Source organism: Dermacentor variabilis, chromosome 2, assembly GCF_050947875.1.
Source record: "Dermacentor variabilis isolate Ectoservices chromosome 2, ASM5094787v1, whole genome shotgun sequence".
Classification (NCBI taxonomy): domain Eukaryota; kingdom Metazoa; phylum Arthropoda; class Arachnida; order Ixodida; family Ixodidae; genus Dermacentor; species Dermacentor variabilis.
Genome location: NC_134569.1, coordinates 224001102 through 224289459, shown reverse-complemented (window position 1 = coordinate 224289459; position 288358 = coordinate 224001102). Strand labels below are relative to the sequence as shown.

Genomic DNA, 288358 nt, shown 5'->3' with positions numbered 1-288358 from the left:
AGTTAAGCGACAGCAACTGGCATCAGTTCAGCGACTCGCTTCGGGGCACGTTGACTACAAAGAAAGCATGGCCCATTCTTCGAAGTATGATTGACCCGGGAGGAACAAAAACAGTCGCGAATCGCACACTCAAGCTCCTTGAAAACTAGTGTGAAGGTCGGGAAGCTGACATGATAGACAAAATTGAACAGATATACGTAGGAACTGTTCCGACCGGGCAATCCACCGAACCCGTTTACGAAGGTCAGAACCAACCGGAACTGGACGCCCTCATAACGTTTGAAGAGGTTTATGCAGTGGCACACTCCTTAAAAACACGACCCCAGGGGTAGATCAGGTCACGAACGCAATGATTCGCAATCTAAGTGACGACACGCTAAAGAGCTTGAGCAAATTCTTTAACGACACCGTCTGGACAGAGGACGGCGTCCTTCCAAAATAATGGAAGGAGGCAAAAATCATTCTCATTCCTAAACCAGGTAAGCCTCGTAATACAACAATCTTCGACCCATCTGCCTAACGTCGTCCGCGAGGAAACTCTGTAAAGGTTGTGCAGGTCCGGCTCTCGAACCAAATAGAGCTTAAACAACATGGTCGCCTCCAACATGTTCGGTTTCCGACCCCACGTGTCGGCGCAGGACGTTTTTCTACTACTAAAGCACGAGGTCCTGCAGCCCAGCAGAGGGTCGGACGATAAATTTGTACTGGCATTGGACATCAAAAAGGCCTTCGACAGCATCTGCCACCACACTATTCTGGAGCGACTGGAAGCGGTGAACTGCGGAACACTAATTTATAACTACGTGCGTTCGTTCCTAAGCGACCGCACGGCCACAATCGGATTAGGCTCCACTAGGTCCGGCACCTGTCCCGACAGAGGCACCCCTCAGGGTGCGATAATCTCTCCAATGCTATTTAATGTGGGGATGAGAAAGCTAGCCCTGGAGCTAGATAAACACCCGAATCTCGGCTTTGCGTTATAGGCCGATGGCATCACGTTCTGGCCTTACCAGCGATCCTATGGGGACAAGCAAGAAACTCTTCAAAAGGCCATAGGCGCAGTCGAGGAATACGCGAGGGCGGCGGACATGGCATGCGCACCCGAAAAATCGGAATTCATTTGGGTGCGTGCGAAATACGCAAGAAAAAAGGACTGGGTGCCACTCGCTCTGACACTCGACGGGGCGCCAATTCGTGAAGTGGAGATACTCAGAATATTGGGGATGTGGATACAGCAGAACGATGGAACATCCCACACCCTTCAAAAACTAATGGCGGTCACAGGAAACGTGGCCAGAATGATACGGAGAGTGGCAAGTAGCAGAGACGGCCTAACTGAGGGAGAGGCCATCAGCCTGGTTCACGCGTTCGTAATTAGCCGAATCACATTCGCTCTGCCGTATCAGGCCTTGATGAACCAAGAGATTATACAGGCAAACACAATAATAAAAACAGCCTTCAAAGCTGGCTCTGGTCTTCCCGAATGCGCTAGCACAGAGAGATTCGAGGGACTGGGCCTGCACAACACTTTTGACGAGTACGCAGTCGCGGAGTTATATGTTCAGAAAGAACGACTTTGTTCTTCAGCTGAGGCCAGGGAAGTATTGGCGAGCTTAGGCTTTCTCCTGAGACCCCAGTATTGCGGTGAGGAAACGGCACAGATAGACCGCAACGTTCGATCGCACATTGCGGTGGCCCAAATTCCCAGAAACATGCACCTCAAGTACCCACCCGGACGACGCAGTGCAAGGGCAAAGACTCTTCACAAACGTTTCGGTATGGGACCGGGAGTGTATTATACGGATACCAGTTGAGCCAGCTCAGAAACTTTCCCCATAGTCTCTACATGCAAGAACAACATAACAACGACATCCTTCAAAACCGCTTCGGTATGCGTGGCCGAGGCTGCAGCCATCGCCTTGGCCATTCAGGACGCCGAGCGCCAAACCAATTCGGCTGTCATATTATCCGACTCAAAAGCGGCTTGCCGCCTGTTCCAACATGGAACGACACCCAAATGAATCATCAAACGTTTAGGCAATCAACTAGAGCGGCACCACACTATCATATGGTGCCCGGCACACGAGCGACTGGAAAGAAAAGCGAGGGCAGACCATATTGCTCGAGGATTAAACGTCCGAGCAACGGCACGGCCTAGCGACGACCTTCCACCGATTTCTCGTGACATCCTCCTACAGCAAAGGCAGGAGCGGAGACGTTTTGGACATCTTCACTCCGATTTAAGCAGCCAACAGGAGTGGGACTGGCGTCGTATTCAGACGAATACGTACCCCAACCTGCACCACCTACACAGAATACACCCCACGAAGTTCACTGACGAGTGCCCGTGGTGCAAAGACACACCCACACTAAAACGCATCACATGGGAGTGCCCAAGGAGGCCTCCGCACATAGGCAGCCCCATGTTATACCAACATCCACTAATGAGGAATAGGCAGTGGGAGGCATGGGTTGCGGACGAGGGTCTGGAGAGCCAGTTGGCTCTCCTGCATCCAAGCCCAGCGAGCCGTTCCTGCCAGTGGGGCCCTGGAAGAGGGGCTCCAACCATCGTGCCTTACTTTATTTATATTTAATAACGTTTTTACTCACGCACTCGGCAAACGTATGGGGAGTGCTTACCTCTTGCTTCAACTCCGCCGCGTGTCGGGCCGGTATTGCACTATGTTCAGGATCGGCTCACGTGTGGGGAGTGCTTAAAGGGAAGCTGAAAGGTTTTCCAGAACAAATGAGTGAACATGTGTACATGATGGTTTTCAACCCTCCGAATTCGAATATCGTATCGAAATTGAGCGAAAGAAAGCGCAAATATATTTTATTTCGACGAAAAGTGCAGCAGCGGACACGCCCAGCTCGCGCGTCTCGTTTCCGCCTGTGATTGGTCGGGCGTCTCGTGACGTCAACTCTAGTGACCGACGGCTGCCGCTACACATGAATCGCGGTGCCAGGTAGTTTGGTGCTGTAATGGAAAATTAAGAGGTAATGGAAAATTTAGAGAGACTGCGTTTTTCTGAGGAGTTCGGCGTTACTCCCTACATGTACGAGCCGATTGCGAAGAGCCGGCCTCTCGAAGAAGCAAACGATGCTGGTGCGAGCAGTGCTTTCGACGCGAACGAAATCGAAGTCTTGGCATCTCCTCGTGTTGGAAATGCTCTTTGGTGAGTATGTTTTTTGCAAAGCGATCTAGTGATCTCGCCGATCTTTCGCCGATCTAGTGAGCTCGTTTCCGGTCAAACAACTGTAGTGTTGTGTTCCTGCATGCCTCCTCGTGGAACGTAAGCGGGGATGCGATCGTCAGCATTTGTGCGCTGTCCAAAGCTGTCGGCAATCTACAAAGACGGTTTAAACGCGTGAAAAGCTTCCCGGTTCATGCAGTACGTGTAGTGACCTTCATCTGTGCGCCATCCGCACACTACTTGTAACCGAAGTCGTAAAGGCGGCAAATTCCGTCGGCTACGTGAGACGGTCGGTTTCTCGCTGTGCGCGAGAGAAGGGGGGAGCGTAGCGTCCTGGCGTGCGCCGGCTTTCCAGCACATGCAAACTCTACATTTGCACTCCGTTATGGTAGCTGCATGCAGGCTGTTTTACAACACACGTGCAAATAGAACATTTGCGGCGCTTTGCGACGAAACCTGCGTCAAGGGCGGGAGATAAACATGCACCTTCCGTTCAGCGTGCTAACACGAAGGAGCTCGCAGTAAATCAAAATCCAGGTTTGGGCGAGTTCGTGTGTACGCTCCTTGTGTACGCGAACACTGACGGTACTGCGCCGGGCCTTAGACGAGCCGACTTGACTGGCAAACTGGCTTGACTGGCTTACACCGTCACAAAATTTCCTTGCACGGTAGAGGTGTACAGCTCCGCTATAATAAAATGTTGCGAAGAGGTAGAGTTGTAACAAGTACTAAAAGCAGAAAATAAGTCAACTGATATATTGTGAAGCGTCATACAGATAAAGTGTTTGACACGTAAATGAAGCAAACAAAGCATACTGAGTTAGGTGAGAGCAGTCGCAAGTTTCTTTGGTATCAGAATAAATGTTTTTTTAAGCCACCTATACCAGAAGACAGCTTTATGACAGTTGGAAAACAGTTCCAGAAGGGCATAGCTGTGAATGCAGAAGTGAATTTACCATAATTAGTTTTAATTTTAATCAATAAGAAGCTTTGCCGATGCAAATCTAGTTTTATAATGATTAACAAGTTGTTGGCTGTTAAACATTTTGGGGGGAATGTTTGAGTGAAGTGAATTGTAAACAAGGATTGCAATATTTAACTTAAATATCTTCTGAATTGTGAGAATACTATGCTCTTGCAAAATAGCAGATGCACTACATCGGCGGGACTGCCAAGCAATAATGCGGATGGCCTGGTTCTGAAAGTATTGTAAAGGAGCAAAAAAAAAAGGGGGGGGGGAGAGCTATATTTGTTGCCCAAACACTCACTGCAGTCGGTGAAGTGACTGTGAATGAATGCATAATAAAGAGAAAGCAAGGTCTGTTCTCGAAACTATGGGCGTGCTTTTAGAAGAATCCGGAAGCCATATGCGATTTTCTTGCTTTAGATGAGAAATAAGGGCAATGTACTTAAAATGAAAGTAAGGACAGCCCCAAAAAATTTACAATGATTAGAACCTTTCATGGGATAATTTTCGATAGTTATAGACGGAATATTTGTGACATTGTGAGTGGAGCCCTCAAGGACTTCAAGTAAACAAGTCTGATATGCAAACCATTTCACGATGGAGGTGGGCGTAGACAAGTAGCTTGGGACACCCTTTCTCGTGGGCAAGCTAGCGTGTTGAGACGCTTGGCGCTATCGATCCGCAGTTGCACAGAAAGAAACCGGCGCATCCGAAACACGACACGTTCGACAGTGCTAGAAACTTGGACTATATATATATATATATATATATATATATATATATATATATGATACCCTGCATGTGCATGTGACCTCTTGTATATAATATCTAGTTTGTCTACAATTTTTCTGCTAAGGAAGCCATTCATTCATGTAACAGTGTGATCGTTAATACTAATATCATACCTCCAAAACTACATATACACACGCGTATGACTCGTGAATTAATCACACCTAGAATGCATCCCGTTACGTAGTTGGGAACTGGAGCTGAGCGTGCCTTTTTTTTTTTTTGGCTTGATAACTTAAATTAGGAAAACAAATCGAATTTATTCGTCAAACCGTTAATTACCGGTATGACAGCGGAAGAAAGAAGGCATAATTCTGTTTCTTGAACAACGACGTCATGAAAAGTTTTCAGATCGCTCCATATTCCTTAGTTATTTATGCCGCGGTTGTCAGTGTGAACAAAAAGAAGAACAAGAAAACTAAACAAGGGGGGGGGGGTGGCGCGCTTACACGTGCCTAATGTGCGCAACAGCAGCGCTTGCGATGTGCGTTTTCATCAACAAACTCTACTAAGCTCCTACGTTGGGGACTACCTAACAGCAACAAAGCGTTGGTGTAGCTGATGACTGCCGCTGAGTGGACGCAGGGCCTGCCGCCTTGTGACGGTGATAAGAAGTATCTTTGCTCTCAGCTGCAGCCAAGCAGTCACCATATTATATCTTATTAGTTTTGCGCCAGCCAACCATTCAGTAGCTATAGTTGTTCACGAAAGGTGCACGCTAGCGTGCCTTCCTTTCGCATTTATTAAATACAGTCTTTCTTAGCGAGTCAGAACACCTTTTCCCTACGACCTAGGCTTATTGGATTTTTCATGGACTGATCCCGATCACAGTGCATTCGGAAGGGGAGGGGGTTGATATGTGTTACTGGGTAAACCAGGCGTGCGTGCCCCTGGGGTCATTTTCCGCCGTGATTCTCCGGATAAATATAAGTACAATGAAGTCTTACTGAAGGCAATGCAGTGATCCCTATAGGAGTTGCTGAAAATGTCCACATATACATACACTGTTATTTTAAACAATGAAGAAAGTTGACGGCGGTGGGATTGGCACAGAGGACAACTGGATGACAAGCAGATGCTGTAACCATTTCGCCACAGACGCCCTTCCCCACTACTGTGTACGCCATAATCAGACAATAGCGTTGCATCTAAATGGGGGCCGATCCGCATGATGTACAGTCAAAAAATATGAAGCTGTTGGACGCTTCTCCTATTTACTCACTCGAATGGTCACGCGATGTACTGCAGTGGCGACATGCGCAGTGACATAGCCTGCAGCAATTGAGAGAGCGCTGCGTCATGTTCGTGCCAGGGAAATTTCAGTACATGAGAGAAACGGCATGGAATTACAGCGGCACTCGCTAATGGCCTTCCCTTTGTCACAACGAACCCAAGACATCTCTACTTGAAGCGGGCTTTGAAAAGCGCAAACTGGTAACGGGCAGAGGCAACCAAATGTTGCTACGAAGCGAAGAGAGTTGCTGAAACTCTCTAGGAACTGGGAACTCGAATTCAGAAGTTGAGTGTTGTTCAACGTGCGCGATAAACCGCCGAGAGTTCCGAACAGTGGCAAGCGCGGAACTCATGAGAGACGCCAAAAAGAATCGAGTGTGGAGAGAAACACCTGCCAGCGTCAACGTGTGGGTAGATGCTCGCAAGTTGCGGAGAGCTTACTTCGCGTTGGAAGACTCGGTGAAGACGCTGTACGAGAACCATGAGGTTCCTTTGCGATATGACAAGAGTTTAGCCGAGAGCTCCGTAATGCGTACCGCAACGCTGAAAGAAAGAAGAGAGCTGGAGAAGCCATCTCTTCTAGGAAACAGCGGCCAAACGAGGGCCTCGATGGTTGTCGAGGACATGCTTCGTTTTTTCAGAGGCACAAACCCTGCAATGCCCGAGGGAAAGAACGTGTGTGACATTTAATGCTTGGAGTCGAGGGACAGCTCTGCGCCAGACTTGCCCGCAGTCCACCAACAACCGTGGCCAAGTTCGTGAGGGAGGTAACCACGATGGAGCGCGCTCTCCAGCAGCGGCCGTTACAGTACAAACGCCACGACATCGCGGCTACTGCATGCTCTATTGGGTTCGACGGCGAGAAAAACGCACTCGCAGATTTCATACCAAGTGTTGTGCGTGATGAACTGCGGCAACTCCAAGCACTGGAGCCAGTGGGATCGCAAGCACCTGTGACAGCACTTGCGGACGTGATCCGGAGTGAAATCAGACAGGCAGAACAACCACTCGCACCACCAAGATACTGAGGTCTCCGTCCTAACATATGCGGCGGCATTGAGGGCTCCTGCGCCACCGTCTACACAGCCTATCATGCGGATAGTGGACCACGCTACACCTCTGTTCCCGGACACCCCTTCCCATCCACTACACCGCTCAAGGTACCCGAACACACCTACGCATTTACCACCTGGCTCTAGCCAGAGCACTACTAAAGCAAGTATATGGCGCTCGTTGAATAACCGTCCGCTCTGCTGCAACTGTGAGGTGAACCGCGACTGGCAGTACCGCCAGCTAGGTCTCCGCGGCTTCCACCCTGACCCGGGCCGCCTACGCTACAGTGAGCGTTCCCGCGATATCGAGGCGTATCTGAAGAGCCAGCAAATTTCTGATGAGGGCCGCCAATCGCGATCACTATACCCTCGTCGGTACGTGTCACCTAGCTTGTCCTCGTCGTCTTACGCTCCCCTCAAGAACCAATCAACGAGTCCCCACAAAGGAAACTACGAAACGCGACTTCTGGGGTTGAAGCCGCTTCCCAACGAACATTTGAATAACCTTCCTCGACGCAACGACGCGACGATGACCGTTCTGATTTTTTCTGCATTTTTCCGACACCAATAATATTGTTTACACTGACGTCGCCATATTTGTTAATTATAATGCTCTCACTGTCCTCATCGACACCGGTGCTGATTATTCAGTTATGAGTGGCGCGCTGGCATCTAAGTTGAGGAAAGTCACCACGGCATGGCCAGAACACCATTTGCCGCGGCAGATGGCCATCTTGAGATGCCAACTGATGCCAACAGAAGGGGTCAGTGAAGCCTACGGGTTTGTCAGCGTCAAAAAAGCACGCAAAAAAACTTGAAGCGAGGTGAACACAGCAGCATATTCATTCTCTAGGCATCATCATCATCATCATAATCATCATCAGCCTGGTTACGCTCACGGCAGGGAAAAGGCCTCTCCCATACTTCTCCAACTACCCCGGTCATGCACTAATTGTGGCCATGGTATCCCTGCAGACTTCTTAATTTCATCCGCCCACCTAACTTTCTGCCGCCCCCTGCTACGCTTCCCTTCACTTGGAATCCAATCCGTAACCCTTAATGACCATCGGTTACTTCTTTCCTCATTACATGTCCTGCCCATGCCCATATATTTTCTTGATATCAACTGAGATGTCATTAACTGGCGTTTGCTCCCTCACCCAATCTGCTCTTTTATTAGCCCTTAACGTTACACCCATCATTATTCTTTCCATAGCTCGTTGCCTCGTCCTCAATTAAAGTAGAACCCTTTTAGTAAGCCCCCAGGCTTCTGCCGCGTGAGTGAGTACTAGTAACACACAGCAGTTATACACTTTTTTCTTGAGGGATAATGGCAACCTGCTGTTCACGATATGAGAATGCTTGCCAAACGTACCCCAGCCCATTCTTATTTTTATGATTATTTCACTCTCACGATCTGAATCTGCGGTCACTACTTGCCCTATGTATATGCATTCCCTTACCACTTCCAGTTCCACGCTGGCCATCGTAAACTGCTGTTCTCTTCCCTAGACTGTTAAACATTAGTTTTCTGCAAATTAATTTTTAGGCCCACCCTTCTTCTATGCCTCTGCAGGTCAGTGAGCATGCATTGAAATTGGTCCCCTGAGTTACTAAGCAAGGCAATATCATCTGCGAATCGCAAGTTACTAAGTTATTCTCCATTAACTCCTATCTCCAATTCTTGCCAATCCAGGTCTCTGAATACCTCATGTAAACGCTGTGAATAGCATTGGAGAGATCATATGTCCCTGCCTGACGCCTTTCTTTATTGGGATTTTGTTGCTCTCATTATGGAGCACTACGGTGGCTGTGGAGCCGCTATAGATATCTTTCAGTATTTTTACATATGGCTCGTCTACACCCAGATTCCGTAATCCCTCCATGACTGCTGAGGTTTCGACTGAATCTAACGCTTTCTTGTAATCAATAAAAGCTATATATAAGGATTAGTTATATTCCGCACATTTCTCTATCACCTGATTGATCGTGTGAATATGGTTGATTGTTGAGTAGCCTTTACGGAATCCTGCCTGGTCCTTTGGTTGACAGAAACCTAAGGTGTTCCTGATTGTATTAGCTATTGCTTTCGTAAATACTTTGCAGGCAAGAGATAGTAAGCTGATCGGTCTATAATTTTTCAAGTCTTTGGCGTCCCCTTTCTGATGGATTAGGATTATGTTAGCGCTCTTCCATGATTCCGGTACACTCGAGGTCATGAGGCATTGCGTATACAGGGTGGCCAGTTTTACTAGAACAATCTGCGCACCATCCTTCAACAAATCTGCTGTTACCTGAGCCCCCCCCCCCCCGCTGCCTTCCCCCTTTGCATAGCTCCCAAGGCTTTCTTTACTTCTTCCAGCGTTACCTGTAGGGATTTCGAATTCCTCTAGATTATTCTCACTTCCATTATCATCGTAGGTGACACTGGTACTGTACAAATCTCTATTGAACTCCTGAGCCACTTGAACTATCTCATCCATATTAGCAATGATATGGCTGGCTGTGTCTCTTAACGCATACATCGGATTCTTTTCTGTTCCTAGTTTGTTCTTGACTGCTTTTAGGCTTCCTCCGTTACTGAGAGTACGTTCAATTCTATCTATGTCATAATTCCTTATGTCTGCTGTCTTACGCTTGTTGATTAAATCAGAAACTTCTGCCAGTTCTATTTCAAGTTGTAGGGTTAGAGGCTTTAATATATTGCCGTTTCTTGATCAGATATTTCGTCTCCTGCGATAGCTTACTGGTATCCTGTCGAATGGAGTTATCGCCGACTTCTATCGCACACTCCTTAGTGGTGTCCATAAGATTGTCGCTCGTTGCTTCAACGCTAAGGTCCTCTTCCTGAGTTAAAGCCGAATGCCTGTTCTGTAGCTTGATCCGGAATTCCTCTATTTTCCTTCTTACCGCTAATTCATTCATCCGCTTCTTATGTACCGGTTTCTTCCGTTCCCTCCTCAAGTCTAGGCTAATTCGAGTTCTTGCCATCCTGTGGTCACTGCAGCGCACCTTGCCGAGCACGTCCACATCTTGTATGATGCCAGGGTTAGCGCAGAGTATGAAGTCTATTTCATTTCTAGTCTCGCCGTTCGGGCTCCTCCACGTCCACTTTCGGCTATCCCGCTTGCGGAAGAAGGTATTCATTATCCTCATATTATTCTGTTCCGCAAACTCTACTAATAACTCTCCCCTGCTATTCCTAGAGCCTATGCCGTATTCCCCTACTGACTTGTCTCCAGCCTGCTTCTTGCCTACCCTGAAATTAAAGTCGCCCATCAGTACAGTGTATTTTGTTTTGACTTAACCCATTGCCGATTCCACGTCCTCGTAGAAGCCTTCGACTTCTTGGTCATAATGACTGGATGTAGGGGCGTAGACCTGTACGACCTTCAATTTGTACCTCTTAAGTTTCACAGCAAGACCTGCCACCCTCTCGCTAGCGCTATAGAATTCATGTAGGTTTCGAGGAACCCGTGTGGGTTTCCTTTGTAGCATTTGCTACGAACAGGTGGATGTCTGATTCTTGCTTAATAATTACTTCTCTCCGCCTTGCGGGTTTCCGCAGAACTATTACGTCAAACAGTTGCCTTTGCTTCGAGTTGTTGACAAATTCGACTTCGCCCTGACATCTGCTAGCCGCCTGGTTAGCTCGGATAGTAGAGCGGCTGCGCCGGAAAGGCGATGGTCCCGGGTTCGAGCACCGGAGCAGGACGAATTTTCCTTCGACTGCGAGGCTTTTCTTTCGAGGAACCCGTATGGGTTTCCTTTGTACGATTTGCTACGAACGGGTGGATGTCTGATTTTCCCCTTATTATTTACTTCTGTTCACCTTGAGTGTTTCCGCGGAACTATTACGTCAAACTGTTACCAGCTATATCCTTAATTATCAGGAATCCGACCCCTAGTTCTCGTCTCTTCGCTAAGCCCTGGTAGCACAGGACGTGCCCGCTTTTTAGCACTGTATATGCTTCTTTCGTCCTCCTAACTCAACTGAGCCCAATTATATTCAATTTACTGCCCCCTAATTCCTCCAATAGCACTGCTAGACTCACCTCAGTAGATAACATTCTAGCATTAATCGTTGCCAGGTTCAGATTCAAATGGCGGCCTGTTCGGACCTAGGTATTCTTAGCACCTTCTGTTGCGTCACAGGTCTAATCGCCGTCGTGGTCTGTTGCTTCGCAGCTGCAGGGGAGTGAGGGCCGGGGTTTGATTGTTGTATTCATATAGGAGGTTGTGGCCAAGTGCTGCACCAGGGTGGCCAATCCTGCTCTGGTGAGGGAGTGCATTACCGGTTCTGGTCACCGGGACCAGGCCGCACTCCAGGCCTGTTTATGAAATTTTATCCACCCGCGAATTTTCTTTAATACAGCGGAAAATTGCGCGGCACTGGGATTCGAACCACGGTCTCTAGCCATAAGTTATTCTTACCATTATAAATAATTGTTAGTTGGCTACTTGCTTTCGTTTAAAAGTATATTAAAACTTGTCCTTTCTGTATATAGTCACGCTACAATATATGACAAAACTATTAGGTTAATCTAATGAAAGCAGACAGTTCCCCTCCGACACCTTCACTGAGGGTGCGTCTTCGTCGTTGTCGAGCTCAGCTTCTGCAGTAGCGGCAAACCGACTACAGTGGCAACTGTTATGCTCGTGGCATTTTCCTCCTTTCTGCAAGCATCGTCTCGAGGCTTCAAATGCGAAGCAGAGGGAAAGAAACAAAGCACATACCCGGCAACACTGATAAAGTTTGTGAAAAGGTAAGGGATGAAGGCGAGTGGAAGTGAGGACGGCTTTGTCAACGCAAGTGCTACCGTTTCATCCTTGAAACATGGACAATATCCGTAGGATGCACGCGACGGGATCGCCGACTAGTGTTTGCAGGCGACGGAGGACTCTGTAGGGGCCGAAGTAGTGGCGCAGCATCTTTTCCGACCGGCCACGTTGGAGAATCGGGGTCCATGTCCAAACTTGATCATCGGGTTGGTACAGAACCTCGCGATGGCGAGCGTTATACCTCTGGGAGTCTATGGATTGCAGATTCTCGATTCGCTCGCGTGCAAGCCTGGGAGCTGGATCTGCTAGCCGGGTAAATTCATCCGCGTCAATGGTATTGTTTGGGGAGCAGCATGGGGTAAAGCATGGTGGCTACCTCCCAGCCGTGGAGCCAACCAAAATGAGTGAGCCCAGTAGTTTCTTGACCAGCAGTGTTATATGCGAATGTAACTTAAGGCAAAACATCGTCCCAGTTCTTGTGTTCGCTGTCGACATACATGAAAAACATGTCAAGGATTGTCTTATTTAACCTCTCCGTAAGACCGCTGGTCTTAGGATAGTATGCAGTGGTACCGCGACGAGGTCATCCACTAAGCGCTATGACGTCTTGCATCATCCGAGCTATGAAAGCTGCACCACGATCTGATATGACTATGGCTGGTGCACCATGCCGGAGGACTCTGTTGTGGATGAAAAAGTGCGCTACGTCACTGACATGGCTCGCTGGAAGGCTCCAGTGAGCGTTAGTTTGCCTCCGACTAGACTTGTAGATTATTGTTATATCAAAATCTTGAGAACGAAGGCTCCACCTGGCAAGACGTCCTGGCAGGTCTGTTAGATTGACTAGCCAGCAAACGGCATGATTGTCGGTAATCACTGTATAAAATTATGCAGTAAGCACCGCATAAATGTGGCAGAAACTTAGCCATCGCCCAGAGGACAGCCAAGCATTCCTTTTCAGTGGCACAGTAGTTCGTTTCTACAAATGTTTAGGTGTGGCTAGGCGTTAGCCATAGCACGTTCAACGCCATCTTGCCACTGCACGAGGACTGCACCAACATCGATGCCGCTAGCGCCACTGTGCAGTTCAGTGTCCGCATCTTGCTCAAAGTGTGCAAGTATGGGCGGCGTGTGGAGGCGCCGCTGAAACTCGGAAAAAGGGTCCCTCGGCTCCGGATCCAAAACAAACGGGATATCCTCCTTTGTTACACGAGTGAGGGGTTCTGCGATCTTGGAAAAATTCTCTACAAAGCTTCTGAGCAGAGGCCCAAAACGCGGCACACGTAAGGTTTGTTGGCTCATGGTGGAAACGCGGCAACAGCCACGTTTATGTGTCTTTTATGTGTTTGGCCGAACAGCTTCATTACTGACAACGTGGCCGAGGAACTTCAGTTTCTGATAACGAGAATGGCATTTCTCCGGTTTTACTGGCAGGCCTGCAGATCGAATTGCAAGGAACAAGGACTGAAGTCGCTGCAAGTGTTCTTCGAATGTCCGAGAATAAACAACGATGTCGTCTAAATAGACGAGACATGGTGCACAATTAAGTCCTCAGAGGACAGTCTCTATCATTCTGTGGAAGGCCGCGGGAGCGGAGCACAATCCGGGGGGCAGCACCTTAAATTCATACAGGCCATAAGGAGTTACTAAAGCAATTTTTTCGCGATCACGTTCATCAACTTCTATCTGCCACTATCCCGTGCGTAAATCCATTGACGAGGAGTATCGGGCATGTCGAAGACGGTCTTGATTCATCTATGCGAGGAAGAGGGTAGAGACTTTTTTTCGTCATCCGGTTCAGTTTGCGGCAATCCACACAAAACCAGAGTGATGTCCTTCTTGACAAGTACAACGGGCGACGCCCGTGTGCTGGCTCAGAGTTGAATTACGTAGTCGTCTGGCATTTGCTTCACTTGACAACGAATCGCCTCTTGCTCCTTATATGACACGCGGTAGGCGCGCTGACGCAAGGGTCATTATAATGCTATGCTTGGAAATGGGAGTCTGTGTTACTTTTGACTTGGATGCGAAACAATCCCTGAACATGCCTAACAAACTTCGTATTTGCTGTTTGTGGGGTTGAGAGCTCAGAATTTACATCGATTGTACTGACAACCACTGTGTCACTCTTGGTCGTTCCAAAACGCTCACCAAGCTTAGGACCTATTTTATCCCCAATATCTTCAAAGTGGGCAATGACCGTTCGAATTACCAGGTGTTGTTACTCAACACTGAAATTCGTCACTAAAAGCTCAATCATTCAGTGGTTCAGTTGAATAATGCCGCGAGCGGCACAGAATTGCTGAGATAAGAGCTCCTGCAGGTTTCCTTCAGCGATGACTCTACTATTATGGTCGCAGTCACTTTCAACAGTTACGAACATACTAGGTCGCGGGGGGAGTATCACAGTGTCATCAACAACACGCAGTGCTGTCTTGCGCATGCTACTACCGTGCAGTGCCGGGGCATAGTGTTCAGAAAACATTATAATAAGCTCCCGAAGATTGATTACAGCGCCGTGCTGGCGAAGAAAATTCATCCCAACGATGACTTTCCGCGAACACTCGTACAACAGGATAAACGAAGCAACGTACGTTGACTGACGGATTTGGAACCTGGGGCTGCATCTCCCAATCGGCGTCAAGAGATGACCGCCTGCTGTCCGAAGGCTTGGTCTGTGCCATGGCCGCGTGAATTTCTCAGTTCAGCAGCTAGATCGTCACTCATAGCAGAATAATCGGCGCCAGTGTCCACGAGGGCAGTGACTGGGCAGTTGTTGACTTGAATGGGGATGTCTACAGAGGTATTCAGAGACCTGGTTTAGGAAGAATTGGGGAAAAGACTTAATGGAGAATACCTTAGCAACTTGCGATTCGCTGATGATATTGCCTTGCTTAGTAACTCAGGGGACCAAATGCAATTCGTGCTCACTGACCTGGACAGGCAAAGAAGAAGGGTGGGTTCAAAAATTAATCTGCAGAAAACTAATGTTTAACCGTCTCGGAAGAGAACAGCAGTTTACGATAGGTACCGAGGCACTGTAAGCGGTGAGGGAATACATATAATTAGGGCAGGTAGTGTCCGCGGGTCCGGATCATGAGACGGAAATAATCAGAAGAATAAGAATGGGCTGGAGTGCATTTGCAGGTATTCTCAGGTCATGAATAGCAGGTTGCCATTATCCCTCAAGAGGAAAGTATATAACAGCTGTGTCTTAGCAGTACTCACTTAAGGGGAAGAAACCTGGAGGCTTATGAAAAGGGTTCTACTTAAATTGCAGACGACGCAACGAGCTATGGAAAAAAGAATGATGGGTGTAACGTTAAGGGATAAGAAGAGAGCTGATTGGGTGAGGGAACGAACGCAAGTTCATGACATCTTAGTTAAAATCAAGAAAAAGAAATTGGCATGGGCAGGGTACGTAATGAGTAGGTAAGATAACGGATGGTCATTAAGGGCTACGGGCTGGATTCCAAGGGAAAGGAAGCATTGCAGGGGGCGGCAGAGAGTTGGGTGGACGGATGGGATGAGGAAGTTTGCAGGGAGAACATGACCACAATTAGCACATGACCGGTGTAGTTGGATAATTATAGGAGAGGCTTCTTCCGTGCAGTGGGCTTACCCAGGCTGATGACGTCATTGGAAACACTTTTGTAGTCGACGACATGCGGTGGCGAGAGGGTATCGTTGGCTGTCGGCAGGCGTATCGGGGGAGGTGGATGTTCATAGATCCCTCAACAGCGGCTCCACACCCTGAGATCGCTGGTCCTTGTTTTCCCGGTGTGGGCTCGGGGACCTAATGGATCTGCCTCCGAGGCCATGAGCGAACGGCCAGTGTGGGCCAGGCAACGTAGAACGTTGAAGAGGTGGAGAGCGGGGCTGGCGCCGTGGAAGAGTCGGGGACGGCTGGCTCGCCAAGTACGACAATTGCTCGGGAACGCTCACCACCACGGGGTCGACGAGCTTCTGGCGAAACCCAGGAAGGCCTATTTGGCAATATGTGCGCTCTCAGTCTAGGTGACCTGCTTCACCACAATGGTAGCAAAGTTGTTTAGTGTCTGGAATGAGCCAATGACAGGATTTCCGCACGTTTAGACTTGGGTTTGCGGAAGGAAGAGGGCTCGAAAATACTGAAGGCTCGAGAAGTGCTGCCTTATCTGTTGCGTGGGTGGGCGGGATGGATAGCCGACTGCTGACACAGCAGATCTTAAGGCTTCGGCGTACGCCAGGAGGAGGGTTGCGACTGGGGCGCGATCAGCGCTTGTACCAGCTGCCGGACCTCTTCGTGAACCACATCACCTAAAGCAGTCTAGGAGGATTGAGGAGACATTACATGGACTTGTTGCAACTCCTCGCGTACAATACTGCGCACGAGCTCCCTTGGGGTCGTCAAGTTGGGGGTGGTCATGGACTACGCGAGAGATGTGAAGTTGCATGGGCGCTTCGTGCTACGCAGACCGCTGCCGTAGCATACGCTACATCGTTGTTGCGTCGTTGAGGAATTCGGCTACGGTACATGGCGGGTTGCGCACTAGACCTGTGATCTACTCTTCAACGCTCCGCATCAACAAGCGTACTTTCTTTTCTTCCGTCACTCGGGCATCAGCGCGCCGGAACAGCCGCGAAATGTCCTCAACGAACATGGCGACACTCTCATTTGGTCTTTTATTCCTGGATTTGAGAGTGCGTTGTGCTTGCTTCTTCCGCTCTTAACTTTTGTAGGTACTGCGCAGCTCGCCACAAAATTCTTGCCACGTCGCCGAAGTAGCTTCGTGGTTTTCGAACCAGATGCGCACCGAATCCTCGAGGGCGAAGTAGACATACCGGTACTTCCAGTGGTCGTCTTATTCACTCACGCTGGCAACTCGATTCTGGTGGTCCAGCCAGACCTCAACATCCTCGAACGCGTCATCGTCAAGGACCTTGGGGTTCGCGGCCTGTTGAAAATCCACACAGCAGGTGGAGTGGTGGTCTCTCCAGACTGGCTACTCGTTGAACTGGTTGTCATGGTTGTACACTTTACTGAGAGAACGTCCAATTTTGATGGTAGTGCTAGTTGTCGCCGGCTGGCAGAACACTGGTAAGAACTTGGGCCTGCAGTTAGGAGTATTTTTCGAAAGGAATAATCACAGCCAATATAATTATTTTTGTTAAGAAGCACAGACTATCTAAAACAAGCACAGGGTATCTAAAGAAAGCTCAGGAATCTTCAGTAAGTTCCTCCAAAATTTTCTTAGCCAAGAGAACAGAGTTCTATAAATAATGTCCTAATACCATAAATCGATTGCAATATCTGAGCCTTCTTTTTGTGCTACTCTGACAATTGCGTGTGGTTGTGTGTAGGCGCAGATGGGAGCCTGCGATCAAATTTTCTGCTTAAGCATTAGCAAAATGGCTTTCTTCACTCATGAGATGAAGCTAATACAATACCTGGGGTGATATATACCTGATGCTTTCGGTAACGTTTTCTCAATCTGCGAACGTGTTTTCATGGCCCTCGCAGTATCACACTATCCGCTTGCACCACGTTTAGCTCCACCAAGAACAGGAAATTGCCCATTAAAGCGAGCGTAGTCTTTCCACAAAGAAATAAACCATAACTCACTGGCTTAAAGTGTCATTATTGTAGAGTTCGTAAATAGCACACATGCATGCAGACTACCATATCATGCAAGTATGCAGAAGAATTCTGCATCAGTATTTTGGCTGATAGCTCGAAGGTTGATGACACTCCTTCCCTTTCATAAATAGGGAAAAGGTTCCATAAGAAGGCAAGCAAACGCTACTACTATAGAGGAAACATCGATTGCGGGCTAACAGGTTAAATTTAAGTTGGAGGTAAGATGCTCTACGTTTCTGCTATTTCTGCAAAATAAACACCGTGCATAGTTGTCAAGCGGACCGCAGGGCGCGCGTTAGCAGAGCCGAAGCATTGTAGCTCACCGTAGCGTCTAGGTGACACGGAAGCGGTAACACGTCAAATAACACTTCCGTGGCCGAGCCGGTAGCTTTGCGGCTATGGCATCGCTCGAAGCCGCAGGTTTGATCCCGACCACGGCAGCCGCAATTGGAAGCGGGGGAAATAAAAAACGGGCTTGCACTCAGATTTCGAAACACGTTAAAGAACACCACGCTCTCGGAATTAATGTCAAGTCCGGCACCACGGCGTGCCGTATGACCCGATCGTGCCTTTTTCACGTACAGCCCGTGATTCAATAAAAGTTTAAGACTTCTGTCACGATGGGATGTGCCATCTGCGGCAACGAAAATGCTCAACCCTCTCAGAGGTTATGAAGTATGGCGCACAACAGCGTCTCGAGCAAACCACTCTGACTGTGCGTTCTGTGCACTAGCAGACAAGCAGCAGTGGTGCACGCAAGGTTACGTTTAACATCTACTTGCCACTCTCGTGTTGGACTAAGCGTTGAAGAAATTAAACATTCGCCGTTAATATCACCGCTAATTACAGTCATTCAAAGGTAACAGCACAAAAAGCTTCACCTACATCGATTCCGACAGTGCGTGGGATCCGTGTAATTTTCTCTTTTGATCTCGAATAAATGCAGTAGATGTAAGGCAAAAAAATCAGCAGGAAAAAACACCGTTTGGTCATTCGTGTTTCGTTCGACCCTACACGGCAACGCGTGGATCGCAGAGTGCGACGCATAAGCATGGAGCGTGTAGCCGGCGACCCAATTCCATGCGCACGCGGCGCTGACGCTACGCCCATAATTAATTATGCGCCATGACACGTGCACGTTGAGCCATATACACGAATACAAAAACAACGCACAGAGAGGCAACACAGACGCGCCCATTAATATTTGCCGCGGCAAGCTTCGGTCACAGAAACAATTTTCGAAATTTCTGGCTACGGTAACGTTGTCTTCGCACTTCGTTGCTTCTCCTGTAGAGGTAAACTGCATCATGGGGCAGTGGAAAATGTCATAGTATAAATATAGCGCAGGAGCAACTCGTCGAAGGAAAAAAAAAAAATGTAAGCACAACAAGGAAACAACTGAACTGCACACTCCTTTTCGTGCATGACCCAGAGCTCCGAAAATGCAATGCCGTATAAAACGGAAAGGTGGCGCTTTATACACATCTCAAGGACGGTCACGCTTTAGTGCCGCAAAACGCTAATCTAAAAGTCCCTCAATGATGACTTGTTAAAGAGTGTTGCTCATTTAACGCACATAATTTTATGATCAGCTAGTTTTCAGGAGCTGAGCACACGAAATTGTCAAAGCTTTTTGCTCGTATTAACTGTTAGCCATTGGCCGGACGGCTTCGCAAATATTATGTCCAAAACTGGTTGGCTGGGGCCTTCTCTTACGAAGAATTAGGATGTAATGACATTTGTTGGTAATATGGGCTCATATTCTCCGGCAATTCTACACCATGTGTTCTGTATAAATTCTATACCATTCTCCAAGTTATGGAAGTCAATCAAGTCCTCTGTGCGCATACGACCAAGTGTTGGCAATTATCAGTGGACTAGAATAACCGCAATGAACTTTGCTACATTGCAAGGTATCCGAAGTACGCGAACGTAAAACCATAATATTTTAGAAGGCACGTTATTAAGTGTCCTTATAAACACGAAGCGAGACGTCTCCAATAAGTATATCTTCCCATGCTCAGCTTCATGAGCACCATCATAATAATTACTCGTCGCCCTCGTTGTCATCGTCATCGTGCCGTAGCTACTGTCGTCCATCTTACCGCGGCGTGACTTTCATTGCAGAAAGCTTAGGCCAGAATTCCAGAGCATTGTGCGCACAACTATCGTCGTACAATATCTGTACAAGTTGCATGAACAAATGACGTATGTAGCGTTGTACTGAACGGATAAGCCGCAGAAGTCCGCAGGGGTCGTTTTAAAAAAGCCCCGGCATACCCAACGGTGAAACCTAAGTGAACTGGAAGTCCCTGCTGAAAAAGAAATTCAGAAAGTACCTATATTTTGCAGTATATCGACGTTAATGTGGTTAGCATGAAACGATGTAACGACACAGGGCACTGCCACCGTCAAAACGCGTCACGTATGAGTCGTGTGTGAAGCTCGCGCAATTATACGGACACACTGCGCCATGTAGCGGCGCTCGCGCGTAGTCCACGCGTGGCGCCTTGATATTGCTACGGCACAATATGTGCAAATAGCTTTTCGTCGTTGTCTTCCTACGTAACAATATTGTGGGCATTTATAAGCTATTCTTTGTCATCTGTACATGATCATCATCATAGGGGGTTCATATCGGGTTCTTCTTCATCATCGCATGTCGGGCTCGCTCTTGAGTGTGATACGTGCTGTGGGCGTGGTCGGTTCGCCGCATCTTCGACGCGGAATAAACGTGGTGATAACTGCTGCGTCACAAGTGTTGGGCTGTCCTCTTCGGTCGTCCGTCCTCTGGCTCCCCGCTCAACCTGGAGCTCCAATCGGGTCGCCGATTGCGCCAGCTGTCCGCCAGCATGTCGCAGGACGAGCCAACAGGCACTTCTACTTCCACCATCTCGGCCTCGGCTACCCGAGCCTCTCCGTATTCGATTATCAGTGAACACTAGCGTGATCCGCATCTGTTTGCTGGAATTCGCGGTGAAGACCTCGAGGCTTGCCTGGACGACTATCACCGAGTGAGCTCGACTAACCGTTGCGAGGATGCGTGCAAGCTACGTCACGTCGCCTTTTATCTGACAGGAGCAGCGAAGACTTAGTTTTTCAATCATGAGGTTGATTTCACGAACTGCGACGCTTTGAAGCAGCAGATCTGCCAAATCTTCGGCACACCGGCTGTTCGTTCCGCCCTCACAAAAAAGACGCTCGACACTCGCAAGCAACAGCTCGGGGAATCTTATACGTCGTACATGGAGGATGTGCTTGCTCGTTGTCGACGCGTGAACACGGCCATGACCGAATCAGACAGGGTTCGCCACATCCTCGAAGGAATAGGAACTATTGCTTCCGATGCTTTAGCCATCTAACCCCGCTACCCGCTACAATCGCTACCACCGCTGGTATCGTCGCTACTTGCTAGCGCCATGACGAACTCGAATCAGTACGGTTGCAGCCAAACACCCCTGCAAACACTACCGCCGACGACCCCACGTTACGAGCAATGATGCGCGCAATAATTCCAGAAGAGTTACACTATCTTGGCTTCGCCGCAGGACCTATCTCTTCTTTTGCCTCGGATACCAACCTGCGAGACGTTGACAACGAGGAATTGGCGTCCATGGCTAGTGCAGCGTCCATGGACCCGGTAACCCCTTGGGCCCCATCAACGTACGCACAAGTAGCCGCAGTTACTCCAGTGGTCGTTCCACCGATGCATCTAAAACCAACGCCGGCCCACAAGGCTTGCGTGACTACCAGCGCACCTACCCAAACCAGCTATCCGCAGTGGCGTCCTCCTCGCCCCATCTGCTACTACTGCGACTGTCGTAGCAACATAGCACGTTTTTGCCGCAAGCGGCAGCAAGACGACCGTCGCGGATATGACGTATACGAACAGAATGACTTTTCGCCCGGAGCTACTTTCCAACGTCTAGGGAGCCACCATGACCAACGCCGTCCCTATGCTCCACCGCGCGGCCACTCACCATCGCCTACTGTAACATCCGAGACGGCTCCGACGTGCCGTCCTGCGAGACGCCGCCCGCCGTCACCCCTTCGCCGCTCTACGTCCCCACTTAGACCTGCTTTTCAATTCGCCTAGCGTCGTCCGGAAAACTGAAATATCAAGCTTTTGGAGGAAAAGCTGCATCGAACGACAGGACAGAAATTCCTTCATCGCGTCCGTGCAGTATGATATTGGTTGTAGTAGAAGGTGTACAAGTAGACGCTTTGATAGACGCTGGTGCTAATGTTCCAGTATTCACCGTGAATGTGTTCGCGACTCCGGAAAGTTGCGACCCCCTACGATGGAACTACGTTACTCGCTGCTCAAGAGGTCGCCATTCGACCTACCACCATGTGCACTGCTCGTATTTCCATCGATGGAGTTCTGCATTACGTACATATTGGGATGGGATTGTATTAACGCGATAGCGTTAAGGAGCTCGTGTCGCAGAAAGGCCGGTGTCGTCGGCGTCGGCGTCCGCGGCGTTGGCCATGAGCGATAAATCACGGCAGGCACTTCGTAAATAAAAAGCAACTTTCAAGATGGGCTGGGTGGGAATCGAACCAGGGTCTCCGGAGTGTGAGACGGAGACGTTACCACCGAGCCACGAGTTTTTTTTTTTCTTTATTGCCTGACTTTGACAAAGAAGGAACAGCAATAGCAATACACAAACCAAAACATAAAAGATACAATGAACACGTCGTATTGACATAAACAGCCTGGTAGGGGGCTGGCTTCGCCACATTAAAATTCATTTAGAGCCATCAATGGCTCCACCCTTGACAGCCACTCGGGGGTATCGCCGCCGGCCTTCAAAATTTCAACAAACCGATGCACAGTTTCACGGAAATAAATTCGCGTAGGTCGTGCGTCGGGATCGCAGTAGTATCCTGCCATTCGAGAGCGCCAAATACTGTGGAGGCCAATTAACATTATTAAATCAAACGGAAAACCATCCTCGTTAGTAATGGGTAGATACCGTATTCCATGAGGGTCGAGGGGAAATTGTTTCTTTAACGTTCTTTGTAGTACGTCCCAAAAAAATACCCCTCCCCAACAATGAAGAAAAACGTGATCTATCGTTTCTGGTTGTTTGCAGATAAGGCAGTGAGATCCCCATGGAAGAAATAAGCCCTTTTCCTGTAAAAACATTTTTACTGGCAACGTTCCAGTGTGTAATTTAAAAAAAAAGGTTTTAACCCCTGGCGCAACTTGCATTCTTTTTACTCTCTTTAACACGTCCCTACCAGGGCCTCCACTGTACAAGGCTCTGTACATTGGCTCCGGCAGAACGACATCACACAAATCCTTGTACAATTTTTTCTTTTTCACAGTAGATAAATATTCATTTGAAAACCTCGTTGCAAGGAATCGTACACTTGCGACAACTTCTCTAAAATATCCAAAAATGCCTCCCGTGAGTGTTTCGGTTGAAACAACAAAATCTGGCAACGCGCGCCCGAGCCTTACTTGGCATGCGGTGCGCAAAAAAGGATCGCTGACGTCACGAAGGAAAAGAAACCTGTTAACAATCTGCCGCAAAAAAAGGTGTCCCAGGCCCAATCCACCATTCTTGACTCCTCTGAACAGATTTGTCCGGCTGCACCTTTCCCATTGCGCATCCCACACGAAAATGGCGAAAATTCGATGCAGCTTCTGTACATTGAGCCTTGCGCAATGTAACACCTGCATTACATACCACAGCCTACTAATAAAGAACAGATTGCACACGGTTGCTCTAGCGAAAATCGATAAGTTCGTTCCTTTCCACCTTTCCGCTTTTCCACGTGTATCATGCGTCTGCGCTGTCCAATATGTCGCACTATCACGGTAGCATTCTAGAGGTACTCCCAAGTACCTCGTTGGGGTCGTAACCCAGGACACGTTTGCAAAGCGGTCGGGCGTCGATTGCCATTCTCCGTGCCAGAGCCCTAGTGATTTTGCTAAGTTCACTCTGCTGCCTGTGACTTGGCAGAAGTTCTCTACACATTTAATAGCCTCAGTTACGCCTTCCCTACTCGTTGAAAAAACCGCCACATCATCCGCATATGCCAGCAGCTTGACTTCCGCTGCTTGCAACCGAAAGCCGGGAATTGTCTGCTTTTTCACGATGTTTAAGCACATCGCCTCTATGTAGATGCAAAACAAAAGAGGGCTAAGGGGACAACCCTGGCGTACCGACCGCTGCACGCTAATGGGGGCACCCAGACTCTGGTTAACAATCAATCGCGTCGTGCAGTTCCGATACGCCAGGGCGACACCCTCGCGAATAACAGAACCAACGTTAACATGATCTAGTATGCAAAGCAAAATTTCATGCGCGACACAGTCGAAAGCTTTTTCAAGGTCAAGTTGCAAGATGGCCACGCGGCTATTTGTAATATCGCAGCACTCCAGCACGCATCTTGCTGTGTGAATATTAGTCGTAATAGATCGTCCCTTAATCCCGCACGTTTGATGCGGTCCAACGATTTCCTGGATTACTGACTGTAATCTTCGCGCTAAAACTTTCATATAAATTTTGTAATCCACATTTGTAAGTGCGATTGGCCGGTACGCTGTTACTTGTCGTAACTTCTTTCGATGCTTCAAAGCGGTAAAAAAGCGCCTCCAGTGAACGCGGCGTTGCCTTAGAAACGAGCTGTTTCTAAGGCTCAGGCGTGCGTCGCTTCCTCAGGCGCACATTTCGTTGTCGCGCCGAACGCTGCGTTGCTCGACGGTCACCGCGTCCGATGCGGGGCGCGTAGTCGCTGTGCCGTAGCCCAATACCCCTTGGCGGGTCGACGGGAACGCTGTCGCGTTCCACTCTTGAAGGCGAAGCTTAAGCGTCCTCCGATTTTTTTCTACAGCCTCCGCCTCCATCTGCAGCGGGCAACGCGTTTTCCACATGACGGACACGGCCTATTCACTTCATGCAGATGACGCACCACTTCACTTTTCACTTGCTTGCTGTAGAAGATACGGCGCTACCTCCTCGCCATCAAAGCATTGTTACTATCACGTCTGATGTCATTGACAGCGGCGACGTGCTCGTGTTACCATCTGCACGCAGTCTCGCAAGAGTCTCGCACGCAGCCTCGCCTTTGCATCAGGGCTGGTTCGATTTGATCATGGCTCTGCGCTTCTCTACGCTACAAACCCGACATTCGAAAAGATTCTCATCCCTAAAAGCACTACATTGGCTTGCGCCACTGAATCGGAGTCTATCTCTGTTGTTTCCTTTAAAGCAGCTTCCTCTGAAGTTCATTGTACCGGGCGGGCCGCATCACCTTCAGCTCTTGCAGCTGCCTTCAATTCCGACCTGACCTCTTCGCAGTCAGAACAGTTGCTTGCTTTGCTCCATAAACATGAGCTTCGTTTGACGCCCACTCAGCTACGTTCGGAAAGACTTCGATTACGACGCATCGGATAGAGACAGAGGGTACATCAATCGTGCGCCGTAGACCTTATCGCGTATCACTAGCCATGAGAGAATTCATTGACGAGAATGTCACCGACATGGTCCAACGGAACATAATATGCCCCTCTGCTAGCTCTTGGTCTTCCCCCTTTGTTCTGGTTAGCAAAAATAGACGGCTCTGTTCAATTTTGCTTCGACTACCGAGCACTTAACAAGATCACACGCAAGGATGTAGACGCTATGCCGCGAATAGGCGATGCCTTGGATTCCCTACATAGTGCCGAGTACTTCTCCAGTCTCGATCTGCGTTTCGGCTACTGGTAGATACTTATGCATGAGGACAATAAGGAGGAAACAGCATTTTCAACACCAGATGGGCTCTACGAGTTTAATGACATGCCATTCGGCTTCTGTATTGGGCCCGCAACGTTCGAGCGCATGATTGACACTCTTCTTCGTGGCCTGAAGTGGAACACTTGGTTGTGCTATCTGGGCGATATCTTTGTTTTCTCGTCAACATTCTCTCAGTAGCTGCAACGTCTGGATGAAGTTCCCGCGTGCCTTGTCAACGCTGGACTGCAGCTAAACACCAAGTAATGCCATTTAGCGAGCAAGACGATCAAGGTATTAGGTCACATTGGTGAGCGACGACGGCATTACTCCTGATCCTGACAAGGTTTCGGCACTTCGGCACTTCCGTCGTCGCGAAAAGACCAAAGATTTGCGTAGTTTCCTGGGCCTCGCTTCCTATTTTTGTCGATTCATGCGAGGCTTCGCCTCAATAGCGTCACCTCTGCACAAATAACTGGGTTATAATGTTCCATTTGTGTGGTATCACGAATGTGAATCGGCGTTGGCCCACCTGAAACGCGCTCTCACATCTGAACTAGTACTTCGCCATTTTGATCACGCAGTTCCTACCCTCCTGCATTCGGATGATAGTGGTCACGGCATTGGTGGCATTCTCCTACAGCGAGACGACACTTTAGGTGAGAAGGTCGTCACGCATGCAAGCAGCGTTCTCACAAACGCTGAAAAGAATTACACCATCACGGAGCAGGAAGGCCTAGCTATCGTTTGGTCTGTGTAGAAGTTTCGACCATATCGTCACGGCTGCCATTTTATCATCGTTACAGACCATCATGCATTAAGCTGGCTTCCAACGCTGAAGAACGTGTCTGGACGACTTGGTCGGTGGATTGTTCGTCTGTAAGAATACGAATTTACTATTACCTACAAGTGCGGAAAAACACCAGGATGCACATGCGCTTTCTTGCTGTCGGCTTCCTACGACACCGTGCAGTGGACCTCCCACTACCATACGTGACAAGATTTCACACGATCCCTCCTCGCATGCTTTCTTGTTGGCCTCTGTCAACGAGATGCCTCCACACGACAACAGATTCTTCCAATCTCATCAACTTGCCGACTCTTAGTATCGGCGCATCATAGACCACGTTCAAAGAGTGTCGCACCCACCTCAGGCCCGCCTTCGTCGACAGCTAAGGCAATTTCAAATTGACAACCGCGTCCTGTACCGTCATGTCTATCACCCTGACGTTCAACGCTGGGTTCCTGTCCTGCCACGCTCTCTACGTGCTCATGTCCTGCAGGCTTCTCACGACGACATGACCGCTGGTCACCTTGGTTTCCAAAAAACCTATGACCGCATCAAAGGTCGCTTCTACTGGCCTGGCTTATCCGCCTGCGTAGCGAGATATGTCGGTTCCTGCGCCCTATGTCAGCGCTGAAAGCTCCCTACATCAGCTACAAGTGTACAACTGCAACCGGTTCCATGTCCGTCACAACCATTTTTAGCCGTTGACATTGACCTGAAGGGTCGTCTTCCTGTGTCTCTCATCGGTAAACGATGGATTGTGACAGCCGTTCACCACTTTGAAAATTTGCAATTTTTGCCAATTCTTATAAAAATGGACGACCTAAATCGAAAATTTGAAGCCAACAGTCACTATATTTTAAGTATTTCTTTTAAATGCAACAAACCCCGTCAAATTTGGTGCAGTATGGTGTGATATGGTATGGTATAACTTTAATGAAGTCCTGCAGATATTGAGTCTTCACGAGCCAGCCACTCCCACGTGGGAACCGGAAGGCCGAGCCTCTCGGTCGCGTCGTGGGCCAGCTGGACAGCCCAGAGTTGGTCTGCCAGAAGAGGGCTGCGGAGAACCGCCACCCATCTGGCCGAGCTGTTATCGATGATAGACCGTGACCGGGCACACCGCCAGAGCATATGGCCTAACGTGGCTATTTCTTCACAATCGTGGCTGGTAGCATTGCTGTAAGCATCCGGATAGGTATTCGTTTGTAGTAGACGGAGCGTTAATGATTGAGCTCTATTGAAGTGCGGATGAGGAACAAAGTAGGTTCTACGTCTGAGATAGAAGTGTTTAGTAATCTCGTTGTAGGTGGAGGGCGTGTCCTTGTTCTCTGGGGAGTCGGCTTCCGATTGGTCGAGAGTAGCGCGGTGGGCAAGTTCACGCGCAGCCTTTAGCACCCTTTATCTGACCCTGATGTGCGGCAAACCAATAAATGAAGTGGTGCGTGATTGCCTTGCCACCAATAAGTCTGAGGGCCTGCTTGGAAACGATGCCTTTTTCAAATACTCTGACTGCAGATCTTGAATCACTATAGATGACATCCCGTGAGCTATCCATCAGGGCTAGTGCAATAGTCATTTGTTCAGCTATTTCGGAGTCCCTCGTCCGAAACGAGGCAGCATTGGTGATTCCTTGCCGACCATCAACAGTGACGATGGTGAATGCCCGACGTCCCTTACAAGAAGCGGCATCCACAAAGCTGACCTGTCGCTGATCAGTGTGTGTTTGCCTAAGGAGGTTGGCCGCCCTTGCCCTCCTTCTACCGCGATTATGACCGGGGTGCATGTTCCTAGGTATTGGCGCGACCGTAATGTTCTCACGAATCGACGGAGGAACGTCTGAGAACTCCTCCGCTACTCTATCGGGGTGATATCCGAGTTCTTACTAGATCTGCCTGCCTTCGTTGTTGTGAGGCTAGTTAGCTGAGCGCGCTCCTGGGCCTCTGCAATATCTTCAAGAGTGTTATGAATGCCAAGCTGCATTAAGCGCTCTGTACAAGTGTATATGGGTAATCTAAGAACCCGCTTGGTAATCTTCCTAAGCTGTGCATTCAATTTATCCCGCTCTGCCCCTTTCCATCGATTCATGGCTGCCACGTATTTAAAGTGGCACAGAACGAAGGCATGCATTAGTCGAATGAGGTTATCCTCCTTGAGTTTGTGATGCCGATTTGATACCCTCCGAACTAAAGGAGCAGCACTTTCAGTTTTGGCAATTAGCTTGCGTATAGTCTTGCCATTTGTACCCCCTGACTCAACGATCATGCCCAAGACCTTGATTGAATCGACTCTGGGTATACGGCAACCGTTTCTTGTATATGTGTTAATGTCTCTGTCTTCTAACGATGCCCATCCCTTAGGCCTTGGACCTCGCTTCTTGGGACTATACAGCAAAAGTTCCGACTTCAAGGGGAAGAATCTGAGACCGGTGGGTTTGAGATAGGCTTCGATAGTGTCTATTGCCTCCTGTAGGGCTCCCTCAACCTGACCGTCATTGCCTCCTGTGCACCATATAGTTATATCGTCAGCATACGTAGTGTGTTTGTTGCCTTTAATTTCGAGAAGCGTTCTGCTTAGGTCGACCATGGGTTTATTGAATAAACAGGGGGAAATGACTGACCCCTATGGGGTGCCCCTCTCGCCAAGTTCGTGCAGTTGTGATTCGAGATCGGCCACCCGGAGGGTAGCCTTCCTATCCGAGCGGAACGATCTAACATAGTTATAAAATCTCTCACCCTGATTGAGTAGAGATATCGAGGCTTGGATATACGAATATAGAACGCTGTCGAAGGCCTTCTCAAGATCAAGTCCCAAAGTGGCTCGAGTGTCGCTAGAGTGGTTGTCTATGAGTGGTTGCCGATGAAAACGAATTCTGTTTTTACATGTATTTAGATTGGAGCACCCCAGGTAAAGCTTCCTCTTAAGCTGGAAAAATTACTGATACCGCGCCCTGGGCAACCAGTCGGATAGCTGGCCCTGCTCATGCCATAAGGACAATTTATGTCGAATGGGTAGGGGTGGCTGAACATTTAGCCGAACAGTGTGCTGCGATCGGCAGCGATGTACATTTTGAAAACATTATATTAAATTACACGCTTTACGCGGAGCACTTAGATGCGCCAATTAATTATCAGAGGGACCTACTCTAACAACTCAGTAAGTTTGTAAACAATCGTCAAAATCGTTTCAGGGTCCTTTTAAGGAGGCAAGTTGATGAAGGTCCGAATTCGGCGCCCCTCGATGACTCGAGTGCACTGTGGCAGCGTGAAGTAAGAGCCGTTGTCCGGTAAAGAGATGCTTTAATCAAACGCCGAGGCGTCTGTTCAGGTGCAAACCCGAACCTCCGCTCTCCCCACACAACCAAAACATGACGCTTTAGACGCTCAGTTGCACCAAAGAGTCACAAACCAGCCAGCCACACATGCGGGTTCACACCACTGCAACCAATAGCACAACCACCTTCGTGACGCACACGGCATTGGCAGAAATAGCGGCGCACTTTACAACACGCAAGGGGATAGCTTTGCTCAAAGACGCGTGTCATCTCCCTCTTCACTAAGTTAGGCTCCGAGTATCGGGTGAATAATGAATACATCCTTGCTACAAAAGGAAATTAAAGACTTAGGAAGGAGAGTAAGAAACAACAGGTTTCTTATTCTCCCTCCTAAATATTTATTTTTGCTTTGGTCCAACAATGTATTCATTAGGTCTCAACCAACTCGCCAAGCAACAAGTTCTACTCCGAGTATTGGCCTTCATGTCGTCCCCTTTTCTCCTAGAAAAAGCCGCCACGAAAGCAGCGAGAATGTTCCCACGAAACCATGCCTTATTGGCGGCATGTCTGCCGGACAGTGGGCAGCCCTGTCGGTACTAAAGAAACTCAGTTCGCCATGCAGCTATCGGCCGGTTCGCTTGAATACTCCAAACACCCTAATTTGGACCCGACGGTGATCGCACACAAAGGCATCCTTCGGTCGCAGCCGGATTAGTGGTCGTAAAAATACCGCCATTTTCACAAGGCATTCCCAAAAGGCGCGTGCGTATGCCAAGCAATGACACTGAAACCGGATGAGCATGTGTCGAGTCACCTACTTTCCGACACTAACGCTTTCCTGCCTGGCGGCGAGGCCCACGAACAAAGCGCAGTCGTGACAGAGAATGTCCACGGGGCATGTGAGAAGTGCGTGGGCGTTAGTGGTGGCGGTGACCCCAAGCACACCCCTTCATCTTATCTTCACGGTGGTGGTGATAAACTTTAACAATTATTGAGCCGTATCTTAAGCTATAGGAGCTATGGTGGGATCCGATCCGGATCATGAGACGGAAGTAATCAGAAGAATAAGAATGGGCTGGGGTGCGTTTGGCAGGCATTCTCAGATCATGAACAGCAGGTTGCCATTATCCCTCAAGAGAAAAGTATATAATAGCTGTGTCTTACCAGTACTCACCTACGGGGCAGAAACCTGGAGGCTTACGAAAAGGGTTCTACTCAAATTGAGGACGACGCAACGAGCTATGGAAAGAAGAATGATAGGTGTAACGTTAAGGGATAAGAAACGAGCAGACTGGGTGAGGGAACAAACGCGAGTGAATGACATCTTAGTTGAAATCAAGAAAAAGAAATGGGCATGGGCAGGACATGTAATGAGGAGGGAACATAACCGGTGGTCATTAAGGGTTGTGGACTGGATCCCAAGGGAAGGGAAGCGTAGCAGGGGGCGGCAATAAGTTAGGTGGGCGGATGAGATTAAGAAGTTTGCAGGCATGGCATGGCCACAATTAGTACATGACCGGGGTTGTTGGAGAAGTATGGGAGAGGCCTTTGCCCTGCAGTGGGCGTAACCAGGCTGCTGCTGCTGCTGCTGCTGCTGATGATGATGATGATCTTAAGCTATTCCTGCGTTGACCCTTGGCCTCGTGAAGTGGCCGGCAGTCGGTGACGTCCGGCGACTTCCGAAGCCCAGCCCACCAGCTGCTTTTGGACAGTTGGTTCGGAGATGGAAGGCGCGACCTCCCATCGCTCGAGGTCGGTGAGTTGCCATTCTGATGGCGGCTGGAACTCAGAGCATATGTACAGTACGTAATGGAAATCAGCACTTGGGGCTCCGCATAAGGTACACTCTGGAGCGAACAGCCCTAGGTGCATTAGTGCTAAAAGGGCGGGGGAGAGAAAAGTGGGAGATTGTAGCTGACGCCACGTCACCTGCTCTAATTTAGCGAGTGATTTGTGAGGCAGAGGATAGTGTAGTCGTTGCTCTCTGTAGTGGAGTGAAATTTCGTGGTATGTGAACATTCGGTCACGCGCGCTCCCTGGCTCGGCGGCTTGCCTTGCTCGGTTGACGTACGCTCGCGCGGTGTCGTGGGCGGCTTCGTTGCCTGGAAGGCCCGCGTGCGCGGGCACCCATATGAGTGTAACGGGCCTAGTGGGGGGCTGAGAGGAGTTGAGAATTTTATGGGCGACGGCGTGCGTCCGCCCCTTTGCAAAGTTTCTGATCGCGCCTTTTGAGTCACTGAATACGAGTGCGGAGGTCGAAATGAGGAGATCGAAAGGGCAATTGCAGCTTCTTCGGATTCTAGCGAGGTGTGCGTTAGGACCGATACAGCTGCTAGAGGTGAAAGATTGTTGCCGATTGCGTTTTTTGTGGCCAGTATACACAGATGCTGCAGTATACGCCAAGCAAAGAGGCACAAACATAGTAAAGGCAGCTGCGATAGTAATGAGCCAAGACTACAAAGAGATCAGCAGCGCGTCAATGAAGGACTGCTCGGTAACGGAAGCTGAGCAAATAGCCGTAGCTCTAGCGGCAGTGGAGGGCTACCGATCCGGAAAGTCTTTAACAATACTCACCGACTCGCAAGCTACGTGTCAGAATTACATGAATGGCAGGATAGGACGCAGAGCGCTTCACATCCTCCGCTCCTGCAGGGCTAACAACAAAGTCAGGCATACAATTTTCTGGGTACCGGGACACGCCGGAATAGAAGGGAACCTAAGGGCGGACAAGGCAGCTCGAGAGCATACAAACCGAGCGGCCACAAGCACCGATCCTGAGGAACCCATACCAGTCAACCAAAGCTACTCAGACATTCCGAATTACTATAAGGGGCTCCGAATCAAGTACCCTCCACCCCACAACAGCCTAAATCAGCATGAAGCAACCTCTTGGAGGAGGCTGCAAACAGGAACGTACCCAAATCTAAACACACTAAGCAAGATGTTTCCCACCCAGTATAGAGACATTTGCCCCTGGTGCGGCGCCAAGCCCACCTTATACCACCTTACATGGGGATGCGTTCAGAATCAACAACTCATTCAAATAAAATACCAGAGTGTGGAGCAGTGGGAGAGGGTGCTCTCCAGCAGCGACCCGAAAGTCCAGCATGGACTAGTAAGGCATGCTCACCGAGTAGCCACCCTGAGTGGTGCCCTGAATAGGGCGTCGACCCTGCGCAGATGGGGAAGAAGACCATGAAGACGGCCGACCACATCTGCCACCGCTAATTTCTAACCAATTAGAGCAAATAAAGTTTTTCCTCCTCCTCCTGCCGATTGCGCAAATGGCAGAGGCTGGCTGAGTGGTGTATGCCACGGCATCTACGTAGACAGCCTCCGTGTGTTGGTTGTAACGTTTGTGTAGTGCCTGGGCTCTTGCTGCGCGTCGAGCTTGGTGGTGGTCTGGGTGCATATCTTTTGGGAGTGGATGCACTGTTAGAAGCTTTTGGGTGGCCCCGGAGTCGGGTTATGTTGGTTGGGTTACGACCTAGGTTCTTAATAATATTGCGGCCTGTTAGGGTGGACGAGAGACGTTCAAGTTGTGCCGTCCGGTGGGCTTCGGTAAGCTTGGCTAGCGTGTTATGTATGCCCATGAGTAAAAGCCGTTCATTGGAGGTGTGTCGAGGGACGTTGAGGGCGGTTTTTTATGCCTGGTGAATCAGGGCGTTGATTTTCTCTTCTTCGGCTCTCGTGAGGAAGAGGTATGGGATAGAGTACGTATACTATGCGGCTGACGACGAATGCTTGAACTAGACGACGGAGGTTATGTTTTCTCATGCCCCTGTGTCGGTTGGCAATTCGTCATATGAAGCGCATGGTTTGATGGACGGTGTTTGTCAGTTTGGTTATCGTGGCGGTGTTCTTGCCGTTGCTCTCAAGTGGGATGCCTAGGACTCGGACCTTTTCAACTTCTGGGATGGGGGTGGCGTCCAATGTGATTTTTATTAGAGGGGGGGGGCTAGGTCCGTCCTGCATCTAGGTGGTCGAAGAATGAGTAACTCGGATTTGGTAGGGGAGCCGGCCAGGCCGACGGTTGCAGCATGCGCTGCCACCAGGTCGGCACCGGACTGCAATGTTTCTTCTATGGCTCCGGCATTTCCTGTGGTTGTCCACAGTGTAATGTCGTCGGCATAGAAGAAGTGCAAGAGATTAGGTACTGCGCTTAACGCCTTGGCCATGGGAATGAGTGTTATGTTGAAGAGCAGCGGCGAGAGGACTCAGCTTTGCGGGGTGCCTCTGCTGCCCAGTGCGAAGGTTGGGCAGGAGAAAGACCCCAAGCTAACTTCTGCTGTGCGGTGTCTTAGGAAAGCTGAAATGTATTTAAAAGTGCGCGGGCCGGTTCCTAGTGCCGAGAGCGCATCTAGGATGGCGGAGTGGTTGACGTTGCCAAAGGCTTTGGTTAGGTCCAAAGCTAGTATTGCTCGTGTACGTTTTGCATTTCCGGGGTGAAGGGCCTCTTCTGAAATCTGAAGCATAACGCTCTGTGTGAACAGGTGACTGTGGAAGCCAATCATCATGTGGGGGAGTAGGTCGTGATCGGCCATATGGTTCTCTAGGCGTTCCAGGACCACATGTTCGAACAGTTTGCCTAGGCAGGATGTCAGGGAGATTGGGCGTAGGTTTTTTAGATCTAGAGGACTGCCTGGTTTCGGAATAAAGGCTATGCTGGCGTGCGTCCATTGGGCTGGTAGCGCTCCATGTTGCAAGCACTTGTTGAAGAGGTCTGTTATAGCCTGTATGGAGTGCTCGTCCAGATTCCGGAGCATCTTCTTGCTCATTTTGTCTGCCACCGGGGCCGATGTGGTGCATAGTTTCTGTATGGCAGCTTAAACTTCCCATGTGGAAATGTCCTTACTAGTGTAGGATTGGGGCCGCCGGTTAAGTAGGGAGCAGGGTAGATGGAGTTGTGGTAAGGTAATGCGCTTTAAGAGCGTCTAACAAGACGTCATCCTGCAGAAGGAGCTTGTGTTGAATGTGGTTGACATTTTGCCTTTACACTGTTTTGTGCCTCTTGGTTCGAGCAAGCAACGAAGAAATGTCCACGTGTCTTTGAGGCCGAGGTTGCGCTCATATGATCGCACAGCTGGCCCCATTGCTGGTGTGCCAGTTGGTTTGCATTTGCTTCAAGCTCCTTTACAAGAGCGGCTATGCGCCGCTTACGTGCCCGATTGTGTTTGTGAGCGAGCCACCTTTTTTGAAAGCTATCGTGCGCTTTCCAAAGATGTAGTAAGCGACTATCTGCCGTCCCTGCATTAGGGGTGTCAGGGATTGTGGACGTAGCCCCAGCCACGTCCTTTGTGAGGGTTTGTGTCCAGGTGTCCAGATCTATGATGGTGTCTGGGACATATCTCTTCGGATCTGACGGAGCTTTTCCCAGTCCACCACCTCCAGGCGTCGTTTTCTAACCTGGGCTAGGGTTGTGAGGTTGAGATCGGTGCTGAGTATATGGTGACCACTACCGAACGACTGCTGCGTGTTTGTCCAATGACTATTGGTGAGGTGTTTTGAAAGGGTTAGGCCCGGACTGGTGTTCTGTTGAATACTTGTTCCGATCTTTGTGGGTTGATCTATGTCGTTGGGCAGGGATAAGCCTTCGTTCTGGATGAAAGTCCAAAACGAGGTGCCTTTACGACAGTTTTTACGGTAGCCCTAACTGGTGTGGTTGGCGTTGAAGTCTCCGATTATCAGAATGGGTGTTCCGCACTGATCGTGAGTGCCTTGCGCATTGCTGCAATGAGAGGTGCCGGAGGGCCTTTTGGCAGGCTATATATGTTTAATACGAAGAGGCTGCTGCCCTTGCGTGTGCAGGGTAAGAGTTCTACTAGGAGGCCATCTATGTCATTAAGCTCTAATGCCTGCTCAATTGCGGTAAAGTTACGGTGAACCAGCGTTGCTACTCGCGTACGTGGCAGCACGCTGGTTGACTCATGAACTCTGTAGTTTCGAAGCTTACAGAGAGTTTCAGAAGATTACAGAGAGTTTCTTGCAATGCTATAACAGTAGGTATCTCGTCTGCTGAGAGGTTTTGGAGGTGAAGTTGCAGGTTGTTGGGCTTCGCTCGGAAGCTCCAGCAATTCCACTGCCACACTCGAATGCAGCTACGTCGCGCAGCCATGTTGGGGGGCGACTGACGGGTCTATGAGATTTGGACTTTGTGGCTGGGTGATTAATGTTTCTTATATGTGGGGCTCGATTTGAGCCATAGAGGTCATCCATTCTGTAGTATCAGTGCGTAGAGCGTTCATGTTTTGTTCGAGGCTTCGAATTATCGAGGTTAGGTGAGTGAGCGCAGCTGTGTCTATCGAGTTGCGGGGGTCATATTCAGCTTGCGCCTTGCATTTAACTGAGAAGTTGCGAGTAGGTGACGCAGAGCGTGAGAAGGAGGTGGAGGCAGGGGAAGGAGTGAGTTGCTAAGGTGTGATAGTTTGTACTGGGTTGGGGGGCAACCGAATTCTTTGCAGGCTGTTCTCTCCCGAGAAGTAGTTGTAACTGTTGGCGGAGCTCTGCAATTTCTAAACAGTGCTGTCTGAGTTGTGCTCTAAGCTCTCCATTCTCTTTAGCGAGTGAGGGAGGTCCCGGCTTTCAGCTGACCTGTTTATCCATGGGCTGGGCTTTTGGTCCCCGTAGTGGCGGGAAAGAGCCGGACCAGCTCCTGTGCTGGCTTTTCCGTGAGACGGACCTGGAACCGGTTCTGGAGTTGGTTCGAAGCCGGCTGCGTGATGTCCGGGACTGCTGAGCCGTGAAGACCAGGCGGGATTGTCAGGGGTGGTTGTAGCATTGGTGTTGAATTTTGGGTTGCCACTCCGGTCGAACCGGACTTTGCATTTTTTGGACCCCTTGAAGTGGGAGCCACCGCACACATTTGGAGTCGCACGTGGGAGCTGAAGTTGCCGGATGGGTGTCGCCGCATCTGGGACATCGGTTGCTGACGGCTTGCGGGCAGACGTCCGATCAGTGGCCCGGTCTCCAGCAGTTAAAACAGGCCTCTACCTTGGCTTTGAAGGGGTGGCAGTTATAGACGGCTCCGTAGAAGTTGAGCTGCTTGGGAACCTACTTTGTTTTGACGAAGGTGATAAGGATTGATTTAGTGCGGCCCAAAGGGCGCGCGTCTACTATTGTGTAGAGTCGGCTACGATTTAGTGCGACGAGGTCGTTGAATATGTCTTCGTGGGTTTGGTTGCAGATTGCGTTGTAGAGGATTCCACGTACGGCATCGTCGGATGCAGCGATGTAAGCCTTTACCGGGAATTGCTTGTCGTTGAGTTGGAGCGTCTGCAGCTGCACGTAGTTTTTGGCACGCACCTCGGCAAGGGTGCTGATTGTGAATGAGTTATTGTGCGGGTTAACTCTGAGTCGGTCGTGCTGCCGGGTGTCATGGTAGTTGAGCTTCACAGCCACGCACACAATAGGCAGCAGCGCGCCGCCGTTGCGTTGTCTAAGATCCAATCCGCCACCAGGTCGGAAAATTACTTTCAGATCCATAGCCGGGAGTTTTGGTAAGGGAGCATGACGTTTAAGTTTTGGAGAAATAGTCTTGCCTTGATTGGGCGACGCCGACGTGGCCGGGCCAGCGGGTGGGTGAGCTTGGGAGGCCTTCAGAGACGAATTCGAACTGGCTAGGGTGGGGAAGACCACACTGCGACTTGGATTGCTCTCGACCAGTGCGGGTCGTCAGCGAAGTCCTCGGGGGTGATTTCGTCGCCTTCTACGCTGTAAACCATCGTTGCCAAGGACAATACGCAGGTGATCTGTCTAGACGCGCCGGTTGCCGTAGGCCTAACTGGCGGATGCAGCGGCGGGGGCCCTTGTTGTGCTAGCTACAACGCGAGGCCTAGCGTTCCGCGCCTGGCTCGGAGCGGTAGAGTGCGATTATGGGTGGCATCAGTCCATCTCACGTCGAAAATCCGCCGTCCCGAGTGAAAATCCACGGCGCCGAGGTGAAGTGCGTCCGCTCGCTCCGCCGGCCACCTGGCGGTCCCTTATCTTCACGCCGGTCTCCTCGAACGCTCCCATTCAACTCGGACCGTCTTACCGCTTGTTCCGAGCGAGGGTGCGGACATGACGGCTCCTCCACGGCGCAAACATTAAGCCGTACTTCTTACCAGGACTGGGTGTCTCCCACGTCCCCTCTTTGTGGAACCAACCCGCATCCTTCATTTCGGGTTATTGGCCGATACAGCAGCCTGTGAAATTGTCCGGCGATTTGCTGTACTCGCATAAACTGGGCAACGCAACAACAGCGACACCAATTCCATATCCTGAAACTGACTCATAGCGAACAAGACGTGACTTGCGCGCTGCAATAAAGAGTCCGTTCTTAGAAATATTCCTGCAGACTGAGTGATGTTGACCCGCAAGCCTCCACTTGCGTCGTATCGTGACACATATCGAGGGATGTAAGATGTGTGGCACGCAGTCTCGCTACCTGTGTTTCGCAACGCATTGTGGCGCCTCCTCTCAAAGTACGAACCTCTGCTGAAAAAGTGACTCACAGAACTACTAGAGTTGCTACAACTAGGGAACGTCGGGCTCAGCAGACCACTGTACAGACGGCAGCGCAAGCCGTAGGTCACCGTCGACGCCGGTCGCACAGCTTAGTTCGATCTCGTGAAAAGTGCGCGAAAAGACTTCGCCGCGAAGACCCTCTAGTACGGGCTGCTGGAAATGCGGCTCGGCAGCTTCGCCGTGAAGATCCTCACCAGTCGAGTCACTCGACTTGAGGGCCTTAGGTCAACAACGCTGAAAACGACTTCCTGTTTCACACGCCGCTGCCAACCCAGACAAAGCACTGCGTGACGAATTCTTTAGACTCAATCAACGTCGCCTTGACACAATCATGCAGCGTTGCTTTGCTTTGCTCGATCAGTCCCACCCATTTGCCACCTGCTCTCTCACCATATGTTCTCTGGCTGCTCGCAGGCTTCCCGTCAAGCACAACTACATTGTAAATAAAAGTTAAAAAAGGTAAAGGAAATGTACAAAAATCGTGGCATGAAAAACACTTATGGTATAACTGAATAAATCGAGCAGGCTAGTTAACTGTGTCGCGACCCAGTTTCATAGGGGATGCCAATAAATCATCATCGTCATTATCGTCATCATTTGCATAATCATCACCATCGTTTGCATCGCATCACGCCACTTGTTACGCGATGTGAGTTGCGCCATGCGTAGCGTCGACATGTGGCGGTTGCACAAAGCAACTGTATGTATAAGTTGCATTTCTATGCAGCTGAACCTGGTGAACAGGCTCTGTGACTATTCGTCACCCCCTCGTTTAAAAAAAGGATGCAAATAAATGATAATCTTCATCAGCAGCATCATATCGTGTCACGAGTCAACTGGTGTGACATGTAGGTCACGTACTCTCGATACCTGTGTTTGTTCTTCGGTACACGTTATGGCGCCTCTTTGCAAGGTACGAACCCTTTAGTGCGTGTTGCCGAAAATGGAGGTCCTCTGGAGGTGTTCCTACAATTTACGCTGTGATTTTGCTGCATTTGCCAGGCAGGTCTGTGGCTTTTTTGTTCATGGGGGATTACACGGATGCTTTCTGCGGCCTGTATGTAAAATGCTCGTATGCAGCGGTCCACCTGAATTCATTGTTTCTTCAGCACCTTTGCGTGGAATCATATGTTTTTATTACAGAGCGGTTGTTCTTTCGTGTCAGTTTCTAACTGCACGTTTTTTTCACGATCATTTAAGCGGGGATATTGCGTAAGCAGTTATATAAGGTCGTTGAAAGTGCTGTTTTTGCTGTGCCTTTGTATCGCTCTATGTACTCTGCGAGCCCCGGGCAAAACGTAATAAAAAGTGTGAAAAGAATGTTTCTACCATTCGTTGTGAAGCCATTTCTCTTTCAATTGCGTACTTGTAAGCTACTTGTAAAAGCATGGATGGAACAGAAACACCGCTTTGTTCCTTGGCGTATGAATTGGTATTATGTCAAAAGCCGGAGACGATAGAGCGGGATATTCTTGACTGTCGGGACGAGATCTTCTTCAGGGATATATTCCAACGTACCTTAAAGAAAGACCTGTCATTAGGTGTGCATGGAATAGGGTTTGCAGCCTTGAAAAATTATGAGCGCTTACCTTTTTATGTATAATAGTTACTGGGCCTGCACATTACGTGGAGATCTCCGTTGTCTTCTCGCCACAATGACGTTGATGCCAAACCTGTCCGCGAGTATTTTCGCGAGGCTGAAATAATTTCTCGAAGTGCATAGAACACACAGCTGTTTTCCGCAGTGGGTGTGGTGAGTAGAAATAGTGTACTGCATACTGGGCGCGTGTATTTTACGCAGACGACAACGATGATGGGGGCATTAACAGACTCCGTCTAGTTGGTCAGTGAGATTGAGTGAGGACAAAGAAAACGTGTCTCCGTTCTGTTTGTTTCGAACGGGTTGTCCTGCTGTTCTTGAAGAACGTCTCCCTGTTTTCTGTCCGCGTCGTACTGCGACACTGGTGGAGGTGCTGGGTATTGACCGCGCCTGATGTCCCGGAGTTGTTCTGGGAGTCGTTCATCTAGCCCAGATGCATTTTCACCAGTTACGACACCCGTGCATCACTTTAGTCGTTGACTGCTAGGCCTTGCCCCAAAGTTATCCCCGCTTCAACCACCTCTCTCCAGGAGCTCCACACATCGCGCACCAGCGGAAGCACCCCAACGTGGCCGGTTTCCCAGTTCCCAATAAGTAACCGTTCTGCATCCGCTGGTTCACGATCGCTACGGCGGTCCTGTCTTCGAAGACAATGAAGCCCCGGCTTGACAATATGAAGGCGTCACACAGATTAATTAGTGAACTGAGCAGCAAAGGTCTCCCACGTCTATTTCACCCTTGACGACAGTGGCCGTACTTTGTACGAGAACCGCGAAGCTAGCGTCATGACATTTAATTATTTTCGACAGAAGACTACGGGTACTATTCCGAGTGCAGACCGACGCGACTGCGCCCAGCAGATGATGGAGCAGCGGGTGCTACAACCTAATGAGTCGGTCAGAATGTTCGCCGGGGTCATGGCCCGCCTCGTTCCTAGATCCGACGCAAACATGACCAAAGTTATAAAGTTGCGCTACTTCATGTGAGGTGTAAAACAGAAGTTTGTTGCGGCGCTCGTGCGGAATCCACCAGTCACCGGCAATTTCTTTATCAAAGAGGCTACGGCTATTGGCCGGGCCCTTCATCAACGATGCAGGCAGTACGATCGACTGCCCACCAGCACCACAATCAATTCCGCTGCATTGATGGCCGAGTATCAGAAACCCTTGCGTGAATTGATCAGAGAGCTCGTCAGAGAGGAAGTTCAAAAGTTTCTGACACCGACACTGGATAGACCTGTAGCGTCAATCGCCGAAGTGGTGCTCGACAAAATCAGGCAGGGGTTACTGGCAGCCCATCTTCAACATCACCAGCGTCCCCTGACTTACGCCGCCGCTGTCCGATGTTGACCACCCGTTACAATACACCGCCGTACCACTAGCCTCCGCAGCCGCTCCTTTGTCGCCACCGCAAGAGGAGGCTTCGAGGCACGCACCCGTTATGCCACTGCAGTCATACCACGAGCTGTCATTCGTCGCGCCTTGGTCAAGGCCGCAAGACATCACTACAGGACAGCCGCCATTTCGGAGAACCGACGTATGACACATCGTCAATAGGAGCCCACTCTATTTTAATTGTGGAGGTGCCGGCCATATTTCACGTCATTGCTGGTATTGCTACACATCATTTCGACCTCTTCGTCGCTGATCCTATGGTCGACGGGCAAATGACGACTACATGCTGCGCCGCGACGGCGCTGCTTTCAGGGGCCTCCAATAGCGCACCCGAATGACGAATCCGTGCCTCATGATTGGTCGAATTTCGGTTTTCGGTCGCGCTCTCTACCTCCACGTTAGTTGGCTCCACCTAATAGGCGTACTTTTGCTGGCCTCAGAGGACGAAGGTCGCCTTGCCCACGCCAGGGAGACAGTAGGCGGTGACCACTGGGGGTAAGGTTGCAAACCCGCCGCAGGACAATAAAAAGCCCCCAACACTGCCGCTGGCGAACGCTGTGAAGCCAATAAACACCGAAGAAATTCTGAGTGCCGTCATTGATGTTTTGGTGGACGGACAGCTAGTGACAGCGTTAGACGACACTGGTGCCGACTTCACTATAATCAGTCAGGAACTCGTCCTCTGCTTCAAGAAAGTAAAGATGCCATGAATGGGACCTCACATAAGGATGGCAGGCGGCCAATTAGTGACGCCTATTAGAAGATGTAGCGCTAGAATTAACATGGGGATTCTTCTTTCGTGGCCGATTTCATCGTCCTTCCTGTGTGCTGTAAAAATTTGATGATTGGAATGGATTTTCTGAAAGAATGTTGCACCGTAATTAACATCCCGGACTGCATGGTGACGTTTTATAAGAGCCCTGGTTTATTCCATTGCTTATCGCCGCAACACAGCTCTTTTCGTCTAACGGAAGACGACGCCGTCGTCCCACCTCGATCATGTAGCCTTGTTTTGGTACCACGTGACATACCGTTTCATTGCGAAGGGGGTGCCGATCAAATAAGTTAGTTGTTTACTCCCGGTATCTCGGTTGCGCGAGGAATCGTAAATGTCACTGACGGGCACACAAACCTGTTGCCAAGAAATTTTGGCACAGAGCGACGGCACTTTCCAAAGGGCACGGCTGTTGCTTATTTTGACTGTGTTGCGGATGTTCGTGGCTGCTGTTCACTACTTGAAGAAGCGCCTACGCATGACCCAGCTGTTGCGCTTGACGTCAGCACTGCTTTGTCACAGCACGAACGAGAACGGCTTTTTACGCTATTCCCCATGTTTAACGGGTGCTTTACGTCGACGTTCAGCGTCGGCCGGACGCGTTTAACAAAGCACCGAATAATTCCAGATGATACGGCAAGAAAATTCACCAAGACCGTTATCGTGTGTCTCCAAGAGAACGTGAACCCATACAACAACACGTGACAAAAATGCTTGAAGAAGACGTGATCCAACTATTAACGAATCCCTGGGCATCACCTGCAGTTCTAGTCAAGGAAAAACACGGCAGCTGGTGTTTCTATCTGGACTACAGAAAACTAAATCAAGTGACAAAGAAAGACGGGTAACGGCTTCCCCGTATAGACGATTCATTCGACAGGCTTCGACCAGCACGTTACTTCTCTTCAATGAACTTGATAAGTGGATATTGGCAAATCAAGCAGACCCGAGAGACGGTGAAAAAAGTGTTTTGTGACGCCAGACGGCTTATACAAATTTAAGGTCTTGCCTTTCGGCTTCTGCTCTGTCCCTGCTACGTTCCAACACCTCCATACTGTGCTTTCTGGTCCTCAGTGGAAAACCTGCTCATTGTACTTTGACGACGTCATCGTGTTCTCCGCAGCGTTTGAAAAATGCCTCGAACGGCTTGAAGCGGCTCTGCAGTCCATACGGTCCGTAGGCCTCAGCCTGAAGCCGAAGTGCCGCTTTAGCTATGCGGAACTACAGTTTCTTGGTCACGTCGTCAGCCACATCTGTGTCTGCCCGGAGCCTGAAATAATTGCCTCCATCACACAGTTTCCCATACCACCCGATAAAACGGCTTTCAGGCGTTTCCTCGGCCTCTATGCCTATTACAGACGGTTTATTGCGGACTTTCCTCGCATTGCGTCGCCGTTAACTCGCCTGACGAAAGCCGCCGTTGCACTTGTATGGGACGGCGAATAGCAAGATGAATTCAACGACTTGCGGCAACGTCTCCAGACACCTCCAGTGCTTTCTCACTTTCATGAGACCGCTCCTACAATGCTCCACACTGAGGAGCGGCTCTTGTGCAGCAGCAGGAGCACACAGAAAGAGTGCTTGCCTATGCAAGTAGAACGATCTCATGCACAGAGGCCAATTGCTTCACAACTGAGAAAGAATGCATCGCGCTAGTATGTGCGGTCATTAAATTTCGCCCATATTTGTATGGTCGCCACTTCAAACTTATCAGAGACCACCAATCACTGTGTTAGTTGACAAACCATAAAGATCCTTCTGTGTGCTTGACGCGTTGCATCCTAAGGCTGCAAGAGTTTGACATGACTGTCATGTACACGTTGGGGAAACGACATACTGATGCTGACCGCCTGTCTCAATCACCGATAGAGTCGTCTGCTCCACCCGAAGAAGACTCGGCATTTCTTTGTGTGCTGGACACACTCGCCATCGCACAACAACGGGACGACCCTGAGTTGCTTGAACTAATCAATTAGTAAGAGGGAAGATCTGTAAAACCGTCGAGTTTTCGCAAGAGGACTGTCATCGTTTTGTTTATGGACCAAAGTCGTTTACAAAAAAAACTTTTCTTCGACCAGGCCCCCCTATCTGCTCGTCATTCCTGGTGCTCTGAGTACGGAAGTACTTTAAGCTTGGCACAACGAGGTGACTTCTGGTCACTTAGGCAAAACCCCAACATTGAGCATAGTGCAGCAAAGGTACTACTGGCCGAGACTTACCACTACCGTTAAACATCACGTTCGCACTCGTCTCGACTGCTAGAGGCGCAAACCGCCTCCGACGAAACCAGCCGGCCTCCTACAACCCGTCCAGGTTCCTTGAAGACCATTTTATCAAATCAGAATGGATATTTCGGGCCCACTTTCTATTTCTACTGCGGGGAATCGCTTTGCTATCTAAACAACGGACTATCTCACACGTTACGCTGAAACAAAGGCAATCCAGAGAAGCAAGCAGCCAAAGTGGCACGCTTTTTCATTGAGCATGTTCTGTTGAGACACGGTGACCGAACTGTCGTAATAACAGACTGAGGAACCGCATTTAAGGCAGCAATTTTAGATCAGACCTTGCGGCTAAGTTGAACGACTCATCGGAAACCAACCGTCTACCATTCACGAACCAACGGATTAGCAGAGCGCCTAAACAAAACAATTGAAGACATATTGTTATTGTACGTGCATGTTGAACACAAATATGGAGATGGCATCCTACCGTATATCACCTTTGCCTATAACACGGCGAAACAAAAGACGATGCGCATGAGTCCGTTCAGCGTTGTTCACGGATGGGATGTACGAACGATGTTGGATGCGATGCTTCTACACAACTTTGACAACACTGACACGAACGGCGACGTGTTTAGCAACGCGCAGAAGAGGCTCGGTAGCTCGCGCGCTTGCGGATCTTCCAGCTGCAAGACTACAACGCGGGCCGCTATGATCTTCACCGTAGAATAGTAGGCTATGAAGCCGGCGATAGTGTGGGTTTGGAGACCCCTACGGAAACGAGGCCTCTCCGAGAAGCTGTTAAAGCGATACTCCTGACGTATGGAGTATTGCGGTGACTCAGTGATGTTACATACGAGGTCGTTCGCGAAAGCCCCAATTGTGCGCGGCGCCGCAGGCACCGACCTACACTTGTGTGCGCATGAGACCGTATGCGAGTGAATAACTATGCGAGAGATCCTTACTTCAGCAAGTGACATTTCTGCTCTAACATCGAGGCGATGCTCTCTTAGGGATGGACAAATGACGCGTGTATCCTACGCAGACGACGAGGACGATGGGGGCATTAACGAACTCCGTCTAGTGGATCAGTGAGATTGGGCGAGGACGAAGACGTGTCTCTGTTCTCCTTGTTTTTGAACGGTTTGTCCGGCTGTTCCTGAAGAACGTCTCCCTGTCTTTTGTCCGCGTTGCACCGCAACAATATAAAACCTCCCTATTTTCAACAAGTTCAGCTCAAGTTGTGCTGGCTTTGGAAGTAAGTTGCAATTCCGTTTGCATGTTGACTTTAGAACATTCATGTGTATAGAATTTGGCCGCGTAATAAAGCCAGAGAAAGCGTCCGTAGACGTAATCGTTTCAGTATCGGACTTGTGTTCTAATCCAAGCTGTCATCGGACAGTTTTGATAATGTTGATTTTTTTACCCAACTGTGCTTTGTTGAAACTGACGAGTTTACGAAATGCCAAAGCCGTTTGAAGTATGAAAAAAGAAGTGTAGGCAAATCCATGTGCTACCCATCATTCCCATGCTGGCCATACCGCCTCGCGTGCAGCTCCCATAGGCACAGATGTAGAGATTCCTCTAGTAGTTGTATCAAACACTTGAACGAAAGGAGCCGCGTCAGTTGGTTCCTCAAACAGCTGTTTTTCAAGCTGGGGGATGACGACGCTGAGCAGCACGTGACCAGCTACCGCGCGTGCCTATGAGCTTACCTTTCGACTTACGCGCCAGGCCAACTAATGCTGCTTCCTGCGCACCCGCTTCGCTACAGACACGCTCTCTCGCGCGCCTAAATCTCTTTATGATCCGCTGCGCTTGTGCTTCCTTTCTTGAAAACTCTGTAGTTGATACTTTCTTGTGAAGAATGCTATTTCATGCTTATAAAGTGTATGGCGTTCATGATGTGGTAGTGCCGGGTGCGTCGCGTTAGAAAGAAGGCAGGAAAGATAAATTACAAGCATTATTTAGAGACAATAAAAGCCTAAAGGGGTGCCAACGTTTTTAGAGTATTGTAAACAAGATAGAAAATTGAGCGTCAATTATAAACCAAGTCTGTGAAGTAATTTCAGCGCGGCTTTTGTTATAGTGCAAGGCGCATCCTTTTTTTGACACATGAATGAGTGAAGTCTGATACTCTTAAGGCACCTCGCGACGTGAAAAATCCCAACTATTGTTTCCTGCCATTCTCCAATGACTCGAGACTCATTGGTCTACTACATCACGACGCCGTTATTTTTTGTACGATCTCGTATACTAAAGCATACCCTGTGGAAAAGCTTGTTTTTTTTTCGGAAAAGAAGTGACATTGGAGAATTGAATTGGCCGCATCTGTAACCACGCACACCCTATTGCAGAAAGAATCACGCACACTTCTTTTGTGGCCGATGAAATAACGTCAATCCGTGTGAATGCTGATTGTCGTACATGAACTGGGATTAAGAACGCTTTAGTGGAACTTTGATTACTGCAAGATCCGTCGTCAGTATATGTTGCCCCGCGCGCCTCTAATTTTTGTCCACCTGTACTTTGACGGCACATTTCTATGGCGTTTTAGCTGCAGCACAATGACGCCGAAGAGCTATCAGATTATCGATGGACCCTGCAACACCCTTTATCTACGGGTCCGTCAAATGAACATTACGCGCATGCTCCGGGGCTGTTGGGTCAGTTATAAGCGAAGAAACAAGTGTGTGCACGGGCCCTTCATCTGACGCCCGATGTTCAGGCTTGCTGCTTCCATCGCAGTCGATTTGATGTTAACAGCCCTTGCGAGTGCAAGTTCACCTAATAAACCAATCAAATTGATCAATTTATTGCTCGCATCATTTGTATCTTCCTGCGCACGGGCTCTACTCCATGACAACGCACTTGGATGGCGCGTGGACGGGCAGTGAGAATGACGCTTCTGTTACCGAGAAGATGAATTTGCGCGCAGTTCGGTGTGCTGAAAGAAAATCATTTAAAATGGGGAGAAGCTGAGGCAGACGCGAGCCAACCACTCGTCAATACTGTCGCATCGGCAGAAGCTTTCTTCATTGTGGTAACATTTCGTGCACATTCGACACATGCGAGTTGTTAGACGCTTGGTAAAGGGGACCACGTTTTGAGGGGCTGTACGAGTACGTAGAGGAAAAAAGCGCTTTATTGAAAATTTGACACGAAAAAGGAAAAAAAACGCAAGCCAGCTAGTCTTCCTGCTTGTTCCTTAGAGGAGCTCTCAGTCCAGGCCTTCGGCGGCCTTCGCTGCCAGCAGGGCCCATCATACCAGCTGGTGCTAGTGCCGTGGGTCCGAGATAGCCATCACAACCTCCCGCTCTACAGTGGTGTGGTTGTGATAAACAAAACCTGAAATCGTGCACATTGCTAGGTTAGAACAATGCATCACGGCATAGTGGCGTCACCCAACATATTTGGCAATGTTCTCCCTATACAAATTTTATATTCACGTACGCAGGCACTGTAATTTTGAAACATGGAGGCCGTTTGCTTTAACCCTAGAAGCAACGCCCTTGTATGACTGCCAGCGGCAACTACAAATTGAATTACTAAAATGAAGAAAGAATCCTTACACACCAAGCATATCCACTGTTATAGTGTGATTATGACAGCGCAATATAAGCAGCATCAAAACGGGCTGGCAATAAACACACTACTGGCAAACTAGCCAGTGTATTGTCTGTGATTCCAATGCACTTGGTGTTGTTGCGTACGTTAGGGCAGCGTATCGTACTGCTGCCGAGAAGTAGTGACGCCTACCTCTCGAAGCTCGACTGACGTTACTGTTGGGTAGCATGGCGTTGTCGGCGGGCTGCAGGCATCCGGTAGACCATGGCGACCTAGCAAGGGCGAGACGATTTCTAGTGCGAAACTTGCACGGTTTATTCAAAGGTAGATGAAAGAAAATGAGAAGAGCATGAAGTGAGTAAAAGTACATTTCAGGGCCCCTTAAATAGGCTCTCTACAATCGTGGGCGGGATCTTGCTTCCGTCGAAGTCACGTGACCGGCGCAGAAAGAGGGCCCCGCCTCCTCTAGTTATACCGAGCTTGCTGCAGAGAGGAGGTCGTCATGCCTCCTGGAATTGTAGATGCCTGTACGTCTCTTCTGCTCGTTGCGGGTTCGTGGAAATTCTCCTCTAGGTCCAGTTCGAGGAAAGGGTCTCTCTAAACTCGCACACACACACACATACACACACAAAAGAGGCCTGTACACTGCGGGGCTTCTGGCAGACAGGCAGACACTCGAATCGGTCATGGCGAATAAGGAAGCCACGCTTCGTTTCGACGAGGCCTGGTGGAAGAAGGTCGGGTGAGAGAAAGTTCTTTGTGCACGAGGTGCGGGACGCCAGCAATAGCAGGCGAAGTCATGCCTCATTTCGACGAGGCAGGGTGAGATGGTCGGCTGAAATTCTCTGCACGGGGTGCCAGACGCCATCCCTAACAGTGTTCTTAAAATCTCCCTACGCTCTTCAAAGCGCAGAATAAATTATAAATTTTGAATTACGCTCATTCTGTTTTGAGTGAGAAACTGGGACACTATGTCAACGAGGGCGGCTATGTAGATTTGTTCGTTTATATCAGAAATAATTAGCATAAAATAACGGTACGATTGCATAGGTAATCGTTTTTACAGACTAGTGTCCTATTATCCGAACACTTTAAAGGGACCCATGTAGACAGGCAGATCATGGAACTCATGGATCATGAGTCAGCAGCCGTAAAAATTTCAACAGCATACAAAATAGAAATCTGTATAATGGTGAAAATATGAAACGATACAAAATAGTACATAGATACAAAGCAATTAGGCTGGGTCGGTAAGAATGAGTTGGAATGACAGAAGGAAAGGCTCCATAACTTTATAAGTCTTTTGGGAGCTTGGTTTAGCGGAGGCAAGTAACACACATTTTGAAAGGTTGATAACGAAGAGTAGACTGAATTTATTTCACAGTAAAACAGGTTTTCCGAGTGGCAGTGGTGGTGCCTCTGTCGGGCAGCTACCTCACATCCAAAGAAAGAGCACGGGGCAATGACCTCCACGGGAAGGCCAGGCGAAGTAACTGAATTTCACGGAAGTGGGGGACAAATCATAGTTATAGACGGTCGCAACAAATCCACGTACCTTAGACAATGGCTTATATTAGGCGTCAAAAAGTCCTGAAGTGGCGTGGAAGTAAATAACAAGGTTTTTACTCCGTAATCAGTTTATTATTAGCAGAGCACGTGGCTGTTATTCAGCATGTAAGAATGCTAATATTAAATTTCCGACGCGAAACGAGGGCAGTTAGTGTGTTGTATTATCATTGTTAATTAGCTCGAAGGACAGTTCAGGAATAATTATTTAGAATGACGAGCATCTATAGATATACTAAAATATGAATTAGAATGACATTACACTGTTTTCACAGGTTGTTAATGGAAGTTGTTAAACACAGGAGTTCGCCGAATCAAAGAGTGAATTGAGACCTCCTGTGCATAGAGGAGTAACATATTTAGTGTCTTCGAAATGAAAGGGCATTATAAAGGCGAGGACTGAAAGTAATTATACGAATTTTTTGGTTCTCGTTGGCTTGCCCAAGTGCAATGTGGCAATGATGTCTGTTACCCCAGATGACTATACGGTGATATAGATGGCTATGAATGAAGGGAAAAGAAAGAGATAACAAACCATTAGTCGAAAAATATCCTAGCATTACTTAGTACACGAATATCAAGCAGTTTTTTTGCTTGATGTCGATCATGATCGAACCGCAATTAAGGTTTCCGTCAGATCGGTCACTCCCAGAAGTTATGCCGATTCGCAGGCAGAAATAAGGTTAAAACCGAGGGTCAGAACTATGAGAATGAATATTGGCTTTTGAAGAACCTGAAAATCATGAACATCGTTTTACAAGGGTTTGAAGTGAGGCCATTATTTCTGTGCCACTTAAGAAATTCACTTAGTACAGAATTTAGCTTCGATTTTAGAGAGGGAGGAGTTTTCTAAATGATACTGTAGTATGTTCAGCATACAAGACGCAATGCAGAGAACTTAATACGTCAGGGTGGTCACTTTACACATTATGGCACGGAAAGAACCAGCAATACGAGCCTGAGGAATACCTCGGTTAGTATTTTAGGGGTTTGGAGAAGCAGCTCCCGTCAAAACCCCGGATTGTCGGGCAAGCGAATTATTCTCCAAGAACTTTAAAGCGGGACTGGTAATAGCGTTAGAATAAAGCTTTCTAAATAGAATTAAGTGATTAAGCGTGCCGAAGCCTTGGTTAGATCCAAAGTTACAAAACCTGCAAGATTGTCACTGTCAGTTGAATCGTTTTTGAAATAAATGTAAAAAAACTTACGGCATTATCAGTTGCGCTCCCTCCCAAAAACCAAGCAGGCAAGGGTTTGTGATGCTAATTTTCGTTAATTAAGAACTGAGACACTTAAGAAACAGGTATTCAATTGTTTTACTTATTACAAACTATTACGCCTATAGTTTGTAATAGCATCTTTATGACCTTAATTAAACGTATTTCAGAATTTAGCTTTCTTTAATTAATCACGAAAAGAATCCTCTGCAAAACTGAGGTTGGTTATTTAACTAATGTAATCAGAAATCAGGTGAACGACTAAGTTTAAGTTACTTGCACAAATGTTATCTACACCAGGAGAAGTATCCATAAGATTGCGAGAATAAGACACTATTTCGTCAGAAGCGGTAGGAAAGAATAAAAATAAATGAGGAAGGTAGATGTGGTAAGCTGGATGAAGAAACTACTTTATGACTGCTGGAAGGGGGTAAACATAAATAGTCAGAAAAAGAATCTGCAGTATCAGATGTGTGGAAATAATTCATGTCATTGTAAGCTATTGTTGTTATAGACCATCTCGAGGCCGGCTGATATAAAAACTAATGCAACAGATTACACAGCTTTTTTAAGGTTATAGGTAGTTTTTGTGATCTTGTCATAATAGCGTTTCTAGCGTGTCGTAGCGTAGACCATAAATATTTATAATTGCTTAGCGCAAACATGGAGGTACGGAAGGGAACAAGGGGAGCGCTCCCTTTGTTACCTGTCGTCACTCCTTGTTGGCGCTAAGCGATCATACATATTTATGGTCTGCTGAGCAATACCAACCGACTAAGCCTGCAACCTGTACTGCTAGCGTGTTGCAGTATACTGGTAAGAAGGCTGCCATAAAATTTATATCTAAATGCCAGGATGCGGTTAATGGGTTGCCTCTTGAATTCCTGTGACCATAGTCCTTTTTCTCTCAAACTGGCTTGCAAAGCAGGGAACATCCAAGATATCCTAGGCTTTTGACGTTTCTTGCATGTAACGGTTGTAGGGCTAGAGGAAATATCTGCAAAATATAAAGTGCGCAAAATATCAATTGCCTGCTGTGTATCAAATAGCGGTTTGATTGCGGACCAGACATAATAAAATATATCGTAAGTAGGTTTTCATCATTGAAATGTCACCTAAAAAATGTGTTATGAGTTGCAAGACAGATAAGTGTACCAAGCATGGTGATGTCTCTTTGAACTGCTCTAGACGCCCGATGATTGAAGTTTGAAATATCACGGTCCAAAAGACTGCAAGTTATACGTGTATTTTAGGTAGTGTGGGAATCAACGAGGCACTCAAATGCGCACCCTGAAAGGCAATCCCTATCTGCAGCATAGCAAGTCGTATTAGTGTCGCATAGGTTTATGGTAATAACACCTACTAACAACATGTTATTATTTTCGAGAGATGATGTGTTCAGAATAGTATAAAAAGCCGATAAGAATTCCACAGTATGTGACGAAGGAGAGCGATAAATTCGAGCAAGAATTAGGTTCTTCCTTTTTATGTGAAGTCAGGCTTTTAGGTTTCTACGGAAGCCGATTCGTAACATGCTACGTCAATGGAAAGATTTTGTCTACAAGTGTAATTGACGATAGCTGCAATGAGTATACGGTTGAGCCTTCATAAGCATAGGAAGAAGACCGCGTGTGAAGGACGAACTCCGAATGAGCTCCGGCTCTTGGAACACCTCACAGCTGATCTTTTGTTTCTATAACGTGCTTACCACCACCAGTCGACGGATCTTCACGGGTGAAATCTTTTGAGATCAAGATCTGCCAGTTCCGGTGAGACCTCGGCCCTTGGACATTTCGAAGCGCGCAGGCCGCAGCGCTAGGCCTAACATAGGCGCCGCGATAACGGCGCGACAGCATCGCGTGCCGCACATGCCCACTGCCCTGCTACCGTGACGATGGCTGCCCGAGACCCCCTGCCTGCTGCAGCATTGGATGAAACCACACCAGCCGCCGCTATGGATCGAGAACCGACTCAAGACAACGAAGACGGGACTTGGTTTCTCGTGGCCCGAAAGCGCTAAAAACAGGTTCAAACTACGTCGAGCTTACCACCCAACACCGAACCCGCACAGCAGGACCACCTACATCTGACATTGCGCAATAAGAGCTCGCAGCTGCCCCCGCTACCGATCGACGACGTGAAAGTGGTCTTCCGACCGAGAGATGGACTGAATCTCGGTGAGTAGCCGCAGCACTCTATAGCCAGAGCTATAGGCACAGCGGCTCAATTAAACGAGAGCACGCTCCACCAGCTAACCGTCCGCATACGCCGGGAGCAGAACGTCGCAGTGGTCAGCACACCGGATGAAGAACTAGTGGCAAGACTGCAGCTGATCAAGCCTATATGTCTGGAAAACAAGCAGTACGAGGTTCAGGCCTATGTGGCTGCTCCGGATGCTTCCTGCAAATGAGTCATCTCCGGCATAGAAAGGAACACAGCCCCGACAACGCTGATGACAAATATCCGATCACCGATGGCTCAGGTCCTGCATGCAAGAATGATGGGAAATTCAGCCACGGCCATCATCACGTTCTCTGGCATTCGGGTTCCCCGGTACATCTACTATTACGGAGCAGAATACCGGTGCTACATTCATAAACCCCGACAGCAGCTGTGCAGCGTGTGCCTCTCCACGGGTCATCGAGCAGATGTTTGCCCAACCCCGGATAAACCCCGGTGTGCTGCGTGCGGAACTTCCAACCTCTCCGAAGGACATGATTGCACGCTAAAATGTTTTCATTGTGGTGGTGAGCAGCCCGCCACTGACTATCAATGTCCTGTAAGGCAACGCAAATACTTTAACAAGAGCCACGTGTTCCGAGAGCAGCAGAAAATAGCGGAGCAACAACTCCAGCGCGACCAGAAGTCCGGCAAGGTAACGACATTCAACGGTGCGGCACCTGCGACTACTGATGCAACACGTGGTCGTTCTCGCTACCGATCCCGGGGACACAGCCAGTCCCAAAGTCGCAGTAGGTCCAGGGTCCGCGGGCCGTCCAAGGACCAGAAGCAACCACGTGGTCGAAGCCGATCTGGGAGCCGCAGCCTGATGCAGCAGAAACAGCCACCGAAGGAACCTCAGGCCGCGTGGACGAAAACGCCCGACTATCACACCAGGAAGGCGACAGCGGTGAGTTGGTCAGCGCAGTTTCCCCCTCTTTCCCCCTCCCTTCCTTCACCTCCGTCCGCACAGCAAACAAACAAACAAAACAAACTGTCTTCCACAGCGACGCTTTCACTCACCCAGACACACACACTCGCACCTGGGAAACCCCCTCACAATTCCTGCACCAAACAAGAAGTGCGCGAAATGATAGAGGAAATGGCGACTGTTTTAAGAGCGAAGATGCAATAAATGAAGGAAGAGATCATGGCTGATGTCAAGCACATGCTCTAACAGGTCATACAACATGCCATGACTGACATGAAACAATTCATCAGTGCAACTTTTAGCTCAACTTTCAGCCATCAAAACGACTCACTTCCACATGACACTAACGCCACTAGAGAACCAAGAAGGTCACACCCTTATACCCGACCGGCTCGTACAACAACACCTGCCCTCACCAGCGAGGCGGTATCAACCAATCATGGCCAGCAAACCTAAGAGGCGCCCTACCACCATCTTCCGGGTGTGGCAATGGAATTGTAGAGGGTACCGAAGAAAGAAGGGTTCCCTCACACAGTTCCTAGCCACACGTCCTCACCCACCAGACGTTATGGCACTTCAAGAAGTACATTGCACTCCCACACTCAGTGGATACAATGCATACACCGACAAACATGACACCACCAAACAACCACTAGCTGCCACCCTTGTGTCCAAACAAATCACAGTGATCGAGCACACGCTCGACAGCTCCCACATTCCGCATGTGCTCTTAGAAATTGTACCTAGAAATTGATATGAAACCAGCTTGTTTTTACTCAATATCTACAGTCCACCCAAATCGCGATGAGACGACTTCGGACAACTTTTTTCGGCCGCCAGTAAACAAGCCAAAAAATTGATTATTTTGGGAGATTTCAATGCGTCCTACCCAGCCTGGGGGTACCAAACAGAAACTCCGAAAGGCCGTCGTCTAGCCCACGCCATGAACCTTCATCAATTCACTCTGCTGACCGAACCTGACAAACCAACCAGAACGGGTAACAGTGTAAGCAGGGATACCTGCCCTGACGTAACAATGGTCAAGGGGTTGACTCAATGCTCCTGGATTAACCTAATGAAGAATCTGGGCAGTGACCACAGCATTCTAGCCACAGACGTCCAACTGGTGGCCATACGCACCCCAGAACGTGCAATTAAAATGACGAACTGGGACACTTTCCGGCACAACAGAACCAAATCTGAACAACACGACCCGCCTTCGCTACGCGAGTGGACACAACAGCTACAAGCAGATTTTAAAGCAGCCACTAAGCAAATTACTGCAACAACGGAGACACCGGATGTGGACAGACATCTGCTTCATCTCTGGGATGCTCGAAGAGGCCTGACCAAACGATGGAAGAGGCAGAGACACAACCGTAGGCTGAAACAAAGAATCGCCCGGATCACAGCAGAAGCTGAAGAATACGCCACCAGCCTCACTAATAGCAATTGGCACAACCTCTGCGACCGCCTTAATGGTACACTAAGTACTTCGAAAACGTGGTCCCTCCTCAGAGCACTACTCGACCCAACGCACACAACGAACACAGTCCGCACTATCATCCGCAAAGAACAAATGAATGATGACGGGCTCCTCCAAACACTGCAACAAAGATACATTGCTACAGGCCACCGACCGGAGTACAAAGACTATCCACACGAGGAAGAAACCCAATTGGACGGCGATATTACAGAGACAGAAGTGAGGGCAGCCCTACACGGCATAAGCCGAAACACGGCGCCCTGAGCAGACGGCATTCACTATGCACTGCTACGCAACCTCGACGACCAGGCCATACGGCAACTCACTGCACAATGTGTTGGCGGGCTAGTTGGTGCGCTAAACGAAGTATTTATGGCAACTCACTGCATACTACAACGACAATTGGCAAAGCGGAACGCTTCCACAGGAATGGCGACATGCCGATATCACCTTAATTCCGAAACCCGGGAAACTGCTGTCACTCCAAAATCTCAGACCCATTTCCTTGACTTCGTGTATAGGCAAACTCTTCGAGCACGTAGTTCTATATCGCCTCCAGCCTCACCTCGAAGCGAACCAATTCTTTCCCAATACCTTATTCGGCTATCGACCAGGTCTGTCTGCGCAGGACATACTCCTACAACTTAAGGAGGATGTTGTGGATGGTTCAAGCAAAGCTCAAACAAGAGCAATTCTGGCGTTGGACCTCAAAGGAGCCTTCGATAACATCTCACATGACCTCATTCTAAACAACCTTGCATTTTCCCGATGCGGAAAGCGCATCTATGATTATGTCCGAGCCTTTTTATCTGACCGAACAGCCACCATCGGCCTAGGTGATATTCGGTCGGATATCATAAAACTTTCCGGCAGAGGGACTCCCCAGGGTTCGGTTCTCTCACCCACCCTGTTCAACGTGGCGATGGCAAAGCTACCACCGCTGCTCGAGAAACTTCCGAACCTGCAGCACGCCCTGTACGCCGATGATATTACAATCTGGGTGACCACAGGGTCAGACGGTGCCATTCAAGACGCACTACTGGAAGCCGTAAATATAGTTCAAGAGTATGCAACAGCCGGAGGACTCACATGCGCAGCTGAGAAGTCGGAGCTCCTGCTTGTATTCAAAAAACGGAACAAGGCCAATATTCCACCAGCCATCATATTGCATCTCAATGGCAACGTTATTCCAAGGGTAGACAGACTACGTGTACTAGGACTTCACATACAACACAACGGGAAGGCCACACATACCCTACACGTGCTCCGCCAACAAGTTACTCAAATAACGCACATGATAAAGCGCATTACAAACCGCCGACAAGGACTGAAAGAAAAAGACGTACTCCGAATCGTCCAAGCCCTCATAATTAGCCGATTAACCTATCACCTCCCCTATCATAATCTGACTCAGACTGAGATGCACCAGATGGACACCCTCCTCCGTACGGCAGTAAAGGCTGCGCTGGGACTACCCCAACATGCGCCTACGAAGCTCCTACTACGACTGGGGGTGCACAACACAGTCCGCGAACTATTTGAAGGTCATTTTCACAGCCAATTGCAACGTCTGCAACGAACAATGCAAGGGTGCCACATTCTATCCCGGCTAGGATACCAAATACGAAGAACACCACAACAGGAAAACCGCACACTTCTTCCGCTTAGCATTCGCAACAAAATTCACGTGGCCCCAATTTCCCGGAATATGCGCCCTGACCGTCATAAAGGTCGACGAAAGGCAAGAGCACAAGCCCTGGCTCGCCTATTTGGCGATGACAAATCAAACACTCCAGTCCTATACACTGACGTGGCCCGCTACCCACAGAAACGCGCCCTATGTCTAGTTGTACTAGATAGTGCACACATTCTGAGAGCTTCGGCCACGCTCAAAACTGTGGACAGTGGCACGGCGAAAGAGGCTGCTATTGCCCTAGCCATCGTACACGCTTCAACCATGCCGGCGCCGGATGAACCTATCACAGTGGTCACTGATTCTCAGACCGCCTGAAGGACTTTGGCACAAGGGAGGGTGACACCCTACACACACCGCACCCTTACATCATTACACCCGACAGCGTTACACAGGGTGCGTATCGTCTGGACACCTGGACACGCCTCTCTCCACGGTAATGAACGCGCTAATGCGGTAGCCCGAGAGCTCGCTAACCGCGCACCATTGGAAGATCTGTCCAACCGAGACGACGCACCGACAGAATCACTGAACTACACTGAAACTCTACAATATTACAGAGACGCCAGGAGACACTTCCCTCCACCACATAATTCCCTTAATCGAGAAGATGCCGTCGCGTGGCGACAGCTTCAAACTAATTCATTTCCCTGCCTCTTTTATCTTCACCTCTTCCACCCCACACACTATCCCTCATACTGTCCCTATTGTGGAGCAAAGCCCACAGTATATCATTGCACCTGGGAGTGCCCGCACCCTCCGGGCTACTCCCCTATTCCTTCACCTCCCCTTTTCTTCTGGGAGACTGCGCTGACCAGCTCAGACCCGCAAGAGCAGCGACGGCTGATCCGGCGGGCACGCGGAGTGGCGCGAGCCAATGGGGCCCTGAACTAAGGGCTCCACCCTGCGAGGAAGTCGCCCAAACTCATGATAAATAAATGTTTTCTCTCTCTCTCTCTCTTCATAAGCATAGGATGAACGGTGACCACACTCACGTGTGTTTAGTGGGAAACCCTCAAGATTATCATCGCCATCAGAAAGCCACATTTTGTATGCACAGATGCACATATGAACAAAAACGGTGCTAGGTTAAGCCAATAAAATCGGTTATGCTATAAATATTCATTCGCAGGTTAACAAAATTTGAATGTGGATTTTACATTCCGAAACTCCAATCTGATTATGAGGTCCGCCGAAATGGGGGATTTCGGATTAATTTTGACCTCCTAGTGTTCTTAAATCTAAGTTCACGGTGTTTTTGCATTTTGCGCCCATCGAAATGCGGCCGCCGCGGCCGGGATTTGATTGCTCAATCTCGTGCGTACGAGCCCAACGCCGTAGCCGCTAAGCAACCACGGTAGTTTTTGTCGCAGGCTACGGGCATTGCAGTGCACGAAGGAACTATATTTTTTTCTTAGAAAAAGAAGCAATGAACAGCAAAGAACAAAGACATGAAGTATCAGATGCGCATCCACTGAAACAACAAGAACAACAACAAAGGTTCTGGATCGTGGTTACACTAGAATTAGGTGACAAGCTGTAGGCAGCTCCTGAGCTTTATAAGAAACAATTTGTTGCTGCTAGTCTGAGGAGCCGTAACCTGGCAGTCGTTCGTCCACAGGAACTGCCACCTCTTTTCTATGTTAAGAACCAGAGGTTTTGAAAACAAGCATTTGTTCTCAGCAGTCAAATGGCCAATAGGAAACACAGCAGAGTCCGAATTACAGGAAAAACCAATTTAACAAGGGCATTGACGACGTTTTCGGGCTTCAAAAAGAAAGTCAGTCATGCAACAAAGACGAACGATTCGTTTTTTTTCTTTAGACTTTGTGCCATGATGATCTTTCATCATCACTGAATCACATGTAGTGAATCGCAGAGCATGTGTTCCATTTCTTCTAATGTCCTTGTTATTTTAGCATCCTAGTGTCTTTGCTACGGTAAGGGCAAGAGAGAACCCGGAGATCTGTTTCCCACCGAATCTATCAGTCATGCAAATAATAAGTATGCAGATTAGAATTACAAGCCTGCTTGAGATGGAAAAGCAGACGCTACACAAACCATGTGAGCGAGATGATTGGCTTTTTTGTTAGTCAAATTGACGAAGGAAAGTCGGCTTTGTATGAAAAAGGATGACCTTCATTGCATAAAGAACACCATTTGGTTTCTGCATACGAATGCGTTTTTTTCGAAACAGACACGTATAATTTGGCTCCTTAAATCGTAAAAGCTGACGTATACCGTTACATTGAAGCAGTCCTATTCACAAAAGTTCAGGGTGTTACAATATCTTTAGCCCAAAAAAGCAGCTGACAAAAAAAAAACTGCCTTTGAGGAGTGCTTGCTCCGGTGGGTAGAATTCTCTTAGCGATGACAATAGCTATCTAAACAGAAGGAAATGTAAGGATGTCGTTATTCTTTTAAGTACAATGTATTTCGTCGTGGCTTATACACTGAAGTTTGTTTTTACAATCTGTGCGAGGTGAAATAAAAGTCGCAGTTTCGCCCGAAAGGCGAAGCGTGGGTTGCGATAGCAAATTAGCGGAGAGCTATAAGAAGTAAGCATAGTAATATTGTCGGCCGTACAAACTTCTAAACATTTCCGTACTAACTAAATGAACAAGCACGGTGTAACGCACGCACAAGCGAACACCAGCACACCTCACTGGATGACCGCTGAAACTCGCTGTCAACACACTGGAAAGGAGGAAGCGTGGTAGCCGGAGTGACCGAATTGACATTCATGATGGCTCTCGCTTACCCACGAACCATGCGGTGAGAACACCGCGCACACGGAGCTGTGGGACCTCGGTGCATCTAGCCGCCTAGATTCTGTCCCTATGACAGACGGCTTTCAAGATAAGGCTCGTGCGGTCGCTCGCGGCTGCGCCGTGCGCAGCAGCCGCTGTCGTAGAAGCCTTTTCCCTTGGCCTGGTGCCATCACGGAATATATATATATTCCGTGGTGGTGTATAGCGGAGGTAGAATACCGCGCCTTTAATCTGAAAGTCTTAAGCTCGAGCCCCCATTCAGTCCACTAATTTTTAGGCTTGGAGTTTCGCCTGACACCTGCAAAAAAGTGCCGAAAGCCAGTGGGCTTATACTAGGTCACGTGCAACCTAATAACGGAGACCCACTAAGTTTGAACAAAGGCCCTACCTTACCAGAACAGGAATTCGCCTCCCTAGTGGAATATGCGGCCACTACATCGCTCAACAGTCTTGCAATATGCCTATGGCTCTCAGTCAGCAGCACCTGCGGAGCAACTGACCAAGGCAGCGATCAGACCTGCGACGTGGCAGAGGGTGCTTAGCATCCGTGGATCCGGACGAGCCGCCACTGTAAACTGAACCTCACCACGTTTAATACGTGAACCCTCTGGAGTGAGGCTAGCTCAGAAGGGCTCTTAGAGTAAGTATCAGGCATTGCGTCGATTATTGTTAGCCTTAGTGAGGGTAGAAGAACGGATGAGTCTTATACAATGCTGAGTATCGGTCACATCCTCTGCTACTAATGAATTCTACAGCATTAATGAGCCAGTAGCAGTCACCGTCATAAGCTAAATAGGTGATTACGATCCCGCTCAACACCGTGACCGGAATCAGCGTTACAACTACTAATACAGGTAATATATATATATATATATATATATATATATATATATATATATATATATATATATATATATATATATATATATATATATATATATATGTTGTAGTGAAGGAGAACGCCTGGACGTAGGCAGCAGGAGTGCCAACAGCATCGCGTGCCGCAGATGCTCGAGCTTAGAGACTGTGCTCGGTGAAGCGCTCTACCTGTCATCGGCCCGTCGCGTAATAAACCCCCGTTATCTTTGGTGGACATGATGGGTCCCTTTGAACTCTACCATCCTGCAACTCCGCACTCAGACGCTACCTTCCGCCATGCCAGACGCCCACTGGCAGACGCTCCCGTCACCGCCTGTTCTCTGCGCTGGTTCTATTCTCCAGCGGGATCCTACCATCTTCAGCGGGACAGACGACAACGACGTTGAAGGCTGACTTGCTTCCCACGAGTGGGTGAGCGCTCATAACGAACTGCATGACTCAACAAAGCTAATCAACGTCGTTTTCTATCTCGCACGCGTGGCCAAGCTCTGGTTCAAGAACCATGAGGTGGATTTCCGAAAGTGGTCTAGGTTCAAGGCGGCTTTTACAGAGGTATTCAACCGTCCTGCCGTCAGCAAACGCCAAGCCGAGCAGCGTTTGCTCACACGCGCACAGGATACTGTTGGAACTTTCATCAGTTATGTAGAGGACGTTGTCGATCTATGTAAATGCGTCAATGGCACTATGTCGGAAGCGGACCGCATTAAGCACATCATGAAAGGAATTGAAGATGATGATTGAGGTTGACTGGCCAATAATATGAACAGTGTTACCGACGTTATCATTCTCTGTCAGAGCTACCACGAGCAACGCAGAGAGTTTTCACGAGGCCCAGTCCTACAACCGATGCTTCGATCTCCAGCCTGGCCATTGGTTCTAGCCCAGCGTCGCTGATCACGCAGATCAAGGCCTTTGTCCGCGAAGAAGTCGCACGACAGGTGTCTTTGGTACTCTTCACCCAGGTGCCTGCTAGTCCTGTGCCATCTTCTCTCCACAACGTCATTCAAGGAGAAGTCACTGACACACTACCGGTTGCTCCCCAGCAGCCGCTTGTGGCTGCTTCTCTAACTTATGCTGCTGCAGCTGCTAGCCACGCCCCGAGCCGATATGACCCTTTCAGTTGCTCCTGCGCCGCCCTTCTCCTCCCATCTCCTGGGCTGGCCCTCCTGCTGCCAATCCGTGGGGCACGCACGATAATCGGCCTATATGCTTTGCATGTGCATTTCCCGGACACGTTGCAAGGTTCCGCCGCCGGGGCAAACAATCGACAATGATCTCCGGGCACCTCGTTATCCGGTCGACTCCAATGCAAACTACACTCCATCCGACCCACCACCTCCTCGCACTCTGACTAATCGTCCTCTCTTCGACCATAGCCGCTCGCCGTCCCCATGTCGCTGGTCGCTTTCACCGATGCGTCGGAGGCCCGTCCCTAACAACTAGGGAAACTGGACGACGCAATTCCTGAGGCAAGAAGTGCGCAAGCTTCGAATTGCCGAGGTCCTTGCTCCTTACCAGCTAATTTTATTGGCGTGTTTTTTGAAGGTGTCGCTACAATCGCTTTTGTTGATACCGGCGCAGCTGTTTCTGTTATGGATGCCAGATTTTGCCGATCGCTTCGTAAGGTAACGACGCCTTTTTCTGGATTGTCACTTCGGACTGCCAAGTGCTCAACCCTCCGAACCAATCACAGTCTGTACAGCCCGTGTCCTGATTCAAGATGTCAAGTACACTATAGAATTTGTAGTGCCTTCATCGTGCTCCTTCGCAATTATTCTAGGATGGGTTTTCGCCTCTTCTCACAACGCAATAATCGATTGCGCGTGAGCTTGATTTCACCCAGCTCAGTGACCTCACCTTCATTGATCCTAATGCTTCTGCTCAACGTGTCGTCAAGGAAAACACCAGTATACCGCCGTGCTCGTCAGCACTTGTGCCAGTCTCATGTGGTGCTATCTACGATGGGACGGTCTTCTTCACGCCGTCTGACCTGTTCGTTGCCCGGAAAGCTCTTCCTCTGTCTTTTGCTACTCTTGACCTCGCCGGCGGTTTCAGCACAATGCCTGTTTTAGCACACTTTCATCTCCGGTCGCATTGCTACGTCGCGAATGCCTTGATCACGCCGAGACCATATATTCTATGCAAATTCTATCCGTCCCCGACGAGCCGTCCCCTACAGCCGTCGTTGACCTGAATGCCACCTCTGATCCTGATTTAACATCTACGTATGTCTTCAGCCCATACATTACCGAGGATCTGACGCCCTCGCAGCGATCCCAGCTTCTTACCATACTGCAGCACTTCTGAACTTCTTTCGACGTCGCACAAGCATTCTTAGACTGCACATCAAGAGTCGAGCACCACAATGACACTGGCTCCCGCTCAACGCTAGGCCAAGATCCGTATCGCGTATTGCCGACCCGGTCGAACACATGCTCAGCCGAGGCATGATTAAACCTTCACAGAACCCATGGGTTTTTCCAGTGGCACTTGTCAGATAGAAAAACAGTTCCATACGCTTCTGTGTAGATTTCTGGTGCTTAAACATGGTCACGCTGAAAGTTGTTTACCCATTACCGCCCATTGATGATGCGCTAGACCGCTTACAAGGAGCCGAGTTTTCTTCATTGGACTTGCGGTAAGGCTACTGGCAGGTCCCGATGGCGGAGGCTCATCACCCCAAAACTGCTTTTCTTACACCAGATGGCCTATATGAGTTCACCGTCATGCCTTTCGGACTGTGCAACACACCTGATACATTCGAAAGCATGATGGATAACGTTTTGCGCGGTCTCAAGTGGAAGATATGTTTCTGTTACCTTGATGACATTGCGATGCTCACCCCTGATTGCGCAACACACCTGCGCCGCCTTTAGCACGTGCTGAGTTCCCTAACCAACGCCGGTCTGCAGCTTAATCTCAAGAAGTGTCGCTTTGCCGCACGCAAGTTGACGATCCTCAGCCACGTTGTGTCCAAGGATGGCATTCTTCCGCATCCCGATAATTTGTGGGAGGTCTCTGCATTTCCTGATCCCACTAAAGTTAAAGAACTTCGCAGTTTTATCGGCTTATGCTCTTATTTCCGGTGCTTCGGTCGAAATTTTGCATCGATACTGTCACCCCTACCGCAACTGTTTCGTGGCGCCAGAACTCTCATCGTGGTCCCCGGCCAGCGACCATGCGTTCACCACCTTGCGCCGTCTTCTCACGACGCCACGTATTCTTCGCCATTTTGACCCTTAACTTCCTACTGAAGCACATACCGATGCAAGTGGTGTAGGCCTCGTTGCTGTTCTCGCACAGCGTCATGCTGGTCAGCCAGGATACGCCATGGCTTATGGGAGCCCGAACGCGGACCAAGGCGGGGAGCAATTACAGCGTCACTGAAAAGGAGTGCTCGGTCATCGTCTGAGCGCTTGGCAAGTTTCGCCCTTATTTATATAGCCGCTCTTTTGACGTAGTGACCGACCACCATGCGCTGTGTTGGCTTTCGAATATAAAAGACCCATCTGGCCGCCTCGCTCGCTGGGCCCTGCGAATCCAGGAGTACAATATACGCGTGCTGTATCGTTCCGCGCGGAAGCATTCCGACGCTGACACTCTTTCCCCCTCACGACTCTCGCTAGAGCCCACTCGCGAGTTCCCCGGTGAGCGCACGTTGTCGGCTTTTGGATTGGAGGCCGTTGCTGGCGAACAACACATCCTTGTCATCCTTGTCGACCTTCTCTCGGATAACTCAACAGTTCTGGCCTCTCGAACCCTTCGGCGCCAAGTCCCTCATTTTGCGATCCGTGATCATGACGCCGACACAGTAACAATGATAGAGTGACAAGAAAGGATTGCGTTGATGAGGCGAAAAATGCGGTGTGACACGATAACAATGAGAAGACGGGTCCTAAATCGCCGAGCGCTCCGCCATTCTGTCATACTTGCCTTTTTTTTCTTTGCCTCCGCTATTTGCTCTCTCATAGTGAAGATACCGTAGCCTAAACCCACACATCATATCATGAATGATTTTGAATTTATTCTTAGTGTTCACTCGTTCTTTAGACGAGTGAGTCAATTGTTCCGTGAATAATCAGATGAGCATTTTTCTTTAGTGCTGTGACAAGGCTGTTAGCAGCGATTTCCCATTTTCATCTAGCAAACACACAGGACATGAAGTAGGTGAAGTGATAAGGTCTCGGTTAATACAGGATCAATAAAATTTCAGAACATCTCGTGTGGCAGATACCTGGATGATCCATGTTTTTTTTTTTGTTTGTTTCTGAAACGTTCCATCCTGCAATTGATCCCTGCAATGTATTTCTGTGGCCCAGAAACTGTTAGCGCAAGCGAACGTTTTTGTAACTCCAAATATTTGTTTGGGGACGCCTTTCTCAACCTAAAAGAAAGATGCGGTGCGATCTTTTTCGCGATGCGACAACCAAAGTCCCGCGCCAACACGCGTTCGTGAGACAAAGCAGCACCTTTATTCGCACCGTGGACGTCGACGAATGAAATTTGCAGTGTGAACAACATACAACTAGGCTAGAAAGCGTGAATTTTTCTGGGCATACTCACCTGTCTCGTCGAACGGTTAATAAATGCCCCATTAAGAATAGTTGGCGGCTTGGAGGGAAGTTTTCCGAGTCGTTCTCGAGTTTGGGCCTAACAAAACGTGCAATCGAACATTGCAGAACTGGTTCGGCTACCCCTAAACACGATCGCTCTTTACCGCGCATGAGGAAGTACCATCCGCTCGCTTGGAAACAGGAGTAGGATATCTACCTTCAAGCATAGCGTTTAGCAAAAGAGTGGTGACGACCGGTCGCCAACAAGCACGTATTCATATCACACGACTTCTTCATACACGTCTTCAGGCTGAGCGCCGAGCGAACAATCCTGCTGATGCTGCGGCCGTTCATTATGATGGCCGAGACGCATATTTGAACACATTTTGATTTTAGCTGTTTGTATATAACCACGATCCTGCCACTACAAGCACTGTGTTATTCACAATTCAGTAGCACAACACTTAAAGGCACTTTCCAACTACGGTGACACAACACCTACGCCAACACAAATGATGGAATGGCGATAAGCCCAGGAGTACTTGTGTACGATATCTCGTCCTTTGTTCCAACGTGCACATGCGTAGTAACACTGACCTGAAAACTCTGAAAGTGCAGAAAGCCTGAAAGCCTAAGACACCCTGTAAGCGAATGTCCTGCGCTAAGGCGTGCTTTGGAATGAATATCGCGCCTATTTCTGAATTTTTTTCTTGAGCGCACAATGTGACGCCTTCGTTACTAAGCAACGCTACTCATCCTTCTTAGGGTTTTTGCCGCTTCTGCCAGTGCTCTCGACTTTGCCAAAGTAATTCAATAGCTGAGTGCACTCACACACATTGGCTGTATATTGATGGATGTGCGCTTGCACTTCTGGTCGATCAGCCGGCTAATGCACAAATAGGTGCTATGGTGCTATAGAGCTTAAGATATAAAGACTGTAGGCAAAAACTTCCGAGAATATAAATGGAAAGGACGTAGAAAGACGGAAGAAATTAAAATGAATATACTCATATTTACCGCTTTCCTTTGAAATTACGGGTTGCGAAGAGCTGCTCACAGGAAACAAGAGCTCGTGCCTCACGAACTGCGCAGAAAGCTTGTGTGTTCTCATCTCCCGAATGCGAAACTTCGAACTTGGAGCTTGCAAATTTTTGCGTTGTATATCTCCATGAATAATTTATCAACTATTCAGTTTCTGACGACTCACATTAAAGAATGTGAAACGGAGTTGAACGCCATTCTCCCTTCGCAGCAGGACAGATTGAATGCTAGAAATCCCTGCATTATCCATGCGCAGGGCCATTCAGGCGCATTGTCTTCTGTGTGCACAAGCTATTACACTGCGCCTTTGTCTCAAAATTTTGCTAGAGAGCGTACAATGGTCAGCTTTGCGTATGTTGATCTGCCGCGTGGAAAGTTTTGTTCTTTTGAAGCGGTACCTTTCCTGCATATCCAAACAATGAAAAATCAGAAAATAGACGCGGCACGAGTGCGCGCTTAAGACGAAAATAGCGTTTCGTTATACGCAAAATACATTATCTTTTTCATTTGAATGAAGATACCTTCAAACATCCCTGTGGCAGGCAAATAACACGCTTTACTGTCTTACGTGAATTAAGCAGCCCGGCGTTCCCGCCTTGAATATTTGCTTTAAAAGGGCCTAAAATTATTTCTTGAACTGTTCACTACTCACGACATACCACTATTCGAATAGCTGAATTATTTATTTTACTTAGTAAGTTCATTTGAAATGAACCTTAAACCTAGGAATAGGTATGAGCTATTCGCCTTTGAACTTGCGGCAAGATGCGTCTCTGAGCATTAAAGGAATGTTTAAACGGAACGTCCATGAAGCTTGTCTCGAAGGTGAGGAAAGAAAACCTCGATGCTTGAGTGCTATAACGTGAAGATATTCCACCCTCACTTTATTCTGATCTCCTTACGATGATTTTACGTAACAACCGATGCAAGCACGCGCGGTGACTATATATATATTATAGGCACCCTGTGCTGTTTCTAGTCAACTGCCTCATTACCTGTTTCGCCCCTTAATAATCATAGCAGCAAGCTGCCCTTTATCGCTTTCAGGTAGGCAGGCATCCCTCTCGGAAAATCGGAATGAGTTATTTGGCCTTGGCATGACAGAAGTAAACGTGTGATTATGGCCTAGTCGTTCATAAACAAAAGAAATAAATTGTGGCCTAGTGGCTAGAGCGTTAGATTTCTACCTCTGTATCTATTATCGCTAGCAACGCTTTAGTTTCGGACGAAAGTGCCAGTTTTCCTGACGCGTGCAAAACTGAACAACAGACAGACAAGCACTGTGTTTTAGTTAGGTATCTTTATGGAAAATGAGAGGCATATGTGGGTTGTGAAATGAAAATAAGCAATAGCAAAATCGGCAATGAAAGTAGCGCAAGTTGAATGCCAATGAAAACATAGCTTACCAACTCAAAAACGAGTTTTTCCTGACATAATTGGAGAGAAAGTGCACGCGCTGAGCCTCGTCACTTCAATAAATTCGCGTGTGTGGTTCATCATGATGCTTGTTAACGAGGGTTCTGTTGAAAGAAGGGCATGCAACCACAAATGTGAGAGTGGATAGATAAAAGCCCTTTTTCACAATGGCGCCGATTGTTATTGTGCTCCCACAGGCAGTCGTTTAAGCACTTTCCCAGTCTGCTCTACGCAGCGCTGTCGTTTTATTGCGAGAGCAATTAGGTGGACGCTCGAGGCGCGCTTACGCTGTCGCCGCTATCGCCGCCGTCGCCATGCTGTCCCGCTGAAGGCCCATAAACGGAGGGTTAGACGTTTTTCAGGGAAAGGGTCTGCATGTGTCTACAAAAATTGCGAAGCGAAGTGACGCACAGTCAACGCTGCAATCTAGCGCCTCGTTGGCTGACAAAGGGTGGCGTATTGCTTTTTGATATTGGTAAGAGCATTGTGCGTACGCATACAATAATAACACAAGTGTTCTTGCTGAGGTGCTCTATGTCTGCTTTGGTCTGAGCAGTATTGAAGAAGCCAATTTTACTGGGCTCTGGCTAACACCTACAGTTTACGCGGGCCGTCTCATCTCGTGCGCCATGAAGTGAAGTGTTTGTTTCTTTCAGAGTTGCAAAGTAGCCAGTGAGAGAGGACGCAGGGCTGGAAAGCTGCTTGATGCAGTTTGAAACCGCCCGATGACCGTTGATCACATGACAACAGTTGGTGAACATGGCCGTGACAGTTTGACAATTCTAACTTCAAAGTTGACGCATCTACACGCATCAAGACTGCCACAGAATTACAAAACCGAGCAAACAGTCATAAGAATGTAACACTGCATACATAATCATTAAGTTATCTGAAATACTTTGTTAAGAGAAACATTAGAATCGAGGACGCCTGCCGACAAAACAGGCGGCGTAATCACACCAATGTTTGAGACTCCTTGTAGCTTCCAGGGTTCTGTTTACTTAACGAGTCTTCCAATACGTTTCTTCTGGTCACGAGAGAGAGATAAATTTCGTTATTGAAAAGGAAGAGTCATTAGTCAATGTATTTCCCCCTGCACGCTACTCTGCAGGAAATGGGAAAAAGGAGTAGAAAGACCCTAAAACTGTGGATCTTGCGATGCCACTGGCAGCGACATAATGTCCGAGGCGACGAAAGTACGTAATTTTCTTACATGATGGTTACTTCAAATAAAATAAAGTCACCGTCTTGATGTGACGCCGCTTTTGGTGACAGTTTTGGAGCAAACCTATTGATTCAATAAGTAAAAAAATATATTATTCGTAGCTCTACTATCGCAAACACCAGAGACCAGTGGAGCTTGGGGAAGTTAAGGCTCCAGAAAAACCCATGCCGTCTTCCTCTCTGGGGAGTTTCGGTTGGGACGGCGCGCCATTTGAGGCGCCCGTCCCTGCAACGTACACGGCGTCATAGCTAGCATGCATCAGATTGCTAGCTCTGACGCCGTGTACCTTGTAGCGTCTTGAAATCCACCAAAGCGATCGCACGCGTTTTTTATTGGACAGCAATGACGTCACACCACCTTTGTCCCCGCCGCTCTGCTCCTTCTCCCCCACTAGACTCCACCCACCGTCGCTACGTCCCTAGGCTGCGCGATGCTATTTTGATGCTTTGCTTTCACTCTCTCTCAGAGCTCTCTCCCCAAGCTCAGCGAACTGCGCACGTCAAGAGAAACCCAGCGAGGTTTGATCAGCTACACTGTAAAACAAGAATTCGACGGCTTTACTCTCTTCGGATGGGCAAGGCCAGGAAACCAGCATACGTGTCATTGTCAAGCAGTTTTGGTCCAGCTTTTGCATGCTCATTTTACATGAACATTTTGTATGTCGCTCATCTGTAAAAGGTGGGCACGCAAACGAGACGTAGGGGAGGGGAGGAATTCTTAAGGCGTAATTAATGATGACTGTAAAAAAATTCGCAGTTCCAACCGAAAGACGAAGCACCCATTGCGGTAGCAAATTAGTAGATAGCTGTACGAATTAAGGATAGTAGCTTTATCGGTCGTATAAACTTGTAAGCATTCGATCAAAAACTAAACAATGGTAAAATTTGTAAGCGCGACACAATGAGGACGTAGAAAGAAGCACACACACAGGGACAGCGTTGTCTTTGTGTGTCTGCTTCTTACTACGTCCTTGTTCAGTCGCGCTTACACATTCTATCGCCGATTCAAATAAACTAGCCCGTCAACGTGTTTAACTCAATTAACGAGCACCGTTGAGGAATTGGTGAAGGTGCTGGAGGAATCGCGGCAACAGCCGCGAGTCAATTGAACTCCGTGCATCGGTCGCTTCAGCGCGAACGAAACGTCGAAAGCACAGCGCATACGAAGCAACCGGCACTGCGCGCACTCTGTAAACGTTGCAGATCCCTTTGAAGGTGAGAACCGCGTGGGCGTGCACTTTGGCCGCGTCGCAGATCGATTGCAAGACACACCAGCGCCGGCAACGCGTTCTTACTGTGTCCGCCAAAGGCGTTTACTACGGCGTCCGCGATTCACGTAGCCAACGCCGTAGTAGACGCCGCGGCACTTTCCACTCTGTACGGAGTGGTGGGCGAGGAACCCTAGCAGCTGCCGAAGACGAATTTTCCTCCTCCCTTGCCTGACCGCCGTGCCTCGCGCACCACAGGAGAGGCACGCATTCGGGCCGCGTTCCTCGCTCGCGTACGCGCGATTGAACCGCGTTCGCCGCCTCACCCTCACAAGCTTTCAATCATACGGAACCTCACGGCGACACCAACGCCGACGGCAGAAATGCGCTTGAAGTGTCGCAATAAATATTGTTACGTTCCTTTGCGTCAATGGATATGACACTTCTTTGCGTGTTTTGCCAGTAATCCGTAATTTTTACTTCTCACGTCCGCATTTTCCTATCGCCATGTTGGAGGCGAGCTTGTGTTGTTGTTTACACGTCTTTATCACATTTTTTTGCCCTTAAACGGCTGCGGTGAATCGGCTTGGGAAGTGGTGGGAGTGAGAAGGTAAGGGAAACAATGGGGGACATAATTATCCACATCATGGGGTCCGCCCTGGTGTTGCAGTGGCTGCAGGTACCCGCACGCGAACATTCCAGGCCACGATAGGAGCTTGTGCTCCTGCGCCAATAAAAGATTATGGCCCTGTGCAGCAACGCCGCTTGTGAGGCAGCCCCCGATGCATGGCCGCGCTGGAATGCGAGAACCGTTGATAGAGTATAACCGCGGCCGCTTCGGAGATAAATCGATAAAGATAAAGCAAAGCATCGGAGATAAATCGCCACTAGGCTAAAAATAAAGCAAATTGCAGAAATTCCATTGGAGTTGTCTAAGTATGTGTAAGCATACCCCCAAATTTAGGTTGCCCCACGGCCACATTTCAAGCTGACCCCTTCCACATTTCGGTTGGACTAACCAAATATTTAAGTTGGCTCACTTGCAAATTTTAAGTGGGCCCACCTCGCAATTTCCTGTTTGCCTAACCCTAAATTTAAGCTGGCACATGTGTTAATTCCAAGTTAGCCCGCACCAAATTTCAAGCTGGCCCACCCCCAAGTTTTAGTTCACCCACTCTTATTAATAGCTTCCCCATGTATTTTATGAGGAGCCCTACGTATCCCTTAAGGTATTCTCTCTGATCGATATTGTTTTATTGTTTCTTATTGCTGATGCAGCCACCGATGATCTACATTTATACTCTCACAATTAAACATCCTAACTTCGCTAATTAGGCGTTCTTGTGCATATAAAAGCTATGATATTTTCCCGTGACATGATTACGCACTAGGAACGTTTAATATAGAGCGAATAATATATGTCTATATAGATGACGACGCTCTGGTGTTTCCAGCGAGACGCATATATTATAGATTAGTCAAAAAGCTGACGCCTACTACTTCTGAAGACTGTGAGAAGCCTTTCAACAGGTTCGCTTTCTCTGACGTATCATCTGCTCAGATTTGCATGCATCGGCGAAGAATATTTAATGCGAAGCATGTTTTGCCTCATTCGAGCCGCTTACCGGTAGGCAGGCGAGTTCTTTCGCATTGTTTTGGACCTTTCCAATGACTATATATATATATATATATCAGGGGCGTAGTCAGAGGGGGGGGGATTATGGGGCTTCAGCCCCTCCCCCCCCCCCCCCCCGAAATATTTTCGTGCTGTCCATGCGCCGCCGGTCAAAACAACACCCGGCGCCGGAAATCATGCTCGCTTTTGTCTAGAATGTCCTTTTCACGCTCGAAAAAACATTTTAGCGTGAACATTGCGAATTCGGGCTGGATTTCGCGGCAACGCCCATGCACCGGGAACCATATGTCGTAACAGAAGGAGCTCCATCCGAGCACGAAGTTCCAAAGGCGTGGCGGGCGGGCGGGCTCGTCGCGGCATCTCGCTGAGGCCGTGGAATTGGGAGCGCTTGGATTTCAATTCTGACACTTTGTGGGTATTAAGTTCTAATAAACTTTTAATGCGAAAGGTGCATTGATATTTCCAAAGCAGTGCTTTAGATTTTCAATTCCGGAACATTGTGGGCTTACGTTGTTATAAACATTTGATGCCAAAGGTGCATTGACGTTTCTGAAGTCTTAGATCGGAACATACAACGAGACAAGCCAAATCAAGACACTATCAGACAAGTTGACAAAACACGCAGCGAGATACGATGAGACGAAGCGTTGTGGTGGTTCATTTGTGCCGTCATGTCGCATAAAAAAATAATATTTCTTTTTAACCTACTCCAAAGCATCCATGTCAAGACACTAAAGCCAGCCAGGGTAACTACGTTCTTATTTATTTTTTCTACTTCGACTTTTATTCGTGAGCACAAACTGAGCCTCTTAAATTTTTTTATGGTCGCTACCCTACCCGCGGGCTGCGAGAGCTAGCCAGAGTGCATGCGTGTTTCTTGTGTTGCAAACCATCGAAACCACCGCGCGGCGTACTTCGGTGCACGTGTGGTTTTCTCTGGCCGAATGAATTTTCGCGTGACAGAGTTTTGGACGCCTTCTGGCTAGCAGACGAGAAAACGAAACAATGGTCGCTCACCGCCATCACTGTGAAGAATTGCCGGATTACACCATGTTCGCTTCACCGCAACCTCTCCGGAAAGTCTTGTCACGCCGGTGTAAAATACCGAGCACTATGGGTAGGGTTCTCGATGGACCAAGCGTCTTACGTTTTCTTCGATGTTCATTCGGTAGCCACATTAGGTGCCCAAACTACGCATTGTATTGTGGCCAACATACTCTCCATAGCGTTCTTTTTTTTTCATTTCGGTGCCCCCGCCCCACAAAAGAAAAAAAAAGATACATTGTTGCGGCGCAGCGAATTGTCGCATGGTGACAGTTTGTTACTTCTTTTGCGGAAAGTAATCGGCCATGGCACGCTTCGGTTGCCAGATACTAATATTATATTATTGTGATAGCAATTATATGAAGACTCCAGGCGCATTCCTGCTGTCGCCGTAGCCCTCATGTTTCGTATGAAGTCTCAGGGCAATAATGCCGTGACCGCGCGCCGCATGCTGTATGTGTGAGTGAAAGAGTAGGGGTGTGGAATGGGTGAGCCGCCGATGGTGGCCCAGTCTTGCGTCAGCAAAGAAGAAAAGCGGGGAGCAAGCGCGCTGCCTTCCATCGCACGCGATACATCGGATGGAGTGGATGGAACGGGGGCGGGATCTAGGATTCTGTGAATCTGTGATTGCGCTTGTTTATTTGCCTTGCTAGACGCATTATATACAGTGAGTTTTTCTTAGATACGTAGATTTATTGGAGACTTATACGGCATATTTAAATATCTTGTTGTGAGGTTTTGTGTATACGTGCAGTGAACTTTCTTTCCAGTAATACATTTTTGCCCTTTATCAAGCATTTGTACATTCCATTGTATCTTCGCTTTTCTAGTGAAGGAGGGCAAGTTAAATGAAAGTGAGCCTACACACTCCGCGCACTAACGGATCAGTTCATTTTCTGCGAGGCATGCGCGTAGCACACAGGCATCTTTCATTTACAAAAGTGACACGCGTATGTGAGGGTTAATGTTCTTTAATGCTCTCATACACTGGATTGAACATCGTTGCCTGACGTAATGGACACTTCAGAAGTTGAGCAGCGGGGTGCCGTGAATGCTTTGACAGCTGAAGGTGTTTCCCGAAAGGAAATTACTCGCCGTATGGCTGCCATGTACGTTGAACATTGCATTTCATTAGCCACTGTGAAGCATTGGAGCAAACTGTTGAAAAAGGACGTGAAAGTTGCAAACACAATCCAAGACCGGGCCAAAGCCACCGTGCAATCACCCCCAACACAAGTGCAAAACATGATGAGCTGATGAGACTAGAACGGAGCATAAACATCAATGAACTGGCAGAGCATGTGGACATCAGTCGCGGTTCGGTTCACACCGTAATTCATGAACATCTCGGTCATCGGCTCTTGTGCGCGCAATGGATGCCCAAGATTTTGAACCACCGCCAGAAGAAGGTTCTGCACTGCCTTGACTCATCTGATCCGGTATCACAATGAGGGTGACGACTTCTTGTCTGCATTTGTGATCGGGGACGAACCATGGTGCCACTACTACTAGCCTGAAACACGACGGCAAAGCTTACAGTGGAAACATTCGAATTCACCGCCCCTAAAGAAAGCAAAGGCCGTCATTTCCGCCGGAAAGGTGTTGTTTACTTTTTTTTTTCGATCGTCAGGCGCCATTACTGATAGAAATTTCTAAAGCCACAGAGAATATCAATCGTTTCCGATATTGTGAAACTCCGGATCGGCTGCATGTCGCAATCAAGAACAAACGATGTGTGAAATTGACGAATGGGGTCATTTTACTCCACGACCTGGCTGCTGAGTTGGGCTCTGAGCACGAGGTCGCGGAATCGAATCCCGGCCACGGCGGCCGCTTTTCGATGGGGGCGAAATGCGAAAACACCCGTGTGCTTAGATTTAGGTGCACGTTAAAGAACCCCAGGTGGTTAAAATTTCCGGAGTCCTCCACTATGGCGTGCCTCATAATCAGAAAGTGGTTTTCACATGTAAAACCCCATAATTTAATTTTTAATTTTTCCACAATGCCCGTCCCCTCGTCGCTGATGTGGTTAATACAAAACTGGCAAAGTTCAAGTGGGAAACGCTGCAACATCCGCGACACAGCTAAGACCTGTCACCTTGCGACCTCCACATTTTGGGGCAAATTAAAACACAGCTTGAGAGAAACAGATTCGTGTCGTACGATGATGTGAAAGAGTCAGTTGCAGATTTGTTGAAGCAGCAACCTAAGGAGTTTTATGAGACAGCAATCACCCGACTCGTTAGTCAATGGGATGAATGTCTAACTGCTCGTGGAGACTACATTTAAATTAAGTACCCTGTTTGTCATATATTTGCATTGTCTCACTTTCATTTGACTCGCTCTCGTATATTTTGCAGAACGGCTTTATATAGGTGCTCTGTTGGCACAATAATTTCGGTGCAATTACTCGCGATACACGACCGGTGACAGCTGCTCCTGCGTAATACATTGGAATAAATGACAGCGTCATTGAGATTTTTCACTGGCTGTTGCATATGTACAAAATGTAAACAAGGCTGTTGAATGACAAAGTTTCATTAACATATTTGTCCTCAACTTGTTCATTTCATGGCATTTAGATTTTTCATATCAGTGGCATCCACTGCTTTGCTGGTTTCGAACTGATATAGTCCTTAGGATGGTGTGATATTTTCTTTACTTAGTAAATAGAAAAGCAGATGGAAGTATTGGTATCAGTTATTTTGAGCACAATTTCTGGCACATACGAGTATTCTTTTAATAAAAAGTACATAATTTACTTGTTTTGACAGTGCGTGGCGTTCAAGAATTCGTTTGCAGCATCTTTGGCAATTGCAATGCAGTTATTATTCATGTATTTGATCTCTCGACAAATTGTTTAAGAGGAAGCTTTAGCTCGGGCCCAACTCCGACGCGGCCTATTCAAATAAATGTAAAACGCAGAAACGCTTTTTTGAGATAACCCCTGGATCACTTGAATGGAATTTGTTGAATTTGAGAAAGTTAACTTGTAGTATCTGTTGGTAGCGGAAGTTCGATTTAGGGCCTGAATTTTATTTAAAATATTTTGAAAAATTTGAAAGTGCGAAAAAAGTAGAAGCACGACGTTTACAAACTAAAAGCTCTTCATCAAAAACAGATATTGCGGTTCTTCAAACGGCATCCATTATAAGAGACAAAGCGGAAAAATTCGGTATGCCAATGTGTATCTTACATGAATTAGTTACGCTGTGCACAAGGGTTCTGCAAAAGCCGTATTTCGATAATGCTAAATTGTTTGAGATTCATTTGTAACTAACCAATTTTGTCCGCTTTAGATGTACTATTAGATGCGATTCACAGAATTGTGACATTATTTTACATTGTTGAGTTACAGACTTTTTAAACGTGATAGTTTCGTTTTCTGAGAATTTGAGATTTGTGCCAATCTTTAATAAACAATTGACAACCTAAGTGAAAAATTCGAAACCAGAAGACAGTAGAATTTAAGTTTTTCTTTTAAATGCAGCAAACATCATCAAATTTTGTGCAGTGGTTGCCGAGAAAAACTAATTCACCTTCTACATGTATCTAAATAGGAGCATCCGAGATAAACCTTCCTCTTAAGGAGGGGGCCGAGCTGCAACGTGAGCCCCCCCCCCCCGTACGAGACTTCTGGCTACGCCACTGATATATATATATATATATATATATATATATATATATATATATATATATATATATATATATATATATATACTAGCAGAGCAGTTCAGTGCTTTAAGAATAAGGCCACGATGTAACGCATACTTCTCTTCGCCAGAAGCAAACTACTTCGAGAGTATTGAAGAACCCTGCTACCTCTTTGTGACGTTTGGCGCGTTCGTCACTAGCCGTTTTTTCGCAGTCTTCCGTAGTAACAGTTGTCGCTTCGAGACAATGTGTTAGAATGCACCGCTTTGGAGATAGGCTTACTCGAGCAGCATAGAACGATGCTTTGTCGAAGTACAAATAACATCGTCGCTTTGACACTGACCACATGACGTAGGCATTGGTGCGTATGTAGAAACCAGCAGTCGACATGACGTAACTAGCGTCAAACGACTGAAGTAGAAATCACGCTGTGGCCACCGTAGGAATGGCGTCACCGTCGTCTTTCTGATGTAGTCACTAGCGCTCGCGTCAAACACACAGCTGGTCGCCGTATACAAATACATTGGTCTACCTGGTAAGGCTTTGCGGCCAGCTACTGCAAATGGGTTCGCATAAAATACATCGATCCCCTGAAGGCGTGGGATCTGCTTAATTATTTTTCGCATTTTCTTGGCTTGGACGCACCATCATGCTGGTGATGGTGGTGTTGTTGCAACAGGCGGCGTTACCTGGCATTCATAGCCGGCAATTGTTCCACCTGAGCCTCCTATGAGTGTCAAAGTGTGTGTCACCAGGTGTCGAAGAGCCGTGTGTCTCGAATGAAGGCAATAAGCAGTCGTTGCGCCATCTTCCTGATTGCCAATGGCTCTCCGGGGTAAACAATGTCTTAAAAGCTTCTTGCTTTAAAGCAAGGACGAGATTTCCCAACCCTTGCAGAAAATTTTGCAGATGTGTACACATCTGGCAGATAAGCGGGAATGGCGACTCTTCTGTCATCTGAATGCTGGCATGCAATGGCTGCGCCATTCACCTCTCGTGAGTTGGATTTGGCGTTGAGCAAACTAAAAAGACGCTGTGCTGTGGAACCCGATATGATCAGCAATCAAATGCTGACAAAACTGGCATACGAGAGAAGGCGAGCTCTTCTGGACATCTTTTAATCACGTCTGGAGTACAAGACAGATTCCTGTCAGGTGTAAGACTGCATGGGTGGTGCCAGTGCTCAAGTCTGGAAGGGATCCTGACAACCTTGCCTCATATCGGCCAGTGTCGCTACCAATCATGCGTATCAAAGTTGATGGAACGACTAATATGTACGAGGTTAGCTTGGTATCTTGAGCAAGGAAATAGACAGCCATCGTGCATGACCGGCTCTCGCCCACGGTTGGTTGCCCAGAACAGCGTGTTAGACTTAATAAGCCACACCGATCATCATCACGTCTACAGCCTTTTGAGATTCGCCATCTTTATGGACATTGCCAAAGCATACGACTGTGTGCTTTATACTGGCATCATCAACGGACTCCAAGCCCTGGGTGTCTCTGGAAATGCTCTTCGCTTCGTCCATGAATTTCTTAGAGAGCGACATGTTCAGGTTAAGCTCGGAGATATAATTAGCGAAAAGCGACGCATTTCCTTCGGGGTCACACAAGAAAATGTCCTATGTCGGTTGCTTTTTAAAGTTGCCATGGCCACCATTCCAGGCGCACTGAAGGTAGACTGGATGGCTGTGAAATTGTCCATCTACGCAAATAACATCTGCATTTTGATCTCGGGGTACCAGCACGAACGCTTGGCCCGGACAGCCCAGGGTGCAATCTCCGTCTTCGATCGTCGCTGATCGACGCTCGACCTATTTTTATCAGCAGAAAAATCTGCCTTCATGCTTTCCCCGGAAATGAGGCGCAAGTCAACTCACCTGTCGCTCAATATTAGAGGCCATGCAATTTCTCGTGCAACTAGTGTTCGATTCCTGGGCATCAGCGTCGACAGCAAGCTACTCTGGCGACGCGCATTTGAAAGTGTTGTGGCTGCATGAGTGCAAAGAGTCAACGCACTTCGTCGAATGGCAGTTGCGCGTTGGGGGAACAATCCTATGTCTGTGCTTAAACTGAACGCTGCACTGATAACAAGCCGCATTCTTTATCAGCTGCCGCTGATGTCACCATCACCGATCCAATTCGAGCGCTTGGAGGCAGTGAACAGAAAAGGGCTTCGCTTGGCGATGGGAGTTCCTCAGGCGGTTGCAATCAAGAAGGTTAGTAACGAAGCGGAGTCCCTTCCACTCCGCCTTTTGGCATCTCAGGCCTTGCTGATGCAGCTTTCAAGGCTGGGCGAGTCCCCCGCAGGCGCGCGGCTTCTCCGGCGGCTAGGAGCAATAACTCGCTCTCATTTCCATGCGGCGCTGAAAACCATTCGATTTTTACGATTGGAGTGGCCTAAACGGAATCGCCTCGACCCGTCATGGTCTTTATCGGACGTTACGCGCAGCCTCAGTGTACCCAATCTACCGGCGAAACGCACAATTCCAACGGCCGAAGCAAAGTTTCTTGTGCTAGAGCACTTGAACACAGCATTTCAAAGCCACCTGCAAGTGTACACAGATTGGCCTGTGTGTGCACACAGAGACAGATGCGCAGCGGCATTCTTCATTCCCTCCCTTGAGGTGTCCTGGTCACGCCGCCTGGATCGCGTAGCGTCGTCTACAACAGCAGAAAGTGCTGCCAACACCGCGGCTTTGTGAAAACTACGCACTTATTCCGCACGTGACGTCGTGGTTCTGACGGACTCAATATCATCGTTACAACGATTACACTGCAGCCTAACTCGAGACAAGTTTACAAGGCAATCTCTGGCAGTGATCAAATCTTTATTCAGCAATGAATTTACCATAAAATTTCAGTGGACCCCATCTCACGTAGGAATTGAAGGAAATGAAAAAAGCTGGCGCTCTTGCACGCCAGGCACTGACATGTGTGCCAAAAGTAAGTGCGCCAAAGATTTTTCAGAACTCTAACAATGTAATCGGCAATTATGTTATGGCAATATACCGGGCTCCACACTCAGCCTGTGTGATCAATGGACTTATTCGGGAAGAAGCAACGTTGTTGTACCGCATCCGAACCAACTCCGTGCGCACCCCGGTTTGGTTATTCAAGAGTGGACGAGGCGCTTCCCCGTTCTGTGCCTCCCGTGGTGAGATCGCCGACATTGAACATTTCATTTGGATATGCCCGCAGTTCGACATAAAAAGGAAAGCCATGGTGGACTGCCTGCAAAAGAATGGTATTCCGCGCCATCATGCTCTCCTCGATCGACTGACTAGTGGATCTGGGGCAGCGTTCCACATTGTCCCGCTGGCCTTCAGCGTCGCGCGCCCAACCATTATACTCCGTTACACGCACAGAAGTCAAGGTTGGAAGCTACGCAAGAAGTTTGGTCTAGAAAAATTATCACTCCGCCCGTTTCGTCCGCGCTTCGCTGTGCGCTAACGGGGTTCACTCGCGCCAGCATACCTGTGCGGCTCCTCGCAAAGGGTTGCAAGTAAAAAACCCGAAAACAATTGCTAAAATGAAAATGAAGTAAAAGAATGCATTATTTCAAAGCACCTTCACAGGCACCAAGGAGAGCGTTGAGGGAGGGGGCGTCGTTGAACAAATGACAACAGAAAACAGATACATGAGAGAGACAACAGAAAACCGATACATGAGAGCTAAAAATGTGAGACCTAAACACGTTTACAATGATAACCTGATTGCAAAACTGTGTTACAAATAGAAACTGTAAAGCAATAGAAAGAGTTGTCATGAATGAACGAAAAGTATAGTTCACGGTAACTTAAAGACGACTGGGCATCGCTTGTCACTGATTGGAGCTTGATTACCATCGCTTAGTGAAAGTGTTGAAGTAAAATAAAGAAAAGCAGAAACAGCTGAACTGAAAAGAAGGCAATGAGAAAAGATCGATTTATGGCGTAAGATCCAGGGTAATCTTCTATAGTACGTTTCGTTTTCATTACCCTTACAATAATTTCAGAAAAAAAGATCTTGTTCGTGTACTTGCCTTTACGCGACACGCCTAAAATGCTTTTAAAAATGCACTCAATTTTTTTTTGCTCCCCAACTGCTCGCCGGTGAGAAATGTGATATGACAAGCCCTCTTGGAAGCTTCGCTCTAAAGCTGCTAACAATAACCGGCAGTTCCGAGATTGCGCGACTCACTGCAGCTTGCGAAATTCGATTTTCTTGAAGACGCAATAAGGCCGCGTATTTTCCTCAGTGTCATTCCCACTACGCTATCATGTTGGGAAGTTTAATAGATATTCAGCGGTAGTGTTCCAAATATCTGCCTCTCTGTTTCTGTGTTCCATTTTGTTTGTCGGCTGGGGCGATGATTACCTGTCAGTCAAAAGAAATCCCGAGATGTTGACGATGATTGGCTTCTTGCGTGTATCTGTTCAAGCTCAAGCGATATCATGTCTCCGCTGCCTTTATGTCGCTTGGTTCGACTTAAATTGTCGTCGTGGACCAATAACAACTGGCCGCAGGTGGGATACGAACCCACGTCTTCGTGTTACGCGTGCAATGCTTTTACCAGCTGAGCTGCCAAGGCGCCGTGTTCTCCTCCAGCTTTTTGAGAATTTAAGTTTTGCTGACAGCGCTAACCTGCTGGCTAACACTCCCAGGGTTAGAGTAATGGCTGCTACACTACTGGTCCTGTTTGCAAGTGCACACGAAGTTTTGATTATGCAGCCCAATTCAAGAGAGCAGTTGCTTTTTTCTCGGAAAGTGTGCTGCTTCTTCACAGCTGAATGCAAAGTGCTTTATTCGTGGATGGTGACAGCAATCGAATGTGCTTTTTAAATAAGAGAAATATGCAACTTGAAGCGTTCAAAAATGACCATACATCGGTTGGTCGACTGGGTTTGGGGACCCTAGGTAAAACCACAAATACAGCAGTGCAGTGTGAGGTGGGTTCTGCTTCTTTTGCATTCGGAGGGCCGCAAAGCGAAATTACTTTTTACGAAGCACAAAAAACATGGATGAAAGCTTATGGCTACCTACTGTGCGCAGATATCTGTACCTTAAGGAGTTAGGACGGAATGAAGGAAGTTTTCAAGAGAGAGAGAGAGAGAGATGAAAGGAAGGCAGGAATGTTAACCAGTAAAAAGAAGGTGTCAAGAAGTTGCCAACTACGCACAGGGTAATTCAAACTCTAAACAGACAACCAGGCGTCATAAAAAAGAAAGTGAGAGAAATAGACACGGTAAATTAGAAGCAAATGATAGAAATAAAAAGACCATGCAGATTTACAAAAACGAAAAAAAAAACTGAGGAGGCAAAATATGTATGACAACGCCAAGAGAAGTGGCTTGCCACTTGAAGGCCGAGCTGAGTGCTTGAGGACAAAAACATATCAGACTCAATGTGCGTCACAGAATGAGGCATGTGTATGCTGCAACCAAAGCCCGGAACCAGCTCAGCACATCATAATAGACTGCCAAGATATTCACGCAGCGAAAGCAGCAGGGAACGTTCACCTTCCAGTAGTGGTGGAATTCAAACATGGAAAGTAATAACTGGTTAGCAGTAGAAATAGGTAAGAGACTTTTAGAATATTGGTGGCGAAAAAGCAGAGAGTTATCGGTTATGGAGGCAGGCAGGTTAACCAGAGAGGAATCTGCTCGCTCTCCTATACTTGCGTGCCGGCAAAGGAAGAGCAAAGAGAAAAAAATCTGTGGTGGTTTAGTGTCAAATGCGAGAGAAATGCGCTGGCATTACGTAGCACCTCTGAGCACCCCAGAGCACCTCTGAAGGGCTACGTAACCGTGTTCAGCATACTGCAGTGTTTTTTTTAGAAACTCACTCACCATACATTCCTCCTTTTCACGGAGCGAAGTTGTACCCCTAGGTGGACAAAGGGGGCTCGTTTCGGTATTGGCAAAAACCGTCGCCATGACACTGGTAGCCACAGAAAAATCTCATAACATTTGCACATGTGGCTCTATCATTTCAACCTACATAGCAATAAAGTAATGCGATGCTATGATGTGTAAAAATATAATGTGCTTTTTGACTATTTTCTTTTTCGGCATCTTATATGTTAATTTAGTCGCTTCATTTGTTCTTGCCGCGCGCTGCCGTCTTCTTCCGAAGCTTGGTTGGCGCTTTGCCGAAGAAATTGTTCCGGAGCGAAAATTCCAATGCGCAGTTGCCAAGCAGCTTTAACCCCACAACGTCCAACGTATCCCTTTTTATACTCTGAGCGTGTTGCCAGAAAGCTCTGGTTTAGTGCTGTAAACTCTATGTATAGCCTATACTGGTGTTTTTGATATTTTTGAGGGAGCACTCAGTTGCGAATAGTTCAGCAAATGAAAAGCTAATTAAGTAATTACCAGACTATTTATTTTACTGAATCATTATTTCGCTGTTTTGTTCATACTAAAATACTCTCCGTGGCCAGCAATACGTAGGAGCAATTTGTTTTAATTCCCTTTGATGTGGAATGGTGTTCGTGCTTTGTGGGCTCAAACTATTAGAAGTTAGTTTTTCTCTTAGGTGGAGTGTTCTTTATTGTGCATCATAATAAGGTTACAAATGGGGATTGCAGTTACATACAGAAGGAGGTCCCATAGTCAACAGGCTCCACAGTGGATCTCCCATTACAAGTGAGTACGATATATAAATACACAGCAGCTATATGCAAACACACAAGACACCATATTAAGTTAATCACTAGCTAACGCTGCAAACTATTCAATGACACAAAGCACTTATTTATGTAATGATAACGATCAAATTGTTATAGTGAGTGCAAAAATTTACAAAGGTTTGACTTGAATCTGTAAAAATGAGACAGTATCTTAATATGACGCGGCAATGAGTACTAAAGTAGTGTGGCTGAAAAATTTGTAGTAAATTTACCATAATTAGTTCTAGGTTTTGGCAGTAAATAGCTGTTGGTTGAAGCGAAACGTGTAGACGTGGAATGTGGATATTTGGTGTTAGTAATTATAGGGAATGGGAGCTTTCCGTTAACAAATTTATAAACTAGTATTCCAAGTGTGTATTTATGTAGTTTCTGTAACGATAAAATACCGTTACATATGAGTAATTGAGATGCTTCCGATGTGTAGCTGCCACGTGTAATGATGCGAATTCCTTGATTTTGGGTAGGCTGTAGGGGGAATAAATGCGTCGGGTACGTGTTCCCCCATGATAATATTCAATAATTAATATGCATGTGAATAAAGGCGTAGTAGAGGGAGATGAGTGTCTTCACATTACAGAAATTGCGAACTTTAATTAATACTCTAATTCCATATACTGCCTTCCGTGTTAAGGATAAAACATGCTCATCAAATTTTACGGGTATATGTAATATGACGCCAGGAAACAGTGCGCTGTGTGTAGGATAAAGTGTGCTGAAATATGTAGCTCTGTGTGTGTCCCTATGTGTCTTCTGTTGTCCCGTCTTTTAATCGTGCTACCGTACTCCTCTTGATGAAAGCAAACATTAGCGATGGATACACTGAGATACGCTTTTGCTTAGCTGAGAAGATGATGAAGTTGGATTTTGCAGTATTCATGTGTAGTCTGTTTAGTCGGCAACAGGCTACAATATTAGCCGCATTGTGGTTAAGGTTGGACATTAATGAATCAAGACTTTGGTCTGAGGAGAAGGTTGTAGCGTCGTCAGCGTAAAGGATACAGTCAGGGGACTTTAGTCACCGTGGGAGGTCGTTAAGGTGTATAAAAAACAAGATAGGGTCTAATATAGATCATTGTGGTACACCAATATTAGTTGGTTTGGGTTGTGAGTAAGTGCTGGATATTGATACGGTATATTTTCTAATTCTCAAATAGTTACGTAATAATCTCAGTGCCGGGCCAGTTATAACTATAGAGTCTAATTTAGCAAAAAGCACGTTTTGAACACGTGAATCCAACGCTTCAGAAAGGTCAATAAATAATGTGTCAGGAAGATTTCCAGTGTGAATTGGCTGCCGAATCTTGTCTGTTAGGAATATAATGTCAAATCAGTTGCCTAACCCTGCCTAAACCAAAATTGGTTTGGTGATAGGATACGAAATATTGATAAATAACTTGATAAGCGTGTAGCGATTACTTTTTCGACAATCTTACTAATAAATGAAAGTATAGCAATAGGGCGCTAGTTAGATGTTAGACGCTTATCTTCCTTCTTGAAAAGGGGGAAAATTTTGGCCTTTTTCAGTGAACTTGGACTGTTCAGTGAACAGTCCAAGTTCAGTGAACTTGAAATTGGACTGTAAGGTTCACCATATGACAGAACATTTCAGATATTAAGTACGCTATCATTTTTCTGAGAGATGGGCTGAAGTTATCAATACAAGGCCTTGTATTTCTTAGGTTGCAAATAATTCTATGTCTTCAGGTGTCGCGGCATGAAGGAGAATACTGTAATGCACACGGCGGTCAGTCTCGTTCAATGAACCGTCGCACCCTTCAATATCTGCACAGAAGGAATTAATGAAGGAGTCTGCAATGCGCAAGGGATTGTCAAGGAGAATTGTATCATGGGTATTTTGCAGAAAAATCAAGTCAAAATAAACAAAACTCTCTATTACTTAATGCTTAACAAGGTGAATTGAAACTTGATTCGACCAAGAAAACTAGCTCTAAAAACTGATGCCTAGTATTCTCAGCCGGCTATTGAGAGACGAGCAGCGCCTAAGATGTTACATGAATGTATAGCAGCACTAATGCTTGGAACTTTGCTTATCACATTTCGGGGGCGTATTTCTACTTGAAATACATCAAGCAAATATAATCGGAATGAGCCTGCATGGATTAAAAGTACTATTTTGTGAAAACAGTTGCACTTTTTGTCACATGCACTAGAGATCTGATAACGAACAGGCTTTTCATGTCGTGTTTCCATAAGCGTGAGGCGATATCATAGGGCACGCTTGTGTTGCCAATCGAATTCTCTTTACAGTGGAAGATGACACTCAAGCATAAACAGGGCGCTGCGCTTGTCCTGTGTGCCTGTGTGTAGTGTGCCTTGACACAACGTGCAACGTCGGCGGGCCAACGAGCGTGACAAGATGTTTTGATGATGTATCTGGCTTTGCAGCTTCTACACCGCCGCAGCGAGGCCGAAAGCAAAAAATAGACTCGGCAGAGACTATAGGTGTCATCAACCGACTGAGCGATGATACACAAAGGTACGGCACGTCAGTGAAGTTAAAGAGATGCCGAAAGATTACCAGGAGGAAAGCAATAGAGAAGTTGATGTATTTTGTGAGCCCAGAGTTTTAACAATTCTCGCGGTGCCGGCTGACGCTCCATAGTCGCAAAAGAAAGGAAAGGACATGGATATACGTTTTCCGGAGCAGGTTGGCGTGGTTGCGCAGTAGTGCGTTGTGTCCAGTGCACTCAAAGTTAAACTAAACTGCATTGTACTATAAGAGATGTTTTGCTCTAATACGTGTCGCATAGACCTGCTGCAGTAGTTCTGCTGTGTTTGGCTTATGCTGCACATAAATTACATCAATCTGGATCTCAAAAAAAAAAAACAGCGTCAAAGAAACCCCGCTGCAAAAAGAAAGCTCCAAATGTTTGAAAATCAAGACAAATTTCTTACTGATCTTTTATTATTCTTGTAATTCCGATAGCTCTAAGGGCGGTCTCCTGATTAGCCTATGTTTAGAAAATATTTCGGCATATTTCAATATTTGCATACACATTCTGCAACGTATTCTTTCTGCAGACAATGACTGCTCCCCCCACCCCCATTTGTACCCTCTTCTTCAAAAAATGTTGCATAGCTACCATCATAGAGAAAGAAGTGGCTACTATACATGGATCTTGAAACTGTAAAATCGCACAGAAACGAGAAACGGAGAGTGGAGAAGATTAAGCGCTTCGTCTGTCCACTCGCTTCCTTTCTCGTCTCTGTGTGCTTTTACAGTTTCAAGGTGCAAGTAAACCAACTAGCCAAGTTATCCATTGTGTTACCATACATGGATACATGGCTGCTATAATCTTCTTGAACTCACTACAGTGAACTTGTGCGAATACTAATGTTTCTCAGCACTCTCGACTTCAGTGGTTTCATTAATATAGCAAAAGTGGGAAGGGGGCGGGTCTCCTTTTGGCAAAGTCACCAATGATCTTAATAAGCAAAGAAAGCATGTTGTGCCTGAAACGACTGTTCCAGAAAAATTTAAATGATTTCGTCTCTTTGTTGTGCCCACACCAAAATTCTCATGACGGATGAGCTCGAGCCAATGACGAAACTCGTAATATAGCTCTAACACCTGTCCTATGCTTCAAACAAGACACACCAAACTGAACCGATAGGCGATGTTAAAGAAAGTGCGTAATGTACATTCAGCGTATTAGGAGAAGGTCCTGAAAACCATTCAAAAGAGAATTGTTCTCAGCAAGCTGCCCTGATGCATCGAATGCAGCGGACTTGCGTTGCTTTTAGAAATTATTTCTCCACTTCCCAAGGCTACGATTTCAATACTACCTTTGTACACCACTCTGTCCATGCTCAGCCCCTACTGACGATCAACCGCCGATTGACACATGATTCTGCATTTGCTATTTCTTAACGAAAAAGGAAAACCAGCGCTCTTTGTTGGTATTGTTTTCTAACTGTGCCATTACTGCCTAGATGACGATAGAACAAACGAAGTGCATTACAAATTTTAAGGAACATCTGCAATATGCTCGCGAGGAATTTCGTATTGATGCCTTGTTCGCAATGTTACACATCTGAATGGAGCTCTAGCGGTCTTATATGTTTTATTTCGAAACACAACCACATATTACGAAACACAGACATATTCAATATAATTTGCGGGATATTTATCGGCACATTAGCACAAGGAGAACTATGCAGAAGATTGACTTGGTATAGCATGTTTGGACTGCTAGTATACCGTTGTGTGGGGAAAAAAGTTTTTGTTGCCGGTATGCAATAATCTGGATCTGCTGTTCCTGATAAGCTTTATATTATGCAAAAATAACTATGGCGAGAAAGGTTGCTTTGGTAGAGTTGGGCTGTGCACAGCAAACAAACGTGACCTCTGTAGCAATTTTCTGTCTATGAGAAATTGTAGGAAGCTGTCTGACGTATGTAATAACGGAGTACAGAATGCGCCCAATTCCACTGACTAATGAGACACTCAGCTCCAAATTATTGTATTGTGTAGTCAATGCCTTGCTCTGCGTTAGGTTGCTAATAAAAACTGTGAAAAAAAACACATTTTCTGCGTACTTATGTTTTGCCGAAACAAAATAAACGCGTAGATGGCATGTTGGCTAGCGCATCTTGAACAAAAAAAGAAAATAAGTTTTGACACAGATGCGTTGCACATAAGTTGTCAGTAAGAAAATATTAGAAGCCAAAGGGGGTTGAAAACAAAACCTGAGAAAAAAAACACTCTGAAATAAAAATGATGCAAGTGGTGTTCATTTCCGCTGGCGCCGGCAAAGAAAGTCGTGTGCTCGTCGAGCGCATAGCAGACGAGAAGCCGGAGGGCGTGTTCCCTTTGCTAACAACGAAGCCGTTGACATGGAAGCAGGCTTTATTTTTTCAAAGTTTTATTCCTCTCGGAGTTTAGCCTACCAAACACCTGGGGCGAATTTGGGGCTCGTGGCACAATTCCCGTTTACCTAGGGTGTTTACCGGCTGACCAAGCCGTTATTATAATAACGGTGGTCGGGAGAAGAACCCTGTTGCACTATAGCAAAACGTGTACCTGTTTATCGACTGAGTTTCACCGTCTAACAAATGTTATCGCTCAGCGCAGGACGTGCCTCTAGGCATCGGAAGTTACTCGAATGCTATCGACGGTTCTATTCGCTCTCTGTTGTCACAAAACTTTGTATAATCTGATTGCATGTATGGGCGACACGAATTGTGTAGTTCGTCCTGGAAGACAGGCGGGCACCAGCGATTACTCTGGAACCTTCGATAACTCATGTAAACAAGCCGACGCGCTTGACCCGCTGATCAGATTTCGACGTTCGCCGACTGTGTTTGCCGCTATCGTTATGCTCTGAGTGTATGTAGCCTCTTATGAGGGCACATGTTCGCCCAATAAAGTTAGTTTCGTCATTCACAGTATTGCTACAGCCTTTATAACCGTCACTTCTACGTGACATCTGGTGGAGGTGCTTTGCCTTCATGTACCGGATGTCCCAGCAAATCCGTAGTCGAAATCCGTGCCCTGAAGAGAACACCAACGTTGCCAAAGGCCAGTCAGGCAGGCGCAGGCTGCAAGGAATGCGCCCGGAGCACGGACGTTTGACTGAGACGACCAGTAAGATGATCGCCAAGTCCACAGCAACGAGTGCAGCTTCAGCATTCCCCTTCGTGCGTCACCAACCCAGGGTGCTACCTACCTTCCGTGTAGCTTCTTGGGACAATCCAGCCACTTCCCTCGAGACTTTGAAAAGAATCACAGCCTTTAACAACTAGACCTCTGAAGATAAGCCACACCAAGTGGCTCCTTGAAAACCGGGAGTCCACTCTTGCACCGTGGAACCTGTTCCGCAATAACTTCACGAGGATCTTTACGAGCATCGTACGTAAGGACAGAGCTGAAGTTCTATTGCAAGCACGAGAGCAGCTACCTACCGGGAACGTTGCCATCTTTACGGAAGATATGAGCTTTCTATTCCATCACGCCTATCCGGAAATGTCCGAAAAGAAAGTCCGCCTACTCATGCGTAGTGTGAAGCACGAACTTTACGCCGGAATAATACGAAGCCCAACTAAGACCGTCGAAGTGTCTTGGCGAGGTTACCAGCATCGAGAAAACATTGTTAATGCGAAAACGACAATTTAACCGCCGCACAAGCTTAACAAACTACGCCGTAGTTAAATCACTGGGCCCCAGCGACCTGCGTGAGACTGTCAGAGCGGTCGTTCGGGAGGAGTTTTACAAGTATTTCTCTTCCACCCAGCCTGAAGTGGCATCGATTGCTGACATCGTGGGAGACGAGAGTCAGCTGTCACTCGGAGTGCCCAAATCGCTGTGGCCGCCGTAACACGCTATCACGCTGCCCCTCCGCGCCATGGCGCCGCCGAAGCCGCCTGCGCAATTACTCAAGGAAGGCAGATGTATGGCGAGCTGCAGGTCACCGCCCGCTCTGCTACCACTGCGGAGAAACGGGCTACATCTAGCGCCGGTGCCCATACCGTGACTTGAGGCTGCAAGGCATCGCTGTCGACAGGCCGCGTCCACAAATTTGTGAGCGGCCACGTGACGTAGCCGACAACATCGCCGCAATGCAGTGGAGACCTCGGCGACCTTCGCGTTCGCCGTCGACAGAACACTACCGGTCGTCGCAGCGCCGACCGCACACTGGCGGAGCCGGCCTGTAAGGCCCTATCCGGACAACTAAGACCAGCAACCGATGGAGGTGCAGTTGGTCTACGCCGAAGTGAAGAAGATCCTCCACCGCCGACGATGACGCCTTAAGATCTATTGCAACGACTCATCAACAACACGCCGCCATCACGAAGAAAACTGGGAGCCGAAAATGCGCCGACGCAAGACCACCTGACGACGCCACGTAGCAGCCACAGGTGAACGCGACCCAACTGTGATCCGACGCCAAGACCTAACTTCAACGGAAGACAAAGAAGCACAGACCTCGACGTGCTTCTCGACGGCTACGAAGTCCCCGCGCTTGTAGACACTAGAGCCGTCTATTGCCTCATCAGTGAACTATTCGCCTCCAAGTTCAAGAAACTCAACACTGCATGGGACGGCCCTCAAATTCAGGCCACTGCAGTACACCTCATAACGCCGACTGGAATCTGCATGGCAAGGATTGTAGTTCATGACCTGACCTACGCTGCGACGTTCGTTATCCTCCAACAGTGCTCGCGCAACGTAGTTCTCGGCAGGGACTTCCTGAACCAAACAGCGCCATCATCGACCTGAGGTCAAAGACAATAAATAGGCCCACAGACCAAGTGAAAGAGATGGAGTCCTTGCAGTCGGCGTGCCTTGAGTGTAGCTGAGGACCAAGTCAGCATCCTGCCTCATTCCAGCGTTGTCATTTCCGTCGGCAGCGGAACAGCCGCAGACATAGAAGGCATCATCGAGGGTGACCAACGCCCACTGCTAGACCTCTGAATTTGCGTAGTAAGAGGGATCGTTCGACTGCACCGACGGAAAGCGAAAGTGATGCTGACAAATTTTAGCCAGGAGTTCAAGCATATCAACAAGCGCACTACGATCGCATACATTGAGGAAATTGTGGAAACCAACACTGCGTTTTTCCTCTCTTTTGTCCCCCCAACCATACTTCCCGAGCCAGACTTCGACATAAATCCAACTCTCTCCATGAATAAGCAGCAACAGCTGAGCAATCTTCTCCGACGAAACAAAGACTGCTTTGGGACACCATCGAGGATTGGGCAAACAGCAGCTGCAAAGCATCGCATAATAACCGAACAGTGCGCTAGATCACTTTGCCACAGACGTTACCAAGTTTCGGCGCAAGAATGTGAAGCTGCAAGGCAATAAGTCGACAAAATGCTGCGCGGCCACATCCAACCGTCGAAAAGCCCGTGGACATCTCCTTTAGTCTTGAAGAAAAAGAACGGGACCCTGCGTTTCTGCGTCGATTATAGTCGACTGAACAAGATGACGATAAATGACGTTTACCCCCTCCTACGGATAGATGACGCATTGGATCGGCTCTGCAATGGATCGGCTCTGCAAACACTTCTCGTTGATAGATCTCAAGTCGGACTACTGCCATATAGAATACAGAGATCACGAAAAGACCATCCTCATTATGACAGGCTACCTGAGTTCAAGGTCATGCCATTCAGACTGTGTTTGGCGCCTGCAAAGTTCGATCGCATGATAGACATGGTGTTAGCAGGACTGAAGTGGCAGACTTGTCTTGCTTACTTGGATGACGATGTCGTCGTTGCTGGAAATTTCGCCGACAACCTTGGGCGGCTTACGACAGTACTATAGGCCATCAAGTCATCAAGGCTCGCTCTGCAGCCAGAAAAGTGCCTCCTCGCTTACGATGAGCTTCTGCTCCTGGGTGACGTCATTAACAAATCTGTAGTCCGCCCCGACCCGCAGAAGACAGATGTCATTGCAAGGCTCCCGCAGCCCATCGACAAGAAGGCAATGCGTAGATTCCTTGGCATGTGTGCCTACTACCGGCGCTTCGTCGAGGATTTTTCACGCATCGCTGGATGCTGACACATCTAAGTAAATGGGATGTCGAGTTTAAGTGGGAAACGCCGCAGGCCGGCGCATTTCAAGAACTCAAATGACGCATGCAGTCACCGTTGGTACGCGCGCACTTCGACGTGGACGCCGATACAGAAATCCACACTGATGCCTGTAGCCTAGGCCTAGGTGCTATCCTAGTCAAGAGCAAAGACTGTCTTGAACGGGTGATAGCTTACCCTAGCCGGTGGCTGTCAAAAACAGAAGGCAATTATTCTACTACCGAAAAGAAATGCCTCGCTAGCATTTGGGCTACAGCAAAATTCCACCCTTACCTAGGCAGGCTGTTCAAACTCGTCACCGACCATTATGTGAATTTAAGGTACCATTCAGGACGCCTGGCGCGGCGGAGCCTCAGACTGCAAGAATAAATCACTGCAGCCTTCAAGGCTCTGAGGCCGGCTGCCTGTATCACGCTCCCGTGGACACGTTGTCCCAAGAAGACGAAGACGAGGAGACCTTTTTAGGTAGAATAAGTGGAGACGACTTGCCGAGCCACAGCGAGCAGACCCAGAGCTCAGAAGCCTTGCTGAGTACTTGCAAGGCAACACCGACGTTGTGCCGAGGGCATTTAGTCGTGGATTGTTTTCAGTTTTCTTACGAAACAGCGTCCTGGTGGAGAACTTTTCGCCATCCCGCGCAAACTACCTTCTGATTGAGCTCGCAGCACTCTGGTCAGACGTGCTGCACGCTCTGCATGATAAGACAGCCGGACACTTTGGGTTTTCCCGTACACTCGCAAAAATACACGTACTACTGGTCGCGCCTGACCACTGACGTCGCCCGCTACGTCAATACATACTGCCAGCGACTCATGACATCACCAACAAGGCCAGCGGGTATACTACACCCAACCGAGCCTCCTTTCAGCAGGTCGGGATGGATTTGTTGGGACCCTTTCCGACGTCAACATCTGCAAACAAGTAGATCGTCGTGGCTACCGACTACCTTAGCCACTACGCCAGAACGAAAGCCCTGAGCAAAGGTAGCGCAACTGAAGTAGCCAAATTTTTCGACGAGAACACCCGGCTACGGCACTGCACACCAGAAGTCCTCACGACTGACAAAGGAACGGCTTTCATCGCTAAGCTTGCTCAAACTATACTGCAGTATGGCTAGAGAGGGCACTGGAGGACCACTGCCTACCACCGGCCGACGAATAGCCTAACGCAACAACTGAACAGGACGATCGCGGACATGTTAGCGATATACGCCGACTTGAAACACAATACCGTGGGAGTCTGTCCTTCCATACGTAACCTTCGCTTAGAACACGTTGGTGCAAGAAACCACACCGGTCACGCCGTTGAAGCTGGTTTACGGCAGAAACCCGACGACGAATTTCGACGGCGTCCTGCCGCACGTCACCAACGAAGAGTAACTCGACGTCGCCTCCTATCTCCAGCGCGCCGAAGAAGCCCAACAGCTCACCCGCCTACGGATCAAGAACCAGCAGCGTACCGACTGCCGACACTACAACCTCCGACGACGCTTCGTCGAGTGGCGACCGTGTTTGGGTTTGGACCCCGATACGCCGACAAGGACTCAGTGAGAAACTATTGCGATGCTATTTCTGACCTTTCAAGATCACCCGAAGCATTGGCGCACTGGGCTGTAAGGTCGGGCCAGACGGCATTTCGCAATCGCACCGGCACCAGTCGCGACCTGCAATAGTCCATGTTGTGCGTCTTAAGCCGTTCTACCAGCGCTAACCACCTTTAAAACTTTGTTTCTTCATTGCTTTGTTACTTTTTCTTTACTAACAGTGCTTTCTTTTCGCTCTTCTGTTTTCAGCACCGAGACGAGGCTTCTTAAGAGAGGGGTATTGAAACGTGCACTTCCATATCAGCGTTTCACTAAGAAGTGTCACCTTTCAGCGCTGGACGCGCCTGCATGTACGGGACATTTCTCAAATGTTATCGATAATTCTCTCCCCTGTCTGTTGTCACCGGATTTTGTGTAATGATTGCATGCATGTCCGAAGCAAATCACGCAGTACTTTCAGAAGACGCGCGGGCACCAGCGATTACTCTGGAACCTGCGATGACTCACGTACAAAAGCCGACGCGCTTGACCCGCTTATCAGATTTCACCGATCGCCGACTGTGTTCGCTGCTATCGTTGTGCTGTGAGTGTAGCCTGTCTTTGTGCCTATTTTTGTGGGCACAGGTTCGCCTAATACAAGCTTGTTGCGACATTCGCGGTATTGCTACTGTGTTCTTTACCGTCACTACTACGTGAGAATATATATATATATATATATATATATATATATATATATATATATATATATATGCGTGTGGGGTGTGTAATTATTCATAATAATAGCTTACAGGCTCACAGAAAGGCATTGTGTAAGGGAGGGCATAGTTTATACAGAACAGAAAAATGTAGGACCAAAATAAGAAGCATGACAACCACAAAACAAAGGCGGCAAATACTAGAGTGATATATGTATATACCGTTTGACTGTCTTCACACATTCTTTTATTCACTCTGACACTACTCGTTGTAACACAAGAACAAAAAAACAAAACAAGAGCTATTCAAAGCATTCACTGAGCCCCGCAGATTGCAAAAAGCACAACGATGCTACAACAGTGTTCCCATTAGGTGTTGAGTTATATTTACGCTGGAGGATGATCTCTTCCGACAGAGGTGGCCTCCAAATTTGTTGATCGCGGCAGGGATTGCGCGTCTCCCAGCACGTTATCAGATTGCAATGTTTTCAACTTCAGAAATGCACGGACACATTCCCTAGGCCCTGAACTAAGTCTTCAAGTATAGTCAGGACTGCCCCGAAGAGACGCTACTCTCACTTTCTTCTTTTATTTCGAGAAGCACTGGCTTATCGCGCGAACAAAACTAGAAAAACGGGAAACCACCGCCCAAGCTCACCGTAGAGATGGTTTACCAGCGAAGATGAAACGTGCGGCCCCGCTGTTTATCTCTGGGTAAACCCCGACCGTTTATTAAACGACGGCTTGGTAGGCGGCCGAATCCTGGGTACACAGTTGCTGCTTGCGCTCGGCTGCAGGATCTGATTATTGCGCAGGGTACAGCATCGGCACGGCGTAGACGAGCTCGTTCCGGGTTTTCCTCCCGGCGTTGCTGGTCGAAAGCTGCCTGCTCCTCAGGTGTACGTATGACGCGTGGCCTACCCATTTCGGAGCCGGAGAGAAACTGCTGCGCGCGCGCTCGGCTGCGACGGAGCTCAATGACGTCACCACGCGCGCCACCAATTGCGCGCCTCTCTCCTTTTTCTTTTGCGCCTGCGAATGAGGTTGGGCCGGAAGAGTTTTCTGCATACACGCGACAGACGGATGGACTAATCGGCTAGCGCCCCCCCCCCCCATATACAGCTTCGCTGTAAAACGTAAATTTGCATGCAATGCTTCATCAAGCAGAAAGCGCAGCAAAGCTCCGAAATCGGAGCCGTCTTTACTCCAATTGCTGAAGTCTGGATGTCGGTCACTGTGGAGGTCAGACCGTCGGAGCAAGGGTTCCTGAATATGGCTTGTACTTCTGCAAGTGTAGATCAGGTGGTACACATCCATGTCTTGTGTCACGGTAGTATAGTTTTGGCATGTGGCACTGTCATTGGCGAAGCCCGTACGCTTGTAGGTGATAGCAGGGATGAGGGAAGGAGTACCCTCTTTATTTACAAAGGCATCTTTTCCCATTTTCCTTCGCCGTGTGCAGGACAGCAAATCAAAAGCTCGTTCGGTTAACCTCCCTGTCTTTCCAGTGCTGTTTCCGTCTCTCTCTCTTCTAAAGGTCGTTCGAATAAAAAGGTTCCCTAATCGAATCGAATACAAATATTTGAGAAACCGACCGAACAGTGCCAGATACTCGCAATTAAAAAAAAGCGACATGAGAACTTTCAAGGAGGCGTCTATGCAACAGTAGGCTTGCGCACATTGTTATATTGCACACCAGATTCGATACAATGTGATCACATTTGGCGCACAATGAAAATAAAAGTAATGAATGCGTTTAAGCGCACGTCCCAGATGCAATTAGTAATGGTTGGGGCTTGTTAAATGAGCAATAGGCAATGCTACAGCAGCGTGAAGCGTTTTGAAGGAATCCGAACATGTTGCGATGGGTCAAATATTAAATTGCTTTGTCTAAACTGACAGTGTGAGTTCATAAGCTACGAAGAAGAAGCATGCTTGCTCGGCTACTGGTAACTATTGTGTATAACTGACCTCCGCGTGTTTACTCAGGAAGTCAATCATCTGCGCAGCAAGTGCGGCCCTGCTAAACTAGAATCAATCAGACAAGTCGCCATAGTCTTTTTCAGTGTCTGCTGCAAGAACTGTGTTGTCCCTCATAGTATTGGAATGAAAGAGTTAAGAACTGGCCTTGAGGTGGATGTAGGGCAGATTTTGGCGTTGTGAAGTCGAAAATGCAAATGGCGGCCGCGCGGTTCCAGGCTGGATTCCTTTTTTTTTTCTTCGTGCACTTCTTGTATGTTTTTCTTTGTCGGAGAGAATCCAAAATACCATTGTATTACATAAATTACAACTCCGAACCTCTAGTATATCAATGGAGCAAGCTATCCAGTGAATTCGGGCTTAGTTATCCGTTTGTTTTTAATAAAAACTGGTGAATATATTGATGTTTCTGCCCGATAAAAGAGGACAGATTAGGGTAAATACTGCGATGTTCTTTTAACGGAACTCCACGGGTCGCAGAGTCTCGAGTTGAGTTAGAGGGGACAAAAAAGTCCGGATCAGGCAGATTGTGCCCCGAGAAAGGGTGGAAATATCGAAGAATGTTATAGTATGCTTCTAAGCGTTAATTGCACGTTGAACCACCGCAAGTAACAAAAAGTACATCTTCCGCTTCGTCATACACAGTTGTGGCCACGCACTGAGATGGTGACGGTAATTATATCGACGGCTGCAATGTTATTGTTACAAGACGCCATACTGATGAGCTCGTTGGTTTTCCTATTTTCGTCAACAGCGTCACTTTTGCTCTCCGGGTATTCTCGTTTGTTCACTTTGCGGTTCATCTGTTGGAATAGTAGCAAGCTTACCTATAAAGGCAGAACGAGAAATTTCAACAGAAACGGTGATTGTGCAGTGGAGTTCCTTAAGGTATCGGCTGTGGGCATGGCTCAGTGCAGAATTTCAAGTGCCTCTGTTTAGCTATATCCCCTTTTCTCGCACAAAACACAGCTTGTGGTCCGCAACGATCTGCTAGTGGGGTTTGACGACTGAAAAAGTAAATACTTCCAAGAATCGCTAAACTATTGAAAACCCGTGTATGCTTTTGTGCTTTTGAGCACCTTAGATGCTTGTTTTGTGTCGAAACAGTAACCATTATTATTTCCTGTGGTTCATGTTCAATTAGGGTTCAGGCACGTTCTAAGGATATTGCTTCAGTTTCGTGTTCATGGGCAGCTAAAATTCCCGTTTTGTACGGTTTTCAGCTCGCCTTCGGTTGGCCACTCTGTGTACAATACAGTGATAGAGGCTTTAAGTACGAAAGTAACGATTCAACTAAGATAGGCAAAAGTCTAGATGTCGATAGATCTAGTAAAATGTGGATAAATCAAGTAGGTTGGGTGACGATTTGTCGCAGCCTCATTTCAAACGCGATGCCAATAAACATCATCACGACCAGAGATATTCTCTTCCTTTGCCTCCGAAAGCGGCGTTGCTTCCCTGCGTTCTCTAGGGAGCATTTAGAAGCACGAGTGCTTCGTAAGCACAGGGGGTAGTCGTGCTTATGAAAGATCTCCAGCCTTTGACCATGCTGTAGCCGACTGACCACGCGCATTTCGCATGACGAGCCTCGCATCGTTCACATACTCTTTCGCTTCGAAGCAAAGTTCCAGTGGCGGCATAGCTCAATCCGCATTGGATGAATAACCGAAGTCACGTGCCATGGTAGGTGATGGTGCAAGCAGTGCGCCTTGCATGGATGCATTAGTGGACGTGACGTCCACTCTCGCGCGAAGCGCGGCTCCCTCGAGAGGTAGGGTGTGGTTATCTGTTCGAAATTTTCACCGCTTTTGCCCGGTGCCGCCGTTTAAAGGGACACTAAAGGTTACTATGAAGTCAAGTTAAAGTGATAAAGCAATGCTCTAGACCGTCCAAGGCGTCAATATAATCGCGAACAGAACTTTAACAACCGTGAAATCGAGGTAAATGCATGACACGATTTTAGACCCCCCAGCGACATTCCGGTACTAGCCCGATGACGAAGGCACTCCTCATCATAATTTATGTCACTAGTACTCAACTACTCGTATTAAAAATATCATTTCATTAGGTTATAAAACGGAAGAAAATGCTGCTTGTCTACTTCTGTTCAATTCTAAGAAAAAAATTACATTTTTACGTTGCCCTTCAGTAGTATGGGTGGTCGAAAGGTTTCGTTTTCGCTCGACTCTGCGCGCTCGACTCTGCGCCGCGGGCGCTTTGGAGTTTAAGTTGTTTCGTTATCGCGTCTTGCTGCGCTGGTACTGCTGGCTCGCGAAACTTGCATTTGGAACAAGCAGCGAGAATGCCACGTCCATGTGATGTCGTCGGATGCGCGAATGGTCCGCGGAACTTGGCCAAGGGCAGTTGCAGCGCTGAATCCAACGTTACTTATCACTGTGTGCTAACGAGTGAACCTCTCCGTTCGAAGTGCTTAAGTGCCGTACCTCTGGCACAGCGCTTTGGAGAAGAGCCGAAAAATCGCATAGTGCGCTCGCTGCACTTTCGTCCAGAGGATTACGCGTTCAACGTCGACTTACTGAAGTCGTGTGGAGTGCTTTCCAAAGCAATGCTTTCCCGTAGCGCTGTTCCGTCGGTCTTACCTGCACTCTCCGAAGCGCAAGAACATCTGCAGGTCGAAGATAGGGGAGTGGGGCCTTTGGTTTTAACGAAGCAAAGGCTACAAATGTGCGAATGTGTACAGCCATGACACACAGTTGCCGTCGTGGTAGCACGCAACGGCGCCGGCAGCGCGATTCATCAGCAGCTGATCACGTTCATCAGTGATTACATCGCTGAAGTCGAGCCCATCATCGCGAGCCAATGTGTCGTTGTCAGGATCGTCCATTGCAACGAGCGTCAAAATTCGCATCATGAAATGAATTACCAGCTTATCGTCGCGCGCTTTCCCTTCCGCTAGCCACCATATAGTTCCGCTTTCGCGCTGCTGTCTGCTCTGTCTTGTCTCTGGTTCTGGCCGCGCGTTTGCGTTTTGCGCAGAAAAGCCGTAGTGCCGTCTGGTGCCGCCGTTTTACTCACCGACGGCGCGACGTCACTATGAGACCACGACGTCACCACACCTCACCACTCCTCACTCGTCACCACAGCGCTAGAGGTACGGGACGCTTCAGAACGCATTTTCTCTTAAGGTAAGTCTCTTCTTCGCATGAAACAAGTGTTTTCAGGTTTCTGGGATAGTATTTCAACAGTCCACGTTGACTTAATATTAACCTTTAGTGTCCCTTTAATACCTTGCAGACACTATCGCCACCACGTGATCTGCACTCCGGACTTATTTGTTTGGAATGCCCAAACTTGATCAAGCGCACTGAGACAATTGTTCATGGCACAAGTTCAAGCTGCCTACTCCAGATTGAGAATCTGGTTCCTGTAAACCAATGGGATGCGAGTAAGTGCGCGCCAACTGTGCAAACCTATAAAGCACTTGACTTCTTTGGTGAATTGAAATCAGCTTTTCGTCGTCGCTTCCGAAATGGACAAGAGCAACAGCTACACATCGCTCTCGAAAGGCTTGGCACTTTAATAGCACAAACATTTTCTGAGACATATTAACTTATGAACAGCGGTAGCCTAAAGGCGAATTCTGTACTATAGCTGAGTTTTGCTTCTGTGTGGCGGCAGTTTGCAGTGATGTTTATGAAAGAGGTCCTTCTAATGATTACGACGAGGTTAGCTATAGCAGCATAGAGGTCCGAGACCCTATAGCAGGTATACTTGTGCATACATGTCATTATGCCTCAGCAAACTGATTTCAATATTCGTCGATGACTGTCCTACTTAGAAGGAGGTGCTGTCTGATGAAGACCTCAAGCTGCTGCAGGATTCCTCGCTCTCATTTGTACGGTGATGTCGGGAATGGCATACGGAAATAAATGTTGATAAAAGTGTGCTTTTAAAGATTGCACGTAAAAACAGCCTAGTGGTTTTACTTATAACGTTAAGATTGGGAAATCACCGAGGTAAGCAAACATAGGTAATTTGGTGTACTCTCACCACTAGCCTCTGCTAGTCAACACATATAAATGTAGTTGTTCTTCTGCTTTCACAAAGTTGCGCTTCTTAAGAGGGAGCTTTAGCTCGGGCTCAACTGGGACGCGGCCGATTTAAATACAAGTAATATACAGAAACGCTTTTCAGAGAAAACCCCTTGACCGATTTTAATGAAACTTGTTGCACTTGAGAAAGAAACTGAAATTCTAGTCACTCTTGGAAGCGGAATTTAGATTTAGAAAATAAATTTTGCTAAAGGGATTTTCAAAAATTAGGAACGTGGAAAAGATAGAAGCACGATGTTTACAAATTATTAGCGCTGCATCAATAAGAGATATCGCAGTTCGGTCAACGGGATCTAGTGGAACATTCAAATCGGATAAATTCGATTTATCGATTTATATCTTACGTGAATTCATTGCGTTATGTACAAAGGTTCTGCGAAAGCTGTATTTCCATATAACTAATTGTTTTGGTATTCTTGTGTGTCATATCAATTTTGCCTGCTTTAGATGTACTATTTATTGAAAGTCACGTAATTGTGGGACATCGCTTCTCATTGCTGAGTTATTGAGTTGTAAACTTTATAGTACCGGTTTCTGAAAAATTTCGATATTTGCCAATTTTTTATAAACTATTGACGACCTAAATGGAAAATTCCAAACCAACAATCATTTGAATTTGAGCTTTTCTTTTGAATGCAACAAACCTCGTCAAATATGGTGCTATGGTTGCCGGCGAAAACGAAAAATTCTCCTTTTACATGTGTTTAGATGGGAGCACCCGAGCTAAAGCTTCCCCTTAAGGAGTAAGCACCTAGTAATGTTAAGTTGCTGGCGTACAATGCCTACATTAGAACTGAATTGGAATATGCGTCAGCAGTGTGGGATCTCTACACTAAAAAGGAGATACATTACTTGGAAATAGTAGAGAAAGGCGGCAAGATTAATTTGTGGAAAGTAGAAAAGATGCGATTATTCTACCTAATTAATGACCCACACATTCCAACCTTAAAAAAGCGTAGAAAGCTTAGGCGAATCGAAATTATTCACAATGTTTTGAGAGGCACACGTGAGATTCCTACTTTGATATATCAAACCTGTTAGTACACGAAAGACAAGTCACACGCAGGAACGTGGGCTAAAACCACTTTTTGCCAAGACAGATATACGCACAAACAGGTATTTTCCGCGGAATATTACTGATTGGAATGCACTTCCTCACTCCATTCTCGACGCCACAGGTTCCCACGAAGAACTTCAAGATTCACTGTTCCAGTAGCCAGGCAAGCTTACTGCGTATTTCCGCAGTTTTCATTTAACAAGGCGCCTATTCCTGCGATTAGATACTCCATTTCTGTTAAGTCGTTTTGCGATGCAACAGGCTCTTCTTTTCGGGGCTTTTAGTGCACAATGTGCTGTGCATATTCTTTTCTTTAAAGTTTGTATTAAAGTGTCTATTCCTGTCATTATATTATCAATTTCTGTTTAGTGTTCTTCCCGTTGGAAAATGATCCTCTTTTTCGTGCTTTCAGTGGAAATTGTTCCCTGTATATTCATTCACTCCTGCTTGGGCCTACTGGCCCGCACTGTAGTAAAATAAATAAATAAAAATCTCAAAGTGAAGCGAACTTCTTGAGCAAGAATGAGCCTGACTGATTACTATGGCGCGGTTATTATGATTGCAAGTGCTTGCTTTTGCAGGCTTCCTGGTAACCACAACATTCTTCTCACAGAAAGTCTTCTGGACGCGCTTGAGCATTCTCAACTGGACCAGAGTACACTGCAGCTTCCAGGCCTCAGCGTCGGGGCAGCCAAAATCGCAGGGCTATACTTCCGCTCAACAGACATTATGTGTCAGAGGGAAAGAGCAGAAAAAAATCTGCATTAGGCGTAGTGCCTATCTATTAATCAGTCCTCGAACATAGTGATAGCAGAGTCGGAGCGATTCGTTTTTTCACCGATCTTTGCATCTGCTTTGAAGAAGGGTACCCCGCAGCTTTCGATAAAATGATACGAGGGCTCAGTAGTCAGTACTGCCCAAATTGCCAGCACTCCTCAAGTACGTAAGCGAATTGACATGACCGACCAAAATCACTCTAATTTTGCTGTATGACGAACGCATGACAATTTACGACATCGCTGCTTCGGAGGAACGCTCAAAGGAACAGCATGTTGTAGCGGATGTGTTGTTCTTCAATGTCACCTTGGTGGTGTCTTTGGCTCCAACAGCGTACTGGTGACTTGAGCGTGATAGGTCTCAGGTTGGATGTGTTTATTGGTTTGTCTGGCCTTGGGAATAACATAATCGTCCATGCTTTGTATTCCGTGGGTAGCGGAGGGAAACCTTCGCGACTAATGTCGTTGTTCATGTGTTGTGGAATACGTTCTTGGTCTGCGTCGCTAAGATTCCGGAAGCAAACATTCGTAACACGGTCTGGTTCCAGGGCTTTGGCTTGTTTTCTGTTTTACAAAGCGGCTTTCACTTTGTTAAGGTAATGGAGACGTCGAGTTCATGGTCATTAAGGTCTCTTTACTGCGAGGTGTCGCGCGCGGGGACGTACTTGGTCTGTAGAGGCGCAGCCTCTGAAGCGACGGTGTCTGCGTCTTCTACCAGGCGTGATAGCGTCTAAAAACGCCAGCTGTCACGAGGGAAACCAGCACGAATGCTCCCCTTACCAAAGTTCCACCGTGTGGTACCGCACGGTACTACCGATAAAAGTGGTACGGGGAGCACCGCCGACTGGTTTTGATGCAAAATGCCTTTGGTCAGTAGAAGCCGTATGCCAGAACCCCAACTGATGAAAACATGTAACAGTGATATCATTAATATCTTCGCAATGGTACTACCTGCCCGTGTTCTTTTGATATCGTTTTGTAGAGGAGAGAAGCAATTGCCAGATAACCCATGCGTAGCGAGCGCTGATGACGCCATTGCGGTGCCACGGATTACTCAATCAGAGCGAAATTTAGCCTCGTGCGACGTCCACAGAAGCGTCGCTAGGCGCTATGTTCGTTGATCCAAGCTGGAGTAGTCGCGTTTAAAAGAGCCCACTCTGCCATACTAAGTACAATCCATCGAATTGAAACCGGTACTGATCAGCAGTTATAGGCTTTCAAGTATGTTGTTTGTTGCAGAGATTCCACTTTCTCGGCTCTATCACCACGGCGTTCGAAACTTAAGGTCCACAAATGGCGGTAAAAGACTCCGGCAAGAAAATAGAGAAATACCAATTTTACCTCAACCCCTTTGACTACAGCGGCAGCACCGTGTTTGTCTCTTCTCGTCACCGTTCTATTTCTTAGCGCTGTTTCCTTCGTGTTCAGTTATGTACGAACCGAGCAACGGCGGAACTTGTCAGTCTCCTTAGGAAGCGTAGGCGCAGGAAACCGCGCCAAGCGTAGGAGCCCCAACCATTTACAAGTGCGGCGAGCTCAAGCGGTGCAGGGTAGAGTCACTGTAACGCGCATAGTTGTCACTCGAACTACTAGGGCGCAGGGCAAGGTCCAGTTATTTCAGTTCGAGGCAGTCTCGAGTGCAATCGTAGGGAGGTCTGCGACTGCAATTGCCGTATACGACGAGATAAACCGACAAGCGTCCACCAGGAGCATCGACGGTACACCCGACAGCGAGCGTTTCAAACCACAGGCAGAGAATATTATGCTTGCGTCCGAGCACCACACGGGCCAGGAGCTCGCTACTGCGTGATACAAATCTGTCTTCATTGAAAACGAATTGTCTGCTTGGTTGCGTCATTTCTGTTCCATGTAGGGCCCATGCACCAACTGGGGCTTTCATGTACCCCGCTGCGGTTGCGTTCCCGATACGGCTTACCCAATTTCTACCGCTTTTTTACCTTGCACTAACTTCGCGAACAGCCCACGAAAACGGTTAGGCACTCACAGTAAATCACGGTTACCTCGCAAAAAAGGCAAATGCTTTATACCATTATTTCGTTTTTCTGAGATATATAGAACCAGCATCAGCACGTAGAACGTGTATCCTGAGACATGAAGTTTTACGATAGATTTAGTTGAGTGAGAAAGTATTCCAAACATATTCCTGCGTAGATACAGAATCACTTTTCGTTTCAGATAAATAGATTCACCAATGAGGCCGTCTGTAAGCGTATTACAATAACGAATGAATTAATGAAATTATAACGAATAATAGACCGAATATTCGCGCTCGGCGCAAGGCGTGCCTGCGTGTATCAGAACATTCTTCATTGTTGTAGCGGATTTCATCTGATGTCTATGTTGTTGACGAACTTGGAATTTTCTATGAGTATCGTACAGATAGTGGACGCACTTGACCCTGAAATATAATTATAAGCATCAATGGGCGTGCTCGTGGAGGCTTTTTGGTGGGCTAGTTGGTTCTGATTGACAGCGGGCAAACAGTACCGCTACGATTGACGAGGACAACACGTGAAGACGACACACAGATGCGCTGCATGTGTCTCCTCGTCTCGTCCGCGTTAGTTCGCGCTTTTATTCATCCACTATAAATGTGCTTGTCCGCGTCGTTCTGCATGTGCATCTTCTTTTTGTGGGCACGGGATCGCTCAGCGTGGAGTCATGCTTGTGACTCACCGCTGCGTCGTGGTCTGCTTCTTCCCCTTCACTACTGGGTGACAATATACTGTACTTATCAAGGTATATTGTCCGATGTAATGGTTTGCAATGTACTCGAAGTGAGCTTTCGAAACATGTGAAACCTTGAAATTGTGGAGGAAAATGAACAAATCCATATTCAACAGTATATATTTTATTCCTTATTTGGTATCACATGATTTGAACACATTCGCAGTGTTTTATTCGGACAAAAATGGCACGTCAATGCTATATGTATATATGCTGAAACCACCTTCGCGATATCTTACGGACAACAGGCACAAACGACAAAAGATCACGCCCAAGTGAGGTCATTTGAATCAGGTCAAAGCATGCAGCGGCCACAGCGATCGATACCCAGCCGGCCTTATAAACGTACTGCGGCGAGGATGCTGTGTTATTAGCAATCGTATGTGCAGACATTACAAACCACAAGTGCAAATACCGTAATCAGACGACACACTTCGGTAACGCGTATTATGCCTTCTACGAGAGCATCCGCACCTCGTTTCAGGCGCGTACGCCTACTGCGGTCAGGCTAATTCAAATGTATCTATTGCCTTTGTATTTTGTGACTTTGCGCACGCAAGGTGGCTCCCGTCCCGAAGAACGGCCTCTCTGTGTCTTGAATATGTGACGCTTTAAATCTCTCAAAGAAAGTACTAAATAAAGGAGAAAACTTAGGGCCACTTTTAATTTCTTACGCTGTATTACGCTGAAATAAAAAGCTTCGACAGAGATTCACTCTTTAAGAGCTGAAAGATTTTTTTGTTTAGCAAGTGGGACGAAAAGCTTTCTTTATCGCACCACGTATATTACTCCTGCCAACTAGAACTTCGACCTTTCTTTCTCATTAGGAAATCCTGCAATCGGCCCACTGTCAAAATGATAACTTTTGCTGGCTCCAGAAAACAATTCCAGTGGTCTTCAGTACGACAGGAATTGAGAAACATGTTTACAGTGCGGGTATAAATGAGAATCGCACAACAGCAAGAATCATGTAAATATATTGATGAGAATATGCACTTTTTCTCAACAATTCAATTTGATATCTTTGTAATTATGTGGGAAGTATTCTTAACCTTTTCTTACTTCTGGCTCATGTAACGCCCAGATGCGTGGGCAACAGGCTAGGGCTCCTTCTCTACTGAAGATTTACCCAGCTAGAAGCCGACTCTACTCGCGGCACCATTCGAAGAAGAGCTACTATTTTAACTCCTAAATTCCATCATGCAACCCTCACGTTTTAGACAGGTCGATACAACCGAAATAACAGGCACCATAAACTCTGGTCGCATGCGTCATATTACGCAAACCAAAAGCTGTGGCGGGCGCTTCTCAACAACATACTCAAAGTTTTTCACGTAAAAAATGGCGTAAGCTCCAAAATACGTAAAGCCCTCCATACATACAAATAAAGACGCGCAATGACGATTACGTGTACAAGTGCGTGATTTTACAATCGTTAGTCCTTCGTCATGCCGCGTGAAACAAAGCCATACAGCAGCAAGTATTGCCTTTCTCCAATATACGCAGACGAATAAAAGGAAGCTTCGCTTTGGAGTAAATTTGTATGCGCACTAAGACAATTCTAAAATAATCAGTCACTCTAAACAGCAGAGTTCTTTTTTAATCTTCACATATAAATCTCCTTGGCTGGATAAGCGTCTCCTTTGAGTGGTCATTGCCGAAAAGGCAAGTTCGAGACCACGCCTCAACGGCAAAGCATGCGCGTACATTCCGTACCCGGAAGGTTTCTCAATGAATATATCAGCTCGTACTAAAACCAGCGAAAAATGCCTTCCTTACCGACACTGCACATTTTACACATACCCGAAGAGATACAAGTTAGCACAGAAAAACGAATGCAATTAAATATTGAACCTAGCATGACTTACTGACTACAGACCTGAGAGGCACGGGCTGGGTAAAATCGTAATAAAATAAACACGATAACTATACGCAATTGGAAGTCATCTCCCTCTCGGCTTGCCTATGGTACTTCCTTTTTTTTTTGCTTCCTTAGCGACGTGTGGCGCAACCTCTTCCACACTCTTTGCTGGACTCTCCAATGCGAAGCCGTGGATGCCGTCAGCTTCTACGCTGCTCAGTGACTCAGCAGGAAGTCCGCGAGGCAGGACTCCGCGCATGCGGCCTGCGTCTGGCCGCCCTTGGCCTGACGCAACAAGAGTTGGCTGACCAGCTGCCGTGTGAACTGAGAAGAACCACCGCGGTTACCGCCGCCACCATCGCAGTCTTCGGCTCCAAGGCCATAGTAAGAACCCTGCACAGCAATGTGACACGAACCATCGGAAAATGCAGCCCCTATGCACGTCGCAGCACAGCATCTGTACATTAAACCTTCAACCTGCCCTTTCGTGTTGAGCTGGGCTCCCGACAGGTATGTACTCCTGAACTTGTTTTGCGGGAAAGTCATTGGTGAACGCCTCGCTCAGATATCGTTGCTCACTGAAGTGACTAAAACGCTCAGTAAAGCAAACGATTGCTTTCTTTTTCGTACACGCACTTACCTTGTAGTGTAAGCTCTTTTCATTGGATTTAAAAGAAGTCAAATGAATGGTTTCCATCTAGTTCATGTAAACAGGCATATCTCACTAGCTAAAATTAATACCCCTGCAGTTTCTTTAGGCTTGTCTATATATCCAAGAAACCTGTAAAGCTTATCACACATTTAATGCCTACTTACATACATTACATTGCATTAAGACGTAGTTCAAGAACAAGCGCTTACTCAACAAAACGTTAGGATCCTTTTTCACGCTCTGAAAAAAAAATACAGATGCGTTTTATTTTCATAGTTGCAGCAGTGCACCTAGACACCGGCTCACTGAAAGCAGAGGGCACCGCACGGCACTATCAGCTGAAGTTTATTTCTAGAAACCAGCCATCTGTTTAATACAAAGATTGCTTTTTTGATAGTTATCTTTGACTTTATCGAAGGGATAAGATCACTTGACTGTTTAGTTTCGTTATGATTGGATATCGTCTCGAAATAAACTTCAATTGATAGTACCGGTTGGTGTTCCCTCCTTTTGTTCAACGAGTGTCTGGTCGCGCTGTTGCAGTCATGAAACTATACCAAGCTGCCTGATTTTCCATTGCGATGCACGTTATTCCACTCATATTTTGATCGCAACAGCATTTTATGGACTTGTATTACTTTACAACGTTATCAATAATAATCTATACCTTGCTACCTTCAACTGAAACCAGGTTTTCCAGTGTCACCTCGACCATGAATGAAAGGCCGGCACACTGGCCGCAGAATCTAGTACTCTTGGCTTATCAGTTAAACAGAACTGTATCGCTGATTCGCACGGTATACAATCGAATGTTGGGCATAGTTTTGAAAAAATATCGCTGCAGTCTACAAAGATAACCATAAAGCATTGCTAGGTATTGCATTGCTCAACTCAGGGAAGGTATATGCGCAGTAGCGGAGCTCCTAACCGAAATTCATAAGCGTAATTCTAAAGAAAGATTTTTTCTTAGCCTGTATAAATGCGAAATCTTAAGCGGGTTGTGGACAGCGTCAGTACTGTTGCTTTTAGCCGCTAATCTTCGTGGAATACTTTGCTTCGCCTCAAAGGCGGCGACACGCTCTGTATAAAGGCTTCCGCAACATGAGATACATGCCTGGGGGCAGATATTATCCGCCATGCGTGGTTGCAAGCGCACATGGGCGCGTAGTTAAAGGCACCAGGCAGTGCACCACAGCGCTTTCTGTGCCCGCTTTAAAATGTGGTTAACGTTTCGATGAAACGAAAAACCAGAAATGCCTTCCAACTCTAGAATGTAAACAGCCGGAACCCCTATCACACGGACCCGGCACGGTGCGGTCTCACGCCGAGCACTTTCGACTCAATTGTTTGAATTCGCTTCTCAGCACATTCAATCGCATGACGAATTCACTCAGTTCCGTTGGATACTTCATCGCGTGCTTCGAAGAAAAAGTTTCTTGTATAACCTATAGCGCTCAGTTGTTTAAAAGCGGTGAAATCTTCGGATGAAACGCAAACCCTTACTCGGCTGACCCTAGACGGAGCCCTTACAGACATAAAAGGACAGTATACGTGACAAGGGAGGGCGCTGGTGGAGGCTTCCTCTGTTCACACTACGCAAACGGAACTTGCCGCTTGTGCTAGGTTAGTGAATCGTGTCGCCGCGGTTGTTTGGCGGGGAGGCGGGAATGTAAGCATGCAGCATCCTTGTCAACGCCACAGGCGAGCGGGAACCATTTCTTTAGTTCGCCGCATCCCTTTGTTTCAAGAACACAGGGAATCGAGCTTTCTTACATGCATCAGTTTTTCATTATTACTTTCTCAATTTTCGTTGTTCTCGTCATTTTAAGTCAGAAAAAGGTGTTTCCAAGAAAACGCAACCGGAATGATAAGTGAATGGCTTCGCACTTTCATGAGCCCATTTTATATTGTTGCGGACTAATTAAGATAATATACAGCGTATTTTTTCATAGATTTGACACCATTTGATAAATAATTTGACACTCTCATTAGACAGCTTTGGCTGAAGAATTTCTGTTTAGGGGAGAAAATGGTTTTAGGAATTCGCTCTGTACGAAATACTCTCCGAAGCTATGTATTGAGATCCACTTCAGTTCTAGGACTTCCTGTTTGATTGCTCTGGGCCGACACAGGCGTTTCCCTCCCGAATTCGCTATTTTGCGTAGCTTGTTCACAGTGATTTCTGCTTTGTCGTAAAACCCAATACTTCTAAGAGCATGACGTTTTTATATCTGTGTCGTGGTGCACGCTGGTCCTGTGAAAATAGGTGGGATGGCATCACAGTCATAGGTGCCTTCGCTGGTCCCGTTGTGTATGGAAGTATAGAGAGCTGCAGAAATTGGTACTCTGTCGTTTTTCAAAGTTAGACAGTTAAAAATGGGGCCAGCTCATAAATTAACAGACAAAAACGAGGACTGTTCAGCGTATTTTGCGATAACACTCTTGGAAAGCGCAGAAAACGAATCCTTTATGTCAGTAATTATCCTTCCCGTTTTATATACAAACCCACAATCTATGCTATACTTACTCTCACCGCATTGAAATCTTGATCACGTCGAAAATAGTCTTGGAATAGGTGTCAAAGATATTGACACGTGTACTTGTTTATATTTAACGGGCGACCACGTTTCAGCGTCTAACAAATGTTATCGCACAGCGCAGGACGTGCCTGCATGTATCCGAAGTTTCTGGAATGTTATCGATGGTTCCATCTGCTGTCTGTCACCGAACCTTGTGTAATCTGATTGCTAGAGCTTTGTGGAAGACACGCGGGTCCCGGCGATTACTCTGCAATATTCGACGATTGATGTATAAAGCCGACGCGCTTGACTCGCTGATCAGATTTTTGATGATCGCCGACTGTGTTCGCCGTTTTCGTTGAGCATTGAGTGTAGCCTGTTTTTGTGGGCACAGGTTCGCCCAATAAAGTTAGTTTCATCATTCACAGTTCTGTTGCTGTGTCCTCGACCGTCACTATCACGTGACATCTGATAGAGGTGCTAGTTCTTTCATGTACCGGACGCCCCCGACAAGCCGTGATATAAGACCGGACGGTCAAGACAACACCATTATCATCCCGCAAGACCAAGAAGAGTGCGGCCAAGACAACACCAATGGCTGCCCCAGCATTCCCTACTCTACTGCAACAACCTCGGGTCCCACCATCTTTCCATGGATCATCGACTGAAGACCCAGACTCTCGGCTAGCTACCTACGAACGAATCGCGTGTTTCAAAAACTGAGACCCCGAAGACAAGCTGCGGCATGTATACTCCGCCTTAGAAGACGCCACCAGAATGTGGTTTGAGAATCGAGAGTCGGCCCTGAGAACGTGGGACATATTCCGTAGCAGCTTCCTGCGGTCTTTTACGAGCGTGGTGCGCAAGGAAAGGGCCGAAGCTATGCTACAAGCCCGAGTACAATTACTCAACGAGACCATAGCGATCTTCACTGAGTGGATGACGCGCCTGTTCCGCCCCGCCTGTTCCGGATATGCCTGAGAAGAAGAAAATTCGGTCACTCATGCGTGGAGGAAAATACGAGCTCTTCGCCGGATTGATACGCAACCTGCCCAGGACTGTTGCTGAATTTGTTTCCGAAGCAACAATCATTCAGAAGACACTCGATATGCGGACAAGGCAGTATAATCGCCGAAACTACACCAGTGTTCAACCACTCCACAGTGAAGACATGCGAGAGACCATCAGAGCGGTCGTTCGCGAGGAACTGCAGAGGCTCTTCCCTAGGTCGCAGCCTGAAGTGGCCTCAATCGCCGACATCGTCAAAGAGGATGTTCAGCGATCACTTGGGATTACTGAAGTGCAACCGTCATCATCACAGCTCCAACCGGAAACGATGACCTACCCGCCGTCGCCCGCCGTCAAAGTCTCCCTGCGCGATCATGCCAGGGCCCTGTAACGCCGCATTTCCGTCGTCCACCGCCGCCGCTTCCAGCACGCCCAGCTCAACTACGCGACAAAGACGGACATTTGGCGAGCCCCCGACCACCGCCGCTCTGCTAGCACTGCGGAGAAGCCGGCAATGCGTACCGCCGATGCCCATACCGCGACTTGGGACTCCGAGGGTTCGCCGTCAACGCGGCGCGTCCACAGCTTCTGGAGCGCCCGCGTGACATCGCGCACTACCTCGCCGCCTCTCAGTGAAGTTCTCAACGACCGCCCTGTTCGACCTCACCAGGCCGCTACTTGTCGCCGCAACGCCGCCCATACACTGACCCAGCCCGGGGCCGGTCCGCGAGTCCATATCCGGAAGACTAAAAGCAGGAACCGATGCAGGTGCGGTTGCTATTCGTCGAACTGACGAAGATACTCCGCCGCCAACGAAAACGCCGAAAATCCTGTCTCAACGACATATCACCAAGACGCCGCCAACCCGATGAAGTCTGGAAGCAAAGAACACACCGACAAAAGACGACTCAACGACGCGACATTCCAACTTCAGTTCAACACGACGCAACCGTGATCCGAAGCCAAGACCTAACTGCAACGCAAGACAAAGAACCATCGATCTGGACGTGCTTCTTAATGGCCATGCAGTCACTGCCTTAGTGGACACAGGAGCCGACTGATCTGTCATAAGTGAACCCATCGGCGCCCAGTTGAAGAAGGTTAAGACTGCATGGGAAATTCCTCAAATTCGGACTGCTGGATGACACCTAATAACACCGACTAGAATCTGCACGGCCAGAATTACAGTTCAAGACCAGACCTACCCTGCCACATTCGTTATCCTCCAACACTGTTCACGAGACGTTACTCTCGGCGTGGACTTCCTGAACCAACACGGCGCAATCATCGACCTGAAGTGGAAGTCGATAACACTGTCGGAAGATTAAGCGATACCACCGAAGAGTTGTCGTAGTCAACACGCCTTGAGTGTGCTCGAAGATCAAGTCAGCATCCCACCCCGCTCCAGCATTGTTACTTCCGTCGGCACTAAATCACCTGCAGACGTAGAACGCGTCATTCAGGGTGACCAACGTCTACAGTTCCACCGTGACATTGGTGTCGCAATAGGGATCGCACGACTGCACGGAGGAAAAATGAAAGTGTTGCTGACAAACTTCAGCTGGGAATTCAAGCACAACAGCAAGGGCACGACGATCGCATATATCGAGGAAATTCTGGAAACAGCAATGCTTTGTCCTCTCGGATTCTGCCGCACCTACTCGACGACCGTAGTTCCGGAGCCACACTTCAACATAAATCCTAGTCTCCTTATGATTAAGCAGCAACAGTTCAGAAGTCGGCTTCGACGATGCAAAGACTGCTTTTGACGTCATCGATGATTCGACAAACACCAGTCGCAAAGCATCGCATAATCACCGAAGAGTTCGCTCGACCACTCCGCCAGAGCCCTTACCGAGTTTCGACGCGAGAACGTGAAGCTATAAGAGGACAAGTCGACGAAATGCTGAGCTACGACATCGTCCAGCCGTCGAAAAGTCCGTGGCACCTCCTGTTGTCTTATTGAAGAAAAAAGACGGAAGCCTACGTTTTTGCGTCGATTATCGTAGACTGAACAAGATAACCAAGGAAGGACGCATACCCCCTCCCATGGATAGACGAAGCGTTAGATCGGCTCTGCAACGCTGGATCTCAAGTATGGCTACTGGCGAATAGAAGACGACGAGAGAGATCGCCAAAAGACCGCCTTTGTCACGCGAGACGGCCTCTACAAGGTCAAGGTCATGCCGTTCAGACTGTGCTCGGCACCTGCAACGTTCCAGCGTGTCATGGACACGGTGTTAGCCGAGTTGGAGTGGCAGACCTGTCTTGTTTACTTGGATGACGTCGTCGTCTTCGCTGGAAATTTCGGCGATCACCTTAGGCGACGTGCGACAGTACAAGAGGCCATCAAGTCATCAGGGCTCACTCTAAAGTCGGAAAAGTACCGCTTCGCTTTCAATGAGCTTCTCTTCCTGGGCCACGTCATGAACAAATCTGGAGTCCGCCCCGGCCCTCAGAAGAGAGCCGCCATCGCAAAGCTCCAGGACTGCATCGACAAGAAGGCAATGCATAGATTCCTTGGCATCTGTGCTTACTATAGGCGCTTTGTGAAGGGCTTTTCACGCATCGCTGAACCATTGGCACATATAAGTAAATGTGATGTCGATTTTAAGTGGAAACGCCGTAGGCTGACGTATTTGAAGAGCTCAGACGACGCATGCAGTCGCCACCGGTACGTGCGCACTTCTACAAGTACGCCGATACAGAAATCCATACTGACGCCGGTATGCCAGGCTTAGGTGGCATTCTAGTAAAGAGGAAAAACGGACTTGAACAGGTGATAGCTTACGCTAGCCGGTCGCTGTCAAAAGTGGGAGACAATGATTCTCCGACCAAAAAGGAATGCCTCACCATTGTTTGGGCTACAGCGAAATTTCGACCTTACTTATATAGCAGGCCATTCAAAGTCGTCAGCGACCATCACGCGTTGTGTTGCCTAGTGAAGGATCATTCAGAACGGCTGGCGCGTTGGAGCCTCACACTACAAGAATACGACATCACTTTAAGCAACAAGTCCGAACCAAAACACTCTGATGCCGATTGCCTATCAGGCGCGCGCATTGACCCGCCGCCGCAAGATGACCAGGATGACCACGCTTTCCTTGGAATAATAAGCGCGGAACACTTTGCTGAACAGCAACGAGCAGACCCGGAGCTAAAACGCCTCGTAGAGTATTTGGAAGGGCACATCGACGTTGTCCCTAGGACATTTAGGCGAGGATTGTCTTCCCTCTTGCTTCAAAACAACCTACTAGTAATGAAGAACTTCTCACCAGTCCGCGCCAACTACCTTCTTGTTGTTCTCTCAGTGCTGCATCCAGAAGTACTGCGCGCCCTGCATGACGATCTGACCGCTGGGCACCTCGTATTCTCCCCTAGGCTATCGAGGATACAGGAAATGTATTACTGGCCGCGCCTGATCACCGATGTTGCCCGTTACGTGATGACATGCCCAGACTGTCAGTGATGCAAGACACCGCCGACAAGGCCAGCGGGCTTACAACAGCCAATCGAGCCTCCTTGCAGACCATTCCAGCAGATCGAGATGGACTTGTTGGGACCCTTTCTGACGTCAACAACCGAAAATAAGTAGATCGTCGTGGCGACAGACTACCTCACCCGCTTCGCTGAAACGAAAGCTCTGCCGAAAGGTAGCGCAGCCAAAGTGGCGAAATTCTTCGTCGAGAACATCCTGCTACGACATGGCGCCCCAGAAGTCCTCATCACCGACAGAGGAACGGCCTTTACAGCACAGCTCAACGAAGCTATTCTGTAGTACAGTCAGACAGCCACAACAGGACAACTGCCTACCACCCACAGACGAATGGTCTTAACGAATGGCCTGAACAAGATCCTCGCCGACATGCAAGCAATGTACGTCGACATCGAACACAAGATCTGGGATGCCATCCTGCCGCACGTAACTTTCGCTTACAACACGGCGGTGCAAGAATCAGCACAGATCACGCCGTTCAAGCTGGTTTACGGCTGGAACCCGATGACGACTCTCAACGCCATTCTGCCGCACGGCAGCGACGATAGAATCTTCACGTCGCCACCTATGTCCAGCACGGCGAAGAAGCCCTACAGCTCGCCCTCCACGGACGAAGAACAAGCAGCGCACTGACAGCCGACACCAGAACCTCCGACGACGCTGCGTCGAGTACCAGCCCGGCGACCGTGTTTAGGTTTGGACCCCGATACGCCGACGAGGACTCAGTGAGAAACCATTGCGACGCTATTTCGGATCCCACAAGATCATCCGACGTATTGTCGAACTTGACTATGAGGTCATGCCAGGCGGCATTTCGCATTCACAGCGGCGCTGAGCACGATTTGAAGTGGTCCACGTGATGCGTCTTAAGCCGTTTTACGCACGCTGATGAACTTCCTTATTTTGTTATTTCTTCGCTGCAGGTGTTTTTGCTTATTACTTTCATTTGTTTGCATCATCCGGTCGATGCTTTTTAAGAGCGGGCTATTGACACGTGTACTTGTTTATATTTATTGCGCAACTGCGCTTCACCGCCTAACAAATCTTATCGCACAGCGCAGGACGCGGCTGCATGTATCGGAAATTTCTGGAATGTTATCCATGGTTCCATTCGCTGTCTGTCACCGAACCTTGTGTGATCTGATTGCATATATGCGCGACGCAAATACTGCAGAACATTGAGGAAGACACGCGGGCCCGAGCGATTAATCTGGAACAATCGACGACTGATGTGCTTGACCCGGTGATCAGATTTTCGACGATCGCCGACTGTGTTCGCCGCTTTCGTTGAGCATGGAGTGTAGCATGTTATTGTGAGCACACGTTCGCCGAATAAAGTTAGTTTCGCCATTCACATTTTTGTTGCTGTGTCCTCGACCATCACTACCACGTAAGAATCATCATCATCATCAGCCTATTTTATGTCCACTGCAGGACGAAGGCCTCTCCCTGCAATCTCCAATTACCCTTGTCCTGCGCCAACGGATTTCAACTAGCACTCGCAAATTTTCTAATTTCGTCGCATCACCTAGTCTGCTGCTGTTCTCTACTGCGCTTCCCATCTCTTGGTACCCATTCTGTCACCCTAATGGTCCAACCGTTATCTAATCTCTGCATTACATGACCTGCCCAGCGTCATTTCTTTCTCTTAATATCAATTACAATGCCGTCTATACGCGTTTGCTCAGTAATCTAAACCGCTCCCTTTCTGTCTGTTAAAGGTATGGCTAGCATTCTTCGTTCCATCGCTCTTTGCGCGCTCCTTAACTTGTTTTCAAGCTTTTTGTCAGTCTCCAAGTCTCTGCCTCATATGTCAGCACAGGTAAAACGTACTGAATGTATGCCTTCCTTTTCAGTGATAACGGCAAGCTTCCAGTCAGGAGCTCACGATGTCTGCCGTATTCGATCCAACCCAATTTTATTCTTCTGTGAATTTCCTTGGCATGCTCAGTGTTCCCTGTGAGTAGTTGACCTAACTAATCGTACTCCTTTCACACACTTTGGAGGCTGACTTGCGATCCTGGACCCATGTTCCCTTGCCCAGTTGTTCTTCATCATCTTTGTCTTCTATATAATAATCTTCAACCCCACTCTTACACTTTCCCTGTTAAGGTCCTCAATCATTTGTTCTAACTCGTCTGCGGTGTTGCTGAATAGACAATATTGTGACAATACTGTGGTCAATTTGTACAGTGTGGTGCGAACTGACCTTTTGCAGTGTTGTCAGTACGCGACGCTCTGCGCAAAATGGAGTCAGACTTCCATCGCAAAATAGTTTACAATGGCAAAAATTGAAATTTCTGAGTAGTGAGTCCCTTCAATTTTAAGCAATAAAGGTACTAATACTGGTAATTTGACTTTAAAGTGTGTTCTACATCTTGGCAGCGGTAAAATTTTTCCCAGTTCCTGGCAATAAAAGTAAAAAAAATGATGCCAGTACAAGAATAAACCATCCCAATTCTATTGCAAGGCCCTAAAGCTATTCTACATTAGGCATCTGAATACAGATAATTATAATAGGTATTTTCTAGAAGCGATAATATAATAAAAGTGGGAACTAGCCGTATGCGTAACGCCTATGATCATCGCGACGCAGTTTCTTTTTCTTTAAATCCCTACAAAGTTTATTTATTTATTTATTTATTTATTTGGTCATACTGTTAACCCTCCAGTGAGGGTCGTTACAGGAAGGGAAGAAGAACATATACATTTCATAAACACTTCAATGAGCAATCATGAATCAGAATTCAAAATTTGTACACCATTTTTCAAAAACATATCGACACCCAGCTCAAATTGCTGCACGTTCACACTCTCCACAACGTCACTTGGCAGTTTATTCCAGAGTTCAATTATATCAGGAAAAAAGGAATACCGATATACATCCGTACGTGTGTTAATAGGTTGTAGTACCCGGCTGTGGTTTTTTCGTGAACCATGTTTTAGAGGCGCTTTCACATAATGTTCTTTATTTATTTTTAATGCCCCTTGCATTATCTGAAAAAAAAAGTTTGAGTCGATGTTTTATTCTTCTCATTTCCAGCGTTTCTAATTCACACTGCTGTATCATCTGTGTAACCGAGTCAGTACGGCGATACTTGGAGCATATAAAGCGTGCTGAAATCCGCTGAATCCTTTCCACTTTCTTTTTTAAGCATTTTTGGTGAGGGCTCCACACAGCATTCGCATATTCCAGAACTGGTCGTATAAACGTTTTGTAGGCGACCAATTTAATTTCTTTAGTCGCATCTGGAAGCTTTCTCCTAAGGAAGCAGAGCTTTTGGTAAGCCTTCGAACAGATATTCTCAATGTGAATACGCCAGTCTAGATTATGCGTCACTGTCACCCCTAAATATCGGAAACTCTGTACCTCGACCAAGGCATTTTCTCCTATATTATATTCAAATCTGATAAAGTTCTGTTTTTTAGTTACGTGAGTGTATGTAGATTTTTTAAAATTAATTACCATGCCCCAACTTTGGCACCACGAGTTTAATGATTGCAGGCAGCTGTTTAGTTTAATCTGATCTTCCGTGCAGGTTACACGCGTGTAAATTAAGCAATCATCGGCAAATAGTTTAATTTTTACAGGCGGATCAACACTAGAAGGAATATCATTAATATACAATAAAAACAATATCGGACCTAAAACAGACCCCTGCGGCACTCCAGACGCAACTTCACACTTATTAAAGTTCTTATTATTGACAGTCTAATATTTGATCTTGCTGAAGCCACATAACCATGCAAGCAGTGGAAGCACTCGAGCTGGTCCTTGCCACAGATAACTAACCTAATTGGCGTCAAACAGCGCAAGACTTGAAAACAAAATCCAGGAGTAAATTTAAACCACATTATCTGTTTTTGCCCGTGAATGCTCTGTTCGCGTACGTCAGCGCAACACATGTGATTTGGCACGTTGTCGTGATGAATAACCCGGGTGTTATCATCGTTAACAATACTTTTGCGCTTCCTTGCAAGTGAAAACTTTCATAAGAACTGCCGAGGCAACACTAATAGAATTTGGACAGTGGTGCTGTAAGGTGACGTAGAGCTGTCACCATTCCATGAAATGCTATGAAGCCGTGTCTAGCACTCTTTAGGTTTCTGGCCCCTGATGAAAACGCGTTGCAGGTGCAGGTTTTCCAATAAACCTTGTTTTGCGCACATAATAATAATCATCATCATCTCCAGCCTTTTTTATGTCCACTGCAGGATGAAGGCTTCTCCCTGCGATCTGCAGTTGCCCCTGTCCTGCACCAACCGATTCCAAGTAGTGCCCGCGAATTTACTAATTCCATCGCTCCACCAAGTATTGTGTCGTCCTCGATTGCGTTTCCCTTCTCTTGGTACCCATTCTGTAACAATAATGGTCCAACGGTTACCTAACCTGCGCATTACATGACCTGCCCATGGAGTGCCATTTTTTTATCCTAAATTCAATTAAAATATCGTCTATACCCGTTTGCTCCCTGATCCAAATTTCTCTCTTGCTATGTCTTAAAGCTACGCCTAGAATTCTTCGTTTCATCGTTCTTTGCGCGGTCCTTAACTTGTTCTCAAGTTTCTTTGTCAGTCTCCAAGTCACCGCCCCATATGTCAGCACTGGTAAAATGGACTGATTGTACACCTTCCTCTTCAATGATAATGGTAAGCTTCCAGTCAGGAGCTCGCAATGTCTGCCGTATGCGATCCAATCCATTTCTATTTTTCTGTGTCGTTCCTTCTCATGATGAGGGTTCCCTGTGATTAACTGACCTAGGTGCACGTACTCCTTCACAGACTTTACAGGCCGACTGGCGATCCTGAAGTCTTGTTCATTTGCCCGGCTATTTACCATTATCTTTCTGTTCTGCATATTACTCTTCAATCCCACGCTTACACTCTCTCTGTTAAGGTCCTCAATGATTTTTGTAACTCGTCTGCATTGTTGCTGAATAGAGCAATGTCAGCGGCAAACCGAAGGTTATTGAGATTTACGCCGTCGATCCCTACTCCTCCTAAGCCTTCCCAGTTCAATCGTTTGAAAACAGTATTGGAGAGATTGCCTCCCTGTCTGACAACTTTCTTTATATATATCTTCCCGATTTTCTTGTGAAACATTAAAGTAGGTGTGGAACCTCTGTACATATTTTCCAAGGTATTTACATAAGTGGTCCGTATTCCTTGATTACGTAAAGCCTCTATGACTGCTGGTGTCTCTACCGAATCACATGCCTTTTCGTAATCTATGAAAGCCATATAGAGAGGCTTAATATACTCTGCGGATTTCTCGATGACCTGATTAATGACGTGGATGTGATCCATTGTAGAGTACCCCTATCTGAAGTCAGCCTGTTCCCTTCGTTGACTAAAGTCCAGTGTTGCCCTTATGCTATTGAAGACTATTTTGGCAACTATTTCATATAGTGCTGGGAGTAAGCTACTGGGCCTATTATTTTTCAATTCTTTAACGTCTTCCTTTCCGTGGATTAGTATCAGGTTTGCATTCTTCCAGTTATCTGGGATCCTTGCAGTCGATATGCACTTCGTATAAAGCGCCGCCAGTTTTCCAAGCATTATGTCTCCTCCATCTTTGACTGAATCGACTAATATTCCATCTACTCCTGCCGCTATTCCCCATTTCATGTCTTGCAAGGTCCTTCTGACCTCATCGTTATTTATAGAATTTCTGTATCCTGTTCATTACTATTTATGATTGAAGTATCCTGACTCCTCTAGGTACTGTAAAGGTCAGTATAGAATTCTTTCGCTGCTTTTACTATATCTTCGAGATTGCTGATTATGTTACCCTGCTTATCTTTTAGTGCATACATCTTGGTTTGTCCTATGCTAAGTTTCTTTCTCACTGATTTCAAGCTATGTCCATTTTTACGGCTACTTCTGTGTTTCTCACGTTATATTTTCTAATATCACTTATTTTCGCGTTGTTGATCAATTTTTGCAGTTCCGCGAATTCTATTTAATCTCTTCAATTGAACACTTTCATTATTTGTCATTTCTTTATTATGTCCTTTGTTACTTGGGATTTGTTACTTGTTACAGGCCTACTGGTAGCCTTGGTGCCTTGCCTGCCATTTCGATTGCTGCCTCTGAAGCCAACCTTGTTACGGTTTCATTCATAGCTCTATGTCATCATCATCTCTCTGTTCTAAGGCTGTATATTTGTTTGCAAGTACCATACTACATTTGTCTGCTTTTACCTTTACTGCCTAAAGGTTGACTTGTTTCTTCTTGACCAATTTTGCTTTTTCTCTCTTCATATTGAGGTGAATCCTAGCCCTCACTAATCTCCGATCACTGCACTTTACGCTACATATCACTTCTACATCCTGCACTATGCTGATATCAGCAAAAAGTATGTAGTCAACTTCATTTCTTTTTCACCATTAGGGCTTTTCCAGGTCCACTTTTTGCTGCTACGCATTTTGAAAAAGGTGTTCATTATTTGAAGCCTATTTCTTTCTGCGAATTCTAGCAGCTTCTCTCCTCTAGCGTTTCTAGAATCGACGCCGTAGTTGCCAATTGCTTGTTCCCCAGCCTGCTGTCTCCCCACTTTTAGTTTGAAGTCGCACATTGCTACAGTATACTAAGTTTGTACTTTTCTCATCGTTATTTCAACATCTTCATAAAACTAATCTACTTCCTCATTATCGTGACTAGATATTGGAATGTAGGCTTGCACTACCTTTAATCCATAGCTCTTATTAAGTTTGATTGCGACTACAGCTACCCTCTCATTAATGTTGTAGAATTCGTCAATGTTGCCCGCTTTGTCCCTATTGATTAGGAATCCTAGCCCGTATTGCTTCTTATCTAGGAGATCTCCATAGTAGAGGACATGTCCGTTATTCAGCAATGTATAGGCCTCCCCAGTTCTAATCTCACTGACGCCGGTGATATCCCAAACAATGTCTGACGATTCCTCCAAGAGTCCGGCTAGGCTATCTTCACTGGAGAGTGTTCGGGTGTTAAACGTTGCAAGAGTCAGTTTCCTTCGGCGGCCTGTCCGGAAACAGAGATTCTTAGCCCCCTCTGCTGCGTTACAGGTCTGACCGCCGCCTTGGTCAAATGCTCCGCAGTTGATGGCGACTGAGGGACATTGGGTAATTGAGTGAGCCATGTGGGAGGGGATGGCCGAATACTGCACCAGGAAGGCCAATTCCTGTTCTGGTGAGATTGTCTTGTTGAAGCTTTGTGGGCCTTCCTAATTTAGTTGTACCTGGATTAGTACAGCCCCACTTGCTCTCGGCATGTTTGGTGGTGACAGGTGTCACTCGAAGCCCGCAGATTGTTTCAAGAAACCAATGCTGCTAACAAAATATTTTTGTGCTTTTGATGATGCTAGTGCATTAAACAAATGAAAAAATAAAGGAGAACGGAAAAACAAGAAGACAAATTAGTGCCACTTATTTCTGTTCACCCATCGCCGCTCCTCCGAGTGCAATTCAGAACCTGTTAACTTTAAAAACCCATAAGTGTGGCTGATTTCTCTGTGATTCCTTCCCTATTTGACCATTGTTTCTGTGCATAACAATGATCCAAATCATTTGACTTCAGCTTGCGGGTTCCTTTGTTTTGGACGCGGTTCTTAACGCAAACCCAAACAAAAAAGTAAACTTGGTTCACCACCAAGTAGCGTGAACACATACGGTTTGAATCATGAAAAAGCGTCGATGCGCTGTATGCATTGCTGCTGAGAACGGCACAGCATGCCTGCAGTGACTAACTGAAGAAAGTTGAAGTGCCCTGCAGGAAAGCCTCAATACCAGACTATGGCCAGCGTATATAGCCTATTCTCTAAAGAAGCTAGCCCGTGAGAAAAAAACAAGATTCGTTAATTGTAATAGAGAGAGCACGGTGAACGCTACGTTGTATTTCTTTGAGACAACCTCTAGTATAGAAACACTGCCTTAGGGGCCACCGAAAATCAAACGCTGCCAGGCTTCCATTTTCACAGAAATAAACTACGCTAAATGGCAAGCATTGACCATGGGCTGTTTTGGTGGGATATTTACCGATGCTGCACGGTTACTGCATCCCGATTCACGTTACCTGCCGTCGCCGAGGGATAATGAAGCGTTTCCGCGCTAGTGATGATAGTTAAGATGAGTTAACTTCGATGAAATAAAGCGTTTCGTGAAGCAGGTCACGTCTGCCGGTATCGATATTGCATTCAATATTCCCTTGCGAGAACTTGGCGCTCCATCCAACTACTCCGTCAAGACAGTGACAGACTGGAAGCACGCAAAAGAACGCCGCCTCGTCGGGCTCCTGACGCGAGGCGTCAAGGGCGGTTGCAACACAAATAAGTAATAAGCGTAGGCAAAGAAAAATAAGTGAAGTCGCACGAAGTTCTGTCAGGGCAGACAGAAATTTGAAACTACTGTGCGGACATAGTAGCAATGGTTCTTTTTGCTTATAATAATAATATTTGGGGTTTTACGTGCCAAAACCACTTTCTGATTATGAGGCACGCCGTAGTGGAGGACTCCGGAAATTTTGACCACCTGGGGCTCTTTAACGTGCACCTAAATCTAAGCACACGGGTGTTTTCGCATTTCGCCCCCATCGAAATGCGGCCGCCGTGGCCGGGAGTTTTTGCTTATATTACAAGCTTACAAGCAAGGCACATATCACTACAAAGAACAAATGACGTGCTTGGCATGCTGATATAGACCAGCTGCATTGTTATATGCGCATCTGCTTCGCAAAGGTTGTTCAATTCATTCTGGAGAAGAAATCAGCACGGGCTCCAGTACACTCATTTGTTCTTCATGCTGCCAACTTATAGGTCCATGCTTGTAGGCGTCAATATACTTCTAGAACAGCTGACTGCGCAATATAAAGGGTGCCGTTGTTAGGTACGTACGCAAACATAGCACGTATGTTGCCACTGGCAGGCATCCAGGAGAAGTCTCTGCATCGCTGGAACCGGGGTGGCAGACTGCGCCGCCGCTGGACACGAACTGCTGAGCACCTGTACTGCAGGGCAGTTCTCTGTAGAACAGACAAAAGAAAGAGAGAGAGAACAACAATCATGTGATCTGATGTAGAAAGCAGTTCGATGTTCAAGAAGCTACTGTATGTCCTCATAGCGGCGAATTAAAAAATGGTCAGATTTACACCAAGGAGAAAAAGCATTGAGAGCGATAGCATGGTTTAGCGTTGCACTGAAGGCGTTTCAGGAGGCACGCGCGACGAACGCGCCAGTACCGTTGCAGGTTAACGGAAGACGCACAGACGGTGCTCGGCGCCGACGACGCTCTGCGCGTTCCGGTTTCACGTTGGCTGCGCATGCAGGTCAGATTTACATAACCAGGCGTTTTCTGGGTTTGTACCCCGAGTAGCAAAGCTATCGCTCTAAACATCCCATGACACTAAGCTCTTCTTATAAGTTGTGAATGTGTATGCATTAATGTCCAGTTGAATGTTGCTGAGTGGTTCTTTGGGGCATGAAGTTCTGGCGGAGAAGCGTTAATGTTGATTTCGATTTGCCGAGGCGAAGTTGGAAGGCGAGAATAAAATAGGCTTCCAAAAGCTATTGCGAGGACGGTTTTGCGCCGCAACAGTACTCTTTCCCCTCACGCAACACCTGACACGCTAATCAGCAGGTCCTCCTTGTCTCCCGCTCTGCTCGGTCGAGGCGCGCTCGTACCGTGGCATGACAGCCAAAAAGAACTTAGTCGAGTCTCGCTAGTGACGGGGCGTCATAGCCAATGGCAATCTAGGTGCCACATACGCCGGACGCCGTCTTTGCAACCGAAGCTTGCATTGCCTGACAAATGGTGTTGCCGCTGTCACGCAAAAACTCCGTTGCTTCCAGAGCAGAGCAGCTGCAGGAAAGAACGCTTTCATGAGTTGACAGCTGCACCGGCGCGGGAGCGTGAGTTATTTGCAAGGATTGCAGATACACAGGCCCGCGCTCTCGTCATGCGCGCAACCAATCAACCGTTTCGCTTCAGCCGGGAAGGTAAAGGGCACCAAAGAGTTTCGCGCGCTCTGCCGCCGGCTTCGTTTCCGTTCAGTTCAGTCTTGGAAAACGAATGGGACGGCCACGCGTTGTGCGTTCCCCAGAGCAACGGGCAGCGTTCGACGAGCATCGGCGAGAACTCGCCTATGAAAGGACTCACCGTCGGCGCGTGATCCAGCCGTTAGAGCGGCATGAGCCCAGGCTATTCGACAGCAACGAGAAGATCATGAGCTGTGGGAACGGGCGGTCGAAGCAATCCGGCAGCATTACCTGTGAGTTAGGTAACCCTGACGAAGGTCAGGCGCACGCAGGACAGGCTTCGCTTACCCCCATTTTCCGGTAGGGGAAGGGTTGGTCTTTTTTTCTTCGCTTAATGAACCATTTTACGCTTTTGCATCAAAAAGCGCCGACTTTTCATAAAATGTTCACTGACCAGCTTTATAATCTAGTCGCTGTAAAGAGTGAATGCGATCGGCATCGAGGAAACCCAACGAAGTCATTTACCGCTTCAGCTCCTACACATGCCACCCGCCATGTAGTCCGTTCTCACAGACACATTTGCAGGAGCATACGGATCGAATGTACTTGGCGCAAGAACTGCCCCGACTGCGAGATTTTCTGCAGAAGAATACTAAGAGGAGTGGAGGCTCCGTTGTCTACTTAATTACACACACTGTCGTGAATTGAACAACCAGCTGCCGTGCAGCCGAGGTTTACGAAACCAACAAACTGTCGTCGCCCAGTGCAGATGCAAGGTGCGAGGCTTGTGGCACGTGGGATGCTTTCGCAGTTGCGACTGTCTGCACACTCCTTCTGCCCCTTGACCCAAAAACTACCTTTTCTTTCGGCCTCACCAATGTTATCCCGGCAAATTTCGATATAACAACGCCATCTACCTCAATTCATCATTCACATTCGCTAGACGCGCCACTGTACTGCTTACGTGGGTGAAGACCTCCCCGTTAACAGCTTCGCACATACAGTCGCCCCGAAAAGTTAGGAGACCAATGGTGCCGCGAAAAGTAAAAGTCTTTCTTCGCAGCCTAAGCTTGCCCGGAGAAATCATGTGGCACTACGGATGTACAAGTTTACAAGAAACGCATTACATGGAAGTAATTCCAAGTTAAGAATGTTGACTTCTAGTTGGTGACTCAGGCACAAGCCATAGTAGAAGAGGGTGGTTTAATAGCAGATTACTAAGTTACATAGCCACACAGGCAGACAGCGCCACACAAGCGAACTCACACGACCATTGACACACGTCTCCTTCCTTCGCCGACCAGCTGAGAACTGCTCCGAGGGTCCCAGGATTCAGCTAGGTCCACCAGCGTAGCACAAAAAGAGCGCTTCCCGAGGGAGAGCGCTAGCTATATCTAAATACGAAGCTGTGGAGAATCGCTTTTTATATCATGCGGTGGACTCAGACACTTTTATTGCGACTTTAGCTGATTTTGGGCCTGCAGCATGAATATTTAAGCCTCACTGGCGTACTCATAATATTAAAAAAAAATTGTTACGGGTATTGACATGTACACCTAATGCGTTATATCATAAGCATGACCAAAGTGTTCAAGTAGATGAGCTCATAATTAATAGACTGAATGCTTTTTGGAGTAACAAAACGCATAAAGGGGGGTAAGAGCCATTGATACAGAGCAACACGCGAAACGTCTCGTCAAACGTGCCAGTTATCTTTTTAAAGGGACTGACAAGTGGCCAGAATGTGTTGTGAGACACTGATCGAAAGGAAATGACCATGAATTATAGTGATAGATTCCAGCACGCTATTTGCGATCTAAGTAGAAATTTGTATTTTAAATTGGCAAAGAATGTCTCAAAAACCAGTAAGTGGCGACATCTGGCCGTGAAATCTTGGTACTTCGAATGCATTCTGCGAAATTACTGTGCGTAAGTCGACTGTTATTAAGTACATCATAATTATGGCTTAAAATTGCAATTGGTATATTGTTATACACTCGCGCATTATTCTATGCTTTGGAAACCGAGAACGCACGCATGGCTACGGCAACACGCTGAATTCTGTGTCACGTGTCAAGGCCTCGTTTTTGATCCGATTGGATTCGTTTTAACTGGTTAAACAACAAGGCAGTTGGACAGGAAACCACGAAAATAAGTAGCTATTATCGCAGAAATCGTTAGCGATTCGGAAAACATGAATCGCAGGAATAAGCACTTGATAAACAACGTCACACTTCGTTGCAGCACGGCCACACTTGTCATCTGCCTCCCACTAATGCCGGCGGTTAATCGCTATCGCGCTCAGCTATCGCTGTTCTCAGTATGCTTCCAGTGAACACTACATCCTCATTGCAGAAAAATGTTCTACGGCGTTTTTCGCTTTAGCACCTCATGATGAGACACTTCACCGGCAAGCTTGCTATTCCGCAAAAAAAAAAAAAAAAAATGCGTACCATGAGAATTGGTTGTCAGTCCCTTTAACAGTTTTCCATTACTCCCATTACAACACTGACGAATGATATGGTTCTCAGTTAGTCGAGAGTTATGTTTACATTTAGTACGTTGTTCAAGTTTTTTTCATGCTCAATGTTCAAAGGCAAAGTGACTGACAGGGATAGTGTAAGATATTTAAGTTTATTATTGCTAGATCTAGAACGGCGCTAGGGCCCCGAGAGATTTGCGAATTTCCCAGCAATATTTGTAATGTGTGTTTCCATTTGCGTATACATTTTATCCCACACAAAAAAAAGTTATTTAAATGTAACAAATCTTATTTGAATCGCACTTAGTAGCGCATATGAAACCACTTATGTGAACTCCTAATTTTAGGAATACTTATTTTGCGGGTGTTTCCTATGTGTCTAGATACTACTGACATTGTTTGGGCCCTTTGTTGTGATGTACTGCATCATGTTGCGTATAACATGTGCCTGTTTGGTTTTGTGTTAGTGGCACACTAAATGCGTTACCAAGGCGCACGACTTAGACATTTTTTCTTGCGTTTAGGTGTGGCGTTTCTGGCGTTCCCTGTACAAAAAAAATATCAGTGCTACTGAACTGATCGAATGGGTCGACTGAAAGGGCTACGGCAAGCCTTAAAAAAGATCATGTTTCCTCTTTCTAAAATTGCATACACTTGCTTGCAGTCAACGACTACACACGGCATGTGATACACACGGCATGGCGGTGATAATGTTGCTGTAGTAATTCACTTAGTGTTCGTTCCTTTGCTAACTGCCATGATTTTCAAAAAGTAGCGCATCTCACGCTTGTCGGTAAGCTGGGCCCACGAAGAGCCTTGCGTCAACTCCTCGACGTCGGCGCCGTCATTCTGGAGGACGCCAGAGGCGGCGGCACCGTTGGATGCCGCAGAGTTGCCCTCCTCTTCCTCGGCGCCGTCCTCCGCCAGGACTGCCTGAAGCTCCTGGCGCCGCAGGTCCTCGAGCGTCGATTGAAGGTGCTCCAGCGACTGGCGCACGCTCTCCAGGTCGTAGGCAGCGTCAAGTCGCGACGCGACGCCGGCGTTTATAGCCCGCAGCTCGGCTTCGTCACCAGCGCCGTCTCGGACGAGCGCCACGGCTTCGCCAATCATGGCGTCCTCGATGGTGCGCAGTTTGTCTTCGACCGCCTGGGAATCGAGAAGGGCGCTCAGATTACACATTGCGTCAGCCACCGAACGCTCGGCTGCGCAGCAACACCGCTGGGACATGCACACTTACTGAGAAACTGTGTAATTATTCTCGCGTAAAAGTACGGGCTGGCGACAATTAGGTGGGTTAGCAGGCGCAAAGGGTGAGGGCCTAAGGCAGTGAACTTAGGCGGATTGAGTACTGCGTTTTTTTTTTCAGGAGACTGTCACGCCACTATGTATTATATTATTAGCAAACAAATTCTCAGACTAATGCTGCATTTGTTACTTTCTCTACGCGGGGTACCATAGAAGATGCAAATAACAGCTTTAATAACATAGCTAGTACTATGATTGATTCCTCACATTGCACAAAAGCAGCAGGAATAGCACGTTCAAATATCAGTAAATAGCTATATCAGTGCGACTTTACGCAAGTTGTGCACACTGCACAATACACAGTGCGATCCTATTTCACGCGGCTGTCAGCATTAAACCTTCCTCGTTCTCAAAATTGACCAACATTCTAGCTTGTCCATTTCTCCCTGCAGAGTGTTGCTAGTAAATTGCGTGGTCTATCCAAATGCGTAAGCGCCGTTACTTTGATGATAAATGTAGTCAAATAAATTTATTCGGCGCATGCTGTATGAAGACGAACTTGTTTCTATTTTAAGCATAAAAACGTGGAAAGTCAACTCCTTTAAAAACATCACGGCAGTAGAGCGTGCCATTCGATAAATTGTAACAAATGATGCATCCATTGGGACATACCTACATCAATGACGTGCAATGTCAGACATTCCTAATCCTATATAAAGAACTCTACCGCCATACCTAAAGTTTGCCTTTGTCACACTCTGTGTGAAGCCAGCGCCAGTTCGCCATTGACGACAGTGATCGAGCGACTGTGCTGCGAAGCATGTCTACCGCCGTTTTTTCTTCAGTGCGTGGGACGACTCTGGGCCGGGGCACAGCTCGGGTATCGATTACAGCCACACCGCCGCTGTTGCGAGGGCGCGGGGGGACAGACAGGTCGAAGTAGGTACTGAAGGCCATCGGAGGAGAACCGTGACGTTCTCGTATTTCTCGCGTTTCGGGGTGGCGTCTCACCCACGCACAAAACCGCGCGAAACTGAGAATGCCCAATGAACGTGGAGTGTTGATCGAAGTCGGTGTTTTCCATCACGCCCACGCCTCGCACAAAAGCCTCGTGGCGACAGAGGGGTGAGCACGGCGGCACCACGAGCACGAACGCGCGCACGCATTCGCATAGGGCATGTTTCTTTAGCGGCACCAAGTTTGTAGAGACTGCTCGCGGCAGATAGCACAATTCTAGCCCTTGATTTAACTTACTCAATGAGGCCATTACTTATACGAGAATTCAAAACGCGTAATTGAATAATAACATATTTACCCTAATTAACCATTTATATTAGTTACATTATGACGCGCAATTCGCAATACTAATTATAGCCGGTTAGTTCGCAAGGCCGAATACTCGGGAACTAATACTCTGGACATCCGAGATATGAATTTTCGAAATGTCCGACCAAACGTCTTGGCGTTCCAGATAGAGAGAGAGAATAACCTTCATTGAATTAGGGAAATGGGGATAGGGGATTAGGAGCTTGATGGGTGGTGCCCCAAGTCCAGGGCTCCACTGGCTTCTGCCGCTAGCCGAACGTCACCAAGAAGAGCCTTCTGCACCTACGGGTCTGAGCTGGTGAGTTGTGCCTCCCATTGCTCCAGTGTGTTGATTAGATTATACCTAACTAAGTAGGCATTTAAATTTGGCGGTCTATTTTGGCATCCCCATGAGATGCGGTATAAAGACGGTGGTGAGTCGCAACACCACGGACAGGCACGCTCGTACATCGTTGGGAAAATTTTGCTCAATATTAATAAATTTGCGTAGACCCCCGTTTGAATCCTGCGGAGATCTATTGTGTCTTCCCCTTGCAAAGATGTGTGGGGGGCGCGTGTTTTTGCCGCATGCCGCGCTGGTGAGCAAGAATATCGCGTGGTGCCATACGTGCCGGATCGTTATCATCCTCCTCGCGACGGCTTTCCTGTGAAGCGGCGGGTTGTGAATGGGAGGGCGATGGTTGCTCCGCTCCGTTCGTGAGCTCTCGAGCTAGAGCGTCAGCCCTCTCATTCCCCTCCAGGCCTTCGTGTCCCGGACACCAGACCAGTCTGTATGTATTTTTGAGTTCCTTTCCCAGGAGGCGGGTAACCTTGAAAGGGAGACGGCCGTTCATAAAGAAGCAGCACGCCTCCTCAGAGTCCGAAATGATGGTGTTGTACGACGGCCCCGTCCGTTCCCGGTCCTTGATTGCCAAGGCGATGGCGAAGCATTCGGCCTTGGAAATAGAGGACGTGATCAGGGAGGCGCTTGAGATTAGGCTAGTCTTGTCATTGCCTATGACAGTGACTACTGCACGCTTCCAGTTGTACTGAGAGGCGTCAACATAATCGGTGTTCCCATTATTTCTGACTAGTTTGCCTAGCCATTTCACCCTCTCTTCTCTTCGCTTTTTGTTTCTGTGTTTGTGCATATTTCTTGGGACAGGAGCGACCGAGATCCTGCTTCGGACGCGACCGGGAATATCAACCAGCACCTTGTCCAAGTTTTTGGGGTGTGGTGGAATACCCGCCCTCACCAGGATCTCTCTGCCCGATCTCGTCTGGCTAAGTCGGCTTCTTTGTGAAATTAAAGTTGCCGCCTTGAGCTAGGAGTATGTGTTTTTACACCAAGGCCAAGGAGCTTGTCTGTCGGGGTGCCTACCGGTAAGCGCAAGGCCACCTTGTAGGCGGCTCTGATAATAGTGTTAACCAGCTGTATATTAGTTAATAGTGTTAACCAGCTGTATATTAAGAGGCTGTATATTAGTTTGCTTATAACGAGTGCCTGTACTAAACGGACAGTGTCGCTTTCCCTCATGGCTTGTTTGTGGAAGGTGATTCTTTGAATCATCCTTCCCACTTGTTTTGTTGCCGACTTTAGTAAATTGATGGTGTGGCTGGCCCTGCCATTGCTCTGAACCCAAAATCCCAAGATCCGAGCAACAGTGACCTCTTTGATTCGCTGATTTTCGATTTCAATTTCTATGTTCCCATTACCTTTATATCGTTTCCCGTGGATGCGTATTATCTCCAATTTTTCGGGAGCACAGCTGAGACCGCTGGCCCTGGCAAAGTTTTCAACTGCAGTGGCCGCCTCTTGGAGGGTCTGCTCCTTCTCTGCTAGAGACCCGCGCGTAGCCCAAAGAGTGATGTCGTCCGCGTAAATAGTATAACCCAGTAGCGGGACACCGTCTAGGGTCCGCGCAAGTCTACACATGGCGATGTTAAAAAGTAGAGGAGACACGATCGCTCCTTGAGGCGTACCATTGTTGGGCATTTGAAACGGATCGGATTTGACATGCGATATTCCTATCGTAGCCTTCCTCCCCGTGAGGAATGCTCTAATGTAATTGAAGACATTTTCTCCGCAGCCAATTATATTAAGCTCGGAAAGTATAGATTCATGTGATATATTGTCAAAGGCGCCCTTCAGGTCAAGAGCTAATAATAGGTGCTCCCCACCCTTGGGTACGCCTTTAAGTACCTCTTCCTGTAACAAGAGAAACGCGTCTTGTGTCGAGAGGCCGTTGCGGAAGCCCAACATGGTGGCCGGGAATAAACCCCTGTCTTCAATGAAATTTTGAAGCCTAGTGTGTATGACCCGTTCGAAGAGCTTTCCCATGCAAGACGTCAGTGAAATGGGTCTGAGCGCCTGCAGGGATGGCTTCTTTCCGGGTTTTGGTATTGTAATAATTGTTGCAATTTTCCACTGTTCGGGGATCTCTCCCTTAAGCCAAGAGTTTTCATTAAATTGCCTAGTGACAGCTTCTGTGACTTTATCGTTAAGGTTTCTAATCATAGCGTTGGTAATCTGATCGGCGCCAGGGGCTGTATTCTTCTTGGCCGCCTGGGCTGCCGCAAAAACTTCGTCCGTGGATATTGGGGCGTCTAGCTTCGCATTTCGGACGCCCGTGTAAATAATTTGGCCTGTTGACTGTATCGCGCTCCCTCCGACATATCTTTCCTTGAGAGCCTCTATTAATGCTTCATTCGTGCCTGGAAATTCCTCCGCGATCCTTTGCAATGTTCTGCTGGTGGCGGTATTGGACTTTTCCGGCTCTAGGATATTCCTCAGGATGGCCCAAGTTTTTGCGGTGCTCAGTGTGTCCTGTAGCGAACTGCAAAACTGGATCCAGCCCTCAGTTGCCAATTTACTGGCATATTGATTTGCTTCCTCTGCCAGAGCTGCGATCCTGCGCAGAAGGTTTCAGTTCAAGCGTTGTTTTCGCCACCTTTTTAGCAGCTTACCCCTGCTTTCCCACAAGCTTAGGAGGTGGCTGTCCACCGCCGGTATTTCCACCGTGCGTGTAATCTTTTTAGATGCCCGCCCGTGTGCTATTTTAATGAAATCGGACCATTCCCCCATGAAATCTGGTTCAGCATTGGGTGGAGGTTTGTGTAGTCGGAATTTTGTCCAGTTTGTCAGAGTCGTTTCCCCCGCCACCCATCGTACTTTGGGAGTCGATAGGGAAATACTAATGAGGAAGTGATCACTTCCTAGATTTTCATCTAGGTTGGTCCAGGTAGCGTCTCTGATGTTGCGTGTGAAAGTGAGGTCCGGGAACGTGTCTCTACTCACGCTGCTGCCGATCCTGGTGGGCATCAGGCTCAGCCCCAGCCTGGATGCAGCGTCTTCGAGACGCGTTCCCTTGGGTGTGTCTTTTGGGTAGCCCCATGCGGTGTTGGGAGCGTTGAAATCTCCCAACACCACGAGGCGGTACTTAGTACCCGAGATTTTAAGAGCCTCCGCAAGGAGTTTGCTAAAATCATCATTCCTGTTTTTGGGGGGACTGTACAAATTTAGTATTACAGTTCTTGCCTTGCGTCTTTTTAGAGGGAATAAGCTTATTATCTGATGATTGATCTGAAGATTTTCTATCTGCTCTGCTTTGGCCGCGATAGTCCTGCTCACCAGGGTGGCAACGCGGGGATAATTTGAATTTTGCAGGGTGTAATATCCTTGCAGCTTGACCACTTTGGGGCCAATTTCCTGCAGGCATATTACATCTGGTCGGATTGGTGCACCGTTTATATAATTTTGGAGTGCGGCTGCGCGCTTGTGAAAAGTGCGGCAATTCCACTGCCAAATCTCCAATTGTTCTGCACTTTTCAATTTAGTTTGAGCCATGATGTACGAGAGCCTCCGCGTCGTCCCGACCCGCCTTTGATGGTTTGTGGGTGATTGGGGTAGCAAGAGAACGCTTATTAATTGCTCTCTGCAAGCACCCCACAGTCTCATTTACATATTGTTTCTGGATTCTTAATTCCTCGCCGATGAGTGATGTTATGTCTGACATGAAATTTGTTAAAAGGTCGTTGAGATTCGCAATGCTACTCCTATTTTCTTGGACTTGGTTCTGGATTTGTTTTATAAGGTTGTTCGTGTGCATGGGGATGCCAAGAAGCTCACCTCCTCTTCCCGCGCCTACTTCCATTTCCTTTTCTTGGGTGGGATGTATTTGTGACTCGTGCCCGTGAGGGCTGACCGCCGATCTGTGTTTTCGAACTTCTTTTGCAATGAGGAGATTGCCAATTGGAGTTCTCGGCGTTCTGCCTCCATTTGGATCTTAAGCTGTTTAATTTCTTGCGTTAGTTTTTTGTTTTCATCAATGATTTTTCTGTATTGCTGATTGTCTGTTATTGGAGCACTGGGAGACACGACCCCCGCCAAGCTCACCTGATTGTTTGGTCGGTTTGCAGCTGCTTCTTCTGCTCTGGTTCCGGTCTGGGGGGATGTCTTCCTGTCGTTTTTGTTGGTCGAGATATGCTTGAGATTTGTTTTCCAAGGGGTGTCCTCGGGTTTGTCGGCTTTGGTTTGGCGTGCCCTCGATGTTGGTCTTGATCCTGATCGTGATCTTGATCGGGACTTCCTTCGACTCATTGATTCCTCCCTTTCCGAGCTGAACCATCAGGGGTGCCTTTGTTGCTCGAGTTCGGGGAAGTCCTTTTTCGAATTAATCCACTCCGATTTCCGTCGAGGCTGCTCGATTCTAGACGTTTGGGGGGCGATGTTCTTTAGCTTCTTTCGGCATGAGCTGTCGCCCGTCGCGTGTTCGTCGCCACAGATGGCACACTTCCGTGAGCACTCGTGCCCCTGATTAGGTTCAGTTGCCCCACATTTGGAACACATGCTCATATCGGGTGTTGGGCACACATCGGTACGATGACCCGTTAAACGGCATATATTGCAAACCTGTATTGTGGGTTTGTGTGGGTAGCAGATCGCTTCCGCTCCCATAAAGTACACACACCTTGGAAGCACCTTTCCGGTGAAAGTCACTATCGCCGATTTGGACGAGCCCAGCATGCGGGCTCTTTCAATCTTCACACCTTGGGCGCGGATCCGCAGGTTCTCCATTAGTTCCGCCTGAGGTGTTCCAGGTGGTAAGCCGTGAACAATGCCTCGCAGAACATCTTCTGGGTCTGCCACATATGCATTGAAGTAGTGAAGCTGCCCCCTGATTTTTAGTTGTCTGATTTCGCGCAGCCTTCCCGCCACTTGTTCGTGTGGTGTAGATAATATGACACTATTGGATCCGGGATGAATCCGCAGCAAAAAACTGCTGCCTCCGAAAGTATTCTGGCAGGCCTCTATCACTGCCATAGCGAGCTCCGATCCAAGCAGATCTTTAACCATCAGGCCCTTGTGAGGCCTCAAAATGACCTTGATGTCATCCTTCGGGAGATGCGGAGGTCCACAGCGTTCGCTGTTAGCCTGGCTCTCTCTATGTTTTATCGAGTCACACTCGAATTTCTTGATATTCCTTTCGGTTCCCTCTACGGGTTCCTTTTCGCTTTTCTTACAGTTCTTTTTCTTGCGACGTGATAGAACGGTGTGCCACCCGTCCTCCGTCCATGTTTGAGACGCTGAGACATCCTCGGCGTTCTCGAGAGACGCGTCGCTATTTCCCCGCGCCTCATTATTTGATGTTACATGCTGCAGGATGTTCCCCGCTTCATTTGATTGAAGGTCTGACGCCTGAGAGGGGTCCGGAATCGGCTCATCTACGGCCATATGGCCTTGAGAATTGTTAAGCCCCGTCCGGCATGCTCGGTGACCAAAGGAAAAGGATCGACCGCGGCCGTCCGCAGCAGTAAACCTAATCCTAGGCTTGGGCTTTTCCGTCAAAACGTGAGTCTTTTCCACTCAAAAGTGTGAAAAGAGGAGGGAACAGCTCACCTTCGACTTTCTTGGGGTTAGGAAAAGTCCGTAGAGCCCGTAAAATGTTGATTGGAGTCCTGCGAGCACACACAAGCACCGCGTCCGGCACGGGTGAGAGTCTTCCCGCGCCGCGTCGCCGGCCAATGTCGATGTTAGCGCTAGTACTTCCACATGTGCGTCGAATCTTCTGGTGACGATAGTTCTTCGTGAAGTCGTCGTAGGTCCAAGAATTCGGTATCCTCGGAAACCTTCTGACTTCACGAACACGATGGTATAATACATTGGTAGTGTTCAGCAAGATTTCCGCACGATAATATTTGAAAAACGGAGCGTGATGCGATCTGGTATTCACTGCTCTCAGACGCTTGGAGCGTGCCGTTCCAGATAGTTTTTTTTTTCTTTTACAGCGAAGCTGTATATGGGGGCGGGGGGGGGGGGGGGGGGCTAGCCGATTCGTCCGTCCATCGCCTGTACGCGAAAAACTCCGGCGCAAACCCATGCGCAAGTGCGACAAAAAATAGAGGAAGTGAGGCACGCGATTGGCTGCGCCAGTAGTGACGACGTTGCTCTCCGTCGCAGCCAAACGCGATCACAGTAGTTTTTCTCCGGCTCCGAAATGGGTAGGCCGTGCGTCATAGTACTCCTCAACGCCGCGAACAGAACAGGGAACGAGCTGGTCAACGCCATGCCGATACTGCAGCCCGGTCACAGGAACAGGCTCGTGCATCCGAGCGCAAGCAGCAACTGCGCACCGAGAATCCGGCAGCCTACCAAGCGGTCGTTTAATGAACCGTCGGGATTAAGCCAGTAAGAATCAATGGGGCCGCACGTTTCAGCTTCGCTGGTTACCCATATGAACGGAGTGCTTGGGTGGTGATATTTTTTAAAAAAAACGCTGTTTGATGCAGTGAATCACAAAAGCAACTAGAACACTAATGCATTTCGCTGGACATTTCGAAAATTAGTATTTAGAAACCGGTGCGGTCCAGAGGATTCGCTCCAAGTGGATACGCCTTGCGAAGTCATTAGCTAGAATTCATAGATCAAAATGTGTGCCGTAATATAGTTAATCGAAATTGGATTCGTGTAACTTTGGTAATTATTTGATTAAGCACCTTGATTTCTCGTACAAGTCGTTGTCGCCTCATCCAGCAAATTAGATCAAGGATTAGATTTGTGCTATCTGCAACAGACAATGTCCAAAAAATCTGGCGCAGCAAGAATAATACCCTGTATGCGCATCAGCTTACACGTGGGCGCCTGTGTGTGCACATTTAATGTGAAACGATTTAGATCGTGTGTTTCGCTTTATATTTTGCGTGATGTTAGGCAAGCTATATTTTAGCTCGGGACAGAAGCTAGAAAATTTGTTCCGTCCTCAACCATCTTTGTTATTGGTACTGAGTTATGAGAATGAAACCCGGGATTCAATTTTATTTCGATGGTATCGCAAAAACACAAAGATACTTCGGTATTTACTGTGCCATCGAAGAAGCGTTTAACGTTCAAAGAATGTATCCCAATGAAAAATTTATTGCATTTATTTTATCTCAATAAATATAATGGAACCAATGGTAGATATTTTCGCCCACTGCGAAAAAGAAGTGGAGAGAAAGGCTTATGGAATGCAGCTGGAAATGTACAAGCGCAGCCTGTACTTGCATATTCAGATGTACTGCGCTAGGCCATCCGCACGCCACACCAACTATATACCGATGTGCCTTCTACCAGGCTTATAAGTAGGTCAAGCATGCTGACTTTGAGCATTTAAATAGCGATACAAGTACAACAGATTAGTCAGACTCAGAAGACGGCACAAAACACTATCGGGGCTGACATTTGCAGTCTAAGGCCGCCTGAAACGAACAATGAAAAACACGTAACATAATTTAAATAGTGCGTAAACGTCCAATGCACGGGGAAATAGGTGTTCCTGAAGCCTTGCTTAAGGAGCGTACGTGTATGCTTCCATGACTTTTATCTCATGCTTTCTTACATCGACAGCCCGCTTCGTGCATATTATTGACACATCCTATATGGTCGCCGTGGGTATGTGCCAGGCGATGAGAACGACGCTGAAGTAGCGCGCGAGTGGAAAAACAGACGACAACGACGACGCGTTGACTGCTCTGATAAAGTGATTTCATACGTCCTCTACGCCGGCATTCCCGTCTCCTACTAGTCTGCGACACTGGTGGAGGTGCGGGGTAGGATTGCCTCATGCTCGGCACCCCTTCGCGGAGCCATACCTCGAAAGCGGAATCACCTTCGTTCGTCGAAACTCCTGTTCACCGGTATAGTCGCCGCCTGCTAGGCCTGACGCCCAAGTTCAACCCTTTGCAGGACCCTACTGGAGCGTGTCTACCTACTTCCGCCATGGCTACTGCAACTCCATCGCAGGTGACGCTGCAGAATCCTAAGATGCCAGAAAGTTTCCATGGCGACGCTTTTGAAGATGTTCAAGATTGGCGGAACCAATTTGAGCGTATCGCCAGTTATAATGACTGGGGCTCCCAGCAAAAGCTGTCTAATGTGTATGTCGCGCTTCAAAACAGTGCGTGGACGTGGTTTGTTAACCGGGAGAGAAGTTTGACCACATGGGAGGACGTCCGCGCCCAGCTGCTAGACAAGTTTACTATTACCGTCAGAAGAGACAATGCGCATCGCCTACTCGAATCCCGTATTCAAAAACCAAATGAGAGCGTTGCCATGTTTGCAGAAGACATGGCCCGCCTTTTCCGCAGAGCAGACCCTGAGATGGCTGAAGAAAAGAAGTTGCGTTATCTCTTGCGCAGAGTGAAGGTGGAACTGTTTGCCGGGCTCGTGAGGAACCCACCGATGACAGCGGCCGAATTTACCAAGGAGGCTACCGCTATAGAACGGGCACTACAGCAATGGTACCGCCAATATGACCGCAACAGCTCGCCGATGAATGCTTCAATTCTACCTGAGAGCTGCAGCACGTCTCTGCGTGAAGTAATCCGAGAGATTGTGCGATCCGGCAGCTCGGAATCTCTCCCATGGCACCAGCGGTGGCTTCTGTCGCTGACATCGTTCGGTAGGAAGTTCGAAGGGCCTTTTCGTCGCCCGACTGGCTGGCGGTGCCGCAAAGATTAACCTACGCGGAAGCTGTCTGTCGTCCACCTCCCGCCACTTCGATGCTGCTGACACCGTCGACCACTACGACGCAACCATCACCACCACGCCCAACGCCCTATTTTCGACAGTCACAGCCGCCGCCAACTATACCGTATCGCCGCCAGTCGATCGCTGCGCCTCGTTTCTTCGGCGAATCCCCTGCCGGCTACCCGCTTCGAAAGACCGATTTGTGGCGCACCGCTGACCGCCGGCCGCTATGCTCTCATTGCGGCGAAGCAGGACATGTTCACCGCGCGTGCCACTACCGCGCGGCTGGGTATGCAAGATTTCCCAACTGCAATTACCCTGTGTCTGATGCTGCACGTAGCTGCGACGGAAATTCTACAAACTTTCGGTCAGAAGGTTCAACGACGCCTCGATCGCGTTCCCCTTCTCCTGCTCGTTACACCCCACCGGCCCGTCGCGATTATTCTGACGCCTCTAGGGGCAGGTCCCCTAGTCCGCGTCGGGGAAACTAGACGCAGCGACCTCCGGGGCGAGCTTGCAAACCGGCTAGATATCCAAGAGCCCCCATCTCCGACGATCGACGACTCTACAACTCCGACTGCTCCAACCACACCCCCTGTAACCGACGCCGTCAGCGCCGATCTTGTCGTTTGCAATGACGGCCACCAAGTGGCCGCTCTCGTCGACACTGGTTCGCTTTTTTCGATAATAAGTAAAAAGCTGGCCGATAGGCTGAGAAAAGTGAGGACGCCGTGGACCGGGCCCAACATCAGAACTGCCGGTGGCCAGTTGATGACGCCGATTGGAAAACGCACAGCCAGGATAGTAATCGCCGGTGCAACCTTTGTCGCCACCCTCGTCATTCTCTTTGAGTGTTGTAAGGAACTTATATTGGGGATGGATTTCTTGAGAGAGTACGGTGCAGTGATTAATGTCCGTGACCTCGTCGTCACATTTTCTACGAGCTCAGACGACGTCGACCCCGCGGAACACAAGCGACCCCGCTTACGTATCGCCGACGACGACGTCACGCTTCCGCCGCGAAGCTGTTCCCTTGTACCTGTAATCTGCGACAACTTGAACACCGGGACTGGCGTCGCTGAACACATCGACGCACTGGTACTGAGTCAAGGGGTTTCCATCGCCAGGGCCGTAGTTAACGTACACGACGGACCTGCTGAACACCTGCTGGCGAATCTTACCAGGGAACGTCGGCACATTGTTAAACGCACGGCTGTTGCTTACTTCGACGAACTTACTTCAATAGAAGACTGCCTCTCAGTGGAGCACGCGACGTCCACCGTGGTTATGCCTGCCCCTGTGGTTGACATCAGTCCCACCTTATCGCCCGTGGAACGCAACAGCCTTCTTGAGCTCATCGATGAGTTTAAGAGCTCCACGTCACGAGTTAGCCAGACGCCGCTCACTAAGCACCGTATTGTCACCGAAGCCGACGCCAAACCAATTCGGCAGAATCCTTATCGTGTAGCACCTAAAGAGCGCGAGGCAATGCAAACACAAGTGAAGACAAAGCTTGAAGACGGAGTTATTCGGTCCTCTAAGAGTCCTTGGGCATCGCCTGTCGTATTGGTGAAAAAGAAGGACGGCAGCCTGCGCTTTTGCGGCGACTATCGAAAACTCAACCAGATCACAAAGAAAGACGTTTATCCGCTACAGCGTATCGAAGATTCACTGAACAGGCTAAGAAACGCACATTACTTTTCGTCGATGGACTTGAAAAGCGGCTACTGGCAAATAGAAGTTGATGAGAGAGACCGTGAGAAGACCGTTTTTGTGATGCCCGACTGACTTCATGAATTTCAGGTGCTCCCCTTCGGTTTGTGTTCTGCGCCGGCAACGTCTCAACGACTAATGGACACGGAACTCTCAGGCCTCAAATGGCAAACGTGCCTGGTGTACCTGGACGACGTGATTGTTTTTTCCGTCACATTTGAGGAACACTTACAGAGACTAAAGACGGTCTTTGAAGCAATACGCTCAGCTGGTCTATCTCTGAAACATGAAAAGTGCCATTTTGGTTTTGAAGAACTTCAATTTCTCGATCACGCTGTTAGTCGTGAAGGTGTCTGACCTGACCCTGATAAGATCTCTGCCGTCGCTAATTTGCCAACGCCATCAGATAAAAAAGTGCGACGTTTTCTGGGCCTTTACGACTACTACCGACGGTTTATCGCGGAATTTTCGCGTATCGCATGGCCATTGACACATCTTACCAGAGAAGATGTCCCATTTGTGTTGGGTGAAGACCAGCAACATGATTTTGATGACCTACGGCAACGGCTGCAGACGCCTCCCGTGCTCGCACACTTTGATGAAGACGCCCCTACGATTCTTCATACCGACCCTAGTAATGTCGGCCTTGGCGGAGTGCTTGTACAGCGGCAGGACGGCGCCGAAGGAGTGATTGCTTACGCCAGCAGGACACTATCAAGGACGGAGGCTAACTACTCTACTACAGAAAAAGAATGTCTCGCACTGGTGTGGGCCGTCCTAACATTTCGGCCATATTTGTATGGTCGGAGTTTCACCGTTGTCAGTGATCACCATGCACTTTGCTGGCTGACTAATTTAAACGATCCAGCTGGTCGGCTTGCACGCTGGAGCCTCCGGCTCCAATTTCGACTTCACTGTTGTATACAAGTCGGGGAAACGACACGCCGACGCCCACTGCCTATCTCGGTCTCCTGTTGAGACTGCCGTGCACGACAATGACGACGCGGCTTTTCTAGGCGTGTTAGATACTGGGACATTGGCAAGAATTAGGCTAACGTACTATTGGTCGAGGCTTGCGTCGATCGTGAAACGTTACACACAGACATGCCTGGATTGCCAGCGCCGCAAAGCCCTACCCGGCAAGCCAGCTGGACTGCTGCATCCTTTTCAGATACCGCAAGCGCCGTTCGAACAAATTGGCATGGACCGTTTAGGTCCGTTTCCACTGTCTGCTGCCGGAAATAGATGGACAATCGTCGTCACGCATTATCTTACTCGATACGCCGAAACAGCGCCGTCGAAGCCGTCGTCCTAAGGCATGGCGCTCCCGCAGTGGTCATAACAAACAGAGGATCTGCGTTCACGGCTGCGCTTGTGGGTACCGTGTTACGACTAAGTGGTACCACTCACCGAAAGGCCACGGCTTATCATCCCCAAACCAATGGGCTGACAGAACGTTTGAATAAGACTCTGGCAGACCTGATGAGTATGTACATCGAAGTCGACCACAAGAACTGGGACGAGATTTTACCATATGTTACATTTGCGTATAACACGGCTCGCCAAAAGACAACACGCGTGACGCCTTTCAACCTCGTTTACGGACGCGAAGTGACAACAATGTTGGACGCAATGCTGCCACACATGTGCGGTGACGACGAGACTGGTGCCGAGGAGTTTACGCAACGCGCAGAGGAAGCCAGGCAGCTTGCACGTTTGCGAATCAAAGAACAACAGGGATACGATGCCCGAAACTACAATCTTCGGCAAAGACCGGTCAAATACAACGTCGGTGACCAGGTGTGGGTCCGGACTCCGATTCGTCGGCGGGGGCTGTCTGAAAAGCTCCTGCGAAGATACTTCGGCCCGTACACAGTTCTGCGCCGCATCAGCGATGTGAATTATGAAGTTGTCCCCGACAGCCATAACTTCTCCAAGGGCCGGCGGCATTTGCCCGAGGTTGTGCACGTGCTTCGTATGAAGCCATACATTTCCTCATGACCTCAACTTTGCACCGTCTGTGCACAGCCTTCGGCAGTTGGTGCATCGGGACGATGCCTTTTTTTTGTTTCAAAGGGGGGGCCAATGCCACATCCTATATGGTCGCCGCGGTCATGTGCCAGGCTATGAGAACGACGCTGAAGTAGCGCGCGAGTGTAAAAACAGAGACGACAACGACGTCGCGTTGACTGCTCTGATAAAATGCTTTCATACGTCCTCTACACCGGCTTTCCCGTCTCCTACTAGGCTGCGACAATATCTGAGCTTGGTATGCGATTAACAACTGGAGAAAGCAAGAGCTGCATCCCTTTCATGTTCGATCAGCAGTAATACGGAGCAGGCCATGTCACTCTTGTGTTCTTTGAACTTTTCAGCAATATTCTGGTGCTAAAGTGACCCTGCCTTTTCGCTAAGGCTGTTATTTTGAGTGCAAAGTAGCTTTTGTGTCAGGTTAGCACCGTGAATATTGATATTTCTTCCACGAGTCCAACACCGCCTTCTCTATACGCTTCCTACTATTTGAGGAAAGTCGGGAGCGCATAGACTGCCCTTGTATGGCGTGAAAAGTGAGTTGTTTGGGTTGTCTTCGCAACTTGCCTATTGCACAACTTAGCACGCTAGTTCATTTGCAGCCAGAGAGGCATATTCTCTGTTTTACTACGGTGCCTAGTTTGCTTCTGCAGTGCATATTTAACAATGGCAGGTTTCTAATGAACGTAGAGGTCTCATCGTATAATGCACAGCCTCAGGATCTATTTGAAGAACAACTTTCCCCAATATTGCGCTCATGCTTTAGAAATACTTAGCTATAAAGATATATGTATGTGTTTAGTGGGATATGCAGGTATCGATTAGCATTATATGAGGGCCGCATTAGGGCAACAGCAATGAAAACGGCAAGAAAGCAGAAATGGTCAGTTTCGCCCGATGGGCGAAGTACTGACAGCGATAACAAGGTTAACATTGCAACGGGACTCCTCGGACGGTGTTCTGACTATGCGCACGGGCGCATAGTGCGAATACGCGTATGCGACATATGTCGGTAAGGAAACTTTTCTGCCACCCTCAAAATATTCAACACGCCGCGCAGGGCCTGTAATGGCATCGCACAGACGCCACTGGGCTGGATGTAAACAGCAACGCCAGTGAAACATCGCATCTTTTTCATATTGTGAACAGTAATATCTGTTTCTCGCTTTTTAATAGTCAGACGATATAGAATAAAAAGCGTACAATGTATATGGAATTTGACATGGCTTTTCCTGATGCGCTGCAACGTTAAAAAAATTCTGAGGAATCATTCAGTCAAGAAATTGAGACCTGGTCTAAGCGAGTCCGGTGGTTGAATAGTGTAGCATGTAGCTTGCTTGTACGGTCTAGGTAAAATACTATGCACACTTTTACATAAATATGTACGGAAAATGATGGCGACGAAAGGTCGCCTCGAGTATCCATATAGTTGCTATCGAAACAAAAACTCCTGTCTACTGCTTAGATTCTTGAACTTCCGGCCGTATTAAAATTGATTTACACGTGCCAATATATGTGTTTACCTTTGTTAGTATCATGAACTCATATACTGAAGATTTTGTTGCACTTACAACTCCACTTATACTGGTAGTGCAACGTTGCTTTTAGATGCAAATTTCATATTAGACTCTACCATTTGATTACCAACCGGCGATCAATCTATTGTCGAACTAAATAGACAACGGAATAAACGGAAATAAACAACGTAGTCAGGACAGAAGGATATAATTCCATAATTATCCAATGCACGTAAGCGGCAGTAGTTACGAATTCGTTATCTTAAAAGTACTGCGGAACTATAGTGCAACCATTATTGCCTAGACAATTGTTTCGTCTTGTTCAATAATAGGGCTATCTCATCGGTAACTGACAAGTTTGAACCGCTGGAGCAGGGAACACGACATATTTGCCGCATATTCGGGATACATTCAGCACACCACATTTCCATTGCGTTTTTATACAGCGAAAGTTACTTAAACAAGGTAACTTACAGTTCGTGCGCATAAACAGTCATCTTGAAATACTCACAAACACAAGTGCCTATCTAGCCATCAAAAAGTTGTTTCTGGTTCATTTTTTCGCGTGGTCGTACGGATAACTGGGATTGCTTACACGATGTTGCCCTGAGTGCATTTGTCTGTAAACAGACAGGCAGACAGAGATAATTTGTGTGAAAAGTGTGATATAGCTATGAGGCCCGTGGTAGTGAGGGACTTCACCATAATATTGAAAATCTGGAATTTTTGACAACCTGGGATTATTTAACGTGCAACCAATGGATGGTACACGGCTTCCTTTTTTCTTTCTTTTTTTTGCAATACGCCTCCGTCTTAATGCGGCCGCCACGGTCTCAATTAGATCCCGCGCCCACAGCCCTAGCGGCAGAACGCCATAGCCACTACGTCTTCACGGCGTATATATAAATAGATAGATAGATGGATCTACAGACAGACAGACAGACAGACAGACAGACAGACAGACAGACAGACAGATAGATAGATAGATAGATAGATAGATAGATAGATAGATAGATAGATAGATAGATAGATAGATAGATAGATAGATAGATAGATAGATAGATAGATAGATAGATAGGTGGACAGACAGACAGATAGATAGATAGGTGGACAGACAGACAGATAGATAGATAGATAGATAGATAGATAGATAGATAGATAGATAGATAGATAGATAGATAGATAGATAGATAGATAGATAGATAGATAGATAGATAGATAGGTGGACAGACAGACAGATAGATAGATAGGTGGACAGACAGACAGATAGATAGATAGATAGATAGATAGATAGATAGATAGATAGATAGATAGATAGATAGATAGATAGATAGATAGATAGATAGATAGATAGATAGATAGATAGATAGATAGATAGATAGAATCAGTATAAAGCAAGAAGTCCCGCTCGGCCAAGACTAGTGGCCCTTATACACCATGCACGTGCCTGAAACTGGTCGTCAGCGGTGCCCGGGGCAGAGGGCGGTAGCGTGGTCCTCTTAACCTGGCGGAGGTCCAAAGTGTCCTGGTGTGTGGCCATGCGCTTGCGACGCATGCTGGCGAATGACAGCGCCATTGTGCGGTAGTACTCATCAAGGAGCCACTTCTTGAACTTGTCCTCGTCGGTAGCGGTCCCAGTGCCGCCCTTGGACGGGGATGCAGCGCCTTCGCTGCCAACAGGCACAACTTCGGATGCGTCGTCAACTCCCGATGAACCTGCATACGGCAGCGCAAATAAAGTGTAAAATTATTCAGTCCATCTTAATGGTAAGGCCAAGAAGCGATGCATGTTGTGCACATGTTCAAACTTCGTTGCGATAAAAGCTCGAAGGCACATGATATTAGGCTGAAGGCTTTTTTGTTTTGCACGTAATTGCTTGCTGCGCTTTATTAGGGAGATTTCTCACTCGCATGAAATAAGCAACATATCAATTTTAACTTATTTGCCCTTGCCGCGAGCCAAACTATTACATTGGCTTTAATGATGAGCCTTCAACTAAATATTCAGCCCCAGTTTGAGCTCTTTCACTTCTGAAGGCAAAACGGCCTACTTCGTGCATCTTTACGTATGTTAACATGCAGTTAACATCAAACTATGCAGAAGGATTAGGTGAGCTATATGAGCAAGGTTTACTAGCCTGTCATTCAGATTGAATATAAGCAAGACTGGCAACTTGTGCTAAATGCGCCGATAGGGATGTTAAAGGAACTAGGCCAGAGCAGGTGATCGCCAAGTCACGGAGAGCTTTTACGGCAGCTTAAAGGTGGCACTCCCTCCCGCCTGTCCTAGTTCTGCATTTTAAAGCTTGCCAAGAATTTTTTTAGCAATGTAGGAGGGTAATGAATTACTACAGCCCAGCTTATCGTTCCCTTTAAAGTCCGTCTTAACAAGGGGCAAGCGCATGCAGTAAGCCCTGCGCGATTCCCTGGTAATCTTGAAAGGTGTTCTTCAAAGGGCTCTCGAAAGGCCTTTTATTGAAGGTGAGAACTGCGCGTCGTGTTGGAGCAGACTATTTCAGAAATGCTTTACCGCAAAAAATACCTGAACGCGTTCAATAGAAGCGGAGTTATTAGCAAAGGTCGACTTCGCGAGGCGCCCGGCCCATCGTCAATGCCTTGCGCTGCGAAGGCTACGGCGGAGCGCGGTGGTGCCCGTAACGCTCTGCCTACTGCACGTTACTGTGGCCCGTAATCCAAGTTTGGCTATACAGCTAAAACTCAATCTAACGATGCCCGATTTTTAGGAAGTTCCCGATGGATGGAAAGAATTTCGTATCCCCGGCAAGTACCCATAAGGTTCAATGTTTTCATCAACCTGAATTACCTTAACTAGGTTGCATTAAATCCGATTTAACGAAACCTTTCTAAAATTAAATAAGTAAAATAAATCTGTGATTTCTTTAAAATTTTGACGCGGCGCGGTTTTTCTTCGCTCGTGCGCTCTAACGCTGTCGCCTTAAAAAATCTAGGCCCCTTAGTACCAGCCCTGGCTTTATTTTGAAGAGGCTGAACGCCGTGCCCATGCACGCAACAACAGACTCGGCAGTCGCTAGCGTTCTTACACACCAGATGGCGCTAGCGGCGGCGGCAGTTGGGCTGCGCTTGCGGACTTTTTATACACGCAGGCATGGGTTAGCGGTAAATACAATGCCATGGTACCTTTTGGGTATCGCTACGTTACAATTTTAGATTTCGAAGGTCCGAAAACTCTTTTACTCGATTTTCCAAACTCCCCGATTGACTAAATAATTCGAGCATGGTCGACACTTCGTTAAATCGAGTTTCAACTGTAGATGTTCACATTTACGCCACCACATCCAATTTTGGCACCTCATCCGCGTCAAACTCGGAATCTATTCCTCAGCTTACGGTTGATCGAGTTCACGGTGTCTCATCATTTCGCTGTGCTACAGTGTACTAGACAGGTACGTGCGGCTATACTTGCATCTAGTGATATGTGTAGCACATTTCCTTTCGCACTTGTCTATACGACAGTCACACACTTTCCGAGGGTCGAAGTAACTGAATCTTCATATTCGCTCGTGCGAGTACGTCGGCAGCTCGCAGGTCGGCTATGCGATGGATGCCTTGCGCTGAAAGGATTCTTAACGACATAACCGGCGTCACAACTGGAGGGTGTGCCAACTGTGGAAGCAGACCACACGGTTACCAAATCCTGGCTTTCTAGCCTCGAGTCACGCCACCCACAGATACAATTCAGAACACGCTGTTCTGAGCGAGCCGCAGGTGAGCCGAGCGAGCTAAAACGCCTAGATAATTTGAAAGTAGCGACACTCTTTGAACTCTGCTGCTGCCGCGCGACCTCCTCGCCTCCTCCTCGCCCCTTGCGCGTTCCCCCGCGGCGACCAGTTTTGCCCCCGTTTTTCTGCACGACGATTGGTCTCCCTGCCGCTGCCCTTGGAAACGCGCGGATCTTGAGTTTTGCTTGTGTTTTTGTTTTTCGCTCGCGCCATTTTCCTCCTCAGCACGGCTAGCTCGGCGCTTTAGCTCGGCATAGTGATCGTTGTACGCTGTGTTTCCTGCTCTATGCGCTAGCGCTATGCCGGGCTGTTGCTCATATAACTGCAGTAAGAAGCCTGAAGATGGTTATGCCGTTTTTATACCACAAGGAATGCGTGACGGCTTGCGCAGGAAGCAGTGGCTGCATGACACTGGCCGAAAGAACTTTTTTCTGACAAAGAAGAGCGTTGTTTGCGAGCTGAGGCGTCTTTCTTATAGCTTGTAGCAAAGCATCCCGTAATTCTGCATTTTTTTTATTCTTCCGGCCTGCTCACCAGCGTTCTTGTTGCGGTTATTCTCAGTATGCTTAATATTCTGGGGTGGCTCCATCACCTCGCACGTCGCTAACTGCTGTTATTCAGTCGGAAGGGCAGCATTATAGATTCTGCTTTGCGCCCTGAAAAAGTTAGTGGCAAGTATACCCTTGGTATTGCAGGTGATGAGCGTTAGCTAGTCAACATTGAGTTTTCTTTTTTTTTTAATTTAAGGCGAAAGCATCTACATCTATATGTTTCAAAGTAGTGTTGTAAACTGGAAATATCACGTGACCCAAGAAGGCCAGAGGTGACCCAAAGCATGTCCACCCCTGTATCAGCGAATGATTACCCAAGGTAATTAATGAATCATTAGTGATTGACATGAGGTGGATTAGGGAGCATTAAGGTTGATTAGAGTGTAATAAAGAAGATTAAGGTTGATTAGAGTGCATTAAGAAGGATGAAGATGCATGAATAAAGATTAAGGTAGGTGGAGGAGGATTAAGGCGGGTTATGGTGGATTAAAGTGAAGGGTTGATGAAAGGGTATTAAGACCGATTAGGGTGGATTAGGGTGCATGAACAAGGATTAGGGAGGATTAAGGTGAATAAATAGAGATTATGGTCGTTTAGTGTGGATAACGTTGGCATAGGGGTTGATAAGGGAGGATTAAGGCCGATTAGGGTGGATTAGGGTAGATTATGGTGGATCAGGGACCATGGAGCTGGATTAGGTTTGATAGAGGTAGGTTAAGGTGTATTAAGGTAGATTGGGACTATTCAGATGGATTAAGTTGAATTAAGGTGCATGAATAAGGATTAGGGTGGATGAAGGAGGATTAAGGCGGATTATGATGGATTCGGGTTGATAAAGGAGGATTAAGACCGTGTAGGGTAAGCTAAGGTCATTAGAGGAGATGTAGGTGGATTAGGTTGTATTAAGGTGGATTGGGAATATTAAGCTGGATTAAGGTGGATGAAGGAGCATTAAGGTGATTAAAGTGGACTAAGGTGAATTACGGTTCATTGAGTATTAAGACCGATCAGTCTACCATAATCCTCCTAATGCACATTAATCCACATTCATCGACCTTAATCCTCCTTCATTCACTTTTATTTACCATAATCCATGAAAGTCCTCCTTAATGCACTCTAACCACCTTCATCGACCTTAATCTACTCTTACCCTCCTTAATGCACTTTAATCCTCCTTAATCAACCATAATGTTTCCTCATTCACTTTAATCCACCGTAATCCACTATAATCTCCTTAAGTCACCTTATTCCACCCAAATCCACATCCATCTACCTTAGTCCACCCTAATCAGCATTGATCCACCCTAATCCTCCTTAATGCACCTTAATCCTTCTTAATCCACCCTTATCTATCATGCACTTTAATCCACCCTAATCCACTGTAATTGTCCCTAATGCACCTCAACGCGCCTTCATCCACCCTAATCTACCTTCATTGACCTTAACCCAACCTAGTCCTCCTTTATGCACCTTAATCCACCTTCTTTCACCCTAATGCACCTTCATCGACTTTAATCCACCTTAATCCTCCTTAATACACCCGAATTCATCTTAATCCAAGCAATAATCAATCATTACTTTGCTAATCATTAATGATCTTTTATACGCGGCTACACATGCTTTGGTTCGCTTCCCGCCTTCCGTCGGTTACGTGATATTTTCTGTAGCTCACAACGGGACCTTGAAACAGAGGTCTAAGAATTTCGCTTAATAAGCCACACACAAACGGATGTGTCACAAGCAATACTAGAACAGACGCACGAAGTAAAACATGTGATCATGTGGCAGAAAAATTGTCTGGAGTATAGAACTCGCCCCAAAGCTCCCTTTACGTCGGTATACCCCGTTCATACGGCTTTAAGAAAAAACCAACCTCCTCATAAACGTTGCCTCCAGCATTATTGATGCTGGTATTAGCATTTCTCAAAATTTTCAACCCCACTCAGGCGCGCAACTGGCCCAAAATGACACCCTTCCATAGAATCCTGCGGCCCGTCCGCGGGAGCCCAGGAGGAATAGCGCGCCGTGCGCAGCCGGCGGGCGAGGAGAATCGAGGAGGAAAGCGCCGTGAGGAGGAGAGTGTCGCTAGTTTCAAATTATCAAGGGGTTTTAGAGCGAGCGAGATCGTTGCGACACCCCGCGGCGGCCGCGGTATCTACGCGACGCGACGGTATCTACGCGATGAGGATGTAGTTAGCGCTCGTGCTCATGTGCTCCAGTCTGGCCGTGTTATCTGATGTGGACAAGCTTTGTCCTGCTCCAGCTTGACCAACAGATAATATCCACATCCAAATTGCGCATTTTGCGCAATACAGCTCCATACGTAGCTGAGCCTGCCAAGGCGTCTAGCCAGGAGTGGCCAGGAGTGAGCGCGCGCTGTCAAGACGTACGTGTGATCTGACCTTAAATTTTACGTGGCCCAAGGCTAGTTCAGTGTTCAAAACTTACTGAAGTAAGCGGCACGTGGCAGCCACGTCATTGACGAGCAGTGTGGCCTACGTTTCATTCCTAACATGCGGGCGTGGCCGAGCCTAAACGGACTAGAGTCAGCGATAATACGATTTTCGTAATTCAGGTACGTACGCAGGATATTTTTTCGTGGCGAGGGGGGGGGGGGGTATCTTAAGGTAACTTTTCTATGCAAGTAAGGGGGGGAGGTACTTTTACTAATGCAAATGTGAATAATGCCCACCATTCGTCATAAAGATGCTTAAGCCCGCAAAAGAGAATTGAAATACCGTGTATCCCACAGGTAGGCCTGAGATACTTGGCAAACAAAGAACCACATCGAATGGACTCGCGCGTGAAAGATGCGCAGGAAGAACCTTGTTAAAAACAAGTTAACAAGTGAAACTGCAAAATAAAAATTTCTAGTAGCGTTTCTTGAATTAGGTCTGAAAGAATGATAGAGAAATATATATATATATATATATATATATTTGCGGCACAATTACAATTTTTCTTATCCTTCGTTTACTGCTCTAGCAAGTGCCAAAGCCGACTCGTGCAATTTGAGAAGTTGCGTAGCGATGCGTGGTCGCAGTCCCGTACAACCACGTAGAGCGCAGGACGCTGCTGTTCTAGACCTACTGCGCTCACCGCGGTATGTTAGAAAAACACACACATTAGCACAACAGAGAAGTGGCTACGCAAGGCGGCTCGATTGATAACTGCAGAAGCGTCATTCAAAACACGAACACATATTCTCTACTTCCGGCGGCGTTTTCTCTATGTTTTTTTTCTGCAAATGTTGATCCATAAATAATTTCACAAACAATTTTGCTTTTCCTCCTGTTTGGTTGTTGCCTTGGCTCTCTCCGTTAGTATATAGCTTAATTCCTCAACTCCTTGCGACTCTTGTTTCCAGTTGCCAATTTTGCACGAAAAGTGCTGTACAGTTAGGGAAAAGCCAGACGAGGTAACGGGTGACAGTCATATTGCTTATGGGTTTAATGTTCATTAGAGGGTCTGATGATGACCCGCCGTGGTTCCTCAGCGGCTATAGTGTGGGGCTGCTGAGCATGAGGTCGCGGGATCGAATCCCGGCAACGGCGGCTGCATTTCGATGGGGGCAAAATGCGAAAACACCCGTGTACTTATATTTAGGTGCACGTTAAAGAACACCAGGTGGTACGAATTTCCGGAGTCCTCCACAACGGCGTGCCTCATAATCAGAAGGTGGTTCTGGCATTTAAAACACCATAATTTAAAAAAGGGTCTCATGATGGACGCTGTTTCGCATTATTTTATTTTCCACCTTATATAACCCATATCCCGGGCATATGGTCCGAGGATCTGCCATCGTCGCGACGAGCCGTCACTCGAGGAAATAATGAACCCAAAGGAAAAGTTAAATGCAACTGGCGTTTTCTCCAGCCACAACTCATTGCACGAGCACAAAGGCCACCTGACTATGAACCGACAATCCTTCCTGGCCCCTGGATCAGTCTAAGCACAAAAGGTTGAACTAACGAAGCAACAACGATGTGTGTGATCGTTGAGTAAATGGTGACATAATAATTGCTTGGGGCAATAAAAATAAAATAAAATAGTATATTTAAAACAATAAACTACGGCCTGCCTGCTGCAATAGATGGTGACAACTGACGTCATCTTGAGTTAATCGCGTGGGCACCGAATCTATGAGAAAAACGGCCTTAACACCCCAGCAGATGCCGATAACTACCGCTATCCAAAAGGAGTAAAAAAATTGACAACCACTCCACTCTGTGAAGATAGAATGGCAGCGAAAGCTGACGACAGTCAAAGCTCTCAAGCTAAAAGCAAAGTGTTTCACCTACGCCGTGGGTTGGCTTGACGATAGTGCAATATCGGGCCGACCCGCAGCGGAGGTGAAGCAAGCGTTAAGCACGCCCCTTACGCAGGCCGATCACGAAGTTAGTGCAACGCCGGGCCAACCCCTGGCGGAGGTGAAGCAGGCGTTAAGCACTCCCCAGACGTGGGCCGATCCCGAAAGTAGTGCAACGCCGGGCCAACCCCTGGCGGAGGTGAAGCAGGCGTTAAGCACACACCCCTCCCCATACGTGGGCCAATCCCGAAAGTACTGCAACGCCGGGCCGACCCAGCGCAAAGGTGAAGCAGGCGTTAAGCACCCCCCATACGTGGGCCAATCGCGAAAATTGTGCAACACCGGGCCGACCCGCGGCAAACGTGAAGAAGGCGTTAAGTACTCCCCAGACATGGGCGAATCCCGAAGATAATGCAACACCGGGCCGACCCCGGGCGGAGGTTAAGCAGGCGTTCAGCACCTCCCCCTCCCCCCCCCCCCTATATGTGGGCAAACCCCGAAAGTAGTGCAAAGCCGGGCCGACCCCCGGCGGAAGTGAAACAGGCGTTAAGCACCCTCATACGTAGGCCGCTCCCGAAGATAGTGCAACACCGGGCCGAGCCCAGGCGTAGGTGAAGCAGGCGTTAAGCACCCCCCGTACGTGGGCCAATCCCGAAAGTAGTGAAACGCCGGGCCGACCCGCGGCAGAGATGGAGCAGGCGTTAAGAGGAAGCTTTAGCTCGAGTGCTCCTATCTAAATACATGTAAAAGGAGAATTCGTTTTTCTCGGCAACCACTGCATCAAATTTGACGAGGTTTGTTGAATTTAAAAGACAAACTTAAAATCTAGTGACTGTTGGTTTCGAATTTGTGAGTTAGGTCGTCATTTTTTTTAATTGGGAAAAATCAAAAATTTTCAAGAAACGAAACCATGAAGTTTACAACTCTGTAACTCAACCACTAAAAATGATAATATAATTCTGTGAATTGCATCTAATAGTACATCTAAAGTGGACAAAATTGATAGGTTACACATAAATAAAAAATATTTAATAATAGGGAAATACAACTTTTGCAAAACCGTTGTAACCAACGTAAGAAATTCACGTAATATGTAAAATGACATATCGAATTCGTCCGCTTTGAATGATCTAATGGATGCCGTCTACAGAACCGCGATTTCAGTTCTTGATGCAGAGCTATGAATTTGTAAACTTCGTGCTTCTATTTTTTTCAAGCGGTCAAATATTCGAAAATTGTTTTAAGAAAATTCAAGCCCTAAATCGAAATTCCGCTTCCAACAGTCACTAGAATTTAACTTTCTCTTTCAAATGCAACAAATTTCATCAGAATCGGTCCAGGAGTTATCTCATAAAAACGTTTTTTTTTTGCGTTTTACATGTATTTGAATAGGCCGCGTCGGAGTTGGGCCCGAGCTAAAGCTTCCTCTTAAGCACTCCCCTTACGTGGGCCGCTCCCGAAGATTCTGAACACCGGGCCGACCCCCGGCGGCGGTGAAGCAGTTGTTAAGCGCTCCCCATACCTGAGTCCATACTGAAGGTAGTGCAATATCCTTGCCGACCCGCGATGGAGGTGAAGCAGGCGTTAAGCAATCCCCATACGTGGGTTCATCCTGCAGGTAGTGCAATGCCTTGCCGACCCGCGGTGGAGGTGAGGCAGGCGTTAAGCACTCCCCATACGTGGGCCCAACCGAAGATTCCAAAGGGCGCGTCATAGGTCCCCAAGATCACAGGAGTTAGTGCCATCGGTCTTGGACACTTTTTGCACTATCACCAGGATTGGCCCACAAGATAACCTTTTCTGTTTACGGACGCTGAAATAACTACGGAAGTTAGCCAAATACGCTTTCGCTGTAAAACGCAGCAAAATGTTCACCGCCGAGTAGATTGATTTGTAGGTGCTTTAGGAATGTGTGTGAGGAGTGTTGTCGCGGGCGGATAGGGAGGAGGGGGGGTATGTCCGGTTCATTTGGGGGGGGGGGGAGCTCTAGATTCTCCCGAGCCCCCCCCCCCTCCTGGTCGTACCGGTCGTACTTCCATAAATACACAATACCTATCAAATTCGAAACGCAGATTTTGGCTTGCTTCTGCCTGCCCAATTAAGTGAAGAAGTATAAAAAGTTACACTAGGAAGAAGCGCAGACAAATACAGCCTTCATGATTGAAGTCAGTTATTGGCCAATGGCAGCCGCGTATGGTAATCTGCTATATGACGAAATCTAAATATAGCAGTCCGAAAAGATTGAGGAGAAGCCGCTTGCTGAAAAAAAGAGTGTTGAAGAAAAAGAGTGACTCGCGCTCCGCTTACGAGCTCTACACGCGGCACACCACTCCAAAATTTCACTGATACGTTCATAGCAGCGTATGCAATCTGCGGACTGTGTTGTTTTCACGAAGGCAGATGGCGTGGTTCAGGACCCCTTAAACTCGCAGAAACCGCAGAAATACAAGAGAAATTAAGGCATAAGCACTGACTTTCAACTAATGTATTGTTATTCTAATCGTGCGGTTTATACATAAACAAGCCACACCCACATCCCGATATCCGATATCCCAATAGCACAGAAGACCAAAAGAAACAAAGGGAGTTGATGTGCCAGAATATATGCGTCAGTGATTACCTGAACATGCATTGCCGAGATACGGCTTTTCTTTCGTTTGACAAAGTGACGAATGTCATAATCACGCATGAGTGGTTACCCCTAGTGCGCTAGCTTTTTCTTCTCACTTCCATATGTACTGTTTTTGTTATTTTCTGTTTGTTTTGGTCCTCTGTGATGTAGTGATATGGGTTCTACGTATGACCATTTTAAGCATAATTGACTTTTTTTCGGTATTGAAACTCAAGTTGTAAGTTTGTGCTTGTCCTTGTGTAATCCAATTTGTGTCCATGGTTTCTGGTCTCTAAAATGTTTGGTAACAAATTAGAAACTAGCTAAATTGTCTCAAATTGCTCAGTCAGATCCCTTGTGATTCTAACAGCGGCAGTTTTATGACAACTATCGGAAGCGCACAGCTGCCGAGCTGTTGAATTTAAGGCCAAGTTGACACTATTCATAACTACGTGCTTAAGTTCTTAAGTTGGAGTGTTTTGACATATTCGTGCTTAAGCAGTGGAAACTAACGAATAGTATATAGTGCTGTTTTTATATGCGGGAGAGAGCTATAAGTTTGGGATAGTTCAGTAAAACTATTCAAGTCATTAATTTATGTACTAATGAGATTACACCTCAAACATAATTTCATTGTTTTTTTCTACAAATGTACATTCCATGGTTTGAAATAACGGCGCACAAGTTGTTCTGATTTTTTTTTTATATGTAACGGTGTTTGGCCGCTACAGGGATAAGCGGTAGACGCAGAAATAATACTCAAGGAGAGCAGTGCATGGTGATAATGGCACTGCCGTGACGCCTCTGATCTGGCCTTATCTTATTTAATCGGTGTTCTTTAAATATCTTTTAAACACATATTATAACTAGATTACATAAATAAAACTGTCGCAATATTCCACGAGAAAAAAAAAAATATTTGTCTTAGGTGCACAGTTTGAGTGCGGCGATTTGGCTTCACTTTCGCCGTGCCATTGTCTGCCTTATACTTGACCGTCCAACATTCGGCGTCTCTGTATAATAAACGTATCGGTGTTGTCAGGTGCACGCCACATTGGACGCATTCACCCTTGCAAAAAGGTCGTGGCTTGCATAAGATCAAGTTTTCTTGAGGAGCATATAAAACACCATCAAAAAAAATAATGTTGACGACACACAGAAGAACCCGATGCATTCTCACCAGCGTCTGTTGCCTCGACGCTGAACTACCTAAATGAAAACACTGTCCACAGTGCAAATTCTTGCACCGCCTCAGAAAGTTGGATAGACCATCCCCTGTCATAGAGACTGTCCGGCTTGGAAGTTCTCAAAACGCTGACCTTTGCGTCTTTTGGGCCAAGAGCGTGCCGCTCGCCGACTCGCCGTGTGCTATCTGGCGGAGGGATTTCTTCCACACACACAACAGTAATATTACGGTACCTGTATACTACTGCATAATCTAATGGTGACTATGTCCTAAGTGACTTTGCTGGACGCAGTGATACATACCATAAAAAAAAAACACTGCTTATTAGCTCAGACTTGAAAAAGAAGCCCACAGCGAACCGCACCACGATCGGCGCTTGCTTGAGTGCGCAGGAAATTTGAAGTTTGTCTTGCCACGCAACGTGCACAACATATGAGGAAAGACATCCATGCTCTTTTCAGACGAGCGTGCATCTTCAAGAAAATGACGTCGGCGCAGTCGAGTGAACAAACCATGAAGCACAGAGAAGGAGCCACGCCACCGGAATGTCGACTAAGCGGCCGCGAGACGACCGGTGATGTAGTGAGAACAGCACAAACGCAGCCGCGGACAATGTAGTACTTAGCACGCACGCGTTGGGCAGTTTCAAGACAGAAATGTGTGATAAAGAGTAGCTGTCGGTGCACAGAAAATGGCGTATCGTCAATCGCGTTTGTGGCACGAAAAATCCCTGAGGTTTTATCAGCGGAACGACTGCTGCTGCTGTGCGAGGCGTCCACACGCACACTTGATTCACTCAGTGACATTACATACACGGTTGCATGGCGGCGTGAAGAAACCGCAACGCGAGGACGAGAGATGCGGTGATCCGGGAATTGAGAGGATATCTTTTGTTCGTTTTTCAGCGACTTCAGCCAGACTTACTTTCGCACTACCGCGTGATTCGAATGCCTGCCTCACCTTTTAGCGCGCCCACTGTGTTCTCCCTCTTCTTCAACGTCTTTTTGTCCCGTTTCTTCTGATCGTCTTCGTCGTCCCCGAAGATGTTCCGCAGCTCTCCAGTGATCTGCACAAAGAAGAAGGTTCAGTCCGAGTAGTTTTATCCTGCCATATTTGCTCTCGTCAAAACGTAGCTGCATGCAGTGCATTGCAAGCGCGAGTTGGGATACAAAATTGGTGCTTACATCTAAAAGCATAACGATTCAAGACTGATACCTGGTTGTTTTAAATACTCAGTAAATGATCTAGAGCATAACTTCCCTTTCGATATTTTCAGCTAGCAAATATATGCGCTATAATTACTTTTACCTACAGCTAGGTTTATCTATGCAATTCTTAGGCAAAATTTTCTGCGAAATGATCGTAAATTTTTTCACAACTGACAACTCGATGAGAACACTTGATCTCACGCAGGCGGTTTCCACCGCAGTGTAAAAGTGCAGCTGTCATCGCAAAAGTTCAGACAGGCACTTATGCGCTCGTACCTACAACCACTATCTCCGCTAAACCTCGTTCGGGACAAGGTGTCTAAAATGAACGATCACTCGGAGAAGCTGTCAGCCATCACTCAGCGGAACCGCAAGAGCGTGAATGTCACTCCTTGAACGGTTCATCGAACTTCGGCAACCGAGAAGCACCTCACTCCGTGTTGGAAGTTTAGACCACATCAAATCTTGAGGCCACAGACACACGTGCAGGCAGGAACCTGCAGTGCGCGTGTGTCCGTGTTCTCGTCTTTTCAATCTGTTTAAATATGCAATATGCAGTATCAACGTGCCCAACAGAATTACATCTCCACTTTTCGTGCCTCCTCTCTACTGGCTTCGACACGAGTAATCGAATGCATCGAACCAATAAGCTCAGTACTCAATCCTGATGAGCATTGCCTGTCAGCTCACTTGTGTGCTGTTCGTAGATTTGATTTCGCTGTAAGACATCATTTACTGACTAATTAGAGCAGGTCTTGACAACCGCGATAGTGACTTAATGCATGCCTCCATCCATGCATCCTGAGCTGGTAGGCACGCACACACAAACAAAAAGCTAGAGAATGTTTATGTTGAAGGGCCTGAATTACGCCAAAATATTATGGATACTGGTTACTTTAATAATACATTTATCACTACGTTCCCTGTTCAAGAAAATTTTCGTGTGGTCGTCTTATCCTAACTTTACTTGAAAAAGTTCTGGCATATTAGATATAAGTCTACATAGCCTAACCTATGCTCAGTAACATTGCGGCACACACGCATTTACGGGTTTTTTTTGGCTGTTTCATTTTTTGTCATTTGCATATTCATAATAATTGCAGGTTCTACCTTTACTTGCTGCGAAAATCAACAATAGCATTATGCGATAATATCTGCCGCCTTTTTCTGTGGGGGAGGAGAAGAAAATAACTTTATTGTGTGTCCTGCGAGTTAGTGGGGAGGGCCAAAGGCACCCCCTAGGTGACGGCGAGGAGTTCGTGGGTCGTGACGCCATCCTCGGCCCGCTGGACGGCCAACAGTTGATCCTCGAAGGCGGGGCTGAGCAGCGCGGCCTCCCAGCGCGTGCGATGGCTGTTGCTACAGGCCTGATTCTCGTTATTGTTACATATCCCTTCGGTATTCCCATAATATATGCTCCAGAGTGGCTCATGATTCACACTTGTTGCGTTTGTCCGTTTGATATATGTCCGGCTATATGATGTGCGTGAGTGCAGGATTCGGATAGGTCCTAGTTTGAAACTGCCGCCATGCGACAGACTGCTTTCTTTGTCAATTTTGCGTGAGGTCGTGGGAATATGCCTCTTTGTAACCTATAGTGTTTCGTAATGTCATTATATGTTGTCATCCTGCTCTCCCACTCCCACTCATCTACCGCATCGTCACGTCCGGAGGGTGTCGGGGCGTCACCTGCGACTGCGGCTCGGGCCGTAAGCTCTCGAGCCGCGTCGTGTGCCGCCTCGTTGTTGCCGTCCTCCGCGAGGGAGTGAGCGGGTGTCCATGTCATGTATATCTTTCTTTTGTAAATTTGGCCTCCTGCAAGAAGAATTCGTAGTGCCACCGGGGAGATTCGGCCGTTGGCAAAGTTTCTTATTGCCGTCTGAGAGTCGCTGACTATCACGGTTGAGTTAGTCTGAGCTACTGCGAGCGCCATGGCTACTTCTTCTGCGGTCTCGTTACTTGTGGTGCGTATCGTCGCGCACGTCTTACACTGTTTCTCGCTATCAATTACGGCTGCCGTAAGCCCCCGTCTGCGACTGTATCGAGCCGCGTCTACGAAGACTGCGTCCTTGTCTCTGCCGAATTTCTTCTGTATCTGCTTCGCTCTGTTCTCTCGTCTGTCCTTATTGTGTTCTGGGTGCATGTTCTTTGGTATGGGAGGTATTACCACTGTTTCCTTCGTCTCCCTTGGGATACCCACCTTGACACCGAGCTATGCGTGGTGGCCTATGCCTAGTCTCTCCATGATGTATCTGCCTGCTCTAGTTGTAGAGAGGCGCTCGTATTGTGCCGTACATTGCGCTTCAGTGAGCTCGTCTAATATGTTGCGTAGGCCTAATTGTAGCAACCTGTCTGTGCTGATGCTGATCGGTAGCCATATGCCTAGTTCGTCTATTTTCCGAATGAGGCATTCTGGTTTGATCTTTTCCGCGACCTGCAATTTCATGTATGGCGCTACATATACTATTCTACTTATGACGAATGCCTGTATTACTCTGATTGTGTTTTTCTTCCTCATCCCGCTGTGTTGTTTCCTATCCTTTTGATTAGCCTCATGATTTGCTCTACAGTTGCATCCAGATTTCTACGTTGTTGCCCTTGGCTTCGACGAGGAGCCCCAATACCCTAATCCTGTCAACCTTGGGTATGGGTTACCCATCGGCCTTCTTTACGTGTATCTCCTCTCTATAAGTGAGATCTTCCTTGTAGTTGCCTGGTTTGCGACCTCTGCGAGTCGGTTTGTACAGCAACAGCTCCTGATTTCTCTGCTGAGAAGGTTAGCCCTGTCTCCTCTAGACATCGTTCGACTGTTTCGACCGCTGTCTGAAGCGTTTGTTATATTTGCCCGTCGCTTCCATTTCTCCGCCATAGGGTGATGTCGTCTGCGTATAAGGTACGATTGAGTCCCATGATTTCTTGTAGCTTGGCTGGTAGCCCCATTAGTGCCACACTGAATAGCACCGGTGATAATACGGAACCCTCTGGCGTACCTGCGCTGCCTGTCTTGATCTCCTCCGAAACCAGGTCTACTATCGTGCCTTTATGCCCGTTAAGAAATCGCGTACGTAATCGTACGTCCGTTTTCCCAGTCCTAGTTCTCCTACTCTATATGGTATCGTTCCATCTGTTACGTTATCGGATGCCTTCTTTAGGTCCTTCCCAAGTATTGCCTTTGCCGTTCTGCCTGGATCTTCTATGATCTGATGTTTTAGTTGTAACCGAGCGTTTCGAAATTTATGGAGTCTGCATTTTGAACTGCTGTAAATATTGGATACAAAGAGAATGTTCTTCGTTTTCCGCGTGGGCATGAGCTCTAGGAGAATGCGGTCAATTGACTTAACCGCCGTGTCGTGCTGCACGACCATGTGATTTCGGTTTACCAACGTCGTTGGCGCCTGTGTCTCCCCTTTGGCATTACCAAAGGACTTGTATCCCGACAATTTTGGCAGCCCGTGCGTTTTCTGCACCATTATATTATCCGGGTTTTCTTTGTCTTTATGGTGTTGTTGCAGAATGTGTTGTTTTCGATCGTATCCTCTACAATTCCATTGCCAAATATTGTATCTATTTCGTCTGTTCATGGCGGCGTTACAGGTTTTTTAATCCCTCGGCGGGTACCGGGGGCCTAATACACGATTTGATGGCCGTCTTAACCGTCCCCCCTCCGCCCCCTACTTGTTTGCAGTCCCCATATTGCTAATTGCGCTTCGAAAAAAATTTATTTTGTTATAGGGTGGTGGTTTATACGAATTCTTGGTTTACGTAGAAATGTGGACATTTACACATGTTGCGAGAATGTGTGGTGCGTTCAGTAGGCAAAAGTTCCAAACATTTATCACATCAGCGACCTTTCCCTAAAACACAGTATTGGGTATGTTAGTTTCATACATGCATTCTTAATTTGTGTCTGTAGAGCCAACTCGGTTTGCTTAATTATAATAATGCGAGAAAAACACTAGCTGGATTAACATTTATTATAGCAAAATGTAATGCACGCCAAACGGAAGACTGACATGTGAAATAATGTCGCATTACAAATAGAAGCAAGTGCTACAGTTCTTGCTACCAATATTACTAAATGCGATTAGTATTGAAGAGCTTTCGAATACCAAAAAACTTTATTGTAATGACTACGAACTTTGTTACTGCGAAGGGCATCATTAACATTATTAAGTTCTTGTTCATGCTACCTTTTCCGAATTTTATTTTATTACTTAGTATTTATTCTAAATGCTCGTTGTATGCGCCATTTACATGTATAACACGCACACGCATGATTGTGTCTGTGTATGTTCCATGTAAAATGCATTGCACTTGGTTTATCAACTACTCTCATGCAGACGTGTGCGTAAAGTGGTCAGGCTCTCTCAAGTTTTTTTTTTTTGTAGACTTTTTGCCTAGACTCTCCCAACTACGTAGCAAAAAAAAAAAGAAATCAACTCAGCGTCCATACCATGTGCTGCTACCAGAGCGGCAACCACCATGCGCCTGTCGACGTAGCGCAATTACGGAAAGTTGATTATGCAAATTCTCATAGGGACTGTAGTTTACGGTTTCTAGTTTGCTCTCTTCTGGACTAGCGGATAGTAAAAAGCTGATGTGCTTGTTATCCTATGAAATACTTTCGTAGTTATCCGTTTTCACATGCGCTTATTATACGACAGCATCTTTACTAGCGAATGAACCAGCAGGGACAAAGAAGGAAGACGTAACATGAGCGGTAACTCACGAACGAAAGAAATAAACTTTCAGTCGTGAGTCAGTGCTCGCGGTACGTGTTTCTTCATGGTCACTGTTGGTTTGTTTGCTCTGTAAGTAAACATGGAGTTGTACTGATCCCCCCGGCTAGGTACCGCACCATTTGTTATACGACAGACATTTCGTCACTATAGCGAGGGAACCTACAAAGCTGATGTTCCGAAACACTGGTAGAGGCTTCTCAGTATAGCGCGTTCCCGTACTTTCTCAGACATATACGCCAAAAACGTTCTCTTCGCCAGCGCTACCATCTCACCTTGTCGTCTGTACTGAAGCTGCTGCGCTTCATAATGTGGTACTGCTTCTTGCTTCCACCGCTGCTCGCTCCGCTTGGTATAGTTTTACTGTCGGCCTTGGCGTCCCCTTTGTGAAGAGTGGCATTACCCATAGCGGTGGGCCCCGCGGAGCTCTTTCCCGAGCCCTGGTGTCCCAACCGGAAGGCAGGCGTGGCAGACGGACTGTGCTCCTTCAGCGACGAGGCTGCGGTCTGCTTCTTGCCGAACGCCTTCTTGAGTGTCTTCCGCCGAAAGGGAGATGCCGCGTCTTTCTGCTGGCGTCGCGTGGAGCGCTTTTCGTCTCGCCTCGCCACCTGGACGTGCAGCCGGCGCTTGAATGGTGGGACGCGCCTGCGGATGCCGTACACTGGTCCCGACGGGTCCATCTCAGCTGGCGGCCGGGAGAGGATCAGGATTCAGCGGAAAGAGAAGAAACAGTTCCGGGCAAAATATTATTTTTGTTTAAACTGCCCTTTATTTCATGGCGTGTCGCATTTAACCGGTTCATTAGGTTTCAAGTTCCTACCAGAAATGGGCGACAGAACGGCGTCTGTCAGGCTAAAACTTCTGCACAGCACCGGGAATTACTCGAGGGTTTATGGATATGCTTGTGCTGAGCGCAAAATCCTCCTCTTTATTGATCTTAGCATTTTTCATGACTCTCTCTCTTCCGCTCTCTCCCTGCCAATCAAAAGATTTGGGTAGTGGCGCTGATACGGGAATCTTAGACACTAATAGGCTGTCGTGTACGATGACACATTTGGAACGACATGTACGAGGATCTGTATTCTTGGTACTATAGCGTGAATATTATTGTGTATCCCAAATACACGATGCATCTCCCGCAAGGTCAACGAAGAGGCAAGCATCGAAGCCGTGTAAAAAGCGGAACACAAAGCTTATTCCTAAAAATTAACTCATACCTTTAATAACATAACGTGCCCTGGTCTGCAAACAATGCTGAAACATTTTTATACTAAGCAATTGCGCACCTTATAACTTACAAGAAATACAGTGGTAGTGTCAGTCGACTTCAATTTTCTTTAGGTAAAATGAAGGATGTTCTGCGGCGGGCACCTACTTTGACGACAACCGCGACCAATTAAAAGAAATTATGATGATCATAATTTTACTAACCAGTATATGATCGATCAGCTTAAGTTCGAGAACACAATATCGCATCTGATTATGCGCATAACAATTATTCATTGCCAGGCCAGGTTCAGTGGTGACGAGGCAACGTGTTATCGCGTGGGTGCTCCACAATAAATGTGAAAACAAGACGCCGCATTGCTCCTAAAGTTGCCAGAGTTACGCAAGGTCCGCTCTTGGAGGCCGAAACTTCCAGACCGAAAATGAACTGCGAATGCAGGCGAACAGCGAAAACGTGTTTGCGAGTGCATTTTTGGAAAATTTCAATGACAAACTCAATATGACTAACCACAGTCGTTGTTCCAGCTTAAGTGGCGCAGATTTTCCTTGTAACAAGAAAGCAAGATGTGCTTTGTTAAGGATCATTATGAGCTCGGTTAAAGCTGTGCCTGAAAGTTTAAGCTTCATCTAAGTTTCGCAAAGCTTTAACAGTGGTAGGAACTTTCTATGCAATCTACTCGCGCCTACAAAAGGAATTTCCCGCACTAATTTTATGCCTCCGGAGAGCGTGAGAACTTCTCGGCGCGTAATCTGAGGCGCGTGATGTGAGACTTGCAAACACACTCGTAAACAGGCTTTTAAAACGCCTCTGTTTGCTATCTAAAAAAATACAAAATTAGACGCCGAACCGACAGCTGCTCAACCCACAGAGAAGTTCCAACTGCCAATTAGGAAGGCAGCAACGAAACTTTAGAAATTGAGCAGATTGCCTGCGTAAGATCAACGGAGGTATTATGAGCATCGGAAAGCGCTGCTACTATTGATAAAGTACTTTAAGTTGGAACGTCGAAACAAACTCTTACGCTTGAATGGAGAAACTTGAAGAGGAACAAGATGCGTTTTTTTTTTCACAAAAGTTGCAAGTCAGCCATACCCTTAACCTGCAGGTACCTTGTGCAATAAAGTTAACATGAGATATGCACAAATGCAACGGACGATGGGGACCCACAGGATACGTTTTCGTTAGTCAGAACCATATTATGGCAGCAGATATTGAAGGCAAAGAAAGGATAGGTGAAACTATTTGTTTTTCTATTTCAAATTTAAAAAATTACAACTTATTGGAAAATGAAAGGGGGTGAAAAAAAGTACTTCCCGCTGGTGAGATACGAACCCACAGCATCCGCATTGCGCGTGCATTGCAGTGCGAAACTGCGGCGGCTGCTGCCACGCCCACATTCTTGAAAATTTCTGCATGTGAACGAACCTTCCGCCATGCCTCTAAGTGGCGCTGGGTAACAGTCCCCGCGTTAGATTTTGTACATAGGCATAAATAACAAAGAATGTGAGTAGGAACAGCATCCGCATTGCGCGTGCATTGCAGTGCGAAACTGCGGCGGCTGTTGCCACGCCCACATTCTTGAAAATTTCTGCATGTGAACGAACCTTCCGCCATGCCTCTAAGTGGCGCTGGGTAACAGTCCCCGCGTTAGATTTTGTACATGGGCATAAATAACAAAGAATGTGAGTAGGAACAGCCGCCGCAGTAGCACAATTGACGCGTAATGCGGAGGCTGTGGGTTCGGCTGCCACTGGCGGCAAGTTGATTTATCGCACACTTTCGGACAACTTGTAACTTCTACATTTCCAGTTGCAATTACAAAAAAATTTCCCGTGTGCTTCCGTTGTTTTCATTATATGTTCGCTTAAATGTATGGAACTATTTTCAAGTACAAATAAGACGTATTGTGTCAGATACCATTAAACCTATAGGATCGCCAGCCTGTATTTCAAATAGCTATGGTTTCTGTAGCTTATACATCCATACATGTACAATTACAAAGGGTCTTCGTCTAGACCTGCTCATTACAGAGATTACTGTGTAAAAAAACACATTACTGTGTAAAAAAAGCTTCACACCCACCTACAATAACAGAAAGAACGAGCTACGCCCTATGAAGAATTCGGGAACAAAAGAATTGCAAAGGCAATAATATAACAAATAATACACTTGTGACGGTCTTAAACGCAGCAGTTGGCCATCTAAGACACTAGATTATATCACTGGGATATATTCTGATATTCTAAAATGAGCTATGTGTCTTGCGATACAAAATGCACTGGTGAACATGTGTAACTACTGTCATTTCCTCAGAATATTTTTATATTCAGGAAACAAACATCCAAGAAAACAAAAAATAACATGCCAGCAGAAAAACACACCTAGCATTTGGACCAACCGAACTACTCCTTCAAAAAAGGATTATTGTGTGCTGAAACCTGGTAAATATTTTTGTAAAAGCGCGTAGACTAAGCAAACAAAAACTGCTCGCGGAGTGGACCAGCAAATACGCCGTCCCCGAATTGTGTTGTTTCTACCACTAAGCCCGATAAAAAACATGTTAAATCTAGAAGGTAATGCTTTAAAATAACAACACTGGGTATCTCTATGCCAGACGCGAAAGAAAACAATGTCGCGCGAGTAAATGCGCAATAATGTTGCGTCGATAAAGGTTTTGTTTTTAGCCGTGTTTTTAAAAGCTAAGCTTTTCTTTACGAACATCGCCGGGTTTTCATGACCGAGGGAGCTGCGTGGGTGTTGTCACCGAATAGGCGACCCAGCGAAAGCAGAAAAGGCACGCGTCACCGCCACTGGGTTCCTTGCATCACCACCAGAAGGCCCTCGCCTCAGCGCATCCGCGGCAGCGGCGGCGCCGGCTGTGCGGGGGAAAAAATATGACCGTGAAGCTCGCCTTTGCGCAACCGCGATTGCACCGTAATGAGGAAGTAAACGCTTCTTGCGGGTATCAGAACGACACTAGGCACCTATGCGCTTGCTGCCTTTGCAACCATGATGCGTTCAAGGCGTCCGTTGTACTCGCTAGCAGTCATCAACTCTGCCTCACAAAAAGATAATATGTGCGCGCCCACGCTTGCGTCTGTGGGTATGTGTCTGCGTGTGAGCGCGTGCGTGCGTGCGCGCGCTCGTGTTTCGAATGTTTATGCACTCAAACAAAGCTTTGCTGTATATACATTCCAACTCGTTCGATCTGTGGCATTCTTTTTTTATGACAAAGGTCCACATCGGGTAAACTACCACCATAACCGTTAAAGGACGGTAAAAAACAACAACAAAGAAACAATCAGTGCCCTTCCACTCTGTGAAGAAGGATGACCAACGAAGCTGTGTATGTGGGCCCCTTAATGGCAAGCTGCACCTCCCCCCGCGGATCGGCCCACGTATGGGGAGTTTTTTGCTGACGACATGAAAATTTCCTTGGACGGCAGAGGTATACAACTTCGCTGTAAAATAATGTCGCACTTTAGCCCCTAAGGCGACTCACCGATTGCGATAGCAAAGTAATAGAAAGCTATACAAAGTAAGGAACGTAGTTTTATCGGCCTTATACATTTGAAAACATTCTCTGACTAACAAGCACGGTGTCAGCGCGTGCAGTAAAGATGAACACACTCGATGAGCGCGGACACTCGTCTAAATGCTGGCGTAACGAAACGCGGAAGCATCAGCAAGCGAAATGAATTTCGCGCTGTCTATCTCTTCAACGCAGACCGAACGGCGGGAACGCCACACGCGCGAAGGTATGAACCGTCGAAGCGCCTAGACTCCGGCCTCAACGCTGATCGCGTTCGAGATATGGCGCGAGCGACCGCAGGATCAGCACAACAACGCCCCCATTCCCTGCCCTCCCATGGGAACCTAGCGCGCGACGGGAGACGCTTCCTGCCCCACTTTCCTCCATGGCGCGCGCGAGATCGGGTCGCCATCGTCGGCTCCACTCACAAGCTTCCACTCGCTCATACAGCATAGGACGCGCGGCGGCGGTGTTATCGCTTTTGGAATTTACACGGAAGATCACGCCGCCGATGCCAACGGTAATAATGTGGCTTGAGTCTGCGTGTACGGGGTGTTTCTTTTTCTTTAGTTGGAACAAATTTTTAAAGATTGCCTGTGTCAGTTAACACGATTCTAACCCTTGATCTAAACTACTCAATGAGGTAGCCATTACTTCTACGAGAAATCAAAATGGTCAATTGAATAATTAAGGTAATCGCGCTAATTACCGTTTAATTATTACGTTACGGCCAATATTTCAGTTTACGAATTATAGCCACTGAGTTAGCACGGCGTATCCTCTTGGAACGAATTCTTCGGGCTGTACCAGTTCGTTGATATTAATTTGCAGTGTCCGTCGAAATGCATTGGTGTGCGAGTTACTTTTGTGCTCCAATGCATAAAGTAGCGCTTTCTAAAAAAAAAAGTAACTGCAACGCCAATGTATTTCGTCGGACACATTGAAAATGATTATTTCGCAACTGCTGCTACCGCGAAGAACACATACCCTGAAGCCTGCTCCAGATTTGACTAAGTGTTGTAGGTATTACAGTGTTTTGTGTGTTTTCTATTCGCGCCCTGACAGACAGTGGATAAAGGCAATGTCGGTTCTCGACGTCTTTCTCATTGTGTGCTGAGCCCCTGGGCCCACGAACCTATATCTCAAGTGCATAGAAGAAGGATTCACTGCATATTTTTGAGTGCATGTTCACCACTTGACTTTTTAAGAGGCTTCTATAGTTGGTTGTCTTCCAGAAAAAGCAGGGAGCAACGTACCAGCCGAAACAATTTTTAGCGCTTCGTGGAAGATGAGTGACTGATTGAAAGTTTTCAATTAAAAACGAAATAAGAAGAAACAGAAGAAAGTACGTAACGTCAGGGCCTAAGCTAAATGAATGTATAAAGATGCATTGCTCTTTATAAAGGTTCAGAGGTTCGCGTAGATGGGCTTGCTGTTGTATGTGCAACATTCCTTGCAGGCCTCGTCGTCGGCAGGATGGAGAGACAGTCGCTGGAGAGCCTGCTGCCACAGGGCGGCCAACAATGGGTGCTCCCACAGGAATGCTTTAAGTGTGGTGTGGTAAAATAGCGCTGGAAGAGCTCGTCGTACATCTTTTTTCTGAGTGCACCCTTGACCAGCCCAGTTCGTCTAGAGCGTACGTGCGTGAACGCATGCAGCGACAGGTGACCACTCTGAATCAAAGCCGCGTCTTTCCGCCTTTTGAGCGCATTAATCATCTTTTGTCGGGTCGGCTTCCCAGATGAGGCCGGAGTGCCCGTTGCCTAATAGTTCGCAAGGACTACATGGAAATACTACAAGGAAAATACATGGACGAGCGAGCAACACCTAACGCGTGCCCTTTTGTACTCTTTTCGCGCACCTGCACAATTCTGAATGTCTTACAGAGTGATTTTAATTAGCCTCTCATAAAAACACATAAATTCACGCTCGTGAGAAAGGAGAAGGGACTTCAATAAAATTTTTGCAGTTAGGGCACGGCGCAAGACTGTATTCTATAGAGCGTTGTGCACACCTGTCATCGACGTGTTGCTCATAAGCCGTAGTATAAAACACAAAGCGGATGTGCTGTTCCAAAGTGGCTGATGGACATAGCCGAATACCGAGAAGCCAGTTTTGAGGAGTGATCATCATCATCATCATCATCAGCCTGTCTACGCCCACTGCAGGGCAAAGGCCTCTCCCCTACTTCCCCAACTATCCCGGTCATGTGTTAGTTGTGGCCATGTTGTCCCTACAAACTTCTTAATCTCATCCACCTACCTAACTTTCTGCCGCCTCCTGCTATGCTACCCTTTTCTTGGAATCCAGTCCGTAACCCTTAATGATCATCTGTTATCTTCCCTCCTCATTACATGCCCTGCCCATGCCGATTTCTTTTTCTGGGTTTGAACTAAGATGTCATTAACTCGCGTGTGTTCGCTAACCCAATCTGCTCTCTTCTTATCTCCTTAACGTTATACCCACCATTCTTCTTTCCATAGCTCGTTGCGTCGTCCTCAATTTAAGTAGAACCCTTTTTGTAAGCCTCCAGGTTTCTGCCCCGTAGATGAGTACTGGTAAGACACAGCTGTTATACACTTTTCTCTTGAGGGATAATGACAACCTGCTGTTAATGATCTGAGAATGCCAGGCAGACGCACCCCAGCCAATTCTTATTCTTCTGATTATTTCAGTCTGATAATCCAGATCCGCGATCACTACCTACCCGAAGTAGATGTATTCCCTTACCACTTCCAGTGCCTCGCTACCTATCGGAAACTGATGTCCTCCTCTGAAACTGGTAACCATTATTTTAGTTTTCTGCAGATTAATTATTAGACCCACCTTTCTGTTTTGTCTGTCCAGGTCAGTGAGCATTCATTGCAATTGGTCTGCCGAGTTAGTAAGCAAGGCAATATCATCAGCGAATCGCAAGTTACTAAAGCATTCTCCAGTAACTCTTGTTCCCAATTCTTCCCAATCCAGGTCTCTGAACGCCTCCTGTAAACACGCTGTAAATAGCATTGGAGAGATCGTATCTCCCTGCCTGACGCCCTTCTTTATTGGGATTTCGTTGCTTTCCTTATGGAGGACTACGGTGACTGTGGAGCCACTATAGATATCTTTCAATATTTTTTGATGCGGCTCGGCTACACCCTGATACCGTAGTGCCTGCATGACTGCTGAGGTTTCGACTGAATCAAACCCTTTCTCGTAATCAGTAAAAGCTATATGTAACGGTTGGTTATATTCCGCCCATTTCTCTATCACCTGATTGACAGTGTGAGTATGGTCTATTGTTGAGTAGCCTTTACGAAATCCTGCCTGGTCCTTTGGTTGAAGTCTAAGGTGTTCCTGATTCTGTTTGCGATTATTTTAGTAAATACTTTGTAGGCAACGGACAGTGAGCTGATCGGTCTACAACTTTTCATATCTTTGGCGTCCCCTTTCTTATGGATTAGGATTATGTTGGCGTTCTTCCAGGATTCCGGTACGCTCGAAGTCATGAGGCATTGCGTATACAGGGTAGTCAGTTTTTGTAGAACAATCTGCCCATCAACCTTCAACAAATCTGCTGTTACCTGATCCTCCCCAGCTGCCTTCCCCCTTTGCATAGCTCCCAAGGCTTTCTGTACTTCTCCCGGCGTTACTTGTGGGATTTCAAATTCCTCTAAACTATTCCCTCTTCCATTATCATCGTGGGTGCCACTGGTTTCTGCTTTTAGGCTTCCTCCGTTCCTGAGAGCATGTTCAATTCTATCCATATTATAACTTCCTTATGTAAGCTGTCTTACGCTTTTTGATTAACTTGGAAAGTTCTTCGAGTTCTGTTCTAACTGTAGGGTCAGAGGCTTTCGTGCATTGGCGTTTCTCAATGAGGTCTTTCTTCTCGTGTGACAGCTTACCGGTATCCTGTCTAACAAATATTGCACACTCCTTAATGACACAGCGAACAATAGGAGAATAAAAATAACGGAAATAAATAAAGAGAAGAAATAAAAGAAGAGTGATACAGCGTAACACATCTGACCTGAGGTGAAAAACCATCGTTGTACCGCCGCACTATCAGTATAGTGTTTTATTATACAGCTACTGTCTTACCGTATACCGATACCAGCTGCCACGGCTGCACATGTGTGGTCTTTACCGGCAGTGGCTAAGTTTACAGGATGGTTCTCAACGGCTACCGTGGCTGTGTAACATCATCTTAGTGCCAAGGCTGCTCACTTCTATCCTCATTCCTTCTGTTTACTTGCTCTCCTTCGCAGTGAGCGAAAAATAAATGGTAAAATCAGTCACTGTTTAGTTTCTTCTTAAACTAAGGACAACGTACAAGCAGCGCTGCCTTGTGGTTACAGTTGAGAAAAGTTTTCGGCCAGAGGGCCAGATGGCCAACCATGCTGTGGCGCTGTTTGGGTTCAGACCAACAAAAGAAATAATAAATATTTCGTTAAAATTCGTAAACGTAGGTAACTACACTCGGTTATTAATTGCGGCATTATTGCGATTATTCTGCGTACTTCTCTGAAGTATTTTTATGTGAATTACTTGCATTTACATTCTGGCATGACGTCCAAAGAAAAAGCGATATATCTATGTTACGATTAAAATTTTGTCTTTATCGCCAAGTCTCCCTGGGATATCATTTCAAAATATTGAACATTAGTGGTAGCCCACAAGCATATTCTTATTTCCAGCTAGCACGCAGTATGTTTTGTGCGCGTTCACAGTCATTCACTACACCAAGCAGATCTCTACATGATGTTGAGGTGGTCTTGGAAACGTCACCGGTCTTTTAAAAAGGCCAGTTGCTTTGCTGGTGATGGTTACAGCAACTCGGGTATATTAAGGAAGTTGTGTTGACTTTCGTGCATATTGTTTCAGTCGTGTTCAAGTACAGGTCAGTTGCTGTAGCACTGTCATGAATAAATCGCACAACAGAAAGCACACAGAGCGCTCGTGTTGCTTCGTATAGCTCAATGTACTGTGTATACCGTTACTTTCTCATTGCCAAGGTTTACGTTAAGAGATATACAAGAAACGACGATCACTATATATTGGAGCTTAAGCTTATTTTAAGGAACAGTATTGCACAACTGCGCGTTTCAAAGCCACCCATCTTTGAAGTCAAGGTGTGCGTAGTTGACTTCAGATGGATTTGGCTTGTCTGGGATCGGGGTATTTTGTAGCCATTCAAGAAACAAAAGGTTTGTTAGGCGATTTCTAGATATCTTATGAATAAGAAAACGGTGTTTAATGAAACTTTATCATGCGTAGAGCACGCCGAAATAGACAGTATCTAAGCCTGTAATGCAAAACAAGTGCAATTAGTGTGAAATAGGGTACGAAGTTAGTCGCTGTGTTGCTTTCACTGTCTTCCGTGCCGCCGCCAAGTACCATCTAAATTAAGCGAAGCGCGCTCCACCAGATGGCGCAAAATGTTCGAGTAAAGCAAAATTAAAAGGGGAAAGGGAACGTTGGTCATCAGAAATACGTGAGAAAAAGAAGGCTGCACCTAGATATTTTGGAACCACATAAAACTATTAGGCAGGAAGTCAGCAACAATACAACAACATATCCTAGACGAAGATGAAAACAGACTTGAAGAAGAAGCGGCAATAAATTACATCCGAAAAATAACAGCCCAATCTTTCCAAGCTTATGACGAGCTTGTATTTGAAGAAAAAAAAAGAGCATGAAAGAGACCCAAGTGGAAAAGCAGCTGGTGCTGACAAATTTCAACTGGAAAAAAGCGGGAGAAAATTCCTAAGCGCACAGCCACGGGGCTAGACGAGGTTCCCGTTAGGCTGATTAATGAACTAGGACCACAAAGTAAGAAAGCTCTGGTGAAAGCAGTGGATAAAAGACAGATGAATACCAGAAAGTTAGCGACAAGGTAAAATGAATTTAATTTATAATGGAAAGGGGGAGAAAGACAGAATTCATCGGTAATATACAGGGTAACAATGCAGGCAATCAAATTAAAGCTTCAAGCATGGGCAGAGAATAAAGGCATTTTGGGAGAACTTCAGAATGGCTTCAGAATAGGTAGGCGTTTAGATGATAACTTATTTGTTCTTACTCAGTGTATTGAAATATCAAAAGTAGAAAGCAGGCCGTTATATGTGGCCTTTTTGGACATTACAGGGGCCTATGCCAACGTAGAGCGCAATATTTGGTGGGGTATTCTGGAAGGGGAAGGCTTAGGTGACGATTATCTACAGCTTTTGAGAGAGATTTACCTAGAAAATACCATTTGCGTTGAATGGGAAGGGATGAGGAGCGAGGAGAAAGTTCATATAAACCAGGGATTGAGGCAGAAGTGCCCTTTATCCCCTCTGCTGTTTATGATGTACATGGTGAGGATGGAGATGGCGCTAGAAGGAAGTAATATTGAGTTTAATCTTTCATACATACAGGCGGGTACAATAATAGAGCAGCAGCTCCCAGGTTTATTTTATGCGGACGACATTGCGTTGCTAGCTAACAAGCAAAGTGATTTGCAACGTCTGGCTGGTATCTGTGGGTAGGAAGGCAACAATTTACGTTTGAAATTTAGGGTTAGAAAATCAGGTGTTATGGTATTCAGTGAAAACAGTGAACAGACAGTGAAGATACAGGACCAGGAAATACCTCGGGTAACAGAATATAAATGTCTTGGTATATGGATAAACGAAGGCAATAGATATATTGAAACACAGGAAAAAACAATAATGGCGAAGGGGAAGAGAAATGCAGCCATAATGCAGTTCAGAGCGCTATGGGGACACAATAGGTACGAGGTCCTCCGAGGTATGTGGAAAAGCGTAATAGTTCCAGGACTTACTTTTGGGAATGCGGTTGTTTGCTATAAATCAGGGGTACAATCAGGACTCGACGGGAACCAAAGGTCAGTGGGTCGCCTCGCACTGGGCGCTCACGGGAAGACTACAAATGGAGCTGTGCAGGGTGATATGGGCTGGACTAGTTTTGAAGTGAGGGAAGGTTGCAGTAAAATTGACTATGAAGAACGGCTGAGGAATGTGGAAGAAAGTAAATGGGCGGGGAGAGTGTTCAGGTATCAGTACAGGAAAAACATTCATTCGCCGTACAGCAAAAGAACTAGGAAGCTTACCAGCAAGTATGCGGCCTGTAGGGTGGGCAACACAGCAACAAAGAAGGTCAAGCGGAAAGTCATAGAGGCTGAAATAATCTCATGGGTGGCGGCAATGGAAAAGAAACCTGCCATGAGTAACTACTTAAGAGGAAAAGACGAAATTAGGAAAGAAGCAATTTATGATAACTCAAAGGGAAGCTCATTACTTATCGAAGCGATATCGGGACGCCTTAGAAGACGCACCTATAAAGCGAGATATAAGACGGAAGAAGAAGCATGTGCTTGCTGCGGTAAAGCTAGGGAGACTATGGAGCATGTTTTATTAGAATGTGAAGACGTCTACCCAGCGGTCGATCTAGGCACCACTGACCTCCTTGAAGCACTTGGGTTCAGCGAGAGCAGTGGAAAAGTAAACATGTCCGCATTAGGCATTAGTAAGAGGCGATTGGAGGATTGGTGTAAGAAAAGTAGGGAAAGGACAAAAAAAGGAGACGTACAAAAGCCCAGTTCGAAATAGGGGATCAGAAAATCTGGGTGGGGTAGTTCATAGTGTTTTTTTTTCTTTTTTATTGTTTCACCTAGGTAGGACATTAGGCAGTGTAACAGCGAGAGCTTGGTGGCGGAACCCACCGCCCCGTTGCAAAGGGGTCGCTCTTAATATCCATCCATCCAAGCCGAGCAATCGTTATAATTTTTTTTTCATTTCAGTGCCTAAGGTTTTTTGCGTAGATATAAGTACTAATCGCATTTTTTCCACAAGTATGGTGACGCTGCAGTAAGCTTTGTTAGTACAAGCGCCAAGTGTGCGTTGTTCTGAGTGTGAGCGCTCTTACGCGTTGGAAGAAACGCGGTTTGGATCAGTACGCGAAGCGACCGGTGAAGTTTTGATCTGTAGGACGCGGGTGCAGGGTCGCGACTAGACCGTCTAGAGCAGGAGAAGGATTAGCTAGTTAAGCGGGTTGGAAAGCTAGAAAAGGAACTTAAGAGCGTAGAGATGCAGAGGAAGGAAGTAGAAGAAAAGCTAGCCAACGTAGAAATGAAGCTGAGGGCCACCATTCCGCAAAGCAATGAACACTTCAAAGCGGGTATCGCAAATGGCGCTGGCTCCGAAGCGAGAACAGCTAAGCAAGCCGAAACCACCACGCCGAAAAGCAGCGGGCGGAAGCCGAGATTGGTGGCCACGAAGCGGCTACCACTGACGTGCTGGCCGCAGATGAAAACAACAAGTAAAGTTCAAGGACAAGACAGGAGGGGAGAGCATCGGGGCCTCGAGTGCAGCTTTCAGCGGCGAGGACGAGGAAATGCGTCGAGTTGTCATTGTTGAGGATTCCAACATGCATAAATTTCAACCGGCGATAACAGAAAGGGTAGGTGCAATGAAACCAGCCCAGGTCGGTGCACTACCGAGAATGCCAATTAGGGAGGTGATAGCGAAGGCCAAGGAACGCATGCGGGACACAATGGAGGAGAGGCGTCTAGTGTTGATAATGGGCAGAGTGATTGATGTATTGCAAGGACGTGAAGCAGGCATCGTAAAGCAAATAGCCACATGCAGAATATTTGAAATGAAACACTAAGCGCAGTGTGTACATTACCAGAGGTCGAACGGCAGGGGCAATTTTTCGAAATCGCAGTGCTTGCATTAAACAGGGAAATTTTGGAGGCTAGCTAAAGCAATGAATTTTACGGTCATTGACATCAACCAGGAAGTGCACCCAGCAGGCTGTGAAGAAAGCTTTTATGCGTGACGGGATACATTTTAGCGAAAGCGTAGCAGCGCCGGTTGGACGTCGATTTGCGGCGTGGAATGTAGCTTTTTTATGTGGGCCCCAGGCAATCTGGAAGGAAGATGAAGTATTGAGTGTAGCGACACACCAGTAAAACGGCAGAATTAGACCACAAATAGTTAGGAAAAGGCGCGCAAAGGATAAGAATAGAGAAAGAAAAAGTTCTTACTGCAGGGTTGTCGCAAGCAGGAAAAATGGATGAAAATTCAAACGCAGCTGAATGACGAAGCGATTAGCGTGTAAGCCTTGACCAAAACAGATCTACGAGATCTGGTGTAGCCACCTGTATTGACAATTTTGTATGAGAAGAGTGCAACAGAATGACTGGGTGAAAGGAATAAAGGCGGACTCGTAGGCGTGCTAATTAGGCGATGTCTGAACTGGCAAAGAGTAAAAGAGACATCTAAGGAGCATTTATGATTTAGCGGCACATCACGAGGCAGAAATACATGGCTTGGAGTAGCTCACCCATGTGCACGTAGTGATATCAGAGATAAAAATAAGGAATTGATTGCTTGAATTAGAAGCGATATTAGCGGGTTCAAGAAAACGGGTCAGGTGATATTAGTGGGAGATATAAACGCACACACGAATAATTTAGATGGATAAACGATTACAACGGTTCTAGAGTGCTGGCTCTGTGTGATGAACAAGAAAGGACTTTATCCCCGGAGCGTCTGAACGAGTGACTACCGTTCGTTATATAGTGACAAAGGGAGTAGCGCCGCTTCTTGACATATAGTAAGTTTTTCCCACGTTATCTACGAATAACCACCCCAACTCACGGACAAACTTACGCCCAATCTGTCACCAACGTACGAAGATTGAGTGAACGGGCGCACACTTGAATCAATGCACCGAAGCTTGGGCGACGGCGACTGCACCGACAGCACACTGATGTTCGAAGCTGAACGTTTCGAGATGGTTCACACTGTAAGTGAATGCTACCGATAATACTTATTTGTGACAAGTTATCGTAACACACAGAACATACGTTACAAGCCTTGCGCCAGTAAGAACTATTCTATCGCGACTGAGCACACCCGCGAGCCATGGGGCAGAAAATAAACTATTAGAGAGTGACCACCCGGGCAACTTGACTGTGTCAGAAACGTGGCAAGCAATTGCTAAAAATATTTACTAAATAAAGAACGAAGAGCTAAACACAATACTACTCATTCAATTCATAACCGAGAAGTCAGAATAGCTTGGAATGCAATTTTAGCCCCGCTTTCATTGCAAGCACGTATATGCTGTTACTGTCGTTTGCACAAAGCGTAATGTGCTCTGGAAGCGCTTACATGTTATTTGAAGCTGTAGCCAAAGCGACGTGTGTCGTCCACTCTGTCACCGTCTGCAATAGCCGCTGTAACAGAAGTTTGCAGAACCGTGCCGGTGTCATGTACATGCATTATAAACACAGGGGCAACGGAGGCAGCTGAGGTCAGCAATGGATGCGTCACCTTACGATCAAACGTGGCTGCGGCCCCGCGATCGCCGTAAGAACGGTCAATAAGCGATTACGCGTGATTGTTCACCGAATCCCACACGAATTCTCTCTACACGCGTTTATGTCGGGCGACAGACGTCCCAGCAGCGCTGCCTTGACAAATGACAAGCAGCCCCGAGCAAAGCCGCGCGGCGGTCTGCGATTGTGATTTCAAGTGACTGGGAATTTATGGTACTGTTTTGTGTCAAATGCTATCAACGAGGTATGCACACGCGCATACAATGTAAATATTTGCCTGTGAGGCTGTTCTCAAGTGGTTATATTTTTAATAACTTCATCAAGCGATTATTCGGGTTGGTGGATCTGTCATACTGGAAACCTCAATAGCGCTGAAATGACGACACCCCCAAGCGGTACTATGTCACATGGCACACAGTCAAACGAGGTAAGCACTGCGACAAAATTGAACATCTAAGAAACTTTGCTCACAGGCACTGTCGTTTAATATAGGCCAAGGATACTGGTACGAAGCAGCAGCGATAAAGAAGATCAAGAACGCATCCATCTTAAGCAAAGGTGTATTTCACGTAAAGATCAGCAACCTTGCCACGCCACCTGGGCGTGCCAGCTCATGAGTACCAACACTAGGATCGCACACCCCACCACACAGCAGTGGGAGGCCTAGCTGTCGAACCTCAACTCCCGGAACCAGCTCGATCTGGTCTTGAGACCGTGCTGGGCGGCCACGGCTCGTGGGGTCCTGGACTGAGAACTCCACCCACGAATAGGGCTCGTCGAAGGGCCCTGTGGTTTCCCTTTATTTTAATATATGTGTTCGCTCTCTCTTGCCTGTCAACGATAACTTCAGTGGTTTTGTTGAATGATTATTATTCTTACACTTGTGAGTACTTCTCATAAAAATACCTCTTTATACTAATACACATACTTCATCCACAAAATAAGGTACACAATTTCATATACGTGTGGTGTGTATGTTTCAAGATTTCTTGCTTATGAGCTATTTTAATGCGATGACTACTTTTGAGTGACACCCACTTGGCGGTATGTTTGCTTGCCCGTGTGTATCCTCTCTCCACTTCCCAGTGACCCGAGTTGTCTACTAGCTTGGGCCAGAATGTATGTGCTGCCTGCTGTCTTGCAGAGCAGACAACATGCGCCCCTGAGTATGTGCTTGATTAGACAACTAGCCGCTCGCTGCTGTCGGGCCTTCTAGGCAGCTTCGGTGGTTCGGTAAGTGCCACTGGCTATTTCACAGAAAGGTTAACTTCGGCAATGCGTATGTGATATTCGTACGTCACGTGCCCATTCATGGCCATTCCACCGGAGCGGATGTGTTAAGATTGCACAGAATACGCAAGGGGCAAGTAGCCTTAAATATAAGAAGGCAACAGTGCCAAGTCAGCGTTGAGTGAAGCATCCTGATGAACAGCAATGGCTAAACGTCACAGATTCGCCGCTAGATGGCGAAGCGTGTCCAGAGAGAAGCCCGAAAGAGGAACCTGGCTGCAGCACACGCCATATACACGACGCCACTCCACTTGCCTCGTTCCGTGAGTCATATTTCCTCCGGCATGCCTGGCCTAAGTATGCTGCTTACTTCTCAGTAGTTTAAAGAATGTGTATTGAAGCAGACACGCCCCTGTGTATGTGCCGACTGAAGAGGAAGACGAAGGACCGTGCCGTGATAGCGAGCGAGCCCCGTGCTACGGAGAGCCCTTGCAGTGCCTTCCTATACGTCTAGCGTTCCACAACGTTGTGAACGACAATAAACCTCGTCGCATTTAGAGGCAGTTACTGAGATCCTTCGCCTCGTCCTGGAGCTCCGTACTCGAACTCTGCCAACAAGATCACCTTGTACTATGCCTGATCCCGCCACCTCGTTCCCTGGACCACCTGATGCCACTGTCATCTGCGCCGGCGTCTCTCATCACCGCGACGCACCCATTTTCAATGGGACCGCCGAATACGACCTGGAAGACTGGCTGTCATCGTGCGAACGCGTAAGTGCCCATAACAAATGGGACGATCAGTCCAAGCTTACCCACGTGCCTTCCAACCTCGCCTACATAGCCAAACTTTGATTCTTCAACCATGAATCTGAATTTAAAAGCTGATGAGCGTTTAAGACTCTCTTTGCCGAAGTGTTTGACCGCCCAGCTGTGTGTAAGCTACGCGCTGAACAGCGTCTACGCCAGCGCACACAGAAGCCTGGAGAGGCATTCCCCAGCTACATCGAGGATGTTCTCGATTTATGCAAGCGGGTAAATCCCAGCATATGAGAGGATGACAAGATCAAGCATATCCTCAAGGGGATCGAGCCCGGCGCATTCCAGATGTTGCTGGCCAAAAGTCCAACTAGCGTATCCGTCCTCACTGACCTCTGCCAGAGCTTCGACGAGCTGCGCCGCCGACGTTACATCGCCCGCCAGAACATTCAGCACGCCGATCCCGTCTCCAGCATCGCGGTTTCCACTGACCTGATCAACTCGACCCTCTCGCGGCATATTGAAGATTTTATTCCTGAAGGCAGGCAGGCAGCTCTCGCTCCTGCCTCCCAACGACGCACCTACGGCACCTTAGCCTCCAACGCTGCAGCAAGCCGTCCGGTCTCAGATATCTGAAGCGCTTGCTGCGGCTCGTACAACCCCCTCCCCCTCCCCCAATTCCTAAGAGTGTGCCCTTGTCCTATTCTTACTCACCCTACGTCGCTGCCGCTCAGTTGCGCAGCCGTGGTTGCACGGTCACCTGCGCCGACAGCTTCCGTTTCATCGTCCATGCGTCCAGCTTCATTTCCAGTTGCCCGACCGTCACCGCAGTTTTTTCGTCGCATAGAGACATGGCGCACTCAAGGCAACCGGCCTATCTGCTTCACCAGCGGCATTGCTGGCCATGTGGCGCGCTTCTATCGCCACCTCGCCCCAACTATTCATACCACCTTTGAAATGCCTAGCTACGCACCATAATTCACCGCCACGCCTTCATTTTCACCGTGACGTCTTGACACTGATCGCCAGTCAGAAACTCGGCGTTCCCCTTCCCCTCGTCGGCGTTTGATTTCGCCACTGTGTTGTGCAGCTCCTACTGAAGAGGGGAACTGACTGGTGTAGTTCCTGAGGCAAGAACTGCAAATACCTCGACGTTCTCAAGGCCTCAATCTTCGCCGAAAAATGTTAATACGGTTTTTGCAGAGGGAGTACCCGCAGTGGTACTAGTCGATACTGGAGCAACCGTTTCCGTCATTCACGAGAACCTTTGTCGCAGACTACGAAAAGTGATGACAGCTCCCTCTGGCCTGGTGCTCGCCACTGCCAGCACACAGCGAATTTAGCCTTCAGGTGTATGCACGGCCCGTGTCGTCATCAACGACCTTCTGTACATAAGACTGTTTCATGCTACCATCCTGCTCTCGTGACCTTATCCTTGGTTGTGATTTCCTGTAACGTCATCGTGCTGTCAATGACTGTTCGCGTGAAGAAGTGTCGCTTTAACCACTATGTGAATCACTGCTGACTGGCTCTCCTCAATTTGCCGACAAACTCACTGTTGATACCGGCACAACCATACCCCTTGAGTCGTCGATGGCTGTTGTCCTCTTGTCTGATGCTGCATCTGACGCCACTGTAGTGTTCACGCAGTCCGATGTGTTTGCTCAGCGCAAGGGCATTGTCTTTCGTTTGCCGTGCTCACTATAACATCTTGGTGAACTGCGATGCTGGTCACCAACTAATACCAGTGCCCGATCAGTCTACTGCGTGGAGAAACCTTAGGATACTTTCACGCGGTCGAATACCTTGACGATCTCGATGTTCCCAGGGACTCCCTCCGTTGCTACGTTGACGTCATCGCTTCGGTATCGGACTCGTCACCTTCAGGGGGTTTTGACAACGCCATCAACGCTGCTCTTTCCCTATCTTATCGCCGCCAACATCTCGCCCTCCTTCACAAGTGTCTCTCTCCTATCGACTGTCATCAGACGTCATTGGGCCTAGTCACCGGTGTTTCTTACACCATAGACGTAGGCTTCCACTCCCCCTTGCGACAGCGCCCGTATAGTGTCTCCGCCGAAAAGCGCCGAATCATCGCGGAGCAAGTGGACGACATGCTCAAACGTAGAGTCATCCATAACTCTCAAAGTCCTTGGTCTTCACCAGTCGAATTGGCAAGAAAAAAAGATGACTCAATTAACTTTCGTATCGAATATAATCGCCTAAACAAGATAACGAGAAAGGACGCTTATCCACTGCCTCGGATCGATGACGCTCTCGACTGCGTACAAGGCGCAGGATATTTCACTTCCTTGGATATGCGCTGTGGCTACTGGCAAGTTCCAATGGCCGAACCTGCCAATCCGCAAATCGCGTTCGTTACACCCGATGGCCTCTTCGAGTTTACCGTCATGCCCTTCGGGTTGTGCAGAGCGCCTGCTACTTTTGAGCGTATGATCTACACCATCCTTCGCGGCCACAAATGGAAGACCTGTTTATTACCTTGACGACATCGTCTTCTTCTCAACCAATTTCCCGATACACCTCGCTCGCCTGCATGACATTCTGACCTCTCTCGCATCTGCCGAATTACAGCTTAACCTCAAAAATTGCCGTTTCGCTGCAAGCAAGCTAACCATCTTGGGTCGAGTTATCTCAAAAGACGGTGTCCTCCCAGACCCAGACAAGCTCCGCGCCGTTGTAGACTTCCCAACGCGCACGTCTATCAAAACGCTCAGATGTTTTTTTGGCTTATGTTATTGTTTTCATCGCTTCGTACGCAATTTCGCATCCATCATGGCGCTCGTGACAGGTTAACTTTCCACCAGTGACGGCACAGCAGCGTGGTGACCTGAATGTGATGCAGCATTTCAGCAGTTGCGCCACTTGTTGACCTCACCACCGATTCTTCGCCACTACGACCCTGCTGCTCCCACGGAAGTTCATACTGACGCCAGCGGAGTTGGCCTTCGTGCGGTATTACCGCAAGGAAAAGCTGGCTATGATGAATACGTCGTCGCTTATGCGAGCCGTACTCTAAAGAAAGGAGAATTAAATTGCTCAGCGAGAGAAATGAGCGCCTAGCGATCATCTGGGCACTACGCGAGTTTCGCACATACCTTTACGGCCGTTCTTTCCCCGTAGTTACTGACCACCATTACTTTTGTTGACAATATTATTATATTGCTCACCCATCATACAAAACATTGCTTATCGCATTAACGTTACCAGTCACCTCCAAACAAACAATGGATGCTCTGCCATTTTTTTTTTCTATGATTGTACTCCTTGTTCTGTTTTCTCGAACTTCAGCTATGACTAAGTGGTTGCGACGGTAAAACTGCTTCGTGGGAGGAGTAACATCAATTTTCTGCTATGTAAAAGTTGTATTCTAACGTGACTGAATGCACATATCTCTGTATACATAGACTTCGGTCTACCTGCGCGAAGAAAAGCCTTTAGAATTTAATCATTCTGCAACCATGACCATGTCTTTCACATCACAATAGTTCCCTCTGGATGCTAAACTCTGCCATTAATTGAACTAGCCAGTCATTCGATCGTTACGTCATTACTCTTACACACTGTCTCCTTGCTTGTGGACATCACAAGTACTTTTTCAGTAAGAACCACAAAATGTTCCTAAGTACCTGTTCTAAAATTATTTATTTTGTTAATGTTACTCTGAATGTATAAAGAACCTTCGGAGCACTTACGTGCAAGTGCAAGCAGTAGGCCTTTTACAGCTAACCGTTTACAACTGCTTATTACACACACGTGTCTGCAGTGGCGCCGCACGGCCTTGTCGACAAAACCTTGCCCTTTCAAAAGTAAATATTCTTTTTCCTTGATTGTGTCTATTGCTGGTCACCCACTGCACACGACCAGTCGATTGTGGTGATATCGTAAGCGGAACATCGCTTTGTTCACTAACGTAGAACGAAAAGGAAAATAATTGAAATAGAATCGTTACAGTGTCTCGGCCCCAACACGATGCACGCTATAGTTTGTGAAGCATGCCCTTTATATTTAATCGAATACATTCCTTGCGTCTCCTAAAACATCCAAAAATAGCAACGGAAATCTTTTTAGCCCATTCAATGCGGAGTTATACGGGCTCCGTAAGAAAGATATATACATACACGTGTTCCTTCGCACCGAGAACCCAATATTTGAACCAATGCGTTCAGCAAAGCATCAATTCCTTCTTCAGCGTATGGCCGAGTGCATCTTGCATTTGTAAGGGTACACAAAGTTTTAATAAAGTTGACTTGCCAATTTTCATGCAGAGTCGTTAGGAGTGCGCATAAAGGAAAATATGAGGCGCAATCTGTCGCTTGCACTTAAAAAAAAATCGCCGTAGAAAAAATATCGACATTGCGGAAGCGGAACCGCAGACCAAAGGGTGATAATTTAAAATGCATTAGGGGCTCACGCTACATATCGACTAGAATGCAGAAAAGAAAAGAAAACGAAACAGCGCAGCACGGCTTTTGAATTTGAAGAACACGCAGCAAGTCATTTTAAGTCAGTTTCATCATGCTGCGCTCTTTCTAGCATTTGCTCTTTTTGAACGTGCGAACATGGCTGAAAGCTGATATTTGATTTCGCGCATAGATATAGCTGACAGACAAAATACTAAGAAGCGAGAGCATTGCCAGATGTTAGGGCGAGAAATAGGCGTCAAAGAGGTTCAATTCAATTAGACATATATTCTATATAGCACACAGAATAGCACTAAAATTGGGTTTCGCTTTTTCAGAGCTGAATAAAATTTCGTGGTTGTTACGTTTCATCTACAATGCACGGAGAAATAAGGGTTCATAAAAATTTTTGTTTCGAACATTTTTGTGATTAATGACGTTTCTCTCTTATGGCGTTATCAACCATCCCTGTACTGTAATTGCTGTCTAAAGCGTTGGCATTTCGAAAAAGAAAGGTGGGATGGCGAACAACTTGCAGTCGGTTTCCTCCATCAGGTATTGCTTAACTAATAAAAATGTCAGAAAAGGTGTGATTTGTCGGCAGGCTTTCATTCAGTTACGCTGATTTTGGTTGTGTTTATCTGTTGCGTCATGTTAAGCGTCTAAATGTCAGAGCCACAGCGCTCGATCTTTCCATAACTATAGGTATCTGGGACGCGTTGCATGCAAGCGCCGAACCCATAGAGTTTCTAAATAAATACCTAGAGGGAAATGTGGCACTAGTGTCTACGGGGGTTCTCATGAGCGTTGCCTCAACCTACATGGGAATGATGGGAAGTACAGGCTTCGGATTGACTTCGATCTTTAGACTAGCGGCGTTTGGTTGCGGCGGAGTAAATGAAACTTTACTGAAATATTATCGCGTAAAATCTCATTTTATTTCTGCAGTATGTTACATAATGTACAACACGCTACATAAACTTTGTATGACTTTGAGATAGAAGCATGATTTACTATGGTTTGACACCAGGACACACGAGGGTATGCATTCTTGTGCGCTTCTGTTCCTGATTTAACCCCAGAGAATAATTATTTATTTATTTTTGCAACAGCAATAAGAGCCATACATGTACTTATATAAATATACTCAACAAGTATTTATGGAAATAAAAATGTTGTATTGTGAGAAAGTGTTGCGCCCTTGAGCGGAATGCTACAAGTGTCATCTGCTACGACGCCTGCTCGCTGCAAACGCGAGACTTTTCTCGCAGACGACAGGCACTTGCGAACTCTTTTCGCTCTTTCGAAGGGCTGCGTCAGCTGTCATGATTGCTGAACGTCTTCAAGTACTTTTAAGCACATCTGCTGCAGTGCTAGCTAGGACGCTATAGTGGCCTCCTACGAGTATGCTTCATCATATGTTATATTGATGTACCGCTTCCGAAGCGTTACGGCGTGGCTTTGCACGTACCCATTTTGCAACACTAGACTACAGCTAGGAAGCAGCAACCTTTCCTACCACAAGTAAGTTTGTGTCCTCAAAGACCTAAAACACGCATTTCAATGAGCACATAAATGAGCAATGCTAATGAAGCATTCAATAAAATTTGATTGTCAAGCCACTAGAAGTACAACTGTATATGTCTTGTATCAATAGTGCCTTCTTTTTCCTATTCTGAAGTTTCATAAAGCACGCAACGCAAAAGTGCCAACCTAAATCATTTAAGAAACCAAGGTCCAAACGCTCAAAACATGTTCTTTCAACGTTTACGATGCCGCCGCTTTCTCGTCAGGGCTTCGACGCCACACCGCAACACAAACATCGTCCCAGTCGCCAGCCCAGGGCGCTGTCGCCACTTCGGGCAACAGTACAAAGGCAGAGAGCTTTGCGTTGCACTGTCCCACTGCAGGTTATAGCAATTGCGGTTGGAGCGAAACCATAACTGCCAAAAAAATACTTGTAGACTAGTTCGCTAATCAATAGAATGCCAATCCGAAGCCTGTACTTCCCATCATTCCCATGATGGTTGAACGATCGCAGCGCCAGATTTGCCTCTAGGTATACTAATATGAAACTCTATGGCCGAACCGGACCCAGAAATGGCACAACACGCTGCCGAGTATTGCCTGCGGCACCTATGCTTTCTGCACTTGTCAGTAAAGCGTGCCTTTGATCTCAGCGCACACTATACTGTTGCATTAGGGGCAGGAAACGTGCATTTGCGATTTACCTTTGAAGAAATAGCTGTGCGATGAAGTGGTGCTATATACTCACAGAAGAGCTCTCCGGTTTGCGTTACTACCAAGAAACGCTTCGTAGAGCATTCTTTACTTCCTGGTTTGAATAGGATTAGGACATTTACAGTGTAGTGAGAACGGAGCAGTGATATTCATCAATATTCCAAATTAAAACAAAGGATATCCTATACGTTTTGCACGAGGAACACTGCATTAGTGCGGTAAGCGAAAGCATAAATGATGTTTATGGTGCGACAAGATGGTGGTAGCGCCATGATGATAGGAGGTGGGCGATACCCAAACTTCCCGACTACCCACAATTTCAACAGCAACAGATGTAAATTGAGACGTCACTGCAGTTACGAGTGTTTACTGGAATATATACATATCTAGCGATGACATGGCTAGAGTTGTGGATATTATTTTCTTCTTAATTATTTGAGGCAGCGATGATAAGAAAATAGACTCATAGGCGGAATTTTGTGTGCCTTCGAAATGCAGCACAGTAGGTATCGCATTGGACCATGGACGCAGCCGTTAATTATTTATCTAACGCATTTATCATCAATATGCGCTATAAACTAAACCACTCACCTATGCTTTTAGCAGAAGGCCGTTTGTGCATGTGGGGTTGCTTTTTTTTCTGTTTGGGTATGGAACTTAAGTTTGATATGTATAGTGCCTATGGTCTTTGTTAGAACAACCACCGAATGTTTACCACAGACCAGTGGCAGCAAATATGCGGCTGTAGACATGAAGAATGCGATATTTTCAGCAACCGCTGGGTGTTCTTTCGTACGGCTCGTGCGCTCTACGTGCTTCACCATGTCGACGCCTTGCTCAGGAGAAAAATGTTTTCAAGCAGCTAACAAAGACGAATGTTGGAGACAACGCTATATGACATCTTGCGAACATGCATCACTGGGTTACGATCGCATACCTAAGTATTGTTTCAACTCTACCCGTGCCAACGTTGCGCAGCGACGTCTTATAACTGTAACCATGGCCAATCGGGAAATAAATGCTGATGACGTGCTTATTTAGACATAACTGTTAAAAACAAGTTAGGATCTATGCAAATCGAAGCAATAGTGAAGCGGCTAATGAAATGCTTTGGCAGTAACGGTGATGCGTACAAGTTTGCTTACTTTCGTGATATATTTACATGTAATCTCTTTAAATTTTTTTATCCACCCCAAAAGTCAACATTATTGTAAGGCAACCTGTATGTTTATACCTTAAATCGCTCACAGGCTACGCTGAAATTCAAACTTAAAATTAGGTGTATGTACAGTACGAGACAAATGGACAGCGGTGACACAAGTATGAAGGCGATGTAAGGTGCTTGTCGAGGAATGAATGCTAATCACAGCTGTATGTACAGGAAAGTACGACACGTTTAAAACAACTTTTAGAGATCTTGCTCCTCTTTTGCCACATTGGCACATGCTCAACCTGCAGGATGAACAAAAAGCGGGCACACCGCCGCTGGCACATACTAAGTGGCTAAATCAAAGAAAGTAAAGCAAATCAAGCAGTTAGTTAAACACAAAAAAGATAGCCCACCATTTGATTTCTACATTGGTGTGCTTTACAGATGCCTGCGAGCCGAGATTATTTACTTAGGTTTTTTGTAGGAAGCTTTTATTTGGTCATACAAAACAGAGGCGCGCATACTTTGTCAACAAAAGGGGGTTCAATCAGGCCATTCACAAGTGCTTTCCTTCGGCACTCATATGACGCTTCTATATATATCAACAAATATATTCACTGGGACAGCGTCCGAACCAACAGCACCCAACAGCCACGCAGCCAAGCCAAACCTTGGAATATAGGCAAAGAAGACTTTGCTTTAGTTAGCCGACAATACAATTTACCGCGTGTCATGCGATGCAAGCACAAGGTGCCCAACGTTATCTGAAAAGAATACACTTTTTTGTCAATTTAGGCTATGATGTTCGGGTCACCTCACTGGCCATGACGGACGTTGAAGTCACGACCTGCGGTGTCGAGGTGCACGGCCGATTGGAACGGCATACTGGGCGTTCTTCCTTCCCCCTATCATTTTTTTATCCCTTAACACTCTTCTTCGTGTGTGCGGTAGCAAACCGTACACGCGTCTCATTGACCACTGGCCTTTCCATTCTCTCTCGACCGCACTCACCGAACATTGGCTGCTGCAGCCTCCTCCTCATGCTCCCAGCCGTGGAGTGGACAACGCGTCTCTTTGGCAGGTACATCATCACTTGGTCGGCCTCTTGCTCGTCTCCCTGCTCCTCCTCTCGGGCGTCCTCATCTGCCACGCCGCCGTTGCTGGCATCATGGCGGCTGTCGTCCCGCTCGTCGTCGCTGCCGTCGTCGAAGAATGAGGACGCACCGACCAGGGGAGCTTCTCCGGGGTACTGCTGCTGTTGTTCGCCCAAGAGCGCGGGGAGGAGCCGAGCCATGCGACTGGAGAGGAGCCGGTAGTAGAGCCTCTCTTCTGGGCTGCTGCTGGCGGAAGCCACCAGGGGCCGCCCGTGGAGTTCCTCGGGGTCCCTCCGGGGAACGGAGGTCCGCTTGGAGGCCGCGTAGTGGTGCTGCTGGCCCTGGTGAGAAGAGGGGCCGGCTGAGCCGGGGAAGTGGGATGACCTTTGCACGTTGTCAAGGTCGAGGCAGAGCGCCAGGCCCGCCACCAGGACAAGCAGGGAGCCGCTGCGCAGCATGCCGGCGGCCGTGCCCTAGCCTGCACAAAGAAAGATGACAATAATATAACGCAACTCCAGGGTTTTGTGCTTTGTTAGGTTCCGGCCCATTTTGAACACTTCTTCCCCTCCTTTCTTGCCTCTTGTAAATCCACGCAACGGTTGGGATAAGCATCTATGCTCGACGACTACTACAATAAGTTAAGAGTCTAATGTTAAAGAATACTGGCGAAATAGGGTTTCAAGGTGCCTTGCTATACTTCACAACTAAGTTGTCACAGACTTAGAGCGACTCGTCTTGTTGGGTGCTCCCTGATTGGCAATTCCGGGAAGAAATTAGCGATATCAACATCTGGAGTTCAGGAAACGGTTATGAGCTCTTTGGGTTGCGCGTTCAAGTCATCTATGGAGACCACTAGAGTAGCCATAAAGAGTAAGGTGTTAATTAGTACAATTTGCCTAATTACGCGTCTAATTACTGCACCGATAACTTTTCAAGCGCATGCCTTTATAGTAAAATGTACCCAGAGGAAATAATTGAAACACATCATCTTTCCTATTTTACTTTGGTATAGATGTTAGATAAACAGAGGTAAAGTGCCTCCGAAAGACTTGCGAACTTTTTAAGGGTTGACTTAATTGTATGAAAAGTTCTTGACAAAGAAAGGCCCACCTATAGAAACGTTGGCCAGCCTTTCTGAGGCACTTTATCCGTCTTTATGAAACTTCCATACCGCGGTGTGCTATTGCATCTGACGGCCCCCTTCATGGCTTCCGCTTGTTAAGAAACTTCAAACACATTTCCGTAAACACCTGCTATGCCCTCTAGTATACTGTTGTCATATCCCTAGAAGAGGCTGCAAATGTGTTCAAACACTTTAATTGACTTCCACATGTTCGAAATTCTTTATTTGTGTACATACGTAGTTATTTGAATGCAGTTGTAGGTTATAATGTTTTTTCACACTTGGTTTAAAAATAAATCATGCGTGAAAATAAATCGCATGTTCGCTTTTGCTCCCGTCCGCATACTTATTCCGTGGTGTAATTCAAGATTTAGGTTTATCTTTCCACATTAGGCTTGAACGAAAAGTGCGCCAAGTTGGCAGGTCGTCTCGCGGAAAAAATGTTGGCTTCAGAACTGTTGCTGCTAGGATTTGTTGGTTCGACATCAAACAGAAGGACAGAAAAACAGAGACAAAATACGTGCGCTAACTATGAACAAAGGTTCATTATGAGAGGTCGATGTTTACTCTAGTCTCTAGTCTGTTTTTCTGTTCGCAAATGCGTTTCTGCGCTATAATTTGTCACGATACCATCGGCTGTGTGAAGTTTTAACCAGGAAAGGCACCATGTACCATGGTGCCTTTCCTGTACCATGGTACCATGGCAAACGGTCTGCCTGCACCATGTACAGGCAGACCGTTTGCACAAGCCTAGTGTCAGGCCCAAGAGATGCTTCCATGTTGAATGCTGCATCGCTCATTGTCTGTCTATTGTGGTAGCATCGTTAAGGGCGCTATTTTTAGGCATGACACAGTGAAGAAAGAACGGCGGAAGAGCTGACAGAACAAGTTCAAACAAAGGACTTGTTGTCGTGTGCCTTCCACCTTTGCATTGCTGAGCTGAATTTGAAAACTTGTGGTTCACTCATTGTTATCACCGTTTCTTTTGGTAATTCGCGTCGTTCCACAGCTATGTGCTTGAATAAATATAAAATATTTAGTCCTACTGCCTCGTGAAATATAAGAAGCTAGCGCGAGCCTATGGACAATCGATGGCTTAATGGCTCGGTTGACGGTAGCAAATACTGAAGCAGTGTCCCAATGACGGAAAGAATATGACCGACTACATCTAGTTGATCTGTGAAAGTTGCAAAAATATTGGTGATCTTACTCTCTTTACCGAGTAGTTTCATTGTGCTAACCCATTTTCGTTCTATACTATACAGAAAAGTCATCTTCCTGGCAGACTTGTAAATATTTTCGTATTCTGCAGTATTATAGTGACACCAATTATACGGACTCTAAAGGTGCACTCATGATCGGCCATGCTGTTGGACAGCGTGTGGATGGTGCCTCCGCGGCAGGCGCGCGAATAGAGAGAGGGAAAACGATAAATGAAAGGCAGGGAAGTTAACGAGGACTGAGCCCGGTTGGCTACCTTACACTGGGGGAAAGGAAAAGGGGAAAGAAAGATTAAGAAGAGGAGAGAAAGTCCACTGCGGATATCGCCGACGTGGTAAAAATTTTGGGCTCTATATCCAGTTACTGTCATTTTGTCCGGATCACAGACAGTCGCTTAATCCGCTAGCTTACAAATATCGCAGCAGAGCTCTTGCAGCCTTTTGTAGCTGTGATATGCCAGGCCATGATCCCAAAATCTTGTTCACGGTGAAAAGTGTCCTGCCTAACCGATTTAGAGCGGTGCAAAAGTGGTGTATCAATCAACACCGCTCTGAGCCTCGCGCAAGGAAGGTGACCTTGACAGCTCCCAATGGTGTCTTCAGCCTTTCTACAGCTTTAGACTGCGGTCCTATTAGAGATAATGAGAAGGAGGAAAGGGGAGAGACTAACCGACCCCGTAGGTTTTTTGGGGGAACGCTGCGGGCCTAAAGGCTAGAGAGCTGGGAGTTGTATGTCTCATGTAACCTACAGTGCTGCCTTCTACGATCAGTCAGACATGGTTTCAACATTTCGCGCTTGTAAGCAGTTGACCGCTCTGCTACTGCCATGGTCGCTAAACAATTCTCGGGAATACAAACGAAAATAAGCAACAAAGAATAAGCGCAGATGTAGACGAAAGGAATGCGCGTAGATACGATTGTTCTGACGGGCTGAAAATCTGTGTGTTAACTTCACAGCTAGGTGTTGTTGCTACTTGCTTTTCCTTATTCTTAGTTCCCTAGTGATAGGTAGTGTAAAGTGAAACCATCATAGGTTAGTGAGGGATAGGATTCACCACAATTTGAACAGAGAAAGAATAAAATTGGTCAAGAAGAAGCAGGTCAACTTGGAGACAGTGAGGGTAAATGTAGACAAATTTAGGCTGCTGCTTGCTAACAGATGTGCATCCTTAGAACAGAGAGATGATGATGACATAGAGCTAATGAATGAAACTGTAACATGGCTGGCTTCAGAGGCATCAATTCAAGGGGGAGGCAAGGCACCAAGGCAACCCGTCAGAAAGCTCTCCCAAGTAACAAAGGACCTACTAAAGAAACGACAAAGAATGAAAGTGTCCAACTCAAGAGATAAGAGAGAATTCGCGGAACTGTCGGAACTGATTAACAAGGTGAAAATAAGTGATATTCGAAATTATAACGTAAGAAAGACTGAATAAGCCGTAAAAAATGGACGCAGCCTGAAATCGGTCAGAAGGAAACTTCGCATAGGACGCACCAAGACGTATGCACTGAAAGATAAGCAGAGTAATATCATCAGCAATCATCATCATCATATCACCAGCTCTCCCTGAAGAGGGAGACTGACTGCTGCAGTTCCTGAGGCAAGACCGAAAAATACGTCGACGTTCTCAAGACCCCAATATTCGCCGCAAAATGCTATTACCGTTTTTGTAGATGGAGTACCCGCACTGGCACTAGTCGATACCGGATCAGCCGTTTACGCCATTCACGAGAACCTTTGTCTAAAACTACGAAGAGTGACTACAGCTCCCTCTGGCCTGGTGCTCACCACTGCCAGTGCACAGCGAGGTCAGCCTTCAGCCGTATGCACGGCCCGTGTCGTCATCAACGATGTTCTGTATATAATAAAATGTTTCGTGCTACCATCATGCTCTGACGACCTCATTCTTGCTCGGCGTTTCCTGTCACGTCATCATGCCTCTTCGCGTGCAGAAGTGTCGTTTTTACCACTGTGTGAATCACTGCTGACCGGCTCTCCTCACTTCGCCGACCAACTCACTGTTGATACCTACACAACCGTACCCCCTGAGTCGTCGATGGCTGTTATCCTGTCGTCTGATGCTGCTTCTGACGCCACTGTAGTCTTCACGCCGTCCGATATGTGTGCTCAGCGCAAGGGCATTGTCTTTCCATTTGCCGTGCTCACTATAGCACCTGGGTAAACTGTGATGCAGGTCATCAACTACTACCAGTACTCGCCTATGCAAGTGCATTTTGTTCTGGTGTGAACTTCTTATTTTAATATGATATTGACTACCCCAGTGCATTTTCTGATGGTGTGAATATCGTCATTTGCAATAAAAAAGGCCAACTTATTCCTTTCTTTTCTTTTTGCTCTCTTCCTTTTTCTGTTCCGTACGTCTAGCACAAGAGCACATATTATTCTTGTCCTACATGAGTGTTTCCAGAAATAAGCCCACCTGCTTGGTATGCATAGACTGCAGTATGTACAAATAAATAATAAGCCTACTGCGGGGAAAGACAATAGGATACTATCAGGTGGTCGAACACGTTGACAATCTCGATTTTCGCAGCGACTCCCTCCGTTGTTAAGCTGACGCCATCGCTTCGGTCTCAGACTCACCACCGTCAGTGGGTTTTGACAACGCCATCGACTCTGCTCTTTCGCCATCTCATCACCGCCAACTTCTCGCCCTAACTTCACAAGTTTGTCTATTCTTTCGACTTTCATCAGACGACATTTGGCCATGCCACAGGTTTTTCTCACACCATCGACACCGGCTCCCACTTCCCCTTGCGACATAGGCCGTATCGTGTCTCCGACGAAGAGCACCGAATCATAACGGAGCAAGTGCACGACATGCTCAAACGTAGAGTCATACCTCCCTCTCAATGTTCTTGGTCTTCACCAGTTGTATTGGTAAGAAAAAAAGATGGCTCCATTAGCTTTTGTATCGAATATCAACGCCTAAACAAGATAAGGAGAAAAGACGTTTATCCACTGCCTTGGATCGATGACGCTCTCGACTGAGCACAAGGCGCAGGATATTTCACTTCCTTGTATCTGCGCTGCGGGTACTGGCAAGTTACAATGGCTGAACCTGACCGTCCGAAAACCGCATTTGTTACACCCGATGGCCTCTACGAGTATACCGTCATGCCCTTCGGGTAGTACAGCGTGCCTGCTACTTTTGAGCGTATCAACTACACCATTCTTCGCGGCCACAAATAGAATACCTGTTTATGTTACCTCGACAACATCGTCGTCTTCTCAACCGATTTTCCGACACACCTCGCTCGCCTGCATGACATTCCGACCTCTCTCGCATCTGCCGACCTACAGCTTAACCTCAAAAAGTGCCGTTTTGCTGCAAGCAAGCTTCTTGGGTCACGTTATCTCAAAAGTCCTCCCGGACCCAGAGAAGCTCCGCGCCGTTGCAGACTTCCCAACGCCCACGTCTATCAAAACCCTCAGAAGTTTTATTGGCTTATGTTCCTGTTTTCGTCGCTTCGTACACAATTTCGCATACATCATGGCGCTCGTGACAAGTTTACCTTCAGCCAGTAACGGCATTGCAGCGTGGTGACCTGAATGTGATGCAGCATTTCAGCAGTTGCCCCGCTTCTTGACCTCACCACCGATTCTTCGCCACTACGACCCTGCTGCTCCCACGGAAGTTCATACTGATGCCAGCGGAGTTCGCTTTGGTGCGGTCTTACCGCTAGGGAAAGCTGGCTAATATGAATACGTCTCGCTTATGCTAGCCGTAATCTACAGAAAGGAGAATTAAATTGCTCAGCGAGAGAAATGAGCGCCTAGCGATCATCTGGGCACTACGCGAGTTTCGCCTATACCTGTACGGCCGTTCTTTCCCCGTAGTTACTGACCACCATTACCTTTGTTCACTATATTATTATATTGCTCACCCATCATACAAAACACTGCTTATCGCATTAACGTAGCCAGTCACCTCCAAACAAACAATGGATGCGCTGCCATTTTTTATTTTCTTGCTATGATTGTACTCCTTGTTCTGTTTTCTCGAACTTCGGCTATGACTAAGTGGTTGCAACGGTAAAACTGCTTCGTGGGAGGAGTAACATCAATTTTCTGCTATGCAAAAGTTGTATTCTAACGTGACTGAATGCACATACCTCTGTATACGTAGACTTCGGTCTCCCTGCATGAAGAAAAGCCTTTAGAATTTAATCATTCTGCAACCATGACCATGTCTTTCACATCACAATAGTTCCCTCTGGATGCTAAACTCTGCCATTAATTGAACTAGCCAGTCCCTGGATCGTTACGTCATTACTCTTACACACTGTCTCCTTGCTTGTTGACATCACAAGTACTTTTTCAGTAAGAACCACAAAATGTTCCTAAGTACCTGTTCTAAAATAATTTATTTTGTTAATGTTACTCTGAATGTTTAAAGAACCTTCGGAGCACTTAAGTGCAAGCAGTAGGCATTTTACAGCTAACCGTTTACAACTGCTTTTTACACACACGTGTCTGCAGTGGCGCCGCACGGCCTTGTTGATAAAACCTTGCCCTTTAAAATGTAAATATTCTTTTTGCTTGAATGTGTTTATTGCTGGTCGCCCACTGCACACGACCAGTCGATTGTGGTGATATCGTAAGCGGAATATCGCTTTGTTCCCTAAGGTAGGGCGAAAAGGAAAATAATTGAAATAGAATCGTTACAGTGTCTCGGCCCCAGCACGATGCACGCTATAGTTCGTGAAGCATGCCCTAAATATTTAATCGGATACATTCCTTGCGTCTCCTAAAACGTCCGATAATAGCAACGGAAATATGTTTAGCCCATTCAATGTGGACCTATACGGGCGCCGTAAGAAAGATGTATACAAAAACGTGTTCCTTCGCGCCGAGAATCTAATATTTGAACCAGTGCGTTCAGCAAAGCATCAATGCCTTCTTAAGCGTATGGCCGAGTGCATCTTACTTTTGTAAGGGGTACAGAAAGTTGTAATAAAGTTGACTTGCCAACTTTCATGCAGAATCGTTAGTAGTGTGCATAAAGGAAAATATGAGGCGCAAACTGTCGCTTGGACTTCAAAAAAAAAAAAGAAATTTAGGGAAGCGGAGCCGCAGACCAAAGGTTGATAATCTAAAATGCATTAGCGGGTCATGCTGCATATCGACTAGAATGCAAAAAAGAAAAGAAAAAAAACCCAGCGAAGTACGTATTTTATGAAGGAATCATCAGCAATCTCGAAGGTATAATAAAAATAGTGGAAGAATTCTATACTGACCTGTAGCGTGACCAGAGGACTCAGGAGTACTCCATTTGAAACAATAATGAACATCATACAGAAGCACCTCCTGTATCTAGAGATGAGGTCACAAAGGCCTTGAAAGGCATGAAACAGGTAAAAGCGGCAGGAGAGGAGGGAACCGCAGTCGATTTAATCAAAGATGGAGGAGACATAATGCTAGGAAAACTGACGGCTCTCTATACGAAGTGTCTACCGACCTGGAAGGATGCAAACATTATACTAATGCACGAAAAGGGAGACGTTAAAGAACTGAAAATTATAGGCCCATTAGCTTACTCCCAGTATTGTATAAAATATTTACCAAGATAGTCTCCAATAGAATAAGGGCAACACTGGACTTTAGTGGATCAAGGGACCCGGCTGGCTTCGGGAAGGGATACTCTATAATTGATCGCATCCATGTCATTCATGAGGTTATTGAGAAATCCGCTGATACAATATGCCTCTCTGTGTGGCTTTCATAGATTACGAAAAATCATTTGATTCCGTAGAGATACCAGCAGTCATAGAGGCATGGCGTAATCAAGGAGTACAGACCGCTTAGAGATTCCACAGCCACCTTAGTTAATCACACAGTTAGACAAGGAGTACTCAAGCTATTATACTGGAAATGTTTTGGAGTACGGATTGACGGCGAATACCTCAACAACCTTCGGTTTGCCGATGACATTTCTCTATTCAGTAACACTGCAGACGAGTTACAACAAATTATTGAGGGCAATAGTAGGGAGAGTGTAAGAGTATGGTTGAAAATTATTATGGCAGAAAATAAAGATAATGATGAATAAGCGGGCAAGCGAGCAAGTGTTCGGGAACGCAAGTCAGCCTCTAGTGTCTGTGAAGGAGTACGTTTACCTACGTCAACTGATCACCGGGAACCCTGACCATGAGAAGAAAATTCAGAGAACAATAAAAATGGGTTCGATCGCATACGCTCCTGACTGGATCGCGAGCTCCTGACTGGAAGCTTACCGTTATCATTGAAAAGGAAGCTGTGCAATCAGTGCATTTTACTGGCGCTGACACATAGGGCAGAGACTTGGTGACTGACAAAGAAGCTTGAGAACAAGTTAAGGACCGCGCAAAGAGCGATGAAACGAATAATGCTAGGCATAACTTTAAGACATAGACAGAGAGCAATTTGGATCAGGGAGCAAACGGGTATAGACGATATTCTAATTGAATTTAGGATAAAAAAATGGCGCTGGGCAGGTCGTGTAATGCGTAGATTAGATAACCGTTGGACCATTAGGGTGACAGAATGGGTAGGAAGAGAAGAAAAGCCCCGTAGAAGACGGCAGAAGGCTAGGATGTGCGACAAAATTAGGAAATTTGCAGGTTCTGTTGGAATCGGTTGGCGCTTGACGGGGGTGATTGGAGATCGTAGGGAGAGGCCTTCGTGCTACAGTGAACACAAAATAGGATGATGATGATGATGGCGATGGTGATGATGATGACGACGACGATTATGATGATAAGTGGTGTATTTCCTTTGCGAATTATGGGATGTAGCACAATAGATGTTTTACAGTCTCCACGACACCGCAGGCATTGCGCTTGGCGCTATCAGTGATTCCGAACACATCTACGCGTGGGTGAATGCGAGGACCAAACGTAAGCGGCACAGCATTGTTTCCTCATTTCGCGGGCGCGCAGGTAACAGCCGCAGTTGAGTAGATGGGTCGGGAAAATGCTATCGATGTTGGGTAAATTCAGGTGTGCGCCACTTCCTCAATGTCATAAGTGCGCTAGCTTGCTTAAGTGTCGGGCTGCGTCAGTCCTCGAAAAATTGCGGAGGTTTAGATGGTCTCAAGGACGCGGTTACCGCATAGCTGCACACGCGAAGTGGACGCAGCATCACACTCTACTCTATCGGCTCGGTGGTGGAGGCAGGGGCAGCTTTCCGCCTTCCACTGCAGACACGGCCGTTGGGCGCACGAACAGCATGAGAACAGTAGCGTTCCCGCTCAGCTTCATCGTCTACGGACGCATGTGAACAGAAGGGACAGTAAAAGCCAAGCGAGTGTCTGATAGTTCACTTGCCGCCCACTAACACCGAAGCTTTCCCGCCAGTCTCATCTCGTGCACCCACATGGTGCGATGACTGCAACGGGATATGCGAAGCTCCTCATTACGCCAGCGTGCTGAGATGCCCGGTGGCTGCTAGAGCGGTGTTCCTTCTGCCCTGCAGCAGTGCCTTGCAAGACATATATATATATATATATATATAGATATATATATATATATATATATATATTTATTTATATTTATATCACGTTATTGTGTCTTTGATAGGGTTCAGGCGTGGCGGGGGTTGGGAAACTAACCCTCCAGTCCTCCCCTTCCTCCCTTCCTCATAGTGCTTGCGTTCTGGCAGCGTCTTCGGCCATCCGGACGGCCCAGAGATGCTCCTCTGGGTCTAAGCTGGGTGCTCTAGGTCTGTGCCAGCATGTCGCACTATAGCGTATTGCTAGGGACTGGCTAGGAGGCTTACACTAGCGATGATAGTGTCGCACATCTTTAAAAGAAATGGTGTACACATTTATACTAATTATTATAAGGCAGCGCTGCAAAATTGAAACATGCACAGGGACATTTAGGTGTTTCGTGTGTTTGAGACAGTTGTCACCAGGGAAAAGAACGCAGTATGGGTACCGCAATAGCGCCCCTGGGCAACCGCTTTTCGTCGCGAGGTCTCAAAAATGGACGCCTTCTAGGCGATAAGCGTGCATGTTTACAACGTGGATAGGTGCTTTAGAATGCATTCCGCTACAAGGAGTTCACTTCACCTGTGGCCCTTGTGTCTCATTTTTTTTTGCTTTGAGTCTCTTTTTTGAAGAATTAATCCTGCGGTGGGGGGCCAGGCGAAACACATGCAAATTTATGCAGCAGCGAGCGTGAGGAACACCGTTGTTTCCGCGAGGGACACTTTCCTTGTGGATACGAATAGAGTGGCATCGTAAGTGGATCTCGTTTTGCAGTTGTTGCATAATATGGGTACTATGCTGAATAAGTGCTTGTGTAGAACATTGAGTATTCCTATAGGAGCAATTCACAGAGGAGTGCAGGACTCATCGTACTCTCTAAGAATGCATGGAAACTTCTATGCAAATGTGCACTGAATGTTTTGTATAAGCCATTGCGCAGTCAGTTTTCGTCGCAGAATTTTTGTTTCGCAACTGCTTAGGTAAAAAAAATCTAAATTTCGCTAATCTCTCAAGCTGTCAAGGTTGCTCTACAGACTTAAACACTTAGAACAAATGCTTGCTTTACGCAAAGGCACAATTTCTGTCGCGATTTTATTAGTGTCGGCAAACAGATGGTGCTCTCATAGCACCATCTTTACAATATCCTTAAAATTGGTTTGATTTTGGGTCGGCAGAGTAATGTAGAGTCTATAATTGATTTCTGATTTTCGATTTAATTTCTAAGCAAGAGTAGCACACTCTGAAAAAAGCTCAACTTTAGCAGAAACGACAGAGTTCAGGAGATGGTTTTCCTCAAACAATTATTGTGGTTGCGAAATCCTTTTCCTGTTGCACATTTCATAAACTTGACAGTCCACAGAGACTTCGATTCCGGAACATGTATGATTCAATGGCTACCTCTCAGCTGCACAGATTACATGTGCTCGTTGAAACAGTTTCGAAGTAGCATTGAAAAAATAGTAGCGAGAAGACATCTGTTGCACGCTTAAATCCAAGAAATTGGAATCCCGTGGCAAAGAAAGCTCGAAGAAATTTTCGGAGGTAGTTGAACCTCCTGTAAGGCGTCCGAAGCAAAAATGACCACAAAATAAATCAGTTTTAGCCCTGCTCCATACAAGACAGCTAAAGGTGCGACAGCATGAGAATAAATAAACACGCATAAGTTGTAATTTATGATTAATGTTCCTTGTGTTGTACGAATATTGTTAAAAAGCACTCGCGAATAATATGACGGGGAGACACATCTTAGATGACATCGGAATAACCTACGAAGCACAGCACGGAGTGCGGAGAGACATCCCAAGGAAAATAAGGGAACATCTATCAATACCCCCACTTCCCAGAAACATGCACCCGGAGTTTCACCAAGATCGAAGAAACGCACGAGCGAGAGCTCTCCACAAAAGATTCCGTAGTGCCAGGGACGTGGTCTATGTGGACGCGGCGGAGTACGCAAATGGACATAGTATGTCCATAGTTGCTACGAGTCTAGAGGGTGACTGCAGAGTTAGTGGGACGGTAAAAACATGGAAGGCAGAGGTGGCGGAGGAAGGTGCCTTAGCACTGGCAATAGCCTCCACGGAAGCTAACATCGTAGTAAGCGACTGCAAGACAGCCGTCAAGAACTATGCAAAGGGAAGAATCTCGCCGGAAGCACTGAGAATTTTAAACAACTTTCGTGCAGATCGCGACATCCACATTATTTGGGCACCCGCACACTCCTCCCTTCCCGGGAACGAAATAGCGCACAACCTGGCTCGACAACTGACAGGCCGAGCAGGTGACACGCAACAAATACTGGGAACGGAGAGAGACCGGATGACCAGCTTTAACGAGATCACCAAACACTATAAATTGGGAAGGGCCCATTTCCCCCCGGCACACTCCTCGTTAAATAGACGGCAAGCGACGGCATGGCGCCTCTTACAAACAGATACATATCCGAACCCGGTGGCCTACCACCGCTACTACCCGGACCTTTACACGGATAGATGTAGATTCTGTGAAGAAAGGGCGGACCTACAACATATTGTTTGGGCTTGTCCTCGTACACCCATACAGAATAAAATAATTAAGACCAGAGAGCAGTGGGAGACCGCGTTGCTCAGCTCTGCACCGGAAGACCAACTCAAGGCAATCCAGCAGGCCGAAGATGCTGCTAGGGCCCAAGGGCTCGAGGCCGTCATTTAGGTAGAGGCCTAGGTCTCAAATCTGCTGTGCACAAATAAAGTTTATTCCTCCTCCTCCTCAGCAAAAACACTCAGTGATAGTGTAACTAAGAAATAGTCATTGTCAAATTTCCTAGAGAGTGAAATAATGGCTAAATTCAAGAGCCATCGATAACGACTGCATAAAGCAGCAACTTCTGGCACATAAAAATTGAATACTCACAAATACCGAAGCGTACTGTCCCGAAATTAATGTGCCGGGCAATAAAAAAATAACCAAGCAAGTAGGTGTATAAGTTTGATCGGCTGCATTCATAGAGCGGGTGTCAGCTTGGGAGTGTACTACTGCGAAAATGGAGCTGTACGCTTAAGCGCAGTCATGATTTGAATGCCTGCTACGTAAGGTATGCGCTTTGCTTGCGGTGGCTGGTACGTCTACAGCCTAAATGGCGAAATCACCCATTCGGCTGCAAAATTGATTATGTACAAAAATTCCCACAGGGAACCAGCGAAGCACGCACGTGGATAATAATTAACACGACGTCGCCGACATGCACTCCCAGGCACCGGTTATATAAGGCATTGTAGTTTCAATGCGAAAGCAATTACACGGATGCCTGAGGTGCCTTGGCGTCTGTCAAGTGTACAGAACTGATGTAATATACGCCTTGTTCTACTTTACCAGCAGTTTATCCCTATGACCTTTGGAAAACTTTTGTAAGTATTCTAACCATTTTACTTAAACTGCACATTCATATAACACATATTTTTTTCGCTTGAGATGCTCTAATAGATGAAGTCTACAGCAGTGCTATATCTATTTTGGGATTACAGTTACGGATTTGCATACTTCGTGCTTCAATTTTTTCGTAATTTGCCAGTTTGCGGAAAGTTTCGTAAAGAATGACAGGATTTACCTAAAAATAGAGAGCATTGAAACTGGTGACGCGGTTGCCTCGTAAAAGCGATTCTCTATTTTGCATGTATTTCAATGGGTGCTTCGGAGTTTTGCTCGACCTAAATCTTCGTCCGCGATATTTTTTTTTCCTTGATCTCATCCTCAGTCATCATTCCACCACCGCATGAAAACATCGTCGCTCACTGAGTGCAGGAGGGAGAGTGGTAATGTGGTGAGGGAGTGCGAAGGAGTGTGAGGGCGAATAACTGCGCGTGCGTCAAGTGCTAAGCGCGGAATCCATTAAAGAAGGATATTGCGTGCCTCCAAGTGAGGCAGAGAGGGGGGCGGCGGAAATCGGCGGCGCCAGCTGAGTTCCTCTTGTGTCAGGGCGTTATTCATTGCATATCACGCAGTTCTCTTTCAAGATTAGTTGCCTGTTTGTCCTCGCTTCTTAATAAAAGGAAATGAGACATCCACCCAAACGTAGCTAAGTGCTACAAAGGAAACCCATACGCATTCCTCGGAAGAAAAGCCTCGCAGTTGAAGAAAAATTCGTCCTGGTCCGTCACTCGAACCCGGGACCATCACCTTTCCGCTGCAGCCGCTCTACCATATGAGCTAACCAGGCTGCTAGCAGATGGCAGGGCCGCGCGACTGGCCGCTCGGGGCACTTTGCGTGTATCCTGCGGGCTTTTTTCACGCTCGAAACAACACTTTTATGTAGCAAGTATGGGTTAACAGAAAGCTGCACCGGGAGTTTTTCATGTCGCTCTACAATTTTCTCATTGACACGTGTCATGTAATTATAATATTTGAGAAGATAATTAATTAAATAAAGCTAATTATCTAATTTTCCTGAATGAAAAGAAATACTTCGACTATCTCCTAGCGACGGCAAACAACATTACCTTGGTTCGGTCCAGCTACGTGGCATATGCATATTTTTAAACTCTGGCTAAAATTAGCTGAGGCACCCTGTATAATATGCTGCCTACGAGGTTGCATGTCATGATGCTTCGATTTCTCCATGGAAGCATCACTTGCTGTAATGAAAATATTCTGCCTTAAGTGATTTCCAATACAGCTTGTGTGAATGAACAAGTGGCACCCATGGCTTACATGTCTGTAAATAGCGTGCATGTCATACACTGTTGACATGAATTGGCGAACGGGGAATTCATTAAAAGTGACGTTCCTCGGTGGGCTTTACAAGATCGCCAATGGAAAATTCCATTGCGTGTGCATTCCTAAAACGTATATTAAGGAAGCATTTTCGGGCAAAAATGAAGTTAAATATCGAAATACTACTTCTATCACTGCATTCATGGACAGATGGACAAACCCTGAGCACGCAACTTTACGCGTCTACACCCTGCCGAACTGTGTGGTCAGATATTTTCGCCACCTGTCAGAGACCACTGACTCGAGACAACTTGAAATCAACATTAAACTAGAGAATTTTACGTGGGAAAACCACGATTTTATTATGAGGTACACCATAGTGGGGTACTTCGGATTAATTTTGATCACCTAGGGTTCATGGACGCTCACCTAAATCTAAGCACGCGGGTGTTTTTTTCTATTTCGCCCCCGCTGAAATACAGCTGCCGTGGCTGGGATTCGATCCTGCGAGCTCGTGCTGAGCAGCGCAACACCATAGCCGCTATGCGAGCGCTGCGGGTGACAAGTTGATTTGCGCATGCGTTTGCAGACGAGTTGACTACCATTACTACGTCTTGCAGCGTGCATCTGTCTTTCACCATTCATTTCACTATTCGCTATTGCACCGTACGCCAGGCGAGCCCCGCCAATCGCCGAAGCAGCAAATGTCGGTGTGCCTTATCGTCTTTCCAGGACATTTAGTGACTGCTGCTACCGTGCTTGCTGCATACAAGAGTGAGATAATCCAGCACAGGCAATCAGGCACAGAAGCGAGGATTTCCGGTCAAATTAATTTCTAGTGATGGTGCAGACGCCCTCAGCTGCACGTTGTTCCCGCACTTCAGACAAATGTGCTGGCAGTTGCTGTAGGTTTCTTCAACACCTTATACGAAGCCACACCCTACGCCATTGAATGCACCAAACCTGGATATAAATGGCAGCATCTCTAGTCTTTGTGTATGCAGAAAGCAGAGAACATTTTTTTTCCAATCACACGGTTCGTAGTATCATAGAAATGAAAGCAGTCCTTCCTGAAGAAGACCCATCAGGGACCGGTGGCCGTCCAAGATTAACCGTTCACTGTATGTGCGTTGGTCTGTCCCTACGCCGAGAACTCAAGCGCTATCCCTCTTGTGGCTCTTGTCTCTGAGCGCAACCACAGCAGATGGCAAGCATCCTTTGTGGACGTGGAGGCGGAGCCCTTTGGACACTTCACTGTGCCTTCAGATACTTGGGGCCCCAGGCATATCCAACATCACAATTGGTTAACCCCACCATTTTGTGAAATATACTAGCGTACACATGATTTTGTAAACAGGAGTCAAGAATGTAAGCGTCTGGTATGAAATACAGTTCCATGTGCCTACAATGAAACATCGCTAGGAAGACTACTGAGGTGAGGGGAGTATTATGGCGGTGGCCCTCTGCAACTGAGAAATGAGATTGGCGCGCCCGAAACTGGCTAACAATAACCGAGCCTTTAGAAAACCTCAAAAGCAAAGTTTGCTGCGCTTCTAGTACGATGTTGCTGCTAGTGGGTGATACTTACTGAAGATCGAACAGGCCTCAGATGACGTATTTTGTTTTGACTGCTTTCATATATTCATATTCTTAAAATTTAGAGAGGGCTTCCGTAAGGCGCTGACGAAAGAAGCATGGGTGTGTTTAACGTAAAACTTCTGCAAGCCTATGTATTAAACATCCTCTCAAACTTACCGATTGAAGCATGCGTGCTAGCCATGGCACTGTTTCAGCAGTTTCGGCGCATGATGACATTCTCCTTATGACAAACGACGTGACATAGCTGTGTAGCGCTAGATATAAAAAAAAAATTATGCAGTTCCCACGCACTGTGGGAATCGACGTAAGCGAAGTTTGCTGTTTGCTTTGATTGATGATAATTAGCGGTGATGTTGACCGCGAATATTTAATTCCTTGAACATTTTGTCAATACGAGAGTGGCGAGTTGATGTTAAATGTCACCTTGCCTGCACCATTGTTGTTTGTCTGCATGGTACAAAAAACACGCAGGCAGAGGTGTTTGGTTGAGGCGTTGTTCGCCGCCATATTTCATAACCTCTGAGAGGGTTGAGCGTTGTCGTTGCCTGACATGGCACATCGCATCGTGGAAGAAGCATTAAAGTTGAATTCGATTACGTGGCTGTACATGCCAATATCACAGTCGGATTGTGAGGCAGGCCGTTGTGGCGCACTCCGGTATAATTTTGGCACCGTGGTGTTATTTAACGTGCCCCTAAATCAAAGTGCGCAAGCATTTTTTATTTCGCCCCCGTAATAATGCCGCTACCTCGGTCAAATCCGCGGCCTCGAGCAATGCCATAGCCGCATAGCTATCGCGGTGGTCACAGAAGTGTTGATTTGACGTGCGACCGTTTTCGTTGTGTAGCTTAGACCCTGCGGTGCGCTTTAATTAATGGGGCGCTTCTTCTGAACGCCTTGCTTAAGTTGTCCGCTAAACATAACTGCGTGGTTTTATTGTTCAGAAATAGCAGAAACGCACCGTACCGCACCTTGAACTTAAGTTTATCCAGTGTTTCCTTGCCTTACCCTGTCACCTTTTCATTATTTCCTCCCCCCCCCCCGCGTTGAATTTGTATGGAAACTGCAAATGAAGAGCGGCAAGCATGTTATTCACTCGCTTCGCGACTGCGTCGGCTCTACCCCTTCTCTGCCTTCTCTTTCGCCTCCTCTCTTACATTCTATCTAGCTTCCCTCTGGACTTTCACGTTGCTAGAAAGGTAAGCGCTTGCGGGGGGTCATGGATAATTACGGCTGTCAAGAGTCGGTCAAATCCGCAACGACCCGGACGATGTGGGGATGACTCGGGAGCTCCAGTGGGCATTGTGCACATTCGACGCGGTGCGGTCCAAACGAGTTCCTCGAGTCCTTTTTCTTCTTTGACGCGCTCCTTCCATGTATATACACGCTCTGAACCAGCCCTGACGCGGTGTGCCGACAGAAGAAGCCACAGCAGCACCACTAGCAGCAACAGCAGTGGGAAAGTCGAAGAAGGCCAAACAAAGCTTTGCATTAAAAAATATATCACATGCAGTGCTGGGTCTCGAAGTTGTGGCTCATGACGTCTACAGAATCGAACTTTGCCTACAGGCAGCTTTCTTTCACTTAGTTACACGTACGGTGCCATTGAAAACCGGCGCACTTGTAAGCACATGACGGCGGTAATTGGTTGACTCATAAGGCTAAAAGATTTTGCTTTACGCCGCACTAAAACAGCGAAATACTTTCCTGCTGTGCTTATCTTGAGGTCACGAATGACACAAGCCTATCAGGCTGAAAGCTTTAATGGCACATAAATAGCGAAAGTACAGCGCTAAAGAAAAGAACTGCAGGAACAGTAGACGCCATTATTATTGTGGGAAATGAAATATCCCAAGGAGTGCAATTTTGTAAGGTGTACTTCTGACTGGTTGAAGCGCTTTTCAATTAAGCGTTCTGGATATATACTGATGTCTCCTGATTACTGATTCTAGATATATACTGATGTCTCCGTCGTTAACCGACGTGTGCTGCATAAAGACTGCATAAAGAGTTTACACCTAACTGCCACAGACTAAAATTTCTGTATTACCGTATGCTTCTGAGAGAGCGAGCTTCTGTTAAGATGCTAGTAAGCAGCCTCTCTACATGCAATGTCTTGAGAACCAAATTCTAGGGTAAACCGAAAATAATTTTTTATGCACTAAGTGCACACGAGCTATACCTTCATTGAAGGATTTCATAATGGAAGAAGATATTGTTAGAAGGCCGCTGCCCCCTCCCTCCCCCTTTTCCGGAAAGTCCACCAGAGCGGTGCATAGACAGAATGCTCGGAATGTCGATAATGCATCCCAGAAGCGGTTGGGAAGAAAGCGCGGAAGGAAATATGATTCTGCGAAGGGAAGAGAAGCGCAAAGGCGGGGCAGAGAAAAGCGAAGTTGCCATGGAGACCGCTCTGTCCTACATTGCGCAAGACCTGCAGGCGTACCATGCGGCCATTCGAAGCGCTTATATGTGGGCTGGTGGAATTCCTAGCTGCCCCGCCCGTGTTTGGGTCCCTGAATTCCCATGGAAGAGGCCCGTCAGCGCGGTCATGGCCATTATCTTGAGCTGACTGGCCATCGTGCCAATTTCGGATCCTGCAGCCCTTACGGTGAATCAATTAAAGCACACTCCATCCTTCATTTTCAATCAGCTTTATTCATCGCAATAAATAACTAGTGAAAAAATTATCTATCCTAATGTCTTTCGCTCATTACCTGTTCCTCATCCTCCACAAGTACATGAGCAAATTGCAATCTAATAGTCTCGGCTATGTGCCCTCTTCTTTTTAATTCTTCGTTACCAGAATTTTCCATGGACCAGTTGTCGTGCAGTGCAATACTACTTCCAGAGTTAGGCCTTCTTGAGTGGCGGACATAGCATGTAGGAGAAATTATGATTATTTCACTGATTAACAAAGTACCGGTAATTAACTTTAAGCTAATTGCATCACAGCAAATATTGCATTTTACTAATCGCGACCGGAGCCATGGAAACTCATATTCATTTAGAACAAACTCTTAGGATGATACCTGTTTAAAGACATGCGTTTCCAAATTTTGCGACGAAATGGATCGGCGTTTCAGTAATTTTTGAGCTCCAATCCGTACAACCAAGTTTTGTTAAACAAGTAAGTTTAACAATAGCGCATATTTACCAAAAGTCTCGCAACGCTTTTCTCAAAACTGGTGCTAGTTTAAACATCTTTTCAAGTGCATGTACCGCGTGAAATCACTGGTTTCAATTGGTGTGTTGCAAGACAGGCAATAAAGTATTTGTCAAAATGTAGGTTGGTCAGATTTTGTTACTTTCAATTATGCATTTTGTAGAACTTGAAGTGTAAGTACTGTACGCCTCTTCACGTAATTCCCGCTCATTGAGTAGATGTATGCCATATGCCACAGGTGATATTTAAGAATTCTGTTAACATTTAAAAAAATATTTTTTTATCTGTTCTTTTTAACACGTCGGAAAATATGCTGACGTTGACGTAGGAGCCTCCGGTTTCTATTTTACTGCAGAAATATTTATGAGCTCTCAGCGCTCCGACCTCCATGACGTTACGTTGGCAGCCACCAGTAGCATTAGGCAAATACGAAAGAAAAATATCGTACTGCGAGCGCCACGACTGTGATAGGGGCAGTGTGCCCCTACCCGACAAGAAAATGTGAAACCCTTCCGGTTTACTTTATCAATTCACATAACGGTTTGAGAGGGTCACATCAGAGGTAGAAGAACAAAATAAGTCTTGTTATTTTTTCGAGGCTGAAAGTATAAGAAAGAGTTTTCGTTGACTTGAACACAACTTGCTGCACTTGTCATTTATCTGTAGATCAAGCAGAGCATGCGGAAGGATTGTCCAGTCTGCAGAAGCATTTTTGAAGAAAAGAAAACGTGGGTAATCTTTCGCGCAGAAGGGGATGCAAATCCAACAGCTAGAAGTTTTACGTATTACAAAGTTATAATGAAACTTCTCGAGAAGAATGATGCAGAATAAAACAGAAATGACTGTACAAGAGGCATCATTTGTAGTGTCTATGCTGCTCCCAAAAAAGAACTACTCTAAGGGAGAGGGGCTGTCGAAGTGTTTGTCTAGCAAAACCGAAGTTGATGAAGTCTTTTTATTGCAAGGTGGACTTTCACCAACTAGCCCAACTTGCCGTTCTGCTGCTTGATGAAGTCTGCTGTTCTACCGTATACGCCAAGAGGCGACCGAGTTTTGTACGTCATGTGACAGGTGTTTCGCATTGTTGGAGTTGCTTTGCACAGTCAGTGGTGCAAAAGTGGAGTGTCCGTATATTTTTGTTTGTTTAAAGATGGGTATTACTTGCCTCTTGATATTTTTAATAACTAAAAGCAAGTAGGTTCGACACGCAGCAGTTTTGTCGTGGCTGGTACGCGTGGCAGCACTTTTTGCAGTGCTACTACAAAGAACGTTATTCTAGGCCCAGATATTCACGTTTACGGAATGTATTTATTTCAAGCACATATGCTGTGGATCGGCATAATCTTGCTGTGGAAGTATTAAGTTGTTAATCAAACACATTCAGCGAAGATGCATTAGGAACTTGGTAATGAGTTTACCTTTTTCCTGACTACAGTTTATAGTATCACAGCAAGAAACATTTTAGCAGAAGCTGATGGAATATGAGGAGTTTATGCATACCCGTTGCACAAAGCACTCATGACACCTTTTCACCTTCCCCACAATGCACTGACACCATATACACTTTCCATAAACAACAAGTGAGATAAAAAATCAATTACAGTTTCATTGACTCAGTACTTGCTGCTTCTGATGCAGGCATCGAAGCAATCCTGGTATACGCTGCTACATGCGGAGGTCTTGCATGATGCAGGTCCTGCTATGCGCTGCACACGGTGCACACGTTGCAAACAGATCATTTCTTTTTGCAGTACTCAAGAATAAGTACACGCTGACTGAAACGTGACTGCGCTGTGTCACGCATGCTTCAGTACGTCAGTGTTCTTGAGTGCTGCACGAGTGACTTATCCCCAACTAGCCCAAGAGACGCATGCACTTGAAAGAAGTGGATGAAGGAGTATACAGTGAACTTGTACTGAACTGCATACACATGCCCAATAGAAGAGCACACTGTCAGCTGAAATGGGCGGCATGGCTGATGATAGACGTACTTTCCATTGTTCGACTACTAGTGTCTTTCGCTTTTGAAAGGTATATTTGCCACTGGAAACAGCCCAGAGCTCGCCCGTTAAACTTTAGTCACCTCAGGCCACACGAAACATGCCGTGGTTAACCACCCGAAGTTCCACACGCTTCATTCGCCACATCACACACCCCACGAAGTCAGGAATGCCATATTTTGAAATCGCTGCCACCAGCAAACGGAATTAAAATTAATTTCCTTCGAAAGAGTTTCTCATCTGGGCTCGTTCAGTCGCCACTTACGAACTCGAGGGACGCGCTAGGCCTACGCGTAACGTAAACAACATCGGCGGTAGGCGAGTGCTGATTATCCAGACTTCCGAGTTCGTAAACATGTTTCCATTCGTTCTGAGCACAAGAAAATGCACATACACCATGCACAGACGTTGCGGCAATCGTGATTTCGTTGGCTGTTTTAGCAGAGGATCGCACTGAGCCCGGCGGAACCCAGTGGGCAGGTTGAATTACTCGGTGTCGCTCGAAGTCGCTTCGGATCCACGTCGCACTGCCACAACCCACGGTCGTCGGCCGTGTCGTTGTCGGTCTAGTATTACAACACTGTATTTCAGGAACACAGCCGCGCGCGTCGGGCGTCCGAAAAACTCGGACGATCGTTGGTGTCGGAGCCTTCGCATGGGCGGCCATCATAGGCATAGCAGGAGGAGGCCTCGCTGCCTCCGATTGGTTGACGCCGGCGAAGCGTCGCCGCCTCTCATTGGTGCACGCCGGCAAAGCTTTGCCTCGCGTCGACGAACTTCTAGCATTGGCAGTCGACATAATTGCTGCGCGTCGCCACGCTTCGCCCTGTTCCCAACCGACGCTTTTGACGCTTTTGACACTTCGGCGCGTGCCGAAGCTCACCGACACGTGCCAGTGGTTGGGGCTAAAGATTGGCTGTGGCCAACGAGCAAGACGAAACGGCATGTCTCGACAGAAGATGAGCAGCGCACTTAGGCGACGAATGCTTCCCCCAACCCTGAGCCCAGGCGCGAAAGAAACGTGAAATGGCGTCTCCACCGACCAGACCATGCATACACCATCAAATATTCGCGCAGCGGCACGTGCTTGTGAAAGCGCTAGCTGACGAGAGCCCGTGGCATCGGCGCTTGCCGGCCGTCGACCATGAAATCTCAGAAGGAATCAAACAAAGCTGTTGGGCGTTATGACGAGACAGAGCTCTTGCGTATTGTGCAGTGCTTGAATAGAAAATATATATATATGGTAAGCTGGGCACGTCGAGGTGCAAAGTTTGAGTGTAAAGTAGGAACATACAAACAAGGAGGCAAAAAGATCATTCCCTTGCTCACCAATGGCATGTCATTAGGTCATAATGTTCAGTGAGATATTGGTTTTGGCAATATGCATGGATAGGAAAATTGGAGCCGTTTTACCTGAAAGGCTCATAATCATTGATAGCGATAGCAAAGTACCATACAATTACACAATCTAACGTTCGTAATTATTTCGACCGTGTGATTGCAATATGGATTTAATTATTAAATAAATTTAAAAAGACATGATGTGCCTTGCGCAGAGACAAACTCGGCCCATCCCACTCGATGACCATGATAACTCGATCTTGCAACTTCGGCGCGCTCACGATCGACGGTAGCGCGGAGCAAACGCTCCCTTCTGCCAATTCCTTCACCACGCCTCCGATATGTGAGAATACGCGACCATCCACCAGCCATCCAGACTCGTCCAACACTTTGGCACCCACCGCTGATTGCCTCCTAAATAAGACTCGTGGGCCGCATATGTGCTAAGCTATGTGGACGGATTGCGATAAAAAATTCGCATTCTATGCGACCATAGATTGCGATAACAAATTAGTGCACAGCTATACGAAGTAAGGTTAGTAGTTCTACCGGCAGTATAACCTTGTAAACATAGGTATACTAACTAAATTAATAAACATGGTGTCACGCGTGCACAAGCAAACATGAACACATCTCACTTGATGACCGCGGAAACTCGCTGTCAAAGCACTGCAGCGAAGAAACACAGTAGCAGCAGCAGCGAGCGATTGGACCTTCGTGGAGCTGCTCGCATCAATGCGAACTAGGCTGCGAAAGCGCAGCGCAGCGCAGACTATGTACCCATCGCAGATGGCTTTCAAAATACCGCCGCTGGGCCGCTCAGAGTTGAACGCCTCCCCCCACCCACTCCCTGCCCTCCACCCGAAGGCTTGTGGGCGACGGAACGCGGCACACTCTCTGCGATTGTTGGCTCACCCTCGCAAACTTTCACTCGCATATACAGCATGCATACATACGTACAACATACGGAGCCTGTCAATGGTTTTATCGCCCTGGGACTTTCTAAGGGACCTCACGGCGACGCCGACGGTAGAAATTCGCCTGGAGTGTCCATATAATTTCTATCACAATAAAAGCGAACATTAAGGAGACTTATGCAAAACGCTAGAATGAAAAGCATGTATGGCTTTCCGGATTGAGCCAAGCAGGCTAAGTGACTATTCCTCACCGCCTCGTTTCAAAGGGGTTGCCACTAAATCGTCATCACCGTCGCCGACGTCATCACGATCGGGAATGAAGCTGCAGCGCTGCGGAGCTGCGCGACTACGCTTAGTAAAGACACCTCTCTCCCGTTTTCTACCCAGCATGTTTGCAAGCTGAACATGCAACGGAAACTTCAGACACTGTAATTTGGCGTGCGATAACTTTTTGTGACCTAATTGATAGTTACCATATTCACACTATCAATCAGGTCATAGAGAAATGTGCGGAATATAACCAACCCTTATATATAGCTTTCATTGATTACGAGAAAGCGTTTGTTTCAGTGGAAACCTTAGCAGACATGGAGTCATTACGGAATGAGGGTGTAGACGAGCCGAATGTAAAAATACAGGAAGATATCTATAGCGGCTCCTCAGCCACCGTAGTCCTCCATAAAAAAAGCAACAAAATCCCAATAAAGAAAGGCGTCAGACAGGGAGATACGATCTCTCCAATGCAATTTACAGCGTGCTTACAAGAGGTATTCAGAGACCTGGATGGGGAAGAATTGGGGATAAGAGTTAATGGAGAATACCTTAGTAACTTGATGATATTGTAACGCTGACAGTAACGCTGATGATATTGCCTTGCTTAGTAACTCAGGGGACCAATTGCAATGCATGCTGATTGACCTGTAGACGCAAAGCAGAAGGGTGGGTATAAAAATTAATCTGCAGAAAAGTAATGTTAAACAGTCTCGGAAGAGAACAGCAGTTAACGATAGGTAGCGAGGCACTGGAAGTGGTAAGGGAATTCATCTACTTAGGACAGGTAGTAACCGCAGATCCGGATCATGAGGCTAAAATAATCAGAAGAATAAGAATGGGCTGGGGTGCGTTTGGCAGGCATTCTCAAATCATGAACAGCAAGTTGTCATTATCTCTCGAGAGAAAAGGGTATAACAGTTTTGTCTTACCAGTACTCACGTACGGGGCAGAAACCTGGAGGCTGACGAAAAGGGCTCTACTTAAATTGAGGACGACGCAACGAGCTATGGAAAGAAGAATGGTGGGTGTAACGTTAAGGGATAAGAAAAGAGCAGATTGGGTGACGGAACAAACGCGAGTTAATGACATCTTAGTTGAAATCAAGAAAAAGGAATGTGCATGGGCAAACATGTAATGAGGGAAGATAACCGATGGTCATTAATGGTTACGGACTGGATTCCAAGGGAAGGGACGCGTAGCAGGGGGCGGCAGAAAGTTAGGTGGGCGGATGAGATTAAGAAGTTTGCAGGGACAACATGGCCACAATTACTAAATGACCGGGATTGTTGGAGAAGTATCGGAGAGGCCTTTGCCCTGCAGTGGGCGTAACCAGGCTGATGATTATGGTGATGATGATGATGAACTTCTTGCGCTTAATTTCTGCAATATACAACTTCAGCCATATCGCGCGACGGCGGTTCTCTGTGCCCTTCATTTTATCTGACCGTTTATTATACAGCCTATCACTGACCTCCCATAGATGCGAAAGCCAAATCCTAGGGGAGGGCATCGGAATCCTCGACCTCCTGCCTATCATCATAATGGCGTAGGTAACGAGCCACCACACGACGAATAGAGTAAACCAGGTATAAGCAGGTAAACTTGTTGAAAGTAGTACAAGTATACCAGGCGAAGCTGTCAACTAGAAGCAAATAAACCGCACATGACTCAGTTTCTTCATTACGCAACTCGCTTGCGGTAGGATCAATATTGTTTAAAGCCTTCTTTGGCAGGGATTCTGATGTGCGCTAGCTGCGCATTCCCCTAGTTATTCTATGCGGAAAGGTTGGCAGAATAAAACATTTATTAGACGGTAACTGCAATCCGCTATCGTGTATGTGGGCGATGCCGTGTCACTGGACGAAGCTGTTTCTTCAGCTTAGTGCCGCGCGCAAGCCAGAAGTTCTGAAAGGCTTTGATCGGTCACGTTGCAGCGATATATTTCCATTCACTGTGCACACGTCTGCATGAATAATGTATTCAGCACACAAACGTTTTTCAGTTATGCGAACATGTTTTTAGTCAAGAGAGATGCCGTGAGCCTTCTGCTGCAAGCTGGCTCACTTCCACTTGTCTCATAGGTCCCGCGTCGGTAGCACCATAAGACAAAGATACGTTTCCTTCGGCGCCTCTTGAGACCAAACTCACTCTCAGGAACACAAGAAATATTTATATTGCCACTGTCACGACGCATTCGTGAAAACACATGGGGAGAAACGGAAAGCGCTGAAAAATTGAATGGTGAACAGCGGCAGAAGCTTATAGGCGCCTTCACACGCAAGTGCGACGCTTGATCACCCTGTAACCGGTTTCTAAGCATGCAGTAGGTCCACGTGTACGTTTTAAAATCTTAATTAGGGTGCTGTTACAAATGCAGGTGAACCAGGCTACGAATGACTTCACTGAATGAGTGCAGAAAATATTCGCCTTTCACTTTTTTTACAATGGTGGCAATGTGGGTGTGTTGGTATAGTCAATTTTCGAGCACTGTACAGAAGCGAAGCGGCAACCTGCACGTTGCGACGATGATGTTAATGCGGCCTCCCGATGATATCCCGCGCACGCACACAACACCTATGGCGTCCATACCGCGTCTACTCATGGTATCACGCAGCGTCACAAGTTCGCGGTTTCTATATTGCGTAAGGGGTTACACATTGAGTATTGTTTAAAGCTGGGGATTCATAACTCTCTTAGGGGGTGTAAAATGTGTCCCGAGGTACACGACTGTACATAAACACAATGAACGTGCGGAGGAAAAAGTAGCAGAAAGAAAATTACCTTTAATGCAGTACAAATCTGTAGGGTCCACATAGAGTAAGTGATGGAAGCATGAAAAAGCGAAGGTGGCTTTTCAAGACATATATGACCGTTCTAATATTATATATGTTGCTTATTTGTTCCACAAATGGTTTGCTCTGCAGCAAAGGTAACATGAACTGAAAATAATACAAGCACTCGGCACAAGAAGCTTGTTTAGGATTGTTAGGGATATGCAATGTGCTGATAATTTTCAAGGAATTGTACGGAAGAATGTGCAATAATTTTAGTGCAAGCGTTTGTCAAGCAAAATGAGAACACGGTAGCGATTGTATTCTTTAATGGAGGTAGCTTAAGCACAAGGTAAACAAGTCTAACCGAGTACATTGTTTTTAGGTAGCACACAGCTCGAAGCGCAGTGTTGTACCGGGCTTTCATGGACAATTAGATGATGGGGTACGCAAGTACGTAAATGGTAATTTCGTGCGCAATATGCGAATGTATAAATCTAATACACCGCGTCCGAAGGGTATCGAATGGGGAGATATGGAGTAATCTATAAAACATTGTAATTTTCTTGCAGAATGTGAGCGTAGTACTGTGGATGGTTGTGTGCAGGCTGTCAAGCCGAACTCCTAAAAATAATGCAGCGTTAAGCGTCTGTAAAGGACAACTTCAGGCAGCAAAATTCAGCGTTCTTTAACTAGGTGTTTTTCGCGGCAAAGGCTGTGTAATTGCTGTTAGCTATGCTACCGCGACGGTAAAGATTGATGCCAGTTCGACAGCTGTTGTAGCGCATAATCAGCTATATTGTAAAGCGGTGCGTTTTGGGCGAGTTGGTTGTACGTGGTTCTTATTAGACTTTTGCGCGCACAAAGACATGACGTGTGAACGAAGAAAGGACAGAGAACATGCGCAAACTTCAACTGGCTTTTATTGTGACAGCGACATATATATATGTCACTGTCACGATAAGAGTCAGCTGAAGTTTGCGCATGTTGTGTGTTCTTTCTTCGTTCAAACGTCCTGTCTTTGGGCGCGCAAAAGTCTAATAAGGACTATATTATAAAGCTCGGTTTCCATCTGAGCTGCTAGTAAAATATTCGTATCCTCCGTGTTTGTTTAAGGTGCAATATTCTGACGCATAACCGGGAAGACCGACAAAAAGAGAACGGCCCAAACGAACCTTTGATGAATGCCACTATTAATAGTTAGCCGTTAGGACGCTACACAAATAACTATTACATATTGCTGACAGTTGTTCAAATATGCGCTAATGAACCTTAAAGGTGCGCGAGCAATACCGTAGTTCTCAAGTTTCTCAAGCAATATATAAAGATTCACCAAATAAAGCGCCTTAGTTTAAATTCATGAAAACCCCCATAGTTCATAATTCCTTCTTCAAGCCAAACGTCACTGGCTATTTTATTTGTTCGACAACAGCTACGCGCTAGATATAAGAATTAAGTTAGAGAAATTTTGACCTTGATGAACGTATAGGATAGGGCAAAGCTTTTCCTATAAAGCACCGTCCCTTCCTTATTACACAATAAATACTAAGTTCTTGTTTCTGTCGACCACGTTCGCACTTTAGCTTGGTGAACGGTAAAGTTTCTACTTCGCGGCGTGCTGTGCTGCGTCCTTCAAATCTCTAGTTACAAACATTTACCAGGACGAACCAGTCCGTACCAGATTTGAGCAGTTAGCAGTTCCTGAACTAACTGGTGAAATCCCAAAATTGTAGCACCCGTTCTCTGACGGAGAGGGATAGACAGGTAGATCACGTGGGAATTGCGTCAACTCGTTCGTTTTGGGGCTGGCAATTGGAAATGTGGAGAACCAGCGGGACTTTCAGCCGCAATATTCTACCCAACAAAGGAATATATTGGCGTCAGAAAATGATGATAGACATCTAGACAGATGAGCTGTCGATGTCACTCTGGTTTATATTTTTCTTTCCTGTCCCATTAATGGCGTGTTCAGGCATAAATTAAGTATTCCTATTTGCCGACCACTGACTAGCATGCAGCCGTAGCACTAAGAATGATTTATTTCTTCGCCTTCATGCCTACCTCCACCCAATTCTGTACTGCCTTTGCCCTCACCACCCTCCCCCCCCTCTTCCCCCCGGCGCAAACATAAGGATGAGCTTATCGCGGTTCGTCTCTACTGCATGTGTGGCTATAGTCCGCCGTAAATGCTTAAAATTAAATTTCTTCGTACCACTCAACTCAAACAAACTTGTGTTTGTGTGAGATAACTATATATTGACTGTAGAAGTCCTTTAGCTGCACTTGTCAAATACAAGTTTATAATAACCGAAGAAACGTAAAAGAAATGACGCCTATATTTCAACAAAGCAGCCCAAGACAACCGAAAAAGACCAGTTAGAGGTCACTAAGTCAGAGTATGATGCAAATACACAATAAACTGTTAAACTTGTTCTTTACCTAGCAACACAGAATGCACGCGTCGTATACCCAAGTGTTCTATAGTCCCGAATGCCCACGATATAATTCACGGGATCCCCATCGGAGTGAAATTTTCACTAATAATTCGTTTCGATAATGCACAGAGCGGCTAACAAGACGTACGAGAGTCCAAATACACTTCACTCTCAAGCAAGTACTAAAATACCAAGTAAACGTTAGCAGGGCCGGACTTGTGCCCAGCTTTTCTCCTTAACGCCTGGTGGCCGGACGCCTTTGCTCCGGGGTGACACAGCGAGGACACGAGAAATATGCTGCCGAGATACACATCCTATAGCAACGGGATTCGCGCAACCACGCTCGCAACCCGAATCTCTCGTGGCCCAGACACCAATCACTTTTGCTACCAGCTGCCATCGTCCTTGTTTTTTATTTTTGCCTTCCTTGCGTTGTGCTCTCCTTTCTTGAGGTTCCAGTTGCTGTTCGCTGCTAGTTGATCCAATTTATTCTAGTTTTCCTATCGCCCATCATGTCCAATAACGTCTGCCATGTTTCTTCAGCACCGTAAATCTGTTGCTTGATGTTTGTTTTACGTCCGCAACGTTCATTTTTATCAGGGCAGCACCGATATTTGGGTCAAATTTTCTTCTGTATTCTGGCCGGCATTTACATTACCTCCACTTCGAATTCTCCTTCGGCTCACGCGTCGCAACCTTGATTGAACAACACTATTCTAATATCGTTTGCGTGGAACTCATCACTGCGATTTTATGTTTGTAAGCTCTAGTTCAAGATATAATTTTTTTGGGGGGGGAGCACTCCTATGCCGAAATCTTTTTTATGTGGGTGGCGCCAACAAGTCCCCGTTCTTCTTTTTTCCTTTTTTTTTATTTTCCTTTGGCTGTTTGAGTTAGGCTTGAGTTCATTCTGGCCGAGCAAGAAAAGTGCTTCTTATTGCAAGATTCGCACTTCTTACGCTCTATTTAGTCCCGCGTTCCGCTCTTTTCTGTTTTGCTAATCGAAGCTCCACTCATCTGAGCAGACAATCGTGGCCCGCGCCGTCTGGCTTTGCTGTGTTTGGCTATACGAGGAGCAATCATTACAGGATCCACGACCTCGGTTCACTGCTCAATTTATATCAGCAGGATGATTTGCAGCGTGGGATATCGTCTGCCGGCTCGCAGAGCAGATAAAAAAAACAGTAATAGGAAGTCTTCCACTCGACAAAACTCGACAGTATCCACGAAGATGGCAAGTAATGCAAAAAAAAAAGAAAGAAATGCGAATTCTCATCAAGGCATAATCGGTTTGGCAATGTGATGAGTCGCATGGGAAGCCGCGTTTTCTTAGGAAGGAATAGTGCACACATGAATGCATACGTACGTAATTACGCAAGCAAAACGTAGATAGTTCAGAAAGCCTTGTACGGCTCCATATTAAATAATAAATCAAGCTCGTTCTCCCAGTAGAATTGTCGAACGATTCCCAATTCACTGTACCATAAAAAATTCAATTACATTGTGGGTTTTACCCTGCCGAAACTTCACAGCGGGTTATGGGTATTGCCGTATAAGAGAAGGGTGTAACAAACTCAATTAGTTTGGAATCATGTGCGCGGGGATGTATATGCGTTCTTTGCCCACTGTCCTGCATATTTCACTACGTACGTTGGAAAAAAAGTTTTGCACTCATCGCAACACTGTTGTTGCCGAAATTTTGCTGAAAGATTAAATTTTGAAGTCTACGTAGCTCAGTATAACACTTGGCAGAGCTAATCGCCCACTTTTTAAGAGACAAGTGCAGATTTGCCTGGACTTATGGAAGCTGCTGCCGCGACGAGGCAAGCACAATCTTGTGTCGCCGCCTGCCGTCAGCTGCAAAAACCCAGCGCTTCAAGGATGCCAGTCGGGGCAGCTTGTGTTTTGCTGACTACTGGAACACGCGAGTGCCCCGACCAACGTTGCTAGACTAGGTTCAGTTTTCAAACTTCGGTGACGGCATCAACACGGCAAGCTGGGCCAGTTGGTTGGGATTCATGGTAAGGTTCGTTGCAGTGAAGCACAGGACAAGAACAAAATAAGGTATAAAACGACGACACGGCGCTGACTCTGATGATCAGTTGAGAAATGAAAGAGAGAAGAGAAATGACTTGAGAAATGAATGAAATGAGTTGAGAAATGGGATCAGTTCAAAGTCAGCTCTGTTTCGTCGTTTTATACCTTTTTTTGTCCTTGTCTTGTGCTGCGCTGTAACGAACCTTGCTATGATTCTGTGACTGCGCGGACTCACCACCGATCCTCGCATCTCGTGGCGCTGCTGTCGCACTTTGCTCGGTCAGAACAGCGTGGACGGGGCGGCGAAGCACTGTTTATGTGTTTTCGCGGTGTTTATACATGCGTGTTTTACTGCAGTCTCGGTGCTGTTGCGACGCTCTTGTGCGTATTGAAGGCTGTGTGCATTTGCAGGAGTTTACGGCCCATATCACCAAATTTTATTTGGTGACGCCAATGCATTTTTATGCGTTCTTCCTGCAGCGGGAACCTGCCTTGAATATGCAAAATACTCCGCTCAAAAGTGAGCAAAGCGGCCGTAGGTACTAACATTGTACTTGTGAATGTGGTGCTTTGATAAAAACAAATTGTGCTAGCTTCACCTTTCTTTTCATCCCGAAATGAAGTGCTGAGATTATGCATATAGCGAGAGAAGGTGCCTTGGATTTATTGCTACTATTTTAAAAGTGCGCCGATGGGCTTGCTGACCTCAACTACTGATGAGTAGCACCTATTAGTACTAATTAAATAATTGATCAACAGATTGAGTTGCTGACAGCCTCAACTGCTGATTGGTAGCAGCTATTAGTACTAATTAAAGAATTGTCTAATTATGTGGCTAAATAAATAAAATTCAAGGGGCACTTAGTTATGACTACGTAGATGGATGTGAAAGCATTGCCACCATCAAAGGTCGAGGGTTCCACTCCCACGATAGATCGTGGATTCGAGTGCCCTAGTTAAATCTAAATAAATAACTTAGTCTTCACCAACACCAAAGGTAGTTGGTTCCACTACCAATGGTCATGGGTACGAGTGCCGTAACCAACTCTCTCGTAAGCGTCCTTCGTCCTGATTGACACCAAAAGTCGTGGGTTCGATTTGCATGCATTGTGGCGGGTTCAAGTGGCTTAACTAACTCTATCTCAATTAGTTCCGACTTCTTTACTACGACTGAATCCGCACAGCCTTAATTAACTCTGCCTGAATTGCCATCATCAACTCTCTCGATCGGCTTACTTGGCTCCCTTGACTTTTCTGAGCATTGTGTGGTCACGCCAACACCGCCTACGCCAGATTTTCCGCCTCTACAGCCATATAATGCGTTCGGAATAATAATTGCTAATTAGTAACAGCTGATTACAGCTACTAATCAGCTATTCATAGGTACTCATCAGCAACAGTTGATTAATAGAGAGCAGCGAACGCCCAGGGCTACTGGGACCCCGGACGGACTCTAGCAGCGCATTTCAGGGGAGCGCAGCAGCATTTTCACAGCTCATTCAAGTTTTTCAATCAATCTGCTAAACATCGAGAATATACAAACGTCAAAAAACACATCCGTTAAAACACTTGCTGCGTTCGTAAGTTACGATGTTGGAGGACCCGAGCACCTTCGTCAACGCAGAGCTGCACCCGCGTAGGGCTGCTTGCGTCGCTCCCACCCTCTGGCGGCAGACCAAGGCACGAGGCCAGCCGCGAAATACGGCGCCGACGGAGAGTTCAACTACTGAAGCTAGTCTAGTAACGTTGGGCCCGACTGCCGCCCATGAAGCGCTGCTTTCTGCAGCTGACGACAGGCGACGAAACAGGTTTATGCTTAGTCCAGGCAAATATACACTTCTTTCTTAAAAACCGCTTAATTAACGTTGCCAATTGTTCTACAAAACGACGTAGACTATAAAGTGCAAATTTTCAGCAAAATTTCAACAAGAACAGCGTAGCGGTGAGTGCAAATATTTTTTCGAACGCACACAGCGAAATTCGCAGGACCCTGTGTTAATGTTGACTTGGAAGCCAACGATCGCCCTTCGTCAGCCGTGTTAATAGGAAAGAATTATATGCCCCTTTGCGTCAAAATTCGGCATAGTTGTAGGCGGCGGGACCGAAACAGTGTACCAATAATGGCCGACGGAGCGAAGGGTAGAAGAAACATGTAAGAAATTATTCGGATTGTCATGGAACTTGTCAGGCAGGTTTCTATAAACGAGGTAAATTAATGTCTTTGAAGAGAGAATTCGGTAAATTTCGGTCTGGCTAGGAATCGAACCCGTGCCTCCCGGTAGTGAGACGAGCACTATTCCCCGACGCCACAATAGCTCCAGGGTAATGGTTGGCTAAAGTTGTCCCTAGTGCTTGCGTCATTGCACACGTGATGACATTGCCTCCGTCACTGCCTCCCACGTGTCACTTGCTCTTCGGATTTCATTAGGGATGTGTCTACTGCGATGCACTCCGAAGCGTCTACCTCAGCGGCAGCTGTGAAACTTCGTCAGCCACGGAAGCACGCCTCAGAAAACGAAGGAAGGCAACAAAAAGAAGACGGCATAGTCACGAGAAACCTACCGCTAGGCACAAAATAAAATTTATCGTTCTGCAGCAAAATGGTCCAAACGTTTCCAGCCGGCGGCAAACGTATGCGAAAACACACGCACCAGTTTAGGAGAAAAAATTCTAATGCATATCGAAAACGACAATTGGAAGCATTTCACCTAAGGGATTACCATGCTTTCGCTTTCGCACACGTAAAAAACCTTAAGTGCCTCGGCACTTGACTTTTTCTTTCTCGTTTTTCTTGTCTTTGTCCCCGGCTGCGCTGTGCACATCGCAGTAGAGTACCAATAGCGCAGTCTTACACATTTCTTCAGTGTATTTTTGTTACACTGTGAAGGCAGGGACGAAAAAAGGAATAAAAGAAGAGATTACAGAGAACGGGAGCGTGCATTCACCGTGTATTTATATTCTTTGTTTTCAGCATCTTATGCTCGCCTCTGCAGTGCACTTTGAACATCGTATCCTACATTTTCCAGTTCAATTGAAGCTATTAAAAAAAAGAGCGGCCGGTAAACTCAATGTTTTCGTATCTCGTGCTATCTTGTTATGCGTTGTCACGTGTCCCGCAATGCCTGCTGTGGAGCTTTCACGTATTCTGATATCTTTATAAAATATGAAGACGCCAAATATACAAGAGAAGAAAGCAGGACAGGGCGCCTCCCGTTTATAATGAATCGCTACCAACAAGCCCAACAAGAAGTGCTTTTCTGATATCTTTGGCGTATTTTTCCATGCCACGTATTCCTAATCCTCCCAATAAAGTAATTGCGTGCGTCTGCACGCTACTTAAGCGCTCATTTGTAATATGCGACAGCGCAGGTGGGTGCTTTCAAGGAATCTCGTTGGTTCAGCCAAACAGCCGTCGGAAGCGCGAGTAGCAAGTGCGAGTCCGGCTATCGCTTTCGGACGATGGGGCTGTTGGATCTGGAGGAAAAATGCCAATTGCTGTCCCCCAGATATTGCACCTTGCCGTTGGGTGCGGGAGTTGGCCGAGGTTGAGGAGGACCTTGAGATGAAAACTGGAGGCTTAGTTACATTATTGACAGTGAGATTACATAGAAATTAACAGTCATAAAGTCATTGCGGGCCGGCAGCAACTCGGACAGTGCGGCCCGTGGCAAGAGGCTCGAAAGAGTTGAATGAAGAAATGCTCTCTTGCTGCTCCCGGTCTCTGGCTTTTAACCCTTTCGGTGTCTCAAAGTCACGTCACGTTCGGCCAATCGGCGACCCCACTCAGGTGGCGTCATTTTCGGCCAATAGTAGGCTCCCGTGCAATTGTGTCACACCCTGCGCACAGGGTCGCTCCTTGGGCCCCAATTGTCTGAGGGCTTACTTCTCTCTGTGGCATTGCCTTCCTGGTCTGCAACTGCCTTCATAAATGCGGATGGGGGGATTGCTGCCAGGGCTTCACGGTGCATTACAGCCGTCTTGCCTCGGGACCCACGTTACCTGGAACAGTGCCAGGCTCTCGCTACACTTTCGGGAAGAGTCAAGCAGTGAATAGCTCCCCCTGCGGCGCACGAGGTGGAGGACGCCAACTCGTTTGCACGTGCCGCGCCTCGGGAACGGGGTAGATCTGCTTCTGCGTTCCTTACTTAGGTGTGGCGCGATTCGATGTGGTCTGGTGAACTCGAAGTAGGCTCAGGAGAAGTCCCGTATCTAACAGGGCCCAGCTGTTCGCACAAGGCAAAGGCGTTCGGCAGAGGTGCGCCAACGGTTGCGTGCGCACGCACCGTGACTCGCGTGTTTTTCTGGCAATAATAAAAACACTTCAATGAAATGGCAAATTTCGCTTATCGCTTTCGAGCGTTTTATAACGCCCTCGTGGCGTGGTCTACATTCGGTCGGTCGAAATTTGGCGCTCGAAATAATTTCGCCTGGTTCATTCAGGGCGTGGCGCTCCGGCTAAGAGCGCATCACAGCGGTCCCACTTTCTCAGCTGGGAACGTAGCCTAGGTCCGACAGAATCCAATCATGCGGTTCCTCCTAATGCTTTGGGAGCAGCTGTATATTTTGGATCGGGCGCGCTTTTTCTGGATGCCGTGTCGATAGGTCTTCACGTCACTCAAATTTGAGTTGGAGCACGGTAGGAGGAACCAGTATAATGTATCAAAAGGCTGACATTTTCTCGCTGAAGTGAAGCAAGGAAAGCCTGCAGCATGCTCAAATTTTGGCAACTTATCTGATTTGTCGACCCACAATGAAATAACTATCGACATGGATGAAATATGGAGCGGCTGAAGACATCACCTAGGGCTGATGTTGCTGTTTGGCTGTGGAATGTTACGTTGGAAAAATTGTTTTCTTAACCGGAGCGATGAAATTAAAAAAAATTGTCACACCAATTGAAGTTTGTGTTTGATGCAGTAAAAATTCTTAGAGAAGTTTTTCCACTTTTATCGCAGAAGTAGAGCTAAAAAAAAAAAAACAAGAACGGTCACCTAAGCCCACAGCTGCCTTTCATGCCTAAATACAGGGAGAGGCTTATGATACTAAGCGACTTCAAATGGCGATAAATATGAAAGCTACACCTGTATCAGCACATGCAGTATGCATATCTCCACATTGCCTCTTCAGAATCAGTGACCTATTGAAATTAGCTATGGTTACACCTTTCCTTGGCTTATAATAATTTTTCAAGAAAGTAATGATCCTTTCATGACTAGTGGTTCTTGAAGACGTCACGCGCGCTATGTTCACTGCTTTCCGGAAACTATAATAAGCGACAGCGAGCATTAACCATGCTTTTCAGAGTTATGATCAGTTCGTGAGAGCCCTTATACGTGATAATTCGTTCAATATCAGTAGTGATAATATTTGAGTACATTGTCGTCACATCATTACTACCGCTAGCACCGCTCTTCTTCGCGTTCTTTATTAGCTGTAAAACATAGGAACAACGAAAGGGTGGGCTATCCCAATTTCCTACTTAAGGAAGATATCGAACAACAAAAATAAACAACTTGAAATAATCAAATCACAAAACACTGTCAAGAGAAGTCGAGAGACTAGGAACAGCGCACTAAGGATGAAGACCGGGAATGACCCAGCCCACAACAGGTGTTCTGTCTGATAAAAACAAGTCGATCAAAAAATAAGTCGGGTTTCTATTCACATGAGGGTTTTATTACTGACGCATTAGAAGGCGTGTTGCTGTTCTTAGAAAGGCTTCGTGCTGGTCTAGTTCATTCGTGATATACCGTGAAATGAGAAAGCGCAAAAAATGGACATGGAGAAGACATAACACCAGCGCCCATCACCCACGCTCTAGCGTTCTCACGTGAGGAACAAGTTGATCAGGCACCGTAACTAGATAGTCGCTATTCGCAGTCGAGAACATACTAAACATACATGTTCGTAATCATTTTCATATCATTGGAGTTTCATACCCGATCTTCCGCGTATTATGCTTGTGTCAAAGCTAATGAAGGTTGAACCGTTTTCCTTAAAACGGAGAAGATTCAGGCTTGGATCCAGGCTGTGATCCAGGGTTGCTCCCACACTCATTTTGCGAGCTCCTCCACTGCTGCAGCTGCGTTGTTTTTGTTTGTCGACACACTGTGTCGTGCGCATAGCTATAGTAATGCGGCAGTAGCTCACAGGATGGATGCGATGGGCTTCAGAAGCACCTGTTGATGCACAGCTTTCCAACGTTAGCGCGAAATTTATAGCATCGTGCACACAACTCGTAGTACAAGCTACATGATCACAACTACACGGTCTAACGAAAGACCACATTGTTTACATCACAGCCTTGCAGAAGCTTACATAAACATCGCAAAACACATATTTTAGATTTGCTCGTCACACACTTGGCTGATTGCGGTAGTCCAAGCCCGCAGACCGTTGCTAAATTCAGACATCGGAAGAAAGTCACATGTTGCAGGCTGCTAGAAGCTTGCAGTTATAAAACTTAAATTTAGGTGTCACGAGACCACCAACTGCAGAGCAAGCAATTAATGCAGCCAAATTATCGTGGGTCTGCCAGCATCTTCTAGTCTAACCTCACGTGATCGACATGTCAGCTTAAAGAAACGACGCAACGTGTTAACTTTTTACCGATAACGCACAGATGCCGTGTTAGAGGTTCAACGTCCGGGTTGCATTTGTTCCGGAAACCGGCGCCTAAGCGTTGCCGTCATTAAAAGCGTTGGTGGAAATGGTTTAACAGCTACGTTAGTTTTATTAACGCACATTCAAAGCATACGCGACTAATGTACCGCTATTTAGAAAAAAAAGATAGGTTGTAAATTTCGGTTGATTTATCACAAGCGTTTTGCAGCTTTTTTATAAATTATGTCAGCTCCATTTAGAAGTATTTTATTAATTCCGCGGTTACCTTGCTGAATGAGTCCATAAAGATCTTGCATAATTTAAAAACAAACATACTGAATTGATTGAAAAAGATACTACACCTACTAAACAAGTGCCATTGTATAGAGAGACGCAGTCCGTCTTTTCGCCAGACCATTTTGCTCAAAGACTTTCGTTTGTCAGGCGTCAAAGATAATCGTTTTCCTTACAAGCGTTTCTAACATTCCCTGCCTGTTTAGTTTGATCTTACAGTTTGTCATAGGGATAGAGAGAGATAAACGGGCTGGGAAAGACAGGAAGTTTAACCGAATGAGATTCTGGCTTGCTATCCTGCACTGCGGGAAGGGTAAGGGGAAATGAAAGACGGAAAGAACAGAGGAGAGCAAGAACAAAGGAACGATTGATATGTATGGAAGGTCGTACATCCCCATGAGAATTAGTCTCCCCAATAGGCCACTCGAATGTAAGAATTTGAAGAGTTCCTTCACTCTCTTGTGGTGCGACGACTGCATGGGTCAGCGTTGCAGGACTCTCTGCTCCGAAAACGACCGGAAACACAGTTCGTCATCACAAGTTATATGCTAAGCTATAGTTATGTGTTGTGGAACGAGAGCCGCGCTGTAGTCACGCGATACTGCGAAGAAACAAAATGGAAACGACGATACTAAACAGAGCAGCGGGAGAGCAGGCACTGGCATAGATGCTATCGACACATCAGGCACTTGTTTTTTTTTTCGTGTGCTTCAAATGGATTGAGCAGTAGTCTAAACGTGATAGCGAGCCATGAAGCCACACTGCACTTTTGCGGCATGCGCCATGATAACAAACTACGAGTAGTTACTTGTGTACAATGGTCTCAACTGAAGAAAGAAAGACGGATAACGCAAGCAGTTGCCGACTGAACGCATGTACTTCATGCATTCGGATTTTCATGGTCAGACGATTAGTTTCAACCATAGATAATGCTCAATTTAACCATATTGTGATTGATAAGGGAGCTCGTAATCATTTACAATGCTTTCTTAAACGTAATTTAGAAATCTACATTTAGTGTTGGCCACGCACCTTCACCCAAAAAAATAACAATATTCATAAAAATCACACGCGTACATTATAAAAATGAGAGACAGATTGCATATTTAAGCTCAATTTGGGAAGGTTCAGGGTTGACGTGATGGAACAGGGATAGGCATCAATAATATTGTTACGTGTAGAAAGACACAGACTAAAGAGGCTATTTACACTGGACTGGAGCCAGAGTGCCAGGCCGACATTCGCTCACGCCAAGGGCACAGACCCACTTCGTCGTCGTTCTCGCGGCGGCTCATCTTTTGGGTATCTCCCGATAATATCGTAATAATATAACTTGATCAGTACTCTTCGCTGATTGTTCGCACAGATTGAAACGATCAGAATTACTTAGTTGCATTGAACGTTTGGGTTCTATAATTAAGGTAAATCCAAGCATCCACTTGTCGCACCAATTGCTACAAAGGAAACACATAGGGTTCCTTGAAAGCAAAACGTCGCAGTCGAATAAAAGTTCGTCGTGGTCCGGGACTCGAACCCGGGATCACCGCCTTTCCGGGGCAGCACTCTACCATTTCAGCTAACCAGGCGGCTAGCAGATAGCAGGGCGAAGTCGAATTTGTCAATAACCCGAAGCAAATGCAACGTGTAGGTTCATGCAGTTCTGTAGGTTGCGGAAAACTAAGTCGTCTATTCGAGAATTTATTAAAAGCAAGAAAATATTCTCCCTTTATGGCGGGAAATCAAGGGCGAAGGACTACGTGATGCCTAATTGTACGTGTTTCCTACCGCACTTTCCAGGAGCACATGTGTTTGGTAACATTGATCAGCATCAAAAAGCTCACCGCAATTGCAGGACAGATGAAGTAACATCATTACGTGCACAAAGAGAGAGAGAGAGAGAGAGATAGATAAAGGAACGCTTATTGTTGAAACAGTGTCCCGAATAAGGCCCGGTATGAGCCAGAGTTTGGAAGACGCCTTAGTTTACAAAGCACAGAGGAACAATGTATTCGCAAACGTCAGAGGTTCGATTATGTTCTATTCTTGGATGAGGCGCGTCAATGCCGTGCCATGCCATCAATGGCGGTCTTTTTAGGTCGTCTGTTGACAGCAGGCAGTCTTTTCATTTCCTGTTGCAGCGCAGACTCCTATACGAGTCGACCAGAAATAGCTTTGCACACATGACTCGCGCCTTCGCCCAAGGCTAGAGATCCAGTGTGCAAGCCACTTCCAGGCTTAAACCTTCACAAAATAGCACCACATATAGGATTGCGAATCAGCGCTTACGTTATTTGCTGCCGAGCGTCGCGACCTAAAGCCCAGATGAGATGCCCTGCTTGCTGGCCTCTGCCCGCTATAGCTTTCACATAACTGCAGTTACAGAGTTCTTAGGGAACAAGAGTCGCGTGCGCGTTCAATAGTAAATTTGTTACCATGTTCAGAGAAAATGCACGTCGCGTTTCAAATGTCAATACCATAATACAGTTAGCGAAGTTAAGGATTGCTCTCAATTTGAAGAGAAAAAAATATAGTCAAGAAGAAATAGACCAGACTAGAAGTAGTCACGTCAAAAGCAGATCGATTCAGGCTAGTGCTCGTGAACAAATCAGCGTCTTTACTACCTGAAAGTAAAGCCAACATAGGAATACTGAATGCGACCGAAAATAGACTAATGTCACAGGAAGCTGGGCGCTAGGAACCAAGAGAGCAAATAGGCAGCTTGTCAAGTTTACAACGGACCTAATAAAGAAACCACAAAGCATGAAAGTGTCTAACTCTAAAGGTAATATGCAATAGGCTGAACTGTCAATGCTAACAAATAAGGGCAAAGTAAGTAATATGCGAAATTATCAAGTAAGAAGGATAGCGCCAACAGTAAAAGAAAGGAACATATTGAAATAAATAGTAAGGAAACTACTTGGCATTCGAAAGAACAAAATGTGTGCAGTGAAATATAAGCACGAAAGGTGTCATCAGCAATTCCGTTGATATGGCAAACGCAGCACAGGAATTGTATGCAGAGAGAGAGAGAGAGAGAGAGAGAAGGGAAGAAATAAAAGCAGGGAGGTTAACCAGATTGAGTCCAGTTTGCTGCCCTACACGTGGGGAGGGGAATGGCGAGTGATAGAGAGAGAGAGAGAGAGAAAGAGAGAGAGAGAGAGAGAGAGAGAGAGAGAGAGAGAGAACATGAGTCTATACCGGAGTTTCACATGCACTAAGTTAGGTGTAGAATGTCTATAGTCGGGAACTCAAGTCTGTTGCCTTTAGGTAGTGAAGAAGCGCTCGAACTGCTTTCTGGGCTAATTAACTGTGAGGCCAGGCTCCCAAGATCATTGCTTTTGTAAATGGCCTGTCATCCAGTCTATTCAAGGCACACTGGAGAGCCTTACGTTGGTTATCAAGGCGAGAACAGTGACACAGATGATGACTGATGGTCTCTCCACACTTGCACTTAGCGCACATTGGTGAGTCCGCCATTCCAGTACGATAGCTGTAGGAGTTGGTGAATGCTACTCCTACCCACAGCCGACACCGCAGTTTTGCATCGCGTCGTGAAAGCTTTCCTGGTAATTTAAGTTTTAGTGATGGGTCGAGGCTGTACAAGCGACACTTAGAGTTCTGTGGTGAATGCCAGTAACATAATGTGATGGTACGAGCGAGACGGCGAAGCTCTCTTGCAGCGTCTACTCATGATAAGGTATAAGGAGTGTCGGTGCGCCATCCTGGGCACGTCGGGCAGCGTCATCGGCAAGGTGATTACCAACAATGCCACAATGACCCGGCAGCCACTGAAAGGTAATATCCTCTCCTCGTTCAGAAGCCCAATGACAAGTTTCGTTAATTTTAAACACCAGGTGTTCATAATTGCCACGTCGTAAGCCTCGCAAGCTCTGGAGGGCTGCTTTCGAGTCACAAAATATTGCCCATTTGTTGGGCAGTTCTTTGCAATGTATTAGACAGCAGCGCGAAGAGCAGCCAGTTCGGGACCTGTAGATGTCGTTACGTGTGAAGTCTTAAACTTGATGACAACCGACTGAGATGGTATAACAATGGCGCCCGTCGAGTTTTCCCAAACGGCACCGTCCGTGTAAACAAGGATTCGGTTAGCGTATGAACAATTCAAAAGTTCCAATGTGATCTGCTAGAGAGCCGCGGTAGTCAGGCTAGCTTTCTTCACTATTCCTGGAACAGCAAGGTACACAGGAGGCTTTTTCAAGCACCACAGAGGGGATGACGCTCTTGTTGCAGGTGAGTGCCTCAATGACAAAGAGTGCCGGTTAGCCGCAACTGATCTGGAGAACGGTGCCTTGGGTCTTTTCTCGGGAAATCGAGCGAGATTGTGGTCATGGACTCTGGATATATGGCGAACATGCGCCCGGAGTGCATCGATAGCTATATAGGTAATTATAGGGTGGTCTCTTGTGGTGGCAATTGTTGCTACGGTTGAAGCACTTCGAGGAAGCCCCAGACATGTTCGAAGGGCTTGGCCTTTAATGCTCTGTAGGACATGGATGTCAGTTTTGTTAGCATTGGACAGCACTGATGAGCTACATCGCAAGTATCCTTGAAAGAGCGTCCTGTATAGTTGAAGCATAGATGCCACGGATGTTCTCCACATTTTACCTGCGAGAAACCTTAGTATATGGGCGATAGAAGTACACCTCTTCTTCAAGTATGAAATGTGGGGGCTCCATGAAAGGTCTCTGCCGATAATAACGCCTAGGAATCGGTGAAATTTTGCGTATGAAATTGTTTGGCGGTAAATATAAATGGGATACCAGGTCATGGGCTTGTGGGTAGAAGCGACCAAGGCGCACTTGGTCAAAATGCTAAGGTCTTGAGCACGCAGATACGATGTTAGAGTAACTGATTTTTGTAGTCGTGCACGCACCTGGAGGCGTGTAACTGCCGAGGCCCATATGCATATGTCGTCAGCAAATATGGAAATGTTTGCTGTATGTAATAGAACGTCTGCAAGTCCAAGGATTGCAAGGTTGAACAAAGTGGGGCTAAGAACCCGACCCAGCGGGACGCCACGGCAAGTTTAATGGTCAGCGATTCGGCCATCTGCATTGTGCACAAAGAAGCACCTTTTGAATAGATAGCTCCGAATGTATCGAAACGTGCCTCCACCTATTCCATTATTTTCCAGGACATGAAGAATGGCTTCATGCGTTACATTATCATAGGCGCTTTTCACATCGAGGAAAAGTGCAACCGATACAAAATGGCAGTGTTTTTTTTTGTTGTACAGACATCACGAGGTCGATGACGTGGTCAGTAGAGCAACGGCCTGTTCTAAACCCAGCCATGGCCTCGGGGTCTCCGCCAGACCTACATTGGGCAGCCCTCAAGGGTCACCCCTCAGTCCCCTGCTGTGGCATATTGTTATTTGCGAATTACTAGACCTGCCCTTTCCCTCAGACGTATTTGCGCAGGCCTACGCCGATGACACTGTTATTGTGCTCTCTGCAGCCAATCGTCGCGACTTATCGATAAAAGTTGCGATACAGAGGGCACCTAATGGGGAGTTGAAGGCGATGATGAAAAAAACCATGTTTGAGGCTGGGATAACAGTCCCAAGGGTTCAGGGAGTGCTGGAGAAGCACAGCGCTTTCGCAAGTTGCGAAAGTGATGTGCGTATGAGGAAGGTGCGGAAGAGAGCTGCCTCGTGTATATGGTTCAGGAATAATAATGAAGTCAATGTGGTGCTGCTGAATAAAATCCGACAACAACAATGTTGGTTGTCGGGAATGCGCCAGATTTGCCTGCAGAAATTTAACAGGTGTGTTGTGAGCCATGGGTCAGAGCATGCGAGAAAAAGGAAGATAGCATTAAGATGAATATAGGAGAGGAGAAGGCAGCAATGAAGAAAGGCAGACTGAACGAAGTGAAGAGGAGACAAATACTGAGAGACAAAAGCAAAAGAAAGAAAGAAAGAAGTAAGGAAGAAAGAGAAGAGAACGAAACCACTAGAAAGAAATGAATTCTATGCAGATCCGTACAATACCCGAGACGCCACGTAACTATAGGAAATACCGACGAACCACAAACAGAGGTAACACGGGTAGCTAGCGACGAGGTTAGAACGGCTTTTGGAATGTATGTCAAGACGAAAGCGCCAGCGTAATATGGAACAAGATTCGATATGATCAAAGGTGGAGGTAATATCATACGCTTTGAGCCCGCGACACTACTCGCAATGCCTCATGCCTTCAAATGTGCTAGGGAGTTGGAATAATGTCAGGATCATACCAGTCCATAAGAAAAGACACCCTAAGCCTCCTCTATACATATAGACCCATTATCTTGCTTTAGTTATTAACGAAAATAATCACCAAGGTAATTTCTATTGGAATCAGGGCAACGCTTCAATTAACCAAGAGAACAGACTGGCTTCTACCCTGGGTGATATCCAGGTAATCAGTCAGGCAATGGAGGCAGATAAAATTGAATCGAGTTCATCTGAGGAACCGGCGCCGGCCAAGCCAATTCAAGCCCTCACCGAGATGGTCACACAGCTTGCCAGCCAGATCGGCTTGGTAACGTCCAAGATGCCCAAGTTCGACGCGCTAGAAGCTAATGTCAACCAGCTCATACTAACCACTCAAAAAGCTAAAAAGGGAGCCCTGTGGGGTAAACCATGCATGTAGAGTAGTCTCACGACTACCAACCTGAGCCAAGATGGCGGCCAGGCGTAAAAATATGAAGGAAGATACAACGATCTTAGCCCAATGGAACTTTCGAGGAATTAAGGGCAAAATAGGCGAATTACAACAATACATAGATAATGCGGAACACAAACCGGATATCCTTGCATACAAGAAACGAACTCGTGAACAAGACTCCCTGGGTACGTCACATACACCGATCCCAGTGAGAAAAGCACAGCGATCCTAGTCCGAAGCAACATAGCTGCAACGCAGCACATTACCAGCCAGAGAGGGTGTGAACACGTTCTCTTGGAAATTCACAGCAGAGGCATAGGAAGCAAAGACAACATCTTCATTCTCAACGCATACTGTCGGCCCTCCAAGAAGAACCTCGACATAGTGGGCACGTTACTCGACAGCAAGGGAGAGGCGGGCAGCCGACCCCTATTGATAATAGGAGATTTCAATGCGCGTCACACAATATGGGGCTACAAATTTTGCTCCAAGAGAGGCAGGGTGCTGGCGAACCTCATGGATCAGCACACATTAGCCCTACTCAACGAACCAGACACTCCCACCCGCATGGGCACAAGTACGACCCGGGACACCACTCCAGACCTTACCCTGCTGAGTGGAACCTTGGACGTGTCGTGGCAGAACACAGGCGTCAACCTGGGGTCGGACCACGATATCCTCAATATTACTATCAGGGGGCCCGCTTTCAAGGCCCGAATGGGAACAACAAAGAAAAGCAGCCGATGAAGACGAGGACACGAACATCACCAAACCGTATGGGGAATGGGCTAAGGAACAACTGGAGCTGGTAGAGAAATACACCCAGAAAATAGCGACCACACTGCAGACACCCTGTGTGCACGCAAAGCTTGCCCACCTTTGGCAAGCACGACACAGCCTCACCAGACGCAGGAAGAAACAACGACACAACAAGAAACTTCGCAAACGCATCCATGATCTCAACAAGCAAGCCGCTGAATAGGCGTCCAAGCTGTGCAGGGAGAACTGGCTGAGTGTGTGTGATGGACTACAGGGCACCCTTTCTACCAGGAAGATGTGGTGCCTCCTTCGTCACCTGATCGATCCTCACGGCCGCAAGAGCACCACAAATCGAAGCCTCACGCGCACCCTCAACAACTATACTGGGGGTGCCGACAAACTCATCAACGACCCGAAGGCCAAGTACCTGAAAACGGAGAAGGGTGATATCGCACCTCCCGACTACGCAGGACCTACCAATGAAGTGTTAGACAAGCCATTCACTGACACCGAGTTGATCTCGGCAATCTCCGAGAGCAACAGGGGCAGCGCGCCGGGTCTCGATACCATTATTTACAAGTTACTTAACAACCTCCAGCACAAGGCCCGCAGACAGCTGCTCGAGTATATGAACCGGGTCTGGGAGTCTGGAAACCGTCCTCCCGGATAGAAAGAGGCAGAAGTCCGCTTCATACCTAAGCCTGGGAAGACACCTCACATCGACAACATGCGACCGATATCCCTCACGTCCTGCGTGGGGAAGGTCATGGAACGTATGGTACTTAAAAGGTTGCAGCGACATCTTGATTCCACCGATCAGATGCCAGAGACAATGTATGGCTGTAGGCAACACCTGGGCACCCAGGATGTTCTCGTACAACTCAACGAACTGGTAATTAAGCGGGCAACGAAGCAGGCGCCGCGAGCGATACTAGCGCTAGACCTCAGAGGTGCCTTTGATTACGTCACACATGAAAGTGTCCTCCACAACCTGCGCAACACGGGTTGTGGACTGAAAACTTGCAACTACATCCGAGACTTTCTTCGTAACCGAACGGCAAGGATCTGAATAGGAGAGGAGACATGCCAACCGATCTCGCTGGGGGATAGAGGAACTTTGCAAGGTTCGGTCCTTTCCCCCCTCCTATTTAACATGGCTGTACTGCCGTTGCCCAAGCTTCTCGAATCAATAGATGGTCTGGGCCATGCATTATATGCCGACGACATCACCCTCTGGACTGCGAGGGCAGGGTCGGATCGCTGGATGGAAAACACGCTCCAAAAAGCGGCTGACACAATCAACAACTATGGGAAGACATGTGGCCTTTGCTGTTCACCTCAAAAATCGGAGCTGACCATTGTCAGACCACGTGCATCAAGGAAACAAGCAGAAAACATAGAAATCGCTTTGGAAGGGAACCGGATCCTCCCGGTACGTCGACTCAGGGTCCTAGGCCTCCTGATCCAGGCAGACGGCAAGACAACACCATGATTAGAAAAATCAAGCTCACGTCAGACTAAATCTTGAACATGATCAGGCGAGTGGCCAACAGGTGGAGGGGTCTGAAGGAATCGGGCACCTTGCGCCTCGTTGAGGTCTTTGTTATCTCACGGATCGTCTACGCAACGCCGTACCTGCAGCTCCTCAAGAAGGAAGTCTTACAACTTGACGCAGTAATCAGGAAAGCCACGAAGCAGCCCCTGGGTATTCCCATAAATTCATCCACGACAAAATTACTTCAAATTGGAGTCCACAACACGGTAGCCGAGCTCGTAGAAGCCCACCTATCCAATCAAAGGGTACGCCTTAGCCAGACCAAGGCGGGCAGGAGCGTCCTCCGCAAGGTAGGATGGCAAGAATTGCACTACACCCGCCACGACCAATTACCCGAAAAGTTGAGTGAGAAGCTGGATTGCAAACCACAACCACGCAACATGAACCCCACAAGGCATGCCGGACGACGCGACGCCCGGGCAAGAGCCATTTCCAGGACCCTGGAGGAAGACGACACTGTTCTATATACAGACGCCTCTCTAACCAAACGCTCCACGAGGGCAACAGTCGTGGTCACCGGGCTAGAAAAGCTGGTCACCTGCGCATCAATCTACACTCCGTCTTCGGAGGAAGCAGAAGAAGCAGCGATAGCTCTTGCACTCCTGCAACCTAGCGGATGTGAATCAGGCGTTAAGCACTCCCCATACGTGGTGACGATCCCGATGTTGGTGCAGTACCGGGCCGACATGCGGTGGCGACCCGCGGCGAACGTGAAGCAGGCGTTAAGCACTCCCCATACGTGGGCCGATCCCGAAGTTGGGGCAATACCGGGCCGACACGCGGTGGACGCGAAGCAGGCGTTAAGTACTCCCTTTACGTGGGCCGATCGCGAAAGTGGTGCGATGCCGTGACGACCCGCGGGGGACGGTAAGCAGGCGGTAAGCACTTCCCACACGTGGGCCGCTCGCGAAGATAGTGCAATACCGAGACGACCAGCGGGGGACATGAAGCAAATGGTTAGCTTTTCGCATACGTGGGCCAATCCGAAATTATTGCATTGCCGGGCCGACATGCGGCGGAGGTTACAAAAAATTAAATTATGTGGTTTTACGTGCCAAAACCACTTTATGATTATGATGCACGCCGTAGTGGAGGACTCGGGAAATTTTGACCACCTGGGGTTCTTTAACGTGCACCTAAATCTAACCACACAGGTGTTTTCGCCTTTCGCCCCCATCGAGATGCGGCCGCCGTGACCGGGATTCGATCCCACAATCTCGTGCTCAGCTGCCCATCACCATAGCCACTGAGCAACCACGGTGGGTACGCGGCGTAGGTGAAGCAGCTGTTAAGCATTCTCCATACGGGGACCAAACTCGATGATGGTGCAATACCAGGACCTTCCACTGCACGCGTGAAGCAGGCGTTAAGCACCGATACCGAAGATAGTGCAATGCCTGGCCCGACCCGCCGCGGACGTGCAGTTCGCCATTAATGGGTCCACATGCACAGCTTCGCTGGTCATTCTTCTTCAAAGAGTGGAAGGGCACTGTGTTTTTTTTTAAGAGGGGGGCACTGACACGTCTTCTTTCTTACCTTTCTAGGTTAACTGTTTTTCAGCGGCTAACAAATGTTAAACGTTATTGCTCAGCGCAGGACGCGCTTTCACGTATCGGAAGTTTCTAGAATGATCATTCACCCACTGCGCTGGGCTTTCAGTGTAGCCGGTTTTCCTGGGACAGGTTCGCTCCCTGAAGAGTTGGTTTCGCAATACACAGTTTTTGCTACTGTGTTTTATATAGATGTACACATGTGCGTGCGTGCGTGCGTGTGCGTGTACGTGTGCGTGTGTGCGTGTGCGTGTACGTGTGCGTGTGTGTGTGTGCGTGTGTGTGTGCGTGTGTGTGTGTGTGTGTGTGTGTGTGTGTGTGTGTGTGTGTGTGTGTGTGTGTGTGTGTGTGTGTGTGTGTGTGTGTGTGTGTGTGTGTGTGTGTGTGTGTGTGTGTGTGTGTGTGTGTGTGTGTGTGTGTGTGTGTGTGTGTGTGTGTGTGTGTGTGTGACGATTGAAGAAGACGATGGCTGGAGAAGCGGATGACGAAGTGCGCGTGCTTTAGAAGAGAACCCCGAAGCCTCCGCTCAACGTTCTGAAGTACAAAGCAACGGCAGAAGACGTCCCAATCCACAAGTGGCTCATGCATGATGGACGCAGCGCGATCGGGTCTGTCGTTTCAACGAATACATCGAAGGGGAAGCGTTCAACTGGTACCTGACAAAGATATTCGGCAACAACGAATCACGGGAAGACATCAAGCGTAGCATGCAGGACCGCTTTTCGACGACCAATTATCGACGACTTTTCATTATCTAGGGACTGAAACGAGGACGAGCCATCAAAGAGCAGTACGACGAGAAAAGACGACTCGGTGCCTTGGCAGACCTTAAAGAGTGCCAAATCATCTCTGGTTTGACTGACGTTGTTCCTTCTCACATATAACTAGCGCAAGCCAGACTGTCTTTCACTTTACTATCAGAGCGGCTCGTCGCTGCCGAAATGGTCGAGACATCCATTAAATGGGTGAGAAGACATTACTTTACTCGAACTCTCAGTGAAATGCCAAGACATCCACTTTTCTTCAACAGACGACACCACTCAACTTTGATATCTAGCACGCGTCTTTCACGAAACATTCGTTTCGAGGAACACTCATTCACAAAGACTGTTTCATAAAAAAAATAGAATTTGCTAAGAAGTGCGCAGCCCGTTAAATGGAAGTTGATTTTTCGTTTGAAATATTGCGCGAGATACTATTAGCACGTGCCATGCTTCTTGGAGTTTTGTTATTGCTCCTGTAAATCAATACTGTAACCCTATATTACCAGACCTGAAAAACGACTGGGCTTTTGTTTTCTTACTACGATCCTTTTCGTGGAGACAAAGGTACGTTTCTAGCCGCTTTAATGGTGCCATCCTTCAAAGCGCTTTAATAAAGCAGTACACGCCGGCCTATGGTAACTTCTTTTATGCTGTATTTGGTTTTAATGCAGGTTCTAATAATTACGCACAAAAATGCACCTGCCCTTTCATCAAGCCAGGGCAACATGTTTTTTTTTTCTGTATGAAAAGCGCGCGCCTGAAGTCAAGCTTTTATTGGATAGGCATAGAAGATCGTTAAGGATATCATTGTAAGAAGCATACAGCGTGGGGCCATGGGCTGCATTGAAAGCCCAGCTAAAAAGCTTCTCAAATATACTTTAATGGAAGAAGCGGGGTCTGTTTTTATACAGCGTCGCAAGGCGATCCTGTTTTCTGGACTTTTGCACGTCACCCCACACATCTTTCTTTTTGTGCTTTTAACATCGTGGGCCAAAGCGTCATAGATTACAGTAAATGGCATTTAAGTCAGTGTGCGTATATTTTCAAGGACTGATATGAACATCTTAATGCAATTTGTGCAACTGCGGAGAAACGCATGCATAAGTAAAAAGCAACTGCAAAAAGCTGCAAAGTAAAAGTTGGGAAATCAAAACTTGAATTACAGGTTTTTCAGCACTTGTTGCCTCGAAGTGCTTTTTCTTTCTGTCCGGCACGTACAGTTCATATTAGCTTGCCGGCTATTGAAGCAAACAAGAGATTAGTGCGCTCTCTTTTGTTTTTCTAAACAAAACAATGAAAGGCACGTAGATGAATGACTCATAAGAAACACACCGTAAACATAATCACTTATGAGAAAATACTGCCCAAGCGGCACCCACTGCGATAGCTTTGTGGCGGCTTTGTGCTCTGTAGCTCTAGGCCAGGGCATCGATCGCAATCTTAGCGGCAACATTTCAATGGAGGCGAAACTAAACAAAAAACACCCGTGTACTTTCATAAGGCGCACGCTAAGAACCTCAAGGTGGTCAAATTCAACGCGGAGTTCCATACTAAGACGCGCTTTAATATCAGATCGTGGTCGTGGCAAGTAAAACCCCAAATTATTTTTTTTCTGCAAATGCATCGCCCTTTAAGTCTTACAAACCTATACACAGAGAACTCAATGCGTGCAGGAAAAAAATTACTAGTACCGTATACAGAGCGTTGCAGAAGGCGAAAATACTCTCGAGTATCAGTGTTAAGCATGCACGGTCTTTAAATGTTAACTGAAACTAAATTTTACTTTGGCTAAGTAGTAATGAATGAGCAGTGCATATTGCAGAAGAGACCTTGGCAAAGCTGCATGGCTTGTAATTCTCAAATTTTCTTATCGGCAGCCTTTAAACAGGCCGGAATGTGTCGACACGCGCATCTGGTGTTTAGCTGATATGACGTGAGTCCCAGCACGCCGCCTAAGACATGTTGCAGCATGTCGTGGACAGAAGCGGATGGCGCCTAATCTCGGAGGTCATGCAGAGGAGCAGCACGTTCCGAGTACTGACTTATTTCTGGTATCAAAAATGCCTAATTTTCGGCGTGTCTCTCAAGGCATGTACTCGTACTTGACAGAGAAAATATTCCATGGCACGAAGGCTGTTCTGCATCTCTGCTATACCAAAATTGGGATTGTTAGGTGGCTCAAAATGTCGTTGCAGTTACCCTATATCGTTGCAGAATGGCCCGTCACCCCAAAGCACAGAATATGTTGTTGTTGCGCTCTCTTCTTTTCTTTATTAAGTAGCTGCCGACTCTGTTAGGACGGCATAACTCCTCGTGTCCATAAAAAAAATCTGAAAGCTGCGTGAAAAGTCATACTCGTCTTAGTTTAAGAAAGTTTCTTGTTTCATATCTGGTGACACATTGGTGTCTTCTGTCACGTTCAGGCGTAAGGTATAGTTGTGAACTCACTCCTGGGAGCATCAACCATAAGAGCCTGCAATGATCTATCATTCACGATTGCTCTCAGCTTAGTCACGTGACATATTTTTTGGCTGCTAAATCAGTGATCGGTCGGCTGAGGGCACCTTTGAGTGTCGCTAGTTAGTCCTAACACTGAAAGGAATCACATTGTGGGCTGCCCATTGTGGACTTTTTGCTGGCCACAACGGTGTGCAAGCACGATGCCAGTACATGCAGTACCGCCATGTTCGATGGCTCGTGTTTGATGTTAGCGGTTTCAAGTTGTGCTTTCTTTTTCTTTTAACGCAGTTACCGAGAAGTGTCATTGCTGCACTTTCATTTCTCTGAAAGGTAACACTACACGTACTAAAGCAAGGAAGAAAATAACTACGGAAGCTCCAGCGAGGTCAAGTAGTAGTATAAACTGTATTTCTCGTAAATATTTTGGGCGGTGGGTGAGTACCTCAGTCCAATGTTTCACTGCTCTCTGCCGTTCACTGGGTTTGATCTAAAAGATCTCTCGAGCTCTCTAGATCTTCGCTAGCAAGCCAAGCTCACCACTGCCTGTTATTCGCATTCGCGCGGTAGGGCGAATTGGATTTTGGAGGCCGTAGTTTACACGTTCATTTTACGTTGGCAAGAATGGGCCGCTCCCCGCCCCATGGACAGTGTTGCGTTTCGCCTGCGACACGTGGTTTTGCCGGCGCGACTGCGGCGGGGCGGCAGACATTTTGGCCCGATCGTCGTCGCCGCAACACTCATCGGCAGGTGTTTCCAGGCGCGACTGCGGCGATGCGACCGCAAAGGATCACCCTCTCATTCCAGTCATTGTGCCCGAAACAGGCGATGCCAAAGCAGGGATCACCCTCGCATTCCAGTCATTGTGCCCGAAACAGGCGATGCCAAAGCAGGGATCATCCTCTCATTCCAGTCATTGTGCCCGAAACAGGCGATGCCAAAGCAGGGATCATCCTCGCATTCCAGTCATTGTGCCCGAAACAGGCGATGCCAAAGCAGGGATCATCCTCTCATTACAGTCATTGTGCCCGACCGGCAGCGCTACAACAGGGTGCTACGAGATCGTGCTCGACAGGGTGCTACGAGATCGTGCTCGACATGGTGCTACGGCAGCGCTTCGACAGTGTGCGTCACCATTAGCCCATTGTACATTCACGTGCTCGTCTTTTGAGGGGTTCCTTCTTGCCCTCAACTGCGAGAGTATAAAAACAGCTGCCCCCGGACGCCAAAAGGAGGGCTCCGATTTCTTCTGCTGAGTAAAGTGCTCTCCCGTCTCTCTACTTCGGTCAACCTGACCGCCAACTCTTTGCGATGTTAAAATAAACAAGTTGTTTTGTTGTTACCAGTCGACTCATGCTTTGCCGGGACCTTCGGATGCTTCCAGTTGTACCCCAGGCCGCCAGGCCAACGCTACCCTTGGGGCTTGCGACCCAGGTACAACCACGGGCGTCAGCGCCGAGTTCCCAACAGGTCGTACCAGCGGTCGGATCCAAACATCTGGTTGGCAGCGGTGAGATCGCCTCCGACTTCAAACAACTGTCTGCCAGCGGTGAGATCGCGACAACGGAGGCCAGCAGCGAAGAGATGCAGTTGACTGTATGCTGAGCAGCTCAACGACGATCCGGGAGCAGTGCAACGAGCCCTGTGTGACGACTGGTTGCCTGCAGCGGAACGACTGCGCGGAATTCCTGCCTGCGAGGTTTGGTGAGTGCGGGACTTTCTTCTTCTGAGCTTTGCCAGGCTTTTGTTAGTGTTAGAAACAGAGCTGGTAATTGTGGTTGTCGTTGCTGCCGGGTTAGTTTGCGGCAAGACAATAGTAAGCAGTAGAGAAAGCAGCATTCAGAGCAGCCATGGATTTGAAGTCGTTGCGCAAACCGAAATTGTTGGAGCTTGCAAGAGAGTTGGGTCTGGATGTCTCAGACAAACTAAGAAAACCTGAACTGCTAAAGGCTATTCTTGAGTTAGAGGCTGAGGATGACGAGCTGTCGGAATGCCTTGAGACCATTGAAGAGAGGGAGACTGCAAAAAGAGAAGAGCGTGAACGTAAAGAACAGAAAGAAAAAGAAGAGCGTGAACGTAAAGAACAGAAAGAGCGAGAGCAACAAGAGCGTGACCGTCAACACGCTTTGGAAATGAAGCGTCTTGACGTAGAGATGGAACGCGCTCGTAATGGAAGTCAGGCACACGGTGCAGGAGAACGAGTATTGTTCAAAATGACTGACCTGATGCGGCCGTTTAAGCTTGGAGAGGACATTGGTTTGTTCCTGGTTAACTTTGAGCGAACGTGCGAGAAGCAGGGGTTCTCTCGGGAAACGTGGCCACAGCGCTTGCTCACTTTGTTACCCGGCGAGGCGGCCGACGTAGTCGCTCGCTTGGATAGAGAGGAAGCAGAGGATTTCGACAAAGTAAAATCGAGTCTGCTAAAAAAGTACCGGCTGTCTGCGGAGGCGTTCCGTCGGAAGTTTCGGGAAAATGAGAAAGGCAAAAGTGAGTCATATACAGAGTTTGCGTATAGGCTTATGTCGAACATGCAGGAGTGGCTCAAAGAAGAGAAAGCGTTTGGTGACCACGATAAAGTTCTGCAGTGCTTCGGGCTAGAACAGTTTTATAGTCGGTTACCGGAGAACGTGCGATACTGGGTCTTGGATAGGCCAGACGTTTGTACGGTGGCTAAAGCCGCTGAGCTAGCCGAGGAGTTTGTGACGCGTCGGGCTCGCGGAGCTAAGGATGGTCAAAAGGGTGAATTTGGCTCGAAGTTCGAGAGGCCGAAGTTCACACCCATGAGAGCAAAGGGGAACACGCGTAGTGCGGATGCGAGTGGAAGCAGTGCGACCGAACCTAAGGAGACGGCAGCAGCCGAAGCCGAACGCAGAAAGCGGTTCGAGATGAGGCAAGCGCGCGTTTGTTATACGTGCCAGAAGCCGGGTCACTTTTCGGCGCAGTGTCCGGAAACAACACCAAAAGTTGTGTTTTTTTCAATAGGCAGCACTGACGAGAACATGAAGCTTCTCGAGCCTTACATGCGAGACCTCCTCGCGAACGGGAAAGAGTGCCGAGTGCTTCGCGATTCCGCAGCTACGATGGATGTAGTTCACCCGTCTTACGTAGAACCCCATATGTTCACGGGCGAGTGCGCGTGGATCAAGCAAGCCGTGGAAGCTCATAGCGTGTGTCTGCCGGTAGCAAAGGTGCTTATTGAAGGACCTTTCGGAACGCTTGAGACAGAGGCGGCAGTGTCATCTATGCTGCCACCCCAGTACCCGTACCTATTTTCAAACAGGTCCGATCACCTCCTGCGCGAGAAGGGGCTTTTGTTTGGTGAAGCTAGTGTTCAGGCCTTAACCAGATCGAAGGTTCGGGAGCTCGCTGCAAAGGCGGTAGTTGCGGGGCCGACGTTATCAAACAACGAAAAAGGGTCAGAGGCGCAGCAAGCTGATATTCCGAGCACGCCCGAACTGAATAAACTTGAGTCTGTAACGTTAAAGGCGCCAGATACTGGAGAGGAAATGCCCGACACGGGAAAGTTAGAAGAGCTATCTACTGATTTGCTCATCGCGCCTACGTCAGACGGACTTGATAGGTTGCTAAAAGTCAGCCGGTCGGCTTTGATAGCCGAGCAAAAAAAGGATGGCAGCCTGGAAAACGTGCGCTGCAATGTCAAAGAAGGTATCGCCAGGAAAACTGCGCGTTTTGTGGAAAGGGGTGGAGTCCTGTACCGGAAGTATCTAGACCGCAGAGGAGTGGAGTTCGATCAGCTGGTCGTGCCTCAATGCTATCGTCAGGATCTGTTGCGCTTGTCACACGGGGGTTCGTGGTCCGGACACCTAGGAGTTAAGAAAACTAAGGACCGTCTCTTGCAAGAGTACTATTGGCCAGGGTGTTTTCGGGACGCAGACCATTTCGTGAGGACATGTGACACTTGTCAGCGGGTGGGCAAACCAGGGGACAAATCGAGGGCGCCGTTGAAATTGGTACCTATCATTACGGAGCCTTTTAGACGGCTCGTTATTGATACTGTGGGACCTCTGCCGGTAACAGCCACGGGGTACAGACACATTTTGACTGTGATCTGCCCAGCGACAAAGTTCCCTGAAGCAGTGCCGCTTAAAGAACTCAGCTCAGTTGAGATAGTTAATGCACTACTGTCCATATTTGCGCGAGTTGGTTTCCCTGCGGAAATCCAATCAGATCAGGGCACAGTGTTTACTAGCGCTTTGACGACAACTTTTCTCGAAAGGTGTGGGGTAAAGCTGTTACACAGCTCAGTGTACCACCCACAGTCGAATTCCGTTGAGAAGCTCCACTCCGTCATGAAGCGCGTGTTGAGAGCGTTGTGTTTTGAACATCGAACTGACTGGGAGCTGTGTCTGCCTGGGGTGATGTTTGCTTTATGGACCGCGCCGCATGCGGCTACGGGGTTTTCGCCAGCTGAACTGGTGTACGGTCGCTCGCTTCGATCTCCGCTTCGCATGCTTCGAGAATCATGGGAAGGTAGGGGCGACGACCCAGTCGTGGTGGAGTACGTGCTTAAGCTCCTCGAACGCTTAAGAAGGGCACAGGAGTTGTCAGGTGAAGCAATGACAAAGGCCCAGCAGAGGGCCAAGGTTTATTATGATCGGACAGCCAGGGCCCGTCGTTTTGAGGTTGGCGATGAGGTCATGATATTGCGCACATCGCTAAACAACAAACTAGACGTGCAGTGGGAGGGCCCAGCACGAATTGTTCAGAAACTGTCGGACGTTAACTACGTGGTAAGTCTGCCAGGAAAGCGGAAAGCACAGCAAGTTTACCACTGTAATCTGCTCAAACCTTATAGACAAAGGGAAGCAGTGGTGTGCATGATGGTAAACGTTCCTGAAGAGCTTCCGGTCGAGCTTCCGGGACTAGGCTCAGTGACGAACAGGGAAGACACCGGTCAAGTCATTAGTGACCTTATCAGTAAAGCGCCGCTGTCGCCTGAGCAGAAAACCGAACTACACCAGCTATTCCAAGAGTTTCAAGGTCTGTTCTCTGAGAGGCCTGGTAGGACTTCTGTACTTACTCATGATATAGAACTTACCTCCACAGAGCCAGTACGATCCAAGGCGTATCGGGTGTCACCCCGCCAGAGCGATATTATGGAGGCTGAGGTAAAGAAAATGCTACAGCTCGGTGTTATTGAGGCAGGTGAGAGTGATTATACCTCCCCTTTGATTTTAGTTGAGGTACCGGGCAAGGAACCTCGTCCTTGCGTCGACTACCGCAGGCTTAATTCCATCACTAAGGATCAAATTTATCCGATCCCTAACATCGAGGAGCGCCTTGAGAAAGTTAGTAGCGCTCAGTTTATTTCCACCCTAGATCTTGTCAGGGGTTATTGGCAGGTTCCACTTACAGAAGAGGCTAGTAGGTATGCGGCGTTCATTTCACCAATGGGAACATTCCGTCCTAAAGTGTTGAGTTTTGGTTTGAAGAACGCGCCATACTGTTTTTCAAGCCTCATGGATAAAGTGTTGCGGGGACAGCAAGAATTCGCTTTACCGTATCTAGACGACGTAGCGATATTCTCCGCATCCTGGTCTGAGCATATGACACACTTGCGGGCAGTGCTAACCCGCCTGCGCGAAGCGGGCTTGACAGTCAAGGCTCCTAAGTGCCAGTTAGCACAGGCCGAGGTTGTCTACCTCGGTCACGTGATTGGTCAGGGTCGTCGCCGCCCCTCTGAAATAAAAGTGGCCGTTGTGCGAGACTTTCCGCAACCGCGCACAAAGACCGATATTCGGTCGTTCTTGGGTGTCGCCGGCTACTATCAGAGGTACATCCCTAGGTACTCTGATATCGCGGCTCCCCTGACGGATGCTCTGAGAAAAACAGAGCCTCAAACAGTCGTCTGGGACGAGACAAAGGAAAGAGCTTTTAGCGCCCTAAAGAGTGCCCTAACAAGCCAGCCTGTGCTACGATCGCCAGACTATACAAAAGGGTTCATTGTTCAGTGCGATGCTAGTGAGCGAGGCATGGGCGTTGTACTGTGCCAACGGGAAAATGGAGAAGTAGAACACCCCGTCCTGTATGCTAGTCGTAAGCTGTCCAGTCGTGAGCAGGCGTATAGCGCCACCGAGAAAGAGTGTGCGTGTCTCGTGTGGGCCGTTCAGAAATTGTCATGCTATCTAGCCGGCTCGAGGTTTATCATTGAGACGGATCACTGCCCTCTCCAATGGCTGCAGACCATCTCTCCCAAAAATGGCCGCCTCCTGCGCTGGAGCCTCGCTTTACAACAATATTCCTTTGTGGTGCGTTACAAAAAGGGGAGTCTCAACGGTAACGCCGATGGCTTAAGTCGAAGCCCCTAACGTAGGAATCAGCCTCAAAATTGTTTGTTACTGATGTTTTTCTTCCTGAGGCAGGATTTTTTTTTTACATATTGCTTTTGTTTAGTGTTTCAAAGTGATGATATGCTTTCTAGTGCAATTTTTCAATTTGTGGACGCGTTCTGAGTGATGCTAGACTACTGTAAGGAACTAGGCAGTGGTATAAAAAGGGGAAAGAGCCTGGCAGGGCTTAGTGAGGGTTGTGCCGTGCTTGCTGACTGAGCGGTTGAGTTTCAGCGTAGTTCTAACGCTTGCCGGGAACGAGAACAAAAATGTGAACTCTCCCGAAGTCACTTTGCAGTGTCCCGTGCGAACCTGAACGAGAGAACGAGGCCTTCTCTGTGCGCTGCGCTCAAGAAACGTCGAGGGACGCCCGACTTCGGTTATGAGCATCATCGAGCGACATCCCTCCGGCCAGCGGATGCAGTCCCCTGTCCATCGGGATCTCCTTCCCCCGGCGGGGCGGTCTGTTGCGTTTCGCCTGCGACACGTGGTTTTGCCGGCGCGACTGCGGCGGGGCGGCAGACATTTTGGCCCGATCGTCGTCGCCGCAACACTCATCGGCAGGTGTTTCCAGGCGCGACTGCGGCGATGCGACCGCAAAGGATCACCCTCTCATTCCAGTCATTGTGCCCGAAACAGGCGATGCCAAAGCAGGGATCACCCTCGCATTCCAGTCATTGTGCCCGAAACAGGCGATGCCAAAGCAGGGATCATCCTCTCATTCCAGTCATTGTGCCCGAAACAGGCGATGCCAAAGCAGGGATCATCCTCGCATTCCAGTCATTGTGCCCGAAACAGGCGATGCCAAAGCAGGGATCATCCTCTCATTACAGTCATTGTGCCCGACCGGCAGCGCTACAACAGGGTGCTACGAGATCGTGCTCGACAGGGTGCTACGAGATCGTGCTCGACATGGTGCTACGGCAGCGCTTCGACAGTGTGCGTCACCATTAGCCCATTGTACATTCACGTGCTCGTCTTTTGAGGGGTTCCTTCTTGCCCTCAACTGCGAGAGTATAAAAACAGCTGCCCCCGGACGCCAAAAGGAGGGCTCCGATTTCTTCTGCTGAGTAAAGTGCTCTCCCGTCTCTCTACTTCGGTCAACCTGACCGCCAACTCTTTGCGATGTTAAAATAAACAAGTTGTTTTGTTGTTACCAGTCGACTCATGCTTTGCCGGGACCTTCGGATGCTTCCAGTTGTACCCCAGGCCGCCAGGCCAACGCTACCCTTGGGGCTTGCGACCCAGGTACAACCACGGGCGTCAGCGCCGAGTTCCCAACAGGTCGTACCATCGGTGCGATCCCAAACAACAGGTATCCCCAGAGCATCCAAGGTGTATCTTACAGAAATGTCTAACTGTTCGTATTAAAAAAAAAAGCTGTATGCTCAGTCATTTGATGTTTAAAAACAGCGCTGTAGTCTCATTAATTACCTCTATATTTCGGTTGCAAATAAACCGAAAGACAAGACATGCAATTGTAACATACCTGCTAGGTAAAGAGGAAATACCATATTTTAGCACGTTTAAGAACGGAGCAAATCTGTCTTCTTCCACAGACGAAAGATATAACGCATTCTAAAACGTATACAATAGTTTTCGGCTTCTTATGAAATGAATTGTGCGGCTCTTCTTTCGTAACTCAATTATTGCCGTATAAGTTGGCGACGCGAAGGCGGTGCAGTAAGGAGAGAGCAGGCCGCCGCGGGTACTTATTGGTCGCAGCTAACCTTAGCAGGGTGAGTCCTCGGGTGGCGACTAATAGTGGTCAATCAAGGAGGTCCTGTGTTCTAATACCGAGCAAAAATTGCCGGACTCGAATAAGACCCAGGAAAATAAACTATAGGTCTCCTTGCGCCGCGGACTAAAAATATAATTTAACAATGTTAATGTAAAAAAAGAAGAAAACAGTGCCGTATGGAACAGCATCCTGTTGAAGGTTAATGCAAGCGGCACAAGACTATAAAGGCATACTGTAAAAGCAAAAAAAAAGAGCAACAGAAAAAGCCTAAGTCTAGGCAGCCCCGAGTGCATGATTGATCTCAGAAGCTCTATTGCACGACATAGCACCAACAGTCCTATAATGGAACGAACCTCCAATAAGGAGAGTAACTCTTTCCTAACTAAGCCATGTAGCTCTCTCTTCAGAGCACCCTGTTGTAGTTCTTCACACAACGACCACCGGTGGAAAGTTGGTGTGTCGAACTGTCGTACGAACACGTATTTCCATTGTTTGCTACGAACAAAGAGCACGGAGCGGAACAACCTTCCCGTCGACTGCAGGTCTATCACCGACGATGACTACTTCAACACGCCCATTTCCACTTACTTGATATAATTACACCGTATTAAACACTATTCTCTGCATTGTTATTAGCCGGAGCAGGAAAAAGTTAATTGAAGTTAGTCTGGCTAAAGATTGGTCTTCCCTTGACGGTCACAGTGCGCTGTTGTCAATTTGTGGCCCTGCAAGCGCCAAATTGACCGTAGCTTTCTTTCCCTTTGCGATGCTTAAAGGGTGACGTCAAAACTAGTCGTTATGTCGCAAGCAGCAGTAATGTTACACTAAACTCATGTTACCAGCAGTCACGTTGCTCCAACCAGGGGCGATCTTACAAGGAACCGTGACATTAAAAGAACCGTAAAGTTACAATGAGCGGTGGTGTTAGAGTGAACTGTGATGATAAAGCAGCCTTGATGGTAAAATAAAGCAGCTTTGATTATACAAAGAACTGTCATGTTAAAATGAACCGCCATTATAAAAGCAGCCACGATTGTACCAGAAGCCCTGATGTTAGCAAAGTCGTTGTGTTACAGGGGCATCCCGGTGCCCAGCTTATAAGTGCTTGGAGTTTCAGCAGGAGAAAGAAAACTAGGTAAAAAAAAACACAAAAAGTACCAGTATCTGCCAGTACCTTAGCAACAGTGGCATAAATTGAGGGAAAACACAAAAGAACGAATATTTTCTGATATATATTCTCCTATAGGATTGGAAGCCTTGGTGAAGTCTATTTGTTCGCTTAGACTACACTCTAAGAACAGTTTACACCCTTTGGCTTGCCCCTTCTGCCACACAAAAATAATCGTTATCTGCCTTGACGCGTTTCCTTTCTTTATCGCTGAAAGCCCGGAACTTTCCAGTGACGAACGGCACGCGCGTTATCAGAAGGGGCACTCCAAAGGGTGTAAACTGTTCTATGCTGATAACGCGCGTGCCATTCGTTACTGGAAAGTTCTGGGCTCGCAGCGATAAAGAAACGAAACGCATCAAGGCAGATGACGATTATCTTTGTGTGGCAGAAGGGGCAAGCCAAAGGGTGTAAACTGTTCTTAGAGTGTAGGTAAGATTTAGGGCTGTTACTGTGCGGAGGAAGGACAAGCGCCAAAAGTGCGTTCGATGCCGCAGTACAGGTAACCGGTATCGCTACTGTGGCGGGAGCATGCCTTGTTGTGTTCCCAGATGCGTAAAGTGTGGATGCAGTTGGTAGTACCAAGTGATGCGCCGGAAGGGCACCTGTTACTCTGGCAATGAAGCGCATCTTAAAGCTCAGTGGGATTTCCCAATTTCATTGCCGCTGGACTGCAGCACAGAAAAGATTTTAGCACTGTTATGGGTATATAAAGGATGCTTGGCTTGTTCCAAACCTCCATCCTGAAAAGTTAAGACGGAATTGTTGATAGGTAGAAATAGCTTTTTTTCTTGCGGCAAGTAGGCATGAAGGTAGCTGCGATATCCAGCATGAATGGCAGCATGTGAATAAACCTTAGTTGTCATCGCTGACAAACTGACGTGCCAAATATTGCGGTGCATGCGACGTGGTCAGAATTAAAACAGAGTTTTCAACTACGCGTTCTCTCGTCATAGGAGTACTTCGACGTCACTGTCGCACGCTTTAGCATTCTTATAGCCTAAAAGGTAAGGGCCACGTGATAAACCACCGTCCATATTAAAACATTCTAGGAAGTGGTATTGCCCCACTGCCCTTCGGCAATACTTCTAGTTCAAGCTATTCACATTTTCAAGATGGCAAGCCTTCGCAAGTGATGACCGGTGGGTTACTTGTATTCTTGAATAATGCAAAAATATTGCATCCCAGTAGTAGTAACCTTTTGGGCAGACGCTTGGTTTGTAGCAAAAACACTCGAAAAGCTTCAATGAGCAACAGAACGGCGAATCGTAAGCGTAACGTGGACACCCAGTATGATGACAGTACTGATTAGAAAGCAAGAAAAGGGTACGCTGGTATTCCATCTGAGATTGAGGGGAACAAGAGCAGCGCAAAAAGCCTTGTAATATATAAAGAAGACAAGCTGGTTCACTTTAAACAGAAGAGTGGGCGCCAAGGGGTGGGGAACACAGTGCATGACGGCAGAGGCTTAAGCACAGGGATGGCATTCAGAAATTTCCACGCACAAGATGGTGCAAGAGACGGCTCACAGCGAGAGGCCTTCGTGGTGCAGTCGATAAAACAGCCTGATCTCACAAAGAACTACTTAGCGATACTGGAGCGAAGAAGCGGTGCAGCTTGAGCGTGAACCACAGTCATATGCATTGGAAATAGTCAGCATTGAAGTCAATTATTCATAAGATAAAAGCAAAGTAGCTTGCGTCGCTCATAATTAAGTATGAGTTTACAAGAACGGGATATTTAGTAGGAATAACGTCAAAGTAACAGTGACTGTCACAACCTTGCAAGCAATTTGAAAGTTACGTGCTGGAAGCGTGTGGCGACTGCACAGAATGCACGTCGAATACGCCCAGAAAAAGAACATGAAGAATAATGCTACCGAAAGAAAAATTAACTATGGCGTTATAAAAAGTGACAAGGCGATATCTGCGAACGTATTGAAAAGAGGACGCGAAAAGCAGTTGGTAACTGATATTGTAGCGACGGAGAAGAGGTCGACATCCGCGTTGCCCTGATCGAACGCTTCTTCCTTTTGATGGCGAGTTCACGAGCAGCCCCGCTCGCCGCCCGCTTAGGCCTCGTTTTCCCTGGTTGCCCTGTGCAACGCACGGCGTTTCGCGCCACTGCTTTCGCTCGGTAGACTCAACAGATAATATGATGCGAAACGATGTCATCAAAAACAATGATGACTGATATAGTTGTGAGGAAGCTTTCTAGAAGAAGGAGACTAGAACAAAGGGCACAACTGACCCGTCTGCTTGCTGCAGCTCCTGTGTTGGCTAAATTGGGGCACATTGCTATGACGAAGACATGCATCTTATTTTTAATACACCTGCCGGAGTAGCTTAGTGGCTATCACGTGCTGCTGTTGAGCAAGAGATCGCGGCTCTAGTGCTAACTATAGGCGCTCGCATTTCTATGGGGCCTGGAGGTATAATCACTCGTATACGGTGGCGTAATCTAAACGCAATCTAAATAACTTTAAGTTGTCAAAATTTAGCCCCCCTTGCCGAATACTTCATCTCTCATGAGGCATGAGTTGTTTTTAAGGTGTTACAATAGCTTTTCAGTTCATGAGAAGGAAATTTACAAACTAAAAAAAGAATCGGTTGAAGTGCATACGGCAGATATTTCCAAGTTCAGAGTGGGAGCTTAGCGCTGCTGTTGAAAAGAAAAGTGCACAATCATTGCATTCTACAGGTTGTAACATATGGGGAACAAACTTGGAGGTTAACAAAGAAACTCCAGAACAACTTGAGTACCGCGCTATCAGCGAGGGAACGAAAAACGCTAGGCGTAACGTAAAGAGACAGGAAGAGAGCGGTGTGGATCAGAGATCAAACGGCGATATATCCGACATTCTAGTTGACATTAAGAGAAATAACTGGAGCTAGGCCGACAATGTATTGCGTGGGCATGTAACGGATGGACTATTACAGTTAGTTACTTCGGGTTTAATGGAGCAAAAGCGACTAAGGCCACGCTGCGCCAACAAAAGATATTAAGAAATCAAATGGTAATGCAGCGAAAGCTGTGTAACTTTACAGTCTCTGCAAAAAACTGTTTTTTTTCTAAAAAGCTCAACAAGTCTGTGAAAAATACTAGTGGATCATCTGTCAGTATTGAGGCGGGGTGTGAAGGTATGTTTAAGGTATATAGATTCTGTAAAAGTTTCTGTCTCTGTGTTTCAGCATGTGGACATGTCATAATATTGTGCATTACTGTAAGTGGTTCATGACACTTCTCATAAGTTAGCGGGTTTTCGTTTTGAAGTAGAAAATTGTGTGTCAGGTGTGTATGCACAATTCTAAGTCGAGATAGGATCACTTCATAAAAGCGTTGGTGGTGACTGCATTACTACCACTCGCCAAGCAGGGGTTTTGTTGCGTGTAACTTGTTATTTATGCCAGAGTCCCATTCTAGTTGCCACTCTGATTCCAGGGCCTTATGAATCGCTTGGATACTTTCTTTGTGTGGAAGTGTTGTGTGTGTTATGCCTTCGTATGCTGCCATGAACATGCACCTATTTGCTGCTTCATCCCCTGGTATGCCAACATGGCTTGGGACCCAGCAGAGTCGTACGGTTCTTCCGTATTTACTGCAGGCCACCATGTTTAGGATATCGCCAAGCAGGAATTCAGACGCGGAGTTAAAGTTTATAGCTCTGAGTGAGCTTAACGAATTGGTATATGATAACATTTATGTCTTGTCGGTGTTAGTTCTTATTTACAGCCGTCCATATCGCGTAAACTTCGGCGGTAAAGACTGAATAAAAATTATTTATCCGAATGATATTTTCCCAGTTTTTTTTATTATGATTCCGACTCCTACGCAATAGTGTGTTTTAGAGACGCCAGTGTAAAATTCCGTGTAATTTTCATATTTTTCTTGAATAGCTCGGAACTCTTGTATTAAGTGTTGTTGTGGAATGTCTTTTTTTTTCTTTAGATGTGTTAGGGTTCAGTCACATAGCTGCATCAAAGTGCACTACAGGGGCAATCTTGGAGGCGTTTCAGCGACCTGCAGGACCTCATGAGGAACTTCATAAGTGTGACAGTATTCTTCGTGTCGTAATGTAAGTGACCGAATCATGTTGGGTTTGTTTGTGTAGTCTACCCTTGATTTGCACTTCGTTACGAGGTTGTAGCGTATATGCTGTGGTGACGACCGAATTTGCAGTACATAGGAAAGTGTAAGTAGTAATCTGCGGTGCTGTAAGGAAGGCTCATTGCAGTCAACGTATAAACTTTGGACAGGCGGTGTTCTGTAGGCGCCGCTCCCCAGTCGTAGGCCGAGATTATGAACTGGATCAAGTCGCTTAGTGTACGACTGCCTAGCTGCTCGATTAACTACCGTATTCGAGGATTCTGCGTACGAGGGATTGGTATATACGTAGTAGTCATGTTCGGTCAGATCCCCAGTGCTTGTGCGTTAACACCTTGAGGATATTTAGTACTTTATTTGGTTTAATTTTAGCCGTGGTAATGTAGGCCAAGAAGTTCAGGTTTTTCCCAAGAATTACTCCTAAAAATTTGTGGTCTTCTTTGAGCGGCAACGTTGTAGCATCCGATGTGAGAACTGGATTCCAATGTACCCCCTCTCTTTTGGGAAAAGACAACTAACAGTTTTGTGTGTTGACAATTAAATGCACTTTTGTCAGCCCATTGTGTGAGATTATTTATCGCTATTTGTTTTTGTCTTTCACATGTGGGCAGATATGAGGCGCGGTAAGCCACTTGCAAATCGTCGACATATATTGAGTGCACAACTGCTAATGGGATGGCCTTATTAAGAGAGTTCATTTTGACTATGAAGAGTGTCGTGCTCAGAATGCAACACTGTGGAATGCCATTTTCCTGTGTAAATTTGCACGAAAGTATTGTGCCGAGACGCACCTGAAATGTTCTATTTGCCATAAAATCAGATAGACAGTTAAGCATTCTGCCACGAACACCTAAGTAAGCCAGGCCTCTTAAGATTCCATATCGCCCCGCGGTATCGTACGCTTCTTTTAAATCGAAGAAAAGTGCGAGACAGGGTTGTTTTCGCGGAAGCGCGTTACGTATTTCATGTTCTAGTCGTATGGGTGGTGGTCAGTTGTTGAGAAGCCCTTTCTGTATCCTCACTGGTGCATGTCTATTAGGCTTCTTGATTCAAGGATGAATGTGAGTCTTATGTTTACGATGCTCTCGTAGGACTTGGGTAGACGACTTATTAGTGCAGTAGCTGCTTGGGGATGTTGCGGGTTTACCTGATTTCAGAAAAGGCACCACTACTGCATTTTTCCAATCTGTAGGCATTACTTCAGGCTCCCATACCTTGTTGAAAAACTTAAGAAGTCTTTCTATTGATGCTTGAGGTAGGTGTGTCAGCATTCTGTAGTGGACACGGTCAAGACCTGTTGCCAAATTTTTTTCCGGCACAGAGAACTCTGTTTAATTATTGCATATTGAAAACGTTATTATAAAGTTAATTTGAAGCCACAGCACTGGTCAATCTCTGTTTCTCCGCCTACTCTTTATATTCTATGAAAGCATTTGAGTAGTTTGCTGAGCTGGAGACGTTGAAAAAGTGTTTGCTTAATAAGTTGGCCTGGTCCTGTAGTGTTGTTTGTGTGCCGGGGCATGTAAGTAGTGGTGTTGTGTATGGTGTGTACTGTCCTTTAAATTTCCTCTCCTAGTCCCATATTCGTTCTGATGTGACTGTGCTAATGAGTGAAGATAGTTATTTTTTCCATGATGGTTTCTCCGCCCTTCTTTGAATAAATTGCGTTTTGGCTTTGGCCTCTTTGAAATTTAAAAAGTTGCTATAAGTGTGGTACATCCGTAGGATTCCCCAGGCCTTATTTTGTTCTTTTTGGCTTCAGTACATTCGTTTGTCCACAAGGGATTTAGCTTTTGGCTCAATATTTCGGATGACTTTTCTGCCGCTCAGATTATGGCCTCGGTGATTTTTGTTAAGTTCGTCAATGCTTAGTTCTGGCGAAAAGACAACTTGCAGTTTCGCCTTCTCCATAAAAACCGGCCAGTTAGCGAGCTGCAATTTCCACCAGCATAGCCTAGTGACTAAGGTTGGTGGTGATGATAAGAGTTTGATAACTGCGGGCAAATGATCACTACCACATGACGTGTCGAGGGCTTCTCATTTAAGATCATTAAAAAGAGATGATCAGCAAAAAGGTAAATTTAAACAAGTAAAAGTGCGGCAAATCGGTGAAAAGTAGGTTGGTGCACCTGAATTTAAAAGGCAGATATCACTTGACAGATAAAATATCCCACCAGGTGCCCTCTTTGGTCAATTTTGACACTGCCTCAAAGAGTACGGTGAGCATTAAAATCCGCTTCTAGAATAAATGGTTCAGGTAATCGATCTGTTAAATTTTGTAAGTCTTGAATTGTAACATGGGTGTGGGGTGGAATATACAGTGAAGAAATGGCGATGGTTTTGCGAGCTGAAACGGTGACAGCAACGGTTTCTATGTGACCTGTAATGGGAACTTCTCTAGCTGCAATACCGCGCTGCAAAACAATGGCTACTCCTCCCGAAAGCCGGTTCGTCTGAGAACGGTCGCGCCGTACAACATTAGAACCTTTTAAAATGATTTTTTGTGTGTTTTTCGCCAAGGTTACTTTCCTGTAAGCGCAAGGCCACAGGAGAGAAGTTAATTAACGGGTCTTTGATGTCACCTAAGTTATGTAAGGGACCTCTACAATGCCAGTGGATAATAAAAGCCATTATGAAATTGAAAGCTATACAATGGCATTACGAGTCAATAAAAGATAAGAAAGATGTTAGGTGACATAGATCGAAAAAAGGCTGATACAAAGGAGCGATAACCTTTAGGTTATCGGGTTCTCATTTAAAGTGGTTATTGAGGCTTTGTCCCTCTTTTCGCGGTCGAGAGAGCGCTTGTCCTTCGGCGTCAAGGACACCGGGGTTTTTGAGTATGCTTTCATTGCTCTCGCTGAAGCGCTGGGGGACCGAGAGTTGGGCGCCGAGACTCGTGTCTCAGGCCTCGGGGTTCGGTTGATTTTAGGGCCCTGTGTAACTAGTGTCTGCATGCCCTTCGAAAAGGATGGAACAGCACTGGCTGATTCTAAGGCTGGGGCGGAAGGGGTCACTGCAGGACGACTATGCGTGGGCTCGGAGGACTCCTGAGGCCTCTGTGACACTGCTCCCACCTGCGTCCCATCGGCATAACTTCTTCTCGAAAGGTAAGACAAACGCTTTCTGACTTCAAAGAACGCAATATTTTCTTTCACAGTTAGTGCAATTACTTATTTTCATTTTTTCCAGCAAGGGCAAGACCGCGAGTAAGCTGGATTGTCTCCTTTGCAGTTAATGCAATGTGGGGAAGAAATGCAGTTGTCAGATTGATTATCATTAGAGCTGCCATTAGCGCAGGTTGTTTGGCCTCGGAATACATGTGAAGCATGTCCGGACCTTTGGCACTTGAAACACCGTCTGGGATTCGGGATATATGGTCTGATGTCTACGTTTACGTACCCTGCATACACCGAGGTGGGCATTAAGCTTGTTCCAATTTTAAACATGACATGTTTTGTCAGGATTTCTTGGTCACTTCCGCGGATGGCAATTCTTTGTACTTTAATCACGTTTTGTTCCTGGAAACCCTCGAGCAATTCCTCATAGCTCAGGCCAATAATGTCTTCCTGTAATATCACAGCCCTTCTTGCATTTAGTGTTCTGTGTGGTAAAAGTGTCACTGCCGCGTCGCCAATACTGGTAAGTTCCGAGTTGTTTTGCACTTGATATTTGTCATTTAGTTCTAGGAGGAGGTCCCCGCTAGACATTCTTGAGGCTTTGAACGTCGGCCCGATTTTTTCTTTCAGACACTTAGCCACCAGAAAAGGAGAGAGCTTTCTTACTGGTATATTGTTTTGGCTGGGGTCTACATAGTACTTCGGAAATGATGCAGCGTTGCTCTGAAAAGAGAACAGGAATGGTGCTTCGGTGCGGCATCATTTCAGACGCCGATCATAGAACACAGAAGTTTGCGTCGCCATAATGAAATGTGTAGGTTCGCCAACAGAGCCCACAGCCCACCACGGGGCCCAACGAGGGGACGCTGCCGAGCTTGTGTACAAGTCTGCAAGACGCCAGTCGTATGCCGTCACTATAACGAAATATGGTGCACCCAAGGTAGGATAGACACCCCAGGTTAACCCTTGCCGCCAAGGAGAAAGGAAGTAAATGGAAGAGCGAAGAAGAAAGGAGAGATCAAATCATCATCATCATCATCACATCATCATCATCAGCCTGGTTACGCCCACTTCAGGGCAAAGGCCTCTCCCATACATCTCCAAATACCCCGCTCTTGTACTAATTGTGGCCATGTTGTCCCTGCAAACTTCTTTATCTCATCCGCCCACCTAACTTTCTGCCACCCACTGCTACGCTTCCCTTCCCTTGGAATCCATTCCGTAACTCTTAATGACCATCGGTTATCTTCCCTCCTCATTATGTGTCCTGCCCATGCTCCCCCCCCCCCCCATTTCTTCTTATTGATTTCAACTAAGATATCATTAAGTCGCGTTTGTTCCCTCACCCAATCAGCTCTTTTATAACCCCTTAACGTTACACCTATCATTCTTCTTTCCATAGCTCGTTGCATCGTCCTCAATTTAAGTAGAACCCTTTTCGTAAGCCTCCAGGTTTCTGCCCCGTACGTGAGTACTGGTAAGACACCAGCTGTTATTAACTTTTCTCTTGAGGGATAATGGCAACGTGCTGTTCATGATCTGAGAATTCGTGCCAAACGCACCCCAGCCCAATCTTATTCTTCTGATTATTTCAGTCTCATGATCCGGATGCGAAGTCACTACTTGTCCTCAGAAGATGTATTCCCTTACCATTTCCAGTGCCTCACTACCTATCGTAAACTGCTGTTCTCTTCCGAGACTGTTAAACATTACTTTAGTTTTCTGCAGATTAATTTTTAGACCCACCCATCGGCTTTGCCTCTCCAGGTCAGTGAGCATGCATTGCAGTTGGTCCCCTGAGTTACTAAGCAAGGAAATATCATCAGCGAATCGCAAGTTACTAAGGTATTCTCCATTAACTCTTATCCCCAATCCCCAATTCTTCCCAATCCAGGTATCTGAATACTTCCTGTAAAGACGCTGTGAATAGCATTGGAGAGATCGTATCTCCCTGCCTGACGCCTTTCTTTATTGGAATTTTGTTGCTTTCTTTACGGAGGACTACGGTGGCTGTGGAGCCGCTATAGATATCTTTCAGTATTTTTACATACGGCTCGTCTACACCCTGATTCCACAATGCCTCCATGACTGCTGAGGTTTCGACTGAATCAAACGCTTTCTCGTAATCAATGAAAGCTATATATAAAGGTTGGTTATATACCGCACATTGTTCTATAACCTGATTGATAGTATGAATGTGGTCTATTGTTGAGTAGCCTTTACAGAATCCTGCCTGGTCCTTTGGTTTATGAAAGTCTAAGGTGTTCCTGATTCTATTTGCAATTACCTTAGTAAATATTTTGTAGGCAACGAACAGTAAGCTGATCGGTCTATAATTTTTCAAGTCTTTGGCGTCCCCTTTCTTATGGATTAGGATTATGTTAGCGTTTTTCCAAGATTCCGGTACGCTCGAAGTAATGAGGCATTGCGTATACAGGGTGGCTAGTTTCTCCAGAACAATCTGCCCACCATCCTTCAACAAATCTGCTGTTACCTGATCCTCCCCAGCTGCCTTCTCCCTTTGCATAGCTCCCAAGGCTTTCTTTACTTCTTCCGACGTTACCTGGGGGATATCGAATTCCTCTGAAATATTCTCTCGTCCATTATCGTCGTGGGTGCCACTGGTACTTTATAAATCTCTATAGAACTCCTCAGCCACTTGATCTATCTCATCCATATTAGTAATGATATTGCCGGCTTCGTCTCTTAACGCATACATCTGATTCTTGCCAATTCCTAGTTTCTTCTTCACTGCTTTTAGGCTTCCTCCGTGCATCCGCCTCGCGTGCAAGAGGTCCGTGTTTCGAATCCTGGTGCCGCGCAATCTTCCACCGGATAAAAAAAATCCTCGCGTTGATAAAATTTCATAAACAGGCCTGGAGTGTGGCCTGATTCCGGTGACTAGAACTGGTAACGCGCTCCCTCACCAGAGCAGGATTGTCCACTCTGGTGCAGTACTTGGCCACAACCTCCTATATGAACACAACAATCAAACCCCGGCCCTCAGTTCCCAGCAGCTGCGATGCAACTGACCAGGGCGGCGGTCAGACATGCAACGCAGCAGAGGGTGTTAAGAATCCCTGGCTCCGGACAGGCCGCCATTGGAACATAAACCTGGCAACGTTTAACGCCAGAACGTTATCTAGTGAGTCGAGTCTAGCAGTGCTATTGGAATAATTGGAGGGCAGTAAATAGGATATAATTGGGCTCAGTGAAGTTAGGAGGCCAAAAGAAGCATATACAGTGCTAAAAAGCGGGCACGTCCTGTGCTACCGGGGCTTATCGGAGAGACGAGAAGGAGGAGTCGGATTCCTGATTAATAAGAATATAGCTGGTAACATACAGGAATTCTATAGCATTAACGAGAGGGTGGGAGGTCTTGTTGTGAATCTTAATAAGAGGTACAAAATGAAGGTTGTACAGGTCTACGCCCCTACATCCAGTCACAAAGACCAGGAAGTCGAAAGCTTCCATGAAGACGTGGAATCCACCATGTGTAAAGTCAAAACAACATACCCTATGCTGATGGGCGACTTCAATGCCAAGGTAGGCAAGAAGCAGGCTGGAGACAAGGCAGTGGGGGAATGTGGCATAGGCACTAGGAATAGCAGGAGAGAGTTATTAGTAGAGTTCGCGGAACAGAATAATATGCGGATAATGAATACCTTCTTCCGCAAGCGGGATAGCCCAAAGTGGACGTGGAGGTGGCCGAACGGCGAGACAAGAAATAATAGACTTAATACTCTGGGCTAACCCGGGCATCATACAAGATGTTGACGTGTTCATGCCTGGTGCACTGCGGTGACCATAGGATGGTAAGAACTCGAATTATCCTAGACCTGAGGAGGGAACGGAAGAAACTGGTACATAAGAAGCCGATCAATGAGTTAGCGGTAAGAGGGAACATATAGGAATTCCAGATCAAGCTACAGAACAGGTATTCGGCTTTAACTCAGGAAGAGGACCTTAGTGTTGAAGCAATGAACGGCAATCTTGTGCGCATTATTAAGGAGTGTGCAATAGAAGTCGGTGGTAACTCCGTTAGACAGGATACCAGTAAGCTATCGCAGGAGACGAAAGATCTGATCAAGAAACGCCAATGTATGAAAGCCTCTAACCCTACAGCTAGCGTAGAACTGACAGAACTTTTGAAGTTAATCAACAAGCGTAAGACAGCTGACATAAGGAAGGATAATTTGGATAGAATTGAACATGCTCTCAGAGATCAAATAGTAAGAGAGAAAGCAAGGATTTGAGGAGAGAGACAGGAAAAGGCGACAGCTGATTTCGCCAGGATGGGTCAGTCCGAGGTTTCCGTCTACGTGAAGCCGAGGCCAAAGAGATGGGTTGTCTCCACCGGGGACCTTAAAGGTCCGAATACCCGACATCGACTCAACCTCCAGGATCCCCTTTTCACCGTATAGGGGCTAAGGTGCGCACGGCTACACGCGGGAAGGTGCAACCCTCATGTTCTCGGGTACGTGATGTCGCAAAGCACAAATACCTGCTTACGTAGACGCCCCTGCTCGGATTATAGTTACAGAATAGGTGCCGAGAGAAGGGAAGCGTAGTCGAGGACGGCAGAAAATTATTTGGTGTGATGACATTAAGAAATTTGTAGGTGCAAGTCAAGAACAGCTAGCGCAAAACATACATAGATGGAAATCACTGGAGACGCCTTCATTCTGGCAGTGAGAATAAAAATAGGCTACTGCTGATGCTCCTTTTAACCCGTTAAATTCTTTGGGTGCTTTACGCGCTTTCAGGGGCCTATCTATACATGTTTGTATCTAACCGTTTTCCCCCTAGTCAGTGGCCGAAAGGTCAGTTCATTGAGCGGCGTGCTGAGGTAACGGTTCAAGGCAAAGCGTCGGACCAACTGGGGTCACCAGGTATGTGCCAGTGCGCAACTACGTGCCGCTCTTCAACGGACCTCTTTCACGTCGACGTGAGTCACTGTAGATGCGGCACTGGGTAGGCCGCGCTCTTCGAAGAAGCTCCATTACGCCACCTTGGAGCACTAGGTGCGTGCCGCTCGGTCCATGCTAGTGATCAATGAACATCTTTGATAGGAATTTGGGTAGCTGGGTACGTTACAGCAGGTGAGTGGTTCTAATGAACGGATTTGGAGCCAACTAGGGCAACCAGGTATGTGGCACTGGGAATGTGCTGCTCTACAATGACGAAAAAGGTCTCTTAAATTTCTTCGGTGCAGAGCGGAATCAAACCGATGTCACGAGAGTTCCACAGGGACAGCAACATGACGCGTTAGAAGGCTGCGTAACAGACGCGCAGAGTATCTGCTGCTTTTCAAAAAGCCCCTTTCCTTCCACCGATTTAGCAAGCTGTGCCACGAATGCATCTGTTTATGTGTGGTTCTTTAATGAACCTGTTGCCTGCTGAGCCACTGAATATGTGCCACTGAGTGTGCGGCAAGCGAGGGAGCAATTTTTTGCGCTCGTAGGCACCGGCCTGCCACGCTCCTCGTCTGGAAGTGCACGCGCGGATTTGTCGGCCGTACCATTAGATGGCGCAGCTTTCCCTGAAAAAAAAAAACGCGATAGAGAAACCGGTTGCCACATGACGTATTTGACAGCGTTACCCAGGGACCGGCGCGCCATGCATTTCGGCGGCCACGCCCAGGCTTCGTAGCGGCAGCGCTACATGGCGCGGAGTGTTCTTAGGGACGAGCCTTAGAGGAGTCCCACTGCATTACATGCCTCATGCACATAACTTTTGACCGTGGCTCAGCTCCAATTTCTAATGCCCACAGCACGTGCGTGCGCGCGTGCGTGTGTGAGTGTGGTAGAGAAAGTTTCTTGATGGCTGGACATTTAAGCCTTTTGACAGACTTGCCGTGCTAATTCCGGTGTAACCTAATATAAGATACGGTCTTATACCTAAACAGAGTAACATGGCATGGAACGGGAGAAACGAAATAAGTTCAGGAAGCACTGATTACTAATACGCTTTTATTCCAAACAAGACAACAGATAAAAGTGCCAGAAAGAGATAGCAATGACAGAAGGAAGCACGCAAGCAGAATACAAGATATGCAAGTGAACGCACCGTCGCGTAATCGAACTCGACATAAAACCTGTGCGTATAACAAGGACTCTTACGTGCACGTTTAAAGTGCACGGTCTTATTAATGGAATAGTAGATAATATTGAAATGTTATCTTATTCTCTGCGGCCCGTTCACGGAAAATCTCACAGCACGAGCGTGTGCCACTGGGATAAAAGAGATACATAATCCTTAAATGTAGCTAGATATGCGTAGTGTTCATTGTGCGTACTCCTCCTCAGTGCCGTTGATCTGTCGACAAGGATCATACGTCGCTGTCATAATCGGAACATCACTGAGTCGACGTGTCACAGTGTGCGTACGCTTTAACAGATGCTTGTATTTTGCTATAGCTTTTCACGGGTGCATTGCATAAACTTGATTACTGCTCAAAGTTAAGGTTATGACTTGCGCAGCGCATAAACGTAAGCATTGTATGAGGTCGCACGCTGGCATACGATGAAAATAAAGTTAAATATAGGTGCCTCATTAAGTTGTATAAACTTTCATCTTGCTTCACTAAGATTGCAACATGAGTTGGACATGCATTACATATTGCCTGCAGGGCCGACAAGGTTTATACAATACAATATAATTTGATTCCTTCGGATACATACATACTCAATTACCCTTAAGCTCCTTGTTCCTAACAGTTAGGAAGCTAAATGGACGGGAGGAAATGTACGTGTATGAGGGGTAACGGTTGTGTAGGAGTAAGGATTGCTCGCAATAATCGTTGTGAATACCGTATCATAACTTGCCGATATCCTTCTCGTCCTGGTTCCCAATGTGGAACCTTTGATTCCGCGTTGCGCCGGCCGCGTTTCATGTAGCATGGGCGAAATGGAAAACGCGCATCTGATACAATTAGTGACTTTAGCCAAACAAAAGCTACACGTCGGCGAAATCATTACTCGCCACCACTACGGCGTGCCTCACTGTGGAGGTGTTCCTTCCCCTACGGTAAGCTACATCAATTGTGCAATGGCTGCAGCTGAGAAGGATATTTTATTCAGGCAGCGCGAGGCAAACACAAAATATTCATGGGAATGCGCTTTGAACATGGCAAACGAAAAACGAAGAGTGGGCGGGACATGTCCGCGCACGTTGGTACTCGAAGCACGAGGACGCATCGTGAACAGAAGGAAAGCATGAGGAATCACTATGCAGGGGAGACGCAAGACATTGCGCTGCAAATTCGCCGTAGTGTTTTCTTTGGACTCCGAAACCTTTTCAGGCATCGGGCGAGCCTTGATTACGCTGCCCTTCTTGCCGAGACGTCAACGCGGATGCGATCGAGTCTTCGCTCTTGGAATTCTTACGCCACGAGCGGACCGGAGGTCGGACTGGAGCAGGTTGCGAAATGGCATTAGGGACCTAGTTTGTATGGTCTCCTTCCTTTTGTGTGTGTGTGTCTACTGCACGGCAGCTTCTGTTAGCTTGAAACACGCTTCTATAAAACACAGAAGTATAAATACCTGTAGAACGCTAGTGTTCCATAATATTCACAGAAAGGTCACATCGTCGAAAAGAGTCCGGCTTCTAGTAATAGCAGACGTACACAGATAGAACAATTTTTTTTTTCACATTGCAGAACAAGGGCGCTATAACATAAAGCTATTCCAAACTTTTCTATTCCAATGCTGCTATAAATCCACCGGGAGTGGTGAAAAAGTTTTTTGCACCACCCCCACTTCGTCTATCACGCGATGTCACGAAAACCACGATATTTCCCCACCTGATACGACTTCTACACACTGATTGTGCATGATTAGACCGAGCAAAAAGGTAATTATTTCTCATTCGACGCCTTTCCGCCATTAGCCCTGTGCTATTGGTCAAAAGTTTTCGGGCTGCACACACTTCGCCTGTTTGTCACGCAATGTCACAAAACCTTGACAATTCACCACGTGAAAGGGAGGTGTAAGCGTTAAAGATGCACTAATATGCCGAAAAAAACTCAATTTTTTTTCTGAATAGCCGAAGACTGAAGAAGATGGCTGCCTCCTGTCACTCAGGCTCTTTGTACTCGCACTTGCCGGAGCGGAGAGCATGGGATTATTTGCGTATAGAAAAGCTTTTTCGTGGTTGTGTACGATATCGAGCACTTTCGGGACATTTTCAACTCCCTGCCAACTCTTCTTTGTGGAGGGTCCGTTTTAGAGGCATTCTTAACCTTCCGTTGCATGCCGCCGCGATTTTCGACCAGCCATCTCAAACTAAGTAAGGGAAAACAGACCAATCGCAGACACCGCCACCAGCGTTTTCATCCGGTTAACTATTTTCAGTGCGCTGGCTCGGCCATAGCGAAACCCTCTCCACATGAGCATGCCATTCGCCTCTTCGTAGCCAATTATATAAAAAAACCGTTCAATGCAGGCGATGGTATTAGTTTTGAAAGCACACAAAAGCGACTTCCCATAAATGAGGAGAGCGTTTCATTGTGCTCCTCAGGCAACGCCGCGGGTCACCGCCCGGTGCTTGCGTCGGCGGTTACGCAAGTTTGACGTCCGGAGATTGGAATAAAAACATATTGGGATAGTTTTATGCTACTGGGCCCCAAGTGTTACGAATTAGGAAAGGAAAAACAAGACATTTTAACTATATATTCTGCCACAGCGAATTCACAAAAGCTTGTCAAAGAGAAAAGGCTGCAAAAAAAGTAGCTTGCTCTTTTTTTGCATTCATGAGTACTTGAATCCTGTTTTTAATTACTGGCATTTAAGGAGAGGTTGGTGCCTATATGCCTGTCCGACTATTCCTCTCCTATTTTAATTGTGTTCCTAATAGTCATAGCTGAAATAACCCAACAAAGGTGGACATCACCCTGCGCAACATATGAACCTTCATACAACATAAACATTCAAACTATATAAGCATTAACAATATAATAATATGCTATGATAGTTGCAAATGAGTTCTCCCTCGAATGTTACATTCCAAGCGATACACTAGCACAATAGGGCGCAGCAGCCATAAAAGCATGAAAACCAAAGGAAACATGTAAACAAGAATGTCTGCTCTATGAAAAGAAGAAAAACAAGGATACCAGCCGCTATATTAAGAATAAAGAAAGGAGTAGTTTGATGCAGGGAGACGTAGCCTTGCAAAAGTTGCCGACAATTGCTCCGCCTGAATGCCACCTATCAACCACGATGCGGTCTGCAATACTTTGCAATCCAACTACGAACAGCACAACACCAGATATGAAAAACAGGTTGACACGGGCTCTAGTACGTTGCGCGCTTTCCAAACCACGACTACCCACACGGCTCACGATTCACTTCCCAACCCTGTTTAACGGATAAATTTTAGGAGCAACCGAAGCACCTGCCTTCTAAATATCCAATGTTCCCGCACGAACAAAATATCGCTCGCACCTGTGTGTGGTGCCGTCGTGCGTATGAGTTCATCTAATTATTTCTTACTCTCTGCTTCAAATTTAGGACACTTTAGCATCTAATGTTTAGCGTCATCAAGAGCGTGAGAGTGCACACACGACGTTGGTGGGCCACGTTCTGTTTTGCGCCGCCAAGCTGGAGTTTGCGCTGTGCGGGTCCGATATACGAGAGCGGCATCAGTTCTGATAAGTCCTTTAATCACGCAAGATTGATGCGGTGGAGGCCACAAAGAACGGCAGCGGCTTCAGACGGCCTTCCTCATGTCTCTTTTTGCGTCCCAGGGAGACTTCCTCGTTGGCTGGAATTACCGCGTCATGCGCGCAGGACTGTTAAAAAAATTACACTACGTGGGGTTCTACGTGAAAAAACCACGATGTCGTTAAGGAAAACGTCGTAGCGGGGACTCCCGATTCATTTTGACCATCTGTGGTGGTTCTTTAACGTGACCTAAATCTAAGTACACGGGTGTTTTTTGCAGTTCGCCCCCATCGAAATGCGGCCGACGTGGCCAAGATTTCATCCCGCGCCCTCGTGTTAGCAGTGACCATGGCGGGTGCGCACAAGACAAGGCAGGCATGATTCAGTGGCCTCCTTGCCTGCAACGACGTTATAGGGAGGGACTCACTGAAACACGACAGTTAATCCGACATTACGTAATTCTTTAACAGTAGGTAGTGCTTGCCGAATGCACTTGTCAATGGAAAACGCTCGCAGTAACAGTTAATTGCAGCGCTACCTTGCTCCTTGAAAAGAGAACTACAGGCTGAGGCTGACAGCAATTCAGGATCCTCAGGGCTGCGGCAACGGCGACACTTTCAAATGTGTAGAAGACACGACGCGGTCAAGTGTGGCAGCCCATGTTACTTCGAGAGTCGGTATCATCTACGCCGCTGCACTAGCTCTATTCTCTGTCAATAGGGTCCATCGGTGTACAACTGGAAATGTCTGTCACATTCTGCCGAAGTTTTCTACCCCCAAAGATGTTGGCTGTGCTACAGTTGTAAGGCCCTTGGTTAAAATATGCCGAATGTTAAGTTGACATTCCATACTCTTTGATGGTCAATGTTTCAGTAAATTACAGGCCAAGTACGCGAAGTGTGTTGAGTGCCAGAACGACGCGAGATTCCCTCCACCTCCGAAGCCTCTGGAAAAGCGCTCTGCCCACCTAAGTCTAACTGAGGTGGCATATTTGCAAGAGCAGATATAGAATGCAAAGAGATGCAGAGACGACGGCTGTGATTCGTGCAAAACATTGTCGCCAGCAGCTGTTTTGGCACCCCAGTGCTGTCCTTTCCGCTGTAGAGACTCCTATCGATCGTACTGAGACTTTGATGGCGATATTAGCCATAACTGGAAAAACACGCGATTAACCACCAGTGCCGATTATAACTTGAGCGTCGACTGTCCCAGCGTGCACCGGCTACCCTTTGCACCGCATTAAACCGCGGTACGAGCGTCGAAACAACGGTGTCTACAGCTCAACTCCAGCAGAACTATGCAAAGAAATCTTACCTGATTTGCTTGACGAATGAACGTGCTTCCGAGGCTAGCCTTCGTCCACGTTATTCTTAGCCGCAACCCAGAGAACCGTATAAAGTACGACTTATCTGCCGAAATGGCTAATACTTCCGATCAAAGGTAGGCTAGCGCAGACACTGCTTTCTGTTGATGGAACGGATGATTATCTGATTTTTTTTTCTTTTCGTTATCTATGATTTATGCATGAACTATTTCGCCTGCAGCAATGTGTTACAATAATTCCAATCACCATGGACCCAATAGGTATTCTACCTGTGGTCGTCTATCCAAAGTATATTGCTTTTGCCGAACGCCTTTTATAGGGAGTGTAACAAAATGTACTCTATATCTTCGTCAGCCTCTTAACAGGGGCATGCACAGCTGTCAGTGTTTCATGCATTATACAAGAAGCTTTTGGTGTAGGCTATGCCTAGCTGTATTGCGTGATTTGCAGTTTCAACAAAACGGTTGCTTTTAATTGCTATGCTAGATTGTATGCCAATGTCAATGACATGTAACAGGAACTTCCATTTCACCATTTAAGAAACAATTTTCCATGGGCAGGCAACACATAATTTGTTTAGGAAACAATGCGCATCATTCGCCGCTAGGAGTAGCAGTGACAACTCATTCTTTTGGTTTAGACACGCGCGCCGTCTGATCAGCTGTGACGTTCACACTAATTTCGCAGTGGCCTGGTATCCACTGGAAAACTACGGAATGTTGAAACCCCTTTACTAATGCGTAATAGCCTTCTGAAACTTCTATAAGAATGTGCAGCTCACTTTCTCTGAGCTGATTTTTATGCACAACAAAGAGGTTAGCGAATCTAAGAAAGCTACCAAGCAACGGAGTTCTGACTGCACACATATGAAGCGCATAGCAGACAGTATTGCATAAGCTGTCAGGTTGTAGATATTGTGCATTGACACAGGTTATAGGCCCTTCTCCCTTGGCAGTTTATTATAAAGAACGTCGATGGGTACAGACGTGAACGCAATTACCGTATATAGTGTAGAGATGTGACGAAGGTTATTGTCCTACTGCTATTACGGACATGTCACACGAGCTATACCAGGAATCGAAGTGAAGATATGAGAGATTGTGAGTAGCAATAGCAAATGCAAAACGCCGGCCAGGCCTGTATTCGCTTACAGGGAGAACATTTCAGCGCTGTACTACAACCTCATACAGGCATGACACGTTTTGATACCGAACAGTGATGGCAAGTCATCGTAAATGTTATTGCTTGAGTACTGGAGAGGAGCGAGCAGTGTGCACTGCTTTGAGAAAGATGACGACGACAAGTTTGGTCGGAGCCTTGTACTTTCATTGCCTGAGCTGTGTGAGCTGCGGTGGTCCATTCTCCGATAGCTTAATTAATTACACCAGAACACTTCTTGACACTTGAAAGAATGACTCACGAGACTCTGAAATTATCAAAGCACTTGAAGAGGCACGAGGTTACGCCCAGCCATGTGCGAGGCATTCTGGGTAGTAGTCATTGCAAAGTTTCTTCTAAATTATGCGATAGTGAATGCAGAACAGGAACAAAATGTGGTCTATTGATCCAAATGCGAATTCTTATTGCAGATGATGTTGCGCTATTTTGTCTCACCCATGCAAATTGACGAAGAATGTTCATAAAATTGACACGTGTATTTCAGTTCAGTGTGTACTTCAGCAGTTCACTTTGTGCTCTAGCGATTTCGTCAGTGAAGCCCGTGACAACCGCCCGTCAAGTACAAGGCCCAAGAGCTTGTATTGTCGTAGACGCTGCAACACTGAGGGAATAAACAAATAGGAGAGGCTCTGACGTCACTCTTTTTACGCCGGACGTGCGCCCGTCTTGGTGTGCCATCTGCCTTTGTGCTCCAAATCAACTCGCCGGAGCAGATAGGCGCGAGCTTTAAAGTTGCATGGCTACGAACCGTCGGAAGTGTGTGCTGCCAATGCGCTTCAGGACAAAGCTGTCAAACCTATGTAACAGTTTTAATGAAGCAGACGTGCTACTGTGCTTTTGCCGAGGAACGTTGATGAACACGACGAAGACCCGTACCGTGATTACATGAATGTGTCTGTCGCTGAATGTGGAAAGAAAACACGGGGAAGGTTGGAGGTAGAAACTCAAGAAGCTGCGCAAAACGAGAAAAAAAAGTGAAAGTCGGAGTTAACGTTAACAAGAGAACTTATCTTTTTCAATGTGACATATGCTTTCCTCGGCACGGTGTATACAGGTGCGGTTCTTCTGAAGGGGAGAAGGGGATAAGGCGGGTGGGCGAGCCAACGAACGAGGGTGTGTTAGCAGCGAGGGTGTTGAATTGAAAAGATAGGTGTGGTATTTAACGTCGGCGAAGGAATGTGAGTAACGTCGTGTGTCAGCTGGTCCACGTGTCAATGTACGTTCCTTTATTCGTATAAGGCGCCTGGACGACGAGTGTGGGGGGCGGGGGGGTTCATATTTGCTCGGTTAGAGATGAGTGAACTAGCGTCTCTCTGAAACAGAGAATAAAAGTAGGGACAGAAAGTGATGCTCAACCAAAAATATATATAAATAAAAACGAAAAATACAAAAAATAAGAAGAACTGAGCAACCCGATTAGAAATAAAAAGTTAGGTGCTGTTGTGTATAACATAAAATTTAGCATAGCAAATAGATTCTAAAGCTCCCTTTGAAACGTTTATGCCTATAGTTTGCAGTGTCTAGAACTTATCAGTGAAGCATAATTCTCTGTATTTTTGTCTCGAGCAGAACAGGAATTTGTCTGCAGGATGTAGTATTTATAAATTCATCAGAGTTATGATCTGGTTGATTGAAATGCTCGGCAAGGGTTTGGCAATCATTTAGCTGTGTCTGTGCGATCTCCTCTTAACCCGACGTTCACTGATTGTCCCATTTCGCCGATATATTGTTTCTTGCGGAAGGGACATTCCAGCATATAAATTACATCGGAACTAGTGCAAGCAGAGATAGTTTTCACTTCGGGTGTACAGCTATCAGCGGTCTGCATTCTCGACCATTTTCTGACGGATAGACCGGATCTCATGCTCTGAGCTAAAGTCATTCCGGGAATTAGTAATCACAGAGCCTTACATACTGAAATGAAGTTTGCCTATACGAAAATATCGGTGGCGTGCGACAAGTTTCTATGTATAGGAAAAGGTAATAAATCGGTGAGAAATGCAGCTTTGGATGCATACTTTCAGACTTTTGAAACGCATTGGCACTTTTGCAACATTGACGAGCTTTGGGTACTTCTTAAGAATATAATATTTCGCCTTGGAATTAGTTTTGGCCCACGGTAGATAATGACACAAAAATGACGTCGCAATAAGCCATGATTTACAAAATAATTGCGTAAACTGACATAGTGCCAGAACAGATTGTATCAAGCGTTCAAACGAATGCATCGTTAAGAAATGTCAGTAGACTGAAAACAATCACTGGTGACGCAAAACTTGCAACTGAACGTGCTAAGTACGCTTTTGTCATTTTTTTCCTGGGTGTGACAAAATACAAAAGGGCTTTACATAATTGACAAAAAAATGGAAATGACACTGTTTCTATTGCAGCTGTAGTTATAGATAACGTCATCATTGCGGAACCAGCGAAAAATGAGTGGTTTGTCACATATTTTAAATCAGTATTTTCACCCCCACAAACCAACACCATACTCGACAAGCCTACTCTGCGCGAAGTACCAGTCATGCTGGAAATTTTCATTGATGGTCATGGAGTTGAAGAGTTGCTGATGCTATTAGATGCATCAAAGCTATTGACTCCTGAAATCTTGTGCAGTCGGTATCTCCATATTTAAAGATTATTTCTCGAAATCGCTAAACCATGGGTGTATTCTTATTGATTAAAAAAAAGCTTCCACCGTGCCTATTTCGAAATTAGGCCCTCAGAATACATTATCAACTACCGTACACTATCTCAAACATGTGTTTATTTAAAGATCTTAGAGCATCTCTCATAATCATTCATTATGCAGTATAGTAACAACATTCACTGCTCAACTAGAGCGAACGTGGCTATCGGCGATAATGTTCCTGCGTTTCACAATTAACCTAATGTTTTCAAGACTGGATGATTTTGCTTTTCAGGTAACACTCTTACATGAGTATTCGTTTTTTTTTGTTTTAACAAAGCTTTCGAATACCTCACGTTTTATCAATAGAAAATTTGTCTAGTTACTACGTTGATCTACTGGCTGTCTCTTAGATTGCCGGCCGCGTACGTGCATCAGAGACAGCAGAATTTCGTTGAGGGGTCACAATCAGGTACTACTGATGTTTCATCAGGAGTACCACGAGCTATTTCTTATGCACATCAACGGCTTTACTACTCAGGTAACATAATGTATATCTGAAGAAGAGTGAAGTACCTCATATAGAAAAGCATGGAATAATGATGATTGCCGTATTCTACAAAATGCCTTAGACGCCGCATACTTATTATGGATAAAATGGGGTATGTAAATAAAAGTTGAAAAAGAAAACAGTGTGTATGAAGCTTTCGCGCAACGTTTTACAAAAGAATTCGTGTTACTACATATAACTGAGCGCATTCTGGAGCCCTGACGAACAAATAGGACGCGACGAGCGGTGTTCATGTTATAGTGTCTAGTTCAGTATTACAGACAGCTACTAAGTACAAATACCTATGAGTCTAATTGGCAAATTCATTGCCTTGTATAGGGCGTGTTGATTATATAGCCTCAAGAGCTTCGTAATCACTAGTATCTTTGCGCTGAAACGCACGGAAATGTGCGCAGTACACTCGCGAACTGTTGAACAAATCAAAGGTACGACTGGTATTGGAATGGGTGCCCGCAGTATGAGACCCTCCGCTTGCCCTCGATAAAAATAAACGCGAAAAATTCAATACTCAAAACTCAAAGTGATAAGTCAAGTGTGGCCATGCTTGATAAAGCTACCTTGTTTGATTGACGTAAATTGTAGAGCACCACATCCGAATACACGCGAGTTTAAAATGTGCATTAGACCTCTTTTTTTGTTTCTGGAATATTTATCGATACAACTAAGTGCGTAGTGACACCTGGTGTCTCCGGCCACCAGGCCGTTCTCCTGATTATCAATTGCTTTCAGATACACCTTATAAAATTCTTCTGAGATGAGGATGTCCCCATTGCTGATGTTCCTTCCATAAATATTTTACATTTTATAATAATACTGCCAGTGTTCGAGAACTTTGAGACTAGTTTAAAGGCATGGTCCGCGAATGTATTGAATCTCGTGTGCTGGTTATTGTCAAAAAGGAAACGAAAACCCATGGATTTCTCGGGCGAATCTACAGGTAAAAAGACAGCTGAAGCGCAAGAAAAAAATCATTTTCGTCCTGAATTGCAACAGGATATCACTTTCCTTAGTTCTCTGCTAAAGAAGCATACGTTGATTGACAAACATCGTTATTTTATTAAGACTTACACAAGCTAATATCAGTCTCCCGAGAAATTCTGGAGTTTGGTTTCCCCAACGTCAAGGACCCGCGATCACTTCGAAATCAATGGGCTTATGGTCAGGGACGCACACGCAGTATCTAATGTCTTCGATGAACATTTTTATTCCTTATTTACCAACTACCATATTATCTTTCTAGAATTCGAAGCCTCACTGCCGCCTTTGGAGGACGTTATCATTAGGGAGCACGGTACTTAACTATGCTGCTTAACCTCTATGTGAAGAAATCACCTGGTCTGAACAAAATACCTAATGCCTTAATGAAAATATATGCGCAAGGGACATCTCATATTTGTGTCTTATATTTACAAGGTCCGTATCTGAAAGTGAAATTCAGACAGACAGGGGTGCTGCGAGAATGAAGCCGCTTCGCAAAAGTGGAGACAAGTGATTGATCAAGAACTGCCAACCAACCTAATATCGACTGTTTTTAAACTACTGGACTACATAATTCGCAATCACATATCAAGCTTCCTCAAATCTAGCATTTTTGTTTACTAAACGTCAGCATGAATTCCGGAGATGCTAGTCCACTTGTACATAGATAGTAGAAACTGTACATAACTTTGCGTCTTTAGTTAATAATAGAACGGGGATCGACGCAATATCTTTCGGGTTTCTTGAAAGCTTTCTACAGACTCACTCTCGAAAAGTTGGTTTAAGAATGAGACACAATAAGTCATAACAAACAATTAGTAATGTGGACTCCAGCCTACCTTTTATACCGAGAAGAATCAGTTTTCTTAGTGATCATTGTTCTGATAGGTTTGCAGTTCACTCTGACGTCCCTCGGGGCTCTGTTCTTGGGCCTCTGTTGTTTTAATACATACTAATAACGCTGTCCCTAAAATGCCTGGGAAAACTATACTTCACCCTGACGACTGTGTCCATTATACCGAATTAAGACGTTTCCTAGATCAGCTAATTCTGAATAGCGCGTTTCAAAAAGTTTCTACAAGGTGTGAATCATGGCGAATGTTCACCAACTTAGAAAAAGGTGCACTAATGAAGGGCACTCACTAAAATAGCATGTTACCATTTGATTAGAATACTTATAGTGTGACACTTACAGAAGCAACAGAACATAAATGCATTGGCCTCTGGGGCACTAGCACTTTTACCTGGAATACATTTATTGGTTTTATTACATGTAACGCTTTTCGTAAATTGTTTTTCTGAAGACATACATTGCGATTGTCCGTTCCATCTGTGCGCCTCCTAGCTTGCAAATGTATTGTGTTGCGTACTTTACGTTTGGGATCGTTCAATAAGACTAACAAGGGCTGAAAGGCGGGCTCCTCAATAAATATCTAACAATTACTGACGCACATAAGTGACACATCATTGAATCAAAGCTGTACTGCCGACAATAACTGAGCGAAATCGTTCTGCACGACTTCAATGCGTGCACCAATTAATTAAAGGACACTAAAGAAGTGAACTCACCGGTTACTTCTCTTTTCCTCTGGGATGCGACTCGACAACGACAACAGCTCCTTATTGCGTCCGTAATAACTGCTTTAAGTACTCATTCTTTCCACGAAGTATTACCCCTCGGAATAAACTCAGTAACAATGAAGTGTTGCAGCCGTCACTGACGTTCGCGCGACATATTACCTAGTGTGTGCTACTGCATTTTGTCAGTTTATTGTTATATGGTAAATTACAGCGAAAGGTGTATATGGCTAACCTTCTGTACTGTTTTCGGCTTCCGTCAACAGAAAAAAATAATCATGTGGGCCGATCCTGGTGATTGTGTAGAAAGGGGCCAAGGTTCATGTCAAGTACGCCTGTGGGCTCGGGATCCTGTAACGCGCCCTTGAAGTATTCGTGTCACACGTGGGACCGAAAGAGATCCCAGGCACACGGGTAAGAACCGATTTTGTTGAAAAAAAGTTTCGTACAAATTTTTCAAAAAGTGCTTTAAAAATTCTCGGCGCCAACCGCGCAAGCGCGCTAGTGCCACTGCTCCCGTCTTCGTCCTCGTCGTCTTCCACAGGTGGCTCCGTTGCCACTCATCATTCCAGCGTTCAATTCTCTCCGGTCGTCGTAATTGTAAGGCCGTGTCTAGGATGTATGAGCCATTGATTAAGGGGACTCATTGATTAAGGGGGTGTGAACCATTCAATTGCTGCGTTATCGATGGGGCGAACACGTATAGTTCGTACACCCGAAGAACAGCATGCATACGAGGATCGCCGGAGGGAGCAGCAACGAGAATGTCAACGGCGCCGGCACGAACCGACAACCGACAAATAACGCTCCCGCAGTGCTGGAAAAAAACGACAATCGCGTGCCCGGGCACCTCCTCACTAGCAACCACGCCAGACTCGCAACGCAATACGGCGGCAGAAATACGGGATGGACCGATTGAACGACTTCAAAGGTGCGGACGCCAAGTTCCGACGAGGCATTCTGGATAAACATTTCGGATTTAGTTGCAGAGTGTGCGGCCGTCTGTAGTTCGAGGACCGACAGTCTGTCATTACTAAATCATCAAACACATCCGCTCCCATCACCAGACACTTCAAACAAATGACAACCACTTCACTCTGCGAAGATGGAATGGCAGCGAGAGAAATTTGCTTTACGTTTGAGACCTTTGACGGTCGTCAGCTTTCGCTGCCATTCCATCTTTACAGAGTGGAACGGTTGTACATTTTTATTTTTGTTGTTTGACATGTTGCTCATTTGTTGTATTTCTGATGCTGCAGAACTTCAACCCGCACCTTTATTTAATTTTTTTGTTTACGCTTTGCTTTCTTTGGCAAACTGCTAGCTTCTTTTCTCCCCCTGCTGTATTCCTGATGTCGGGGTTGGAGTATCAGTAAATAAAAATTTTTAAAATCAAGAAAAGATAGCCGTCCAGTATGTCCTAGTTAAGAAAACTGTTCGGAAAGAAATTGAGCAGGCCATATTTAAAGGAACTAATAAACTGGTAACCGCTCCAACATAGAAGGCCTCACTAAAAAGTAAAATTTTTGTATAGTACTTGTGCCTCACAAAGCGGCATCCGACGAGCACAATACATTTTTCCTTGTTATTTTATTTCTGTACGACTTTATCCCTAACATAAGATTTGACAATTCAAACGTCGGACAATGACCTTTGCTGGCTCAATTTCCCCGCGAACAATACGGCAGGTAAGTAGGTGATCTTCAGATGTGGCGATGACCACTGCTTAAGAATCGTTTTTACTTCTTTACATGGCCCGCATGTTCTCCTGTAACGCGATGCCAGGTGTACGAACTCTTTTCAGAGGCTTCACAGTTGTGCCATCTTCTAGTCTTTTGTTCTACTTCGGTTTTACTTATTTAGCGATGAATCGCGTGTTTCCTTTCTGCGCGAGAGTTTGCCACCGTAAAATATGTTCTTTATTTTTTGAGCTTCTTTCACACTGTGTTTATGGGGTCTTTTTACGCAAGATATCCTGAACGAGTTAATGTGCTTGCGTTTCTCCTTATTCGTGCGCTCTAAGTACGCCTCGAAGTGGGTGCGCTCTAAACAGTTATGTATGTTATCACCACGTGTCATGTCTACCTACTTTAACGTCCTATGTTTGTAAACGCCCCACTTTATTGCCAATAGGTGCTATGGGAAGATCACAAATAATTAATAAAAAAATATTTACACTTCCTTTAGCGCTGTCTTTTAAGGCAGTTTTGCAGTGAACTTGTATTGAATAAAACGCCAGAATAGAAGTTAATATGCATAATTATATTACTTTTAGCCGTCTAAAGGGAAGACGGGCTTGTATGATAGCGTACCATGCTAATTTGCATAATAATATAAGTATAACATAAGTAGCGAAAGCAATAGGGACCTACCGTGTTACACGAAGTTGCCGTTATTGCGCGCGTGAGAAACGCTGTTCCCCTTAACTCGATTCCGCTGATTTCCACAGCAACGCTGGTGTTGAAATTCAGCATTCGAGAGTCGTTCAGAAGAAAGAAGGGCATGTTGCCTTTTTTATTCATTTCTCGGCGTTTGAAGGCCGGCCTCTGATCAATATGGTTTTGCGACGCAGTCACCTCAGTAAAAAAAATTAGTAAATAAAAAACATCGGATGCTGAAGTCTCCGTTGCATACAACGTATCACGCTCTGTGCTCGGATTAATCCGTGGACACGGCCAGCATAACCCGCGAACCGAGCAGTAAACAGTGTCAATGGAACACCCCGGCATTGCTCACTCACTTCCATCTTTCTCTATACGCAAAATGAGGAAAAAAAGGGGGCGATGGCAAAAAGAGAGACTTTGCACAAGTACGCAACAACAAATGTTGCAACCTCACCCAACAGACGATGCAGCCACAGCGAGTAATAGTGATGTTCGACGGCTGTTGCTAGATTCGTCATTCGTGTTGGCAGCGCAACATAGGCAAGGCATAAATTGAAGACGCAAGCACTGCAAGCGTCTGTTGTGTCTGCCTCTTCACTTTACGTTTCATTCATACAGCGCTGGTAACACAAACCAAGAAGCAGCAGCAGAGGCAGTTCTGGGATCATTGTGTTCGTTGGGCCGTATCTTTTAGCGCCCAATAGGGTGCCGAAAACGCTCTAAATCTCGCTTTAAATCTGCTGCGGATGACAACGGCATTTTCCCTGTGCTGTTTACTGACTGGCTGTTGGACCGAGCTTAATGAGTTGAACATGACTTTGACCCCAATGAACCAAAGCATTCAAGCAAGCAATGCTACGATAGAGCACGTTATGGTTTTTCTACAATATTGCCGTAATTCTACGCTTCGGGATGAACTGCGTACAAGTCTTTAGGTCACACGAGCTAGTTCTATAAAAAAAAACGAAGAAAGAGTTCACTATAAACGCTAAGGTAAATAATTATATTGCATTTAAGTTTGCGCCTCAGTAATACAAGGGCAGTAGTGAATTGAGCACTTTGCGCGCTGTCGTATCTGTTGGCTCCTACAGGCGATGTCGCTTTTAACTATCACAATTCCCGCAACACTGACGGTCGGAAAGAAGTCGATCAATTTATTTGGAAAGAATCAACAGAGTAGACGGCTAAACTGTTTGCACTTCTCACCGAAAGAGAAAATCGCATTACTGGTTTTTCACGCTGTTACCATCATGAATGCTTACCAACTTGCCCACCTTGATAATTTAATGGTAAATAGATTCTGCCGGTAAAATCATAAAAATTGTGCACTTATGATGTCGAAGCATGAAGCGCTCTTGTTACATTTGATGCCATCAAAAGCATATAACGACAATTGCTTAGACGAAAAATGGGCAAAGCGGGAAATCGTTCGGCTATTGTCTTAACGCAGTTGGTACGTTTTGCAAGTTCTCAGAAATTTGGAGAAGAATTGACAAAGCTTCTCACTATAAAATGTTCTTCGCCACGGTCCAGTATCTTTATGCAACCTGTCCAGTGCCACGATTGGCCGGAATTCTTTTACGAGCCGTTGTACAGTAAGCACGTTAAGTGAATACGGGCTTATGGCTTTTGTAAAATTAAACCGTGCACTTGGCGGAGCGCAGTGTTTTTGGTGCTTACATTAAGTGCTTAATAATGTAGATTGCGGCTCTGGTTCACGTTAGCAACCGTGCAAATGGCTTAAAACGTCTTCTCATTAGAGATCTCTTTGCTACGTAGACTGCAAACCCGATTCCTTCAGCGGGCTCCCACATGCTTTAGCACACGGTCTCCCTGCTGTCTTCCTAAATGTGTATACTTACGGCGTGATGCTGACTATGTCTCCTACGTACATGAAACATCAGTACGGGGCGCTGCGATTTTTACGCCGTCGTATCTGTACAATTGTAGCCTTTTTAGTGTTTCCACGATCAGAATCTTTTGGCTGATCGTGAAAAAAGATGCCTGGATAATATTCCTCCACAAATGCACCACCAACAGAAAGCCTTCTCCGTGTTCGTAGCAAATGGTGTATTCAGCAGGCGGCCTGCCAGACCAATGTAGTTTAAGCTTTCCGACGGACGATAACTGGATGGGTAAAATTCTAATGTTAGTGGCTTTCCTGGGTCATAATTTGTTACTCCATCATTTTCTACAATATATAGCAGACAATGCGAAATGAACTCGTTGGGATAACTTGGCTCAGAAAATTTACAATGCTGACACTATTAGGTAATTCAAGAAAAAAAATAAAAGAAATGCCACGCAGTATACTCGAGAGTAGCGCCAAAATCACGGAGAATACAGTGAACGTTACAGTTACCTTACATTGATTGCGACGCTATCGTACTACCACGAACATTGAAGATTAGATGTTCTCGTGATGCGTATTTCGGCTGGAAGTCCTGAGCACTCACTCTTCATCGCCACGTAATGTGGCTAGGATACGAATGCGGCACTGCCTCTTGGCGTGTTCGCGCCTTAACTTTAGGAGCACGGTTGCCACTTTTTCAAAGTGCTCTTACAGCTTGATTCGCAAAGAACAAAATGACTTTTCGCCTAATCAAACATTACGTAAAAGAAACGAAGCAACATGAGGCCGTGGTTGACACGTAGTACAAAACCTGCTATCTTTGTTCTCCGCAGCACTTAACTCTGCGGCGTCAGCGCAGTCGCGCAATTTGCGTGCAACTTAGTTCTGGCGCTTCAAGCCGGGCTCTCAAAGTGTTGGTGGAGTGCTTTTCGAACACTTGCCGCGAAGGGCACCTTTCAGGCACTCACCTTGTCCGTCAGCTCAGAAGTTCCTAGCGTCCGCTAGATGAGGCGGCGACTGCAGCCATCGAGCACGCCCGAGGCTCTGATAGCGGAGGAGCGCTGCGGAAGAACCGCTCCCGAATGTGGGGAGGAGGCGCCAGGGAGGAGGTTGGAAGACGGGAAGAAGCGAAGGGAGCGGCGGTGCGCAAACCGAGCAAGAAGACTATAGCGCAGAGTATGGCTAGCGCCACCATTTTGTTTCCTCTGTTGTTGTCCATTCTCGCTGATACGCACTGCATTCGATTCAACCTAAGCAATTTTCGTTTAGAGGAGACACAAAGTACGAGTATGCCCACTGAGCCGTATACTTCACTCTACTATGAAGGTAACTCTGGTTATCAACTAACGGCTGTGTGGGTATCCCTAATTAATGTCCCGGTCTAAGGAAAGAAATGGGCATCCCAAAAAAGAAAAGAAAGGAAGTTGCAATGACAAGTGCAGTCTCTCCTACAGTTCAAAGCGTAAACAACCACCGTACATAGGCAATGGTAAATCGAATAAAACTGCGCAAAAAAGCTTCTTTCTGCCTGCTCCTCTGCTTCGACATCGCACCTGTGATATCGATCAGATCTCTCTTCAGGCCGCGACCAACAGGTGGACGTAAACAACAAAATGAGCATGCTGGTTTTACGTCCCCATTAGGCACGTTTTGTGTTAATATTCATCCATCTACGATCATCTACTTAGGAATATTGTTCCCTTTGTGGCAGCCGTTTCGACTATTCGGCTCCATATCTCCCAGCGCGCATCTCCTTTCAACTCACTGAGGCAGGCAATCACGGCCACGAGCACAAAGATGGCGACGCCTCTGTTCCAACTTGCCCTCTCCCTCCGCTGTACTGTGTGGCAACACCACGGCGCCCCGGCGTATACCGTGACGGCCGATCGATCGCCGCCGGCAGGGATGGTGGGCGGGGCATGCTGGGAAGGCTCCGCCGCGAGACGACGCGCCGTGGCCGTCCGTGTCTGCACCACCTGGAGAGCGGTGAGCGCGAAAAGGTTAAAAGTCAGTGAAGGGGTGTCGGCCAAGGAAGCGGAGGGAAGGGAGGCTAGAGCAGAAAGGGGAAGCCTCCGAGGGGATTAGGGTGGGTGTATCCCTGGGATTCTCGGCCACGGACCCCCGTCGCGGCATCGTCTCTCATTGACTGGCTCTCGCCGGGCTGCCCTCATATGCGAAAGTTGGCAGGATTCGCCGTAGGCTGTGTAAACAGCCGTATATCACGCTGATGACGAGGTCACCACCGCGATTGCTTGCAAGCGCATTCAAGCGTTGCTCTACTTAGCACACCACAGATGGCTCTCTGGAAATTGTAGAATCTTTGCTGATCGACAAAGCCCACTCGCTACATGTCATTAAGATAACGCTGTGATTTAGCCTGATGTGAGCTGCCTGTTGGTTTTCTTTTACGGCACTGCTACCCCTGATTTGCTATAGTAGCTATTCGATCGTCTCGTATGCTACACCCATGCACTTGATATTTCCGAATAGGTTGAGCGCGTTCGCTCTTTACGTAAATTTGAGATGAGGTGCAGACTTCAGCCTTGCAGCCTCTGTAAATATTAGCATGCGTATAACGTTACTTGCTGCCACAATTATACTAAACAAAGTTGTTCTAAAAGCCTGCCAGCGAAATCAGCGAGAATTTCTTCCGGACGTCGCACCACGGAAAAAAAAATATTTATGGCAACATGTTTGAAACTGTTTTCTTATACACTTCATCGTTGACACCCTACAGGAGACAGGTTTCTTTTTGTTTTTGTGCCGTAAGCTAACGCTTCAATTTACACCAACTTGCTTCAATTACTGCGTGAGGTGCTTAATGGCTTTTAAATTGAATCTGTAAAGGAGAGTTAAACAACAATTTCCGTGCGGTGAAAGCCGGCATTCGCGATGTCGTAGTCAATATCAAATGGAAATGCAGCGCAACGTATGCCCAAGCTTCAAATTTTCGTTGAAACGTAATAACCAATGATTATAAAATCAGTTGCATTGCGTATACTTACTTCCAACAGACAACGAGTAACATGAAAGCTTTTTGACCAGTAATCTGCATTTTCCTTTTGTTACATCGGCTCCAAGTTCGAGATCAACTAGGAGTTTGTAGGGCTGAAGCGTTAGAGTTGATGTCGTGCTGCTGTGCCACAGTCTGCATGGGAGCCGTCGCCAAAAACAGCCAGCCACGACCACGCGCTCGAATGGAGTATCTGAGGTTCTCTATGCGTCAGAGCAAGGCCGTGAGCAAACAAACAGATCCGTATACTGCCGAAGTGTGCAACAAGAACCCACTTGTACAGCTTAGCTAGCTTTGATCTATCAGTTGTCGGATTGGCCTCCACCAGCGAAGAATTTTCTTTTTTTTCACTGGCTTTTCGACATGCATATGCAATGCACATACATTAAAAGGTATACATTTTTTGATCTTACGCCAACGTGCAAAGGAGGCTGTGGACAGGGATGGCAGATTCATCTCGCTTATTCCTGGGCGCTCTTTATTCAACGTTCGACGGCTTGTAATTGCATTTTCATTTCGTATATTCAATCAAATTTCGCAATTTGTCAACGAATGGCATTTGTTTTGGGGTAATGCACTATGGTTTCAAATCTTTATGCAAATCCACAATGCAAAAACAGGAAGGAAGTAAATGCATAAGCACATTATAAGGCATCAAAAAGGAAAAGAAAGAAAAGATTTTAGTTTCTGTAATCGCTGAATGGTAGCCACATACGCAGTTTTTTATGTTTTCTTTTTCTCGCTTACTGTGCTAACAAGCAGCACTATATTTTTGGTGGCGTTTGCCCGGGAACCACTTCAGGAATACACTGGGGTGCCCTGTGTCGTCGGCGCAACTCCTTTCGGAAAAATGCCCTTCACTATAGCAAAACGGGTTTAGTACAAAGGAGCTTTAATTTGCCCTTGCGTCAGAGATATTAAACCTTTCTCAACTCTCCCCTAGTAACCACCTCGTATTGGATATTTTTTTATTGCCTAAGAATGTTATCTTCGCAATATAATGACGGGTCTCTACTCTGTCTATCCAACGCAAAGGACACAGCTGCATAATCCCTACCACACTCATCTACATCTTTCTATTGTCTCTATACGGACACTGTAAACAGTTGGCGGATATGGGCAATATATTCATTCTGAAGCAGCCCTGCCCCCGTTAATTACCATAGGAATTATGCGGACAGCACCTGTGGACCATGTTGCCCCGCGTGCTACAGAGCATTAGCGGGTCACGCCCGTGGAGTGCTGTAAGTCACGTGAACTGCTAAGTTTCGTAGGCATCGTGGAATGGTGTGCCGTCACGACGTAGAAGCTATGAAATATTAAATTTTATTTTGGCGCTATCAGCTGCCACGAGTTGTGCACCGACAGCATGGAAGCGCGATCAAACGCCCGTACATAAAGGTGGCTAATTCATTTTTCATTTCAGTTTGACGAAATATTTATTTTTGACAAAATCAAATACAAGATGGGTATAAGTACACATTCGGAGGTCCCAAAGTAACAACTGTCGCGGGGACTTCCTAACAAGACATGAAAAGGGTATAGCAGGATCGTGGCAAACAGTGAGTCATGTCATATATTATACAATTTATCATCATTGTAAAAAAGCGGTAAGGAAGAAAAAAATCTTTAAAAATTTTAAATCTTTTAAAGGTTAAGGAACGTTAAAGAACACCGAGGTCTCAATGTTAATCCGGAGTACGCCACTATGGCGTGCCTGATGATCCGATAGTATTTTGGCACGTAGAAGACCACAATTCTGCCAACACGTCTGCCTCGATGCGATGTGACAGGTCAAGGAATGGCAATGCTTAACCCTCTCACAGGTTACAAACAATAGCGCACTACAACGCCTCAAGTAAACGCGGCTGTCTGTATGTGGTGTACTACAGAGACAAACAGTAGTAGTGCACGCAAAGTAACATTTGCCATCAACTCACTCCTCACGTATTCCATTATGCGCTGGAGAAATCATACATTTGCAGTCAGCATTAGTGCTAATTAGCCTCAATCAAAACAAACACAGAAAGCTTCGCTTACATCGATTCGCACAGTGCGTGGGATCCACATACTTTTTTAGACTATCAATTTATATGCTAAAGAATGGCGCCCATTATTGCAATATATTCACTCGCAGCGAGCAAAAGCGGCTATTGTGTCCTCGGTAGATTTGCTTTAAACGCCTTCAATCTCATGGCCATTACATCATTGCCAACTTTCGTAAGATCGTAGTCGTCAAAATGGGACACAAGTAACAGGAAGGTCAGGAGGTTAATGAGCGGCAGGAGGGCAGAAGCTTGCACAAGACCTCAGGAAAACAAAATGACCTTTTGAGCAGCGTGGTAAGGGAGCGCGCTATGGTTTCAACGTCTGTTAAATAACCTCCAAGATATGAACAGAAGCCGACAAAAAAGCGGGCATTTTGGGAAAGGTGAAACCGCTGTAAGTCTTAGGATCATCATCATCATCAGCCTAGTTACGCCCACTGCAGGGCAAAGGCCTCTCCCATACTTCTCCAACTACCCCGGTCATGTACTAATTGTGGCCATGTTGTCCCAGCAAACATCTTAATTTCATCCGCCCACCTAACTTTCTGCCTCCCCCTGCTACACTTCCCTTCCCTTGGAATCCAGTCCGTAACCCTTAATGACCATCGGTTATCTTCCCTCCTCATTACATGTCCTGCCCATGCCCATTTCTTTTTCTTGATTTCAACTAAGATGTCGTTTACCCGCGTTTGTTGCCTCACCCAATCTGCTCTTTTCTTATCCCTTAACGTTACACCCATCATTCTTCTTTCCATAGCTCGTTGCGTCGTCCTCAATTTCAGCAGAACCCTTTTCGTCAGCCTCCAGGTTTCTGCCCCATATGTGAGTACTGGTAACACACAGCTGTTATACCCTTTTCTCTCGAGAGATAATGGCAACTTGCTGTTCATGATTTGAGAATGCCTGCCAAACGCACCCCAGCCCATTCTTATTCTTCTGATTATTTCAGTCTCATGATTCGGATACGCGGCAACTGCCTGTCCTAAGTAGATGTAGTCTCTTACCACTTGCAGTGCCTCGCTACGTATTGTAAACTGCTGTTGTCTTCCGAGACTGTTAAACATTACTTTAGTTTTCTGCAAATTAATTTTCAGACCCACCCTTCTGCTTTGCCTCTCCAGGTCAGTGAGCATGCATTGCAATTGGTCTCCTGAGTTACTAAGCAAGGCAATATCATCAGCGAATCGCAAGTTGCTAAGGTATTCTCCATCAACTTTTATCCCCAATTCTTCCCACTCCAGGCCTCTGAATACCTCCTGTAAACATGCTGTGAATAGCATTGGAGATATCGTATCTCCCTGTCTGACGCCTTTCTTTATAGGGATTTTGTTACTTTCTTTGTGGAGGACTACGGTGGCTGTGGAGCCCCTATAGATATCTTCCAGTATTTTTACATATGGCTCATCTACACCCTGATTTCGTAATGCCTCCATGACTGCTGAGGTTTCGACTGAATCAAACGCTTTCTCGTAATCAATGAAAGCTATATATAAGGGTTGGTTATATTCTGCACATTTCTCTATGACTTGATTGACAGTGTGAATATGGTCTATTGTTGAGTAGCCTTTACGGAATCCTGCCTGGTCCTTTGGTTGACAGAAGTCTAAGGTGTTCCTGATTCTATTTGCGATTACCTTAGTAAATACTTTGTAGGCAACAGACAGTAAGCTGATCGGTCTATAATTTTTCAAGTCTTTGGCGTCCCCTTTCTTATGGATTAGGATTATGTTAGCGTTCTTCCAAGATTCCGGTACGCTCGAGGTTATGAGGCATTGCGTATACAGGGTGGCCAGTTTCTCTAGAACAATCTGACCACCATCCTTCAACAAATCTGCTGTTACCTGATCCTCCCCAGCTGCCTTCCCCCTTTGCATAGCTCCTAAGGCTTTCTTTACTTCTTCTGGCGTTACCTGTGGTATTTCGAATTCCTCAAGGCTATTCTCTCTTCCACTATCGTCGTGGGTACCACTGGTACTGTATGAATCTCTATAGAACTCCTCAGCCACTTGAACTATCTCATCCATATTGGTAACGATATTGCCGGCTTTGTCTCTTAACGCACACGTCTGATTCTTGCCTATTCCTAGTTTCTCCTTCTCTGTTTTTAGGCTTCCTCCGTTCCTGAGAGCCTGTTCAATTCTATCCATATTATAGTTTCTGATGTCCGCTGTCTTGCGCTTGTTGATTAACTTAGAAAGTTCTGCCAGTTCTATTCTAGCTGTAGGGTTAGAGGCTTTCATACATTGGCGTTTCTTGATCAGATCTTTCGTCTCCTGCGATAGCTTACTGGTTTCCTGTATAACGGCGTTACCACCGACTTCTATTGCGCACTCCTTAATGATGCCCATGAGATTGTCCTGCATTGCTGCAACACTAAGGTCCTCTTCCTGAGTTAAAGCCGAGTACCTGTTCTGTAGCTTGATCCGGAATTCCTCTAGTTTCCCTCTTACCGCTAACTCATTGATTGGCTTCTTGTGTACCAGTTTCTTCCGTTCCCTCCTCAAGTCTAGGCTAATTCGAGTTCTCACCATTCTATGGTCACTGCAGCGTACCTTGCCGAGCACGTCTACATCTTGTATGATGCCAGGGTTCGTGCAGAGTATGAAGTCGATTTCATTTCTAGTCTCACCATTCGGGCTCCTCCACGTCCACTTTCGACTAACCCGCTTGCGGAAAAAGGTGTTCATTATCCGCATATTATTCTGTTCTGCAAACTCTACTAATAATTATCCTCTGCTATTCCTAGAGCCTATGCCATATTCCCCCACTGACTTGTCTCCAGCCTACTTCTTGCCTACCCTGGCATTGAAGTCGCCCATCAGTATAGTGTATTTTGTTTTGACTTTACCCATTGCCGATTCCACGTCTTCATAAAAGCTTTCGGCTTCCTGGTCATCATGACTGCATGTAGGGGCATAGACTTGTACCACCTTCAATTTGTACCTCTTATTAAGCTTCACAACAAGACCTGCCACCCTCTCGTTAATGCTATAGAATTCCTGTATGTTACCAGCTATTTCCTTATTAATCAGGAATCCGACTCCTAGTTCTCGTCTCTCTGCTGAGCCCCGGTAACACAGTACATGCCCGCTTTTTAGCACTGTATATGCTTCTTTTGTCCTCTTAACCTCACTGAGCCCTATTATATCCCATTTACTACCCTCTAATTCCTCCAATAACACTGCTAGACTCGCCTCGCTAGATAGCGTTCTAACGTTAAACGTTGCCAGGTTCCGATTCCAATGGCGGCCTGTCCGGAGCCAGGTATTCTTAGCACCCTCTGCAGCGTCACAGATCTGACCGCCGCCGTGGTCAGCTGCTTCGCGGCTGCTGGTGACTGAGGGCCGGGGTTTCATTGTTGTATTCATATAGGAGGTTGTGGCCCAGTACTGCACCAGGGTGGCCAATCCTGCTCTGGTGAGAGAGTGCGTTATCGGTTCTGGTCACCGGGATCAGGCCGCACTCCAGGCCTGTTAGGATAGCATTAGGATAGCATTAGCTTAAATATAAAAGATGACATTGTAATAGTAAGAAGCCATAATGTTGACTGGACGGCGCGAATCGAGCACGAGGCCAACGGGATCGAATCCCAGCCATAGCAGCTATATTTGGATGGGTGTGAAATGCGAAAATACCCATGTACTTCGGTTAGGCGCATGTTAAAGAACCCCAAATGGTCCAAGTTATTCCGGAATCCCCCATTACGGCGTGCCTCATAAACAGATCGTGGTTGTGGCACGTAAAATAACGTAATCTATTATGTAACATTCTTTAAGGTTGTCCTTGGCAGTCGCCAACTCTTGAATACACGTAAGTGTCAGGAGTTGTACGCAAGATTTTTGAGTATGTGGGTAGTCTTTGTGGCGTTTGATACCTCCTAGTGTACATTGCGCCTATATTATAAAGCTGGAACGCAACATGGTAGGCAATATGAGGAACAGACAAATCCTGCATATACTACTGCACAATAATTTTAAACAGCAGTCTTCCTTGATTGCACGTGGATAACCGTGACAGGAGACTACTTTTGGAAAGAACTCCAAGTACTATACATCTCATATCAAAAAGTGTACCTAGCCCGGTGGCCAGTAAATGTGACGCAATATTGCGAGCAGCTTCGGCCATAGCATGCTAATGGACGACGACACAGACAGTTTGCTCAATTCTTGTGTCGTGACTTTTGCATCAAGGTGCAAAACCAACATATCCATGAATATCTCTGAATACTTAAGCACATTTTGATTTGGAGCTGAGGTAGCTCATGAGTGCGGATAGCAAATCCGCTACGGAAATAATTCGGGGCACCTTAACGAAATCGATAGGTCAAAATCAAAAGCCATGCATGACGGCGTCTCTCGTAGACGTTGTGCGATGCTCGGACGTTAAGAATAAATGCCGACTGAAGAAAGGCGCTCATGGAGTGCTTCTGGCGGTTACCCTAGTTTTACTTCACAGCATCAAAATGACAAAAAGGAAAAGAAAAAAAAACGAAAGACCTTATCAAATACCCAGAATCAATCATGGCTCGTAGAGGCTCTTAGGATGATAAGTCATTTGCAGGCGACGAGCGGCTACGCTTTATCAAGAACACTGATAAGCATTGTGGCGAAGTTCAATGCGCTGCGATAGTTTTAGTTATTTTTTTTGCAGACGTCATCACCGCGTCAAAGCGGGAAATTTTAAAAGCCTAAGGTTAGTAGGCCACGTGGTGGCATTCACGCAAACTAAACCCTTGTGTCCAGAAAAGCTGAATACGATTGTCCAGCTGTGATAAGAAAAAACTGCGTTCTTTACACGTAATAGGTGTTTGTCGTACTGCTAGTACGTCCATATCTTGATATTTTCGCACTCATAGCAGTGCTGGGTGGGCAAAGAATTTTGCGAGTTCGTAAAGCTATATGTAGTGTTCTACTAACTTCCTATTCTGAGCGATAGTGCTTGAATTATTTTATTTATCTGTTTTTATTTAAACATACTGCGGACCGCTATTTTGGTCCGAGAAGGAGGGGCAAACGAAGCATCAAGTAAATCGGAACAGCAAGAACAAGGAAACATGAATTCGTTGCTTTAAACACTCATCAATACGCTAAAAGGAACAGCATGTCTGTGAAACAACAATAAGGGTAGAATAAATTTGAACAGTAAGCACCAAAGAGATAATTTTCCAGTGTTGTAGCAAAATTCGCAGCTGGGAAAATCTCCTGAGGCAGTGAGTTCCAGTCTTTTACTGTTCTGCGAAAATAAGTGTGTTTGTAGGTGTTATTTCGCGGAAATATGGGTGCTAATGATTGATTATGTTTACGACGGGTTATCCTAGCTATGGATAACCGCGGCTGGTTGAACACGACATGGTACATTTGGTGTAATTATTCTCGAGATGATTTTGTAAAAAAACGTTAAAAGACTCACCTTTCTTCTTGTTTCGAACAAGGGAATCTTGTGTAATTGCATTAATGTATTAGGTGCATCGAGTCTTCGGCACTTCTTAAAAATAAATCTGATTGCCTTACGGTGTAGCCTTCTCAGAAGCATAATATCCTTTTTTTGTAAAAGGATCCCATATGACTGCAGAATATTCAAGTTTAGGCAGAATGAAAGTTTTGTAAGCCAAAAGATTTATGCTAGGGGGAGCATCTTTTACCTTCGTTTTTAAAAACCATAA

At 46.8% G+C, this 288358-nt stretch overlaps 1 protein-coding gene across 1 annotated transcript; it reads right to left on the bottom strand.

Annotated features, from left to right (window-relative positions):
* Positions 1–104244: 104244 nt before the first annotated feature.
* On the bottom strand, positions 104245–278696 carry LOC142573128 (uncharacterized). The gene is made up of 8 exons (XM_075682653.1): positions 278604–278696; positions 187197–187757; positions 161565–161974; positions 156303–156408; positions 144372–144640; positions 126892–127252; positions 122545–122672; positions 104245–106390 (listed from the first exon to the last, which is right to left on the bottom strand). The coding sequence occupies exons 2-8, from the start codon at positions 187735–187737 to the stop codon at positions 106214–106216; spliced, it is 1992 nt and encodes a 663-aa protein (XP_075538768.1). The 5' UTR covers positions 187738–187757; positions 278604–278696; the 3' UTR covers positions 104245–106213.
* Between the last annotated feature and the right edge of the window lie 9662 nt (positions 278697–288358).

Excerpts from the sequence above, each read along its gene's own strand:
- LOC142573128 (XM_075682653.1), bottom strand. The coding sequence starts at position 187,737 with ATGCTGCGCAGCGGCTCCCTGCTTGTCCTGGTGGCGGGCCTGGCGCTC. Across the intron at positions 161,975-187,196 it reads GCTGCAGCAGCCAATGTTCG|CTGAGATGGACCCGTCGGGA; the intron begins GTGAGTGCGGTC and ends CCCGGCCGCCAG. Across the intron at positions 127,253-144,371 it reads CCGCTGACGACCAGTTTCAG|GCGGTCGAAGACAAACTGCG; the intron begins GCACGTGCATGG and ends CTCGATTCCCAG.